Source organism: Micropterus salmoides, unplaced genomic scaffold, assembly GCF_014851395.1.
Source record: "Micropterus salmoides isolate LMB-PRFRI ecotype aquatic unplaced genomic scaffold, ASM1485139v1 Ms_hic_scaffold_9, whole genome shotgun sequence".
Lineage (NCBI taxonomy): Eukaryota > Metazoa > Chordata > Actinopteri > Centrarchiformes > Centrarchidae > Micropterus > Micropterus salmoides.
The window spans coordinates 37256383-37544740 of record NW_024044681.1 but is presented as its reverse complement, the minus strand read 5'-3'; the positions used below and the strand labels follow the sequence as shown (position 1 = coordinate 37544740).

Sequence of the window (288358 nt, the reverse complement as noted above, 5' to 3'; positions counted from 1 at the left end):
TGCAGGCAGCTAGAGCCAAACAATTATGTTGTTGAAGGTTCGGATGTTTTTCACCGTTTCAGAAGAAGACAGCTTTGCAATATGGCATCAGTCCTTTCTCCTGTCCTCCTCCCCTCTCTCTGCTGTGATTCACTGCAGGTAACAGTGTGCCAAATTTGAAGCTATATGGCAAACTAAGCCGAACAGTTAGACTACACACAGCTTTCAATTTAGCTCATTTGTAACATTTGGCTAATTGACAGAGCAGATTAAAATAATGCTTTCTATATGTTTCTGCTTGTAGAACAGTTGTATTGATCAAGTATTGTGTTCTTACTGGCGAACGTACTTACAGTAAGAAGCGTAGCACTCGTCAACGCGAGTAGTTTGGAGTTACCTTCACTTTAACGTCTACACTGCGGCCTCTACCACTGCTGGCCGCTGTGTGTATGTGCAACACACAGCACAAACACACAAGGGTGTGTTTGTGTGTGTTTGTGGGAGTTGACACACAGAGCAGACAGGCTGCAGCCAGATAAACAGTAACCGAGTTTAATACTGTGTTTATGTGCCATCACTAAATAACTTTTTTAAAATTATTATTCACCGCGGTTCAAGTTAAATTAATTATATATATATATATATATATATATATATATATATATAAAGCTAAGACCTTATTGATTTTACTTTACTTTTAGTTTTCTTATTGAGTACACTATAAGTTAGTTGCATCTCTAAGTGCATATAAGTGGGCTATATGCACTTGAAAACTGTATATACAGTTACAGTTTGCTTTGGACAATTTGATTGATTGTTAATGGGGCTGAGAGTAGCACATTTCTGATACACAACGGCGGCGTTCACATTCCAGATGTGCCCTGACTTTACAATCATAAAAGATGCATCGCTCATGGCGACGTTCCCAGCTGGAGAACGTGTTGCTACCGAGTGCGCAAGATTAGACAACACAGGACAATTTCATACTTTCTAAAGAAGAGAAAACTGTTCTCCTGTCTGTGCGTGGGGCGCCGGGTAAAAGCCCAAAAACTCCCTTAAAAAATCAGATGTTGAGTTAAGGGAAAATAAGAAGCGTTGTGAAACGCTGTCTATTATAAAATTGTTAATTATTAATTATTATAATAATTATTGACCCCCCTGTAAATTCGTAAATAATGTAATGCATGACGTTATTCCTTTCTTTGTATATGGTGTCAGTTTGTCTCGGTGTGTTGCAGTACTGGCGTGTAAACTGCTCAGTCACTAAACAGCAGATCAGCTGCTGAGATCAGGACTTCAGAGGAACTTTCTGTTGTTGCAACAGAAACCTTTATTAAAAGATGCAATTTTGAAAGCAGTATTTATTTTATTGTCGTGGCTCAATACCTTTCACACAGCACAGCGAGCCCGGAAATTGGTGTAATAATCCCATAAAGCGCCTAAAGACAAAAGAGGAGGGAAGACTAAATCAAGCCTACATGTGATGCAGCAGGGATATTAAATAAGAAAAGTTGATCTTGAGGAGAAACATATCTGAAAGCAGCACAGAATGCCTGAGAGCCTTAAAACATTTCCACCATAAATTGATGCAGAAAAATTTGCCAGAATGCAGGAAATTCTGGCAAACTTTTCATAAAATTCAGCATTGAAGATTTCTAATGGAAGGAACTAACGGAAGGTTTACATATTAGTTATTAAGCTTTAACATGCAAAACCACTGGTAAAGCATCATGTATTATGTATCCATATCAATGTGTGAAGTCTGAGTCTATGCTTTAGATTTCAAATATTTCACTGTATGTGTAATTAATCTAATTTATATATGTGAAGATTCACTTTTTGAATTAAATAACAGACTTGCAAATTAGCTTTCCTAGTACAATTAGTTAGTTTAGTATTAGTTATTTAGTAAATTGTTATTATTACTTATAGTTAATATTTTCATTATACTTACACAAAGCCTAGTTTACCACTAGTATGGGCATAAATATGATTTCAGTGGGTTGTTATTAAATCCTCATTAAAAGTCTACATCTTTTACATTGGCCTTCTGCCACTGGCTTTATCAGAGGAGAGAGTAGAAAACAGTTTAAAAACAGTCAGCAGGTTTTTATTTGATTTTCTAAAGGTTATAAAAATATGGGAGATTTACGAGGAAACATTTAACGAGAGGATACCGGGTGAGAACGGAAAAATACGGTAGAATCCCAGGGTAAAGGGGAGGGTTGACATGAGAGGAGTAAAGAGAGGAGTGGGGTAATGTGAGGCTACATCCACACTAAATTGCACGAAGTGCACCAAAATTTGTCTAGCGAGTATTGCACCGTCAGATGTGATCGGCCTTTTTAGAGACAACCGATCAAACTAGTTAAAGCAATTATCGTACGATTACGATCGGTGACCGATCGATCGGAGCACCCTTAGAAATTAGCTTTACACAATACACTTGTTTATATGTGTGTCCTGCAGAGGTTCTCCCTTGAGGAACGGCTGAGAGGTGAGCTGTCTGCTTACCCAAAACAAGATGTGTGGCCTGGTGTCCAGACCACAACGCATCAAACCATTGTGGGGGAACCAGTACAGAGCAGTACTGAGCACAACACACAAACATGTAGGGTTCTCATGTGTACTGAAAAAGCTAAAGATAAAAGATTATTTCTTGATTTGGAAATCTGTGTTACACTTTCACAAATACATAATCATTTCTCTTTCTCATTCAGTAGTTCGTAGAACTATCAGGCCAGTCATCATCAAGGCAGACACAGCAGTGGAAAGACGGGTCCACCAGGATAAGCAGCTGTACAGAGGAGTCAAGCCAGAGATGGGGAGAAAAAGAGATGAATTTACGGAGGGAGAAACTAAGCTCCATCAAGAGTACACAGACATGCTTCCTCTGCTTGGGAAGTTTGACCCAGGTAGGGTTGAGGAAGAACATGAACCAGATGCAGACATAGACAGGGAGATAGTGGAGCAGCTGGTCGGCCTGAAGCTGTCCAAAGTGACAAAAGATCATCAGATCAGCACCATGGTGGTCAACATCAAAGTGTCCCAGGAGCTTTTGCAGCAGGCAAAGAAGAGCCTAGACACTGCAGAAAAACACTCCCAGCTGGACCACAGAGGGGATCGGTTGGACTCAGTGACTGGGCTCAGAGATGCTCCTCCCTGTATCCACAGCTTCTCCTCTTGTGCCTCCTCCATCTCTTCCTCATCCACGTCCTCCACAAATCTTTCTGGAGTTAGTATTGCTGTTGGGCCACATTCAAAGTGTTACAGTCTTCTACCACACAAGGGAGATCACTGGACAAAGAACCTGGATGCCCAGCTTCTCAGCAGAGATTGGGAACTGATGAGCCAGGAAGAGCTGACTTTATGGCTAAGTCATTATCCTGCTGAACAGCAGCAATATGAGCAGGGCTGGTTGCTGCCTTTTGTTTCCTGTGGTTGCTACATGACAGAGAGCTGTTCAGTGGGAGCTGATGACAGCAAAGACGAGCTGAGCCAGTACAAAACAGCTCTGGATGACAGCTTTCTCAACATCCTCTCTGGGAAGAAGCAGCAGGTACAACTTTCTTACTCAAAATTTCTGTGGATTTATAGCATATTTTGCAAGTATACATATTGCGGGTCTGGAAAGTCCTTGAAAGTGCTTGGATTTACCAAGCAATAAAGAGATCCAGTCTTACTGTTTTTCACAGTGTTGAGAGTATGTTGAGGGCATGTTTTGAAATCATGTTTTCCAACATAGAAAGCTTTTAAAAACAATATTTTCATAAAAGCCACATACCATTACCAGCTATTTAATTATTAATTAATTAATGCAACATCCACATATAGATTTAGTAGTAATAGTAATGGTAGTGGTAATACTATTAATAAAAATAGTAATTATAATGATCTGCGATGGACCGGCGACCTGTCCAGGGTGTACCCCGCCTTTTGCCCGATGTCAGCTGGGATTGGCTCCAGCCCCCCAAGACCCTGTACGCAGGATAAGTGGTTGACGATGGATGGATGGATAATAATGATATCAATAGTAATAATTATCAGACTAATAATAACAATTGTAGCAGTGGGTGTTGAGCATCTTAGTAAATTTTGTAGCCCGGTAATATGAGTGCAGTTTGGGAAGGGTGAGCCCACCTATATTTTTTGATCTTTATATTAGTGCTGGGCACGTTTACCTGTTATTATCGTGTTAACGCATTAATTAATTAACGCCAATTAACAATTATTTTATCGCACGTTAAAGCAGTTTTTTTTATTATAATTATTTTGAAAGTCCTTTGCTCACTGGCTCTGAATAAACAGACAGTCAAACCATGGAGGAGTGGGATGTTGATCAGCCTGCAAATCACTGTTACGTCCCGAGGTGTCTAGGGATATAGGGACATAAACATAAACCAGATGTTGTTGGTTTGGAAGGATATTTATTTGAAATAATGCAAGTGGAGCACAAACAGAGGATGGGCCAATGGGTGCTGTGGAAATCAACAAACAATTATAACAAAAGGAGATCCTCAAAAGGAGGATTACTGCTTACAGAGGTACTAACAAAAACAAGAATAAACCAAAAGCGCACTAGCCTACAGCATTTGAAAAACCCAAAACCCAAAACGCACAGCACCCCTGAACCTGGTGAAAACTAACATAAAACAACTATGGTGTGTGCAAGAAAGGTGTCAGTGATATCTAAGCTTAGCCCTGGCCCACTCTCTTACCTTCACACAGTGAAACACACAAAGTCAAGACACAACGTCTAGCACGGGTTACAAAACACTACTATAAGCTCTATGACAGGCGTTCCCAAGGCAAGCAGATTGCTGCCTCGAATGGCAGACCCGGCAGGCTTTTAGGCAGGTGGTGGTCGTCACTGTCGCCCTTTGATTGGCCCGTAGAGCATGCCGCACCAATCGAGGGCATGGTAACTGGAAACCCAGGAAGTAGACGGGACCTTCTCTCCTTGTGCAGCCAATCCTCCGCGTGGGCTTGCACAACCTGCTCAGCATAACAGATAGCCTACTTAAAAGCACAGGCAAATACAGGTGGGGGCGGTGGCAGCCGTAACAATCACCCACCCAAACAAGTAGCGGAGGATCGAGGCTTCGGCAGACTACCCTGGATGCAGCTTGTGGGAGAAGCAAGACAAGCGATCAAATGCCACGGCGAAGTGGATAGCTACACACTGCATGCTGATTAGTATTGGGGAAGATGTCGGTCTTAGAAACATCCTTAAAATCACAAAGTAGTCTCTTGGCCCCGTGGGTTTGCTCTTTCCTCAGGTGAACAGGAGACAAGTGCTCCGCAATTAAACATCAGGCGCTCTACGGAGAGCAACCATGGCTTCTGTGTGCTACACAGCTGTAGCCTGTTTAACTTAAGTTAAAATTATAGGCTACATAACTTTACCAGATAGGCCTTCATCTAGTTTTGCGGGGATGCTCTATCATGTGAATACCCTCTGTTGATGTCCTATTTAGTAAACAGTAATAGATTCTGGAAACTCACAAACAGCGAGGATCAGTCTCTTTTCCAATGACAGGAGAGATACAGGCAAACTGAGAAAGAGAAATTGAAAGACAGACATAGAGAGAGGGAAAATCGAACTGAGAGGGAGGGAGAGAACGAGAGGCAGTGATAGACAGATAGACGTACTTCTTGCACATCTGTAACTTTATCCAACTACAAATCTAACGCTTGTGTAAATGTTTACGCATACAAATCTGACGCTCGTGTAAATGTTTACGTATACAAATCTGACGCTCGTGTAAATGTTTACGCATGCAAATCTGACGCTCGTGTAAATGTTTACGCATGCAAATCTGACGCTCGTGTAAATGTTTACGCATGCAAATTTGACGCTTGTGTAAATGTTTACGTATACAAATCTGACACTCGTGTAAATGTTTACGCATGCAAATCTGACGCTCATAAATGTTTAATAACTGCCATATAAACATAGTCTATATTATTTGTTTATATTTTGTATCTTGCCATTATATATTTTTGTTATGTACCAAGTCACCAGAACAAATTCCTTGGATGTGTAAGCTTTACTTACACATACAACTCTATTTGGCAGTAAAGCTGATTCTGATTTAAAAAACACAAATGTCAGTATTTTAGAGGTTGTCTTCACTGTTATCCATACCTTTTTATATGAGAATATACATTTTCTGTCATAAAATTGTCCCTTATAATTTTTTGTTAGGAAAATTCACCTGTCAATCTTAAAATGATGAGCAACGTCACAAAATACCACTAGATTGCTCCTATACGCATCCAGGTTTACTAGCATCACATCTATAAAAGAAATAATATATATTTTTCAAATAACTGCTTTATAAAATATTAGGAAATTGTATCAGATTGCTTCTCATCCTTCTTAGGTCTTCCTCAGAGGAAGGACAATGATCTATTTGATGAATCACATTAGTGTTCCGACCCACCTGTTCCTGTAACAGAAGCAAGGCTTGTTCACATCTAGCTGCAGTGGACACTGTTGAGACGAAGAGAAGCACAACATAATTAAGCCCCTCACTCATTGACATTACTACTTAAGTCCAATGAACTGCTCAGTAACATTTAAACTACATCCATTATACACAGAAGAGAACTAGGCTGTTGGCTCCTTTTCATCTCAGATGATGTTGACACAATTTACATTGACACACAACTTTAATATAAAATAAACTGGATGATCTGACACTTAAGGTAATAGTAATAACACAACAGAAGAAAATAGGTAGAAATAACGGTGATAGTATAGCTTCTGCCTTTGTGGTGCATAGTGTCCTCTAACTCAACTTCATCCTCAGCACTGCTCCATGGAATATAGTTTATAGTTTATTTCTCTTTGCCATTTTATGATTGTTTTTGTATACTGTATATTGTCTGCTATGTAGCAGAAGAGAGTTACAAACCACATTTAATTTTACAACTCTGTTGTAATGTGACAATTAAACTACTACTACTTTCTGTGATAATTAATTTGACAGTACCCCCCATGATGCCATCAATAGTTTCAAGGACCATATACAGTATAGAAAAAGCACTGCCTCTCTAGTGTTTCCATACATTCATTTATTTATACCGGCCCGTCACATTATCATAGCTAACTGCCACATATAGATTTTTTTTTGTTTTAATTTTAAAATGAGTAAAGCCGTTTTTGAATGAAAGCACCTCCTCTCGCTCACTCGCAAACACACTGAACACCGCTGCACAAATCTTTTCAACACAATGCTGTCAGTGTCGGAGACCCACCTTCAAAAAAGTTTCTGTACATAGCTGGTAGTCATATATTGATTGCACGCTACCTGCTGCACCACAGCTTTCTGTGGGAAACACTGCTCTCCAAACTTAGTGTTATAGAGGATGGGTCAGGGTCTTGACATATAATAACTTTAGTGTCACTAACCTGATTTCTTCAGTTAATGATGAGGTGGGCCGGGGATCGTGAAGATGCTCAGTCTCAAAACAAGCTGAAATCTGTGGATGTCTTCTGCTTGTTATTTAGTGCTATAAGTAGAAGTTAGTGAGAAACTCCAGCAAAGACACGGGCTGTACGGTCACACATTACTGACTTCTACACATTGAAACAAGCATCATTTGCAAACATAAATAAAAATACAAACGTTAAATAAAAACTTCATGTTCAACCGATTGGTGCATGATGCAAGATAGCAAGCGTAGCGTTAGCTAATGTTACCTTTAACATTACAGAGTATGGTCGCTGTACATGGCTATGTAATAAAAAAAGTTGCATTACAAGCATTTTCCAACTTTAATATTTACCCTCCTGTTCAATGCAGCTAAATCTTTTTTTTTTGTTGTTGTTGGGTTTTTTTTGTGTTTTTTTTTAAAGTATGATGACCTGGATACCATATTGTGCCAGACAGATTTTTACTTTAATGAGAGAGTATTAATGGGGCGGCTGTGAGCGGGTTGGCCGTAAATCGGAAGGTCAGCGGTTCAATCCCTGGCTCCCCCTGGTTGCGTGTCAAAGTGTCCTTGGGCAAGATACTGAACTGGCAAGATTGCCCCTGGCGGCTGTTCCGCCAGTGTATGAATGTGTGTGAATGTTAGTTTTCTGTTTGAGCACTTAGGCTGTGTATAAATGTGTGTGAATGGTGAATGCAGATGTAGTGTAAAAAGCGCTTTGAGTGGTCGAAAAGACTAGGAAGGCGCTATACAAATACGGAGCATTTACATTTAATATACTCCTTTGTCTGTTTTATTATTTATTTAATTATGTATTGATTTGTCACCGGGCCGGACAGGGGGGCAGACACAGGGATGGGGGGGCACAAACATATATAATAAATAATAATAATAGTAAAAAACAACCAGCCGAACAGCAGCAATAAACAGCTGACATAGTAAGACAACTAAGAGGAAAATTAAAACAAGAAACAGTCCAGCACACTAAATAAGCAACACAGCACAGCCATGAGAGCTGGAATAATAACAATTAATTTAAATAAGTAACTGAAAGAAAAGCATCAGGAATAATTCTACCAGGGACAACCTACATTTGTTTGTGTCTATGTGTGAGACTGTGTGTGTCTGTGTGCGTGTGGGTGAATGTGTCTGTATGTGTGTGTGTACATGTGTGTGCGCATAAGCCTGTTAAAGAATATAGTTGTTAGTGAGAGTGGGATGCCACGACTGTGCCACACCTACTCCAGCAACAGGCAGGCAAGAACCCCAGTAGCCAATAGGGGTGGGAGAAAGAAAAAAAAAAAATAAATCAATCAAAAAGACTCCCAGATGCACCGCGATGCAAACGCAGAAGACCGCGACCCAAATGCCAGTTGACAACGCAATGCCGATGGAACGCAGGAAGCGTAACCCGCGGAAGAGCAGCGCCCGGACCGACCGCGGCGCGCACACAACATAGACCAGTGCTCTCCCCCCCCCCACCCAGCACCCCACTGCCGCGCAGCGAACAACCAAAACGCCCAAATGCCACGCAATCATCAACACCAATGCACAAGTGACGAGCCCAACGCGCACACTGCGCGAGCACGGCGACACCCAATGCCCAGCAGCCCACTGCGAATCCCGCGTGCGAGGTCAGGCAAACGAGAGAGAGCAAGCGGAATAACACGACAGCGAAAGCCAGCGGAGAGAAACACCAGCAGCAAGTCCTAGCCCGGCAGCAAACGCGCCCCACAGGTCACCGTGCACCCACCAATAAAAGTCCGCCGTCCCCCCAACCGGCCTAAACTAAGGCCGCCGGCCCCAGCCGACATCCCCCATGCCCAGCACGCCCCCCAGCCGCCGTGCAACACCAGCCAAACCAGCAACGAGGCAAAATCAACCAGCTCAGCTGCATGCCACCACCAACCCACCCACCCGTCAAGGGCCGAGAACTCCAGGCACAAGCCCAGAACAAACCGGAGCACAGCCCTGCCCCGCACCCACACTGCACATCCCGAAAACTAACTATATACCTCAGTATCCAGAGGGATCCAACAACTGGCAGAAATGGGGAAGCATGGATCCGAGGCCAACGAAGCAAAACAGGGACTCAAACTGGTCCCTACATGCCAACGAGGAAATGCCTCCCCCGGACTCCAATGCACAAACTAAACGCCCAGCAGCCATTCAGAGACCCTGCCCAGGGAAAAAGCACAATGCATCAAGATCGCCCTACAACCCCACCGCAGCCCTCCAAACTGCAACCGGATCAGAGACCCCCACCCACAGAAGCCAGGGCACCCCGCAACCCCCCCAAAGCGCAAAGGACCCCAGACCGCATGTCCTGGGGAAAGCTGTACCCCGCTGCAAGGAAGAATAGCAGAAAGCCGTGCCGGGAAGCTCCCTGCCGCCAGGGACGACCCCCCCGACCACAATCCAGAGGGCCGCGACGCGACTGCGAAGCAACCATCGACACACCCCAAAGCACAATCCCTCCCCAAAAAGGATCCCCGCAAAACCACCAAGCATCCAGTCCAGGCACTAAAATCCAGATGAGACACCCCCCACTGCGAAGCAACCCTCGACACACCCCCAACCCCCCCTCCTCAAAAAGGACCAGCCCGCACCCCCAACCCACCCGTCAACCCCTTCTTCCCAGTCCCCCACCCCTCCAACAACCAGTCACCAGACCCCTCAGAGAACCGAAATACAATTATCAGGATGCACAGCACACAGGACAGAGCCGCACACAGGACAGAGCCGCATACCAGCCCAGGCCCGCACCTGATGCCCCCAACAAGCACGCAAGCCAATCACGACCTACAGGTGAGCCAACCAACACTACCCCGCTACCTATCTAACTAGTGGCACACAACAGCCAAGTAATGCGCTGCACAGGAGAGATGCCAGCCGGTGCAAACCGCCCCCATCCCCCCTGCAGCCAGTGAGACCACAGACCCCCACCCACGGCTACACCGTGACCCACACCGCATGTTCACCACCGGACCGAAACCCACCACAAGCATTCCCCCCCCCCAACCCACACCGCCATGCCTGCCGCCCACCCCGCCGCCCCCCAACCCGGACCCACACACAGGACCCACAGAGAGGCAGCCAAGCACCGAGCGCCACCACATCCGCACAGCGCGCGAGTCAAAATCACCACCCGGTGCACCACTGATACCAACAACCGCGCGACACCGAAGCAGAGTGGCTACCCACCCCGCAGCAGCGGCACGCTGAAAACAGGGCAAACACCGGTCCCCCCGTCAAGCCCGCGCCCTAGGCAGCCCGAGCGCCGCACCACCGCCCCCAACACCAACAACATCAACCAACATAAAAAAAACAAGAATCAACCCACCCACCGGCCGCACGGGACCCTGACCAGCAAGGCAGTACACACCCACCCCCATTAAGTGATAAAGTTGATCAAGGGGAACAATTTGTTTTTTTTTATAGCAGACATTTTCTGCATTCACACAGTGAGCCTAAGTGCTCAAACGGAAACTAACATTCACACTCACTCATACACTGGCGGAATAGCTGCCAGGGGCAATTCGGGGTTCAGTATCTTGCCCAAGGACACTTCGACACGCAACCAGGGGGAGCCAGGGATTGAACCGCCGACCTTCCGATTAACGGCCAACCCACTCTACCTCCTGAGCCACAGCCGCCTCCTAACCAATGTGTGTGGTGTTTCCGATATTGGGTGATACTTATATTCTTTTTGGCCTTCCAGTTCATGACGATAGTTTTCTTGGCGATGCATAAGGCAGTGAGAAGCATGTATGATGTGTAAACTGGGACGTGATGGGGAAACTGGGACGGGGTAACTTAGCCATATCGATATGTCTTCACATATCTTCTGTCAGAACTTTTGAACAGGTGTACATTGCCACATAGCATGCATGTAACTATCAGATATGTTACCTGAGCAGTTCCGGCAGATGTTTGACTGCATAAGACCCATTCTGAACATCCTTTGTCCATAGAACACACTATGTGTTCTATGGAGAGTTTTATACTGTATAAGTTGTAGATTGGGATTTGTAGTCATTCTAAAAGGTATTTAAACATATCTGCATCCAAAAGTTTTGGTCTGGACTAATGGATAGATCTGTCTCACACTTTAAGAATGGGAGAGAGATTGAACTATCTGTTTTTAACAGTAACATGTATACTTTTGATATAAGTTTTGGAGGCGAGAGTTTAAGAAAGTCTGGAGGTAAATCTAAGTCCATTATTTTATCCTTAAATCTAGCCTGAATTATGGATTTAAACTGTTGAAATTCCAGAAATCTATTATGGCTAATTCCATATTGTGCCACTAGATCCTGGAATGGAATAAAGTTACTGCCTTGCATTATATGCTCTAGATGTCTTATCCCTTTCTCATACCACAGTGTGGAATGCAGGATGTCAGGATTATTCCAAATTGGGGTAAATCTGCATGGGATAGGTGAAGACCCAGATATTTTGAGAAGTTCCCACCAAGCTGCCAAGGAAGTGCTTATGTTAATGCTTTTAAAGCAGGTATGAGGTTTGATGCTGAAACTGATGAATGGAATATTGGAAATTTTTATTTCCGTACAGAATGTTTGTTCATCCATGAGTGGTCCAGGGGGCTCTGATTGATCCATTTTGAGATATACTGTATATTATAGTCTATTGGACAGGAAGTAATGATAACAATTTGTCAGTTCTAAACCACCACAGTCTTTTGCTTTTTGCATAGTTTTTAAAATGATTTGTGGGGGGTTATTTTTCCACAAACATTTTGAGATGCTTGAGTCCAGTGATTTAAACCAGACAGCAGAGGGTTTGGTGGGTAACACTGAAAACAGGGAATTAATTTTAGGTAGGACCATCATTTTTATGGTGGAGACTCTTCCCATGAGTGATATAAGTAATGATGTCCACCGTGCAAGGTCATCCTCTATTGATTTAAGTAAATGCGTGTAGTTTAGCCATGTCAGTTCTGACAGCCAGATATTTAATATTCCCAGACTTTAGCGGTGTGGTAGATATCACACTTTACAGGTAAAACTATGGATTTACTCCAGTTAATGGAGTAGTTTGAGATGGATGAGAATTTATCTATAAGTGTGATTGTCTCAGAAAGAGAAGTTTGTGAGTTTAGGAGGAAAAGACGTATTACTTTTCCTAACTCCTCACATCTGCATAAAGGCTTATCTTGTGGTGTATATTTTCTGTTTGAATTCCTTTAATATTATTATTTTGTCTGATAGCAGCTGCTAGCGGTTCTATAAAAATAGCGAGGGAGAGAGTGGGCAACCCTGCCTGGTACCCCTCTGGAGACTAAAGCATGGAGAAGTATGATCATTTGTTTTGACAGAAGCTCTTGAGGAACTGTATAAGATTTTAATCCAATCTATGAAAGAGTTTCCAAATCCAAATTTATATAAAGTAGCGAATAGAAATTTCCAATTTACTCTGTCAAATGCTTTCTCTGCATCTAAAGAAACAACTGTAGTTTCCAGGTTAGGAATAGTGGTATAGTCTATTACGTTAAGTAGCCTGCGTGTATTGAGTGCCTGCCCTTAATAAATCCTGTTTGGTCAGAGTGTATTATACCAGGAGTGACCTTCTCTAGCCTTCTTGCTAGGGTTTTACAGATGATTTTAAGATCTGCGTTAATAGGTGATATTGGGCGATAACTGGACGGGAGTGTGGGGTCTTTGTCTGGTTTAAGGAGCAGGCTGATATTCATTCAGTTCATTGTTGGAGGCAACATGCAAGTACCCCTAATTTGCATAACCATCCTATAGAATGTGGGCGCGAGTATTTCCCAGAATTCCTTATAGAATTCAGCAGGAAAACCATCTGGCCCAGGGGCTTTATTATTCGGCATATGTAAGAGTTCAGCCATTGAAACAGGTGAATCCAGAGCCCTGATCTGTTCATCATCTAACCTTGGCAAATCTATATTGTTCAGAAATGCATCGATGTTAGAGCTAGATGGATCAATTTGTGATGTATATAAGTTTTTATAATAATCTCTGAATGCATTGTTGATTTCTTCTGGGTTATAAGTCAGATTCCCAGCTGAGTCCTTTAAGGAGGAAATTGTTATTTTTTCTTTATTCAATTGGCTGGCTTTTTTGTATGATGAATAGGAGATTATTTTACCTCTCATGACTGCTTTTGCTGCCTCCCAAAGAAGACATGGCGAGGTTCCTGGCAGGTCATTAGTTTCCATATATATTGCCCACTCCTTTTTGAAGTAACTTATAAATTCTAGGTCTTTAGGCAATGATGCATTAAATCTCCAACTTCTAGTTGGCCGTGTGACCCTTTTTTAAGTAAGAGTGATAGAAACCAGTGCATGATCACTGATAGTGATAGGGTGAATCTGAGTGTTGGAAATGTCTGTCATAATTGAGCTGCTAACCAAAAAATAGTCAAGGCGAGAATATGAGTGGTGGACTGGTGAAAAGAAGATATATTCTCTAAGAGTGGGGTGGTGAGAACGCCAAACATCGCAAAGACCAAAATCGCTCATGTATTGTTTAAGGATGTCTGTTGATTTCCAAATACGGTGACCACCTGCCGTACTGAGCCTGTCAACTGCTGGATTACATACCATGTTGAAATCCCCTCCTAATATAAGAGCCGTGTCTGAGTGAGCAGAGAGTGAGTTGAAGAAAGCATGAAAAAAGGAGGGGTCGTCAACATTTGGGCCATAGATGTTAACAATGCATAAAGGAGTATTTTGAATCGAAATGTTAACAATAATGAATCGACCCTTTGGATCAATAGTAGTGGTATTATGATTGAAGTGTGTTTTTCTATTTATCATAATGGTGCTAAATCTGATTGGTTAAGGACATTGCTTCGTCAGTATCTTAGCGTGCTATTGGTTCGTCTGCTATAGTTGGCTACTGTGTTTGCCGGTAAATTTAACAAACTATAAAGTATGATTTGGGGAAGATGTGCAAGAATTTAAAAATTTGGCTCCTCCCTCGATAGGGATCATTATTTTCTAAAACTAAACCAGAGACGCGGCCTCAGCCCACCGCTTACTAGTCGTAGTAGTATTAGAAGCTGTAATCTTTATGCAGTACAGTGAAGTTCATTCAAAAAATAGCTCAACGTCTGTCCACCAATCTGAACAGAGTGTGTGTGTGAATAAATGGAAATATCTTGTCCTTTGGAAGGTGAGAAGTTGTAGCCTTTCAAAATGGAAGATTGCTCCATTGACTTACATTGTAAAAATTTGTTCAAAAAAGCTTAATATTTTAAAAAGTATAAAAATAAACGTTGTATGCAAGCACCCATGTCCTTAAAGAGCTGAACATTTTGACATTTGAATGGTTGTTGTAGCACAAAGTATAGAAAGGTGCCGAAAAACATACGGAAGAAGAGTAATAAAATTTTGGATAACAATAGTAAAACTAATGACCGTATGAAAGTAGTATTGCTTGGAACATATATACTTATCCTTACTTATAACAATTTGGTTACAATTGTTGGACCGTGACTTTAATTTACCCTATGTGTAGTCCTTGGTCCTGCGTCTTCTTTCATGAAGCAATAGGAGAAGATGTTTTTGGTCCAAGTTAATGAATAAAGCTTACAGAGCTCTGGGTCAATCTTCCTTTCTCTGACAAACAACAAGCTGTATCAGTTCATGAAGTCTGACTGGCTATTTCTCCCTGACCCAGTGTTTTAGTATACATCGTATGTTTTAGTATACATCGTATACTAAAACAAAAGTGTAGTTCAGTCCATGATTGGCCCAAGTCCTCTGACCCCAATGTTTGTTCTCTGACTCCACGAATCACCATGCTGTTGTTGGGCAGATTACAAGCGTAGTTCCTGAAATAAGATATCTTGGAGAAGAGATGTTTTGTAGCACATTCCAAACTACCCCTCACCCATTGTGAGGGGTGTCCTTATCTGATCATGCAGAGACAAGAAGTAGTGGACTTAATGGATCTTTCTGTTTGGTCCCTCTGTGAAGAGTAAAATAATAACGAGATTGAATTGGTATAACCTGAGGCAGTGTATCAATTATAAAATTAGTTAATTATAAAAAAGTGTTTGGAAACTTATAGGGGACTAATTTCAAATTTTCATGCAAACTTGAAAATGTAATCCCACAATAACATTATCATTTTCCACATATGTATGTGTTATTCAGGTAAAAATGAAAATGCGTTTTCAAAGGCTTAACCTGCTCTAAAGTTGGCTGTTCACACACATTCATACACTGGCTGTTCCGCCAGTGTATGAATGTGTGTGAATGTTAGTTTCTGTTTGAGCACTTAGGCTCAGTGTATGAATGTGTGTGACTGGTGAATGCAGATGTGGAGTAAAAGCGCTTTGAGTGGTCGAAAAGACTAGAAAGGCGCTATACAAGTACGGAGCATTTACATTTAATATACTCCTTTGTCTGTTTTAGTACATTTGCATTTACAAAACAACAACACCAGTCTATTGCATTTACATGCCCATGTCCTCATGGTCTTTGCTGTTAATGTAATTTTATGTTAAATTAAAATTAAATGAAGTTAATTGGTTAACTTAGGTTCAGGAGCAGGGCCACGCCTAAAACCACACCTCTAATCAGCTGACAAGTATACCTACACCCGAGCTGTCTGTCTCTGTTTGCTCGATGCAAGAGAGTCAGCGATTGCAATCATGGACCCAGAACTCAAAATCTTCTCACCCGAGTCAGATGACGGTCTGTACGATGACGTGTTCCAAACTGGCTACGTCCCAGTTACACCACAGCAGTCAGACATCAGACAAGTGTCTCGGGGTAGCCACTTGCGATCCGAGGTGAGCATACCACAGCGTCCTCTCTTCTTTGATGAAATATCCCGACTCCCCGCGGCTCTCAGACCTCATTCCATCAGCCAGCAAGATCAGGAAGTTGAGGTTTCCGGAGCCACGGACGCAGGAGTCAGCAGCAAACATCTCCTCTGCAGCAGCCATCCCCCCGTTCAAATGGCGGCTACTCTACACAGCACAACGCGCCCTGCTCCGCAACACGGCCATCTTCTCATCCACAAACCAAGACCGACATTTCATTGTACCGTCGCTCGCCTTCAACGTTTCCTCAGATGGGAAAGGCATATCCTTCCACCGCAACGACAATAAAACAACATTGTTCCATCTCTACAAAGCCTCCATCAATCCTCAAGCAATACCATCCACCGTGCCTCCAGCACTTCCGGGTTCCCCGCCAGGGCCAGCCACGGCCAGTGGCGTCACGCATGACGTCACAGGGCCTCGACGGCCACAGCACGCATCTCCAGCTCCCCCTGGCGGGGATCAGGTCGTATTTCCCCATGTGCCTGCTCCCTACATCTTTTCCAACTGGCCTGTTCTTAACCCCAACCCCCCCACCCCCACTAGTCATCCCAGGGAAATGCAGACTAACTTCAGTTCAGTGTAGCTCCATCACCCTTCACCCTCCAGAGCTAGGGAATTAACTCCAACAAAATTTGCCCTAGCCTTTTCTTTCTTGCGACACCATCTGCTTAGCCTTCCCCGCTCGGAGGAAGGAGTTGGACAATTATCTCTCCATCGTTATTAGACATGGCTTTACGGTTCGGGGGGGCAGGTTTCTACTGCTACCACGTGCATTTTGCTAATCAGGCAGCCGGCTGGCAATTTAACCAGGGCACATACTGGGGTGCTCTCGAGTCCGAACTTTACTGCCGCATCTTTGCAGCCCGCACTTCCCTCTCCTGCAAGTTATGCGCAGCCCCCTCCCACACCTCCTCAGTGTGCACTTTCAGCGCCCCGCCACCACGTTCACGCCCTTCTTCCTTGCGCAACAGCTCAGCGTTTAGTCACCTGTCATCAGCAGCACCCCCATCTCCCATCATCCCCAGGCCGGTAGACATACGTCCCTCCACCTTAGCTGTTCCATGTCCAACTGCCGACTCCTACATATCTGCTCCTTCTGTGGAGGAGCTCACGCCAGGAGCACCTGCCCTCAAAATCTGACTACACCTGCAGAATGACTAGCGTGCATTTGTGAATGACTTGGCACACCAGTCAAGGTAAACAGCCTCGCCACTACTTTACAAAATCACCCAGATAGACTGTTAACTTTCTCATAAAAGGCTTCACACACGGTTTCCATTCGGGTATAGAAGTCCTGCCAAACTCTACACACGCCTGCCACAACCTCCAGTCTGCTTTCACACAACCCCACATAGTCGACTCTTTACTAGCTAAAGAAGTGAAAGAGGGTTTCATGATAGGCCCATTCGACAAGCCTCCTTTTTCAGTGTTCCGAATCGGTCCCATAGGCGTAGCCACTCATAAGTATTCTGGAAAAAAAGAGGTTAATAATAGACCTATCCTCCCCACACTGTTCACTCATCCCAAGCATCAACAGCATTATTGCCAGCCCGGATTTCTCCATGCACTTCCTTACATACTCCACCTCCTCGTGCACATAGGTGAAACGTGCGGCGGGGGCTGCTTTGTTAAAAGTCACTTCCTGTTGCCAGCAGGTGGCGCTATGACTGTGGGTGATTGTGAGCATGTACATGTGTTCAGGGCGGGACTCTCATCCTACATGTACAGTTTGGTGCAGATGTGAGCATATACACTGAAGTTACAACAACTTCCTGTGTCATGGTGAAGAGTTGATCTTTGACGCCACGCCACGGACACGCCCATTGACGAAAATTCACAGATAGCACAACTTTTCATCTTCAATGCCTTTAGAAGGCACAGCACAAATTTGAGGTCGGTCGGACTAAATCCCTAGGAGGAGTTCGTTAAAGTACGAAGTGTGTAAATCATCCAAAATTTGACGTAAAATTCAAAATGGCCGACTTCCTGTTGGTTTTAGGGCATCGCTCCAAGAGGCTTTTTTGTGCATCTGGACAAGATACACGTACCACAGAAAATTCGTGCACGTAGGTGAAACGTGCGGTGGTGGCTGCTTCGTTAAAAGTCACTTTCTGTTGCCAGCAGGTGGCGCTATGACTGTGGGTGAATGTCGGCATGTACATGTGTTCAGGGCGGGACTCTCATCCTACATGTACAGTTTGGTCCAGATGTGAGCATATACACTGAAGTTACGACAACTTCCTGTGTCATGGCGAAGACTTGATCTTTGACGCCACGCCACGGACACGCCCATTGACGAAAACTTGCAAATAGCACAACTTTTCATCTTCAATGCCTTTAGAAGGCACAGCAGAAATTTGAGGTCGGTCGGACTAAATCCCTAGGAGGAGTTCGTTAAAGTACGAAGTGTGTAAATCATCCAAAATTTGACGTAAAATTCAAAATGGCCGACTTCCTGTTGACTTTAGGGTATGGGTTCTTGAGGCTTTTTTGTGCGTCTTGATATGATACATGTCCCCAGAAAATTTCGTACATGTAGGTTGAACGTGAACGAGGGGCTAATCTTTTCCAATTTTCTAGGTGGCGATAGCGAGTCATTTTGCCACGCCCATGTGCGAAACTTGTAGAATACGAAATTTTTCACCGGTTCTGACATGTTTGCAAATTTTGGTGAGTTTTCGAGTATGTTTAGGCCATGTCAGTTGAGCCTACTTTGCAGAAAAAAAAAAAAAATTAAAGCTGCAAGCAGCGTTGGGCGGGCCCTCGCACTTGTAAGCGCGTCCGCGCGTGAGCCGGCCGAGTTGCATATTCTGGAGCTCTGCCGGTGCAGCTGTGAATGCATGAAGGTGTTATATGTCACTTCCTGTGGCCCCTATGTGGAGCTACATAGCACTTGCCGCTATGAATATAAATCGGTATTGACGTATAGATGTCTGCGGGGTGGGAGAGTTATCAAGCACGTAAAGTTTGTTTCAGATGTGAGCATGTACACTGAACAATAATGTACCCAAACAATAAAATAAATTCCTTTTATATTTCTCTGCCTTGTTGTTTATGTGTAAATACAGAGGAAGAATGTGAGAACAGCACACATTTCATCGTTACTGTGTGTTAGAGCATGGGAGACCAGTGGATACTTTTAATACAGCCCACTCCCCTAATACTGTGTAACTATAACAAGTAGAGAACAGAAGAAAAAGATGTTCTTTCTTTACAACTGTCTGCATAGCTTATTCATATTGTGTAATGAATGAAAATAAATAGGCCTACTAGGCTCCTCTCTACTTTGACATTTAAGATTAGCTTGTTTGATCCACCTTCATACACATGTGACATTACTGTACAACTTGAGAAAGGTGAGTTGTTTTCTGCTCCAGCCTGCCTAAAAGAAAAGCGTTTTTGGGATTAAATGGACTTTATTAGCTGCTGCAGTGCAGGATGAACTCAGAATAGACCCATTTCTCACCTTATTATTCTAAATCATGCAACGAAGAAGAAGAAATGCATAATAAATCCTGGAACAAAATCTGTAGTCAAATACTGTACAGCATGTAGTCTGATGAACAAGACTTGTGTTATAGCTGACTTGGGCAGTGAAATGTTTTTTTAATTCATGTGGTCATAGTTGTCCACAACTCAAATCAGAATATAAGAAAAAATGTTTTATACCACCTCAAGAAGGCTTCCTATCAGAAAGGTAGGAAGGTATTTCAAATGTACAACTGCAGTACTTAAATCTAAGTAAAGTAATTTCCCTGACATTTTTGTGTTACTTTACTTTTAATAGATGCATGTAACATGTTTTATACTTCCTGTGAGTATAATCCAATCAATCTTATTTTCATACTGTATATCCGTTGTGTAATTTGATAAATTGTGTTGTATGTCGTGCTCGCATCTCAGAGAAGACTCTGACTGCAACGTGCGTCTTTGTAAAGAGAGAAACGGACAGAAAAAGTCTCTAACTCTGCCTGTCAGCTCGCTCTGCTCCGTTAAAACTGAATTTACCATACAGAATTGAATACGAGTGCACTCCAGATTTAGCGGCAGCCAGCTGACCGTGTGCTTCTCCCTATACCGCAGTTCTGTGTCCATGCATGCAGCAAACTGAAAGCACTGTCTGTCGGAGCGTCTACGTGAAAAGAGAAGGAAGACATGGCTGGTAGTGTCTTCAGAGTTGTTAAACATCTCAGCGCACTGAAGGAAGCCATCTGATGTGTGAGGGGCAAGATCGTTGATGTCTGCAGGCAGAGTAGGCCTAGAGCTCTCCTGTCTGACTGGTCCACCAATAGCAGAGAAGATGACCCCTTGAGACACAGCCCCTCCTCATTTGCATAATGAGGCAGAAATGCATACAGAAATTTAAAAAGGACAGGCAGAAATAAATACCATGGGTGAAAATAAATAAGGTAGAAAAATACAAAGGAAGAATAAAACAGACAAAAATATTAAAACACACACATAAATAAATACATTTAAAAAATTAGTAATAAATAAAGTTGAAGATTATAACGGAGAATAAATAAATAAGGTAATTATAACAAAGGTGAATAAGTAAAGGCACTAATTAAAATATATACATTTATGTCTCCTTGTATAATTTAATTACTACCTACATTTATTTATTTACTTTATTTTTTTGTGTATTTAATTGGATGCTTATTTATTTATTGAGCATTTATTTATTTCTGTATTTATTTCTGACTGTGTCAGGATCGGTCCTCCATAGCGGGGTGGGAGAGTTATCAAGCACGTAAAGTTTGGTTCAGATGTGAGCATATACACTGAAGTTACAACAACTTCCTGTGTCATGGTGAAGACTTGATCTTTGACGCCACGCCACGGACACGCCCATTGACTAAAACTCGCAGATAGCACAACTTTTCATCTTCAATGCCTTTAGAAGGCACAGCATAAATTTGAAGTCGGTCGGACTAAATCCCTAGGAGGAGTTCGTTAAAGTACGAAGTGTGTAAATCATCCAAAATTTGAAGTAAAATTCAAAATGGCCGACTTCCTGTTGGTTTTAGGGCATCGCTCCAAGAGGCTTTTTTATGCGTCTGGACAAGATACACGTACCACAGAAAATTCGTGCACGTAGGTGAAACGTGCGGCGGGGGCTGCTTCGTTAAAAGTCACTTCCTGTTGCCAGCAGGTGGCGCTATGACTGTGGGTGAATGTCGGCATGTACATGTGTTCAGGGGGGCACTCTCATCCTACATGTACAGTTTGGTCCAGATGTGAGCATGTACACTGAAGTTACAACAACTTCCTGTTTCATTGCGAATCATCGACGCCACGGACACGCCCATTGACGAAAACTCGCAAATAGCTCAACTTTTCATCGTCAATGCCTTTAGAAGGCACAGCACAAATTTGACATCGATCCGACTAAATCCCTAGGAGGAGTTCGTTAAAGTACGAAGTGTGTAAATCATCCAAAAATGGCCGTAAAATTCAAAATGGCCGACTTCCTGTTGACTTTAGGCTATGGGTTCTCGAGGCTTTTTTTTTGCGTCTTGACATGTTACATGTCCCCAGAAAATTTCGTACATGTAGGTTGAACGTGAACGAGGGGCTAATCTTTTCCAATTTTCTAGGTGGCGCTAGCGAGTCATTTTGCCACGCCCATGTGCGAAACTTGTAGAATACGAAATTTTTCACCGGTTCTGACATGTTTGCAAATTTTGGTGAGTTTTCGAGTATGTTTAGGCCATGTCATTTGAGCCTACTTTGCAGAAAAAAATAAATAAATAAATAATCCGAGCAAATTCAATAGTGACCTCGCACGGTCGTGCTCGGGCCCTAATAATCCGAGCAAATTCAATAGGGACCTTGCACGGTCGTGCTCGGGCCCTAATAATCTTAGCAAATTCAATAGAGACCTCACACGGTTGTGCTCGGGCCCTAATAATCCGAGCAAATTCAATAGGGACCTCGCACGGTCGTGCTCGGGCCCTAAATATATATAATCCGGGCAAATTCAATAGGGACCTCGCACGGTCGTGCTCGGGCCCTAATCATCTGAGCAAATTCAATAGGGACCTCGCACGGTTGTGCTCGGGCCCTAATTAGAATTAAAACACAGAGTCTCAGAGGAGACCGGAAGCCCTCCCTCAGGTGAAACAAAGGCCTCCTCCTGGGATACGCCCAAAGAAACAAAACACAGCGACACGCACTCGCTCACGCTCTTCTCCTCAACTCTTATTGCTCCCCCCTCGGCAAGCTTACGGCGCGTGCTCCTGCTCTCCTAGCAACACAGAGAGTCCGGCCCGGCGAAGCGCCGCCACTTCTGCTTTTCCCTTGTTTCCAGCAACTTACTTACTTCCCTATTATCAGGCTGCTCGAAAAAGTCTATTAAGACTCTTCAGCTGATCCAGAATACTGCAGTACATGTTCTGACAGGAACCAGGAAAAGAGATCACATTTCTCCTGTCTTAGCTTCTCTGCATTGGCTTCCAGTAAAATCCAGAATATAATTTAAAATCATTCTTCTTACCTACAAAGCTCTTAATGGTCAGGCACCATCTTATCTTAAAGAGCTCATAGTACCTTACTACCCCACCAGAGCACTGCACTCCAAGAATACAGGGTTACTTGCGGTTCCTAGAGTCTCCAAAAGTAGAATGGGTGCAAAGACTGCGGAACCGTGGACGCCAAGAGCTAAGGCGAACTATTCGTGAGGCCAGCCGAACACCAACCAGCTGGGAAACTGCAAAGTAAGGCTAAAACCCTGCATTCTGTGGTTGAGTTGATGTCCAACAGTCTTTTAATCTATTAGCTTTAATCCTTAATCCTTTAACTAAAACTCCAAGCCAAATTTTATTATTACCATAACTTGCATTTATTGGTTCTCTTGCCTCTGTAGACTCAAATCTTTTACACAACAGACATCATTCTCATTGTTTGCATTCTGTCTGTTTAGTCATCGTTTATTTCTTTGATGTATATTTAACTGCATTTATTTCACCTTAGTTAGTTAATTAATTTCCGGTAGTGCCCTGAAACGAGTTTTGTGAATTCATATTTCTGAACATTAATATTCATAATTTTATCAACAGTAGCCCACATAGGTACACTTCAACTGTATATAAAAAGGTATCACCACAAGATTTCAATGTCATGGCAACATTTAGCTTAGCTTCTCAGTTAACATCGCTAACAACAACTACACTTCTGCCGGAACATGCTCAGTGGAAATGAACGGCCAACCTTACCACTCTACCATGAGTATTTACATCCACTTCTAGCGTACATTCCTTAGATAAATGATGTCTGCTTACCTGCAACATACACAAGCAGATCGGTAGATTGTTACAGCACATGGTCTGTTCAGACTCATCTTACAGCAAAGCACTACAGTGTTGCACTGCTCCTAAAATGACTCAATAAACAGTATACTCCCTCTTGTGGTAAGAGTGGGAAATAACGTCTACTTTATATTACAGAAAAATACACAAAAAACACTGTTAATAGCAGTATTGACATGAGTTTAACAGCTAAGTACAAACCTGTACTTGAGGAGGAGTCCTCTTATTGTCTTCTCTTAGCCTGGCAGGAAACACCTCTGCTGACCTGTCTGTAGGAAACACTTAACGTTACTGTTTAGTTCAATATGATCTCAAGTGTGTAGTTATGGCAACGTTTTTGCAATTTTCATAGCTGTAACTGTTACAGCTATGTAGTTGATATGACAGACAGGCTGACTGTTCCTAACATTAACTGTAACGGAGCTGCGGTATTATCACTAATACTAGGATTGCAATAATGTGAAGTATATCTCTGAATGAGAATGGGTTTGTAATAGCCTGGGCTTGATACTGCCCAGCAGATGTTACAGCTTTTGGGTATAAGCAAGTTAACGTTTTTTGCACGTGCCATGCATCTATCAGGTAAACTTAAATAGGCTACTGCAGCAACAGACACACATACAGGCGACGGTGTGTGGGCTTAATGTCACAATACACGCTAGAAACATCTTGATGTTACAGTTAGCCACATTAGCTGCAGAACATGCTAACGCCAAGTTCAACAGGCAAGTGTTCACAAAAAACAGAAAAGCAACAGAGAAATTGCTAAACTTACAGGTTTCAAGTTTGAAGTCGGTATAGATCCATCCTTGAGCTGTTTGGTCGATAGATTTAATTTGGTTGTGACATTAAAGCCTAGTGTTTTGTAATGGTAGATACACAACTGAACCATGAGAACCTGAAGTGGCCTTCCAACTGAAGAGGAAGTGACGTCTTAACTGAGGACCCGCCTTGATGGGAGGACTGACAGATTGCATTTTCATTTTCACTGTGTCCCTTGTAAAGCTGCTTGTAAATGTAAATGCAGTGCAATAGACTGGGGGCGCTGTTTCACTCATTGCATTTGAATAAAGTCCACTATAGAGCAGAGGAAGTCTTTGAAAATGCAATGTCAAATGCTGTTTTCATTTTCACATAGTTAGAAAATGGCATTTTAATTTTGACGTAAAAAGACCGTGAGGACATGGACATGTAAATGCAATAGACTGGTGGTGCTGTTTTTCTAACTGCATTTGAATAAAGTCCACTTTAGAGCAGGTTAAGCCTTTGAAAATGAAATGTCAAATGCTCTTTCCATTTTCATTTTAATATGGTCCTAGAATGCCCACACAAGTATGTGATAATGAAAATTGGATGATCGCATTTTAATTTTAACCTGAATAACACATACATATGTGGGAAATGATAATGTTTTTGTGGGATTACATTTTCATTTTCAGGTTTGCATGATAATTTGAAATGAGTCCCCTTTAAGCTTCCATAGTATTGCAGTGACAATGTCCCCCAGTTTGAGATTCTGTTCTAGTTCCGCTTTAGAGTCAGAGTCAAGTGTCAAATTGATTATGATCTGTTATTAATAGTTTGATGATCTTCTGTTAAAGTTAATCAGATATGATTGAATCTGTGGGATAATGTGAGATGCCCCTTTTGATGAAGGTTAGTGACATCCCATTCTTAATCCGCAGTTTAATGTGGAGTTGGCCCACCTTTTTATAGCTTTAACAGCTTAAACTCTTCTGGGAAAGCAGTCCACAAGGATTAGGAGTGTGTTCATGGGAATTTTTGATCATTCTTCTAGAAACACATTTGTGAGGTCAGGCACAGATGTTGGACGAGAAGGCCTGGCTCACAGTTTCCGCTCTAATTAATCCCAAAGGTGTTCTATTGGGTTGGGGTCAGGACTCTGTGCAGGCCAGTCAAGTTCCTCCACACCAAACGTGTCTTTATGGACCTTGCTTTGTGCACTGGTGCACAGTCATATTGGAACAGGAAGAGGCCATCCTCAAACTGTTTCCACAAAGTTGGGAGCATGAAAATCCAAAATGTCTTGGTATGCTGAAGCATTAACAGTTCCTTTCACTGGAACTAAGGGGCCAAGCCCAACCCCTGAAAAATAACCCCACACCATAACCCCCTCCACCAAACGTTAAAAAGATAAATTAATAAACTTTCGAAAGTCTGAACTTAAAGTCAGATATGCCAATCCATTTATTAACAACGAAAATTTAACATTTCTTCAATAATAAACTTAAGTCAGTCTCCATGATTACACGCCGTGCCTCACGCTCAAAAACCGTGCACCTCGCTGTGCGCCACACCTGCCCTAATTAACACCTGTCCTAAGTAGACTTGTGGCAGAACACAGCGCCACCTCATCCCAATACACAGAATGGCTCCAACACAACCAGCCCCTAATTGTTCATGGCACTACAAGACATAACAATTATAAACATATACATGTATGGAGACATTAATACAACAAAGAACATCTTACAATAAAAACATTTCTTCCAATCATCCAAGAATTTCGTGGTGCTGTAGCATCTGCAACCAAAACAATATCTCCTGCTGTAAGATTACGCTTAGTTTTGTTCCACTTTTGTCTTTCCTGTAGAGTAACGAGATACTCTTTTGTACACCTTTTCCAGAATAAATCTGAAAGATACTGAGCCTGTTTCCACCTTCGTCTTACGTACTGGTCCCTTTGCTCAAACAGACCTGGAGGCAAAACTGGTATCCTTTTCAAAGTAAGAAGATGGTAGGCGTCAGTGGTTCTAAATCGTTTGGATCCTCAGAAACCGTAGTAAATGGTTGGTCGTTCAAGGTTGCTTTGGCTTTGCATAAGACTGTGCCTAAGGTTTCATTAGTTAAAGACTGCAGATGTAAAACAGATTCTAAGAACTTTCTGACTAGTGTGGTGTATAACATATGTGCATCTGGCCATTACGTGTATCCGGCCATTACAGTTTAACATAATGCTCTGCAGCTGGTGAGAGGGACAGTGAACCCTTATGGGGAGGTAATGATTGATGGGTGCAGTGTTAGGGGAAGTAGAAATTAGGTATAAAGAGATTAGTGTGTATAAAGAGATTAGTGTGTATAAAGAGATTAGTGTGTATGAAGGGACTGTACCCTTCTGTGGTGTCTAATAGATGGTTACACTTATTTTACAGCACTGTGCCCTTATATGGTTTTTAGCAGAGACCTAAACATGTCCTATATAAGCTGTGTTCGATGTACAGAGAGACAGAGTGGCCATCGGGCTGGGTCACTCTCCAAGCTGCTGCAGAGCTTGTAATTGATGCTGAATTCTTTGATGTAATAAACTTTTATAACCAAGAACAGTGTCAAGCGGATTTCTTCTCAACACATCATCGCAGCATTATCGTTCGGACACCACACTAGTCTGATTATACTTTCCCAAGCACCGCCATGATGTGAAGCTGTAGATGGGTTGAACGTCCACTTGATGTTGTCATGTATTAAAGCTTTCTCAATCGATCTGTTGTTTAACTCTGCAATTGCTCTTTTTTGCCCCTTCTCTGCTCACGTGAAATTTGTCCCATTGTGTGAGTGAAAGTGTGCTACGGGTCCTCTTCGACATATGAATCGACAAATAGCACTGATGCAAGAGTCTGTGTCCAATGAGTGTGCTACTTCCAAATGAACTGCCCTGCTGGCCATGCATGTAAAGATAACACCATAACGTTTCACATACGTACTTGTTTTACCTCAGTGGGCCCAAAATAGTCCACTCCCACATTAGTAATCCTTTCTTTGGGGAGATTTTTCCTTTGTGACGTTTGCAAAAAGCACAACTTGACAAGATTTTCCTTGCTGCTGCATTGGCATGAGTGACCCAGAACCTTTCTCTCAGTTTGGAGAGGATGTAATTTTTCCCACCATGCCTCGTCTGTTCATGAACATTTTTAAGAATTAACATGGAGATGTACTGATCTTTACACAGGATGACTGGGTGTTTGCTCTCTTTGGGCATTGCAGTCCTGGACAATCTTCCACATACTCTTAACAGTCCATCCTCTAGAACATGATTCAGAGTTTTCCTGTCCTTAGTGCAGAAATCTCTTTGTCAAATCTTTCCCTCTGACAGAACTGAAGGACAGCGTTTTCTGCTGCCAATAGATCCTCAGTTGATACACTGTCTCGTCCCAACGACTTTCTGGCTTCCGACATTTTCTTGTAAACATAACAAAGATCAGCCATCACAAGTTGCTTTCTGCTTTGACTCAACTCCAGTAGAGTCGTTTTGACCTTCAGCAACCATGCAACAGCAACCTTCAATCTTTTCTAGTCCGAGAAATATGTGACGAGTCGATTGGTTGCATTATCCTCTTGAATAGTTATTGTGTTTGGAGAGATCTCCAGTTTGATCTCTACTTCTACTTCATACTATACCCATGTTTCTCTTGCTTTCCACAGGAATTCTGGATCTGATAACCACGTTTTGCTGTTCAGAAGCTTGTGGACTGTCAGTCCTCTAGATGCGTCATTAGTAGGATTTTGTTTTGTGTGTACATACCGCCACTGGGCTGGATCTGAAGCCTCCCTAATGACGGCTATTCTGTTGGCCACAAATGTTCGAAATCTTTTGTTTTCATTGCTGATGTACTTCAAGACTGTACTACTATCAGTCCAGAAACAGGATCCTGGCAGAGAAAGCTGTAACTCTTACCATCTTGTCCACCCGAACAGCAAAAACAGCAGCAGTGAGTTCTAAATGAGGGAGGGTTACGGGTTTAAGAGGTGCTACTCTGGCCTTTCCAAGAAGAAAGGAAACATGTATATGACCTGTTTTTTTCTGTGACCTCAGGTATGTTACCATGCCATATCCCCGTTCACTGGCATCAGCTAAGTGGTGCAACTAGGCATTGACTGGTGTTCCAAAGTTGTGTGGTTTCAAGCACCTACTCACTCTGAACTCTGAGATCTCTTTCAGGTCAGTCAACCAATTTATCCATGGTTGTTTTAGGGCTTGCGGAATTTCTTCATCCCAGCCATAGTTCCTTCTGCACAAGTCTTGTAAAATGTGCTTGGCTGGAAGAAGGACTGGTGCAAGGTACCCTAAGGGATCGTACACTGAACTAACAACTGAAAGAATCCCTCGTCGTGTTTGCATCTGTTCTTTGCAGTTCATACGAAAGTTAAAGTTGTCACTTTCCATACACCAATGCAGTCCCAGTGCCCTTTCCACCGGGAGTTGGTCTATGTCTAAATTGAGTTCACTCACATTTTTAGAGTGCTCCTTCTCAGGAATTGTTTGAAGGACTTTGCGATTGTTACTGATCCATTGTGTAAGGTGAAAGCCTCCTTTCTGGCAAAGGTCAGCCAGGTCATGAACAATCTGTACCGCTTTCTGCACAGATGGTCAGCTTTTCGTCCACATAGAAATTTCTATGTACTGTGTCAATCACTTCGTCCGAATAACTACTCCGATTGTCGTCTGCAGTCTTCCTTAAAGCATAACATGCACAACTAGGTGACGACACTGCTCCAAAGAGATGTACAGTCATTCAGTACTCTTCAACTTGCTTGGATAGATCTCCATTAGGTCACCACAGGAACCTTAGTCTTTGTCTTCCTCAGCCACTTTGACTTGGTAGAACATCAATTCACATCAGACATAAAAGCAACTGGTTCTTGAATCATAGAAGCACTCCTATTAAGGTTCGCACCCTGCAGAAGCTGTTCGTTCAAAGAAGTTCCTTTAAACTTAGCTTTGGATGATACACTCCATGATGCGGAATATAGAACAGGTTATCTTCTCCACAACACAGTTCATCCTGTGGTACCATTTCTGCGTAGCCACTGCTGATGACATTCTCAAGAAAGCTTGTGTATCCTTGGTGGAACTTCTCATTTCTTTTCATTTTCTTTCTTAGTCCAATGAGGCGCTGTTGAGCAATACAACAATTGTTTGGGAGTGTTACCTCCTGGGCTTTGAATGGCAGCTTTAAACTGTAATGTCCGTCCTTTAGGTTTACAGATTGTTCCATTATTTCAATGAATCTTGCCTCCTGTCTTGACATTTCTTCTTTGTCGTTGACAATTTTTTCATTGAAGTCATTTTGGTACTGCTTCTCCCATAGCACCTGAAGTGATTCCACCGATAATCTGTTTACAGCAACACTACGACAGCCATTGTCATTCATGTTGTCTTTGCAATCCTTTTCTAAGCCATTGATGACCCACCCTAATAGGATTTTAACAGCAAAGGGACCCTCACCTTGGCTATTTACAATTTCCCATGGTTCCAGCAACTTTGAAGCATTAGTACTTATTAATAACTCCACGTTTGCATCAATTTCAGGGATTTTAATGTGCTCAAGGTAAGGCCACTGTGTAAGGTCTTCTTGTTTGATGATGTTTGCTGTATTCACTGGCATTGCTTTCTGCTTGTAAACATTTGGAAGACTGTAGTACCTTGTTCCATTAAGGCTAGCTACTTGAAGTCCATTCACAATGTATGTTGTCAAAGATGTCTTTGGGCTCATCGTTAACAAACATATTTTTGACTTTGTCCCAGTGAGATTAAGCCTACGCATGAGAGCTTTAGAGCAGAATGTGGATGTTGAGACATTGTCTAGAAAAGCGTAGGTTTGAATCACCTTGTTGCCTTTTTGTGCTTTTACCTGAGGCAGGATGGAGAGCATTCCATTGCTACCGGCCCCGGTCTGGCTCCCAAATGTCTGAGCTGACACAAGCGTATGGTTTACAGCTAGTTTAGGTTCATTGGAGTAGATGCTGTCGGTGTTCATTGATTTGTCCACTTGTTTGGCGTGAATGTGTAAAGCTGTTGGATGGCTCCTTTTGCATTTTTCTTTTTTGCTTATCACAAGTTTTGTTCCAATGCCCAGTGTTGAGACACCCAAAGTAAACTCCTTTTTACTTTAAGAAGTTGATATTTTCACGATGTTTGTTCTTGGCAAATCTTTGGCATTCATCTAGACTGTGCTCTTGTAAACAGAATAAACAATTGCTGCTGATGTTGTCCTGTTTACCATCTTGTGTGTTCTTGTGTTGCACTTTGCTAACAGCGCAGACGTTTGTAGCAAAGTTGTCTCGCTTCAACTTAGATTTTACTGTATACACATCCCTTTTAACAGGCATACATTCAGTAGTTTGAATATCACCAAAAATAGGATCAGACAAGATTTTGACTTGATATTCCACAAAGTGTACAACGTCATTAAAGTTTGGTCTTCGGTTGGGTCTCTCCCGAATATCACATGCAGAACTTCAAAATTTTCCCCTTAATTTAAAAGGAAGTTTCGACAACAATTTTGAGGTCCAGCTCTTTCATGTCCTCTAAATCTGACATTGCATTATTGCATCTACGCAAAAATAATGCATAGTCCTGCAGTAACGAAACACTTTCAGCCTTTACCACAGGCCAGTTGAGAACCTTTTCCATATATGCTGCTGTGATCTTTGTTTCATTACCGAAGTGTTCCTGTAGTAGGGCTTTACCTGTTTCAAAGTCTCTCTCTGCACTCATATGTCAATAGCTTTGTACAAGGTTGTGTGGGCGCCCTCTGGTGTATCATATAATATTACATGCAATCACCTTTAGATGCAGCTTTCTCCTCTACACAGTGCCTAAAGGCTTGCATCAACATTTTGAACTTCAGTGGGTCACCTTCAAAAAACAGGTATTTGTCTTGGTTGCAGTTGGCTTGCTCTGTGTTGTATGAGCAGCTCGGATATTTCATTTTGCCATTGCAGAATCTGTTGTGTAGAATTGTCATCAACTGTATGTGCAACATTTTCAGTGGATCTTGCAACTGCACCAAGTAAGCCTTTATTTCCCACCAATTCTGTAGACTTCTCAAACTTTGCATCAGGAATGTCAGGTATTTCTTTTGATCTTTGCTTCTCAAAATAAGATCCCATTCCATCCTGATCCGAAAATGCTTGCAGGACTGCCAACTCTGCATCTCAGCCTCCTGCTCCAATTCATGTTTCTTTTTTTTTAGCGCTGCCGCGCGTGCCAGGAGCGCAGCTTTCTTGGCTGCAATTTCAAATGCAGCTTTGCTTGATCGACTTGATCTTTCACTGGTGTGGCTTTTAGTGTGTGATGATGTTCCAACATTTGATACACTGTCTGTTGGTTTGATATCATCCTCAAGGTGAACATCCTCAGTAGTATCATTTGAACTCCTAAAATAATTTTCCATGCAAAATTTGTTCACACTTAAAAGCTTTGCTTTGAACCAGTTTTCATGCTTTTCCTTTTCATCCAGGGGTAGCAACTCAAGCAGATTGTTATGTGCAACCTTTGCGTTAATCAAGGTTTGATATTTGCTGAAGCTACTTTTTATTTCAGCTTCGAAACCAGACTCACACATTAAACCTTGCACAGTTTGTTTGATGTTGGCAGCTTTACTTAATTTGGATTTTCTTTGTGTCTCTAAGTCAGATAGTTTAGATAGCAGCGCTTTTGTTGTAAGTTTTATAGACCGTTTTTTGAAAGAGGCTTCTTACTCATTATCATTTTGAGAGTCAGCCAACACCACATGTGTTACCTCCATACCGTGATTATTTTCATCCATTTTACCTTGTTTTCAACCAACAAAACAACATTTCATTTAAATATCATGAAATCGAGAAATCAGAAATAAACACTTTACACTTTAATTTTTTTGAGTAAACCCCTTGACCCAAATGTCTTATTTCAAGTCCTTGTTTACTTTAAACCAAATGTCAATGTATTGTGTGCTCACCAACCCCCGCCGTCAATGGCGTCCATCCTCACCGTGTCCGGGCCACCTCACTGTCCACTGTGAGGCCCAAAGCGCTCGACTACGACGTCCACTATCGATCACCGCTGTCCGTCACCGATCTCCGCCCGTCGTCACTGCTTACTGGCCGCCTCACTGTCCAATGTGAGGCCCGCTGCCCCCGTAGGTCTACTGTGGCCAATGCGCCAGCGTTTCCATTCAGCCGTTCACCGACGAAACAAGGTGCACGAACAGCACAAGGACCGTGTCGTTTAAACTTGATCAGTCTTTTCCTCATACAGAGTGTTTTTTTGACTAATTGTTGGCGCACATTTAAGTTGTTTTGCACACGTGCTGTTTCCTTGTGGCTTAAAATAATAAAATAAGATAAATTAATAAACTTTCAAAAGTCTGAACTTAAAGTCAGATATGCCAATCCCTTTATTAACATAACGAAAAATTTAACATTTCTTCAAAAATAAACTTAACTCAAGTCAGTCTCTATGATTACACGTGCCTCAGGCTCAAAAACTGTGCACCTCGCGCCACACCTGCACTAATTAACACCTGTCTTAAGTAGACTGTAGCTGTGCGCCACCCCATCCTATTACACAGAATGGCAACAAAGTTTCCTAATATATGCATTGCAAGGGATTATCTGTCCTCTAAGATGCGCTTTAAATGTTTCCCAAAGAGTTAAGGCTAAGATGCCGTCTGTCAACCACTCCCTGTTTGTTGGAGTTTTAAACCTCCATAGGTCTATGAGTTTATGCATGTCTATGAATGCCTGGATTTGTTGTACTGATTTAGAAGACTTTGACATGAAATGAGAAGATCAATCCAAAACCAAGTCCATCACAAGGTTGTAATCACCAGATAGATGATGACTCTCCAGATTAGGGATGGAGCCGTTAGAGCCTGGGGTTGCCTTTGCTCAGCACACACCAAGGAATTTATTATTTCAATGGACTACTTTACTATAAAAGTACATTCCACATAAAAGTACAAACATTTAATACAACATTTGACTGTCAGTCTGTGGAATATGATGATTTTCCATCTTCAAGCAGCTTAAGGGAAATTATAGGGTCAGTACAAAAAGGTCCAAGGCTTGCAGAGTAAACATATGATATATCTCCTCCAGGCATCCAGTTCACAAGAAAAGGCAGACGTTACAGTGGAGGTGTGCAGGTCAGCAGATTGTGGTAATCTGCTCCTGGATACTCACAACACCAGTAAGACATTGATATTTCCTTTCACCAGTGGAGTGTGAAAAAAATGTGTGAGGAAGATTTGGTGTAAATTTTTAACTCTGTTTACTTCTGTTTGTCTTCCCAGAATATGAAAGCTTTCCAACCAACTCTGAGAAAATAGACACTGATCCTGGTGTCAGTGGAACACAGGCACAGTATACACCAAACGCTTACATGTAAGGACACGTGAACATTGCTTCATATTGTACAGTGTATTGAGACTATGGACTTTATAAAACACTGGCTGACGTCACCCTAGGGGTCTGTGAAATTAACAAAAAATGTTATTGAGATATTTTCTGGGATATAGTTGATAACGATAATCAGACGATATTTGGCATCCTTCATTGGCATTGTGTTTGTAAAAGTTGTGTGAGCGTAGTGTTTGTGTGTGGTAGAGGAGGAGGACACAGAGTGTGTTTGTGAACGGGTGTGTTGTGAATAGCAGCAGAGCAGAAGAAGTATAAAAAATTACAATAATACTAATGGAAAAAAGAATGCAAAATATACAGGATAATTAAAAAGTGTGTACTATCTTAGCCAATACATATTGCACTCTCCTACATCACTCATAGGTTTTTAAAGAGCGCTATTGTGAAACTCAGTGTTGGCGTCGCCATCTTGGTAGCATCTGATTTGTTCTGGTCTTCCTGCTAATCTCTGTCAGCAGAGACAGAGGAGGGAGAAGATCGGATACCTTCTAATTACACATTCTTTTCATAAAGTCATAAGCTGACCAATCACAGTCTGGATGGGGTGGAGAGGGGAAAAAAAGTTTGACACACTACATTCATCAGAAATGTTTAACTCATTCTGCATGAATAGTTATTATATGTAACTTTACATACACTTTGTCACAAGATCTCTGACGTAATTGCTGACGTAATCTGCACTCTGCGCATGCGTTTGGTGTCTGTAGCCACCTGTCGGAAGCTCCGTCTTAAACTAGACTCTTATCCAGTTTTAATCCACTCTTTTTTCGTTACATTTTTTATATCCTTTTTATTTAACTTAACTTTATTTTAAGTTTTACGTGGGTTAAAGATTTTAGTCATCCGACATGGATTTTAAGCTAGATGACCGTAAAAACGCGATCAACGCTACTGATCGCAACAAAGCTCCGGTGACTATGCTAGCCGAGATAACTCTGCCCCATGAGAACTGCTCACTCCTTAAGAAAGCGAACAAGAAGATTGCTGACCTTATGGAAGACATCCGACGACTTTCAGAGGAACTCAAAGAGAAAGATTCCCTGCTGACTGGCTTTATGGATGTAGCTTCAGTACAAGCCAAACAGATTGTTTCTCTTAGCACAACAGCTAACATCCAGGACACCGTGTTTTGGGACCCCTCTAGTCTTCCCAGGCTTTCATCCTGCTCGACTCCGAAGCATCAGTCAACCTGGGCTGAAGTGGTGGTCCGTGGCTGCAAGAGAGGCTCGGATGGGGCTGCCTCTCCTCCGCACATAGGCCTCTCCAACCGCTATGCAGCCTTGTCTAACGACACTCCGGTCCATCCAGCGGATGCACCTGCGGCTTCGAGTCTCCCTGATACGGATCTCTTTCGGCGCACAGTGCCTGCCGACACTGTTGCATCTCCTCCACCGGCTACATCTCCCGCACTGGGCCGCCGGACCTGATCGGCGGCCGTCATCCCGGTCAAAAACCTCCGCTTCCCGACGTAGGATCCTGAAGGAGGCTGTGCTCAGACGCTCCGGAGGCCGTCTCTACTCTGCACCGTCGGGTAGCCCTTCTCTCAGGTCTGTTACTGCTACTCCAACACAACACTCGGCAGCTCACACACTCCATCCTCAGTCCGCACGCAGTGTTGAAGCAGATTCTGCTCAGTCCTGCTCTGGAACCCCACAACCAGCATCTCCTCGTCCTCTTTTCTCCCCAACCACACTAATAATTGGTGACTCCATAACCAGAAACATCCGTTTCTTTAACGCTACCACTCGCTGCTTCCCCGGTGCTACCACGGCTGTCATTTTAAATAAACTCCAGGACCTGATGCCGTCGCTCCCGTCCTCCATCACAAGAGTGATAGTCCATGTCGGAACAAATGACACAGCTCTTCGGCAGTCTGAGCTGACAAAATCAGATTTTAACCGTCTTCTTAACTTTTTAAAGCAGTGCGGAAAGTCCGTTTTTATCTCTGGTCCCATTCCCACAGTCGGTCGCAGTGCTGGCCGCTTCAGTAGACTCCTTGGCCTCCACGACTGGCTCCAGTCCGCCTGCAGGGCTCACCGTGTGTTTTATGTGGATAATTTTAATATTTTCTGGCAAAGAATGTCTCTTTTTAAGACAGACGGACTTCACCCAAACAAACGGGGCTCAGAAATGTTAGCTGCGCACATACAGCATGTGGTGCGGTCCACACATGACTTACGTGAATGACTAATCATTCATGCAGCACACCTGGACACACCATCGCTCACTGAACAGATCTCTGGCTCACTGCCACAAACAACTGTCTCCACCTGCTGGCATGTAAAGCTGTCTGCTCCCAGCGCTGTTCCAAAGACTTCTATTCCTGTCATCATCACGCATAGACCAGTAAACCGAAATGTGCACATCCCACACAGAAATATTAGTAATCTGTTAAGGATTAGGACAACTGCACCAACTCCAGCACCCGGAACAAACTCATTTAAAATGGCTCTCTTCAATGTGAGATCACTTTCAAGTAAGACTTTTATCTTAAATGATTTTATCTTGTCTGCAAATCTAGATTTTATGTTTTTAACTGAATCCTGGTTGCAAATGAATGACTATAGCCAGCTATCTGAACTGTGTCCGCCTCAATATGATTGCTTTAGTCAACCGAGGGTCAGTGGTCGTGGTGGTGGGCTAGTGAGCGTGTATAGGAAAAATTTTAAATGTCATCAAGTACGCTGTGATGAATTTAACTCCTTTGAAGTTCTCACTCTTAAAGTTGGAGGGCTGCAACCTATCATATTTGTTATAATTTATCGCCCCCCAAAACCGCCTGGAGGATTTTTATCAGAACTTCCTGAATTTTTATCTACTCTGGTTTTAAATTATGACAGAATTGTTCTTTGTGGCGATTTTAATATTCATGTTGATGACCCCAACAATGTTAATGCAACTGACTTTTTAAATATGGCCACTTCTTTTAACTTCAAACAACATGTCAAAGGGCAAACACATAACCGTGGTCATACACTGGACTTGGTTTTTACCCTGGGTGTCAGCATTTCCTCTGTGGAATTAGTGGACATGACCATATCTGACCACAGATGTATTGTTTTTAGCTGCGATTCGCCTGTTACTCATGCCGCCTCACCAAGCTCCGTGTGTTGTCGCATCTTTAATGAACAAAGTGTTTCAAAGTTTTGCGCATTCTTTCAGAGCCAAAGCCAACACCTGTCTGATTCCAACACCAACAATCTGGTCGATCACTTCAATCATATCTGCTTGTCGTCACTAAATATTACTGCTCCTCTAAAGGTTAGGCCTACGTCTAAAGCTAGTAAGCAACCCTGGATAAATGACAGCATTCGCAGCCTCAAAAGGGAATGCAGGAAAGCAGAGCGCAGATGGAAAAAATCCAGTCTCCAAGTCCATTACCTCAGTTGAAGGATTTATTAATTAACTACAATAAAATGGTTAAGGATGCGAGAACACACTATTTTTCTGAACTCATTACTACACATAAACACAATCCCAGGTTTCTGTTTAAGACTGTGGATCAGCTGGTAAACCCAACCCCTCCTTGTGCCTCAGCTGGAAGTAATGATGACTGTGAATTGTTTTTATCTTATTTTACCAATAAGGTGGTGTCAATCAGAGCCTCTATTACCCCCGTGGCCTCTTACTCAGAGGTCCCTCACCAGCAACAAGAGAGTTTTAACCAGTTTTATCCCATCGACTTGTCTGAGCTTTTAAAAACAGTATCACAAATGAGAGTGTCCTCCAGCCCACTTGATATAATACCTACAAAGTTTTTACTGAAAGTAATAGATTCTGTTGGGCCCCATTTGATCTCTGTTTTCAACAGCTCCCTATCTACTGGTTGTGTCCCTGATTATTTTAAAACGGCTTGCGTGAACCCACTTTTAAAGAAACCTGGTTTAGATCCCTCCCTCCCACATAATTTTAGACCAATTTCAAAACTGCCTTTTATTGCAAAGATTCTAGAAAGAATTGTGTCCAAACAGCTGCTCACTGTGCTGGAAAATAACAAATTATTTGAAAAGTTTCAGTACCACAGCACTGAGACTGCCCTGCTTAAAGTCACCAATGACCTTTTAATGTCTGCTGATGAAGGTATGTGCTCAGTCCTTGTACTCCTGGACCTTAGCGCTGCTTTTGACACCATTGATCACAACATCATGTTAGACAGACTGAGGCACTGGGTGGGGATCTCTGGTACTGCCCTAGAATGGTTTTCATCCTACCTGTCAAATAGGAAGTTTTGCGTGTCTGTAAACAACTATGTCTCTTCATTCTGTCAAGTTAAATATGGTGTGCCTCAGGGCTCGGTCTTAGGACCCATTTTGTTTTCCTTGTATCTGCTTCCCCTTGGACATATTATCCATAAACATGGCATTTCTTTTCATATTTATGCTGATGACACACAAATATACCTGCCCGTCAGATCCACAGACCCTGGAATGCTGAGTTCACTTAACAACTGCCTTTGTGAAGTTAAAAAATGGATGTCAAATAATTTCCTCCAGCTGAACTCAGACAAAACGGAAATCCTGGTCATCGGGTCTCAGCAGATGGCAAATCAAATACTGCCATCTGCTGGTTCCCTAGTAAATTACATTAAGCCTGTGGCAAAGAACCTTGGTGTTTGGTTTGATAGTAATTTAAATTTCGAGCAGCACACCACAAAGCTTGTTCAATCATGTTTTTATCAACTTAGAAATATAGCTAAAATTCGATCTATGTTAACTTTTAAGGACACCGAGACCATTTTACACGCCTTCATCTCATCACGCCTGGATTATTGCAACAGCCTTTTCACCTGTTTAACCCAAAAATCTATTGATCGACTCCAGACTGTCCAGAACTCAGCTGCCAGGCTTTTAATCAGAACAAAGAAATATGACCACATTACTCCTATTTTAGCTTCATTACACTGGCTCCCAGTATGTTGAATTGACTTTAAAATTCTATTGATCACTTTTAAAGCTCTTCATGGCCTCTCGCCTTGTTATATTTCTGACCTTTTAGTCCCATACGCACCAGCACGAACCTTGAGATCCTTGGGCAGAGGTCTGTTGTCTGTTCCAGAGTCTCGACTGAAAACTAAAGGGGACAGAGCGTTTGCTGTCAGGGCCCCGAGGCTCTGGAACAGCCTGCCCGAGGAAATCAGGTCGGCTGAGTCAGTGAACTCTTTTAAGTCCCTTCTTAAAACATACTTTTATAGGAGAGCCTTTCCCGATCTTATTTGACTTTATTTTATCCCTTTTATTTTATTGTATTTTACTAATTTTATATTAAATTTTCATGCTCTTATCTTTTTTTTGTATTATTCTTTACACTTGTTAAAGCACTTTGTAACTTGTTTTTGAAAAGTGCTCTACAAATAAGGATTATTATTATTATATTATTATTATTATTATTAAGTTAGTAGTTATTAGCAAATAAGATGTAGAACAACAACATGTAGACAATTTTTCTTACAACCAAAAAGTGAAATGATTATACTGGTGGTGATCTAAAAAGTATATACACTGTAAAAAAAAGCCTGTGAAATCCACAGTAATTTACTGTGTTTGTACACAGTTAGTTACAGTATACTAATAAACAGTAACATATTGTGTAATCAAAGAGTTATTGTGAAAATCACAGTAATGAGGTTGCTACCCTAAAAAATCACAGTAACCAACGATGTACTGTAGATAATCACAGCAAATGATAGTGTACTGTACAAAACACAGTTTCCAATTTTGTACTGCCGATAATCACAGTAAATAACAGTGTCATGCAAAAACAACAAAATCACAGATGTGCTCCTGAGAACAGTACAGAGGGAAAAGTACATATGCTTTTTCACTACACGTTGACATTTTGTGCTCTAAATATTTTTCGATATATAGATCTTTGTCTCAGGCCCCATCCACACTGCTCCGTTTTAGTTTACAAACTAATTAAAACAAATACGATCTCCGTCCACACCAGCGTTTTAGCTGCGTTTTGGAGTTGACCTCCGTCTACATTAACATTAACGACGCACAGCTAGTGGCCATTCAGGTACACTGGTCATGCGCGTACCGGTGTAAAGATGAAGCAGATGGTCTGCTTAAAACAAAAAAAACAGATGCATGCACCAATAACGAGCTGGGACTGTTACTGAATGTAACACAGGAGTGTGGCAGCGGAAAACAGACTGGGAGTCGTTGCAAAGTAAATACGGTGACATGCACAGTACAAGTGTAGTCAGATAAGTGTTATTTGCACGGTACATAATATTTTAATAAAAATACCATGTCAAAAACCCGGTCAGTAGCATTGTGTTTCTGCTTTGCATGACTTCTAAGAGCCAATCAGAGAGCTGAGCGTGAGCAGCTGCGTCATCGTTTCTAAAGTCCTCCGTTTTGGCCCGTCTTCACTAAAACGCCCTCCAGAGTTTTGAAACGCAAAACGGGATCGGCAGCGTTTCTAAACTTTTCCGTTTTAGGTCTTCGTTTTTCGCCGTTGTAGTCTGGATGGGAGGTGCAAACGTAGCAAAAGGTCTCTGTTTTAATTTGAAAACGCAGTAGTATGGATGGGGCCTCAGATAATGTCATCAAACCCCACTTATTGCTGTTTGTGGCTAGATCTATTATTTATTTATTTATATGTAATGTATTTATATAATTATTTGTGTCTGTAAAATGGTTGTGTTTAAAGTAAGTGGCAATCACAAAATATTAATACAGATCTATAGTGCAAATCAAACAAAGGATATTTTTGAATTAAATTGATTTTTATTTCTATTAGGGTTAAATCAAGCTCTAAAAGTGTGTGGTTGTTGCATTTTTTTAAAAACAAATGTTTTTTTGCCTATTCTTCTCTCTTCTCTTTTCACGTTTGGCGTCCAATTCAGAACAAAAAACATGGCAAACATTTCTCTCATTTGCCTGCTAAATCCCACTGGTAACCAGTCAAAGGTTCTGACAGCAGTACACCTGTGGGGGGCAGCAATGTGCCAGCAAGGCATCCAGTCTTCCAGAAATACAGAAAAAAAGAAGGTGACCATCTTTCCCATTTGTTTAGGCCACAAACAAACTTCAGGTTGAACATGCTTTGAAAGTTCATTGTTTCCATTTCATGTCATTGAAAGGACTGTTTCAGTGTGCATAGGGTTCATGTGCGTATGTCTGTGTGATTGCTGTGGTGGATAACAATGGTTGTGAACGCGGTCTTCTTGGGCGGCTTTCAAATTCAGAGCTGTGCAACGGAGTGATTTTATGGTGGTGCAACAGTCGAGATCCAGAGAGAAATATTGCTGGAGGAAGAGTATTTTTCACAACAAGGCCATTTTTGCGACGTGAAGGAGTGGAGCAACATTTCATTTCATGTAAGTGTTTAATTAATAAACACAATGCTTTCTCTTTACTAACCAACTGAACATTAGTCAGTTCATTAAATAAACAGTAAGCAAAGATTTACAGAATGTTATTAGGCCTTAATAGGTATTAGTGAAAATAAAAGTTGCAGAATGAACTCCATGGCCTGATCAGACAGAAAGTGCACTGCGTTTTTTTATGTTGTTAGGCAACCACCAAATCAGCTGTCTTGTCAGTGTAATCAAAGATTATAGCGCTAGCGATCCATAATCTTTGATTTTCTGCTAAATAAATTGTCAAATTAGCAGAAACTTGATCACAACTCACAGGTCTGTGTCTTTTGTTGCTAAAAACATCTGCTTTAATAAAATAGACAAATGGAGGGCGCTTGCTCTGACATTGATTGAGGGTGAGCGGTGTACAAACACGCAGCAGACAGGGAAAGGGAGATCTATGTGGGCACATGAGACCCTCAGAAAGTCTCCTGACAATCCAAGAAACTTAAACTTCCGTGGGCCCGTCTCTCCATTCATTTGATTGGACAATGGAAAAAACGCGAATGAGGTCGGGCGCTTTTCTGCTCAGAGTACTTCTTCGAAAACAGCCTGCAAAACGCTCACTGCCAATTGAAAGCAATTAAAAAAGGCGCTTCTGCAAAGAAACACATTCTGTCTGATCAGGGCCTTAAGATAGATGGCAATCCTAACATACCTTATCAACATATCACATGTTGGTCTTCTGTTCACCACATTTGGCATGGTAAACCGGCCAGGTGATTCTAAATATTAACTTTCATTTTCACTTCTAATAGGTTCCTGCTCAGGATTAATCTTGCCTCCAGCAAATGTAGTGCCAAGGTCCACAGAAGCTGGAGGAACTATAAGGCAGAAGATGTCATACATGAACTTACGCATCATCAGGAACTTCAGAGTTTGATTGGCAAATAACTAGATGGAGGTGAGGATGTGATAATAATATGTCCTTGAATGATTTTCCTCAAATGGTGTTTTTCCATGAAGATATATTCAGTTTATATCAGTCCAAGTTTTGAGACCTTAGTCTCAATAATATCTTTCCAAACTGCTGTGTCCCTGATACTATGGATGATCTATCCAGAACACGCTGAGACAGTGTTCATTTGAGCAATAGAAGAGGTAAAAATTAACTTTTAAAGGGACAATCCTACAACCAGTAAGTACAAACGAATAAACTGCACAACATAGGAATAATTTATGGTCTATAGTAATGACCACTCAACAACAATGACAATGAGTACTCAAGGATTTGGGCGTTGACATGCTGACAGGAATCACAGCTAGTATATTCCCATTACAGTAGTGTCTCTTGTTACACAAATAGTTGGTTTTCAATATTACATTATTACACTATGCAAACCCCCCTTTTGTTAAGCTGCCTTGTTATTATTATTATTTATTATTATGTATGGGGCAGACCACCTTCAGAATCGGCACTTGAAAGGTTTTATATATATCTTTCATGATTGTGATGCTATCATGGTGACAAAATCTGTCCAAAAATCTGTCCAAAAATTGTTGTATTTTCTGCTACTATAGGTGTCTCTAAGACCACATTTTACCACAATGACGATTTGAAAACAATACCAGCTACGAGGGATAAAATGGTTGAATAAACTCTAGGGATGGGTACTAAAACCCAGTATTAAATGCACCATGGGGCCAAATTATGAAAGACAGAAGTGTCAATAATCTCGGTACTGCCAGCGGTATTGAAGAAATTGGGACAGTTGTCTGTGATGGATTTTTGCTACTCCCAATCCTGAGGAGAGATCCGAGTCTCTCCGTCGGAAAACCTGTCATGTGCAAGGGTCAGGGCTGTAGCTCCCCTTTCCTGTCTCTCACACAGACACTGTGCTCTGAGTGGCAATGGAGGAGAGAGCCAAATGTACAAATGTCTGGTTGTACTTGTCAATGCAGACAATGCTAGTTGCCACAAGGGCAACAGATCTTTTGCATGTAAAGGCGGGAACACGAGCGAAAACATCTACTGAAAGTGCATCACAAACAGGCGGAGAAATGCACAGTTTTTGACTACCTAGCTCGTACTTGATCTCCAGTTTTCCCCTCCTAAATATATATATTTTTATGTTTAATTTTTTCTCCTAAAAAGGTAACAAATATAACTGATAATGGATTTATTAAAGTACCAAATCAATAAACATTATCATTAAGAGTAGTAGTACCTTTTTAAATCTTAGCAATACTAATCCCTAATAAACTGTAGGGGGTTGACTGTAACCAAAAAACCTTTTGAAATGATCAGAAACAGTGATTGTTCTTCATAATCTGCAACACAAAGTGCTACATTTCTTTCATAAAGTATGTCTCCTTTCCCCTTTCATGTAGAATAGTTCATGTCTCCACTCCATGAATGCAAGATTTCCTTCATACCATTATAAATTGATCTACCACAGGTCTAAGAAATATCACCAAAATTACTGTCCTTCATACACTTTATCAACTTCATTCATTATTCATCTTTCAGGGATCTGCTCTTCATTTTTGCTCTGGAACAGTACTGGTACTGATGCAGATGTTTGGTCCAAATTTGATAAGGTATACTAACTGTTAACTATGCACTGTATACTAATCTTTATAGCATACAATTTTTGCAGTTAGCATTAAGTTTTTAGTAAGAGATAACACCTAGTCCTATTTTTTTTATATTGTGTGTTTTCCTGGATAAACTTTAAAAAGACTCAAAACCTGGTGGGAATTAATATGTAGTATAGAGTTGGTGCCTATGGTTGGGACACAGAGTCCCCTTTTGAGCTGTCTACCTCAAGTAGTATATTCATTTCATACAGAATATATGCTAGTTCTGTCACTGTACTTATCTTATTGACACCTTACTACCTCCCCGACAGTCCCAAAATGTATGAGTGGGCTTTGGTTCAGAGGAATTGCCATTTATGCATTTGGTTGTTTGTATTCAAAGTGTTTTAAATACTGTGTTTTATGGAAGGGAAATGATAATGTATTAGCCAAAACAGTGCCCTTTTGACCACAGACTGTCTCTATATGGTTTGATAAAAGAAATGGCGTTATATTTATTTATTCCATCCATTGTTTTATGTTTTGTAATATATAGAATATGTCAATAACAGCTGCTTTTCACTTATGCACATTTTAGAAGACATGGACGATGATTGTAAATGTAATGTAAGACAGAGTTCAGTGAATTTGCTGTACACTTTAAAGCACAAGAAAAACATTTGGCTTGTTACTGTTTAACAGTCAAGAATAAATTGTTACATTTATTGTTTGATGTCTCTCTGCAGTTATTTCTGAAGCTTACAAAATATGTCAAGACTTTTTACATGCAGTAACTTTTGCCAGTTATTTACTGTGATTTCTTTTTTCACAGTAAGTTACTGGTCAGTTGATGCCAGTTATTTACGGTAATTTGTTTTACAGTTTTACAGTGAGTTACAGGTCAGTTGCTGCCAGTTATTTACTGTGATTTGTTTCACAGAGAGTTACGGGTCAATTGCTGCCAGTTATTTCCTGTGATTTGTTTCACAGTAAGTTACAGGTCAATTGCTGCCAGTTATTTACTGTGAATTTCACAGTAGGTTTCTTACAGTGAAATTAGCTATATTGAACAGTAACATTTGCCCTGGTTAAACCCTAGCCACAGTAGTGTAATATGATCATAAAATGGTTTTATTTGTTAGACAGTTGAAATATTTAATCTCAACTAATATGGTGTTGAAATGTTACAAATATAAAACTACCTGTAGGCAGACTATCCAAATAAAGTGTAAACCCCACCATAACATCCATGTAATCCATACAATCAACAATATAGGCCTACTTTTTATTTAATGGTATAACATTATACTAACCCACCCAAAACCCTACGCAGAGTCGCAGTCTAACACACTTCTCTGCTCCTCCATTTCAGGAGTTACTTAGTGAAAACCCTATAGTGACGGTGTCTGCCCCCCGACCATCGAAATTATTTAAAAAGGTAAACAGAAGAGGAGCTGTGCATAAAAACCTTATAAAAATTAAAACCACAAGAGCAATAGTGCAAACAAATAGGAGAGTTAAATGTGGACTCTTAAACATCAGATCTCTCTCTTCTAAAGGTGTACTAGTAAATGAACTAATATCAGATTATGATATTGATTTATTCGGTCTTACTGAAACCTGGCTGGGTGATGGAGAATATGTTAGCCTAAATGAATCCACCCCTCCCAGTCATATTAATACTCACATTCCTCGAGGCACAGGCCGAGGAGGTGGAGTTGCAGCTATCTTCGACTCTAGCCTATTAATCAGCTCTAAACCTAAACTAAACTATAACTCATTTGAAAGTCTTGTTCTTAGTCTTTCGCACCCAAGTTGGAAATCACTGCAACCAATTCTTTTTGTTATAGTGTACCGAGCACCTGGCCCGTATTCTGAATTCTTATCTGAATTTGCAGAGTTTTTGTCAACTTTAGTCCTTAAAACGGACAAAGTTATTATTGTAGGGGATTTTAATATTCATGTAGATGTTGAGAATGACAGCTTCAGTACTGCGTTTATCTCTTTGTTAGATTCCATCGGCTTCTCTCAGAGTGTTCATGAACCGACTCACTGTTTTAACCACACCCTTGACCTTGTTTTGGTGTATGGTATTGAAATTGAACATTTAGTGGTGTTCCCACAGAATCCCTCTTTATCCGACCACTGTTTGATAACTTTTGAGTTTGTATTGCTGAACTACTCGCCATTGGGCAAAAATTTCTATACAAGATGTCTGTCTGATAGTGCTATAGCTAAATTTAAGGATGCAATTCCATCAGCTCTAAATACATTATCTAGTCACAAAGTAACGGAGGACTCCTATGCTAATTTCAGTCCCTCCCAAATCGATCATCTTGTTGATAGTGCTGCTGGCTCGCTGCGAATGACACTCGACTCTGTAGCCCCTCTAAAAAAGAAAATACTAAAACAAAGACGGTTAGCTCCATGGTATAATACTGAAACTCGCAAATTAAAGCAAATATCACGGAAACTTGAGAGGAATTGGCGTTCCACCAAAGTGGAAAATTCTCGTTTAATTTGGCAAGATAGTCTTAAAACTTATAGGAAGGCCCTCCGTAATGCCAGAGCAGCGTACTACTCGTCATTAATAGAGGAAAATAGGAACAACCCCAGGTTTCTTTTCAGCACTGTAGCCAGGCTGACAGAGAGTCACAGCTCTATTGAGCCAAGTATTCCCATAGCTCTCAGTAGTTACGACTTCATGAGCTTCTTTAATGATAAAATTCTAGCTATTAGAGACAAAATTCACCAAGACCTGCCCTCAACTGGCACCGACTTATCTCTAAACTCAGGAACCTTAGAAACAGCTGTAGAACCAGATACATGTTTAGACTGTTTTGCTTCCCTCAATCTTTACCAACTAACTTCAATAATTTCTTCATCTAAACCATCAACCTGCCTCTTAGACCCCATCCCGACTAGGCTGCTTAAAGATGTTTTACCCTTAGTCAGCACCTCTATACTAGATATGATCAATCTATCTTTATCAACAGGCTATGTACCACAGTACTTTAAAGTAGCTGTAATTAAACCTCTTCTGAAAAAGCCCAAACTTGATCCGGATGTTTTATCAAACTATAGACCTATATCTAACCTTCCATTTCTCTCTAAGGTTCTGGAGAAAGCAGTTGCTAAACAGCTGTGTGACTTTCTACAGAGCAATAGTTTATTTGAGGATTTTCAGTCAGGATTTAGAGCTCATCATAGCACAGAGACAGCACTGGTGAAAATTACTAATGACCTCCTTATTGCATCAGACAAAGGACTTGTCTCTGTACTGGTTTTATTAGATCTTAGTGCTGCATTTGATACCATTGACCATCAGATCCTATTGCAGAGACTGGAATATTTCATTGGCATTAAAGGAACCGCTCTAAGCTGGTTTAAGTCCTATTTATCAGATCGATTTCAGTTTGTACATGTTAACGATGAGTCCTCCATGCATGCCAAAGTTACTCATGGAGTTCCTCAAGGATCTGTCCTTGGACCAATCCTCTTCACTTTATATATGCTTCCTTTAGGCAATATTATCAGGAAACATTCCATAAGCTTTCATTGTTATGCAGATGATACTCAGTTATATCTATCGATCAAGCCAGATGAAACTCATCAGTTAGCTAAACTTCAAATGTGCCTTCAGGATGTTAAAACCTGGATGAGCTGTAATTTTCTAATGTTAAACTCAGATAAAACTGAAGTTATTGTTCTGGGGCCTAAGCACCTCCGTGACGCATTATCTAAAGATATAGTTTCCCTGGATGGCATCGCCTTGGCCTCCAGCACCACTGTGAGGAATCTTGGAGTTATCTTTGATCAGGACATGTCGTTTAAGTCCCACATTAAGCAAATTTCAAGGACCGCCTTTTTTCACCTACGTAATATTGCGAAAATCAGGAACATCCTGTCTAAAAATGATGCAGAAAAACTAGTCCATGCATTTGTTACTTCTAGGCTGGATTACTGCAATTCCTTATTATCAGGCTGCTCGAAAAAGTCCATTAAGACTCTTCAGCTGATCCAGAATGCTGCAGCACGTGTTCTGACAGGAACCAGGAAAAGAGATCACATTTCTCCTGTTTTAGCTTCTTTGCATTGGCTTCCAGTAAAATCCAGAATAGAATTTAAAATCATTCTTCTTACCTACAAAGCTCTTAATGGTCAGGCACCATCTTATCTTAAAGAGCTCATAGTACCTTACTACCCCACCAGAGCACTGCGCTCCCAGAATGCAGGGTTACTTGTGGTTCCTAGAGTCTCCAAAAGTAGACTAGGAGCCAGAGCGTTCAGCTATCAAGCTCCTCTCCTGTGGAACCAGGTTCCAGTTTGGGTTCAGGAGGCAGACACCATCTCCACATTTAAGAGTAGGCTTAAGACTTTCCTCTTTGATAAAGCTTATAGTTAGGGCTGGCTCAGGTAGTCCTGAACCATCCCTTAGTTATGCTGCTATAGGCCTAGACTGCCGGGGGATTTCCCATGATGCACTGAGCTCCTCTCTCCTCTACTTTCTCTCCCTCTGTATGCAACCTTATCCCATTATTGCATGTTACTAACACAACTTCTCCCCTTTCTGGTAGTCTTGTGCTTTCTCGTCCCTCTCCTCTCTCCTCCTATCACTTCCTGCAGGTTTTCTGGCTCTGGAGCTGTGGAGTCTGGATCTGTGGCTGCGGGTCGCATGCTGCCCCTGTGTTCCTGCTCGACACCCTCTACTGCAGCGACTGTTGTCGCTGGTCTTATTGTTATTATAATCATTAACATTACGATGGTTACCATTAACACTATTATAAATATCTGTACCATTTTTCATTTAGTTTATAGCAACATTACCTTCGCTGTCTGTACCTCTGTGTGTATATTGTGTAGGCTGCCTCCCTCCCCTCTCTCTCTCCTTACATCCCTCTCTCTCTCTCTCTCTCTCTTTCTCTCTCTCTCTCTCTTTCACTCTCTTCTCTCTCTTTCTCTCTCTCTCTCTCTCTCACCCCAACCGGTCGAGGCAGATGGCCGCCCACCCTGAGCCATGGTTCTGCTCGAGGTTTCTGCCTCTTAAAAGGAAGTTTTTCCTTGCCTCTGTCGCCTAGTGCTTGCTCTTGGTGGGAACTGTTGGGCTTCTGTAAATATCATCACAGAGTACGGTCTAGACCTGCTCTTTTATGAAAAGCGCTGTGAGATAACTGTTGTTGTGATTTGGCGCTATATAAATAAAATTGAATTGAATTGAATTGAATTGAATAACACACTAATTTATACTCGTTACTCCTCCAGTTTGTGGATTGTGCCTCTGCAGATACAGAGTAAGGATGCCACTGTGCTAGTATGTCAAGCCAGCCTCCTCCTTGTGTGTACCAACCAATACACATGGCAACATGTGAATGGGGAGTACTGGTACCTACTTTTTCACTTCAAGCTGGAGGTAGGGGTGGTGAGGGCGCAGTAGATAAGACGGATATCTTTTGTGTGAGCGACCCGGGTTCACTTCCTCACTGTGACTCATACACCAATGACCTAAGCTGGTCAGCCACATTCCACAGCATTGCAAATTAATTTTCTTAATATACTACAAGGTAAGCTTTACTGTGTGGTAAAGTCAGCAGTAAGTCTGAGCATTCAGTGTAAAGTTCATATTTAACACTACACCACACTGAGAAGTGCAAATCAAGTTCTACACTAAGAAAGAAATAACCCTCATTCATAATGTACTTTTATTAATTCACTCTTCATTGGTGTTAAACCTTTTCATTGAATCCTGAAAGTGTTAAAATTCACAGTTACTCACCTTAAGTGTTATTTACACCTTGTTGGAGTCTGTTTAAATAAAAATCTAAATAACTACTTTGTAGTGTTTTACGATTTTCTACTTTACCATGTCCAGCTTACACTTAAAACAAGTAAAACCTTTAATGTTTGAAGGGGGCAAAAAAACCAACCCACCATAACATCAATGTAATCCATACAATTGATCAAAAATAAAAACATTTACCCTCAAGGCCTAGTTTATAGTTCTGTGTGACAGCTACATTAGCACTCACTATTAAACTACACATTCATTTTAAAAGCTGAAAAAATTAAATGACAAGGTGCATGTAAAATCTCTCAACACTGGGTGTGCAGTCCAGGGGAAAATTGTAGCCTAGAACAAACATCATTATCATGCCGTTTTGAATCTACCAATCAACTACGGGTGCTGGTCATATAATTAGAATATCATCAAAAAGTTGATTTATTTCAGTAATTCCATTCAAAAAGTGAAACTTGTATAATGTATACATTCATTCCACACAGACTGATATATTTCAAGTGTTCATTCCTTTTAATTTTGATGATTGTAACTGACAACTAATGAAAACCCCCAAATCAGTATCTCAGAAAATTAGAATATTGTGAAAAGGTTCAATAATGAAGACACCTGTTGCCACAATCAGCTAATTAACTCAAAACACCTGCAAAGGCCTTTAAATGATCTCTCAGTCTAGTTCTGTTGGCTACACAATCATGTGGAAGACTGCTGACTTGACAGCTGGCCAAAAGACGACCATTGACACCTTGCACAAGGAGGGCAAGACACAAAAGGTCACTGCTAAAGAGGCTGGCTGTTCACAGAGCTCTGTGTCCAAGCACATTAATAGAGAGGCGAAGGGAAGGAAAAGATGTGGTAGAAACAATTGTACAAGCAATAGGGATAACCGCACCCTGGAGAGGATTGTGAAACAAAACCCATTCAAAAATGTGGGGGAGATTCACAAAGAGTGGACTGCAGCTGGAGTCAGTGCTTCAAGAACCACCACGCACAGACGCAAGACATGGGTTTCAGCTGTCGCATTCCTTGTGTCAAGCCACTCTTGAACAAGACAGAAGCGTCTCACCTGGGCTAAAGACAAAAAGGACTGGACTGCTGCTGAGTGGTCCAAAGTTATGTTCTGATGAAAGTAAATTTTGCATTTCCTTTGGAAATCAAGGTCCCAGAGTCTGGAGGAAGAGAGGAGAGGCACAGGATCCAAGTTGCTTGAAGTCCAGCGTAAAGTTTCCACAGTCAGTGATGGTTTGGCGTGCCATTTCATCTGCTGGTGTTGGTCCACTGTCTGAGGTCCAAGGTCAACGCAGCCGTCTACCAGGAAGTTTTAGAGCACTTCATACTTCCTGCTGCTGACCAACTTTCTGGAGATGCAGATTTCATTTTCCAACAGGACTTGGCACCTGCACACAGTGCCAAAGCTACCAGTACCTGGTTTAAGGACCATGGTATCCTTGTTCTTAATTGGCCAGCAAACTGGCCTGACCTTAACCCTATAGAAAATCTATGGGGTATTGTGAAGAGGAAGATGCGATACGCCAGACCCAACAATGCAGAAGAGCTGAAGACAACTATCAGAGCAACCTGGGCTCTCATAACACCTGAGCAGTGCCACAGACTGATGGACTCCATGCCACGCTGCATTGCTGCAGTAATTCAGGCAAAAGGAGCCCCAACTAAGTATTGAGTGCTGTACATGCTCATACTTTTCATGTTCATACTTTTCAGTTGGCCAGCATTTCTAAAAATCCTTTTTTTGTATTGGTCTTCAGTAATATTCTAATTTTCGGAGATACTGAATTTGGGATTTTCATTAGTTGTCTGTTATAATCATCACAATTAAATGAAATAAACATTTGAAATATATTAGTCTGTGTGTAATGAATGAATATAATATCCAAGTTTCACTTTTTGAATGGAATTACTGAAATAAATCAACTTTTTGATGATATTCTAATAATATGTCCAGCACCTGTATAACCAAAATCTACCAAATAAGCCCCTGAGAGAGTTGTGATGCCCAGGTGTGCCTGCCGTGTGTGTGTGTTCAGAATTTTATTCCATCCTCTAGTCTATCCTCATTAAGGAAATAGTGAGAGAGATGCCTGCAGTTGCTATTGGTGTTCTGCGTCTTAGGGGTACTGTACATGTCATGGTGCTGGATGAACAACAGAATTTACAGGTGCACTGCCCCAGATAAACAGGCAACAGCTGCAGGCGTTTTTCACACTCAAAATAGGTTTGAAAAGTCAAAAAGTCCCATCTCCCACAGGAAACACTGCTCTGAACTGATTGAAAACAGCTCGTTTGTAGTCCGGCCGCTTCCCTTGGATGAAAGCAAAATGCGCCTCATATAACGCTCGCCAAGCGGCTAGTCGGACATGCCCCAAAAAACACAGGTGGAAAAACACTGAACTGCAGCACACACCTCCTCTCCGTTCCAAACACTAGCTACCCTCCAGGCAGTCAATGGACATAAAGTTGTTACTGTGATGTAGAGACAGAGCTGAGTTAAAACTGTTCTCATCTGTGACACCACGATGGTGGAACGAGCTACCACATGCCATCAGAGCAGGTGCGTCCCTCTCTAACTTCAAGAAGCTCTTGAAAACCCATCTCTTCCGCGAACACTTCCTCTTATAACACCTCTAACTCCTAACCTCTAACATGCACTTCTGTGCTCTTCTTCTTCTATCCCCTTACAATTATCTTGTATTGATTGCACTTTTTTTGTTAACTCTTACTTCTTTGCCTAGGTATTTTCCCCATTGATGTGATATGTGCCATTAGCTCTCAATAGTACTTTTAGTAAGTAATTTTAGTATGTATTGTCAGTTGTAGATGCTCTGTTGATGCTTGGATGTTGTTCCTCAAATGTAAGTCGCTTTGGATAAAAACGTCTGCTAAATGAGTAAATGCAAATGTAATAAACTATCATCAGTAGAGCAGTGCTGAGGATGAAGAATGAATCATCAACACATTTGCAGATGTATGATGTCATTGATGATGTATATTCCACAAGGTTAATGTGACTCTCCTGGGTGACGGCTTCTCTGAACATACTTCAATCTGTGCTCCCAAAACAGTCCTGCAGAACTGCTTTAGATTCATCTGTCCACACTTTGACTGATTTAGTTGTTGGCCTGACCCTTTTAATCAGCTGGGTGTTAGTGGGCTGAAGAAGCAGAGAACCATGGTCTGATTAACCAAAATGGGGACGGGGGAGGGCTTTGTAGCTGCCAGGAATATTGGTGTAGATGTGGTCCAGCATGTTTGTTCCTCTGGTGGGGATGTGGACATGCTGGTGAAATTTAGGTAATACTGTTACAAGATCTGTTTGATTAAAATCACCAGCAGCAACAAAAACACCATCAGGTTGTTTTGTCATGTGACTCCTGATGACCTCATGCAGTTCCTGTTGAGCATTTAAGTTTAAGGCACTTCTGCTTTGGCTTCACTTTTCAGAACTGGAGGTTGCTGATTTAAGGCAATTTTATTAAAGAGCACATGAGACAAAACAAAACTGAGCCTAAACAAGATTATTTAAAAGTCTGCAGTTTCTTTATATATTGTAACATCTGTAACTTGTTTTTACAGTCCATCCCAGAGCAAAATGATTCCTCAGAAGGTGATCTTTGTGTGCATGTGCGTGTGTGTGTGTGCAGGGCTCGCTTAGACGTGGCTCTGCTGGCTGAACTATCCAGCATTACATGCTCTCCAGCACCACCTCAGGAGAAACTCTACAGTATCTCTGTCAACAAACGAGTCCCACCCTGTAATAGTACCCCACGTAGCCCAGGTAAAACCACACACAATGTGAACATGCTGGAATCCTGCACTTATGCCTATTTTTTGTATGATTTGGAAGTGGTTGTTTTCACTGAAAGTATTTGGCAGTTGCTCCAAGTTTGAACCTACTAATGATAACAGGTGGAGATACAATCTCTAGAACATTTAAACCAACATATGGAATGCAAAGCAATGCCCGTCCAACCAGGTTGTTACATACCACTACAACGGGCATACATGCATTAGGATCTGTAGGATCAATATTAAGGAGAGTAGATGGACAAGAGCACACTTTGGAGAATCACTGTATCAGCACTACATTAGTGTTTGGAAAGACTGACATTGGCTGCTTTTTGTGGAACACTTAAAACAGTTAAAGCCAGATGGTGACTGATTGCATCTGTTGAGGGTGGATGATGATATTCAGAATATAGGAGAGTATTTATAGTAATTTCGTTTGATCATCCTTGTATTTATTAAATATAAGTAAATGATACCTTCATCAAATATATATAACACATGCAGTGCGTTTACATGCACTTAAGTAACTTAAGGTGATGCAGGTATTCAGAATGTGTTTACCTGCACTATAATAAGCAGGTTACTGTAAATCTTTTTACATGCAGCAGGTCAGTATTCAGATTTTTAGAACCATGCAAATTTGTAAAAAGTTGATTAGAAACCAGATTCCCTTAATCCTTTAACCTCAATTAGGGAAACCAGGACCATGCATGCAAACTGCATACTAATAAAAAATAAATTCCAGTAAAGGAGAACTTAAGTGACAAACCCTGGTTTACAGCCAAATTCAGTCAGCTGAGGTTGGAAAAGGAGGAGGCATTTAGGAGTGGGGACCGAGCTAGGTGCGGAGCGTTAAAGTGAAGAAGCTAAACGTCTGTACGCAGAGAGGCTAAAGAACCAGTTCTCTGCAAACGATGCCACTTCTGTCTGGAGGGGGTTCGGGCAGATCACTAACTACAAACCCAAAGTCCCCCACTCCATCAACAACTCTCACCTGGCAAATGAGCTGAACCAGTTTTACTGCCGCTTTGAGAGTTAATCGGTCACCATCCCCCGTGACTCCTCCACTCAGTTTCAACCCCAGTCCACCATCTCCTCCCCCCACTCCTCAGAGTTGGCCAACTCCACTCCCTCCCCTCTGACCCTGCTGCAGGACAAGCTTTCCCAGCTGAACGTGCCTGACTCCACCTGCAGGTGGATCACTGACTTCCTGACGGACAGGAGGCAACATGTTAAGCTGGGAAAACATGTCTCTGATTCCAGGACCATCAGCACCGGTTCCCCTCAAGGGTGCGTTCTTTCCCCTCTTCTCTTCTCCCTGTACACCAACAGCTGCACCTCCAGTCACCAGTCTGTCAAGCTCTTGAAGTTTGCGGATGACACCACCCTCATTGGGCTCATCTCTGGTGGGGATGAGTCTGCCTACAGGTGGGAGATTGACCATCTGGTGACCTGGTGCAGCCAGAACAGTCTGGATCTCAACGCTCTGAAGACAGTGGAGATGGTCATAGATTTTAGAATGAGCCCAGCCCCACCCTCCCCCATCATCCTGTGTGACTCCTTCCACTTCCTGGGCACCATCATCTCCCAGGATCTCAAGTGGGAGCTGAACACCACCCCAATCATCAAAAAGTCCCAGCAGAGGATGTAATTCCTGCGGTAGCTGAAGAAGTTGAGCCTCCTCCCACCCCGGACACAAACTGTTTCAGACTCTCCCCCCTGGCAGGAAGCTGCGGTCCAGCAGGACCAAAACCTCTTGCCACAAAAACAGCTTCTTCCCATCTGCAGCTAGCATCATCAACAAGGCCCGGGCCCCCCACTGACACTCCCCCCTTGTAAATAATACATACGTCACTGCACATGTAAACATTATTTCATTTCATATCATGCACAAACCTGGCATATTGCACACATTTTTTGTTAATTGTTAAATACTTGTTGTATATTTTTATATTGTCAATTTATATATTTTTTTGCAATACGTCTGCTCTACACAAACCCAGAATAATGCACGTTCTGCAAATAGTTGTATATTCTGCATATAGTCGTATTATTTTTCTCTATTCTCTTTAATATTCTTATATAACTTGCATTGTCTATTCCATATTTATATATTTCTACATTTACTTATGTCAACTGTATGTTTGTCTACGTGTAGCACATTCCTCATATGTGGTGAACACTACTTGGCAATAAAGCTCCTTCTGATTCTGATTCTTCTGATTCTGAAGTGACATAAGGTCTTTTTCTGCTGTTGACAGACGTACACCGGCGTGTGACGGCGGGTGTTATTAAGGCCAGTCTCCCAGGCTCACCTGTCTGCAGCCACCTCAGCCCTGTGGATCTCAGGGCCGAGAGTTTCACCACACCAAGAGGATGCTCAGTACAGGTTAATCCAGCCACTCATTTCATTCACCAGTGTGACTTTCTTCAGAGGACTCTGGATTGACGCAAACCATTGTAATGGGGGAACAAAGTGTTAACTTGCCTCGTTTTAATTAATTAATTAAATTAATTTTAATTAACTACAACATACTGAATATGTCCTTAACATTTGCATATGTGTTTTGTGTTGGTCCATAAAACCAACAAAACACAAAACAACAAAACTTCTTAAAGCCAACACATATGTGACGTTACATTCTGTCAATTCTTAGGGGTCCAACATTTTTCAGCCTCCACGTTTCAAGGTAGACTCTGTCAGTAGTCCCAAGGGCTTCATCACAGCCTGCCAGGAGGAATGGCTGTCTGTAGATACTGTATCTTCCAGCTCCAGAGTCCACAGATGCTGCAGCACTGTGGAAGGAGAGCAGAAAATAGAACATGAAGAGGGACCCGGAGGGTCTGACCAGGTGCAGCGTAAAAAGAGGCAAGATGAAATGAATGGAACCAGTCAAAGGCAACCAAGGATGTATGTGGGGGAAGAGGAAGACGAGGCAGAAGAGGAACTTGAGGAAATAGAGAAAGGAGTAGATTTGGTAAGAGAGTGCACTAAAGAAAACATCGAAGAGGAGTATGAAGGAGGAAAGCATGTTGAAGAACACATTGAGGAAGAGGAGAATGTCTGGTGGGACGTACAGAGAGGTGAGAACCAACATCATTTATGTCATGTCTGAATAATCATAAAAATCAGTTCCCAACTCGGGATGTCACAAGAACCGATACTCATCCAAAATTGTGAAAACATGCTGGTACTTGTTCTACAGTACTATAGGTACTAGGGATCCCACACGGAAGATGGCGACAAGTGCAGCGGCAGCCCCGTCGTCGTGTTTGGACACCGGGTGGTTAGTTTAATTTCAACATTTGTCAGTTTTCGTGGCTAATTTAGGCAGACGTTTCACACTTTTGACAAGATGACGATACATGACGTTTGCAGTGCAAAGAACTGAGTGTCTGTCCAAAGCGCCTGTCACTGGAGTTAGGGTCCATCTTAAAAGTGCAATACGATCCATTTCAATCATCAATAACCTTTTTGTTTTGCAACACAGAAATCTGAAACCACTGCCAATACAGACAGTGATCACCCTTAAACATTTCACAACTGCGAGTTTGTAAAAAAGAAAATTAATTAATTAAGCACATTGCAAGGTTGTAATTTCAATAGTTTAATTTAGTTTTATTTTCAGATGTTTTTATTAGAGGAGCGTTAAAGTACACAGGATTTATTGTTTTGTTGTTGTTTTTTTTACTGTGATACTGAATTGGGTATTAGGAATCGTGGAATTTCAGTGGTATTAGTACCGACTTCTAAATTTCTGGTATCCCTATTCCTGACTGGGAGAGTGACCTAGATTAGTTATTTATTATCATTAGCCATGATCAGAAGACCAGGTCCATGTTGTTTCCACATTATGACTTAAAGCTCATGAACACACCAAAATTGGAGCAATGACTTCTCACTACGGGAAATGGGACAATCCGAGGAGCATGTAAATGCAGCACCAACAGGTTCGGAGCTGATGGCCCATTGCAGAGGGGGCGTGAACTTCTAGTGGGCTCTTATACGGGGCACTTTGTTCCCTTTACATTTACTCATTTGGCAGACGCTTTTATCCAAAGCGTACATTTGAGGAACAACATTCAAGCATCAACAGAGCATCAACTACAGATCTACAACTGACAATACATACTAGTAAGAGAAGCAATAAATACTAGTAAGAGCTCACAGAACATCACATCAATGGGGTAAATACCTAGGGAAGGAAGTAAGAGTTAACAAAAAGAGCAATCAAAACAAAAAAGTGCAATCAATACAAGATAATTGTAGGCACAGGACGTGCATGTTAGAGGTTAGAAGTTAGAGGTGTTATAAGAGGAAGTGTTCTCGGGAAGAGATGAGTTTTCAAGAGTTTCTTGAAGTTAGAGAGGGACGCCCCTGCTCTGATGGCATGCGGTAGCTCGTTCCACCATCATGGTGTCACAGATGAGAATAGCTTGGACTGGGATTGCTTTGTGTGAAGGGATGGCAGAGCCAGGTGGTGTTCGTTGGAGGAGCGTAGCGGCCGAGAATGTAGTGTCATGTAAAAATTCAAGACTTGTGCCAGATAAGAAAGCTTGAACTTTTACCAACATTTTTATTATCAGCAAAAACAGAAACCAATTAGAATACAAAAGTTCCACCGGAGTGTGTCAGAGATCTGTGCAAAATAGAGCCCCATTCTGTTACCAGAACAGAGACCCGAGTCGACATGAAAACCATGTAACGACTGACTTTCACCTCCTTTTGGACCTCCTTTTATAGCTCTGTTTCTTGGCTTCACATCATCTCTTGGCTCTCTTTCCTACTGCACCTGAATCTGGGAAAGTCCAAGATTTTCACGTGCCTAAGCATTTGGTGGGAAAGTCCCTGACTGCCTGCTCCTCCTCTCTGTGTCTTTTGCATGCACTCTGCTTGATCATGCCATTTCATCCATAACCTGACTTTTGTGGAATAAACTGGTGTTGTTTGTGCTCTGTGCTAGAAACAGGACATTCTTACTGTGATGGACTATATTGATGTATGTTTTGTAATACAAAATCTGCTTCTATATTTTCCTTTGCAAGGTATTTTTGATGCTGCCTCACTGTGCTCCCTCCCTTTTCTCCCAAAGCACACAAACTTGCTCACACACACACACACACAGACTTGAATTTGATTCTGGAGGCCACGGGGAGTCAGTGGAGTAATGGAGTGACGAGTCTTTTTGGGCTGACCAAAAACCAGACGCGCTGCTGCGTTCTGAACCATTTGGAAGGGTTTCACCACACAAGCTGGAAGACCTGTTAGGAGGGCATTGCAATAGTCGATGCGAGAGATAACCATGGCCTGTACCAGAAGCTGGGTGGCGCACTGAGTGAGGTAGGGCCTGATTGTCATTATGTTGTATAGAGCAAAGTGGCATGACCGAGAGACAGTAGCAACATGGTCTGAAAAGGTCGTCTGTGTAGCAGTGGTAAGAGAAGCCGTGCGAGCGAATGATCGGCCCCAGTAAGGTTGTGTAAATTGAGAAGAGAAGGGGCCCTAGCACTGAGCCTTGGGGCACCCCTGTGGAGAGGCAGTGGGAGGAGGATAATTGTCCTTGCCACAAAACATTGTAGGAGCGCCCGAGAAGTAGGATTTGAACCACAGGAGTGCTTTATTCGAGATGCCCATTGCTGAGAGAGCGGATAGCAGGATCCTGTGGTTGACTGTGTCAAAGGCAGCCGATAGGTCAAGCAGGATAAGAACCGAGGATTGGGCTGCAGCTTTAGCTGACCTTAGGGCTTCTGTTACAGACAGAAGAGCTGTTTCAGTAGAGTGGGCACTCTTAAAACCAGACTGATATGGATCTAGGAGGTCATTCCCTGAGAGGAATTCTGAGACCTGTATTGATACTGCCCGTTCAATAGTTTTGGATAAAAAAGGTAGAAGAGACACTGGTCGATAGTTCTCAACTTGAGTTGGGTCAAGTGAGGGCTTTTTGAGCAAGGGTGTAACCCGAGCTCTTTTGAAAGTGGTCGGGAAGGTTCCTGAAGCCAGAGAAGTATTTATCACATGAGTGATTGTCGGGACCACAGAAGGAGATATAGCTTGGAGGAGATTCGTAGGAATCGGGTCCAGTGGGCATGTAGTTGGTCGGCTATGGGTAAATGGGTTCTGATACTTCACTCTCTGTGAGAGGAGTAAATGAGGAGAGTAAAGAACCACTGACCTGGGAGGGCAGAGGAAAAGATGTAGTAGGACTGCTACAATGGTTGAGTTTGAATGTTTCAGAGAATTGGCTAGTTATAGCTGCAGACAAGTTTGTGGGTGGTGGAGGAGGATTTAGTAGCACTTTAAAAGTGGAAAATAATTTCCTTGAGTCAGTGGCACTGCTAATTCTGTTATTATTGAACGCAGTTTTGGCAGCACTGATGCTTGTTAAGAAGGAGGATAGGAGCAATTGGTAGCCCTTAAGGTCTGCGGGGTCTTTGGTTTTTCACCATTTTCTTTCAGCAGCTCTGAGATCAGTACGGTTTGGGCGAGCAGGCTTGGTGGTCCACACTTTTATTGTTATTAAAAACAGCGAGCAAAACCAAAATACAGCAGACAGGCTTCAAGCTGCTTTCACACCTGTACTTTCAATTATACATTTTTACATTTTAATTCTGGCCGGTTCCTGTTATACTGACTTTACAAACGAACCATGAGACAGCTTTGGCAATTGTCATCCTGCATCATCAGTGACATCAGTTTCTGCAGCACTTTAATGCTTCTGATGTATATTTCTGTTCTTTGGTGTCACAAAGAGCTCACCAAGAAATAACTGATTAAAACATTATTAGTATGGGGCCACGAGATCTTGAGAGATTAAAACAAGATTGTTGTCTTGTTAACAGCTGTTTTTTCTCACATAGTGAAAAACAATTGTATTTGATAACGTCCACTCCGCCCAGCTGATGCCATGATAGTAACAGAGTAAACCTGTTCTCGTGCAGTGAATCTAGACAGTTGTGACAGTGGTAACATAGCAGATTTGCAATATAAACATCTAAAAACTGAAGCGCAGAATCTGTTTATTTTCTCTTTATCAGAGGTGCTGAGGTTAATGTGTGGATTTTTGGTGAGATTTCTGCCTGATCACAAGTGTTTTGGTTAGTTACAGTTTCAAAACAGACTAGACCAGCAAAGCAGTAACGTAATACACAGCGTATAGGGCAGGTAGATGATGTTAGTCTCATAATATTGCCACTTTTTTTTGGGAGATGTCAGGGAACACAGAACGTGAACATGAGCAGCAAAACTGCTGAAACACAGGGGCTATTAAAATCCAGGAGTTTCTAACTGAATTAAAATGATTTCAAATATCATTGAGGGGAAAAGGTGCCACATGCACATTTAAAGAGGTTATGCACAGAATGCCTGAGAGCCTTACACCATTATATTTATTCTGTTAGAGTTTTAGATTTTAAATCGTCACCTGCCACCTGAATTTTGTGTTTCCCTTTACATAAAAAAACATTCCCACCACTTTTCACACCTGTGAGTTTGTAAAAAAGAATATTAATTAAGCACATTGCAAGGTTGTAATTTCAGTTGTTTCATTTATGAATATATTGATATCAAACCACCTCTCATCTGTCCTGGACATTCTCTCACAACTTTCATAAAATATCCAGAGAAACAGAGAGAACCACCAGGGCCCCGTTTCAGAAAGCGGGATTAGTGAAAATTCTGAGTATGTTCAGCCTGAGATGAGGGTAACTCTGGGTTTTCTGTTTCAGAGAGCGCAATCAGATAAACTCTAGATCAGTAACTCCGGCCCATCAGTTGAAAAACTGCCTGCGGAGCCTGAGGCGGCTGTCTGACACACCATTTTCATTTCCTCATTCATACTGTCGATATCAAAGCACATATCTGAACGCATTTACATCTTTAAAAACTTTTAAATCCCGGTTGGATAGGCTGTTAGTTTTTCATCCAAACATGATCTTGAACATGACGCTTTTATGATGAATTTGTCATTGACGTTGGACAGATCTCCGCACATCGTGGATTTATCCTAATAAAATCTATGTCTGTCTTTAGGTATGACACTGTGCCAGTTGGACTGAAAACACTTACTGTGAGCTACATTACTGCAGTAATTACTGTAACATAGAAAACTGATCAATGAACAGTTATCTTGTATTGTAGTTGCGCTGATTGGAACATTCCTATCTTAGTTATCATACTGGATACAATGTGAATATTTCAGAGTGAGGATGACTGTGGTGCAGCTGAAAAAAAAGGCCTGAGGTTTTTATCATTAGCTGCATATATTCTGAATGTGTTTTAACAGCATTAATAAAATACAAAATTATCAAGATTTTATTAATGTAAAATAGACGTCTAAAACTTTGTTTGAACCCAAATACACATTTTTTTTAACAGGCTTACCTACTGGGTGTGACTGTGACTTTACAATCACAGGTTCATGAGTAAACTGTGTCTTAAATTTGATCTATACCTATTTTCATAAGTATTTATTAATCATACTGTTTCATTAGTTTGGTGTTATTCTTGTTACAAAAAAAACTGTTTGTCTGTTTGCCTGTTTGTCTTGCTGAAATATCCCACTTTTTAACCACAGATTTAACCAGTGTTATATTTATGTGTACAAATTGGTGGGGCACCAGCCATTTCAAAACAAAGGCTACATACCAGTAAAACTACAAAAAATGTTTTTCTACTGTGTTTGTAACAGGGCAACAAACAGTTTATTGATCTCCAACAAACTACGGAAAGGTCTCTTAAAGTGACAGAGCCTAATATGACAACACTTATATGCTGCTATGCACCTTTTAACTCAAACCCAGGGGTTATATAATAGAGTATATAGCATTTTATGCGTATGCCACTTGCCCATGGGGCCGTAAAGCAATACTCCATTCTTGTGATGTGTTTCCTGCCTTGGATTCCAGTGCTACATAATGCAATACCAGGTACTCTGGGCCAGAGTGACAGAAACACCATTATCCTTATTACAAGTCAGTGTACCATCAAAATGGTTTTGAAGCTAAGATTTTGAGATAAAATCCAGCCTAGAAGAAACAAATGTGTGGACTAGTTTGCTGCATCTAATAATAAAAGTAAATAAAACCCAAAACACAAGATATAAAACAGTAGTACCAAAGTACTATCAGTTCTGACATAGCCGTAAGATCAAAGTGAGATTTAAAAGAAGATACTGAGTTTGCAGGGAGGTCCACAGCTGAGGTCTGATCTTGATTAAATGTCTCTTTTGGACAAAGCAGAACTGCACCACTAGTCACCTGAGCATCAAAAGACAAATGTACACCTACTTTACGGGCTATCATTACATTAGCACCCAGACTAATCCACAGACTGCTGGGGCCAGAGGAAGGCATTCGAATTATTTGACTGATTTGGAGTCATTCAGCTACAAGGCATTTCATTCATTCAGCAAGACAGGATATAATAAAGTACACATCGGTGGTACCAGGCTTTATTTCAGCAAATACTGGGAAACATGCTTTTAGCTACAGATGGTAGTTTAAAGCTTGCCATCAAGTCTGGCAACAGAGCTGCCACAGCTCTTGAAGGAAACATTCTGAAGGAGTACTGAGAGTCGAGAACATGCTAATGATACTGGTTGTTTATGGCTTATGAGCAATGTACAGAAAAACAACATTGAAATCCAATACATCTTTGAATTGAGTGCAAGACAGTGTGGAGCCTTATGCATTTGACTTTGCTTTACAGATGCGGGGGCAGAAGTGCAGGAAGAGGAGGAAGAAGAAGATATTAATGACAGGAGGAAGAAAACAACTGGACTGTTTGGCAGTGGTGAAAGCACAGGAGAAAGTGGCTTGGTTAACAGCAGTAAGCAAACAGATAGGACAATGTAAACAATACTCAAATACCCGGCCCATAGGTGAATTGGGAGTAGTATCATGGCGTGTGCATTATTGGGTTATAAGGGTTAACTGACAATAATTCAGAAGTCTTAGATGTATCTCTTTACTAAGGTAAGCCTGGTGCAGACACAGATCCAACGAAGGAAGAGGTCAGCTTGTCAGTGGGGTCACAGCAAAGTCCCAGCTTACTGGAGGACACCAACAGGTGGGTGAGCGCAGCTACAGATGTGTTGACAGAGCCCGCTGAACATTAGCTATGTGTTACACATGTACCCACTCCTGACCTTGACCCAAATACGAACAGCCAATCACAAGGTGTAAAAGAACCATTAGCTGTGAAGTACAGTGCTGACAGACAGCTGATTGGACCCTTACAGATGGCTGATTGATTATGGATGTACTGCAGACATCAGGGAGCTGACAAGGGTCAACAGCTTTTTCTGACTCTGCTTATTTGTTAATTAACACGAGACAGCAGTGGGGACAGATGTAGCTAGCGGAAATGCTCTACAGTCAGACTAACGGATGTATGTATGTAATTAAGCTTATATATTAGAATAATGAATAAATAGTGGGTGGCTGTGTGTACGGGCACAGAGACTACAGATGGTAAATGGTCTATACTTGTACTGCCCCTTTCAGACCAGTCAAAGCGCTTTTACACTACATGACATTCACCCATTCACACAGATGGCAAAGGCTAAGGTGCCTCTGCCATCAGAAAACTAAATACACATTCACACACAAATGGAACAGCATTATAATAATAATAATGACACTGACTTGCTGAGGTGTTTTTAAATTTGGATTCTCAATGCAATCAATGTTTACCTGGATATCTTGTTTCCTTAAAATAGTTGATATTTTATTCGGCAACAGTGGACTGGACCTCAAATAAAATATATATGCACACAAGCAGTATACAACAGTGGTGTGCCATGTTTGGTCATTGAGCCCTCTGTTGGTGCTTTAGAGGCATTTCATGCCAATGAAAACCAGAGCAAATAGAGAAATTCGCAAGTTACTAACTCCACAATCTGGAGTTAGTAACTTGCCCAAGGACATTACAATGTGCAGACTGGAGCCGTGATCAAACCACCGACCTTCTGCAGCTTTTCATACAGCACTGTACTGAACCTACACTTTGTTAATAAAATTGTGAATACCAATATTTGGAAATATTAATATCATAAGCACTTGTTCAAAAGGGGGCACCACCTAAAAATTTGCTATCTGCCCAAGGCTTTTAGGACTCCTTGGGTATAGCTTATTAATTACAACAATTATTACTAGTGATCAGTTAGTTCTTCCATCCATCCATCCATCCATCATCAACCGCTTATCCTGTGTACAGGGTCACAGGGGGCTGGAGCCAATCCCAGCTGATATCGGGAATATTAACATCCTAAAGTGAATACAAGTGAAGGCAAATAGGGATAACAGAATTTAAAAACAAACAAACATTAAACCAACAACAAGAATGCAATCAACGGGAGATAGAACAGAATTAATAGGGTTCAATGTGAATTCAGTTTGGCTGTTGTGGAAAGAATATGACTTAAGACATAAAGAAACGAATGGACGCAGGTGCTACGGGGATAACTAAGTTCATAAGGCTATAATATAATCATATAAGGTTATGAGGTTCAAAGCTAAAGGACATTAACTTTGACCACAGAATGTAAAGTTGATTTACCTTACTGCTTTGTGGTTCCTCAGCCTTGTTACTTCGAAGGCCCACAGCTAGCTGCTCGGTTCGTTGCATTCACGGCCTCTTGACAGGCTTGGCACGGAGGCATGGTACAGCGGTGGTTCGAACGTCTCGGGTTACGTATGTAACCCTGGTTCCCCGAGAAGGGGAACGAGAGACTGCGTCGGTTACGACACTATGGGAACGCCTCTAGGCGAAGCAGGTCTGAACGTGAATGAAATCACTCCAATCCTATTGGCCTGTTGCTAGAACGGTAAGGTGTGACGGAATAACCGGAGGAGTATAAAGCACACCTGTACACACTCATCATTAGCTTAAACTATGAAGCAGGCGCTTCAGGCGGGGAGAGAGGTGCGGCGGGCCGACGCAGTCTCTCGTTCCCCTTCTCGGGGAACCAGGGTTACATACGTAACCCGAGACGTTCCCCTTCGAGGGAACTCGAACTGCGTCGGTTACGACACTATGGGAACGAGATACCCACTAAACCGTGCCGAAAACCCCGCCTGCCCCTGTGTGCAATAAAGTGGCACGACTAAGAGGAGAGCGCACGAGTGCCAGGTGCCGAAGGAAGGTCAAGACTGTAAAACCGAATGAATGTGTGCGGAGTGGCATAGCCAGCCGCTAAACAACATCCTGCAAGAGGCCCCGGAAAGGAGGGCTCGAGAGGCCGCCTTGCCTCTGGTAGAATGAGCCCTCACAGCCACAGGTGAAGGCAAACCGCGCACCTGATAGGCCAGGGAAATAGTCTGAACAATCCAGTTGCTAATAGTATGTTTGGATGCAGGGAGCCCGGCCCTGGGAGACCCAAAACACACTAGCAGCTGGTCAGCCTTCCTCCAACGGGAGGACCTCAGAGTGTAAATACTCAGTGCTCTGACAGGGCAGAGCAGATGAAGTCTCCCGTCCTCCGCCGTCACATGAGGTGGAGGATGAAATGCCTGCAGCACTGTGGACCCTGCCGCACAAGAAGGCACTTTAGGGATGTATCCTGAATGAGGGTGCAGGATAGCCCTAATATTCCCCGGGGCAAACTCCAGGCTTTGCGGGGAAACCGAAAGCGCTTGGAGCTCCCCCACCCTCCTTAGAGAGGTGATAGCAAGGAGAAAGGCCATCTTGAGGGTCAAGTGCTTAGCCTCAGCTGACTCCAGGGGTTTGAAGGGGGCCTCAGCCAACGCCCCAAGAACCACTGCCAGATCCCAAGTGGGAACCTTGGACCGAGTCGCAGGTCTCATCCTCCGGGCACCACGGAGGAAAAGTACAACCAAGGGAAGTTTCCCCAAGAACCCCTCCCTCAGAGGGGTGTGGAAAGATGAAATAGCTGCCACGTACACCTTGAGGGTGGAAGGGGAAAGACCAGCAGAGAACCGGTCCTGGAGGAACTCAAGTACCTGAACCACCGGGCAGGTAACAGGGTCCACCGACCGCTCCCTACACCAAGTGGAGAAAACACTCCACTTCAGGCCGTACATCCTCCGTGTGGACGGGGCCCTGGAGCTCAGGAGGGTCTCGACTGCTCCGGCTGTTAGACCCGCCTCTAGGTACTGTGCCCCCTCAGGGGCCAGACCCACAATCGCCATATGGCGGGGCAAGGGTGAAGAACCCGGCCCTGCGCCTGGGACAGCAGGTCTCTCCTCAGAGGGACCCGCCACGGCGGGCCGTCCAGGAGCGACATGATGTCCGAGAACCACACCCGGGTTGGCCAGAACGGGGCTACGAGCAGTAGGCCGACATAGTCCTGGCGGACCCGCTCCAGAACCCCGGGAGCAGAGCGACTGGGGGAAAAGCGTACAGACGTAGCCTCGGCCACGAATGTACCATGGCGTCCAGACCCAACGGGGCTGGAGGAACGAGAGAAACCATAGCGGGCAGTGCGTAGTCTCTTGAGACGCAAACAGATCCACGTCTATGGGGCCGAACTCTTCGCACAAGAGCTCCACCACTTCGGGGTGAAGTCTCCATTCCCCGGGCCTCAGCCCCTGCCTCAACAGCAGGTCTGCTCCCTGATTCTGCGTCCCCAGGAAATACATCGCCCTGAGCGATAGTAACCTCTGCTGGGACCACAGGAGGATCTGACGCGCCAGTCTGTCCAGAGGGCGCGAGCGCAGACCGCCCTGGTGATTCAGATAGGCCACCACCGCTGTGTTGTTCTCCTCAGAACGAACCAGGACGTGGTGGCCTTGGAGATCGGGCAGGAAACTCCTCAGAGCCTGGAACACCGCCAACATCTCGAGACAGTTGATATGCCACTCGGATCGATGCACCTGCCAGGATCCCCTTGCAAAGCGGCCATCCATGACCGCGCCCCAGCCCGTGAGGGAGGCGTCTGTCGAAATAACCAGCCGGCGACAAGACCCTCCCAGCACGGGCCCCTGGGACAGGAACCAAGTTTCCTTCCAAACTGATAGGGAACGAAGACACTTGCGCGTAACCCAAACCAGACGGAGAGGATTCCCCTCGGGGGAAAACCCTTGTTCCTTAGCCACCACTGCAGGGGTCTCATGTGCAGCAGTCCAGATGGTATTACGCTGGACGCAGCCGCCAGGAGACCCAACACTCGTTGAAAGTGTTTCATAGTGATGGCGTGGCCTAACTTCACCCCTTTCACGGCAGCCAAAGAAAAAACACACCTTCTGTACATCTGGTTGCCGGACATGCTGGTAGACTTCTTCTTCAGGTAAGACATACTGCTTGTAGGACTGGAGCTTTCTTCAAACAACATACAGAGCGCCTGCTGAATAAAAAAAAAGCTAATGATGAGTGTGTACAGGTGTGCTTTATACTCCTCCGGTTATTCCGTCACACCTTACCGTTCTAGCAACAGGCCAATAGGATTGGAGTGATTTCATTCACGTTCAGACCTGCTTCGCCTAGAGGCGTTCCCATAGTGTCGTAACCGACGCAGTTCGAGTTCCCTCGAAGGGGAACTGGATTTTTTGCCATTGAGTTTCTCTGGGTCCTTCGGGTTTGGCTTGTGCCTGCTGGAACTCTTGCAGTGATCTAATCAGTTAGCTCTTGTACGTTTTCTGAGTTGGGTGTCCCCTCGCGGTTACAGGTGGCGTAACCGACTCGTTTGCCTAGCCTCCACAATCTGTGGGTCGTAAAAGTAGTGGAAGTTAAATTAAACAGAGGGTTTTTAAAAGAAACTTGATTGTTGTTTCTCAATCAAAAGTTGCATAAATTGAGATCTAATTACTATAACCAGAACAAAACAAAGATAAATTTACTGAAGGTTTACAAGACCTCATGAATATAATTAATGTTGCTGAGATGAATCAAATAGTCTGGGGAAATTTTCAGTTAAGGCTCGAAAATAAAAGAAAATGGAAGTTGCGAGTCTAAGAGCAGAGAAGAGAAGTGGCTGGAAGAGAAGGGGAGTCACCTTTTGGTTTTTCCCGGTTTTAAATTTTAATTTAAAGTAATGTCTTAAAGTCTATTTGCGGTGTTTTAATCACATCTCTCCACAATATCCACCCATTCTTTAAATTTCATGAGCAGTTGCACAGTTCTTATTTCTAAGCATTTATACAAAAGAAAAGGAAACTTACAGTGGATAGATAAATAATGAGGCAAAGATAAATCATGTCAGAACTTTTTCCACCTTTAATGTGAACAATTCAATAGAAAAACAAACTGAAATCTTTAAGGGGGAAAAATGAAAAATAAAAACCCTCAAATAACCTAGTTGAATAAGTGTGCACATCCTTTAGACTACTACTTTGTTGAAGCACCTTTTGATTTTATTACAGCAGTCAGTCTTTTGGGTAGGAGTCTGTTAGCATGGCACATCTTGACGTGGAAATATTTGCCTACTCTTCTTTGCAAAAGTGCTCCAAATCTGTCAGATTGCGAGGACATCGCCTGTGCACAGCCCTCTTCAGATCACCCCACAGATGTTCAATTGGATTCAGGTCTGGGCTCTGGCTGGGCCATTCCAAAACATTAATCTTCTTCAGGTGAAGCCATGCTTTTGTGAATTCGGATGTGCGCTTTGGGTCGTTGTTGTGCTGAAAGGTGAACTTCATCTTTCTAACAGACGCTTGATGGTTTTGTGCCAAAATTGCCTGGTATTTGTTCATAATTCCCTCCACCCTGACTAAGGCCCCGGTTCCAGCTGAAGAAAAACAGCCCCAAAGCATGATGCTCCCACCACCATGTGTCACTGTGGGTATGGTGTTCCTTGGGTGATGTGCAGTGTTGTTTTTGCGCCAAATATACCTTTTGGAATTATGGCCAAAAACCTTGGTCTGGTCACCATAACACATTTTCCCACATGCTTTTGGGGGACTTGATGTTTGTTTTAGCAAACTTCAGCTGTGCTTGGATGTTTTTCTTTGTAAGAAAAGGCTTCCGTCTTGCCACCCTACCCCATAGCCCATTCATATGAAGAATACGGGACATAGTTGTCACATGTACCACACAGCCAGTACTTGCCAGAAATTCCTGCAGTTCCTTTAATGTTGCTGTAGGCCTCTTGGAAGCCTCCCTGACCACTTTTCTTCTCGTCTTTCCATCAATTTTGGAGGGACGTCCAGTTCAGGTCAGTTGGTCATATTTTATCCACTTGATGATGACTGTCTTCACTGTGTTCCATGGTATATCTAATGTTTTGGAAATTATTATGTACCCATCTCCTGACTTATGTCTATCAACAATGACATCTCTCTGATGCTTTGAAAGCTCTCTGCGGACCATGGCTTTTGCTCAGAGGTGCAACTAAGAAAATATCAGGAAAGTCCTACTAGAATAGCTGAGCTTTATTTGTGATTAATCAGAGTCACTTTAAATGATGGCAGGTGTGTAATGACTTCTAGTTAACCTGCGTTTGAATGTGATTGGTTAATTCTGAACACAGCCACATCCCCAGTAATAAGAGGGTGTGCACACTTATGCAACCAGGTTATTGTCAGGTTTTTATTTTATTTTTTTCATTTTTCCCCTCAAAGATTGTTTTTTTTCTATTGAATTGTACACATTATAGGTCACATTAAAGGTGGAAAAAGTTCTGACATGATTTATCTTATTATTTTTACATCACAAGAACCTGGCATTTAAACAGGGGTGTGTAGACTTTTTCTATCCACTGTGAAGTGAATCATCCGTGATGCTTAGAACTGTTAGTAGTAAACAACACAATTTATAGTAATCATATCAGAGTCCCAAGACAATACTGATTATAAAAAAAATATATACTGTATATAAAAACATATAAAAAAGTAGTTGAAACATGAGATCGGGTTAAACAATAGACACGGACAGTAATAGGTAAATGAGCACAAAGACATTAGTCAGTTCCAATGGCATGTTATATCTCTTTTGTCCTTTGGGGACAATAGTTTCATGAAGGGAACCGGAAAATAGCTCTCATTGCTTAAACTTTTTAGTTAATTCAATCTTGACCCCAGGAGCCGGGTTATGTAACATATTACAATATTTGTGTATCATATTATTTAACCGTTTGCACATTTGTACTTTTTTTTTTTTTGCCTGGTATAGAGCCTGAGGAGCTGGATACCATGTTGTGCTAGACAGATTTTACTTTAACAAGAGAGTATTAATATACTCCTTTGTCTGTTTTATTATTTATGTAAATTTATTTGTCACCGGGCCGGACAGGGGGGCAGACATGGGGATGGGGGGGCACAAACAGACAGCACAGAGAAGGGGGAGGGGGGCTTGGGGAGGAGAAAAACAAACAACAAAAAAACAAAAACAAAGAGACAACCAGCCGAACAGTAGCAATAAACAGCTGACATAAGAAGACAACTGAGAGAGAAATGAAAACGGGAAAAAATAAATAAATCAGGCAACATAAATAAACAACTCAGCACCGCAGTGAGAGCTGAGATAACAACAATTAATTTAAATAAGTAACTGAAAGAAAAGCATCAAGAATAATTCTGCCAGGGACAACCTTTGTTTGTGTGTGTGTCTATATGTGAGACTGTGTGTGTCTGTGTGCGTGTGGGTGAATGTGTCTGTTACAGAATGTAGTTATTAGTGAGTGAGATGCCACAACCTCGCTGCACCGACTCCAGCGACAGGCAGGCAAGACCCCCAGTAGCCAATAGGGTGGGAGAAAAAAAAAAGAAGTTGTTGACTCCCAGATGGACCCCGACCCAACCAACAAACGCCGAAGACACCGGTCATCCAAATGCCAATTGACAACGCAATGCCACCAAAAGCAACATCACATTTGTACTTTTGGTACATAGATTTTGTTTAAGCCTGTAAAAGTGAGATTGGATGTCTCTTCAAAATCACAGAGTGAAGTGGTCATCTCAGTTCCATACGTATGTGAAGAGTAAACAAGAAAAGCCCTTTGATCTGTGCCTGTGTGTGTGTTGAAGATCCAGTTTGGGTTTTTTATTTATGGCCTCTGCCCACTCAGAGTTGCCCTAGTTCAGGGAGAGGTCAGGCCGTCTGCTAAGCGGGTGGTAACTCAAATCCGTTCTTAGGGAGAAACAAATGAGAGATGGCCGTATTACTACAGTACAAATTAGCTATAACAATCCAATGTTCTCTTTTCTCAGAGCTCACTCAACACTAGATGATGTGCTGCAGGGCTTAGTAGTGAATAGCACCAGAAAGAGCCCTGGACCAAGTGAAGGGGTCACCACATTGTGAGTATCCAGTAGAGATGGGTGCAGAGTTGGATCTGACTTAAGTACAACCAAATACCAAAAGTTATTCTCAATTGATATACTAACTTTTTTCAGTTGGTTTTGCAGGGGAAAGACAGCACAGTTAAATATGCAGAAAGGTCAGATGTTTTCTCTAAATCGACATGTTCTAGGCTGCACTGGGGCCTAAGCATGGCTGGATTCATCTCTCTGTTGGTCCAACACTTTGGTCCAGAGCAAAGTCCAGCCGTGTGTCAGTTCAGGAGTCAGGGCTCACTTAGCATGAACATGATATGAATCATATGCTGCTGTATGGCCTTCACATTTGGTGCTCTTCACCACAATCATCAAAACACTGTATGAGGAAATATCTTTGGAAGAATGCTGCTTATCCTTCCAGTAGAGTTCCACACACCTGGAGAATCTATGACAAGGAGCACTGAAGCTGCGGTGGAGGCATGTGGTGGAACACAGTGCCTGCTGGGTTTTCCCTTTGTTTGTCATGTACAGCTGCTTAGAATTTAATATTTTAAAAGTGCAGCCTGTCGACACCAGAACACATGATCTGTTCAGACTGCAAAACTTTCTCTATCTTGTTGGCCCTCATTTATCAATCTTCCGCAGAAACGGGCGTATTTTTGTGCGTGAGATTATGCTTACACTGTTCTCAGCGCCTGATTTATCAATGAGAGTGTACCCTGGCATTTCAGGTGTACGCACCACCTGGTGTTGAAAAATGCGGCGGCTGAAAACGTGCGTAATTTGAATGAAACGCCCCCAATTATTCAAGGGAGGCCGCACCCACGACTTCATGGCAGGGACTGACGGAATACGGCAAATAATACACGGTTTGGAGCAGGAAATCCACAAATTAAAACTTAAGAATAAAATATTATAGAATATTATGTTGTTTTGACAGATTTAAATAAAGATTAAATGTTTAGTTTCACTACTAGAGCATAAATGTTCATAAATATTGTGCATTTTAATATTACGAGATGTTTCTTTTGGAAACAATTTAATACTTTTTTATTTAAAATGATTTAAACTGGACACATTTTTGACAAAATGTTCAACGCGCTTAAAACTGGACACGAGCAGTCAGATGAACCATAAACAGTTCAGGTCCAGCCCGAGAGCCAGTGCTGGAGTCAGGGGGACCACCGCGCGCTGTCAGCCTCAGAGGAGGATGCGCTCATCACGGAGGAGCAGGGCACGGGCCAAGAGCCTCTCGCTGAGCGTTTACTTTGATGAACGGAGGACATGCGGACAGATACGGGGCGGTGGACCCCCAGCGTGCAAAGCAAGCCTTCATAATGTTTTGTGGCTTTGGGAAACAGTGCTCTGCGCTGTCCTGGGACTATTAAGGTCAGTAGCACAGACTTGGATCTGACCATCCGCGGTGAGTGCTCACTGTAACCTTTCTTTTATGTTCAGAGTGAAACATTGTGTCCGGGGACGCGGGGCCTTTAGCGGGGGTGTCGGTGCTCGCTGTTGCTGTCATAATACAAAGTTTGTCTTATAATAAATGCAGGGCTTTGTGCACGACATGTCTGTGCCAGCCTCACTTAAAGGGTGTGGGGTTGTGTCCATTTCGGCAGCCAATCTCAGTGCTTCAAGCCATCCGCTTATGCTCTTCCTTGTTTGTATGCAGTATTTATTTACCTTACAACATGTTTTGCTCATAGCCTTTTCATTAGAAGATACACATTTTATTAAAAGCAAACCCAAATAAAAGGCACCTAAAGCTACGATAAAATAGTCCAAATACAAATCAAAGCATGTTTTGAATGCTCAATTATTATATAGGCTGTATAAAGTCCGTGTTGCTCAAATATAAACACCAAAATTAATGTTTCAAACGTTGTTTCTGTTACAGTGGGTCATAATATCATATCTTTTAGTTTGTCAGTGCGTTAGGTTGTGCTGTTAGGAATTGTTTTTCTGCGCATTTCCGAACTAACTCAAAACTTGCGTACATGTACACCACCTCCTGAGCTGGCGTAGGATTTGAGCGTGCCCTACGCCAACGTCCATATTGATAAATCTCAAAGTCACCGTGGTGTTGGGTGTACGCCAGGTGTACGCTGGAAATTTGGTGTACGCACTTTTCATAAATGAGGGCCATTGTTTTGAAATGGAGCACACCTAATTCAGTTCAATTCAATTTTATTTATATAGCGCCAAATCACAACAACAGAGAGAGCAGGTCTAGACCATACTCTGTGATGTTATTTACAGAAGCCCAACAGTTCCCACCAAGAGCAAGCACTTTAAGTGGCAGAAACCTCGAGCAGAACCATGGCTCAGGGTGGGCGGCCATCTGCCTCCACCGGTTGGGGGTGAAGGAGAGACAGAGAGGGCTGGGGGTAGGGGGGAGCAGCAGACACAATACCCACACAGAGGTACAGACTGACGTCCCCCGGGAGTCTAGGCCTGTAGCAGCATAACTAAGGGATGGTTCAGGACTCACCTGAGCCAGCCCTAACTATAAGCTTTATCAAGTTGAATTACTGGCATGACTCATGGCTGAATGCACGTATTGGAAGTCCATTAAAGCATCAGCTAAATAATGTAATGTAATATTGTCGTAGAGTTCAATCTTAATAGAAGTTAAGCTGTAAGAAAATATAATTATGACAGTATTCATGTAGTTACATACTGGAAATACCCTAATAAAGTATCTCCCATCTCTAGATTTCACCTCTTTGAAAGGCAGAGAGGTGATGATGAAGGACACCCAGTGGTCAGCTCCAGTGGAGACCAGGCCCCCATCTGAAAACACTCAGCTGGTAATGTTTGATAAGCTAAGACTCGTACATGCAGTGCTTTAAAGCACCAGGGCCAGTAGAACACGGACATAGACAGAAACATACACGCACGTTCTTGACAGACTTCTAAAGCCGAGTGTACACATGGTTCCTGCTCCACCAGTCAAAAACCTTCAAGTACAAGTTCTGTCATTATCGGCGATGTTTCAGTCCCCTCTATTAAAAAGCTCATTGATTTCTAGCTCTCATATCCAAAGTGCTTCACTTCACATTGAAAAGATCATGATGCCTCTAATGTAAATTCAAAAATAAGAATTAAAGTTTTTTATTAAATAACATCTCTCACTGCAAGACACCCAGCCTTTGTATATCTGATGCCAGATTGAAACAATGCTAAATGTAACTGTGACAGTCAAAACAGGTTGAAGCATGTTGGGGTTTGAGGGAACTCAATAGCTTCTTCCACTCTGTGTGTGGCTACAGGACTGTCGGAGCTGGACTCTTCACGAACCAACTACAAGTCAAAGGAAAAAGTTGTTTTGTTTGTGGTGGACTGTTACGAATATGCTGTTTTTAAGCAAGTTTGTTATTCTGAAACGTGTTTTGAATTTTTCAGCTGCTGAGGCTGAGTAGACTGGCTTTATGAATTTATGAATGTTAAGGTCAACGTTGTAACACTTCAAATTGTTAAAGAATTTATTCAGAATTGTTCTTAAGTCCTTTTCATGTGCATGGGTAATTTTGAGTACAGCAGGTACATCTCCCCCTTCCCAGAGTCTGCAGCCTCCAGCAGTAGAACCATTTGAGCTCAACATCTCCATGAAATGAGGACAAAAACACTTTCTGCAAATGGGTTTATTTTACATTGTGTTGTTTGGAGATGTGCAAATAAAAATTATATACAACAATCTGATCATTCCACTTGTGTTTCCTCTGACAGCCCATAAGGTTCCATTTTAGAGCCTCCCCTCTCCTCAGAGGAAGAGCAGTCCAAGCAAAGATGTTAAATGCCACCTAACCTTACATGTTTCTTCTCACGTCAACAACTCTGAATTGTCCACAGATGTGAAGGTGAATCTGACTGTCAGCCAGTGCCCATAATTGACACTAGTATTGCTCATTTGGGTTTCATCTTGGTTTCCTTTGATTCAGAGTTCTATATAGTACAGGAATGTCAACATGACTCATATGCAGATGTACATAAAGACCTTTATTACAACTCAAATCATTTCACTTCGCTGTAGAGTTACTCAATATGTCAGCTGTGGGAGAAAAGGTCAATTCATAGAACATCCAGCTAGGCCTGCAGTGTGACGTGTATCAGTACTGCTACTATAAACATGTTTTTAAATTCCTCAGGAAATATCTGATTAAACAATAAGCCAAACAGACTTAATTTTTATCTGAGCAGATGTTTGACGTAACCGAGTTTTTGACAGTTCAGTACCCAGCCCTACATACACAACACTAAGGGTGCACATTTTCTAACGGCCCTTTCACATGTAAGAAAAATGAGCTGTCAAATGTTTTGTAAGTATGTACACAAAAGACCCACATGACGGAGAGTATGACTGACATTTGAGACGAGTCAGATCCGCAGTCCCTGACGTCAGTCCAGTCTGATCACGCAACTAGTTAAAGATTAACTTAAGACCCCTGAAAATCTTTGGACTTCTTGCTGCAGGGATGTACAGGTGTACTCCAGGAACCGGAGTCATGTGCTGTCAGAGCTGAAACAAGAATGAAACTTTCAACCAGAGGGAGGAGCTGGTTAGACCACTGTGAAGCTACTCTTTATATTCTTTATATCAGCACGTAGCTGTGTGGGACATCTTTTTGCTGAACAGTATCAAAAGCAAAAGCAGCAGAACATTGCCCTGTGAGTGAATAAAATAAATGCTGCATTTCAGCAAAGGGAACATTTCTCCTTAAACGTGTTTTGCTGTATTCATGCATGTTTCTGAATGACTCACACTAAAAAATCGTGCTCACTGTAAATGGGGCTGAAGAATGGCTCGCGAACACAAATCCAGTGACACCACGCACCCTATCAACAGTGTCCAGGTGTTAATCCACCACCTCACATCACAAGACGAACGTGGCCTTTCTTGTCCAGCTCCACTAAAGAGAGGTGCTGCAGGACCTTCAGCTTGGCTTCACTCACTTTCATCTTCAGCTGCTTCATCTTCTGTATGCTGAGGGAGCCACTGCAGAGGACAAGAGCAAACTGCCGGTTACACGCCTTCTTTCCTTCTGAGTAACTGATAATTCCAAGAGTATCTGAAGCACAGCACAGTGCAGCACAGTGTCCCATGTCATGTTGATAGTTATCAGTTTCTTTCTAAGCAAATCCGACATAAGCGTGTTTTATAAAAAACTGTATCAGTATTGTCAAAAGGTTTATATGTTCAATCTTCCCAGAACTAATAGACTTGTGTGAGTGGAGTGGATCAGCTGGTTTCTAAAACTGGTCTTCTATTGAAAGGGAGTTCCACTGTTTAAGAAGCATTATTTGAAAATTTGGAGCTAATGATGATTTTAGTACTCAAAGCTTCTATAGATTATTTCAACGATTCATCGATGCGTCGTTGAAGAAGTATTTTGCTTTTGCCAGGTGCTTTATGATCAGGTGCCGTCGTGCTGTTGCAGTAGCGTTAGGCCACATAAGTTATGTTTTACAGTGGACGGACAATAACATTACAGAGTTGTTGTTTTCTTTAGCTTGAAATAATCCCATACTTCGGACACTTTCTTCTTCGTCCCTCACCATTTTCTCTCTCCTCTTCCACTTTGCAAACAGCGGCATCATGTTCACACAGGCAAGGGCAATGTGCGACAGAAATAAATTTCTGTGGGAAACAGTGCGCTATATAGCTATATGGATTAAACGAAGCCTCGATGCAAAGAATTTGCGTTTCCCACCTGCTGTTCCTGCTGAAGTGCTGCTGCAGCTGCTTGTAGAACACGTTGAGGTCATCCAGCTTGATTTTGGAGAGTATACTGAGAGGGACCGCCTCCAGCATCGCTTCGCTCAGCTCCTCATACTCACAGCCTGTGGACACACAAACGTCAGCTCAGTCACCTGATGGAGGAATATGTATATGTATGAATGTAACTGCTGAAGTAAATAACAACTGATCTGAAAGAGGACAAAATGCCTCAAGGGTCAGTTCATAATTTCTCACTTCCTTCTAATGGTACTGCTTCATGACGATGTTTAGTTGTCTAGGTTTTGAGATATCCGTCTGATATTTGTGGTTAATGCAGTTAAATTTTAAACAACAAGCAAAATTTCCAGATGCTGTTCCCACGTACCTCTGAATAGTTCAGAGACAGCCACTTCTAAACCTGGACAAATAAAACTAAGTATCTGCATGATGGATGCCAACAGAGGGAAGTGAAAAACCTACCCTTTCACATGTATGTTGTACATTTTCAAAACACACAGTACTATTAATGTAGATGTTATATATTATGCTTTATTAACATATTCTGAATTGTTAATTCTGATTCATTTGTTAAACAAACTAACAATTAAACAATTAAATGTAAAGTTACTTTGTGTCAATTTTAGGATTTTTCAAGTACATGAAAAGTCAAAACAGCAGGCAAAAATCAAAGAGAGGTCCTGGTCCCAGTTGTTCAAAAGCAATCAAAATAATATAGAGTTTCGGCTATCGGATTGGATCAAATCTTGAGAATGGGTTGTTCTGATCAGATCACCTAATCCAAACCTTCAGTTTGTGCTGTTCAAAACATTTTAGTAGGACTGGGATCCATTTGATCCAAAACATCAGGATTATCCTGAACAGAAGCTGGATTTCAGGAACAACATTTTTATCATGTAGTAGCCTATATACATATTTATTTATGTTTTGCACTTGATTTGTTTAAACTTTACAGTCATGGTAGATAAAGTAGACATTACCTGTAAGCCATTCAGTACAGTAAAGTAAAAAAAATAAATAATCCCCCAAACAGCTGTCAATATCAAACCAAAATCACGTATATAATTTCAACGGTCACTTATCACTGCACATTAATTACAAAGATAGAATCATCCCTTATTGCACTGCGGTCCCTCATTCTGGGATCGCCTCCTAAAAGCTAAAAGCTGCTCTCTGAACTCTTTATTTTAACTACTGGACTATCAAATTATCTACAGAGTATCTGTGAACCATGTATAGTGGTTGTCGCTCTGACTGTTTAAAGAAATAAAAATAGAAGGAAATGTTTGTGATGTTTTATTGTGCATTTTCTGTCTCTTCAAATTAAAGCGAACCTACGCTGGCTGTTCTACCTGTTGGTCTTCATATCATTAACAGCCTACGTTGTGATATGTGGTCCCATTTAGAGCATGGTAAATCCAGAGATGGTAATCCTGAAAGTTTGTATCTGTATCAGGTTGATCCAATCCAATGTTGCTTTGAAAAACTGGCACAAAAGTAAGCAAAACATGGGATTTCCGAATCCAGATCATTCTGATCCAGATTAAGCTTTTTGAACAACTGGGCCCCGGAGGCAAAAACTTTAATCTCTTCAAGCCTCAGGGATTACACAGAGCTTAATAGTTTGTGCAAATATTTCTTAACTGATGGGTTAATAATTAATAAACTAGCTTTTTGTAATCTAAATAAACTACAGGCTACAGTTCTCAAATGTACTTTTGAAACAGCATTCTCAGATGTCACTGCTGTATTTCAGAATTGGTGTGATGATATATTTCTTTACTTCAATTGATCCGAAAAGATAGATTTTACAGGTCATTTTGTTTTTATTTGCTGGTTCCACAGTCTGTCAGTGAAGGAAACTAACAGTCTGAACAGTGTTGTGGAATTCAAAGGTTATTGGAGTCAAACATGATGTGAACTGTTTTAGAGCTACACGTCAGAGAGATATTTCACTCTGGACTAAAGTGTGGAGCAACCAACAGACAGACCAGCAGAGTAGAAGACTGGAAGGTAATAGACTCACTCAGTGTTTGCTGTTGGCCCGAAGCTGCTGCAGCAGGAAGCACCTAAAAGAAACATTTACCTGGTAATATATATATATATATATGTGTGTGTGTGTGCGTATACTGTACATAGATAGATCTCATTACTATAAAACCTGGTATTCAAATTATGTCTCAAATAATGGCTGAGGGCATTGTCAGCACAAACAAAATAATTTGTGTTAACAGTGAGACATCTTACTAGAACATAAAAAACTATACCATCTATTTCAATGTTTGTTTACAATAACTTCCTGATAGAAAACCCCTGCGTCTTGTAAATCACAATTTAATGGCAGCAAGAACCAAAATCTTTTCTTTTTTCATAATGATCGTTGTGTGAAAAAATGTATACATCTCAAATCATCTAAAAGCATGTTTCATATGTCATTAACAACAGCACTTTCACCAACATTAGGTTGAGACGACGCAAACGCTGTAGACATTTTTAGACAGCAGAGATTACAACTATAAATGATGGTAGAAAAGAGCTTTGGTGCATTTTATGAATATGAACAAACTAAGTCAAGATGATATAAATAACTACGCTGTAAAATTTCATGGGAGATGTTATTTCTGAGCTGTAGTTATTTCTGTGCTCACAAAGTAATGTTTAACGTGTTGTTAAAATCACAAAGGTACTCAGTTTCTAATAGTAAGCTGTAGGGATCCTTCTGCTTCATGTTTTTTAGAAAGACATGAAATAAATGCTGAGTGAGAGTTTGTACTGATTAACAGAAGCTACTGAATGTAGGCATATCTCAGCACGAAACTCCACCCTCAGCTGAGCTACCTCATCATCATAAACTTGCTCATCATGAGGTCATAAACATGTTGAGGTTCCTGGAACAGAGCATTCCAGCTCAGTGACCTTCCCTCAGTAAAACTAGGTAAGAAAATACCGTGAGGACGGTCTGCTGGTGTTCAGTAGTTTGAAGTAATTTTGCAGCTCCTATGGTTTCACTTCTAAACTCCTGACATGGCATTAACTAACAAACAGTAGCCTCACTAGCCTCTGATATGGTGTGCTTTACCATGCTATCAGAGCTCTGAAGCTCCCACTGAGGCAAACCAAAGATGTGAATCACAGTATGAGTCTGCCACCTACAACCCACTTAAGGCTTCTGTTGTGAAGCGGCCTGTTGTGAATAGCAACAGCAATGACTAGCAATTAACATAAAGGTGGTTGACTGCATCTTACCTCAGTCGTGGTCTCACGGACAGTGGAACCCAAGAGCTCTGCTGACTCCTGCACTGACTCTGTCAGTGGCTGAACCTGCAGGGTTTTAACAAAGACAAATGCAATGGTTGTACAACATTTGGCACCTGTTCACCAAAATTGCAAAACGCAAACTGCGAGACAGTTTCCTCTCATGTTAATTTGGACACATTTCCCAGTTCGTCCCATGAAGAAGCATGCGAAAGCTCTGTAGGATTTGTAAATGAATCTTGTAGTTGTGACCCAGAAAAATTTGTGAAAAGAAAATCTGCTACTATATGTGATTTGTGTGTGAGTAGTGCTTGCAAGTGGCTATGGTGAAACAGGCCCAACAGAGGCCCAACAGAGTTTAAGGTAATGATATACAGAAAGAAGAGCCGGTAAACAGCTTTGGGTTCAGCTGTACATGTTGCCGACCAGCTTGGCAACATAGACTGGAGCAATAGTTTCAGAGTGGTGAGTTATTAATCTGTAACAAAAGTATCTTTCATCCATAAAGTTTTAACTGAGCTCTGTCTCTACATCACAGTAACAACTTTATGTCCACTGACTGCCTGGAGGGTAGCTAGTGTTTGGAAGGGAGAGGTGTGTGCTGCAGCTCAGTGTTTTTCCACCGGCGTTTTTGAGGGCGTGTTGGAGTAGCCGCTTGGCGAGCGTTATATGAGGCGCATTTAGCTTTCATCCCTGTGACGTCACAGGGATGAAAGGGAAGCAGCTGGACTACAAACAAGCTGTTTTCAAGCAGCCCAGAGCAGAGTTTTATGTGGGAGATGGGAACTACAATCTAACAGCAGCCAAGCAGAGTTAAAGAGGACAAGACTAGATTGTGACTCATTTAAATCCTATTTGCTCACATCCTGTTGCCTATGGATGAACACTCACATTGTAAGTAGGTGACATGAAGTGAAGCTGAAATGTTAGGTAGACTGTCAGTCTGATCTTTACTTGATAGTACCTTATTACCCAACTGGAACACTGTGCTCCCAGAATGCACTTGTTGTTCCTAGAGTCTCCAAAAGTAGAATGGGAGCCAGAGCGTTCAGACTTTCCTCTTTGATAAAGCTTATAGTTAGGGCTGGCTCAGGTGAGTCCTGAACCATCCCTTAGTTATGCTGCTACAGGCCTAGTCTGCCTGAGAAATTCCCATGATGCACTGAGCTCCTCTCTCCTCCTCTCCCTCTCCAACTGTACGCATTCTTAACCTATTAATGCATGTTATTAACTCAACTTCTTCCCTTCCTAGTAGTCTTGTGATTTCTAGTCCGTCTTCTCTCTCCTATCACTTTCTGCAGGTGTTTTTGACTCGGGAGCTGTGGAGTCTGGATCTGTGGTTTTGGGCTTCCTGCTGCCCCCATGTTCCTGCTTGACCCCAACAACACTAAAGATATGTGGCAGGCCATCAAGAACATCACAGGCTAAAAAGCAGGAGCTCCCCAATCATGTGTGAGGCCATGGGTATGAGGCATTAAAGGTGTTCAGATGAACTGAACACCTTTAATGCTCGCTCTGATCTCCTTAACAGGGAGTCAGCTGTAAGTCTACTCCACATTCAGAGGACCGGCCACTGTCAGTATCTACAGCAGATGTGAGAAGAGTCCTGCTGAGAGTGAATATGAGTAAATCAGCTGGGCCCGATAACATCCCTGGCCGTGTACAGAAAATCTAAGACAATCAGCTAGTAGATTACTGGGGGTGGGGAATGTTAATTAGAGCCCAAGCACGAAACATGCGAGGTCCCTATTGAAACTGAAGGAATTATATATATTTTTTTTTCTGCAAAGTAAGCTCATCTTTGGCGGCCTAAACATGCTCGAAAACTCACCAAACTTTGCACACATGTCAGAAGTGGTGAAAAATTACGTATTTTATGGGTCCTGCACAGCGGCGTGGGAAAATGGCTGGCTAGCACCACCTACAAAATTGGAAAAATATTTGCTTTTTGGCCACATTCAACCTACGTGCACAAAATTTTGGGGGGAAATGTATCATATCAAGACACACCAGTGTTTCCTACAGATTGACAGCGTAACTGGGCAGTCGACTGTCACAGGTTTTATGCCGAATTGCATGCCTGCCAAGAATTATATGAAAATGCTTTAAAGTTCTGCTTTTAAACGCTATACTATTCTTTGTGGGGTTCATCAATAGTGATAAATGATAAGTATATATTTTATGAACATTAAGAATCGTTAATATATTATTAAACTTAGTAGAAGTACCATTTCTTGAGATTCAGCAAAAACATGTGGCGCTAACCACGTTCAAACAGCAAAGTGTCCTAAAAGGACCTTAAGAAGTGAATTGCATAATTCGGCTAAACAGATATGTAGGCTACCTACCGAAATTTGCATCCACCTCTTTTCTCAGTATAACAGAGCGTTACCTCCCGCAAGGTGTCACGTCACTAGACCTCGTGGGAGCAAGGCCTGATCATTGTTATAAACTCACAGTAAGCTTGTAATAGTCACCTACTCTGCCTTCAGGTACAGCTTTTAATGTGTTGGTGAACATGCTTTGTGTGTGTATTGGTATTTCCTTGACGTGTAAAAAAGCGACTGTATATCAGAAGCCTGTGGTGTAATCAGGGATTGCTATAAGGACTTTCCTTTATGTTCTTTTTTCTTCATTATTTATTTTTTTTTTTTTGCCACCGGATAGGTTTTAAAAAGGATAGTGGGAAGTGACATTTGGGGGGGAACTCTGGAGTGCAACAGATGAAGCAGTTGGCGTTTAGTGTGCTCTGCGTGATGTTTGCCAGATGGACTCGACAAAAGGAACATAAAAACTCTTGTTGCTGGATTATATGCTTGGACTTTTCTGGACTATTGCGTTATCCCATCGGCTAAACAGACTGTGTCAAGGTTGCGTAAGTTAACTGTGGAGTATTGGTGACTGCGGCTGCTCGCCACGCTTCACCTGGTATCTTTTGGGAGTTTTTTTTCTTCTTCTTCGTACCGCAGAGGACATCTGGTTCAATTAGGACAATTTAAATTATTTGAATGAACATTTGAACTGCTGGGACACTGGGGGTTTTGAAGGGTGAATTGAATGTATGTGGGGAAATGGTGATAATGTCTGTAATGTTTGTTTGTTTGTTTGTTTGTGTCGGAGTGCGGCCGAGCCTCCAGCGACTAATATCTGTGAGTGTTGCCCGCCGTGGTATAAACTGGTATATCTCTAAATACACACTGTGAAACGCATCAGATGGACTTTTTCCATTAATGTACAATTTTTTTAAGTGTGTATAGGTGCAGGTTAATTGCTTATCTGGTTTATGTAGGGGTGGTTTAACGACAGTAAGCAGGCCGCTGATTGTAATCTCCTCAGCAGGTATCAGATCCGCCCGTTACCATATATTTTGCATATGTACTTTTCCCTTGCTGTTTTAGTGTAAGGCGAATTGTTACAAGCTCACGCAGTCTACCGGAGGTAGATTTTATTTTAGGTATATTTTTATTCCCCTATCTATCAAGTTGGTGAAAATCAGCCAGTTATCTCGAACACACCTGTTTTCAGGATGGGTCTCCGACATTGACAGCATTGTGTTGGACAGATTTGTGCAGCAAATCAGGAAGTTGTTATAACTTCAGTGTATATGCTCACATCTTCACCAAATTTGAAATGAACAATAACCGTCCTGAACACATCCATATGGCAGCATTCACTCAAAAGCATAGCACCGCAACCTGGCAACAAGAAATGACACGTTTTACGCTATGATGGACTACTCTTAGCAGGTTGGCCATGTCAACTTACAAAACTGAGAACACGTTGACGATGCCATGTGGTAAAACTTGAGTTTTCGGTTAATGACGTGGAGGTGGCGTGGCGTTTCACATTTCGCTGTGACACAGGATGTTGTTGTGACTTGACTGTACATGATTAAATTTGTACCAAATTTTACAAATTTAATAAGAGTCCCGCCCTATCTCTTTGCTTAACGTGGACAGTAAAATTTTGGCCAAAATGATCGCTCACCGACTTGAAACTGTCCTTCCAACTATAATCTCACATAAAAAAAAAAAAATCGACAATCCTCCTTTAATATTCGACGTCTGTATAACATCATTTATAGCCCCTCTCTAGCCAGTGAACTGGAAGTGGTTATATCTTTAGATGCCGAAAAGGCTTTTGATCGAGTGGAGTGGGACTATTTATTTCATACCCTTGAGAGATTTGGCGGGTGGCGGTGCATAGATAAGATGCTTGCCTTTGGTGTGGGAGACCTGGGTTCAATTCCCCCTGTGAGACATCCACCATTGTGTCCCTGAGCAAGACACTTAACCCCTAGTTGCTCCAGAGGTGTGCGACCTCTGACATGTATAGCAATTGTAAGTTGCTTTGGATAAAAGCGTCAGCTAAATGAATAAAATGTAAAAAAAAATGTAATGATCAGTATGCATACAGTAAAGGCAATGAGTTACCTTATGACTGAAATCTATACATTTTCTTGTTATTTATGACCATTTGATAAACAAAATATATCCACAACCTGAATGAGTAAAAAGGTATAAAAGTAAAGTAATATGTTAGTATAATAATATATTTACAGGTTACACCTGATTTGGATAATATGCCTACAGAAAGTTTAGTAGTTGAGATTCAGCTTTTTTCACAAATGGAATGTCTGATATTAGCCTACACCACTGTGGTTAAGGTTTGATTAGTGCTAATGTTTGTGTATTCATTTAATTTCAGATAATAGTACAGGCTATTATAGCATACTATTAGTAGCCTAATATTAATTCCAGTTGGACAACAGCTGTTACATTTTGTGGGTTGTTTTCAGTCAGTTATAGTGCAAGAAAAATGCTCTACAAGGTGGTTAGTCTCATTTGTTTATGCAAAGTACTAACTTGTCAAAAAAGTTTTAAAAAGTTTGATGTAGTGCCTCAGCCTTTTTTAATGTCCGGCCCACTCTAGGCTGTGATTGGTTGGTTCACGAAAAGTGACACACAGCTGCATGAACAGCACCCGATCTCCCTGTGGAGATTAGCAGCCAGGAGAGCACGGGAACAGGTGAGCGTCACGTAGTGCCCAGGGAACCTGATATGGAGAGGGCAGAGAAGAGGACTGGGGCCTTTATGCCGAAGAGTAAAATGTAAAAGTGACAGTCCCGTTGAATACCAGCACATTCAAGCATTATCGGCTTTTATATTGTGAGAAATAACAGGAAGTCATCGCTCCCAGTAGCGCGAGCTTCATAGTGGAGCGTTCAGGCACAGTCAAACCAACACAACAGCTGATTTATAAATCCATCGCCAGCTGCATGTGTAAAAAAAACCCCAAAGAACAAACAATAAACAAATAGAAAACAGTGCTGTGGATGAGAGGTGAGAGGAGAGGTGACTGCTGGAAGTCAAGATGTCATATTTAAGTTTATGTTCTTTCATTTCTGATCATTTTGGCTCTGGTGATTTTCCTTTGGCGCTCGCTAAAACCTCTTTGGATGGCACCAAAAATTCTCTATGCAGGAAAAACCCTGCTTTGGTCAAAGATGATAGGGAGAATATATTTGTCTTCAATATGTACAGTGGGTACGGAAAGTATTCAGACCCCTTTAAATTTTTCACTTTGTTTCATTGCAGCCATTTTCCAAAAATCAAAAAAGTTCTTTTTATTTCTCAGTAATGTACACTCAGCACCCCATCTTGACAGAAAAAAACAGAAATGTAGAAATTTTTGCAAGTTTATTAAAAAAGAAAAACTGAAATATCACATGGTCATAAGTATTCAGACCCTTTGCTCAGTATTTAGTAGAAGCACCCTTTTGATCTAATATAGCCATGAGTCGTTTTGGGAAAGATGCAACAAGTTTTTCACATCTGGATTTGGGTATCTTCTGCCATTCCTCCTTGCAGATCCTCTCCAGTTCTGTCAGGTTGGATGGTAAACGTTGGTGGACAGCCATTTTCAGGTCTCTCCAGAGATGCTCAATTGGGTTTAAGTCAGGGCTCTGGCTGGGCCATTCAAGAACAGCCACGGAGTTGTTGTGAAGCCACTCCTTCGTTATTTTAGCGGTGTGCTTAGGGTCATTGTCTTGTTGGAAGGTAAACCTTCGGCCCAGTCTGAGGTCCAGAGCACTCTGGAAAAGGTTTTCGGATATCCCTGTACTTGGCCACATTCATCTTTCCCTCGATTGCAACCAGTCGTCCTGTCCCTGCAGCTGAAAAACACCCCCACAGCATGATGCTGCCACCACCATGCTTCACTGTTGAGACTGTATTGGACAGTTGATGAGCAGTGCCTGGTGTTCTCCACACATACCGCTTAGAATTAAGGCCAAAAAGTTCTATCTTGGTCTCATCAGACCAGAGGATCTTATTTATCACCATCTTGGAGTCCTTCAGGTGTTTTTTAGCAAACTCCATGCGGGCTTTCATGTGTCTTGCACTGAGGAGAGGCTTCCGTCGGGCCACTCTGCCATAAAGCCCCGACTGGTGGATTGCTGCAGTGATGGTTGACTTACTACAACTTTCTCCCATCTCCCGACTGCATCGCTGGAGCTCAGCCACAGTGACCTTTGGGTTCTTCTTTACCTCTCTCACCAAGGCTCTTCTCCCCCGATAGCTCAGTTTGGCCGGACGGCCAGCTCTAGGAAGGGTTCTGGTCGTCCCAAACGTCTTCCATTTGAGGATTATGGAGGCCACTGTGCTCTTAGGAACCTTAAGTGCAGCAAAAATTTTTTTGGAACCTTGGCCAGATCTGTGCCTTGCCACAATTCTGTCTCTGAGCTCTTCAGGCAGTTCCTTTGACCTCATGATTCTCATTTGCTCTGACATGCACTGTGAGCTGTAAGGTCTTATATAGACAGGTGTGTGGCTTTCCTAATCAAGTCCAATCAGTATAATCAAACACAGCTGGACTCAAATGAAGGTGTAGAACCATCTCAAGGATGATCAGAAGAAATAGACAGCACCTGAGTTAAATATGAGTGTCACGGCAAAAGGTCTGAATACTTATGACATTTCTGTTTTTTTTCTGTCAAGATGGGGTGCTGAGTGTACATTACTGAGAAATAAAATGAACTTTTTTGATTTTTGGAAAATGGCTGCAATGAAACAAAGAGTGAAAAATTTAAAGGGGTCTGAATACTTTCCGTACCCACTGTATAAGCATACTATTATGCAGTTTAAAATTCTCCATCGTTTGCACTGGACCAAAGTCAGACTATTATGGCTCTCCCCCAATATGGACCCTATCTGTGATTGCTGCAAGTTGCACCAAGCTACACTAATGCATAAGTTGCCCTAAGTTGTCAAATTTTTGGCAGCTAATATTTGATGTGCTTTCCAAGACAACTGGTGAGCCCTTACAACTATCACCTTCCCTTGCTTTATTCGGTGTGGCAACACAAATTCTGATCAGGTGGAAGGACTGCAAACCCCCATCATTAGCACAATAGATTAGGGACATGTTGAGAATGACAGCTTTAGTACTGCATTTATCTCTCTGTTAGATTCCATTGGCTTCTCTCAGAGTGTTCATGAACCGACTCACTGTTTTAACCACACCCTCGACCTTGTTTTGGTGTATGGTATTGAAATTGAACATTTAGTGGTGTTCCCACAGAATCCCTCTTTATCCGACCACTGTTTGATAACTTTTGAGTTTGTATTGCTGAACTACTCGCCACTGGGCAAAAATTTCTATACAAGATGTCTGTCTGATAGTGCCATAGCTAAATTTAAGGATGCGATTCCATCAGCTCTAAATACATTATCTAGTCACAAAGTAACGGAGGACTCCTATGCTAATTTCAGTCCCTCCCAAATCGATCATCTTGTTGATAGTGCTGCAGGCTCGCTGCGAATGACACTCGACTCTGTAGCCCCTCTAAAAAAGAAAATACTAAAACAAAGACGGTTAGCTCCATGGTATAATACTGAAACTCGCAAATTAAAGCAAATATCACAGAAACTTGAGAGGAATTGGCGTTCTACCAAAGTGGAAAATTCTCGTTTAATTTGGCAAGATAGTCTTAAAACTTATAGGAAGGCCCTCCGTAATGCCAGAGCAGCCTACTACTCGTCATTAATAGAGGAAAATAGGAACAACCCAAAGTTTCTTTTCAGCACTGTAGCCAGGCTGACAGAGAGTCACAGCTCTATTGAGCCAAGTATTCCCATAGCTCTCAGTAGTTACGATTTCATGAGCTTCTTTAATGATAAAATTCTAGCTATTAGAGACAAAATTCACCAAGACCTGCCCTCAACTGGCACCGACTTATCTCTTAACTCAGGAACCTTAGAAACAGCTGTAGAACCAGATACATGTTTAGACTGTTTTGCTTCCCTCAATCTTTACCAACTAACTTCAATAATTTCTTCATCTAAACCATCAACCTGCCTCTTAGACCCCATCCCGACTAGGCTGCTTAAAGATGTTCTACCCTTAGTCAGCACCTCTATACTAGATATGATCAATCTATCTTTATCAACAGGCTATGTACCACAGTACTTTAAAGTAGCTGTAATTAAACCTCTTCTGAAAAAGCCCAAACTTGATCCGGATGTTTTAGCCAACTATAGACCTATATCTAACCTTCCATTTCTCTCTAAGGTTCTGGAGAAAGCAGTTGCTAAACAGCTGTGTGACTTTCTACAGAGCAATAGTTTATTTGAGGATTTTCAGTCAGGATTTAGAGCTCATCATAGCACAGAGACAGCACTGGTGAAAATTACTAATGACCTCCTTATTGCATCAGACAAAGGACTTGTCTCTGTACTGGTTTTCATTTGGCATTAAAGGAACCGCTCTAAGCTGGTTTAAGTCCTATTTATCAGATCGATTTCAGTTTGTACATGTTAACGATGAGTCCTCCATGCACGCCAAAGTTACTCATGGAGTTCCTCAAGGATCTGTCCTTGGACCAATCCTCTTCACTTTATATATGCTTCCTTTAGGCAATATTATCAGGAAACATTCCATAAGCTTTCATTGTTATGCAGATGATACTCAGTTATATCTATCGATCAAGCCAGATGAAACTCATCAGTTAGCTAAACTTCAAATGTGCCTTCAGGATGTTAAAACCTGGATGACCTCTAATTTTCTCATGTTAAACTCAGATAAAACTGAAGTTATTACTCTGGGGCCTAAGCACCTCCGTGACGCATTATCTAAAGATATAGTTTCCCTGGATGGCATCGCCTTGGCCTCCAGCACCACTGTGAGGAATCTTGGAGTTATCTTTGATCAGGACATGTCGTTTAAGTCTCACATTAAGCAAATTTCAAGGACCGCCTTTTTTCACCTACGTAATATTGCGAAAATCAGGAACATCCTGTCTAAAAATGATGCAGAAAAACTAGTCCATGCATTTGTTACTTCTAGGCTGGATTACTGCAATTCCTTATTATCAGGCTGCTCGAAAAAGTCCATTAAGACTCTTCAGCTGATCCAGAATGCTGCAGCACGTGTTCTGACAGGAACCAGGAAAAGAGATCACATTTCTCCTGTTTTAGCTTCTCTGCATTGGCTTCCAGTAAAATCCAGAATAGAATTTAAAATCATTCTTCTTACCTACAAAGCTCTTAATGGTCAGGCACCATCTTATCTTAAAGAGCTCATAGTACCTTACTACCCCACCAGAGCACTGCGCTCCCAGAATGCAGGGTTACTTGTGGTTCCTAGAGTCTCCAAAAGTAGACTAGGAGCCAGAGCGTTCAGCTATCAAGCTCCTCTCCTGTGGAACCAGGTTCCAGTTTGGGTTCAGGAGGCACACACCATCTCCACATTTGAGAGTAGGCTTAAGACTTTCCTCTTTGATAAAGCTTATAGTTAGGGCTGGCTCAGGTAGTCCTGAACCATCCCTTAGTTATGCTGCTATAGGCCTAGACTGCCGGGGGATTTCCCATGATGCACTGAGCTCCTCTCTCCTCTACTTTCTCTCCCTCTGTATGCAACCTTATCCCATTATTGCATGTTACTAACACAACTTCTCCCCTTTCTGGTAGTCTTGTGCTTTCTCGTCCCTCTCCTCTCTCCTCCTATCACTTCCTGCAGGTTTTCTGGCTCTGGAGCTGTGGAGTCTGGAGCTGTGGCTGCGGGTCACCTGCTGCCCCCGTGTTCCTGCTCGACACCCTCTGCTGCAACGACTATTTTTGCTAGTCTTATTGTTATTATTGTTATTATAATCATTAACATTATGATGGTTACCATTAACACTATTATAAATATCTGTACCATTTTTCATTTAGTCTATAGCAACATTACCTTCACTGTGTGTACCTCTGTGTGTATATTGTGTAGGCTGCCTCCCTCCCCTCTCTCTCTCCTTACATCTCTCTCTCCTTACATCTCTCTCTCTCTCTCTCTCTCACCCCAACCGGTCGAGGCAGATGGCCGCCCACCCTGAGCCATGGTTCTGCTCGAGGTTTCTGCCTCTTAAAAGGAAGTTTTTCCTTGCCTCTGTCGCCTAGTGCTTGCTCTTGGTGGGAACTGTTGGGCTTCTGTAAATAACATCACAGAGTACGGTCTAGACCTGCTCTTTTATGAAAAGCGCTGTGAGATAACTGTTGTTGTGATTTGGCGCTATATAAATAAAATTGAATTGTATTTTATTAAATTAGAGAAAAGTTCACGTTAATATGGCAACCTTTCCTTGGTCTCCTCGACGCTTTGGCCCCTGATAACTTTGTGGCTGAGTGAAGACTTTAGTATGTATGACTAGGAGTGCTGGACGTGAAGTTATTGTACAACTTGTTGATATCTACATGTCATATCTACATGGCAATATTCAGTTAGCCATTAACACCTTCGTGCAGCGTCACGTGCGAGGGCCCACCCAACGCTGCTTGCAGCTTTGATTTTTATTGATCTTGATATCATTATTGAGACTGCTTAATGATCCGAGTCTTTATCGACACCACTATCCATCCTTTACCATTATTTGGGGACTGTTATTTGGAAAGACCAGACCCAACAGGCATGAGGCAGGCCTGCACTGTGTGAGGAAAATATTCAGTGTGTGATATCATTGTGATATATTGAGATGACATATCACTTGCTATAAATAAATAAATAAATAATTCATAGAATTAGAATTTAATATTTTAAATACAACTAAATGTTGTCTCTAAAGCAGCAACATTAATGTAGCAACATCACTATATAAAGTCAATATCTGACATCACAATATGTTTAGAAAGAATGAAGAAGTCTGCATCTGTCCTTCTTCCTCCTCCTCTCTGCTGTTTTTCACTGCAGGTAACGTTATCTGGTCGAAGGAGGAGCAGCTGGTTTGACTCAGAAAGCAGCTGAGTTTACAACAATGTGCCAAATTTTAAGACTACAGACTAGTCTGAGCTCCAGACAGACAGCTTTCTATTTAGCTTGTTTTAACATTTTACTAATGCCAAGCTAACGTTAGCTGTGCTTGTATAAATCAAACAGGATGAGGGACTGGACGAAGCAGTTTAAATTAACCCTTTCTACATGTTTAACCTACACACAGGTGTATTGGTAAAGTAATGTCTTGTTACTCACCGGGTCCTAGATCAGGGTATCAATCCCCATCCCTATTTATTACTGACATTTTCAAAATCTCACTGTCTCAGGAGAGGTGGGAACCAGCCACAATCGTCCCTGTACCTAAAACGTCTGCAGTATCCGGCCACACCCCCTCCACTCTAGTGCTCAACATTGGAGCCTCCCAGGGCTGTGTGCTCTGCCCGCTCCTGTTCACGCTGTACATCTACCACTGCAACCCGAGACATGGAGAGAAATCTATTCGACTAGATTTCAAAACAACGATGAGACTTCATATCTGGAGGAAATCCACAATGTTGCAGTGGTGTACAGAGAACAACCTACTGCCCAACGTCAGCAAATCAAGGAGCTAAAGACACACACTCCTTTCTACATCAGTGGAGCAGGTGAACAGTTTCAAGTTCCTGGAAAACAGCATCACAGAAAACCTGACATGGACATCTCACATCTCCACACTGGTGAAGAAAGTTCAGAAACAACTGTATTTCTTAAGATAACTTAACAAGGCTAAATTCCTGTGCCAAGTTCTTGTCAGCTTTTACAGATGAGAGAAAGCATCCTGACTGGAAACATCACTAACTAGCATGGGATGTGACAAGCTCTACCGGATATCTGGGGCTTAGACAAAAAGGGGTTTCTTATTTACGCTTTCAACTCTGACAGGAATCATGTCCATCGGAAGTCAACACACTGGCGAACACTCCTCTGTAAACAGTATGAGCACATAAGGTGATGTTTCAGTAGTGAGCATGCTGCTTGTGTGGGTACCTCCACATCAGTAGTCTGTTGGAAGTGTTGGATCAGGTCCATGACACTGCTGAGGTTGTTTGTGATGGAATCCATAGACTCTTTCTGTGCAGCGGCGATCTCCTTCACCTGAGAGCACAACGCTGTGTGTTTGGCCTTGATGGCCCTCAGGTTCTCCAGCATCACCGCCGGGTTCTCCTGCAGGCACAGTGTCAGTCAGTCACTGTTCAAACATCTAGCCTCAGCTGCTTTTTGGCACGTTTCACCTGGTATATTGTTAACCGTTATGTACAGCAAAACAGGACTGTGGGTGACAAACCAAGTCCTTATAGGTCTGAACTAAAGACAAGGTATAAATGGGATTTCCAATATTCATAATAATGAAGAGAATTTAAATTGACACTACAAAATTAAACACAGGTATTATTATTCACTGGTTAAACTTTAAAGGATCCATGGATAACGCGTTGCAAGGACTGATTATTAACAAGGGAAGCTTTAAGACATTAGTTTCTGTTTATGATCACAGAGTACAGTCTAGACCTGCTCTTTTATGAAGAGCGCTGTGAGAGAACTGTTGCAAGCACCTTGCATGGCAGCCTCAAGAGTGGGTTAGGGTTAGGGTTAGGGTTAGGGTCTTGTTTTGCAGTATGTTTCTTTATGTATTGAAACATTTGCAAGAAGTACCTACAGGAGATACATGGGGTAACGTGGGGTAAACAATAAAAAAATAAATAAAGGATTTATTATTTTAACTGATTGTAATTAGGGCTGTACATAACGATAATTTTTTTCGATTAGTCAATTAATTTTGTGTATTCTAAAGAAAAAAAAATTATCCAAAATAAATATCAAAAACATGTCTAATCAATAAATCAGTATTTTATTCAATCATCCAGATGAAACACATTAGAATAATGACAATAGCAGCCCATCTTAAAAGGAATCAAATTTGTTGTGATAATAACAATAACAGCTCATACGTGGCTGTTAAATAAACAGAAAATATGAAACGGCCGAACGTTAGAAGACACACAGTGTAACGTGATGTTACCATGACAGCAGCGGGGCTTTTAACATGGAGGCCATGAAGAAATATATTTTAACGGACTACGTGTCCTCGTGCTGATAATGTACCATGCTTGTGTGGAGACAGAAAGTAAACAGAATTTGCGGTTTTGCCGTCTCAACTCAGGGTAATCATCCATCCAGTTAACTCTGGGAAGTTAGTCTATCTATTTTCTTAACAACACTTTCAGTGTCGGAGACGGATACGTTAAAGTTGAATACAGCTGGGTTGTCGAGGTTGACATGCTGTACATAGCTGCTATTGATTACACCCCCCTTCTCCCCGCCTCATGTGCACGGCGCCACAGGTACAGAGCAATTCTGTGGGAAACACTGTACTGTGCATTTACAGATGTTTCTGATTGTTTCTCTTAAAGCTAATAAGCCTATTTCTTTCATGCCAGCATTTAACTGACTTCCTGCAACGTAACCCCGGCCCCTGGCGATCAGATCATCAATCAGTGATCTCAAGTAGCCATGATCAGACAATATGAAAATAGAGACGATCACCCAACCCTATTTCATAAGTGAATTTTGTATTACATGTGTTTCAAAACCTGAATGACAAAACCTGGCAGCATGTGCCTCTATGAACTGTGTTTATATGGAAAGCTATCAGCCAGTGACAGTCAAATACATTTTGTCCATCCAATCATTTATATGTTGTGTCATGTAGACACCAAATAGCGGTGTCTACAGGACACAAGAATAGTGGTGTTGGCTTTAGTTGTGTGAAAATATTGATAATTAACAGCTGTGGGAGTTCAGTTACCACCTCGGTGGGACATCTATTCTCTGCAGCATTGTTGATGAAGTCCAGCTTTAGCCGCTTCTCGATGTATTCCAGGTCTGCCTCTGACTTGAGGAACTGTAACAACACCCAGCTTTACAATTAGATAGTACACTGGCATACAGTATATACCCTGCTTCCTTCTGCTCATAAGTAGGGCTGTTCTGATAATAGTGCTGCTAAATGACGAAGTTCTCAATTGTTAAAAGTTGTCTAAATACAAGCTGTACAAGAACAATAACAAAAACTGGTGATTATTACTAAAATCAGGAACCATCTGATCAAAGAATCTGTAAACAGGATTACAAATCACAAATATCCAGAATACCCAGAAATGCAGTTTCTGTATGCAAAATGAACTTCAAATGACAACATGAATGCCATCCTTGATGAAACCTACAGGTTCTTTGTCCCGAGGCTGTTAAAGAATATATGATAAAATAGCAGATAGATTTGTTGTTCTAGGTTAAAGCCAGTTAAAGATGACCTAAGAGGGTAACATACATGAAGTAGGGGGAAGAGAAAAACATAAAAGGGACCAAAAGATGTTAGCCTTCAGATTTGGTGTTGGCTTTGACGTGTACACATGTTGGCACTGTATCTCCTCGGCCGGGCTTAATAAACCATGCTATGTTAAGTCTTCATCAGTCTCCGAAACTTCATCACAGTTGAACCTGGCTCACAATAATTCTTCAACAGTGTCTACTGTTCTGATGTGCCAAACAGAATTTCAAAATCACACAATATGCAATGGGTAGGGCATATTCAGTCCGAGGGTACAAAGAGCTGGGTTTTAATGCAGGCAAGGGTGAAAGGTCTAGATAGAAACTTGACTCGGTACAGTCTAGAATCGTAGAGCAGTCAGTGCAGCTGGTCTCTGCAGTTTTCAGATGCTTTGACAATACTATTGCACTGCTAGCTGTCTGATACAGTAGTGCAATGAAGTCAGAGCACCTGCCAACAGCTGATTTTCACCCTCATTTGCATAAAGTTTAACATTTTTAACTTTTGACCCCTTTCTTCTTCAACTCTTTAGATCACATACAAGGAATCCTGCAATGCTTTGCAGTGTTTCCCATTAATTAATGAGACCATGGCGTCAGTCTGTGTTCCACCATAGTTTCCAAATTAACCGAAAATATTTTTACACATCTCATAACAACATTACAGACCTCTAACACTGTTTTGCGGGTGCTGGTGTAAACTCACACACTCACACACTTTGGCATCCAACTCAAGGCAAGCACTTTTCTTTTGAGGTAACTACGGTACGTCTGTTTCTGTCACTCGTTTATGAGAAGGTGATTTAAGTAGCCGCACCTAAATTTGGAGTGCACACGTGTTGAAGCCTTTATGGTAAATCCACTGTAATGGACCAGTATGAGCTAACAGGCAGGTTAGAGACTTTATCCTGATCCTTTATTAGTTGAGATTCAGCTGTTTCACTAATAAAACCATTTTCTGATATTAGTCTACACCACTATTAGTGTTGATGTTTGTATATTTATTATAATTTCAGATAATAGCACAGGCTACTATAGCTTATTAGTAGCAGACAGTAGTTTCATTTTTGTGGGTTGTTTTCAGTCATTAAATTATTGTGCAAGAAAAATGCTCTACATGGTGGTTAGTCTCATTTGTTTATGCAAATTAACTTGCTGTAGTGCCTCAACCTTTTTTTAATGTCCCACCTCCTCCTGTGATTGGTCAGTTCATGAAATGTGACTGTGATGAGCAACTACTGCACATGGCTGCATGAAAGTATCCCGATCTCCCCTGCGGAGATTAGCAGGCAGGAGAGAACGGTCCAGGTGAGCTGATCTGGAGAGGGCAGAGGAAAGTCCCAGTGCTGGTACGCCAAAGAGTAAAATGTAAACGTGACAGTACCGGTGAATACCGGCACACTTGAAGCACAAACAGCTTTTATATTGTGAGAAATAACAGGAAGAGCTTCGTGCAGAGCGTTCAGGCACAGTCTAACCAACAGCAGCTAGTTTCTAAATCTAGCTCCTGCTGCATGTGTAAAATACAGCCGCTGTGGATGAGGGGAGAGGTGACTGCTGGAGGTCAAGACGTCGTATTTAAGTTTATGTTCTGTTTGCTCAACAGTTGCTTGAGAAATGGCTATTAAAACACATTCAGACAAAAATTTCTCTATGCAGGAAAAACCCTGAATAAGATTCACAGAAGGTATAAAACATATTTCATGTTTCCATAAAAACAACAACAACAACAATAAAATGTTATTATATATTATTTGGAAATTACTTATTCTATTCTTTGATTTAGGGTTACTGGAAAAACATTAAATAAATGTTGACTTTTGTTTCATCACCATTTATAGCTCTACAAGGGGTTCATATCAAAAAGGTAGAACTAGAACACAACATTGTTTACAAGAGTGCAAAATTCTTCATAGATAGTCTCTTAATTTTACACAAAATTAAGGCATTTAACTTTAAAATGTACAATATCTTCTTCCAGGTGGGGAGAAGTCTCCTGAAGAATCCTGTGGGAAACACTGCTTTGTGTTCCATAGAAAATGAATGGGGCGGCCGTCTAGTCTTGCTGCTTTCAATGGGTCTTTTTGTAAAAGTCCACACTACTGTACAGTATACTAATCATCGTACTGTGACAGCAGCAAGTATGCAAAAATACTGACATTCTGCAACTTAGGAATATTACTGCCAATTAAACTTCACTGCTGGGAGAATACTTTGTCACTTTTCTACGACCCTGCTTACAATCAGTGTGTAGTGTGGACCTTTGACATGACAACTGAGATGCTGTTGAAAGCTCCGGAAAAAACAGTAGATAGCCCTTGAGTTAAGATTAATACAGCGTGTTTTGGTTTTATAGAGCCGTTTATAGGCTGATAACTCAGGTCAGGTGAAGCTCATGCCTGCGATCTTGGCGATGAGCAGCTGAGCGTGTTGTTGTTTATGGTCAAACGGAACAGCAGCTAAAAGCTAACTTATGGACCTTGAAGTCAGTGACGTTAGAAAGCATCTGTCTGAAGTGGCCCTACGCTGGGAGCAATGGCCTTTGTTGGAGATTAAAACAGGTTGGAGCAGAGCTGCAGGAAGCCAGCTTGCTGACTGGAGCTGAATGGAGCGCAGGAGTTTGAATCGCTCATTAACAAAAAGAGAAACCATGCCGCTCTTCCTGACATAGGCAGCTCGAATGAATACATCGGTAATTAATTAGCTGCTGGTTGTCTCTGGAATCGTCCAACAATAAGAGCAATTTCAGAAAGTCACTACTACAGAAAATTCATAAATTTACACTGTGCTTACCATCGCTTCAAGCTTTTCAACTGTTGTCTCCATGTTGAATAGTTTTCAGTCGGACGCGGGCTCTGCGATTGGCCTGCTGTCACGAATCGAGGAAGCCGATTGGGCAGCTGTGTGAGAAGAGCGTCTGTGCGCCACTCGCGACACTACTACAGACTTCTGTTGGAATCGGGGAATGCGGAAGTGACGCGTGGGGCATCTTCATCTTCTTCTTCTTCTTCTTTTGATTTGATTGGCGGTGATTGGCAGCCAGCATTTAGGAGCATTACCGCCACCTACCGGACTGGAGTGTGGAACAGATTATGTGCAGACTAACATAAAAAACAAATAAACAAATAGAACAAAAAACAAACAAACAAACAAAATTAAATAAATAAAAATTGAAACCCACCCAGTTTTCTTCCCAGACCAACATGATTCTGTATACTGTAAAGGTGTCTTCCACTTTCATTTAGTTCCCAGTATTCTTGCCATATTTTTTGCATTTTCTCTTTAATGATTGTTTTAGCTTCAGATTTACTTAGCGGAACTTGTATATCAACTGACTTTGATTTAAGTGCTTGTTTTGCCAGAATATCAGCATCTTCATTTCCTTCTACCCCTACATGGGCAGGAACCCAAACAAAGCAGACAGTCCAGCCCTTATGATATAATCTACATAGAGAGCTATGAATACTAAATACCAGATCCAGCCTACAGGACTTAACAGATTTAATACTGGTGAGAGCTGCCCAGCTATCTGATGCAATGACCACCTTGCTTTCCTTATTTTCTTCTATCCACTGTAATGCCATCAAAATGGCCATAAGCTCAACTGTATATACTGATAGATGATCTGTGGTTCTCTTTTTAATGCCTATTTTGTATGCTGGGATGTATATGGCAGCTCCTGTCCGTCCGGTCTCTGGATCTTTAGAGCCATCAGTAAAGACCATGTGGTTATCTCTATAGTGCTGCTCTATGTAACTTTCTGCTATTCTTCCTGTGTGTGCTTGCTTGGATTTCTTTTTGATTATTTGCTGTATATGCAGGTCAATGGATGGATTTACAAAAAAACACGGAGGAAGATCTGGATATGGGACTACTGGGATATATTTTATACTGCACAGTCCAAGGCTTTCTGCTTTCGCATTTCCCACCCATCCAAAACTGAAACAGCTGCTCTTATTGTGTTCCCAACATTCTTCTAGGATGGCTTTAGCGGGGTGAGAGCTACAGTGTCCCTGAAGATTAGTCCAGTATGTTAGCATAATTCTTGTTCTTCTTATTCTTAGTGGCTGTTCCCCCATTTCCACTTGCATGGCAGCCACTGGAGAGGTCTTAAATGCTCCACTGCATGTCCTTAATGCTTGTGCCTGTTCCACATCTAGTTTTTTAAGATGGCATTCTGCTGCTGAGATATATGCTATACATCCATAATCTAGTAGATCTCATCAAGGTCTGGTATATTTTAAGCAATGATGTTGTAGTGGCCCCCAAGTCCCTTCCTGACAGACATCTTAAAAGGTTATTGATTTTTTTGCATTTGTCTTTGACCTTATCAGTGTGCTGTTTCCAGGTCAACTTTTCATCAAACAACACTCCTAACAGTCTGATAACTTTTACTTGTTCGAGGGTTTGATCATATAATTTTAAGGACACTTCTTTATGTCTCCTGGAAAAACATATCACTTGTGTCTTTACACCCGACACCTTAAAACCCCAGTTATTTGCCCACTGTTCCACAATTGCTGCCTGTAATTTTTTCTGAATAAATTTCAAATTCTGTCCTCTTATCCATAGGGCCCCATCGTCTGCATACAAGGACTTCCCAATACTTCTTTCCACTTTTTCAAAATTATCATTGATAATGATGTTAAATAGTACTGGACTACACACACTGCCTTGTAGTGTACCATTTTCAACTTTATAGAGTCTTGAATATTCTGTGCCCACCCTGACCTCTATTGCCCTGCCAAATAAAAAGTCCAACACCCAGTTGTAGGTCTACCACCTATATCTAATTTATTTAATTTGATAAGTAACCCTTCCTTCCATAACATATCGTATACTTTTTCAATATCAAAAAAGACAGCTACCACAATCTTCCCATTTGTCTGAGCTTTTTTGATTTCAGATTCCAAACATAAAATAGTCCATTGTATTTCTCCCTTTCCGAAACCCACTTTGGTATGGTGAGTACAGATCTCTGCTTTCTAGAAAGAATGTTAATCTGTCTGTTATCATATGGAACATGGAACATTTCATTGGCATTAAAGGAACCGCTCTAAGCTGGTTTAAGTCCAATTTATCAGATCGATTTCAGTTTGTACATGTTAACGAGTCCTCCATGCATGCCAAAGTTAGTCATGGAGTTCCTCAAGGATCTGTGCTCGGACCAATCCTCTTCACTTTATATATGCTTTCTTTAGGCAATATTATCAGGAAATATTCCATAAGCTTTCATTGTTATGCAGATGATACTCAGTTATATCTATCGATCAAACCAGATGAAACTAATCAGTTAGCTAAACTTCAAATGTGCCTTCAGGATGTTAAAACCTGGATGACCTCTAATTTTCTAATGTTAAACTCAGATAAAACTGAAGTTATTGTTCTGGGCCCTAAGCACCTCCGTGACGCATTATCTAAAGATATAGTTTCCCTGGATGGCATCGCCCTGGCCTCCAGCACCACTGTGAGGAATCTTGGAGTTATCTTTGATCAGGACATGTCGTTTAAGTCTCACATTAAGCAAATTTCAAGGACCTTTTTTCACCTACGTAATATTGCGAAAATCAGGAATATTCTGTCTAAAAATGATGCAGAAAAACTAGTCCATGCATTTGTTACTTCTAGGCTGGATTACTGCAATTCCTTATTATCAGGCTGCTCGAAAAAGTCCATTAAGACTCTTCAGCTGATTCAGAATGCTGCAGCACGTTTTCTGACAGGAACCAGGAAAAGAGATCATATTTCTCCTGTCTTAGCTTCTTTGCATTCGCTTCCAGTAAAATCCAGAATAGAATTTAAAATCATTCTTCTTACCTACAAAGCTCTCAATGGTCAGGCACCATCTTATCTTAAAGAGCTCATAGTACCTTACTACCCCACCAGAGCACTGCGCTCCCAGAATGCAGGGTTACTTGTGGTTCCTAGAGTCTCCAAAAGTAGACTAGGAGCCAGAGTGTTCAGCTATCAAGCTCCTCTCCTGTGGAACCAGGTTCCAGTTTGGGTTCAGGAGGCAGACACCATCTCCACATTTAAGAGTAGGCTTAAGACTTTCCTCTTTGATAAAGCTTATAGTTAGGGCTGGCTCAGGTGAGTCCTCACATATGTATACATACATATGTATGTATATATATATATACATACATACATACATACATACATACATGCATGCATGCATACATATATATATATATATATATATATATATACACACACACACACACACAAAATGGTAGCAAGGTACCTGCTGCAAGTCACAGACGCCAGGCATGAGATCATGGCAAACTGTTGCCAAGAATGAGATCATGACACATTGTGAATGATGTCAACTGGTACTGCAAGGTACTGCAGAAACTAAGCTTTGTATGAGACACAACATATTCATGTTTGATGTGTTGAACAATGTTATACGTTTATCAAATATGTTATTCCTTATTAATTCTTTTAAAAAATACAATTGTAAGTGTTGTAAGTTTTAATGGTGTCAAAAAATATAAAGAAGGATAATTGGTAATTTTGACATGAGTGAAAGGGTTAAATTGGTAAAACAGTACGTAAAAACGGCCACTAGATGGCAGCAGAGGAGAAGAAATTCACCAATGGAAGGGAGTGGTCAGTGAACACTGTAGGTGGAGAACAAGTGTAACGCCTACCTGGAATTAAATTTTAATTTTTCAATTCAATTTTATTTATATAGCGCCAAGAGAGACATTACACAATATACACACAGAGGTACAGACAGTAAAGGTGATGTTACTATAGACTAAATGAAAAATGGTACAGATATTTATAGTAGTGTTAATGGTAACAGTCGTAATGTTAATGATTATAATAACAATAATAGGACTAGTAACAACAGTTGTTGTAGCAGAGGGTGTCGAGCAGGAACACGGGGGCAGCAGGTGACCCGCAGATCCAGACTCCACAGCTCCAGAGCCAGAAACACCTGCAGGAAGTGATACGAGGAGAGAGGAGAGGGACGAGTAAACACAAGACTACCAGAAAGGGGAGAAGTTGAGTTAGTAACATGCAATAATGGGATGAGGTTGCATACAGAGTGAGAGAAATTAGAGGAGAGAGGAGCTCAGTGCATCATAGGAAATCCCCCGGCAGTCTAGGCCTATAGCAGCATAACTAAGGGATGGTTCAGGACTAACCTGAGCCAGCCCTAACTATAAGCTTTATCAAAGAGGAAAGTCTTAAGCCTACTCTCAAATGTGGAGATGGTGTCTGCCTCCTGAACCCAAACTGGAACCTGGTTCCACAGGAGAGGAGCTTGATAGCTGAACGCTCTGGCTCCTAGTCTACTTTTGGAGACTCTAGGAACCACAAGTAACCCTACATTCTGGGAGCGCAGTGCTCTGGTGGGGTAGTAAGGTACTATGAGCTCTTTAAGATAAGATGGTGCCTGACCATTAAGAGGTTTGTAGGTAAGAAGAATGATTTAAAATTCTATTCTGGATTTTACTGGAAGCCAATGCAAAGAAGCTAAAACAAGAAGGTGGAGTTTAAGGTGAAAATAAGGCGAGGTTCGCTGACCACTAGCTCAGTTCCATCCTGAGACCTGCAGGGATGTTACTCGGGTTTACTTGTCCTTTAGGAAGAGAGCTAATAGAGTAATTTTTACTGAGTTTAATAAGTTGGTTAGGGTAGGGACCAGGCCTTCCACTGTCCCGGCCTGTCCTTATTTCCGACCCAACAATTGGCGCGGCCAGCCGAGGGGATTGAGCCCAGAGGCAGAGAGTTTCTGACCGGGACAGACAGCCTGTATCTGGGACACGTGGCCACATAAAAAAGGTAAGCAGAATGCCTGTTTTACCAAAATTCTGCATTTTACAGTGGGTACGGAAAGTATTCAGACCCCTTTAAATTTTTCACTCTTTGTTTCATTGCAGCCATTTTCCAAAAATCTAAAAAGTTCATTTTATTTCTCAGTAATGTACACTCAGCACCCCATCTTGACAGAAAAAAAAACAGAAATGTAGAAATTTTTGCAAATTTATTAAAAAGAAAAACTGAAATATCACATGGTCATAAGTATTCAGACCCTTTGCTCAGTATTTAGTAGAAGCACCCTTTTGATCTAATATAGCCATGAGTCGTTTTGGGAAAGATGCAACAAGTTTCTCACATCTGGATTTGGGTATCCTCTGCCATTCCTCCTTGCAGATCCTCTCCAGTTCTGTCAGGTTGGATGGTAAACGTTGGTGGACAGCCATTTTCAGGTCTCTCCAGAGATGCTCAATTGGGTTTAAGTCAGGGCTCTGGCTGGGCCATTCAAGAACAGCCACGGAGTTGTTGTGAAGCCACTCCTTCGTTATTTTAGCGGTGTGCTTAGGGTCATTGTCTTGTTGGAAGGTAAACCGTCGGCCTAGTCTGAGGTCCAGAGCACTCTGGAAAAGGTTTTCGTCCAGGATATCCCTGTACTTGGCCGCATTCATCTTTCCCTCGATTGCAACCAGTCGTCCTGTCCCTGCAGCTGAAAAACCCCCCACAGCATGATGCTGCCACCACCATGCTTCACTGTTGAGACTGTATTGGACAGTTGATGAGCAGTGCCTGGTGTTCTCCACACATACCGCTTAGAATTAAGGCCAAAAAGTTCTATCTTGGTCTCATCAGACCAGAGGATCTTATTTATCACCATCTTGGAGTCCTTCAGGTGTTTTTTAGCAAACTCCATGCGGGCTTTCATGTGTCTTGCACTGAGGAGAGGCTTCCGTCGGGCCACTCTGCCATAAAGCCCCGACTGGTGGATTGCTGCAGTGATGGTTGACTTACTACAACTTTCTCCCATCTCCCGACTGCATCGCTGGAGCTCAGCCACAGTGACCTTTGGGTTCTTCTTTACCTCTCTCACCAAGGCTCTTCTCCCCCGATAGCTCAGTTTGGCCGGACGGCCAGCTCTAGGAAGGGTTCTGGTCGTCCCAAACGTCTTCCATTTGAGGATTATGGAGGCCACTGTGCTCTTAGGAACCTTAAGTGCAGCAGAAATTTTTTTGTAACCTTGGCCAGATCTGTGCCTTGCCACAATTCTGTCTCTGAGCTCTTCAGTCAGTTCCTCTGACCTCATGATTCTCATTTGCTCTGACATGCACTGTGAGCTGTAAGGTCTTATATAGACAGGTGTGTGGCTTTCCTAATCAAGTCCAATCAGTATAATCAAACACAGCTGGACTCAAATGAAGGTGTAGAACCATCTCAAGGATGATCAGAAGAAATAGACAGCACCTGAGTTAAATATGAGTGTCACGGCAAAGGGTCTGAATACTTATGACCATGTGATATTTCAGTTTTTCTTTTTTAATAAATTTGTAAAAATTTCTACATTTCTGTTTTTTCTGTCAAGATGGGGTGCTGAGTGTACATTACTGAGAAATAAAATGAACTTTTTAGATTTTTGGAAAATGGCTGCAATGAAACAAAGAGTGAAAAATTTAAAGGGGTCTGAATACTTTCCGTACCCACTGTAATTGTGTCTGAGTATGGGGTTTTCTGCCCAGGTGTGAATCTTAAAGTCTCCTCAATCTTGAACCTAGAATAAATTAAATAATAGAATATACACTAAAAGCAGTAAAATTAAGTGTTAAATATTTTACTAAAAGACTAAATTTGGAATTTAATGGTGGATTGAAACTAAATTAAGAAGAAATTAAACGAGAGTCAGTACAAATGTAAATGCAGGCAAAGTGCAATAGCAGCGAAATCTGCATTTGTGTGTGAACCATTGTGCGGAATATGTCTGTGTCAAAGTGTGTGCAAAGCTGGTAGATTAGATGCACTTTTTGTGTTTAAGTGTAAGTAAGTAAAGTAAATAAGATTTACATGTAAGATAAGAGTTTTCCAGCCATTCTCATGGATACCGCTGTCTTGGGATCGCAGGGTTTCAACTGAGTGTCGGGGCGCTTTGATTATCAGGTCAGGGCTGAATAGGTGAAGTGAGCTGACGAGGATGTAAGGATCTAAGCTCTTGCGGATACCACTGATTTGGAGATTGAAGAATCACAGCTGAGTGCTGGGGTGCTTCAGTCACTAGGTCAGGGCTGAATGGGCAAGTAGGCAAATAAAATAGTCATCTCGCGGCTACTGCTAACTTATATCGCAGGATTTCAACTGAATGTTGGGGCTCTTCGATGGTAGGTTAGGACTGAATGGGCAGATGTACTACAGCACGTTAGGATAGGAGAATAAAGCATGCTAAGATAAAAGAAATTGACGCTCTCATGTTGAGGAAGTGGATTGAGTAGCGATTTGTGAAGACAGATTTTGTGTTGAGGAAGTGTATCAATTCTGTCTAAGCCCTCATGTCGAGGAAGTGGATTGAGAGGCTATTTGTGTGTAAACTGGTTCTTTGTTGAAGAAGTGCATAAGACCAGTCCATTTGAAAACCTAGGTAGTGTATATTAAGTTTTAGTCAGGGGCTGGCAGGAGATAGGAGTCAGAAACGTATGTGCTTGTAAATACTGCTAAAATAGAAAAAGTAGGTTGACATGAGTAAAATGTATGAAGAACAGATAGTGTCAATATTTAAAAACATCTAATTAACATAAAATTAAAACTGAGTGTCTGATAGTAGTGAAATTTGTGTAAGATAAATAATGTCAATGTTTTAAATTGTTTGACTGTTACTAGTCACTTCAGTGATCAATACTTTGCAGATAAAACAACCAAGGGCTCCTGAAGCAGGAGCACTGCTCGATAAAGACAACACTGCTCGATAAAAATCTTTAGCGGAAAGATAAGTTTATGGAAAAATAATAATATATAGCAGTGAAGACGAGCTATTTTTGCCAGAACACTACACACAGGAAGGGGATATAGGAACACAAGGAATAAGAACACATTTTTGGTTGGAACAAACTTGTAAGGATGATGTAGAGCAATGGCAAACTGAACAAGGAAGAAGAAATTGTGGCAATTGACAAAATGTATTAATTTGGCACAAGTGCAGGACGAGATTCCTGACGTGCCGTGGAAAATGGTGATACGTAGGTGGTGGACTCCAAAGACACTTACAGTAGTGTTGGAGTAGCTGTGCAATAACCCAAGTGCAGCTGTTACCATACCATTAGGTCCAGCATTGGGACTGCCAACAGGGTATGGTATACCGGGGCGCAATAGAGTGACCTCAAATCCACGACTGAGCTTCACAATAGTCCCTAGGAGAGTTAACTGGGAAACAGGCAAATTTGGGTGCATTACAAAAATACCAGCAGGAGACGGAACAGAGATAGTAGAGTACAATCCCACTAGGGAAAAGAAATATAAGTCAGGAGTTACAGTGGATAAGATACTGGTAACGATAAAAATTAAAGACACAGACGAGGAACCAGAAAAACTTAGAACAGCACTTAGTGCAAGACAGGGCTACATGGGGGCAGGAATGGTGAAGGAACAAGGGAAAGGAACTCCAATGGGAGTGGTGATAAACAATCACCCAGATCAAAAAGAATTTATTGAAAAATGCATGAAAAAGTGGCATGGGAGAACAAAAGGAAAATTAAAATGGCCTTTACAAGGCACCTTCATGGAAGCATACTGTGATGAAGTGGCAACAAATATAAAACACCATAAGTCCAGAGACACAAGTGAGAAAAGAAAAGGAAAGCGTGCAAGGGAAAGAGATGTTTTAGGTTGGTTTAAATTTGAGGGATACCAACATAATATAATGCATAAGGATCCACCCCCAAAACCTCCATCAGCAATCAGGAAAGTGATGGTAGAACAGGAAGTGAAAACAAACCAGGGACAGCAGAAGGCAACTGCACCTGAGTGGTAAGCCAGACCACCACCACCATATTCCCCAGATAGCCACACACCTAGGACAGGCATTTATCCAGTGCTAGGGACACTCGAGGGAGAGGAAAGACAAGTAGAGGGAGAACTACAGGGAAGGTTTACCATGACCCTGACCAAGCAAACTCACAGCAAAGAAAAGGACAGGAGACCGACTGCTAATGCTGAGGAAGATCAACAGGAGAGAATGACAGCGGGAGATATGGAGGATGAAGAAAAAGAGATGGACTGGTGCCAAAGAGAGCGCACACCTAACCCAGAGACTCTTCATCCACTGGGCAAAGAATCCCGAGGAACAAGACCTCATGTATCTTTGAGTATGAGTAGAGATTCACAGGGAAGAAGAGACAGAGAAATTACAACCAGGAGTTGAGAAGAGATTTCAAGCCTGAAGTAATGAACAGAGTGGACTACTGGCTAAAGGAAGCAAGTGCCCAGACATCACCAAAGAGAGAGATATGGGAAACAGTTGATCCCGACCAAAAACACACCAGCAGATATGAAGCTGAAGGAAGAGGATACACCCCACTCAAGTTATCAGACTTACCAATTATGACAAAGCAACACCAACAGGAGAGGCTGAAAAGACGACAAGAATGGGAGGAGGCCAACCTCAAAACACAAGAGGAACGAATGAGGGAAATGAGAACACTGGATGAAACCATCCGGAGAGAGGAGGAAGAACTATGCAAAAAATCCGCAAAGATTCAGATAAGGTGCTGAGTGCATGAAATGACTAATCGACAACTGCAGCAGATTAATAGCACTAATAATAATGTAAAAGTGCTGAGAACCGGAAGAAGAATTACACTCTCAATTCCTAAAAAGCAGCAACCACGCGCAAGAGGGAGAGGAAGAAGAAAATGAAGAAGGAGAGGAGCACCATCCTGGACTCATATGCCCTCTGATAACCAAGGCTCAAGGACAAACGTCATATGTAGCCTGGGGATTCGCCGACATGGTGGGACTAGCCAGCAGACTGCCAGATCTGACTGAAGGTGCCAATAAATGGATCACGGCACAAGAGGAGAGCACAGCAGGAGTGACACTGGCCTTAGCGGACATCAAAGCCCTATTAATGTATGTTGTGGGAAAGCACGCACAGAAGACATCATGAATGCAGCACAACTACCTTTGGTGGTGAAAGGAAATGTGGCCAACGGCATAGGCTTCAGTGGACACCGAACGAGTGTATGGGCTGAGCTGAGAAGACAGTATCTGAAGAAAATGGATCCATCCAAAGTGGATGGAGAAAGACTGAAGGAGGACAAATGCCCATCCAAGTTTCTGATTAACTTCCAAAAGAAATGGAGAGATGAAACTGGAAGTGCCTGGAACACCAATGACACCACGAAAAGCTTGTTCAAGGTGATGATAAAGAAAACCATGCCTCCAGAGGTCCAGAAGTGACTGGACAATGTGGTTGGGCTCATGAAGATGGAACGGCCATTATTCTCTGAACACATTGTACATCATGTGGAGAAATGGAGAAAAGAAATACAGAGAGAAGAAGAAGCAAACAAAAATCTGGCCACCAAGTTGACACAACTACAACTGAATGAACTGACTAAAGCAAAGAAGGAGAAGAGCAAGGAAACGCAGGAAGGTACAACCGCTACCAAACACAGCCAAGGCCCAGAGGCAGCCCAAATCGACGTGGAGGATGGAGAGGCCCAATGGGACTGTCCCAAATGCGTCGCACACAGTCTAACCCACAACTCAACCAACCACAAGGGGCGCCAAACACTTGCTGGGGCTGCGGCGAAACCGGACATCAAAGACGACACTGTGAAACCCATCCCTGGGAGGGGCCAGCATCTGGTTAGCAATAGGGGAGCCAAGAGGAGCCTGAGGGGGAGTTAATAGGAATAGCCATCTCAACACGACCACAAGAAGAGCCTACCATGACAATCACGATCTATGAAGAAGACCACCAATTTATGGTAGACTCTGGAGCCACATACTCTTGTATTGGAAAATCCGGCTCAAATCTCCCCCTCTCAGATTCATCAGTAAAAACAGTAGGCTTCTCTGGGAAAACACAAATAATACCTTTAACGCAGCCGGTACCAATGAAAATTGCAGGAAAAAGTATCGTGGCACCTTTGTTATACTCAAGACAACACCCAAGACAACACCCCCATGTACCTGATGGGATGAGACTTGCTCTGCCAGTTGAAGGCTCATATAATGTGCACCCCAACCGGATTGCACATAGAATTTCCAGAAGAACATACAACCCACAGGGTGGCAGAACACACTGCGAGAATGATGCCCCTAACCAAATTACTAGAAGAACCATACCAAGATGAAGTAAAAGAAAAATACAGAATTATACCCAAGGTATACTGGATTAAACTTCAACTACGCTCCCGGCTACAGCAACTATGGGAGACATGGGAAGCAAAAGCACAAGTGGGAGAGATCGGCAGAAAGCCCCAGTTGCCGCTGCACTGCACCCTCCATTATGATGAAAGACAGCAACACCAGGACTATGAGACCTTATGGGATGACGTTATCAACAAAACTCTGTACTATATGACAATCCAAGATGTGTATATAGGACCACAAGGAGCAGCAGCTGCTGTCATCCTCCCACCAGAATTGCAATACTGGTTCATGATTTCAGGCTCCGTCCCACACGTGACTTTGCTTGTGTCAGAGTCTCATGATTTAGGACCAATGGTCAAGGGAGCATTACAGATAACAAACTGGACACAAACACACGATGCAAACATATACATTGCCTCAGATAGACAATGCATGAGAATAACACTGACAGCAGTAGATGAGGGAATAGCAGAAAAGGTGATAGTTGATAGAGGACCACGGGATAAGAAACTACCTCTATTAATGGTCATAACAGAGAGGCACAGAGCATTACTGGATCAAGTACCTCGGGAATTGTGGTCTAAACACAAAACAGACGTAGGTCTAGTTAAGTCAGCGCAGCCAGCAAAAATAAAACTAAGAGAAGACATCACATTACCATACCAAAGGCAATATCCACTTAAACAGCATGCTGTGGAAGGAATCAGACCTACGATTGAGGGTTTGATGAAGGCTGGGGTCCTGGTTAGAACACAGAGTCCCTGTAATACGCTGATTTTCCCAATCAAAAAGCCACACTCAAATGATTACTGATTGGATCACGACCTGAGACAAATAAATGCCATTGTGGATGCAGAAATACCTGTCGTTCCAGATCCACACACCGAGGTAGCACAGAGGTAGCGAGCACCGTGATACATTACATACAGTACGTGGACGACCTATTGATCTGTAGCCCATCAGAACAACAATGTGAGGAAGACACCATGTCAGTATTACAGTACAGAATAGAGGCTATAGCTAAGATACCAAAACCACAAACAGTAGGACAAATGCTCTCTTTTCTAGACATGACAGGATATAGTCGCTTGTGGATTTGCTATTACGCAGTAAAATCAGCCCCATTGCGTGCTATGATAAGAGCAGCAGGTCAGGCAGATAAATCAGCCCAGTTGCACTGGACTGAGGAGGCCGAAGGGGCCTTCCAAGTGCTAAAACAGGATTTGCGATCTGCTCCAACACTAGGTAATCCAAAATATTCTAAACCATTCCACCATTCCATCCAGTGATTTTGTATACGTCCCATCAATTGCATGCTCTGCTCACCAGTCCTCGATTTGTTTTAACCCAAGCTAGTAAAACAGGATACGAAGTCACAGGTAATCATGCAGGATATGCAGTAGTGCAGTTAAACAAAGATAATACCTTCATTGATGTTCAAACCACCAGTGTACCTCAACCATGTTCAGCACAATTGGCAGAAATCAAGGCTCCAACAGCAGCCTGTAAACTGGCAAAAGGAAAGCATTTGAATGTATACACAGACTCAGCTTATGCATATGGAGTATGTCATATACATGGCAATACCTGGAAACAGAGAGGGTTTTGTAGAGCAGACAGAACTCCAGTAATACACAGAGAAGCCATCTCTGCACTATTAGAAGCAATCCATGAACCAACCGCAGTAGCAGTCATAAAGTGTCCAGCACACCAGAAAACAGACACTGATAGCTCGAGGTAACAACCAAGCAGATGAAGCCGCTAAGCGAGCAGCTGTAGGGGAAATAATGGGTCCAATAGTGGCAGTTGAAGATTTTGAACCACTCACAAATTTGTCATCTCTCATTGCAGCACAAGCCGCAGCTGATGTGTATGAGAAGTCCATGTGGCTAAAGAAAGGGGCCAGACAAGTAACTGAGGATGGACCCCAGAAAGGACTATGGAGAGGTCCTCATGGCCATTTTGCGCTGCCTATTTGTTTAACACGCTTTGCTATAAGGAATGCTCATGGGCCAGATCATTGTTCCAGGGGACAGGTACTCAGGCGCCTACAGGCAGTATTGGTGGTCACCATTTTTGGCTGCCACCATAGATAGAACGTTGAATGAATGTCAGGGCTGCGCTCTTTTTAATACGAGAAAGTCATTCCCAGCCCCACTAGCTCACATTCCTGCACCAGATGGCCCATTCAGACATCTCATAATAGACTATGTAGACATGACAGAGCGGGTAAAACAGGATGAGGTATATCCTAGTAGTAATTGACAGATTTAGCAGATGGATTGAAGCAACACCAACCGCCAGCCCAGACTAGAAGTCAGTGGCAAAGTTCCTATGCAGGGAAGTTTTTCCACGATTCGGCTTACCGGACAAGATCAGTTCAGACAATGGACCACACTTCTTTATGACCACAGGTCATAAAAACAATGCTCCAAATGTTAGGCATTAAGCAGAGATTTGGGTGTGTATATCATCCACAATCACAGGGAACAGTGGAACGAGCTAATGGAACTCTGAAAGCAAAGCTAGCTAAGATAATAGAAGACAGCAATGTCAAACTTAAGTGGGGAGATGCTCTTCCGCTAGCACCAATGGCTATGAGATCGCAAACTAACAGAATAACGCATCCAACACCGCATGAAATGTGCACTGGGAGGTCGATGGCTGTCCCATATCTGAGAGGTCCATATGAAGGTGAGGGGGTGTATGTCAAGGTGTTCAAAAGAAAGTGGAACCAACCCCGACGAGAAGGCTCGTTTAAAGTTGTCCAAGCGACACCATCAGCCTTAAAAGTAGAAGGTAAGAACTTTTGGTTCCATCTAAACCACTACTGCAGAGCAGCAAGCCCAATTACAGAGTCAGGAACAGGGTCAGATTCAGGCTCAAGTGCAGGAACAACCCCAAGGTCATGTACAGGTTCGTGTACATACGCAAGTCCAACAGAAAGCAGCTCCGAGACAGGATTTGACACAGGAGCAGGAAGAAGATCAGGTTCAGAGCGAGACAGCCCCTATACGGGAACAGAAACAGAGCCCGGAGAAACAGACCCAGATGAGGGACAAACAGAAGCTCCAAGACAGACAACAAATATTGCCCATAAGTTTTGATGCGTGCCAACACCACAATGATTGTTTTGCATATTGCATGCTAAGAATGATGGCAACAAAGCGTGATGGATGGTCACAGAATAGAACTAATTGCCCATCCAACATGGACCCTTTACTGGAACATTGGATACCACAGACAGCCGTTAGGAATGAAAGCACAGTGTTTCCATTTTGTGTGGTGGATACTACAACTATGAAGGTTAACGGAGCAGAGGCCAAAGTACAGTGTGACCGCAAGTGAAAGGTAGAAAATGGCAGAACGGTGCTTGCACCCGATGAATGCGATACAACGGCCAAAGCTAAGTTTCAATGCCAACAGGTGGTGGCAGATTATGCTCCATTTAGAACACAACGAAATCAGAGTGATGCTGACATCCCCATACTGTTTCTTGGAGGAGGCACGTATGCCATGGCAGACATCTTCTGGTTGTACGATGACAACTATCGGCTGAAAGATAGCTAGAGTTGCCACCACATTGGACTGGGATATGTGCTCCAGTTATGGTAACAGGACAGATAACAGTACTCAGTCAGACATAGCAGATTCAAAACGCATCACTAGGAGCCTAAAGATTGATAACGAAGACAAAGCCTGGAATCAGGAACCTCACAGTGTGCCATCAGAATACCGAGCATTAGGAGAAGACTGGATTATATCTGGACAAATAGCAGGGTCAGTCCCCCTACTTGGCCAAGCCATACATAGTGCGAAATAGCCGTTGGATATCCTATCTTTGGTGGAATCACCAGAGATATGTAAATTTGACAATATCAGCCATAGAGAACATCCGCGAGCAGCTACACACTACATCTCTGATGACGATACAGAACAGGTTTGTGTTAGACACATAATATTAGCTGAAGAACAGGGAGTGTGTAAGTACTTTGGGGATGTGTCTTGTACAGTAATATCAATGAACACAGGGCAAGAAGGAAATCTTACCAAACTTCTAGAATCATTGCAGATAATGAGGGATGAACAGGTTAGACATTCAAACTGGAAAACGAAACAGACATCCATATGGGAGTGGTTTCAGAACATGTCCTGGGCAAAGATCCTCCAAACAATAGGATGGTAGAATGGTAATTGGCTCACTGATTTTGATAGCTATGGTTATTATGTGTTGTATATTCCCACTAATTAGGATCATGATAGGCAGAATGATTTCACTGGACACAGGACAATACCCACTCCATATCTACAATGACGTGGATGTAGGGATAGAGATGATGCCCGTAAATGTCGGGATGGAAGTTTCATCAGCATATGAAAACCCAGTTATTCCATCCGCTCCATCCAAACCTTCTTTGAGTGAGAATGAGTATACCATCATGGACCAGGTGAATTGGCAATTTAAGGAATAATTAAACCAAAATGACTGAAGAACCAAAAGCAAAACGAAGTAGGAACAGATTAGGTAAAAGAAACAGAGGAAAAGCCCAACAATATAATGAGAAACTGCAACCCCTTTTGGACATGTTACCATATGGACCGGTGACACATTCTAAAACAAAATTACAACATTATCACTGGTCAGTTCAATCAAAGGATTATCCCTTGTTGCCTCCACCCTACAGGTTTTGCCTAAGTGCCATTTGTTGTGATAAATGGACAACAAGAGTATATCAGGAAGCAACAGGATTGTTCATAAGATAAAGATAAAGCTGTCATATACTTATGAGCTAGTAAATAAGACCTATTGCATGCCCCTAGTAACCACAACAGAGAAGGAAGTAATTAGCATCCAGGCAGGCACCACCACCTTGTTTACAACTTACCCAGCATTAACAAAGCAGGGCAGTGACCATTTTAGGCAGCTGTCAGATAAGTGTGAGTCGCTGCATAGACGAAACCTATGTTTGCATCTCCTACAAACAGGAAAGAAACCTACTACTAAGTACAGAGCCTGCCCAAGACATAACGCTGTGCCAGTTGAGGACTAATTATTTGTTGTTCTTTTAATAGATACAATCATGGCAGAAGGACAAGGAAATGATGTAGCAGGAAACCAACCAAATTATCCATCCCAGTAAGGGCAGAATCAGGGAAGTTGGGAGTACTGGAGTGGTTAGAATTATATACTAGGACCACAACCTCCACACAGGCCACCCTTAATCAGAAATGATCAGGTTACTCTGGTGAGCACAGGATTCACCCCACAGTCAGTGCATAGGGAGCATCCACCTCCACCTCCATGGCTTACACTGGAACCTAGCAGTGCAATGCCATCAACTTCGAGGTCATGGCTACCAGTGACGCCAAACCAAGGAGGGTTTGGGCTGCAGCCATCTCCAGGATCCATGCTAAGGTAGCTACTCACTCAACCAATGCCACAAACCTCAGGCCAGATGTGGACCGCACCAGCCCCACTACCCTCGCAACAAACAACAAGCCCACCGGTTTACTGGAACCTAGATGCACCACTAACTTACACTGACGATCCAGGGAGTTTACTATCCCAGCCGTGTTACCATCCGAGTGCTGAGGTACCTGCACAACAGGCAGCAGAACAGCCAACCACTTCGGCCGCAACCATGATGGCTGCACCTGCAAGATCAGACTCACCGCAGATGAACCTTTGTCAATTCTGATGGATCACTAGAGTTCCTCGATGCACATGTATCTCCACCCACCAATTGGCGTGCCGTACCAAACAACCTACCCAGTGTGCAGACGCTCATGGCAGCCCAGGAAGCGACAAGACAAGTCTTGGATCCACATGATCCATCAGCACCACCAGCCGACCTGGCTGTAGGGCAGGCCGCAGCAGGGCCCATGGAGCAGCAGTTACTGTTGCCACGACTACAAGGACCGCACACCCCCACTGGCTCACACCCACAGTCAGCCTCCTCATAGTCAGACATGAGTATAAGTGATGGTTACACTACGGACTCAATACATCAATAGAGTCTGACCACGCCCGATCCAAGACCACAAGATCCTGTACCAGCACCAGAGCCATCCACCACCGTTCATTCTCCTCAACAACCACTCAGTGATGCCGCACCACTGATAGAACAGCCTACAGTTCCGGATGACCCACCACAGGATAGACAACCCCTACGATGAAGTGTCATCATTGACGAAGATCCTGATTATTGGGGCAGGATACCCCTGCGAATGTTCAATCAAATCATTGCCTTACATTTACTCATTTGGCAGACGCTTTTATCCAAAGCGACTTACATTTGAGGAACAACATACAAGCATCAACTACAGATCTACAACTGACAATACATACTAGTAAGAGCAGCAATAAATACTATTAAGAGCTCACAGTACATATCACATCAATGGGGTAAATACCTAGGGAAGGAAGTAAGAGTTAACAAAAAGTGCAATCAAACAAAATCATTGTAGGGGATAGAAGAAGAAGAGCACAGGAAGTGCATGTTAGAGGTTAGGAGTTAGAGGTGTTATAAGAGGAAGTGTTCTCGGAAGAGATGAGTTTAAGAGCTTCTTGAAGTTAGAAAGGGACGCTCTGATGGCGTGTGTTAGCTCGTTCCACCACCAGCTTGTATTATAGAGTTTAGGTAGATGGGTGCAGACCCAGTAGTCACTCTGTATGCAAGCATTAGTGACTTGAATTTGATTCTGGAGGCCACGGGGAGCCAGTGGAGATCACTGAGTAATGGAGTGACATGAGTCTTTTTGGGCTGATCAAAAACCAGATGCACTGCTGCGTTCTGAACCATTTGTAAGGGTTTCACTGCACAAGCTGAAAGACCTGCTAGGAGGCCATTGCAATAGTCAAGACGAGAGATAACCATGGCCTGTACCAGAAGCTGGGCGGCGTACTGAGTGAGGTAGGGTCTGATTTTCCTTATGTTGTATAGAGCAAAGCGGCATGACCGAGAGACAGCAGTAACATGGTCTGAAAAGGACAGCTAGTCATCAATCATGACACCCAAGTTTCTCACCACCTTGGTTGGAGTGATGGTTGCGGAGTCAATTTGTAGTTTGATGTTATGGTGGATAGATTGCTTGGCTGGAATGACCAAGAGTTCAGTCAGAGAGGTTTAGTTGAAGGTATCAAGCCTTCATCTGTGATCCGCGCCGAGACAGTGGGATCGCCTGGCGGGAAGGATAGGTAGAGTTGCGTGTCATCTGCATAGCAGTGGTAAGAGAAGCCGTGCGAGCGAATGATCGGCCCCAGTGAGGTGGTGTAAATTGAGAAGAGAAGGGGCCCTAGCACTGAGCCTTGGGGCACCCTTGTGGAGAGGCAGTGGGAGGAGGATAATCGTCCTTGCCACAAAAGATTGTAGGAACGCACTGAGAGGTAGGATTCGAACCACAGGAGTGCTTTACTCGAGATGCCCATTGCTGAGAGAGAAGATAGCAGGATCCTGTGGTTGACTGTGTCAAAGGCAGCTGATAGGTCAAGCAAGATAAGAACCAAGGATTGGGCTGTAGCTTTAGTTGACCTTAGGGCTTCTGTTACAGACAGAAGAGCCATTTCAGTAGAGTGGGCACTCTTAAAACCAGACTGATATGGATCTAGGAGGTCATTCCCTGAGAGGAATTCTGAGACCTGTATTGATACTGCCCGTTCAATAGTTTTGGAGAAAAAAGGTAGAAGAGACACTGGTCGATAGTTCTCAACTTGAGTTGGGTCAAGTGAGGGCTTTTTGAGCAAGGGTGTAACCCGAGCTCTTTTGAAAGTGGTTGGGAAGGTTCCTGAAGCCAGAGAAGTATTTATCACATGAGTGATTGTCGGGACCACAGTAGGAGATATGGCTTGAAGGAGATTCGTAGGAATCGGGTCCAGTGGGCATGTAGTTGGTCGGCTATGGGTCAAGAGTTCTGATACTTCGCTCTCTGTGAGAGGAGTAAACGAGGAGAGTGAACAACCACTGACCTGGGAGGGCAGAGGAAAAGATGCAGTAGGACTGCTACAATGGTTGAGTTTGAGTGTTTCAGAGAATTGGCTAGTTATAGCCTCCACTTTGCCTGTGAAGAAGGCAGCAAAAGGTATCAGCAGACAAGTTTGTGGGTGGTGGAGGAGGATTTAGTTTCTTTCAGAGCCAAAGCCAACACCTGTCTGATTCCAACACCAACAATCTGGTCGATCACTTCAATCATATCTGCTTGTCGTCACTAAATATTAATGCTCCTCTAAAGGTTAGGCCTACGTCTAAAGCTAGTAAGCAACCCTGGATAAATGACAGCATTCGCAGCCTCAAAAGGGAATGCAGGAAAGCAGAGCGCAGATGGAAAAAATCCAGTCTCCAAGTCCATTACCTCAGTCTGAAGGATCTATTAATTAACTACAATAACATGGTTAAGGATGCGAGAACACACTATTTTTCTGAACTCATTACTACACATAAACACAATCCCAGGTTTCTGTTTAAGACTGTGGATCAGCTGGTAAACCCAACCCCTCCTTGTGCCTCAGCTGGAAGTAATGATGACTGTGAATTGTTTTTATCTTATTTTACCAATAAGGTGGTGTCAATCAGAGCCTCTATTACCCCCGTGGCCTCTTACTCAGTGGTCCCTCACCAGCAACAAGAGAGTTTTAACCAGTTTTATCCCATTGACTTGTCTGAGCTTTTAAAAACAGTATCACAAATGAGAGTGTCCTCCAGCCCACTTGATGTAATACCTACAAAGTTTTTACTGAAAGTAATAGATTCTGTTGGGCCCCATTTGATCTCTGTTTTCAACAGCTCCCTATCTACTGGTTGTGTCCCTGATTATTTTAAAACGGCTTGCGTGAACCCACTTTTAAAGAAACCTGGTTTAGATCCCTCCCTCCCACATAATTTTAGACCAATTTCAAAACTGCCTTTTATTGCAAAGATTCTAGAAAGAATTGTGTCCAAACAGCTGCTCACTGTGCTGGAAAATAACAAATTATTTGAAAAGTTTCAGTCTGGTTTTAGGAAGTACCACAGCACTGAGACTGCCCTGCTTAAAGTCACCAATGACCTTTTAATGTCTGCTGATGAAGGTATGTGCTCAGTCCTTGTACTCCTGGACCTTAGCGCTGCTTTTGACACCATTGATCACAACATCATGTTAGACAGACTGAGGCACTGGGTGGGGATCTCTGGTACTGCTCTAGAATGGTTTTCATCCTACCTGTCAAATATATATATATATAGGAAGTTTTGCGTGTCTGTAAACAACTATGTCTCTTCATTCTGTCCAGTTAAATATGGTGTGCCTCAGGGGTCGGTCTTAGGACCCATTTTGTTTTCCTTGTATCTGCTTCCCCTTGGACATATTATCCATAAACATGGCATTTCTTTTCATATTTATGCTGATGACACACAAATATACCTGCCCGTCAGATCCACAGACCCTGGAATGCTGAGTTCACTTAACAACTGCCTTTGTGAAGTTAAAAAATGGATGTCAAATAATTTCCTCCAGCTGAACTCAGACAAAACGGAAATCCTGGTCATCGGGTCTCAGCAGATGGCAAATCAAATACTGCCATCTGCTGGTTCCCTAGTAAATCACATTAAGCCTGTGGCAAAGAACCTTGGTGTTTGGTTTGATAGTAATTTAAATTTCGAGCAGCACACCACAAAGCTTGTTCAATCATGTTTTTATCAACTTAGAAATATAGCTAAAATTCGATCTATGTTAACTTTTAAGGACACCGAGACCATTTTACACGCCTTCATCTCATCACGCCTGGATTATTGCAACAGCCTTTTCACCTGTTTAACCCAAAAATCTATTGATCGACTCCAGACTGTCCAGAACTCAGCTGCCAGGCTTTTAACCAGAACAAAGAAATATGACCACATTACTCCTATTTTAGCTTCATTACACTGGCTCCCAGTATGTTTTAGAATTGACTTTAAAATTCTATTGATCACTTTTAAAGCTCTTCATGGCCTCTCGCCTTGTTATATTTCTGACCTTTTAGTCCCATACGCACCAGCACGAACCTTGAGATCCTCGGGCAGAGGTCTGTTGTCTGTTCCAGAGTCTCGACTGAAAACTAAAGGGGACAGAGCGTTTGCTGTCAGGGCCCCGAGGCTCTGGAACAGCCTGCCCGAGGAAATCAGGTCGGCTGAGTCAGTGAACTCTTTTAAGTCCCTTCTTAAAACATACTTTTATAGGAGAGCCTTTCCCGATCTTATTTGACTTTATTTTATCCCTTTTATTTTATTGTATTTTACTAATTTTATATTAAATTTTCATGCTCTTATCTTTTTTGTATTATTCTTTACACTTGTTAAAGCACTTTGTAACTTGTTTTTGAAAAGTGCTCTACAAATAAGGATTATTATTATTATTATTTAGTAGCGCTTTAATAGTGGAAAATAATTTCCTTGAGTCAGTGGCACTGCTTATTCTGTCATTATAGAATGCAGTTTTGGCAGCACTGATGCTTGTTGAGAAGGAGGATAGGAGCAATTGGTAGCCCTTAAGGTCAGCGGGGTCTTTGGTTTTTCGCCATTTTCTTTCAGCCGCTCTAAGATCAGTACGGAGCCCACGGATGGTATCAGTTAGCCACGGGTGGGGCTGGTTTGGCCGAGCAGGCTTGGTGGATAGAGGACACAGGCTATCCAGGTACGAGCTTAGTGTAGAGCACAGAGATTGTGTGGCATCATTGACCTCAAGTGAGGAAAATGTGTTGAGGGATGGTAAAGCGGAAGCTACCACTGAGGCAAAGTGAGCGGGAGACAGGTTGCGGTGGTGTGAAACCAATGGTGTTGGAACAATGGGCTTTTCCTGTAGGCATACAGTGAACTGAATGAAATAGTGGTCAGACACATGTAGAGATGTGACTGTTAGGCACTCTGTGGCACAGTTTCGGACAAGAATGAGGTCAAGCACCTTGCCAACTTTGTGGGTCGGGGGGCTGAGAACCCGTGTTAGATCAAAGGACTGAATCAGAGACAGGAAGTCTGCTGAGTTTGAATTGTCTAAGTTAATGTTCATGTCACCAAGGACAAGTAGGGGACAGTCATGCTCTGGGATTGAAGACAGCAGTGTGTCTAGCTCCTCCACAAAGTTACCCATTTGTCCTGGTGGACAGTATATGACAATCACATTCTGTGCCTGATGGCATGATACCTCTTGCGTGGACCGGAGACAGTAGGAATAGTGTGGTAGCACATGGCCTGAGTGTATTTGTAGCTGGCAGCTTTAGGTGAGTAGGTGTGACTCGGTAAGGGAAAAAGCATCTCTTGTAGGCGGCCTTGCTCAGTGGACTTGCACAGGTAGACTCGCTGGTCTTTACCCAAGTAGGTCTTCACACAAGGAGCAGTGGTAGGTTTCACTGAAGTAGTGTGAGTCTAATTGCACACAGGTGTTGGGAATTAGGACTGACTGCACCCAGCTGAGATCGCCCTCCAGATTAACAAGACAAAAGCTTGGTTTCAGTGGGTGGGACACACACCCAGTTGTTTGATCTCGCTCAGCCAGCCTTCAGATTCTAGTGGATTGCTCAGTAAAAGTGCAAAGAAATAGCACCTCAAGAGTAGGCCGCATGGCAACCAGACTCCGTCAGCAGACGGGGAGACAACACCTTCGCAGAGCACCCAACCAGCTGCACGACCTACAATTGTTGAGATGATGCTGTGAGGCACTATAGTCCCGCTGTGAGCAACTGGAGAGACATTGTGAGCAGCTGGAAGCAACAATGTACATCGTCCAAATGAAGTAACTATTCCCTAGGAATGGACTTTCTAAGTCTTATCACTGGGAGTCTCATGCATTTAACTGTTATGCTTCTTTCTCTGAATATTAAGTTTGGTGTGACAATCTTTACCTATTAAGTCATTTATGCTTGCATAACGTGTTTTGAGCTTGCTTAATTTATGTTAGTACACATGTTGAACCACTGAATCTTGGGCTAGACATTTCGATGATTCCCCTTGACCAGAATGAGGACATACTTGATTACATTTTTGCTTACCACTTATCATGTCAAGATAAAAAGTGCTGTTTGGATCCGTATGTTAGCATGTGTGGAACCAAAAAATCATAGGTGATACTTTTCTTGTCACCTAATCCACATCTCATCTCACGATGCTAACCTGGCCTTGAAACAAAGTTTCAGTGACACCCCATGATTAAAATGCACTAACTCACTTATGTTACTGAATGCTGTACAACACAAGTAAAGGTGGAGGATCCACGTGTTCAGCTCAATCATGTGCTAAATACGTGTCGAACCAGTAATCACGGGATAGTAGGTCCCATTTACCAGTGCATTACAGTGTAGAAGGTTGAAAGTGCGGCCTCACAGCCGCAAAAGAGGGAAATGTTGAATAATTCCTTTGTTGGTTTGCTGTATTTTAGCTAAAACTTTATTATGATATCCTAGAAGTGCTGTATTACTCACAAGTGAACATGGTGTAGCCATTGGAAGAATGACTGTGGTCTCACTGGGTAAAAGTGTATGTACGCTAATGTCATTCTTTCAGTGTAAGGTTGGACTACTAAATGTTTAAGTTAACTAGTATTATTCTTAAGACTTAAAGGATTATATTCTGTGTTATTCATGAACCTGTGCCTTTTCAATGTGCCTACATGAGCAGAGCAGCTGTTCAAGCAGGCAAAACCTAGCCTACTGTAACATACACAATGGTAGCAAGGTACCTGCTGCAAGTCACGGACTCCAGGCATGAGATCATGGCAAACTTATCAGGGCTCACACTGAGGTAAAGGGGTGGTAAGCAGTGAAGATCCCCTTGCAACAGTTCAAAAGCTGAGCAGTTCAAAGGGAGGGGGTACCTGTTTTTCACTGTGAGGTCATTGAGCCCTCAATAATCAATGCAGGGCCGGAGCGACTTGTCCTTTTTATCCACAAAGAAGAAGCCCACCCCTGCGGGGGACGAAGAACGCCGGATGATACCAGCAGCCAAGGCCGAATCAATGTATTCCTTCATGGCCTGAGTCTCAGGGGGGGACAAAGAGTATAAATGTCCCTTGGGGGTGGTAGTACCGGGCAAAAGATCAATACAACAGTCATACGGTCTGTGTGGAGGGAGTGAGGTGGCCTTAGCCTTGTTAAACACCTCCTTCAAATCCAAGTAATACGAGGGCACATTAGAGAGGTCTGGAAAATCTTTATCAGGGGCACTAGCAGGATGCACAGAGAGGCCTACTCCCTCCCGGGACCTCCTGGGAGAGGCTGACCGGAAACAGTTCTTTAAACAATTCTCTCCCCACTCCTTAATAGCCCCAGTTACCGAGTCAATGTGGGGATTGTGCTGAGTTAACCATGGGTAACCTAAAATGAGAGGGTGCTGGGGAGACTTAACTAGGTGAAATCTGAGTGTCTCTGAATGCACATCAGGAAATGAGACAGTCACAGGGGTGGTGCGGTGGGTTACCCCAGAGTAGCCGGCCATCCAGAGCTGTGGCCTCCAAAGGCTCCAACAGCGGAATGAAGTCCAGGCTCAACTCTCTGGCGAGGGTGACGTCCATAAGATTAGCGTCAGCACCTGAATCCACCAACACCACCTGTGAACGAGGGGGAGAAGTAGAGAGAAGCGTTACTGTTGGCAAGGTACGAGGAGGATAAATAATAGTAGTTTGGCTCACCAGCACCCTCACTTTCACCGGTGAGCGGGCAGTGGGCGATGAAGTGGCCAATCTGAGCGCAGTAGATGCAACGACCCTCTCTCATCCTCTTCTCTCTCTCCTCCAGGGAGTCAGGACTCAGTCCACACTGAGTCGAAAACACACGACAGTCACCAGACTCACCAGAGAAACGTTCAGGGCGAGATAGCTAAGGGGTGTCCATGCGAATCACAGGCTGAAGAACAGGTGCTTGGGCAGTGTTATCAATGGGGGAAGAGACAGGATCCCCAGCGGGCGGTGTGGGTGAAGAAGCTGCCCCTGACTGCGGAGTCCATTGTGTGTCCAGTTCGTACTATCAGGGCTCACACTGAGGTAATGGACTCATGGGGCACCACTCAAGGTGGTTCACGAAAGGCAGTTTATTGAACAAGGTCCAAAAAACTAGCAGGCAGAGGTACAAAATTGCAGGGCAGAAACTAAGTTGCTGGAACGCTGACACAAGGGTTCAAGATGAACTGGCACAAGCACAAAGGAATCAAGGGTTTATATACACTGGGGCAGGGGAGACAATGAGACACAGGTGGAGCACATTAGGGCGGGGACTGGTAATCACACAGGAGGGGAGGCAGACAAAGACCTGAAACGAGACACAAGATGAGTCACAGAAGTACAACAGGAAGTGGTGGCAGACAAAACTGAACACATAACTTAACACATTGTGAATGACGTCGACTGGTACTGCAAGGTCCTGGCAGCAGAGGATAAGAAATTCACCAATGGAAGGGAGTGGTCAGGGAACACTGTAGGTGGAGACCAAGTGTAACACCCACCTGGAATGTGGAGTTTAAGGTGAATATAAGGCGAGGTTCGCTGACCACCAGCTCACTTCCATCCTGAGACCTGCAGGGATGTTACTCGGGCTTTACTTGTCCCTTATTGGAATAAACTCTTTTGCACCGACTCTTGACCATCTCCAGTGAAGTTTTTGATCATGCAGTTTTAGACTAAAGGAAGAGAGCTAATAGAGTAATTTTTACTGAGTTTAATAAGTTGGTTAGGTTCGGGACCAGGCCTTCCACTGGCCCGGCCTGTCTTGATTTCCGACCCAACACAGGCTTGTTTACATCACCACCCTTGCTGTCCCGGTTCTCAGGCCCAACCACTGGTCACTCGTCAGTCAGCCGACTCCGGGTAAGAACCCATCTCCCCCAAATCCTTACAGCTCCAAATCCCTTGATTTACCCATGTCACTATACCCTTGGAAGCAGCTCAAATTAGGAAAAAAAGAGAGAGAAACAACACAACAGCAGCAGCTCCATGAGTCCAGATAATACTTTGCAATAAATAGTAAAACAGCCCTTTTTCTTTGTCTATCTCTCTTTAACTGTCCCTAAATAATATGTCCATAATTGATCTATAATCTCATCTATCCACCAGAACTGTGTAGACTACTGTGCAGTGGAATGTATTCAAAAGTCTATGTGTGGATGTGTGTGTGCAGCAGCAGGGGTGTCTTTATACATGTGTGTATCTTTTGAGCCTCAGAGGTCACCCTCTCACACCAGTCCCAGTGCTCTGATTACCGAAATGAGTGTTTTGTCATGTTTCATCAAAATCGGAATATCACACACCACATAGTATCTGCCCCTCTTCTTGGGCAGTTTTAAACAAACAATGTAGCAATGATGTCACCTGCTAGGTTTGAACTAATTAACAGTTACTCTGATAATTCTGTGCTCAGTATTCATTGCAAACATAGGATGTTCAAGTTTAGTATTACTTACTAAGATCTTAATAAAGTATTAAATTGGTTTCAATGTATTTAAGATTTTAACTTCAACTGTGAGAGGTTGTAATTTACGCAGTGTGTGTGTTTGACTGGATCCTGTCACATTTGTTTTCTCTTTTTTTTCTTGCCTGTTTTAGAAATTGTGCAACATCTCTTTTCCAATGTCCACTTTTGCCCTTTACTTTGCCCTCTCCCCCTTTACTGTCCGTATACTCGTACCAGGATGGCTTGATACAGCACCAATCATTTTCTTTTGACAGTTATCTTTGTGATGATCTTCTGAATGTTAAGCACGCTCTTTCTGTGAAATACAACTCTTCCTTACTCCAGCAGCAGTTTCTGGACTAATCAAACTCAGAACTTTCAGGGTCTCATTGCATCTTGTTTCAGGCCGCTGTAGTCCTAAGGTGATGGTCATGATTCGGTCTGTTCTTGCTGTTTACCTGCTTAGATTATACTCAGAATTCTGAGAAAAAATTCAGAATTCTGAGATGCCAGCAATGCCAGATTTGGATGACCATATCAAACTATACTTCAGACTTTCTTTCAGTAACAAAGAAATACTTGCTATTTTAGCATATAACAATCAGACAGTAATAAGTGTCCGAACTTTAAAGAGAATTTGTAGAAGACTTGGTCTGTTAAGAAGGAAGAATCAGTCTGACTTGGAGGAAGTGCTGGCTTTTGTCCAACATGAAATCATGACCAATGGACAGATGCAGGGTTATCGGTGGCTACATCTTCGTGCAGTTCATCGGGGATTTGTTGTGTCACAAGATACCATAAGATGCATCATCAAACTGGTTGATCCACAAGGTGTGGAATTAAGATGAGCATGACGCTTGAGAAGACGTCAATACAGCTGCAGAGGGCCAAATGCACTGTGGCACATGGATGGCTATGATAAATTAAAGCCCTATGGCATTGCCATCAATGGCTGTATAGATGGTTTTAGTCGCTATGTGTTATGGATGGAGGCCTATACTACAAACAGCGATCCTAAAGTAGTTGCTAATTACTTCATCAAAACAGTTTCATGCATAGGTGGATGTCCAGAGAGGATTCGTGCAAACAGAGGCACAGAATATGGTTGTATAGAAGAAATGCAGATGTTTTTGCGGAGAAACCACCTATACAGTTTTGCAAGGGAGAGCAAACCAGCACATTGAGGGATGGTGGGGTACCCTCCACAAACAGAGTGCGCAGTTCTGGATGAACTTATTTCAAACTTTCCAGAATCATGGCCACTTCACTGGAGACTTTTTGGATAAAAGTCTTGTAAATTCTGTTTCCTTAATCTTGTTCAGGTAAAAATCTTTTCTTGCCTTCTGAAATGATTCAGTAATAAAAGTAGTATTGTAGTAGTAATAATAATACAATAGTGTTGAACTATAATAATCATAATAATTATCATAATCTACATAGGAAATGTCAAGGTGCACTACAAGCAGGGCAGCATGTGTCTTATGGATTGTTCAAAATACCGGGGAGCCAGCTCCACTGAGAGACCAGAGCTCCTCTTAAAGCAATACAAGGATCCATTTGGGTGGTTTGCTAAGATTGCCATAATCTTAAATATTTCCTAAAGTAATTTGTATTTCATTACTGAAACTACAATGTTTGCATTTTCTTAAGAAAGTGTGTGTGAGAGCTGGAAGCTTTTAGCTCCTGCTGCTGTATCTCCCAGCTGCCACTGCTACCGCCACAATCTGTGCTGTGAATAAAAGCCGAAGAAATTGCTGAAGCAAAGCTAAAAATGGCTAAAGAAACTGGCTGATATTAACTGAAATGCGTTTCAAAAATGTGGAAGCTGAAATGTAAAACTTGAGCTGATGCTCAAGTGCATTAGCAGAAGAAGCTAACAGCTGAAACATGTTGAAATGCCTTAAAACTGTGAAGGAAGAACTTATTTGTATTAATATCAGACATTAAACTCACTAGCCCCCTATTAAGATACAGTTACTGTCTGGGCATTTATTTGGAGAAACTAGGTCCAGCCCTAGTTTCCTGTTAACGTACAGTGAGCGTTCGTGGTTTTTATTTAGAGCCTCATTCTGAGCTTCCTGTTAGGATATAGTTACTGTATGCATGCATCAGTGCATAATCATTCTGTGTGCCCTTGCTGTTTGGTGGAGGTGCTATTGTCTTATTGCTGCATATTTTTACATTGATTATTGTTGTGTGCTTTAGCTGACGGGGGCATACAATAACAATGCAGCAACCTAGGTCTCAGTGTAGACAGGCAGTAGTTACATAGTATATTACACGTTTGTAGTCTGTATTTACTGTGTCTTTCTATGCGGGATGAACTTGACAAAGTTGTCAACACATAGAATTCACACAAAATCAGACAACGTTCAAGTGACGCGCAGCGTCGGGTTGGCCATTTGTGATGTACTCATTCCCAGAGTTGCACAGTGCTGGAGATAGACTCAAACCTATTGCCATGGAGGAGGTCACTTTGTGTATGGAAGAGTGTACTCCCAAAGGACACCCACACAGTACTGTTGTAAAGCTCTGTGTGTGTGTGTGTGTGTGTGTGTGTGTGTGTGTGTGTGTGTGCGTGCATCATTGGGTGAATGAGTGGCAAAGAGCTACATAAAACACTTCGGATAAATTACATGTAATGGTAATTGTGTAATTGTATGTATGTGCTATGTAGCCATTTACCATTTGTGGGGCAATTTGGCTGTATAATGATTTGTTGAACTGCAGGAACTCAAGATGACTGAAGCGCTACCCTGACAGAACATATACAGAGAACATAACCAGTATAGAGCACAATAAAGACAAAATGTTTGTACCAAAATAGAAGGTTTTTTTAATTAATTATATAATTAATCTTATTTAAGTATTGAATCATCTCTGTGAGGACCATATCAGTCTTCTGTGCACTTATGTGTAAGTACTGGATGTCTGTCTGCTTTTTTGGATCTGACATTCCATGAGTAAAAGTCACAGGTATGTTGAGGTAAGTTCCCATCTACCTTCTATGAAGTAAATATGAAACATAAGTATGTCTTCATCAGACAAAGCCAACCCTTGTTTGGACTATCCAAATTAAATAGGAAATGAAATGTGTGCAGGTACTACTACTGTACATGAAATACAGCAAAACTCGAAATACAGTATGAGATGTAAAACTTGCAGTATAGACTACAGTAAAGAGGAACTGAATACAAACTAACAGAGCTCATTAAAGATGTAAACTCTTCAACAAGTATATGACAATATAAACGTATTTATATGTAAACTTCTATATAATTATTTTGTTGCAATAATGTTTTTGTTTATTAATTTGTTAATATTTTTTTCCGCATAAATTAACTAGCTCCCTGATAACTGTTTTCTGTAGTCACCTTTAGTCCTTGTCTCTCTGAAAGGGAGGATCAGCTATTCCAACTTCTCAGGAACCTAAGGGCCATGCCCAAAGCCATGGTGAAGATGTTGGGATGGCCTGAACTGTTTTTGCTACCTTGTCCCAACCAAATTATTCAGCATTGCTGTCAGTTGGCTTTTCAACAGTTGAATATTTGGGATACTTCTAAGGACATGAAGAAATAAAAGGATAATATGGACATCAAGAATCGTTAGAGAACTGTGTACTGCTATGGTGGAGAGAACAGTGTAATCTATAATTTGCTGTTCATCAGTGTGATTATTCATGAGTATAACATACCTAAACAATTTTGAGAATGTAAGGGTGGTATGTCTGAACTCTGATTCAGATATCTGATTTGGTTCCAACCAAGTTAATAAGGAAAGGTTTAGGGAAGTTTGAAAGAAGAAAACTACAACTACATTTTTGTAAACGGGTAATAAGTGAAATGTTTTTTAAGAAATACTCTGCTGCAAAAATGGGGACAAATGAATATATTATGTACTATACTTTATGCAGTGAGAATATTTGAGGAATAAACTATGTTCTAAAGCTTTTAAGCAGTGAAACAACTTTATTAAACATGAGGTGGTTAAAAACAACTAGTAATGTCTGACCCTCAGCAACACCATTTTCAAGTGTTTTTTCCGCATCTTTAAATGACTTGTTGTAATTTCAGAGCCTTATTTTCAGAATGACCACACAATGCAGTGTGTATTTCACTTGTGTAAACTGTTAATGCCAGCTGATTTGTGTCCAATATGAATACGTATTTTAAACCTCATTCATCCCATCGCTTTTTACCTTTACCCATATAGACAGGGAGCTTCATCATTGTCAACATTCAATTGAATACTGAATACAAATGTGGTGAAAGAAGAAACATTTTATTAAAAATAAAAGTTTACATTAAAAACATTTCCTTGGTAATACCAATAATAAAGATGGTTAAATCTCATAACCAGATAGGCTGGTCTTTGAAGAGCACATAACCAGAATTTGTAAAGTAACATTTGAATGTTAAAAGGAACATTTAACATGGCTACAGTCAGAGGCTTTACTGAGAGATCTCAACTAAAGCGATGCTATTGAGCTAAAAGTGGTCACTACATGAACAATTCTACATAATGCATGCAGTATATGAAGACCCATTTTATTTTGATGCTTAAAAAAAGTTAAATGTTTATCCTTATATAGTCTCAAATAGCCTCTTTAACAAAACATCTTCTACAACAGTAACCTAATCTAAAAGATCAAGACCACTTCAGGTAACACTGGCTATTTAATCAGGATCCTCAAGAGTCATCCATAAACAGGATGTAGATTTAAGGCAAGTGTGAATGTTTATGAAGACCTGCAAACAGCTATAAAAAACGCTTATATGCCAGACTTGCTTTTAGTAGCAATACTTTCTAGTACTGAATTGACACAGCAGCTGAGAACCTGAGAATTAGGAACAAGGATTCCTGAACAATTACACCCTTTTGCCATTGCTGGTGTCAAATATGTTGATCCACAAGGTGGGTAATAAGAACACAAATTTATCAGACTGCATTGTATAGTGCCTGTGCAATAATAATCAGTAAAAAGTGTCCACACTTTTTACACATCAGATTTGCTGAAAACAACAATACCTGCAATGCTGGATTTGTATGACCTACTTCAGATTTTTTCTCTAGCAACAAATGCTTGCAGATAGTAATAAGGGTCTGAACTTGATGTGGTCTGTTCAGAAAGAAGAACCAGTCCAACATGAGATCAGGACCAATGGGCAGACTGGCATTTTACCAAGATACCATGACAATATGACATCTGAGAATAGTTTCAGTATTTACTAAAATCTTTACTTCAGACTTGTTTTCACTAACTAGTAAGTGGTTTTCATGAGATTCTAGTCAATAGATAGATGTGGGGTTGGCTACACTTTTGGCTGCAATTCAATGGTGGTTTAAACAAATCTTTCACCAGGGTGGTACATCATTTTGCAACTTACAAAAATGAATAAAGGAGCAAAAACACAGTTTCATCACATTCTATAGCAGACTGCACACAGCAGTGATGATGCTGTTGGAATGTAAGCCCTCAACCTCAGTGAGGTTTGTGTTGTGCAGCTTGAGAACTTGGATCTGGCAGAGATGGATTTGGCATTGGTAACAGTATACCAGTTTGTTGTAGTTTGTGAATGCACCACCGAAACACATGAAACAAGGGATAATAGCACTATAGTTTTTGTAGCCAAGACTGAGCTTTCTTGGAGTGCTAATAAAAGGTCCTAAATATCTATTGCTCACCATTCTTTGCAATTCTGCATAATTAGATCAATGTCAATCTAAACAATGTCCACAACCCACACATTGCTTTCAAGAACTGCATTAAATTCTGAATGGAAATCTGGGAAGTTCTCATAGCTGTCAGCTATGTGCAGAATCTTCCCACATGTGTGCCCAGTTGGTCCTCTCATCATTTCTTCAAATTCCACATAGATGCTGTCTGTAACTATGAGATCAGATCCAGTGCAGAACCGCAGAAATTTTTGAAGTTTACCTTCATTTAGCTCTCTGATGAATCTTTTCTGACTTCCTTCTGTTTTGGAGTCAAATTGACGTCAGATTTCAGCAGTTTGCAGACCTTTTTTGTGGTTGGTTGCAGGTCAGGGGACAACTTGGTTGCCTCAGGATTGAGGGATAGATGAGGATGGGTGATTTCCCTGCAACAGTCAATGACAAACATGGGTTTCTTTGTGTGATATTTCATCAATTATTGTAGGAAGAGTCTCCGCTGTGATTTTCCTTCTACAGCCATAGCCGTCAAGAACTTCCACAAGATCATCAGAGTGCAGAGAAATCAGTCATTGCAGAACCTCCCGTTCTTTACTGCTCACAAACTGCAGAAAATGTTCTTTAAGATCACTATTGAAAAGCACCTGTTCAAGGAAAGGGAGTGCCAGTTTGTTTGGCAAATACTGACAATCTTGATAACCTTTCAAAAGGATTCTGCCAATTGCCTTCCATGTTTCAGCAGGGAAATCATGGCAAACATCAGCCTTGACGTCTCGTACATAGTGCCAATGGACAGGCAGGTTTCATCAGTAGGATGCTTCTGTTTGAAGTCCCACACCTCAAACTCGAAATCTGATTCTGATCCTTTAGGAGATATTCCATCAGGAAAGAAACTTTCCTTCTTGAAGGATGTCTTTTAATCCAGCATTAATTGCCAATTTAACTTTTCTGTTGCCACCTCCCTGCTTTGCCCTCACCTGTCTGGCTACATTAATATCACTGTGAATCCATCCTATCTCTACATTTCGGGTTGTTTTAAGCTTTTTTTATCTGTGTTGATGTTGTGTCTGCATCTGATATGTTTTCCTTGGTGCCTTCCTTTCTGACTTTCATTTTCTCACAAAGTTTTTCCAAAAGTCCTTGTTTTCGCTTTGAGATGGGCTTTTGCAGAAATTGAAGAGGGCAATTCGGTCTCCATAGGAGGGGATGTAATTCAAGTTATTCAGTTATTCAAGATAACTTCACCCAGGATTAACAAATCAATCCTCAAACTGTGTTCAAAAAGAATTAGCTAGATGAGAATGAATAGGATTACTTCAGCCTGATAATAACACGTTAGCCTGAATGAGTTAAGCCACATTTGAAGAAGCCCCAAAGGGACAAAGAAATCTTTTCAGACCAAATTTAAATATTTAATTATTTAATTTGAGCTCTAACCTTTATTCATTCACCATCATATACTGCCCTTTTGTTTCTCTTTCACTTCATTAAAATCCTGTAGACATATACAGTATATCACTATATTTACCTAGTAGTTCTGCTCACACTGTACCACAAAATGCAGACACCTGTTAATTCACTGTCTTTAGGGTAAGATGGGTAGCCAGTGAGGCTGTCAGCACTTGCACACTTTTCACTCTGAAACACGTCCTTTCCTTCTGCTGCTGTGCAACATTAAAAGTGTCATTGTACCAACAAACAAAATAAGCAACAACTAACTGAACACAGTCACTGGCTGTCATTTCCTAAAACAGCCCAACACTTGTTTTTAGCAAACATTATTAAAAAAGGAAGACCACTTTCAGCAGCGAATGAATCCATATTTGGTGCTCCAGCAAGTTATTTCCAACAGCAGTGCCAGTGTATGTGGGACTGAGTTGTGTGTTCATGGTGATGAAGGCAACAGGTCACCCAGAGCAACAATGTGGCTCACTGATGTGTTTTTAAATGTTCATCTTCCTCTGTGATTATACACACCCTCAGTGGAGTTATCTTGCTGGATGAATAATTACATATTTTACTTATTTATATTATTATATTTACTTACCATTTTAGCTGGAATGAAATTTTATTTGGGTTGAATGTTGTATTAAAATGATTATTGGTAGAAAGCCTTTTTGACAGTGTTTTCCACAGCTGAAGTAAACCATCATGAATATCCTTGAGAGAAAAGAATCAGGCACAAGCCAAGCAAACTAGCTATATTTGCACAAACAAAATTTATTTGGCCGTATGGTAGACACATTCACACAGATTCTGGAGGTTTCTGACTTGCAAATGGAAAACAGAAGTTTTTTCGCCTTCCGTAAGTCACCGTAGAAAATACAGTAGACATATTTACAGAAATTCTTGATGAATCTGACTTCAGAAAATACAGTGTTGTTTTGTGTAGCTTTTTACAAACACACACATTATTGATATCCTAATATTACAAGCTTAGAAACAGCTACCCCACCGAGCTTTATGTTTCCAAGCCCAACCAACTTGACAGTGAAAAAAAGTCTCATAAAAGAAAATCAGTTTAAATATGGCCAAACAAAGCCAAAACTAGTTTCTGTGATATTACAGTGCATCAAGTTGCACTGTGAACACAGTGAAACTGTCTGAAGTCCTGCTGCAGTTTTAAGAACACACCATCATAATGGTCACATATAAAAACTATTCCTGTACAGATATTTGAAGGGAAATCAATGGTTATGTTACTGTAAGATCAGTGATGTGGTTTAAGACTACTATTCCTGTTTATCATCATGCAACACATCAATGTGGACCATTGTGTATAATATAATACTGGTCACTGAAGGACTTCATTAACAGCTGTCTGAGGCTGCATCACAGGAAGCTCCAGCCTCTCGCACTCCATCAGCTTCAGGGTCAGGTGCTGGGCGATCTCATTAGGATCAGTGTACAGTGCAGCTGGAACATTCTGAGGAGGAGAATAACATCTGTGTAAAAATGCAACAATAAATACAGTACATCATGGAAGACTTTCAAATATGAATCGTCAAGAGGTTTAAAGCACATTCTACTAAGACATAAAATCTGGTAATAAAGGTTTTATTTAACCTAGAATTTTCCCATATAAATGTAAGCATTAAACAAAATGATTTAATCAAATACTTGGTGACAAAGTTTGATTGCAAATGCTGTAACATAGACATGATTTACGCAAATCTCTGTAATATAGTTTTAATTTTATGCAAATATCAACAGGTATAGTGTTTACATGTATATACAGCAGTGCTTAATTTGTGCCGGAGCTCGACGGAGCGCTGCTCCAGTACCTCTGAGTTTAAGCCTTTTGCGCTTCGGCACCCCAAAATGCGCTCCTACACTGCACTGCTGTTCTACACAAATAAAATCCAAGATTTCATCCAGGGTATGTCTAATCGCCCTTTAAAACAAGTGCAGGTACGCCATGCATTTTAATTTAATTAATTATTTAATCGCAAATTATTAATGGCACATTTCACAGACTCCGGCACCTAATAATTTACATATTAAGCACTGATATACATTATATGGTAATGTTAGATAATCAAATCATATATCAGGCATAAAAACACTCGGTGGCCACTTTATTAGTTACACCTGTAAAATCTATTTCAAGCCAATACAACAATTCCCCGTTTTAGAAAGATAGTGATGTTCAATTTTGATTGATATGTTTGATGTCTGAATGAATTACTCGTATTTCTTTTGACATGAGACCAGACCCCCCTTCTCACATTTTTGTAAAAGCAGCTTCTGAAATAACCAGTTTAGTGAGTCAGTTTGTAGCCAGTGTTCAGTTCCACTATTTTTAGACTAAAGACAGACTAGAATAGAATATCATGGGGAGGATCTGGGTGTGACACTGGACAACCAGCTGTCTTTCACTGCCAAAATCCCTGCAACAAACCCCTCCTACAGATTAATTCTAAACAACATCAGAGGATACATCCATTCGTCACCCAGGAGGAAACGCAGGTTCTGTTCCAGGCTCTTGTCATCTTGCACATAAAATACTGCAATTTCCTCTGGCCGGTATGTCTGCATATACCATCCAAGCTCTGTAGCTCATCCAGAATGCAGAAACTAAGCTGGTGTTCAACCTACCCGCATCCTGTGCTGGCTACCGGTGGCTGCTCGCATCAGATTCAAGACACTGGTACTTGCCTACCATGCTGTGAATGACACCCCAGCCAGTCCACTTCACTCTGCAACTGCAACTCTGCCAATCAGCTTGCTACTCCCTCACTATGGAGGGGGTCAGCTACCGCTCAACAAAACATTCATCATCTTTTAATAACTGTAAAGCACAGGAGGCCTCTGAACGCTGGAAAAATAGCGGCCTGGTCTCAAACTTTCTCATATTACAGCTGGAAAGTACACTAAAATGTGTTTCAGAAAACATTTGAGGTGAGAAATTGGCAATTTAGAAACAGAATTTTTGTTCGTATTCGACCAGCACAAGACTCATCAAGTTTGTTTGTTGAACATGCAAATAAATCAGCTGAAATGAAGACTGATCTATCTAGGTATCTGAGTCTGTGGCGTTGCGATTTGGACTGTATTACAGAAAAAAACTCCCCATATGAGTGACAGAGTTTAAAGTGGTCATATTATGCTCATTTTGAGATTCATCATTTTATTCAGGGGTTGTAGCAGAACAGGTTTACATGGTTTCAGTTTAAAAAAACACCATATTTTTTGTCATACTGCACATTTCTGTGTTGAACGCTCAGTTTTAGCTATGGAGTGATGCATCGCAGTGTGTTTTCGCATGCGTTTTTGAGGGCGTGTCTGACTAGCCGCTAGGCGAGCATTTTGACGGGTATTTTTTTTGACGTGGGCATAAAGCGGAAGAAAAGGCTGGACTACAAAACGAGCTGTTTCAGGCAGTTCAGAGCAGTGTTTTCTGTGGGAGATAGGAAGCGAAAAGCAATGAGATAACTTCTGTTACGGACTGGCGCTTTAAAAATAACACTGAATTGAAGGTAGCATTACTAACCAAATGCCCACTGACTTGAGTAATTACGAACAGGTAAGGGTGACAACTCATCATCTCATCATTATCGTGCCCATCATGTGAATATGTCCCACTAATGTTACAATCCACAGCATCTTCACATTCTGCAGAAAATATTTCTGATCTAATGGCTGGTGGTAAAAAGAGCCATGTTACAAATGAATAGGAGGTGAGAGAAACTGTGATGAGTCTGTCCAATATATTATTTGTTTTTTTGGGAGGGAATGTCACTATCACCTGTTGTCATTTTGATTGCCTGCCCAACATCAAGAGGGCAGCCCTGACCAGAACTGTGCTGATTCCTGCTCCGTAGCTGTGCCTTGTAGCTTGTAATCAGTACATGCCGTGTTATAGCTCACCTTCAGTTCTGCTATTTTGCTTTCCCTCGTACTGAACTCTCGGAGCATGTAGTTCTTCCCAGCCTGCAATCAAAAACAGCATCAGCATTCATTATTTACTGGAGCCTTTACCACACTCAGTATGGATCATCTTCTGCCACAGTTCAATTGTAAAACCTTCCACTGCAACTTGCCTCGTGATACAGTCGTGTGTCATTTATTCTAATCAGCACTCCATCCACTCGTAGGAAGAAACGCAGCAACAAGAAGAAACTGGTGGGCATCACCCTCTGTAACAAGACACACAGCTACAGGTTACACTGCAGAGTTGCTCTCACAAAACACATTAGTTCAAACTGTTTGCATGCAACATTTTTTGTTTTTAAATTATTATTATTTTTAATTCTTCTAACAATTATTTATGCTTTTCATAGGCATGTGCGAATGTGTGTATGTATGTAGGTTTTTTTCTGGGCCGATCCAGGCCAATCCTGATACCGATTATTAGTAACCAATTAGACTGAATTAGACGATGACCGATATTTGGATGACCATACATTTGCTGTAAAAAATTTTAATCTTGGTGACAAACTTGATAAATAGTAAATTAAATGAACTAGAGATCTATCCCAGATTGATGATACTATTTATTTGTTCTGTTCTTTATCTATACTTTTATTGGTTTTTCATTACTAAAGAATTGCCTTTTAAAAATATGTTACTTAAAAAAGAATGAATTCAGAACTGTAATCAGGACATGACAGTTTATTATACCCTACTGTTTTCAGAGCAGCAACAAAAGTAAAGTTTACAGCAGTGAATTAACAATATAGAATCAGTATCTCACTGGGAACAAATGGAACATGTAAAATAAAATATATTCCTGACATCAACATACTGAGTGAAGTTTAGAGAGCCCAAACAGTCCCTTTCATTCCTTCCTCTGCTGTAGAGAGGAGCTGGTTTCCCCTCAACAAGCAGCGGAGTTTACAAGGATTTGCTAAATTTTAAAGGTACGTAGCATCTCAGCTAAACAGACTACAGACAGATTTAGCTTGTTTGTAACAAACAAGCCGAGCTAGCACATGTGCTTGTTTAAACCAAAACACAGCTGCGGTGGATGAGACAGAGCAAATGAAAATATCTAGGTGCACGTTCCTGCCTGTTGTGCTGATGCAGTATCAGCCTTTAGGGGGAGAGCGGGGTGAGTTGAGCCAGTTTTTACTTGAGGTGTCTTTAAAGTGAGGACATGACAGTAAGGTCTGTTAAAAGGCTGTGGTGCATCCCTGTGAATAATCAGTTTGGATCTAAAATAAACTGTTTTAAAAATATGGCCTTCCAAAAAAAAGTGCCCCATGTGAGGGGTAAGTTGAGCCACACGGGGGTCGGGGACATCAATGTCATTTCATCGTACAAACTCAAACGCCAGATCCCAACAATCCCTTGCACTTAGATAGTGAAACATTGCAGCTATGTCTCCTAGTTTTTTCATATCAATGTATCATTTTTAAAGTCATCTTGTTGATCATAATGTCTTGTGCCACCTGATGTATAGACTTCCCTTTTTTGTACATCTCCCACTACTCTGTCCAAACCCACCAGAGGAGTTGAAGCCTGTCTGTGTTCCATTTAAAGAAGCATGACATGATGGTTTCTGGTTTAAAACGCATAATGCCACATCATTTCAGTGATGCACAAGAATGCAATGTAAAATTACAGTAAAATATCTGGCTCATTTCCCCTTTAGTCTTTAGGCTCAAATTACACCATCCCTGCCATTCTAACAAAATTGTGTCATCCAGCTGTTTAAGGGTAATGTCATGCTAACAGTATAGCCACAAATTATAACTTCCTAAAGCACTAACACATGTGTAAGATTTTCTCAAACCTGTCTGTAATTGTTCAGACAAGAATCAGGACGCAAACATAAGAAAATCACTTTGAACGGCAAAAAACTGTTTTCTGATCTTAAATGTGCTCATCACTTATTCCATGGGCCTCTCACCATCACAGGGTGAGTAAAATGGATGACTCTTCAAAAATATGTGGTCACATGACCAATTTTGTCTATGGTTGCCAAGAAACAAGGGGTGGCTCAACTTCTCCACAGGCTCACGTCACCCCGCTCTCCCCTACTGCTGTTTTTGCTGCACTTACTTCCAGTAACGGCCGTAGTTGTAGTCAACTTGTGTAATCTACACTCCGCTAGCTCTGCGTGTGTGTGTGCAGAGCTCTGGTGAGACAGGAGAGGAGGGGCTACAGCGTGGTGGTAAATTCCTCGTATGTGTACACATACCTGGCAATAAAGCCGATTCTGATTTTGATTATTGGAAAAATGCTGAACAACAGTGCTGATAATCGGCCAGACCGATGATTGGTCAACCCCTAATGCATGTGTGTTTGTGGGCATGTATTTATGGATTGTTGAGAGTAAGATTTGGGCCCTGAGTCTCTAACAAAGTTTTAATTAATTGATTCAGTATATCAGTGCAACTTTGTCTAAATCTTAAATATTTGTAAATCTGGGGCCGTATTACAGAAGGTTCCTAGCCTAAAAATCTAACTGCTTGGTAACCATGGTAATAAGGGTTAGGACCTGGCCATTACAGATAAACAGTTGCTAAGTAAATGTTCCTTTCCTAACTTAAGATAGGAAAGTGGATTACAGAAGCATCCTAACTTCGTAAAATCTTAAACTCTCCTAACTTTAGAACTATTCAGCTGTGCTAACTTGCACCTTTCCACCAGGTGGTGTTTGTTAACTCGTTTAATCCACATGGCTGCTCTTTCATTGCTTTAACAAAATCAACAAAATGTCAACAGGTGGAAATATTAATTGATCTACCGATGTGTTAGATGACAAACACTCTTTAGTAGAAAGGCCGTAGGCGATGTAACGCGAGATAATGTTTCATTATATAAATAATGTAAAGGCTTGATGTTAACAAAAGGATCCTAATGTAAGTCTGTGATAGAAGGATTTTGTTAAAGACAAGAAATAAATGAAAAACAGGATGACATTAGCCTGTAGCCTTTATTATTATTAGAACTTTTTTTTACCTTCATTATTAACTTTCCCGAGGAGAGTAGCTACAGGTTTCTGCCGGGGTCAGTGAGGGAGCACAGGAGGAGCCGCCACCGGGTTTCATCTGCTCTTTGGACACAAGAGTTGCCTTTCTCTACGTATCACTTGTCAGTGGACTTATTTTCTTCTTGACAGCATCAACGCTCGACTGGATGCCGAATATAAAGCAGAGACTGTGTCCGCTATTTTAGCAAACTCTCTTTCTTTCATTCCCGAGTGAGCGTTATGTCAATTTGGATTTCTCAACGCATGTTACCAACACCTCCTAAGTCATCTGACTCAATAATAGTTGTTGTTTCTGGTCCATTTTTCAGTGTATGTTTCATTAAAAAAACACCAAAAAAACAAAACAACAGTTAAATATTAGATTAAAATAGGAACTTTCTGTAATACGGCCCCTGGTCCTCATTTGAATCGACAGTGTGACCTGTTTGACATGAACACAGCACTCACAATTTTGACGCTGATCATTGAGACTCCGTGGTCATGCAGCTCGTCTTCGAACAACAGCACCTCATCAAAGAACATGATCTGTTCCCGAGCCTTCAGCTTCTCCATGTCGATGCGTTCCGCTGTCTTAGTTACCTTCAGAGGAACAGGTAGAAATGAAACACAGGTGCAAGGAGCTGTTCAAAGACACAAAATCCCTCTCCACATGTAAGACTTCTAAGGGTCCAAATAACAAAGGAGTTGATGATACTGTGTTCCATTCTGTTACTGAAGACAACCCACCTTTATCTGCATACCTTCTCCTATCAGAGTTCCTCTGTAGTCTGTGGTGTATGTCCAGTCGTAGGGTCTCACCACCTCTTTGGAGTGTTCAGAATCAGCTCTAGAAGGAGTTCCCAGCGATTCATGTTAACAACGCAGGTGACATTTTTTATGCCTCTGTTTAATATATTATTTTACATCATTTTTCAATACATAACTATTATTTTCTAAAAAGGAATTTTCCTTCTTGTAGCTATTCTGACAACATCCCTGTGTGATATCTGCGACATCCTGTTGTCTCAGAGTGGAGCTCGCCAGCCTGCAGCTCTTTGCCTGCAAACGCCACATCGTGTTGTTTTGTGATTTCATTTTGAATCCAAATTTTATTCAAATTATAAATTACATAAATACAATTAATTTCATACATTTCATTAGATACTTATCTTCCTAATTTTATTTACATCATATATCACTGAGAGCCCACCTGAGAAGTATGCATTACTGCTTGAAAATGGAAGAGATCTACAGGAGAAAAGGCCTCATATTACCGTGAAGCAAGCGTTGGGGGCGGCACAATTACATACAAAGTCAATTCACAGAAGCAGAGAAACGCGATTTCCTGAGGATGTGTTGGCCGCAATGCAAAGGGATTCATGTCAATGAAAAATGTTCAACTTGAGTGACACAGTGTTGTGTGTGTTGCTATCAGCGTTGACTGAGATTTATTTTTTTTAAACCTGTCCTGCCCAGCAGCCTGGTATAGAGCATGATGAGCTGGATACCATATTGTGCCAGAAAGATTTTACTTTAACAAGAGAGTATTAATATACTCCTTTGTCTGTTTTATTATTTATTTAAATTTATTTGTCACCGGGCCAGACAGGGGGGCAGACATGGGGATGGGGGGGCACAAACAGACAGCACAGAGAAAGGACAACACCTGCAAGAGAAGGGTGAGGGGGGTGGGGACAACAGGGAATAGCAGAGGGAAACACCAATTGCAGAAAGCAACGAAACCTCCAATAGAACAGAGAGGGGGGCTTGGGGAGGAGAAAAACAACAACAACAACAACAACAACAACCACAACCACAACCAAACACAAACAAAAACAAACAATAAAAATAATAATAGTAAAAACAACCAGCCGAACAGCAGCAATAAACAGCTGACATAGTAAGACAACAGAGAGAAATGAAAACAAGAAACAGTCAAGCAACATAAATAAGCAACACAGCACAGCCATGAGAGCTGGAATAATAACAATTAATTTAAATAAGTAACTGAAAGAAAAGCATCAAGAATAATTCTGCCAGGGACAACCTTTGTTTGTGTGTAAGTCTGTGTGCGTGTGGGTGAATGTGTCTGTGTCTGTTACAGAATGTAGTTATTTGTGAGTGAGACGCCACGACTGCGCTGCACCGACTCCAGCGACAGGCAGGCAAGACCCCCAGTAGCCAATAGGGGTGGGAGAAAAAAAAAAAAAAAAATAGAAGAAGTTGACTCCCAGATGGACCCCGACCCAACCAACAAACGCCGAAGACACCGGTCATCCAAATGGTAATCGACAACGCAATGCCGCCGAAAGCAAAAGGTGGAACCCGGAGAAGAGCGGCGCCCGGACCGACCGTGGCGCGCACACATCAGAGACCAGTGCAAACACGCTGTCCAGGCCACGGTGCACCGCGATTAACAATCTGCCGTCCCCGAACCGCCGGAAAAGTGAAGGCCGCCAGCACCAGCCAACATCCCCCATGCACAGCAGGGAGCGATAACGCGGCAGAACCAGGAAGACAGTCACCAGCCCAACATCCCGCATGCACAGCACGCACTCTGGCCGCCACGCAACGCCAGCCAAACTAAGAACGAGGCAACTAGCTCAGCTGCATGTCACTACAAACCCACCCACCCATTAAGAGCTGAGAAAACCAGGCACAAGCCCAGAACAAATCGGAGCACAGCTCCCCCCCGCCCCGCCATCACACTGCACATCCCGACAACTAACTTCATATACTTCAGTCTCCAGAGGAGTCCAACAACTGGCCGATAGAGAAATGGGGGAGCACGAATCTGAGGCCAACGAAGCAAACCAGGGACACAAACTAGTCCCTCCAAGCTGACTAGGAAATGCCTCCCCAGGACTCCAAAGCAGAAACCAAACACCCAGCAGCCATCCACAGACCCTGCACAGAAAAAAACAATGCATCAAGATGCATCGACAATTGCTCTACAATTTGTTGAATGCATGTCATGGTTTGTGAAGTGCTGTATGGTGGAGTAAAGATAAGGTGCGTGGTAACTAAGGTGCAGTTAAAATTGGAGGGTAGCTGCGACACGGGCACCCCACAACTGTCAGATAGTGGAACCTCCCAACGTGTCCCTCTCACCCCCCAAGCTCTGTGTCTATTGTGTAATTAAAGTTTAGGGGCGGCCAGTGGGGGAGGAAGAAGGGCGAGGCAGCAATAAAACAGCCCCACTCACCAAACGCCCTGCAGCCTGCCTGCCCCCCAGAGTCCTAAGGGTGTATATAGTGAAACGTGACCGAAGGGGGGAGGCTAGAATGGTCCTCCTGACTGGAGCCAGGTTCCTGACTGAGACTGTCCTGTCCTAACATGTTGTAGTTGGTTTGGCATCATTTTGAGCCGTTTATTGCAATTAAATCACAGCAAAATGTTTGGTTTGGTTTCATGACTGTATTTCTTGAGGAAGCTTAAGAAGGCCAAATTTTACAGAGGAGCAATAGAAAGCATCCTGACTGGAAACATCACTACCGTGGGATGTGCATGGTCCAGGGCTCTGCAGCTGGTGAAGATCATTGGTACCCATCTCCCGAGCATCAGTGATATCAGTGAGGTGAACTGCCATAATGTACTGTATATTATCTGCTATGTAGCAGAAGGGAGTTACAAAACTCAATTTCACTCTACAACTTGTTATATTGTGACAATAAACCTAAAATCCGTTATGGCAGAAAATTGTGTCCTCTTACATTTAATCTTTTATGTATGTTCTTTTACTATTATTATTATTATTATTATTATTATTATGTACAGTGGGGCCAAAAAGTATTTAGTCAGCCACTGATTGTGCAAGTTCTCCTACTTAGAAATATGAGAGAGGTCTGTAATTTTCATCATAGGTACACTTCAACTATGAGAGACAAAATGAGAAAGAAAAAAATCCAGGAAATCACATTGTAGGGTTTTTAAAGAATTTATTTGTAAATTATGGTGGAAAATAAGTATTTGGTCACCCACAAACAAGCAAGATTACTGGCTCTCACAGACCTGTAACTTATTCTTTAAGATCGAAGATCCAATCGTTACCTGGATTAATGGCACCTGTTTGAACTCGTTATCTGTATAAAAGACACCTGTCAGAATCCAAACTCAACCATGACCAAGACGAAAGATCTGTCGAAGGACACCAGGAAGAAAATTGTAGACCTGCACCAGGCTGGGAAGAGTGAATCTACAATAGGCAAGCAGGTTGGTGTGAAGAAATCAACTGTGGGAGCAATTGTAAGAAAATGGAAGACATACAAGACCTTTGATAATCTCCCTCAATCTGGGGCACCACAAAATGATCATGAGAACTATGAGCAAAAATCCCAGAACTACACGGAGGGACCTGATGAATGACCTGCAGAGAGCTGGGACTAAAGTAACAAAGGCTACCATCAGTAACACACTACGCCGAGAGGGACTCCTGCAGTGCCAGGTGTGTCCCCCTGCTTAAGCCAGTACATGTCCAGGCCCGTCTGAAGTTTGCCAGAGAGCGTATGGATGATCCAGAAGAGGATTGGGAGAATATCATGTGGTCAGATGAAACCAAAATAGAACTTTTTGGTAAAAACTCAACTTGTCATGTTTGGAGGAAGAAGAATGCAGAGTTGCATCCCAAGAACACCATACCTACTGTGAAGCATGGGGGAGGAAACATCATGCTTTGGGGCTGTTTTTCTGCAAAGGGGACAGGAAAACTGATCTGTGTTAAGGGAAGAATGAACGGGGCCAAGTATCGTGAGATTTTAAGCCGAAACCTCATTCCATCAGTGAGAGCCTTGAAGATGGAACGTGGCTGGGTCTTCCAGCATGACAATGATCCCAATCACACACCTCGGGCAACGAAGGACTGGCTCCGTAAAAAGCATTAAGGTCCTGGAGTGGCCTAGCCAGTTTCCAGACCTGAACCCAATAGAAAATTTGTGGAGGGAGTTGGAAGTCCGTGTTGCCCAGCGACAACCCCAAAACATCACTGCTCTAGAGATCTGCATGGAGGAATGGGCCAAAATACCAGCTACAGTTTGTGCAAACCTGGTGAAGACTTACTGGAAATGTTTGACCTCTGTCATTGCCAACAAAGGTTATGTTACAAAGTATTGAGTTGAACTTATTGACCAAATACTTGTTTTCCACCATAATTTACAAATAAATTCTTTAAAAATCCTACAATGTGATTTCCTGGATTGTGTGGGTTTCTTTTTTTTTTCCCCTTTCCTCATTTTGTCTCTCATAGTTGAAGTTTACCTATGACGAAAATTACAGACCTCATCTTTCTAAGTAGGAGAACTTGCACAATCAGTGGCTGACTAAATGCTTTTTGGCCCCACGGTATTGTGTTTTATCCATAACCTTTCCTCTCCTATACTCCTTATGTTAGTCTGTCCACATTTACTAGGGTTTAGGGCAGAACTGTGAGATTGTTTTTGGTGTTTTCCTCTCCTGGAATGTTCATTCAAGGCTGAGAGAGGATCTCTGTTCCCCAAAACATAGAAACCTAGACTGTGTAAATAATGATGCATCCCTTTGCTCGGGGCCAGACGTTAATGACTGTCTTAGGAGACAGAACCTCTGGTCCAGCTGATTTGTATTGTCTGTTTATTCTCTTTTGTTAAAGAAATTCTTCAAAGACAACGGTTTGTAACTCAATTATTTGCTCAGCCCCTCACCAGGAATATAATTTCCACGACATTATCTACCTATACTGCTGTAGTAATCGCGGCTTGGGTTTATTCGCATTATTGCATTGTTTTTGAACACCCGGCAGTAGTGCAGCGGCCAAACTCACAGGAGAAAAGCAACGCCAAGATTGAATTTGCATTTGGTCTGAATGCACAATTATTAAAAAATGCACAAAAATCCTCTAGCTGTGGCCTTGTTGACAATGTGATGTGCATCTTGCCTGCTCTCCTGCCATTCCTGAGCACAGGCCACCTTGACAGCATCCTCCATGTTGTTGACTCTCTTAAGGGCATTAATGGCGCTGAATTCGATGCCGTAGCCATCTGTGTGTTGGATGCGGAGGACGTTGTCCCCAAACAGCATCTCTGGAAGGGAGGGCATGTTCATCTCCTCTGCTAACCTGGAAAACAAATCCCAAAAAGCTGGTTACTGGGAACACTTCAGTTCTTATTTACTGATGTAGCTCTACTTATTCATTGCAGAGTCTCATTAATGGAGCTGGGAAAATTTGTATCAAATAGGTTTTCTCCATGCTCAGAAGTTAAATGTTAAGTATTACAGACAGTTTTATATTACAGAGTACAATCTAGACCTGCTCTATGAAAAGTGGAATGAAATAACTTCTGTTATGAATAGCAGTTATATAACTTAAGCTGAATTAATACTTTTGCCTATTAAACTCTTGATTTTTCCATAAAATTCCAGTTATTTTCTAGACTATGTAAGGACATCACATGTACAGAATATTCTCTGTGTGCTCCATTGAACAGACTGTATATCATTATGCTTACAGTGTGTAAATTATATAAACACAAGCACACACCAAATGTCCTCAGGACCCAGGACTCTGGCTCAGTCATGGCTCCATCGCAGTATCAGTGTCTGCTGGCAACGTTTCAGCAGAGTTTCTGATGTTCAGCAGACACTTTTTATTGTGTTTTACAAGCAAAAATCTATGTTTGCCACTAATTTAGATGGAGGTGCCAGATGCTTGTGGCTGTGTAATTACTACCTCACACCCTGAGGAGGCCACAATGGACAACAATTTAGGTTTGAAAAGGACTGTGGAATACTACGAATGCCGGAAAGTTCAGAGTGTAATCAGCAAAGTACAAGGTAAAAAGTTCAAAGCACCTTTGAACTTCAATTACATGCTGTATCTCAGCTATATGGGCCCATCAGCTATGTTGTTGTTTTTAGTTATGTGTAGGCTTTATTGGGGGTCAGAATTGATTTTGAGATAACAACGGGGAATGAGTCGGTTCCAGTGTTGGAGTTCAAGTCAATCAAATTGTGCCTCCCCTTAGCTTTACCTGAGCGTCCTTAAGCCTGACCCCGACTTGTCATCTTAAACCATGCTTAATGTTGATTTTAGTAATTAGTCAAAGATAGAAGACAAATACAAGAGGAACATCTCACCGTTCAATGTCTTTGGATTTCATGATGTGGTTCTTGGCAGCAGTCACTTTCCATGGTCCAAAGGTGAAGTCCTGCTTACTGCTCTTGAAACCATGTGACATCATTGTGGACAGAGAGGCCAACATCAACTGTAGGAGAGATAATCAGCAGACTTTTCAAAACAGACTGGACTGACCCTGAAATGAGGGCATCTGGATGTGTGTGCAGTTAATTAGGAGTTTCCAAAAGGTACAGCCAGATTTGACATTCACACTTAAATATAAATGGATGCCTGTCAGTGTTTCTTATGTTGTGTTGTATTACAAAACAACTCTTGTTAGTGGATGTTATGTTGTTCTGGTTATTCCTAAATGTCTGTTTGACTTTGAGAATATAAAGGCCTTTCTGCCGTTACTGTTGGCCACTTCTCAGCTGTTGTAAGGAAACAGTGAGCTGGATGGGGTGGAGGTCAGAGCTCTGTGCAGGCCAGTCAAGATCCTCCACACCTCAATGGAGCTGGCTGTGTGCACAGGGTGCTGTCATGTTGGAACAGAAACGGGCCTTCCTTGATGTTAACATTTCTTATTTACATCAGCATGTTGGAAATTTTCCAAGATGTGTATGGGCGGGGCCTAAAAGCAGGTCTACTAACACCACATTGATTCCAAGTACTAGTGTTAAGGAAATCGAGGCTGAGGAGAAAACAGACAAACATACAAACTAAAAAATATAACTGTCAGTTAAATTAAAAAGTGCCACCTGACTGTGACCACACACACACACTCACACACACCTTCACATTTAGACTCTGAACTTGTTGGGGGGCATCTGTCTCCCAAATCTGCATCTTAATGAATGAACACACCCCTCATGTTGTTGATTTGCACTAATGCAAAAATTAATCGTTGCACGTTCAATTTTAATTTTATTTACTCGGTCCAATCAGTGCATCACGTATTTCTGAATAATATTAGCATTAGCTGGTTAACTTCGTTTAGCCCAGCACAGATGAATAATTTATGTATTCAAACTTTTGGACGAATTCGGGTGCTAGCTAACGTTAACGTTACTCCCATGCTGGAATACTGGATTACAGGACACTTGCTTCGTTGGTAACGTTACATAAATAACTAACTTATCAAAAGCACGTCCAGGTGGATCTCTAGCTTCTGAAAGGAACGAACACCAAAGACAGCCCAACTGTGTAATACATTGTACACTAATAATAGAACAAAAAAAGCCTTACCTTGGTGTTGTTGTCAACTGCTACCTGTCATGGAGACGACGTGAGAGCGCCGGTAAAAACCGTCCGGTTATGTTTGCTGGGCTCAAGCTGGGGTTCCTTTGTTAACGTTCCTCCTGTCAGCTTCCTTCTTCTTCATATGGATTTACGTCAGTTTAGACGCTTCTAGGAGTATTACTGCCCTCCTCAGGAAGCCACTATAATGATAATGTTATTGCTTCAATAATTTATGTTAAGCCCTGTATCGTGTAACAACCATAGACTGTATATAAGAAAGATAAGGTAAGAACTGTAATACTACTTTGACAATCAAGTGGTGGTTCTCATTTTGACCCAATATATATTTAAGTGAGTATGACCGAACTCCCAAATCTGATAATCTCTTGAACAGAATGCTCCTTTCTATATTATATTTGTTACATTTCAGTAAAACATGTTCCACTGTTTCAGAATTCCCACACTCACAAAGCCCATTAGGATGCTTTCCAGTAACATATAAGCACCAATTTAACCCACAATGCCCAGGTCTCATCCTACAGATTTCAACAGAATCTCTTCTGGATTCTCTCCAATTCTGGATAAGCTTGAGGAAGCAATTGATAAATCGAGGCAACTGCTCGTATTCCTACCTGTCAGCTTCCTGGTTGACATCCGCAACCATAAGGCCTTTCCAAAACTAGACCCTCCCCACTTTTTTATTTTATTTTTTATTAACAAGATAACATACAAAATTCTCATAGGGGAAGAAAAAACATAAATCTATTGGTACAAAACAATCATTGTTTGTGCAAATGAAAGACAGTCTTACAAACACAGAAAATAAATAAATAAGAAGTAAAGAAAATGGGGGTGCTAGTTAGGCAAAAAGGCTATAGAAGACAAAATAAAGCCTCATTTAGGCGCAGCATACCAGGGGAAATTTATCAAAACAATAATTGCCTGGATATATCTCTACACATCTGTCTGCAATTTCACTAGATTTTACTTTTTCCAGTGATTAAAAGTACAACTTAAAGGCGTAGAAGATTTCCGCTTACTACAATGGATGTGATATTTACCCATGAGAACAATCATATTCACTAGATCAGATGAGAATGGATCTACATTGTCTTTATAAAAGAAGATGTGTGACAAGTTAAAAAAACTTGATATTATCAATCTTAAGTGACAATCATGTAGACTGGACCAAAAGTTTTTGGACACAAGTCTTACAATTATTATTAATTGCCTTACAAAATATACAGGGATCTACTTCAAATTTTAACCTTCTTTTAAGGAAGTCAGCAAGTGGATAGGTCTTATAAATTATTTTGAAATGAGTTTCTTTGATTTTGTGGGAGATGCGCCATTTGATGAATTTGAAATGTAGTTTATCTATGGATAAGGTATCCATACTTGGAACCTGTACACACAACCTTCTGTCATAATCAAACAAAAAAGCTTAGATTTAAAAATAAATAAATAAATAAAATACTAGTATATTTGATATTACACTTGTTATCATCTATGTTACATTCATTAATTACAAGATTAGATAAGGTTGGTATAGGTCTTATTCTTGCATACAGTAATGTGTTTTGGATTAGCTGTAGTAATGGTAGTGGTATTGCTTTAAATGTAAATGCTCTGTATTTGTATAGCGCCTTTCTAGTGTTCTACACTACATCTGCATTCACCAGTCAGGGGGGAGCCAGGGATTGAACCGCCAACCTTCCGATTAACGGCCAACTCGCTCTACCTCCTGAACCACAGCCACATACCTTATTGTATCCTCTCTGAGTGCAGTTTAGATTATATTTGTGCAGGAAAGCAGTATGTTCTAAAAAATTACCATGATCATCTTATATAACATTCACAAACAAAATGCCCTTCTCATACCAATCGATCTTAAATAGTGATTTCCTATTAACTGTAATGACCCTGGATCCATGGGGAGAAAAGTTGTGGGTAAATATAATTTTCCAATATTGAAGAAGGAATCTTGGCCACCTCAAAACCACACTGTAAAAAAAAAAAATCAAGCCCGCCTATTTTCTTAAATAGAGATCTGTATGTGAAACCACGTAGAGTCAGTTCATGATAAATATGTTTACAACCAGTTAATCTTAAGGGTCCCAAACACTGCTTCAAAGTCCAAGGCTTTAATACCACCTTTTTTATACTCTTTGACAAGCTGAGCTTTTCCAGTATAATGGGTTTTATTTTTCCAAAGGAATGGAAAATAATTGAGTTTGGTTATAGGGAGTGACATGGGTAAATTACTTTAGAAATGCCTACTGTTTTAGATAGGGTAACTCTACCAAAGATAGTGAGGTCTCTGGTTAGCTAGCGACTTAGTGCTTCTTTCATATCGATTAAACGATAAGAAAAATTGATATCTGCCCTCCAGATAGCATTTTTAGATAAATTAAATAAAGATAAATATTTTACTTCAGTTTTAACCTTAATCAAAGCAGTACTAGAATCTTCAGATGAATGAATGGGAAGTAGCTCACATTTTTGAATATTAAGGGACAATCCTGAAGCTTTAGAGAATATTGAGACCGTACTGAGGGCAATATCCACCATAAATTTATTCCTTAAAAGGATTGCTGTGTCATCCGCAAAATGATAAATTTTAAAATCATGCAGAGCGGGATTGTTTATTATTTATTTATGAGCATGATAAATAATTGGGTGTCTAAAATAAATAATTTTGCAAAAATCGGGCATCCTTGTCTAATGCCACGAAGTACATCAAATCTAGGCATTATGCATAGAAGACATAGACTTGGACTATATATGCTATTATATAACATCTTAATAATTTTACACAAGTTGTTTCCAAAACCTAAAAAATGTAGTACTTCAAATAAAAAGGCATGTTCGATAGTGTTGAATGCCGTATAAAAGTCAAGAAATAAAACAAAGGCATCAGTATCAATAAGGTCTCGATAATCAAGCATGTCTAGTAACCTGGAGTGGTTATGTATATTTCGACTCCTTATGAAAGCTGATTGACACTCATCAATTATATGTGATAATCCCTCATTCAGACGATTAGCATAGACAAGTGCCAGCAGTTAATAATTATTACATAATAAGGTAATTGGTCTCCAATTGTCCAGTAAAAGGTTTTATTAGGCTTGGGAATTAGAGTGATGAGACCATGTTTCATAGTAGGAGAAAGACTTCCATTTGATACGCAATTTAAGTCATTGTGGAGCAGTTCACTGATATCGTTCCAGAAGAAAGTGAAAAATTCTATGGTTATCTCATCTATTCCAGGTGACTTACCTTTAGACATCTTTTGAACTGCTATATCTAACTCCTCAATTCTTAGTTCATCTTCCATAAGTTGTTTAAAGTTGTCATCCATTTTATTTTTGAAACCCCGGATTTCTTCTAATAAAAACTCTAATAATCTTCCGTAGAAAAATTGGATTTATAGAGATTACTGTAAAAGGCTTTGGTTTTCTCATCTGCTTCGTCTTGATTTTCAATAATAATGTCATTGATACTAAGTTTCTGAATGTTATTTTTTGTCTGTCTTTGTTTTTCCAAACTAAAGAAATAAGAAGATTTCCTCCCCCTTCTTTCATCCAGTGAGCCCTTGAACGAATCAATGCCCTCTTGGCTTTCTCTATATATATAGTGTCAAGTTGGGACTGAAGGTGGTTTAGTTCTATATATTCTTCCACTGATAGATCAGCTTTACAACACAGCTTGTTAATTTTACTAATTATGTCTCTGTTATCTTTTTGAGTTTAGATGATTGCTTACTTGTCTTAATTGCTTTGTTTAACTTAAAATTTGAGCCATTCCAATTTGCTCTCAAAAGACATATCCAGTTCATTTACTTCCTTAATCAGTTGTTTGACCTCCTTACAAAACTGTATCTTCCAATACATTTCCATATGGGATTTATATTAGTCTTGTTCCCACCCAGAGAGAGGGTTAAAGATATTATACAGAGATCCGTCAAGGGTGATGCAGAGATTTCACATCTATTCATTAACCAATTTGTAGCACTGGCCATTGTTGGATGCATTGATCCAGGTAAATTGTTTTTTATTTGTGTTTTTCATTCTCCAATAGTCAATCAGATTAGCCTTTGTAATCAGTTCAATTATTGTTTCATCAAATGTGTGGTATTGTCTCCTCAATGGTAGCCGGTCCAACCAAATATCAGGGGCCAGGTTCAAATCCCCCCCAAAAAATCATAACTCCCCACTGCACTTTCCAACATTTAGTGTCTGCCTCGCCTGAATGAGTTTCTTGCAAAAAAAACACAATTACCCTCGCCACTTTCACTCTGTCACTGAGTGAACTCTAGTTGGAGTCACCCTCACTGCCAAATCGAGCTCTCTAACCCGCGTAGGGTATTGTCAAATAAACTGAGATCCCAGTGGACTTCAAGAGATTGAGCTACAGAGGATAACCACGGCCAAACCATCTGAAGAATCATTGCACTCTGAAGCTTCTCTTGTTCAACTGCAACATGGACTGAAGACTGTTAAGAGACCATTTGAGGGCTTTCGACAAAGCCTCAAGTTGCTACTAGATTCTACAGCTCAGCAGGAAGGAAGGATTTCATTGCAGGACAACTCCTTCCTCTCCCTTTCTCTCCAAAAAGAAGACATCTAAATCACTCAAGCTCAGTTATTATAATCAGGTTTTCAATTCAATAGCGCCAAATCACAACAACAGTTATCTCCCAGCACTTTTCATAAAAGAGCAGGTCTAGACCATACTCTGTGATGATATTTACAGAAGCCCAACAACAACAACAAGAGCAAGCACTAGGCGACAGAGGCAAGGAAAAACTTCCTTTTAAGAGGCAGAAACCTCGAGCAGAACCATGGCTCAGGGTGGGCGGCCATCTGCCTCGACCGGTTGGAGTGAAGGAGAGAGAGAGAGGGAGGGCGAGAGAGAGGGAGAGAGAGAGCGAGAGAGAGGGAGAGAGAGGGCGAGAGAGAGGGAGGGCGAGAGAGAGGGAGGGCAAAGGAGGAACAGAGAGAAAGAGAGAGAGGGATGGAAGGAGGGAGGCAGCCTATAGACTGAATGAAAAATGGTATAGATATTTATAGTAGTGTTAATGATTATAATAACAATAATAGGACTAGTAACAACAATAATAATAATAATTGTAACGGTGGGAGACAGAACGGACCCAAACGCAACGCTGAGGGTTAGAAATAGAGGTTTATTGAGGAGAAGGGGGTTTGAGGCGAGGGCGGGTGGAAGGAGGGGGAGAGGCTGACGAGGACACGGGGAACCGAGAAGCTGGAGGAACGGAGGGCACTTAGGCTGGAGGCTTGAGGGAGGCTGGCAGACGGATAGGAGAGGGCGCGGAGACTGGGGTTCCAGGCGGGGTGCGAGAGGGGAAGCCGGAGGGCGTCGTGGAGGCGGCGAGAGGAGGAGGCAGGCGAGCGAGCCCGGCTGGCCGAGCTGGGAGGTAGAGGAGAGTGAACCTGGCAGGGGGAAACAGAGAGACAGGGTTAGTAGGCAATGGGGACGTGAAGCAAGAGGGAATTTTAGAAAGAGCCAGAACGAAGCGGCGACACCAGGTCTGGAGCTGCGACGATCGAGCGAGGATGGTGTGGAAAGCCGGGGTAGATATACTGGTTGTGATGAGGCTGATGGCTGGCAGGTGCGGCGGCTGGGGATGGAGGTTAACGAGGTGCAGGTGTGGGTAGCCATCCGGGCTCCGGAGCGAGAGGGCACAGGAGAAACCAGAATGTGAGGGAAAGGAGAAACAGGACACTCACCAACAGCCGGGCTGCCACCGCGACAAATAATAATCCTTATTTGTAGAGCACTTTTCAAAAACAAGTTACAAAGTGCTTTAACAAGTGTAAAGAATAATACAAAAAAACAAGATAAGAGCATGACAACATTGAAAAGACTAAAATACAGATTAATATAAAATTAGTAAAATACAATAAAATAAAAGGGATAAAATAAAGTCAAATAAGATCGGGAAAAGCTCTCCTATAAAAGTATGTTTTAAGAAGGGACTTAAAAGAGTTCACTGACTCAGCCGACCTGATTTCCTCGGGCAGGCTGTTCCAGAGCCTCGGGGCCCTGACAGCAAACGCTCTGTCCCCTTTAGTTTTCAGTCGAGACTCTGGAACAGACAGCAGACCTCTGCCCGAGGATCTCAAGGTACGTGCTGGTGCGTATGGGACTAAAAGGTCAGAAATATAACGAGGCGAGAGGCCATGAAGAGCTTTAAAAGTAATCAACAGAATTTTAAAGTCAATTCTAAAACATACTGCTTTGTGGTGTGCTGCTCGAAATTTAAATTACTATCAAACCAAACACCAAGGTTCTTTGCCACAGGCTTAATGTGATTTACTAGGGAACCAGCAGATGGCAGTATTTGATTTGCCATCTGCTGAAACCCGATGACCGGGATTTCTGTTTTGTCTGAGTTCAGCTGGAGGAAATTATTTGACATCCATTTTTTAACTTCACAAAGGCAGTTGTTAAGTGAACTCAGCATTCCAGGGTCTGTGGATCTGACGGGCAAGTATTTTTGTGTGTCATCAGCATTAATATGAAAAGAAATGCCATGTTTATGGATAATATGTCCAAGGGGAAGCAGATACAAGGAAAACAAAATGGGTCCTAAGACCGACCCCTGAGGCACACCATATTTAACTGGACAGAATGAGGAGACATAGTTGTTTACAGACACACAAAACTTCCTATTTGACAGGTAGGATGAAAACCATTCTAGAGCAGTACCAGAGATCCCCACCCAGTGCCTCAGTCTGTCTAACATGATGTTGTGATCAATGGTGTCAAAAGCAGCGCTAAGGTCCAGGAGTACAAGGACTGAGCACATGCCTTCATCAGCAGACATTAAAAGGTCATTGGTGACTTTAAGCAGGGCAGTCTCAGTGCTGTGGTACTGAAACTTTTCAAATAATTTGTTATTTTCCAGCACAGTGAGCAGCTGTTTGGACACAATTCTTTCTAGAATCTTTGCAATAAAAGGCAGTTTTGAAATTGGTCTAAAATTATGTGGGAGGGAGGGATCTAAACCAGGTTTCTTTAAAAGTGGGTTCACGCAAGCCGTTTTAAAATAATCAGGGACACAACCAGTAGATAGGGAGCTGTTGAAAACAGAGATCAAATGGGGCCCAACAGAATCTATTACTTTCAGTAAAAACTTTGTAGGTATTACATCAAGTGGGCTGGAGGACACTCTCATTTGTGATACTGTTTTTAAAAGCTCAGACAAGTCGATGGGATAAAACTGGTTAAAACTCTCTTGTTGCTGGTGAGGAACCTCTGAGTAAGAGGCCGCGGGGGTAATAGAGGCTCTGATTGACACCACCTTATTGGTAAAATAAGATAAAAACAATTCACAGTCATCATTACTTCCAGCTGAGGCACAAGGAGGGGTTGGGTTTACCAGCTGATCCACAGTCTTAAACAGAAACCTGGGATTGTGTTTATGTGTAGTAATGAGTTCAGAAAAATAGTGTGTTCTTGCATCCTTAACCATGTTATTGTAGTTAATTAATAGATCCTTCAGACTGAGGTAATGGACTTGGAGACTGGATTTTTTCCATCTGCGCTCTGCTTTCCTGCATTCCCTTTTGAGGCTGCGAATGCTGTCATTTATCCAGGGTTGCTTACTAGCTTTAGACGTAGACCTAACCTTTAGAGGAGCAGTATTTTTTAGTGATGACAAGCAGATATGATTGAAGTGATTGACCAGATTGTTGGTGTTGGAATCAGACAGGTGTTGTAGCAGAAGGTGTCGAGCAGGAACACGGGGGCAGCAGGTGACCCACAACCACAGATCCAGACTCCACAGCTCCAGAGCCAGAAACACCTGCGGGAAGTGATAGGAGGAGAGAGGAGAGGGACGAGAAAGCACAAGACTACCAGAAAGGGGAGAAGTTGAGTTAGTAACATGCAATAATGGGATGAGGTTGCATACAGAGGGAGAGAAAGTAGAGGAGAGAAGAGCTCAGTGCATCATGGGAAATCCCCCGGCAGTCTAGGCCTATAGCAGCATAACTAAGGGATGGTTCAAGAGTCACCTGAGCCAGTCCTAACTATATGCTTTATCAAAGAGGAAAGTCTTAAGCCTACTCTTAAATGTGGAGATGGTGTCTGCCTCCTGAACCCAAACTGGAACCTGGTTCCACAGGAGAGGAGCTTGATAGCTGAACGCTCTGGCTCCTAGTCTACTTCTGGAGACTCTAGAAACCACAAGTAACCCTACATTCTGGGAGCGCAGTGCTCTGGTGGGGTAGTAAGGTACTATGAGCACTTTAAGATAAGATGGTGCCTGACCATTAAGAGCTTTGTAGGTAAGAAGAATGATTTTAAATTCTATTCTGGATTTTACTGGAAGCCAATGCAAAGAAGCTAAGAGGAGAAATGTGATCTCTTTTCCTGGTTCCTGTCAGAACACGTGCTGCAACATTCTGGATCAGCTGAAGAGTCTTAATGGACTTTTTCGAGCAGCCTGATAATAAAGAATTGCAGTAATACAGCCTAGAAGTAACAAATGCATGGACTAGTTTTTCTGCATAATTTTTTGACAGAATATTCCTGATTTTCGCAATATTACGTAGGTGAAAAAAGGCGGTCCTTGAAATTTGCTTAATGTGAGACTTAAACGACATGTCCTGATCAAAGATAACTCCAAGATTCCTCACAGTGTTGCTGGAGGCCAGGGCGATGCCATCAAACTATATCTTTAGATAATTCGTCATGGAGGTGCTTAGGCACCAGAACAATAACTTCAGTTTTATCTGAGTTTAACATTAGAAAATTACAGGTCATCCAGGTTTTAACGTCCTGAAGGCACATTTGAACTTTAGCTAACTGATGAGTTTCATCTGGCTTGATCAATAGATATAACTGAGTACCATCTGCATAACAATGAAAGTTTATGGAATATTTCCTGATAATATTGCCTAAAGGAAGCATATATAAAGTGAAGAGGATTGGTCCGAAGACAGATCCTTGAGGAACTCCATGACTAACTTTGGCGTGCATGGAGGACTCATCGTTAACATGTACAAACTGAAATCGATCTGATAAATAGGACTTAAACCAGCTTAGAGTGGTTCCTTTAATGCAAATGAAATGTTCCTGTCTCTGCAATAGGACCAGATGGTCAGTGGTATCAAATGCAGCACTAAGATCTAATAAAACCAGTACAGAGACAAGTCCTTTGTCTGATGCAATAAGGAGGTCGTTAGTAATTTTCACAGAGGCAGGTTGATGGTTTAGATGAAGAAATTATTGAAGTTAGTTGGTAAAGATTGAGGGAAGCAGCCAAAAGAGCCAAAGAGGCCAAAAGACAACAACCTAAATTTGACATATGTAATTACCTACTATAAGATCCTGACCAAGGGCCCAGGAGGAGACATACTAGAAAAGCAGCCAGCTAATGAGCAATGGAAGACTGAAGGGGTGGTGACAGTAACGGCTAAATGTAGTTCAGATAATTGCACAGATGAGTTGACTTGAATAACTGTAGATAAAAACTCTAAACCTATAAACTAATTAAGTCGACAACACATTAACAGCGAAGGGGACAACCATACAGCCGAACTAAAGTAGCTGAAAAACCAGGACCCATCATACAGCAATCTAGAGCAGTACGGAGAACAAGATCCGGTGTATAACGAACCAAAATAACCTGGAAAGTTGGGCCCATTTTGCAGGGAGAGAATATGTTCCAACAATGATTTCAATACTCTGCCCACCAAGTGAGCTCACAGTCCTGTATAGCGTGTTACAATGGCAGAAGAATTGCCTAAACCATAAGTTTTGAAGCGTGCAAACACCAAAATGACTGCTTCGCTTACTACATGTTGAGGATGATGGCAACAAAGCGAGATGGGTGGTCACACAATAGAACTAACTGTCCATCCCCTTATTGGAGCATTGGATACCACCGACAGCAGTCAGGAATGAGAGCACAGTATTCCCATTTTGTATAACAGACTCTGGCACACTGATGACAAAGAGGGATGCAAGAATACAGTGTCGTTATCAGGTGTGGAGGGGTAGTAAACATGCAAAGGTGCAACACTTCAGCTAAAGCAAAATTCCATTGCCGACAAGTGGTGACCCATTTTATGCCATATTTTGCAGGACGAAATCAAAATCAAAGTGATATTCCTATATTGTTTCTTATGCAAGGCACATATCCTATGGCTGACATCTTCTGGTTCTGTCAGGACGAAGATCTGTTGAAAATAGAGTTGCCGCCAGTTTGGAAAGGAATATGCACCCCAGTAATGGTAACAGGACAAATAACAGTGCTTAGCCAGAATGACATAGTGAGTAGAAAATGCAACGCTAGGAGCCTTACATTTTATATGGAAGATAAAGTTTATATAACACGGAATCAGGAACCCCATGGAGTGCCATCAGAACATCGAGCAATAGGAGAAGATTGGATTATATCAGGACAATTAGCAGGGTCAGTCCCATTGGTAAGGCAATAATTGCACAGTACATAGCACGTAACAGCCGTTGGATTTCATACTTGTGGTGGAACAAACAGAGATGTTTATAGGACAATACTAGCCGTAGAAACCACCTGCGAACAGCTGCACTCGACATCGTTAATGGCAATAGAAAATAGGTTTGTGTTAGATACTATGCTAGCAGAAGAACAGGGAATATGTAAATATTTTGGAGAAGAGTGCTGTACGGTAATATCAATGTACACAGAACAGGAAGGAAACCTCACCATGCTCCTAGAATCATTAAAAACCATGAGAGAAAAGCAAGTGAGGAACTCAAATTGGAACACAAAATTAACATCCATAGAGGAATGGTTCCAAAACATGTCCTGGACAAAGATCTTCCAAACAATAGGAATGGCAACTGATGCACTGATATTAGTAGCACATGGTGATCATGTGTTGTGTATCTCCCCTCATCAGGATTATGGTAGGAAGAATGATTAAAATGTTTACTGGACAATAACCTCTCCACATCTATAATGACGTAGAAGTAGGGATAGAAATGATTCCCATAAACGAGGAAATGAAAATGTCATCAGTGTATGAAAATCAGGTTGTTCCATCCGCCCCATCTAAGCTCTCGCTAAACGACAATGAGTATATAAATATGGACCAGGAGAATTGGCATTTCAAAGAATAGATAAACAAAATGACTGAGGAACAACAGCCAAAACTAAGTGGGAATAAACCAGTTAAAAGAAATAGAGCAAAAGCCCAACAGTACAAGAAGAAATTGCAACCAATTTTAGATGCTCCGTACTTGTATAGCGCCTTTCTAGTCTTTTCGACCACTCAAAGCGCTTTTACACTACATCTGCATTCACCAGTCACACACATTCATACACTGAGCCTAAGTGCTCAAACGGAAACTAACATTCACACACATTCATACACTGGCGGAATAGCCGCCAGGGGCAAATTGGGGTTCAGTATCTTGCCCAAGGACACTTCGACACGCAACCAGGGGGAGCCAGAGATTGAACCACCGACCTTCCGATTAACGGCCAACCCGCTCTACCTCCTGAGCCACAGCCGCCCCTTTAGATCAACTACCATATGGACCAATAACACTCCACAATCTAAAACAGCATTACAGTACTACTACCGGTCAGTTCAGTCAAAAGATTATCCCTTACTGCCTCCACCACTGGTTACAGGACCAATAACAACGTACCCAGGAACCTTGATAGACCATCAACCTCCAGAGAAGGAATATGGGTGCCTCCATCCAAACCCAACTAATGTAATAATTCTGCTAATTTTGTGGAAGGTGTTAACACAGTTGACAGAAGAAAATGCAGTTAAGGAAGCTGCAGAAAGGGCAGTTGAGGCCGCAGCTGAACAGGCGATGGAGCAGGCAACTGCACAGGCTGCTGAGATGGTGACAGGTGAGGCAGTCGCAAGGGCCATGGAGCAGCCACCAGAAGATCCACGACCACCTTCCTGGCCTCGCCCACTGTCCGCATCCCCAATATCATTAGCCCCGAGTCTAAGTGATGACCACAAATCAGATTCCTCAGATTCTTATAGTCCAGCAGCAGCCATCCACAACCACCCAATCACCACTGCCATTCACCAGCACACAAACACCACAACCATGTACCAGCAGCACCGCACCGAATCCAACACAACACTAACCACGTTAGGACAGGCGTACAGCCTTGAGATAAGTGCAAACGCGGACTAAATTCTAAGTATACCCCCGCCGACAGATGATCCTGACTACTTGGGTATGCTCACCCTACCTGAATTCTACGCCCTCACAACTGGGAAAAACAGACCTAGAGATTGTCACAATGAAGAAAACCATGTGTCTGGCCCATATTCGAATTGCAACCAAGTACTGGCAGGGGACCAGAAATAACCTCCTGCTTGAGCTGAAGCAGATGCGAGTAGTAATAGTGTCAAACTTATGCATGTATAACTTTTAAAAATACGGTGAGATTGAGTTTGAAACCTAATCGTGAATTTCTAATCCAGAGTGTCAAAAAATATAAAAGGCTATATTGTAACAACGAATTGGGATAAAGAACAGCTAAAACTGAATAACTTCAATAAGACAAAGAGGTGGAGAAAGGGTTAAAATTGTTAAACCCATACATGTAAGAAGCCATTAGATGGCAGCAGAGGATAAGAAAGCCACCATGGAGGAGGGTGCGGTTGGCGAACACGAAGGTGGAGACTAGGAGGAGATTAGGTAGAAAGCCCACCTGAAGGGCGGGGCCTGAGGTGAATATAAGCTAATGTTTGGTGACTGCACATCCAGTTCCATCCTGATGCTTGCTAGGATGTTGCTCGAGTTTTACTGTCCTTTACTGGAATAAAACTCTTTTGCACCGAATCTTGACCGTCTCCAGGGAAGTTTTTGACTATGAGTTCTTACTAATAGAGTATTTTTGACAAAGTTTCTTAAAGTGGTGAGGGTTAGGATCGGGCCTTCAGCTTGCCTAGCATTCCTTCATTATTACTTTGGCGAGCCGAGCCGGGGGAGTTGAGTCCAGAGGCCGAGAGGTTCTGACCGGAGTGGACAACCTGGTCTAATGTGGTCCACATGTGAAAAAAAACACATAAATCGCACTTTATAGTATTTTCACAAAATTTTTGTCTTTTTCTTTTTTCATTTTCACAAATAAAATAAAGTTTTTTCAAATCTAAAAAAAGTGTTTCAGACAGCGTTAAGGCTTTGCCTAAAATGCATAACAGCTTTCACAGCAGTAAGAGGTGCAAAAAACGGAGATTCGGTTTCTTGATATCATTCAACAAATGGAGATCATTTGTTAAACTGTGGAAGTTCATCTTAAAGTATGTCAACAGGGGTTCCAGACCCAAGCACCAAGTTAAAATCTGGACATTCCTGTCCCCCTGTCTGTCATTATTAACAATAGGTGCGTTTGACTTAATGCGGCGCGGCGCAGAGCTGATTTAACGTAATGCATACTGGACTTAAAACAAGGCATGCTTGTTAGAAATTGTGTCCAAGTGTCGCCAGTGCTGCATGCAAAACGTCACCGTGTCACATGACATTAAAACCTCGCGGGAGCAGGGCGTCTGCAGGCACAGAGTCCGGCAACCGCAGTTGCTTTTCCCAGACTACACCAAGTTGGAACCACACTATTGCCTGGTCTCGCGGTATTTGTCTTTGCAAATTCCGTGAGATCAGTCATTGATGTCAGCTCAGGTGCAGGTAGAATGTGTCCGACTTGACGGCGCCATTTTTATACCTTGCCCCTACAGTCACATGCATCAAGTCGGCGAAAGTCAGCCGCCGTTATCTCGAATGCACCTTATTTTTCAGGATTAAGAGAATAGTCCAGTATACCCCCTGCTGGTCATAGCCCTACATTAAAGATAAAGGCTAAAAAATGAGTTCATGTTGTTTTTCAAAGACAGATATTCATTACAATGGTCTGTATCCTAAACCACCACTTAGTGAATACCACTGATGTAACTTTTCCCCAAACAACTGTTAATGTTATTAATGACAGAAATCTAAAGTTTGATGAATAGTGTTAAAGGTAGAATGTCCACTAAGGTTTTTATCAAAAATAGAAGTAGCCTAATTGAACAAAAGCCACCTTTTGTTCCATTAGGCTACTTCTATTTTTCTATTATTCTTTACCTTAGTAAAACCAATTAAAGTCATGAAATGGCAATGCAAATATTTAAATTTTATAGGCTACATAAAAAAGGAAGAAAAGGATAAAGAAATTATATATTTAATGGTGATTGGCCACCCTTAGGCTTAAAGAAATAGCTTAACCCTAGAGCTCAGGAGCCACTGAGAACATAGGGAACTCACCCATTCAAACTGGACAAGTGGCCAAATGTCTCAGAATTGTGTGAAACTGATGTCTGAGATCACAAATCATCACATGTATTGTAATGTCAAAATGATTAATTATTAAAAGAATTAGTCTAAGGTTAACGTAACATTATTTAGACTAGTGTGCTTGTAGTGGCCAATGATGAGAAAAATCTAAATCAAATCAATATTTGGTGTGACCACCCTTTGCCTTCAAACAGCATCAGTTCTTCTAGGTACACTTGCACATAGTTTTTAAAGGAACTTGGCAGGTAGGTTGGCCCCAACATGTTGGAGAACTACCCACAGTCCTTCTGTGGATTTAGGCAGCACCAGCTGCCTCTTTCTTCATATAATCCCCGACAATGGATGATGTTGAGATCAGGACTTTGTGGGGGCCATACCATCACTTCCAGTAATCTTTGTTGTTCTTCAGGCTGAAGATAGTTCTTAATGACTTTTATACTGACTTGTTATTAATTTGTCCTTTTTGAGCTACTGTCTTAACAGCTCTCTGAGACCCCGTTTCGTTCCGTCAACTTCAGGCTGCATATTCCACAAAAAGCATTTCAGAATCAGTGCATTTTGCCTGCTTGATTTTGCAGGCATGGGGTTTACTTTTTGTGCTTCTACTATTGCTTCTACGTAGTTAAATTATTTCTTTCTGTGTCTGTTCTAAATGTGTTTATTGTTGTTTTACGATCGGGAGTCTCCACAGGGTTTTTTACTTTGAAAATTGACCGGATTCTCTATGCCGTGCTGTGTCTGACTTCCTGCCTGGTTCGATCTGCTCTGTGCTACATTTGCACTGCTGGAGCTGTGGCAGCTTAATTCTGAAAAAAACCACAAGGCTAACACAAAAGTCAACAGATGTGGCTTTAATACTTCTATATTTTCATGTAGTGATGTTCTATAGCACAACCAGCAGGCTCTCACTCCAGAGAGCCAGGACAAGATTTAATTTGTCTTCCTGTGTGTGGAGCTGAAGCTGGGTCACAGGCAGCTGCTCTACCTGTTGGAGCTGTCGCAGGGCCTGGAGGTGGGAAAGAGGGAACTGCAGACCCTACAGAGACAAAAGACACATGGCAATTGGGTTTGAACAACCAGGGACATTCTCAACCAAACCTATTTACACATACAAAACTATGCATTGTCAGTACGCTATCTAGGTGCAAGTGCTTCAGGTGTTAGTCTGCTGTGCAGGCATCAGCTGTGCAATGGCCCACACCCCCTCCCATATGCCAGACCCAGCAGTAATTAGTGAAGTAATTTATGACCAATAGACATGCATTTTGTCACATTAGACATTGTGTCAATGCTCAATGCTTTCACCCTGTGTGAGACTCAGCCTTGAGTCCATTGAGTCATATGGTTTCATAAAAAGCTTTTATGGTTTCATAAAAAGTAAAAAAAAGTAAAAAGTAATTTTTTCATAAAAGATAAAACATGACTCAAACAGAAGGAAATTGTGCATTTGCAGGTTACTATTTTCAACTGCGGATGAATCCACATGTGGTGCTCTATCGCATTTGTTTACATCCAAATCTGAGTTATTACAGTTATAATTACATACTAGCCACGTCTGCCGGCAAATATGAAACGATATCGCAGCAGTCCCTGGGGATTTACTGATGGAATAATGTGTTTTGGACTAAATGTTTTTACTGGATTGGATCGTCTGGACCTTTGACAACGTAACAAGACCATTTTTGTTGGAATATAATCTGTCGGTGGATTAAGTTACTATGAGGCTTCAAAGGTGAGTCCCGTCAATTTTGCTTATACTGGGTGGTCTGACAGAGGCGCTGATTGTATCTTGAAATGGTTTGCATTGGTTGAATCACAAGGATTTTAGATTTCAAAGGGTGGATCATATAGCAGTAGTGGGCACATAAGAAGAGCTGTCATCAGGACCTGTTACCACCAGGAATGTGAAGAGGTTTTCACATAAAGTTAACATTACAACAGCACCAAACTGCACCCAAACAACTGGGTGTAACCAGAGACAGTTTAGCTTAAACTTAATGCTAGCTTTCTATGCGTTCGACCAGCCTAAAAGTTCAGTTAGCTAAAAAGCCGCAGTCACGTAACGTACCTTTCTTTAAAGGTTCTGTAGTGACGGATGAAGTTGGATGTTGTGGTCATGGTGTCACTGATTTTTGAGCTGCAGACCTTGCATACCACTGTTCTTTTCTTCCTGCCGTCATCGACAACATAATCCTTGAATGTGTTGTACTACATGTAACGGTCTATTTCCATGCCGCTGTTATGAAGATCCGGACCGCTAACGTTATGTGAAGCACACATGGTTGAAGGATTATGTGCAAATGTTGGAGTGAGTGAATGCAAATATTTATTAAAAACAATCAAGTCATTTTCAAGTCATCTGTCTCAAGTCTAAGTCAAGTCTCAAGTCATGAACACCAAGTCATGTGTATACATACAAAGTATGTCGCAGTCTAACACACTTCTCTATGCCATTCTATTTCAGGAGTTACCTAGTCAAAATCCTATAGTGACGGTGTCCCCCCCCCCGACCACTGAAATTATTTAAATCAAAGGTAAACAGAAGAGGAGCTGTGCATAAAAACCTCATAAAAATTTAAACCACAAGAGCAATAGTGCAAACGAATAGGAGAGTTAAATGTGGACTCTTAAACATCAGATCTCTCTCTTCTAAAGGTGTACTAGTAAATGAACTAATATCAGATTATGATATTGATTTATTTTGTCTTAGTGAAACCTGGCTGGGTGATGGAGAATATGTAACCTAAACTAAACTATAACTCATTTGAAAGCCTTGTTCTTAGTCTTTCGCACCCAAGTTGGAAATCACTACAACCAATTCTTTTTGTTATAGTGTACCAAGTACCTGGTCCATACACTGAATTCTTTTTGCAGACTTTTTGTCAACTTTAGTCCTTAAAACGAACAAAGTTGTTATTGTAGGGGATTTTAATATTCATGTGGACGTTGAGAATGACAGCTTTAGTAATGCGTTTATCTCTGTTAGATTCCATTGGCTTCTCTCAGAGTGTTCATGAACCAACTCACTGTTTTAACCACACCCTTGACCTTGTTTTGGTGTATGGTATTGAAATTGAACATTTAGTGAATGTAAATGTAAATGCTCCGTACTTGTATAGCGCCTTTCTAGTCTTTTCAACCACTCAAAGCGCTTTTACACATCTGCATTCACCAGTCACACACATTCATACACTGAGCCTAAGTGCTCAAACGGAAACTAACATTCACACACATTCATACACTGAGCCTAAGTGCTCAAACGGAAACTAACATTCACACTCATTCATACACTGGCGGAATAGCTGATACTGAAGTCGGGGTTCAGTATCTTGCCCAAGGACACTTCGACACGCAACTAGGGGGAGCCAGGGATTGAACCGCCGACCTTCCGATTAACGGCCAACCCGCTCTACCTCCTGAGCTAAATTTAAGGATGCGATTGCATCAGCTCTAAATTCATTATCTGATCACAAAGTAACGGAGGACTCCTATGCTAATTTCAGTCCCTCCCAAATCGATCATCTTGTTGATAGTGCTGCAGGCTCGCTGCGAATGACACTCGACTCTGTAGCCCCTCTAAAAAAGAAAATAATAAAACAAAGACGGTTAGCTCCATGGTATAATACTGAAACTCACAAATTAAAGCAAATATACAATACAATATAAAATTTAAGAGCTCATAGTACCTTACTACCCCACCAGAGCACTGCGCTCCCAGAATGCAGGGTTACTTGTGGTTCCTAGAGTCTCCAAAAGTAGACTAGGAGCCAGAGCGTTCAGCTATCAAGCTCCTCTCCTGTGGAACCAGGTTCCAGTTTGGGTTCAGGAGGCAGACACCATCTCCACATTTAAGAGTAGGCTTAAGACTTTCCTCTTTGATAAAGCATATAGTTAGGACTGGCTCAGGTTAGTCCTGAACCATCCCTTAGTTATGCTGCTATAGGCCTAGACTGCCGGGGGATTTCCCATGATGCACTGAGCTCCTCTCTCCTCTACTTTCTCTCCCTCTGTATGCAACCTTATCCCATTATTGCATGTTACTAACACAACTTCTCCCCTTTCCGGTAGTCTTGTGCTTTCTCGTCCCTCTCCTCTCTCCTCCTATCACTTCCTGCAGGTGTTTCTGGCTCTGGAGCTGTGGAGTCTGGATCTGTGGCTGCGGGTCACCTGCTGCCCCCGTGTTTCTGCTACACCCTCTGCTACAACAACTATTGTTACTAGTCCTATTATTAGGGCCCGAGCACGACCTTTGCTCGGATTATATATATATATATATATATATATATTTATATATATATATATATTTTTTTTTTTTTCTGCAAAGTAGGCCCAAATGACATGGCCTAAACATACTCGAAAACTCACCAAAATTTGCAAACATGTCAGAGCCGGTAAAAAATTTCGTATTCTACAAGTTTCGCACATGGGCGTGGCAAAATGACTCGCTAGCGCCACCTAGAAAATTGGAAAAGATTAGCCCCTCGTTCACGTTCAACCTACATGTACGAAATTTTCTGGGGACATGTATCGTATCAAGACGCACAAAAAAAAAAGCCTCAAGAACCCATAGCCTAAAGTCAACAGGAAGTCGGCCATTTTGAATTTTACGGCCATTTTTGGATGATTTACACACTTCGTACTTTAACGAACTCCTCCTAGGGATTTAGTCGGATCGACTTCAAATTTCTGCTGTGCCTTCTAAAGGCATTGACGATGAAAAGTTGTGCTATTTGCGAGTTTTCGTCAATGGGCGTGTCCGTGGCGTCAATGATTCGCTATGAAAAAGGAAGTTGTTGTAACTTCAAGGTACATGCTCACATCTGGACCAAACTGTACATCTAGGATGAGAGTCCCGCCCTGAACACATGTACATGCCGACATTCACCCACAGTCATAGTGCCACCTGCTGGCAACAGAAAGTGACCTTTAACGAAGCAGCCCCCGCCGCACGTTTCACCTACGTGCACGAATTTTCTGTGGTACGTGTATCTTGTCCAGACGCACAAAAAAGCCTCTTGGATCGATGCCCTAAAATCAACAGGAAGTAGGCCATTTTGAATTTTACATCAAATTTTGGATGATTTACACACTTCGTACTTTAACGAACTCCTCCTAGGGATTTAGTCCGATCGACTTCAAATTTGTGCTGTGCCTTCTAAAGGCATTGACGATGAAAAGTTGTGCTATTTGCGAGTTTTCGTCAATGGGTGTGTCCGTGGCGTGGCGTCAGAGATCAAGTCTTCGCCATGACACAGGAAGTTGTTGTAACTTCAGTGTACATGCTCACATCTGAACCAAACTTTACGTGCTTGATAACTCAAGGGGTCATCTTCTCTGCTATTGGTGGACCAGTCAGACAGGAGAGCTCCTACTCTTCCTCCAGACATCAACGATCTTGCCCCTCACACAGTCAGATGGCTTCCTTCAGTGCACTGAGGTGTTTAATAACTCTGAAGACAATACTACCAGCAATGTCTTCCTTCTCTTTTCACGTAGACGCTCCGACAGACAGTGCTTTCAGTTTGCTGCATGCATGGACACAGAACTGCGGTATAGAGAGAAGCACACGGTCAGCTGGCTGCAGCTAAATCTGGAGTGCACTCGTATTCAATTCTGTATGGTAAATTCAGTTTTAACGGAGCAGAGCGAGCTGACAGGCAGAGTTAGAGACTTTTTCTGTCCGTTTCTCTCTTTACAAAGACGCATGTTGCAGTCAGAGTCTTCTCTGAGATGCGAGCACGACATACAACACAATTTATCAAATTACACATCGGATATACAGTATGAAAATAAGATTGATTGGATTATACTCACAGGAAGTATAAAACCTGTTACATGTGTCTATTAAAAGTAAAGTAACACAAAAATGTCAGGGAAATTACTTTACTTAGATTTAAGTACTGCAGTTGTACATTTGAAATACCTTCCTACCTTTCTGATAGGAAGCCTTCTTGAGGTGGTATAAAACATTTCTTCTTATATTCTGATTTGAGTTGTGGACAACTATGACCACATGAATTAAAAAAATTAAACATTTCACTGCCCAAGTCAGCTATAACACAAGTCTTGTTCATCAGACTACATGCTGTACAGTATTTGTGGACAGATTTTGTCCCAGGATTTATTATGCATTTCTTCTTCTTCGTTGCATGATTTAGAATAATAAGGTGAGAAATGGGTCTATTCTGAGTTCATCCTGCACTGCAGCAGCTAATAAAGTCCATTTAATCCCAAAAACGCTTTTCTTTTAGGCAGGCTGGAGCAGAAAACAACTCACCTTTCTCAAGTTGTACAGTAATGTCACATGTGTATGAAGGTGGATCAAACAAGCTAATCTTAAATGTCAAAGTAGAGAGGAGCCTAGTAGGCCTATTTATTTTCATTCATTACACAATATGAATAAGCTATGCAGACAGTTGTAAAGAAAGAACATCTTTTTCTTCTGTTCTCTACTTGTTATAGTTACACAGTATTAGGGGTGTGGGCTGTATTAAAAGTATCCACTGTTCTCCCATGCTCTAACACACAGTAACGATGAAATGTGTGCTGTTCTCACATTCTTCCTCTGTATGTACACATAAACAACAAGGCAGGGAAATATAAAAGGAATTTATTTTATTGTTTGGGTACATTATTGTTCAGTGTACATGCTCACATCTGAAACAAACTTTACGTGCTTGATAACTCTCCCACCCCGCAGACATCTACACACCAATACCGATTTATATTCATAGCGGCAAGTGCTATGTAGCTCCACATAGTGGACACAGGAAGTGACATATAACACCTTCATGCGGCGTCGGAACCGCGTAGCAAATTCACAGCTGTACCGGCAGAGCTCCAGAATATGCAATTCGGCCGGCTCACACCAGGACGCGCTACAAGTGCGAGGGCCCGCCCAACGCTGCTTGCAGCTTTAATTATTATTGATATTATAATCATTAACATTACAATTATTATCATTAACACTACTGTAAATATCTGTACCATTTTTCATTAGTCTATAGCAACATCACCTTTACTGTCTGTACCTCTGTGTGTGTATATTGTGTAGGCTGCCTCCGTCCCCTCTCTCCTTCCATTCCTCTCTCTCTTTCTCTCTGTCCCTCCCTCCCTCCCTCTTCCTCTCTCTCTCTCTCTCCTTCACCCCCAACCGGTCAGGCAGATGGCCGCCCACCCTGAGCCATGGTTCTGCTCGAGGATTCTGCCTCTTAAAAGGAAGTTTTTCCTTGCCTCTGTCGCCTAGTGCTGCTCTTGGTGGGAATTGTTGGGCTTCTGTAAATAACATCATAGAGTACGGTCTAGACCTGCTCTTTTATGAAAAGCGATGTGAGATAACTGTTGTTGTGATTTGACGCTATATAATTAAAATTGAACTGAATACTATTTACAGAAACCAAACAATTCCCACCATGAGCAAGCACACTAGGCGACAGAGGCAAAGAAAAACTGAATAAATATACTTTGTACTGCATGATTTGTCCTGTTAGTATGTCTATATCCTACACAAAGTTTCATCTCCCTTTGTTTTGGACATTAAAGTGAGGAGAAAGAGAAACTGGTTGTACTGATTTAATTTCACCGTTTTTTGTGGCGAAAATGAACAATCTCAATAAATATATATAAAAAACAAAACGCTTTAATAATTTCAGAATGAAGTATGTTATAATTTCACATCAAAACATACTATAATTTTATTGAAATGCAGTATTCCTAAGTGGGATTTATATAATACATAACGTCTCTGCTTTTCATTCTAGCATGTCTACACTGTTTTCATAAATTTATGAGAATTAACACCCAATAATGAATTTAATATTCAGAAAATATTAATCCATAAATCTCTCATTTTGCGGGGCACCACAAAGTTGTTAATTAACCCAGAGGCTCCAGAACTCTGGGTAGCGTTTTAATGATTATACAATTATTCACTAGTGATCAGTTAGCAAATAATCGCTCAATTATCTTAAATCAGTCAGTCAATCTCATATCATATGGCTAAACAATGAGAATGTGGGTTTCTATTGTGGGAGTATTTGACTCATACGGGCAGCTAATGAACGCAATTAGATGATAACTGGGTTAAATTTGTCTAGGAGTATCAAGGATTAAATATACTGGACTAAGTCTATGAAGATTCTCAATCATCCAGGTCATAGTTTTCCAACGAATGTTAAAATCAAGGGCAACTGGACTTGGTTGAAGATACTGGAAGACGTTTCGTAGGACTTCTTCAGTTCTGACTGACTGGCAGGGAAACTCAGCTATTTAACCTCAGTGGGGTCCTTTGCCAGGGTCATCGATACCGCTGGTTCGTTAGTGTGCCTTATTGCTGTGACGACAGTCGTTACAGTCGTTAAGACTACCGGTGGCCAAGACTGAATGACCATCGTTGCTATCTTCACCTGAGGCCAATAGGTTACGTTTGTTGAGTTTCCTGGGAAGTGATGAAAGGACAGCATTGTAAGTGGGGGATAAGTGGTGGCGTAGACCCTCTCCTCTGTTCAATGACGGCTTCTCAACCCTGGTGTTGATGGCTTCCTTGACGCCTCTTTCAAACCATCCATCTTCTCTGTCTAAAATGTGCACCTGGTGGTCCTCAAACGAGTGTCCTCTGTCCTTCAGATGTAAGTAGACTGCAGAGTCTTGACCTGAGGAGTTGGCCCTTCTGTGTTGAGCCATGTGTTTGTGTAGTGGTTGTTTAGTCTCCCCAATATACAGGTCTGTACATTCCTCACTGCATTGGACTGCATACACTAGATTGCTTTTCTTGTGTTTGGGTGTGCGGTCTTTGGGGTGGACCAGCATCTGTCTTCGTGTGTTCTTGGGTTTAAAAAACACAGGGATGTTGTGTTTGTTGAAAATCCTCCTGAGTTTCTCTGATACTCCAGACACGTATGGAATCACAATGTTGTTGCGTTTGACCTTCTTTTCCTCCTCCCCTGTAGTTTTGTTCTTCTTGGATTTTGTGGCTGTTTTCACAAAGGTCCATTTAGGGTATCCACAGGCTGTAAGTGCCCCCTTCAGGTGGTTCTGTTCCTTCTCTCTGGCTTGGGCACTCGTTGGTATGTTTTCCGCTCTGTGGTGCAGTGTTCTCATGACCCCTAGCTTGTGCTCCAGTGGGTGGTGGGAATCGAACAGTAGGTATTGGTCTGTGTGTGTGGGTTTTCTGTAAACACCAATCTGCAGGCTCCTGTCCTCTTCAATGTGTACAGCGCAGTCCAGGAAGGCCAAACTGTTGTTGTGAACATCTTCTCATGTGAACTTGATATTACTGTCCACAGAGTTGATGTGTTCTGTACCAGTGGCACATATCTGGTACAGATATGTGGACGACACCTGGGTCAAAATTAAAAGCCAGGAAGTGCAAGCCTTCACAGAACACATCAACTCTGTGGACAGTAACATCAAGTTCACACGAGAAGATGTTCACAACAACAGTTTGGCCTTCCTGGAGCACAGAATGTAGGGTTTTGGACTGCTTGTGTTTCTCCCCGCTGGGTTGCCGGTAAAACGGCCTCACACTGGCAGAGTCCGTGCGTTCTCGGTTAGGACAGCTTCAAGCCGTCGGCCAGTCGCTTTTGCTGCCAGGGAATTGCTCCGGAGGTCCGTCTTTTGTAGGCTTATTGAAAAAACTTGCAGTGGGGGCCAACCCTGGCGCAGGTCAAAGGTTTGGTCGTCCTTTGTTACTGCTGGCGGGACCACGTGGGAGGGTCCGACCTCAGTGAGATTGGCTCGACGAATCAAGCTTAAAGAGAAAAGAACTTGGTCGTTCTTGAATTAAAACTTGGGTAACTTAACGGACTGATAACTTTTAACAAAACAAAACCATAGAAAATAAAACGCACAGTTGCAGGAAAAGAGGGAAAGCTGAGGTCGCGGCACTTCACGTGTGTAGCTTGAAATGAACAAAGGGCTTTGTTGCGCCGGGCCTAACTCTTTGGGCGTTGCCGGGAGAGGGGGCACGCCGGGCGTGTGCCGAAGCGCAGTTGGAGAGTCAGGAACAAGCAGAGAACAAGAGAGTGAACGACAGCGTGAGTCGCGCTTTTGTTGGTTGGGGCGTGGTTCCCAGAGGGCAGTCCTTTGTTTCCGGCGGGAGGGCTTGTTTCCGGTTTCCCGAGAGACTGTCTTTCTTTAGACATATTAATTAGTTATTTATTTTAAATTAGATTAATTAATTTTTAATCAAAAAAATCTATTGGCATGTATTATAATGAAATATCTTCCCACAATCAAACCTCAATTGTCAAACGGTTGTACCGTTCTTAGTTTTAAGCACTTGATAAAAAGGAAAACAATTGTCAGTAGTTCAACTTAAAAAGGTTAGTATTTCATAGGAATCACAGATGAGAGGAACTTAACTAGCTTTCTGGATATTGGCGGTTACACGTTCTTAGAGAATTTAAGCAAGATACACGAATGGGATCAGATTATTGGTCATGATAAATACCGAGTGATATTTATACATTAACGGCATTTCAGACGATGGCCTGTAATACTTATTTTGTCCACTTGGGGGGAGCTCGGGTTACATGAGGATAGCTCTGATTAATCCTAAAACAATCTTCTTAGGAGCTGGGTCATTTTTAACTTAAATTCAAGTCGGAAAATTTATCGAGTATAGGATGACATTTCTTCGTCATTTCTAAAGGAGGTGTCAGAAAGTGTTGGGAGAAAGCAATGGTTACACATAAAATGAAGGAATGTCATTAACCTTGCTGATAATTAAAACACTGCAAAATTAACTTATTTAGATTCTTTAAACAACAACATGGTAACGTAACTACTCAAATGGAGGCAAACGCCACTACTAACTTAGCAAAGATTATTGGTTAAACAGAACAACAGTTTATAATGAAACATTGTTTTAGCTCAAGAAGGTAGGAGTTGTTAAGTGTCCCCCTTTCGCAATCCTGGCTTATCACATTTGCAAATCAGCTAAAGAATAGAAGGGAGTGGTGTTTTATGGTCCAGCCATTCTATGGGAAAAGGGATCAGAACGTCCGGTACTTTGATGTCTTTAGGCACCCTAGAGGGAGAGGCATTGGACACTTCTTTTGCTGTCCTGCTAAGTGTCTATTGACACCTTTACGGCGTCCTTAAGCAATGCATGTCTGATTGAGTTTCTGCAGACCCTTACCAAACCCCAGGCGATGTCTCTAGTTTTTGCATGTCAAAAGGCCAACCTCCAGGGGAGGAAAACTTTTCTACCCCCTCCTTTTTCTCAGAGAGAGAGAGGGAAGGGATTTTTGAGTCTCCAAATTATTTGATATAAAATGCACAAATCCACACTGTTGGTACACAACATCATATACTTTTACAAAGCTTTCTTTATCAGCTCTGACAGGAAGGTGCAACCACTTTATTTTTCCGCTGCTGATTGAAAAAAGGCTACAGTCCTTTTACTTGTTGTCTCTACATATGTGGATGACGCTAGCTAGTGCCGCGAATATCCTGTCAATTCATGGGAGAGAATGTTGCTGTTGCCACCCGCTGGTGTAGCTAGTAAATTGCTCTTAAACCAACAGATCTCTGTTTACACATCTCAGCGGGACAGACTGGACAAAATTCCACAAATGTGTAAAAAGGATGTTACAAATGTCATGTGACCTGCAAATTGACAGGAAGCGATCCGCAAATGTGCAAAAACAGTTTTGTGTGTAGAAATGGATCCACAAATGCACAAATAACACTTTGTATGTGAAATAAAAAGATCTTTGTATAGATTAAATTGTGTATATTTGCATATCACACTGTATTTTTGTGGATATTATTTTACACAAGGCAAATGTAAAAATACATGTTTTGGGTAGTGAGATATTTGTGTATATGTCTATTTATAGATCTCCACAGTACACATTGGACAAAATTCCAAAAAAGTGTTAAAAGGAACTCACAAATGTAACATGACCCACAAATTGACAGGAAGTGATCCGCAAATGTGTAAAAACTGTTTTGTGTGTACACATCATTCTGTATTTTTGTGGATATGATTTTACACAACACGAATGTAAAAATACACATTTGTGAATAGTGAAATATTTGTAAAATCATAGTACACATTTGTGGATTGTCTTCTGTGGGTTACAAATATTCAATTAAATCTTCCATAGAACCAAACATATTTAACATTATTCAACCGTTTAAAACAAGTTGAGAAGAATAGGTTAATCTAAAAACCTAATAAAATACTACCACAGTTGCCATCCAGAAGGGACTAATATTTACCTTTGGAGGACAACGCAACTTTCATTATTCATACATAAAATAATAATTATGAAAATAATTTTTCTGGACATTTTACTTTTTCTCTCGCTTTCCAGGTGTTTTCCATGACTGGATAATTGGTCATCTGTTTTTGACCCTGATAAAGCTGTTAAGCAGTTTTGGGGCAGCGATGGAGCAGTGGATAAGACCTGAGCAAGACAGTTAACTAGGGCTGAAACGATTCATTGATTAAATCGATTACTAAAATGCATCAACGCAAATTCTTTGCATCAATGCTTCGTTTAATCTATATAACTATACAGGACACGGTTTCACACGGCCATTTATAACTGTCGTACATCACGCTTACGCTGTGAACACAAGGTGATTATGATGGCGCTGTTTGCAAAGTGGAGGAAGAGAGAAAATAGCAAGGGACGAAGAAGAAAGTGTCCAAAGTATGGGATTATTTCAAGCTAAAGAAAACAACAACTCTGTAATGTTACCGTCCGTCCACTGTAAAACGAAGTTTATGTTGCCTCGGCAACAGCACGATGGCATCTGATCAGAAAGCACCTGGTGTTCTGCCAGCGGACCACAGATAAGGTAACAGCCGCAGTCCTCAGATGATAATGTCCACACTATAGACGCTTCAAATACTAAAATTATCGTTAGCTGCAGCCCTATACTTAATCCCTAGTTGCTACAGAATTTTGACATATATAGTAGTTGTACTTTGGATAGAAAGTGTCAGCTAAATAAGTAAATGTAAATTGACTAAGTAATCACATGAGGGGGTCAACAAGGGTGGGAGGCGTAGAGAAAGTGTGTGTGAGAGAGGGAATCCAGGATGATAGATTGCATGAACCTGGATGAAGAGTATAGTGAGCAATCCAAAGTGGAAGATGATTTGTCATAATCCACGGTCAGGGAACAGCATGTTAATGTGGCAATATCACTGTGCCAGCCTTGTGAGAGAGTGAAGAAGAAAAATCACTGCAACACTGCTCAGTAGGACAGTAGAACAGGATTCAGTGAGTCAGCATCTTACCCTGGAGATGTCCACATCTTCATCACAATTTTCACCCATCATGTGGCTCTCCCTCTGGTTCCTCAAAGAATGTAAGACAAAAACTACCATCACTGCTGCCTCATCCTGAAACACACACACAGAGCTAACTCAATCTTTTGTTGGTCAGGATATCTCACCATTCATTCACACAGGCAACACACTACTAGACACAGAGTTTCATTTTAAAAGCCTAAAACATAAAATGACAGCCTTTGTTGACTTACTGTTATCTCTCGGCTGGGCTCCACAGTTATTACAATATGGTCTTTAAACCTCAAACACACCGTATCCTCCAAGGCAGGCATCTTCCCAGCTGTGACACACACACACACAAAATGGCAATGTACATTTCAAATAATATGCACACAGTAAACCGTCCCCTGTACACGTTTGAACACAGATGACCACTAATCAGCTCACGTGGGGTAAGCAGCTTCTCCTGGCTGTATGGTGGTAGTCTGTTCATGATGAAGTCTCTCTTCATGTGAGTGGAGCGGACTTCCGGCATCCCTGTTAACATTTCATCAGCCAGAGATCTGAGGCCAGCCGCCAGCCGCCTGCTGGTGTCCAGGCCTTCGCTGCTACCCTACACACCCACAAAACAAAGCCAACAAATCCAGACAGTCAGCGTGCATGCTTATGTCCAAATATGTGAATAAATACAAAATTTCCCATGGTGGGAAGGAGAAGCTTGCAGTGCTGGTAGGTGTTTAGTGATTTGGAGAGGTCTGTATGTCTGCCTCCACCAACTCAAGCCATTAAAATACTTGTTTGCTGTTAAGCAAATGCAAGGACAATTTTAAGGCAAAATGACTCCCAAAATCACAACATGCTGCCTGATCTGCATAAACATCACATCAACTGCTCCATTCCACCAACCTCGGCACAAGGGCAAGTCCAAAAGACATGCAAGCTTCCCATTGGGATGGGGTTTTCACTATTGTATCATGGGCTTTGTGGTGGAGACCACAGCGGGCCTGCGCGGCACTGAGGATTTTTGTCTACGCCCACCCACAGCGTGGGTCTCTCGTACGTCCGCACCTTCTATATATATATATATATACACACACACACACAACGGTGAGACCCAGCCATCGGCTCCCATTTTTCTTCAGCACTGAGCTGTCTAAAGAGCAAAAGATTTGTCTAAAGAGCAAAAATTTTCAAGCTGTAAAACAAGAAGAACGATCTCTTCCAGCAAGCCGGCCAGAACAGGGAAAGTCGCCGCGGCGTCTGCCACACGGGCTACATCGTGCTGGGTGATCTCCGTCCCCGCTGCCAGCCGATCGCTCACTATCTATTCGTACTGCCCGTTCTGCGCCCTTCTCCCTCCCGAAGAGTAGCGCCGCCGGGCGGATAGCTTGCCATTCAGGACGAGTAGGTGTGGCGGCCGACCCGCTCTCTGGACTCGATCTGCTGTTGACGGAAGAGCAGGAGTTGGATGGCTCCACTCTTCCCAACTCTGAGCGGCTCCTCGCTACGGTACGACAGGGGACCCAGAGGGCGACTACGCTACCTCGTGTGGTGGGAGGACACCCAACAGACCCCTCTGACTGTGTGTGAAGGTCTCTCACCTGGACCTGTCACTGTTCAACAGGGCGATTATGGTGAGACCTTTTCGCATGTGACAGTGAAACAGGTGATGGAGGAGAGCCAGTCTCCCTGGCGCACACACTCCATCGACCTGAAGGACGCCTGTGCAGCCCTCTAAGATGAAGGCCTCACTGGACCTTGGTTCTCAGTGCTGAAGAAAAGGCATTTGGGAGCCGATGGCTGGGTCTCACCGTTCTATATATACAAGGTGTGGACGTAGGAGAGGTCCACGCTGTGGGTGGGCATAGACTAAAATTCTCAGTGCCGCGCAAGCGCGCGGAAGGGGTAAACCCTAGAGCGATAGCCTTAGAAGGCTGCGCCTATACTCATAGATTCCGGGTTACCGTACGTAACCCCCGTTCATTTTTTTCAAAAATGTCTGGATTTAACCTAAAAGACATGGAAAGGGAGGATTAGCGTTTCAAATTAGATATTTTCTGTCTATACAACACTGGGTGTCTACATATACACTATATTGCCAAAAGTTTTAGGACACCTGCCTTTACACATCAAGGCTGATGAAAACAGACCCCTTTTTCCAGAAAAAAATGCCTAAAATTACATACCCAAAATGAATCAGGAATAACTCAACCATTTGGCCTAGATGCATAATTCTGGTCTCCTTTGAAAAGTCAGAAGCTAAGGAATATGAATCCATTGTGTATTAATATATTTATTTTACTTTTACAGATTACATGGAGATGCAATAAAGAAAAAAATCTGAAATTTTTAGCCTCGCCTGGTAAAAAAAAAGCTATATTTTGATGCAATAAACCATCAAAACCATCCTGAGTTAGCTTTTAATGCAACTGAATATCTTCTAATACACCTAGAATGCAATTGTAACTGTAAATCTGATGAAAATAAACTAAAATACAACAGTTATCATACAACATTTTCAAATATACCAGGCAAATTTCCATATTTTGGCAATATTAATTGTTAAAATGCTGACTTTTATTGATAGATATCTTTAAAACACAAAAACAGGCATGTGCTTCATTTCTAAGTGAATTTTGAGCCCACTGACAATAAGGCAATGAAAATTTTATTTATTAATATCAAAAACTTACATATAGCTCCTTTAAGTAAAGTACCCCAATTAATGTATGTTGGAAATTTGATTCATTTTAAGATAGGCTGCTATTGTCATTATTCTAATGTGCTTCATCTGGATGATTGAATAAAATATTGATTTATTAATTAGACATGTTTTTGATATTTATTTTGGATAAATTGGTATGTTAATCAAGTAATAGGCAACATTTTTTTTAGAATACACAAAATTAGTCGAGATTAATCAACTAATCAAAAAAATTATTGTTAGATTAATCAACTTATAGTGATGTGGAAAGTATCATTTTTAGTTGCATCAGTAATCCAAACAGCTTTACCAGTAAGAGTCTTCTGGGCATGCCCTCTCTCAGGCTGAGCTGGGTCCTGCTCTTGTCACACAGCAAACTGGGAAATATGTCCAAAAGAAGATCTCCCCATGACCTGAGTAAAGGATAGGTAGGGATGACAGGTGAGAGAGTATCAGATAAATAATGTGACACTCATGCACAATACCCAACAATTTCCCAGTTTATTTTCACACTGCCATCTACCTGCTGGTCCTCGTCTGTACAGATCAATCCAGGTTGTAGGAGGAAGTACATAAGCCGCTACGGTGGCCCTCACTAATCAAATCAGTGTGTAACTGATCACGAGCACATTGTGTTATTTCATACGCGCAAAATGAACCTTCAGCTGTCATGATAGAAGTACTCGCGCACAAATTCAACAACTGAGAGATGTACAGGCACCTGCGAGCAAGCTGATTCTGCTCACTCTAGTCTACGTGACTTTTGACAATTTGGGGGCAGGAACCAAGGAGGGCACTGACCCTCTCATGATTGGTCAATCATCATAATCACAAACCATTAAATATCCTTGTACCTTGATTGACTCTTGGTCCAGGAAGCACGGGGTTGGGGTAATTTACCGCCGAAGAACAGTGGGGTTAGTCAATGAATTAGAATGAGTTTTCTAATATTTCTAATATACAAAATGCTGCGCAGATCATAATTAAATTAATTACCATCAATGTACATATTTGTGAACGATGTAGCCTAAGTTTTGTTAAGGTATTTAACATTAACGTTACATATTTTTGAGCAACAAGTAACGTAACGTTAATGTTAGCTAGCCTATCTGTTCTGTAGCTAACTCCTTAGCCAACACTTGTGACACCCATGACTCATTTTAAAACCCACTGTATTAAACAGGATCTTAGACAACTAACGTTAGGCTTACTGAATCATAACATTATTTTTTCACGTCAAATTGCTATTCTTATTGACGTTGGTTTAATGCATTGGATTTTGCAGGCTAACATCCAGTGCAGTAAAATACTGTTACAATATGCAACTATTTTGAATGTTTGGTAACTTATATTCACATAGTCCCTTATTGTATTGTGTGGATCCAGCCCATTGTCCTGCATATATGTTAGATGTCAAGAGAAAATGGCGGACGCAAAAGAGGAGGTGAACCATTTTCTAAAATTTTTATTACATTAAAGTAGTAAATTTGTTGTGGTGTTTGTTTCAGTTACATTTCATTATTTCTCCCCATACTCTAGGATAATTTGCTCAATATGGCCCTCGATTTGGTGGCTAGACTGAGAGCTACATTGAATAATCCAACACCAAACAGTATGTATCATGAGTAACCATCTTTACTAGGTTGCCAGCTCTAGACAACATGTGTGGTTTGATTACATTATGTTGCTTTCCTTATATATATTTAACAATATATAAATTCTCTTTTTGGAACAACTTATTGCATTCGTTATGGAAGTAGCATCCAGGCAGGACACATCCCAGGAACCACAACAGCACAATGCAGTGCGTGGAATGGCACCTTCAGGGACTGCAGTTCAACAGAATAGGGCCAGGTTTGGATGTTGTTCAAAGGATGCATCTCAGATGTTTCAACAACAGCCCTCTTCAGTTCCTCGCACAGTTGTTTGACTGTTGATTTAAATTAATTTGAAGTGTAGGCCTCCTTCGGCTGTGCGGCTGTGTCCGGGGCGGCTGTGGCTCAGGAGGTAGAGCGGGATGGGCCGTTAATCGGAAGGGCGGCGGTTCAATCCCTGGCTCCCCCTGACTGCGTGTCGAAGTGTCCTTGGGCAATGTTAGTTTCCGTTTGAGCACTTAGGCTCAGTGTATGAATGTGTGACTGGTGAATGCAGATGTAGTGTAAAAGCACTTTGAGTGGTCGAAAAGACTAGAAAGGCGCTATACAAGTACGGAGCATTCCTTCGCGATTGTCCAAAAAAAGGTCCGGCATCATAACACCAATCGAATTCTTTCTTCTGGACAGCCCAACAGAAAGAACCCCCAAACCATCTGATGAGCTAATGCTTCTACAAGCTGGGTTAGGAAGAAGGACTGTAACTGTCCCAGAGGATGCTGGCCATAATGAGGCATGTTGTATGACACTTAATGAATTAAGAACTGAAATTTGAACAAAAATATCGTTAACCTATACTAAAACAGCATATCCAGTGAAAACAGTAGCCCCAATCTTAGCCACCAAAACCATTTCATTTATTCTTGGAATGCTGCCAATAAGTCTAATGTACAGATTTGTCTTAAGCTCATTGATTTGATATATATTTGCTAATCTTACTTACATGCTTTAAATTCATAGATTACACACATTCTTTCTGAGACATATCCGCAGATGTCAGAACTGGAGGGTGCCTGGATGCTGCACAAAGCCATGGGTAAAAAGCAAGAGATTGAAGTAGACTTTTTGTCTCCAAGCAAAGGAAATTTATTGAATTTTTGTTTGTTATAAAGTTGTCATTTTTGAAAAGTATGATTCTTCCAACAAGGGGCAGAAAATAAATATTTGTTTAATATTTGAACTTAAACAGGAGGATCAGGTCAATGGAAACTCAACTTGTTGACACCTGAAGAGGATGGATACACAGGGGCCAGCCTTGTAAAGAGCCGTGGAGGCAAGGGCTGTCTTATACATTATGCCCATCCAGAACACACTGGACATTTCTCCCCTACCCTTCACAGCTCTGGAGTTCCAGGCCATGCCCGGTGTGTGTCATGCCAGGAGTATGTGCCCCTGCAGCTCCATGTCAAGACATGTATCCAGTCTAAAGTCAAGGTTGAGGTATGGCTTTGCTGATGTGAAACTGTAAAATTGATGTTCATTCTCCTTATTTGATGTACAGGTTGGTGTCGTCATTGTGTCATTTCTTAAATATCACAGCAACTACTGGATGTTAACAGTGTCCCTGTCAGCTTAACCCAAAATTGCTAAAAAGCACCGTTTAGAGCTATTGTTTTTTGTAAGTCATCAGTCTTGATATTTAATGTTATAGACCCACTGTGATGATGACATTATCAACTTGGATGATGAAGTGGTAAGCGATACAATACAAATGAAGAGATCATACATAGTATTTCATATTATTGAGCCATACATTTATGATTTTATTTCCAATATATTTGATGTGAATGACCCAGTAATGTTTTACAGGCATCCAGTGATGTCCAGCCATCACATTTGGAGTGTAAGATGAGCAAACTGCAGTGCTACATCAATTCATTCTGTTTCTTCTTAAGATTTAGGTTTTAAGAATTACCAGTAAAATGTTTTACATGATCTGTTCTCATCAAAGAGTCCGGCTCCGCACCTTGGTAGATCAGTCTTTAGCTACTGTAGCTAGCCAGTCCCCGGTAGTCGGTGCGGAACGGCCTGAGTTAGCCTGTGGTAGCCGTCCCCCGGCATCTCCTGTGCAGCCAGGAAAGGGGGGGGGGGTTGGGTGACTGTCCGAAGGAGGAATAGTCATAAGCATTCAAAGTCCACGGGGCACCATCAACCTGTTCACGTTTCTAACAGATTTTCCCCACTCAGCGACACACCCGCTGAGAAACCAACTCTGATCATTGGCAGCTCCATTTTGAGAAACGTGAAGTTAGCGAAGCCAGCGGCCATAGTTAAGTGCATCCCTGGAGCCAGAGCGGGCGACAATGAGTCTTATTTGAAACTGCAGGCTAAGGATAAACGTAAATACAGTAAGATTGTTATTCACGTCGGCGGTTATGACTCCCGGTTACGCCAATCGGAGGTCATCAATTAATGTTGAGTCGGTGTGTACATATGCAAAAACAATGTCGGACACCGTAGTTTTCTCTGGACCCCTGCCAAATCTGACCAGTGATGACATGTATAGCCGCATGTCGTCATTCCGCCGCTGGTTGTCGAGGTGGTGTCCAGCAAACGATGTGGGCTTTGTTGATCATTGGCAGACTTTCTGGGGAAGACCTGGTCTGATCCGGAGAGACGGCATCCCTCCCACTTGGGAAGGAGCAGCTCTCATTTCTAGAAATCTGGCCAAGTTTATTAGTGGACCAAATCCATGACAACCCAGAGTTGAGACCAGGAGGCAGAGTCGCAGTTTAACACACTTCTCTGCCCTTCTTTTTCAGCAGTTACCCACCCAAAACCCTACGCAGAGTCGCAGTCTAACACACTTCTCTGCTCCTCCATTTCAGGAGTTACTTAGTGAAAATCCTATAGTGACGGTGTCTGTCCCCCGACCATCGAAATTATTTAAAAAGGTAAACAGAAGAGGAGCTGTGCATAAAAACAATAGTGCAAACGAATAGGAGAGTTAAATGTGGACTCTTAAACATCAGATCTCTCTCTTCTAAAGGTGTACTAGTAAATGAACTAATCAGATTATGATATTGATTTATTTTGTCTTACTGAAACCTGGCTGGGCCTTGTTCTTAGTCTTTCGCACCCAAGTTGGAAATCACTGCAACCAATTCTCTTCGTTATAGCGTACCGAGCACCTGGCCCGTATTCTGAATTCTTATCTGAATTTGCAGAGTTTTTGTCAACTTTAGTCCTTAAAACGGACAAAGTTATTATTGTAGGGGATTTTAATATTCATGTGGATGTTGAGAATGACAGCTTTAGTACTGCGTTTATCTCTCTGTTAGATTCCATTGGCTTCTCTCAGAGTGTTCATGAACCGACTCACTGTTTTAACCACACCCTCGACCTTGTTTTGGTGTATGGTATTGAAATTGAACATTTAGTGGTGTTCCCACAGAATCCCTCTTTGTCCGACCACTGTTTGATAACTTTTGAGTTTGTATTGCTGAACTACTCGCCATTGGGCAAAAATTTCTATACAAGATGTCTGTCTGATAGTGCTGTAGCTAAATTTAAGGATGCGATTCCATCAGCTCTAAATACATTATCTAGTCACAAAGTAACGGAGGACTCCTATGCTAGTTTCAGTCCCTCCCAAATCGATCATCTTGTTGATAGTGCTGCAGGCTCGCTGCGAATGACACTCGACTCTGTAGCCCCTCTAAAAAAGAAAATACTAAAACAAAGACGGTTAGCTCCATGGTATAATACTGAAACTCGCAAATTAAAGCAAATATCGCGGAAACCAAAGTGGAAAATTCTCGTTTAATTTGGCAAGATAGTCTTAAAACTTATAGGAAGGCCCTCCGTAATGCTAGAGCAGTGTACTACTCGTCATTAATAGAGGAAAATAGGTTTCTTTTCAGCACTGTAGCCAGGCTGACAGAGAGTCACAGCTCTATTGAGACAAGTATTCCCATAGCTCTCAGTAGTTACGATTACATGAGCTTCTTTAATGATAAAATTCTAGCTATTAGAGACAAAATTCACCAAGACCTGCCCTCAACTGGCACGACTTATCTCTTAACTCAGGAACCTTAGAAACAGCTGTAGAACCAGATACATGTTTAGACTGTTTTGCTTCCCTCAATCTTTACCAACTAACTTCAATAATTTCTTCACCTAAACCAGGGGTATTCAATTAGATTTCAAAGAGGTCTAGTTAGAGAAAATTTCCTGAAGCAAAGGTCCGGAACATCAAAACGACGAACTTGCGTTATCATTCAGTACTATAACCTATAGTTGTATCAACACATGTTTTTAGTCAACAACGGACTGTCAAATCAAATAATATTTCAGTCAGTTTTCACATCAAACTGGAGGGATAATAAATAATAACTATTCAAATAATAAATTCAAAATTTAAGTAAACTAAAGTGCCTAATTTTTAGAAAAAATGTAATAAAAAGTGTAGCTTGAAGTGATGAAGTGTAGTCTTAACCAATTTTATAATAAACACTCAAACCCATCATAACAAATGAACAGCTGTAATGCCTCCTCTTCTCTTTCATTTCCTCTTACAGAGCTACCACTTTCCTACTTTCTGTTGTTCAGTGAGAAACGTGAGCTCCAGCTAGCATATTGGAGATCTATGAGATATTCTGGTTTTGAACTGCCCCTGGGAGGAATGTACATGTAAAAATCTGTACATTCTTGATTAAAAGTCATGTGAAATCTCTTATCTTTCGTCTCCTCAATTCGGGTGTGTTTCCAAAACGTTTCTGGTGAATCTCGCGGACTCGACTCGCAAGCATCGGTATGCACAGATTTGATTGGCTGAGCAGCGTCACATGAGACGATTGGAGCACATGCGATTGGTCTGTGAGTTTCCTGGTCCTCTAAACCAGTACAGTAAATGCTAGAAAAGCTGTGCGGGTTAAAATAGAAACGCTCCGTCACGAGGTAGTAAGTCTCAATAATAAATGTGCTGTAGGTCGGCGGTCCGGAGAGGACGGCAGCTGGGTCCGGATCCGGACCGCGGTCCGCCTATTAGTGACCTCTGATCTAAACCATCAACCTGCCTCTTAGACCCCATCCCGACTAGGCTGCTTAAAGATGTTTTACCCTTAGTCAGCACCTCTATACTAGATATGATCAATCTATCTTTATCAACAGGCTATGTACCACAGTACTTTAAAGTAGCTGTAATTAAACCTCTTCTGAAAAAGCCCAAACTTGATCCAGATGTTTTAGCCAACTATAGACCTATATCTAACCTTCCATTTCTCTCTAAGGTTCTGGAGAAAGCAGTTGCTAAACAGCTGTGTGACTTTCTACAGAGCAATAGTTTATTTGAGGATTTTCAGTCAGGATTTAGAGCTCATCATAGCACAGAGACAGCACTGGTGAAAATTACTAACGACCTTCTTATTGCATCAGACAAAGGACTTGTCTCTGTACTGGTTTTATTAGATCTTAGTGCTGCATTTGATACCATTGACCATCAGATCCTATTGCAGAGACTGGAATATTTCATTGGCATTAAAGGAACCGCTCTAAGCTGGTTTAAGTCCTATTTATCAGATCGATTTCAGTTTGTACATGTTAACGATGAGTCCTCCATGCATGCCAAAGTTAGTCATGGAGTTCCTCAAGGATCTGTCCTCAGACCAATCCTCTTCACTTTATATATGCTTCCTTTAGGCAATATTATCAGGAAACATTCCATAAGCTTTCATTGTTATGCAGATGATACTCAGTTATATCTATCGATCAAGCCAGATGAAACTCATCAGTTAGCTAAACTTCAAATGTGCCTTCAGGATGTTAAAACCTGGATGACCTGTAATTTTCTCATGTTAAACTCAGATAAAACTGAAGTTATTGCTCTGGGGCCCAAGCACCTCCGTGACGCATTATCTAAAGATATAGTTTCCCTGGATGGCATCGCCCTGGCCTCCAGCACCACTGTGAGGAATCTTGGCGTTATCTTTGATCAGGACATGTCGTTTAAGTCTCACATTAAGCAAATTTCAAGGACCGCCTTTTTTCACCTACGTAATATTGCGAAAATCAGGAACATCCTGTCTAAAAATGATGCAGAAAAACTAGACCATGCATTTGTTACTTCTAGGCTGGATTACTGCAATTCCTTATTATCAGGCTGCTCGAAAAAGTCCATTAAGACTCTTCAGCTGATCCAGAATGCTGCAGCACGTGTTCTGACAGGAACCAGGAAAAGAGATCACATTTCTCCTGTTTTAGCTTCTTTGCATTGGCTTCCAGTAAAATCCAGAATAGAATTTAAAATCATTCTTCTTACCTACAAAGCTCTTAATGGTCAGGCACCATCTTATCTTAAAGAGCTCATAGTACCTTACTACCCCACCAGAGCACTGCGCTCCCAGAATGCAGGGTTACTTGTGGTTTCTAGAGTCTCCAAAAGTAGACTAGGAGCCAGAGCGTTCAGCTATCAAGCTCCTCTCCTGTGGAACCAGGTTCCAGTTTGGGTTCAGGAGGCACACACCATCTCCACATTTAAGAGTAGGCTTAAGACTTTCCTCTTTGATAAAGCATATAGTTAGGACTGGCTCAGGTTAGTCCTGAACCATCCCTTAGTTATGCTGCTATAGGCCTAGACTGCCGGGGGATTTCCCATGATGCACTGAGCTCCTCTCTCCTCTACTTTCTCTCCCTCTGTATGCAACCTTATCCCATTATTGCATGTTACTAACACAACTTCTCCCCTTTCTGGTAGTCTTGTGCTTTCTCGTCTCTGTCCTCTCTCCTATCACTTCCTGCAGGTTTTCTGGCTCTGGAGCTGTGGAGTCTGGATCTGTGGTTGCGGGTCACCTGCTGCCCCCGTGTTCCTGCTCGACACCCTCTGCTGCAACGACTATTGTTGCTAGTCTTATTGTTATTATTGTTATTATAATCATTAACATTACGATTGTTACCATTAACACTATTATAAATATCTGTACCATTTTTCATTTAGTCTATAGCAACATCACCTTCACTGTCTGTACCTCTGTGTGTATATTGTGTAGTCTCTCTCCCCCCCCCCAACCGGTCGAGGCAGATGGCCGCCCTCCCTGAGCCATGGTTCTGCTCGAGGTTTCTGCCTCTTAAAAGGAAGTTTTTCCTTGCCTCTGTCGCCTAGTGCTTGCTCTTGGTGGGAACTGTTGGGCTTTTGTAAATATCATCACAGAGTACGGTCTAGACCTGCTCTTTTATGAAAAGCGCTGTGAGATAACTGTTGTTGTGATTTGGCGCTATATAAATAAAATTGAAATTGAATTGATCTTTACAGCAACACAAATGAGGGAGATGCAGACATTAGTGATGAGAACAAGGAGCACTTTGGCAGGTATGCAGTAGAATAGAGTTTTTAATGGGATTGGATAATGACGCTTGCCTTGGTCTATGGCACTGAATTCTCAACAACATTGTTGGGTGTGAATGCTGCAAGCATTCGCATCCTATGTTATTGCTAACCTTTATTATTATCCTTCAGTAACGTTTTTTCATGCGCTAACTTGTCCCACACAAAAGTGCAATAGCATGTGGTTTGCAAATACTTTAAACAGATAAGGTGCTTTTTACCAGCAGTATTCCCTTTACACAGAAGCAATAAAATATTGTAAATCTCAACTTAAACATTACTGTATTCAAATCAAATATAAAACCAAAGATATTTGCCACTGACCTTTTATCTAGCTTGTTAAAACAAGTTAGAGTCCAGAGTCAAGATCAGAACATCATAACAGGCACCTTCTGAGTAACAGGTTAACATATATAAATCTGTTTTCTTGTATCAGAGGGCAGCATAAACAGTCTGTGTTAAGTAGCATGTGTCCCTGTCAGAATGAGGTGAAGTGGACGCCTCCCACAAACGCCCGCCACCGAAGTTGAACTGTCTTGAACTTTTTGTATGCAACACAAATGATTGGAAGAGAGACTGATCCTCGCTGTTTGTGAGTTTCCAGAATCTATTACTGTTTAAATAGGACATCAACAGAGGATGGAATGAGTAACCCCATGGGACCAAGCGACTACATTGTGATTTTAAGAACATTCCATTTCACTTGTGCTAGACCTACATTAACACCTCGCAAAGCTTTTTTAAAAAATGCTTTCCCTCCTGTTTTAAGAGCATAACTACAGTGACAGTGTGTTGGGCTCTGGGCGCTGCCATAACACGGGTGACCTACACTCACACTGTGCCTGAATGCACCCTGTACAGACAAACGGAGGAATGTAGCTGCTGCTGCTGCTTTGCTAACATGCTGCTTCCACTATGCCTCCTGTGTAGACAGTGTTGAAGTGAAGACTTCAGAGAAAAGGAGCTCTTACATTTTTTGGTAGGTGCTGAGAGTCAAGTGAGTGGAGTGGTCTTCTTCTGGCGGAGTTTTCGCCTGATGGATGGTTCCTCTGGGGAAGTACAGAAGATCTCCTGCCTGTGGAGCGAGAAAATGACTCAGAAACACCTAACTCTTGGAGTAACGCATAATTAAAATTATTACTGTAATAATATTACTTTTCCCAGTAACTGGTAGTGTAACAGATGACTATTTCCAAAACAGTAATACTATTACAGTTACTAAACCAAGTAACGCTGCGTTACTGCACGTACCATCCTTGACGTGAATGCACCACTGCGTTGCGGGTCAGCGGCACCGGATCATATGTTGTTCAAGTCAGCTGTTCTCCATCCTTTCTTCAGCTTTTTGGCTGAAGAAAGAATGGAGGGACAGAGGTGTTCTTTCGACAGCTGTAAGTAACGTTACTGCCGTTATTGTGTCACAGTCGCAAAGCAGTAGTGAAAGTAATAGTAACGTAATGAGTAACATAACTAGTTACTTTTATCACCCAGTAATAAGTAATATTACTTTGAGTAATAAGTAACTGGTAACTTATTACAATGTCTGAGTAACTTGCCCAACACTGATATTCAAATACTGTATATACACACATACAGTATTTACACACTAGGGTTGCAATTAGGGCTGGACGATTAATTGAAAAGTAACTGAAACAGAAATCCAGAACCTCTAACCGACGTAATATTATATATTATTCCCATGTTGGTAATTTGGGTTTTTAATCCTGAGAGCGGATGTTAGCTAGAGCAAACCGGCTTCACTTTCCAGCAAACAACAGACAGACTCTTATTACTACTACTTATTAACGGACACAATGTGACCTACACCAGCGTTTCTCAACATTTTTTTGGTCATGGCACACAAGTATGCAAAATCTCGAGTCACCCCAGTCTGAAATGTATTAAAAATGTACCTTCTGCATCCCTCTGACAGCCAACACGCACCAAAAGTGGTTATAAATGTGACTTAGTATTAAAGGTTCAGTGTGTAATATTTCTGATGATCTATTGACAGAAATGCAATTTACGATCCATAACTATGTTTTCAGTGGTGTATAAAGACCTTACATACATGGTGTATAAAGACCTTACATAACGGTTCACCGTTATGTTTTTATTACCTTAGAATGAATCATTTCTAGCTACAAAAGCCCAGGTCCCCCCTTCCATGGACGTCGGCACGTTGCGTCGTCATGTTACTACAGTAGCTGAAAACGGACACACGTTCTTCTTGTTCTACTTCTAGTAGATTTCAGGCAGTGTAGACACTCATCACTACGTTGAATACGTCCGTTAGAAGAAGTAGTAGTAGTAATAAAATACTGCAGGGGTTGGCAAATACGTTTTGCACCAGAGCAATATTTTCAACCATGAGATGGTGGGTGAGAATATAAGCCATAATTATTTGATGCTATTGTTATGTTGTTCGGTTAGCTCAGTCAGTAAAGCGCTGGACTCTCACCTCGGGACAATTTATTTTTCCTCTCTTCAACAAATGGATTCTGCAGCGAATGTTTCTAAGATTACAGCATGTGCTGCAGTCTATGTGTTTCGGTGTTTGATCCTCATCCATCAACCTATGGATGCGTTTGCATTTCCCAAGTATCTCCAGGCAGAGGAAATTTAAGCCTCGTTCACACTACACGATTTTTAGCCCAAATTTGCCAGTCTGCGAACTCAGCAACCATCGGGCTGTGATCAGGGGTAAATCAGCGATATCGTTATGTGTGAACTACTCAACGACGCGTCAAAACGGCTCCCTGACGCATTGATTACACATCACCGACGTCTGCCAGATATCTAGCATTTGATCAATGGTGTCAAAAGCAGCACTAAGGTCCAGGAGTACCAGGATTGAGCACATACCTTCAGACATTAAAAGGTCATTGGTGACTTTAAGCAGGGCAGTCTCAGTGCTGTGGCACTTACTGAAACCAGACCGAAACTTTCCAAATATTTTGTTATTTTCCAGTACAGTGAGCAGCTGTTCGGACACAATTCTTTCTGAAATCTTTGCAATAAAAGGCTGTTTTGGTGTAAACTTTTGTGGGAGGGAGGGATCTAAAACAGGTTTCTTTAAAAGTGGGTTCACGCAAGCCGTTTTAAAATAATCAGGGACACAACCAGTAGATAGGGAGCTGTTGAAAACAGAGATCAAATGGGGCCCAACAGAATCCATTACTTTCAGTAAAAACTTTGTAGGTATTACATCAAGTGAGCTGGAGGACACTCATTTGTAAAACTGTTTTTAAAAGCTCAGACAAGTCGATGGGATAAAACTGGTTAAAACTCTCTTGTTGCTGGTGAGGAACCTCTGAGTAAGAGGCCGCGGGGGTAATAGAGGCTCTGATTGACACCACCTTATTGGTAAAATAAGATAAAAACAATTCACAGTCATCATTACTTCCAGCTGAGTCACAAGGAGGGGTTGGGTTTACCAGCTGATCCACAGTCTTTAACAGAAACCTGGGATTGTGTTTATGTGTAGTAATGAGTTCAGAAAAATAGTGTGTTCTCGCATCCTTAACCATGTTATTGTAGTTAATTAATAAATCCTTCAGACTGAGGTAATGGACTTAGAGATTGGATTTTTTCCATCTGCGCTCTGCTTTCCTGCATTCCCTTTTGAGGCTGCGAATGCTGTCATTTATCCAGGGTTGCTTACTAGCTTTAGACGTAGGCCTAACCTTTAGAGGAGCAGTAATATTTAGTGAAGACAAGCAGATATGATTGAAGTGATCGACCAGATTGTTGGTGTTGGAATCAGACAGGTGTTGGCTTTGGCTCTGAAAGAATGTGCAAAACTTTGAAACACTTTGTTCATTAAAGATGCGAGAACACACGGAGCTTGGTGAGGCGGCATGAGTAAGATGTAAGTTAGGCTTGAAAATCTTAGCTCACAAAAATACATCGTACAGAAAGGTAGCAGAATTGCAATGGCGCTACTTGAAACTACTGGGTACTACTTCTTTAGCAATAGCCAAAACCTGTCCAAAGCCATGTCTTGAAATTTTATTTTCAATGTGCAATCTTCCCTGGTTTTTGCCAGTTGCCACTGTTAGCACAGGGGCATGTCTATGGAGCTTTCCAGTGCACATGAACTCCAAGGGTCATGGACCCAGTCAAACTGCACAAAAGATTCCAATGAACAACGGTGACTAAATCTCTCATCAAGAATTTTCACATGCTGAGAGATAAGTGTGCAGCTGTTTGACTGTTATCTGCACAAGGGAAATATTTCAGTGTCAGAGTGTGAGCTTAGATCTGAAGCCACACATAGACATATACATACACATATACACAGACACATGTTGTACCTTCAGTGTAATATCATGGGTTGGGCTGCCGATCCTGTCCTCTGACTCCACGCTGTACTCTGCTGCCAGAGGAACAGTAGGACTGTAGAGAAGCCAATGTTTCTGTCCCTCCAGCTGCAGAATAAACACCTGGGCAAAGAGGCATGTTACTGAGAGTTGGTACCTGCTGTCTGCTGGGTCCCTATTTACCAACTTACTTTCATTGCACTAAAGGTTCTAAACTGAGAAACTGCAACTGAAATTAAACAGCTGAATGTAGAGTTGCAGCACTCTTGTCAAAGTTCTTTCACGTTTGAAACAATGTACATTTTTGAAAGCTCAGTATAATTCCATTTTTCAAAAATTTTGAGATGAGTTTGTGGTGGAAAGTTACTAAGTACATTTACTCAACTAATGTAAGGCAGCCAAAAATAGCTCATGTCACTCCTCATTCCATTCCTCTCCACTCTCCCTTTTCCTGCCGACATTAAGTTCCAGTCTGGTATGTTTGTCTACAGAGAGGTCACCTATCAGAACTTCCTCATTCAGGTTTATGAGGCTTCTTGTTATCACTGATCTGCAAATGAACGGGGACTAACTTACAATAGTCAAAATGTTGTTGAGAAAATTCTGGGGAAAAAATATATATATAACAGTAAATAAAATCTGCTGATTTCAGGTGTATCGTATGGTGACGGGGCCCATTCTGCATAATAAGTGTTTCTACACTGCCATTAGTGTGTCATCTTTGTGCCATAAATATGAAGCAGCTTTTGCTGTTGAATGAGTTCAGTCATGAATTTATTGTTGTACCTCAACATCGTCATAGTGAGCAGGAAGGCCCTGGGACTCCTGAGGTGTGATGTAGATGTTAGACCCCACCAAGGCTCCAAAGAAACACTCCAGCTTCTCTTGGATCCTCCACAGTTCATCCTGACACACACACACACACACACACAAAACATTATTGACAGATGAATCATGACTTCTCAAAGACCATATGATCTTTGCTGATGTACAAATTGGCTCTGCCATCCCCACAGACAAAGCAAGTTTAAAGTTCACTGAGATCTTGTGAAATTTGGCAATGAATGTTTTAGCAGATTCAAAATCTTGCTATCCTATTCTTTGATCAGATAATTCCTGTCACAAAAATAGAAAAATCAGAATTCACCTGCAGCTTATTGTCAGGAGAAGGGTAAAAGCTTTGCCATTCTTAATACATGATAAAAGGTCTTTCTGCATAGTATCAAAACATTGACAGATACCAAGTGTCAAAATAAACACAATCAAAAACCCACAATGACTTGCTGCTGTTGTTGCGTCAATGAATCTAAAAGGGTTACAAGCATGGGATGCAGAGTACTCCCTGAGAATTGTACAGCTGCATTCATGACTTTGGCCAGTTAGGGGCAGTGGAACAGCACAACATGCCTCAATTCCACACTACAGGTGCTGGTCATATAATTAGAATATCATCAAAAAGTTGATTTATTTCAGTAATTCCATTCAAAAAGTGGAACTTGTATAATGTATACATTCATTCCACACAGACTGATATATTTCAAGTGTTCATTCCTTTTAATTTTGATGATTATAACTGACAACTAATGAAAACCCCAAAATCAGTATCTCAGAAAATTAGAATATTGTGAAAATGTTCAATATTGAAGACACCTGGTGCCACACTCTAACCAGCTGATCAACTCAAAACACCTGCAAAGGCCTTTAAATGATCTCTCAGTCTAGTTCTGTAGGCTACACAATCATGTGGAAGACTGCTGACTTGACAGCTGCCCAAAAGACGACCATTGACACCTTGCCCAAGGAGGGCAAGACACAAAAGGTCATTGCTAAAGAGGCTGGCTGTTCACAGAGCTCTGTGTCCAAGCACATTAATAGAGAGGTGAAGGGAAGGAAAAGATGTGGTAGAAACAACTGTACAAGCAATAGGGATAACAGCACCCTGGAGAGGATTGTGAAACAAAACCCATTCAAAAATGTGGGGGAGATTCACAAAGAGTGGACTGCAGCTGGAGTCAGTGCTTCAAGAACCACCACGCACAGACGTATGCAAGACATGGGTTTCAGCTGTCGCATTCCTTGTGTCAAGCCACTCTTGAACAAGACAGAAGCGTCTCGCCTGGGCTAAAAACAAAAAGGACTGGACTGCTGCTGAGTGGTCCAAAGTTATGTTCTCTGATGAAAGTAAATTTTGCATTTCCTTTGGAAATCAAGGTCCCAGAGTTTGGAGGAAGAGAGGAGAGGCACAGAATCCACGTTGCTTGAAGTCCAGTGTAAAGTTTCCACAGTCAGTGATGGTTTGGGGTGCCATGTCATCTGCTGGTGTTGGTCCACTGTGTTTTCTGAGGTCCAAGGTCAACGCAGTCGTCTACCAGGAAGTTTTAGAGCACTTCATGCTTCCTGCTGCTGACCAACTTTATGGAGATGCAGATTTCATTTTCCAACAGGACTTGGCACCTGCACACAGTGCCAAAGCTACCAGTACCTGGTTTAAGGACCATGGTATCCCTGTTCTTAATTGGCCAGCAAACTGGCCTGACCTTAACCCTATAGAAAATCTATGGGGTATTGTGAAGAGGAAGATGCGATACGCCAGAACCAACTATGCAGAAGAGCTGAAGGCCACTATCAGAGCAACCTGGGCCCTCATAACACCTGAGCAGTGCCACAGACTGATGGACTCCATGCCACGCCGCATTGCTGCAGTAATTCAGGCCAAAGGAGCCCCAACTAAGTATTGAGTGCTGTACATGCTCATACTTTTCATGTTCATACTTTTCAGTTGGCCAACATTTCTAAAAATCCTTTTTTTGTATTGGTCTTCAGTAATATTCTAATTTTCGGAGATACTGAATTTGGGATTTTCATTAGTTGTCAGTTTTGATCATCACAATTAAATTAAACACTTGAAATATATCAGTCTGTGTGTAATGAATGAATATAATATCCAAGTTTCACTTTTTGAATGGAATTACTGAAATAAATCTTAATAATAAATCTCATTTATACTTTTTGATGATATTCTAATTATATGACCAGCACCTGTATATTGGGTGATGTATACAAAACTGCCATCAGACAATGTCTGCAAGCATGCCTGCAAATAATATAGCAGCATAACTAAGGGATGGTTCAGGACTCACCTGAGCCAGCCCTAACTATAAGCTTTATCAAAGAGGAAAGTCTTAAGCCTACTCTCAAATGTGGAGATGGTGTGTGCCTCCTGAACCCAAAATGGAACCTGGTTCCACAGGAGAGGAGCTTGATAGCTGAACGCTCTGGCTCCTAGTCTACTTTTGGAGACTCTAGGAACCACAAGTAACCCTGCATTCTGGGAGCGCAGTGCTCTGGTGGGGTAGTAAGGTACTATGAGCTCTTTAAAATGGCTCTGGAGCTGTGGAGTCTGGATCTGTGGTTGCGAGTCGCCTGCTGCCCCCGTGTTCCTGCTCGACACGCTCTGCCACAATTATTGTTACTAGTCCTATTGTTACTATTAGGGGTCCAAGCCGAGTGGGCTGGGAACCCACGAATGCAAGACATCGCAGTTCCCAGTACCAGCGGAGCTGGGAACCCTATTGTAATCGTTCTCCTTTTTATTTTTTTCTTCCGCCGCTAATTACACTACTGCAGCCCAGACCGTAACTGCTAGGGACACGAAACTCATAGGGTAGGTACAAGCCTACCTCTAGGGGGCGCTATAAGCAAGGTCAATGCGTTTGGGCTTGGAACTCCGGCCTATGAAGGCAGATATCAAAAACCTTATATCTACCCGTTCGGGGGATCGAATGGCCGACCTAATTTGGAGCATTCATGTGGGACGCCCCCCTGAGGGCCAGTGCACCAATTTTTGTGCAAACGCTAAAAACATGAGGTCATGTCAGACCTTACGTTTGCAATGCCCGATCTACACCAAACTCAGGGACCTTATCTGGCACGCCCTCCCGAGGGGCTGTGTGAAATTTGGCGTCAATCGGCCTCTAGTTGGTGCCATTACTTGGAAATCAAATAACACTCCCATTTCAGATATCCGTAACCGCAATCCCCTTTCATTTATAACTCTGCTCATTTATTCTCCACGAGCCCCCTGAGGCTCGGCGCGCAGCCCAGGCCGACTCACGCACCCTTAGCGGGGCCAGGTGGGGCGGCTTGCGCCGGGTGCTTGGACACCGCTTATAACTGCTTGCAGTTCTAGTTGTTATTATAATCATTAAAACTACAATTATCATTAACACTACTATAAATATCTGTACCATTGTTAATTCAGTCTAGAGCAACATTACTTTTACTGTCTGTACCTGTGTGTATATTGTGAAAGCTGCCTCCCTCCCCTCCCTCTCCTTCCATCTCTGTTCTTCTCTAGCCCTCCCTCTCTCCTTCACCCCCAACCGGTCGAGGCAGATGACTGCCTTCCCTGAGCCATGGTTCTGCTCGAGGTTTCTGCCTCTCAAAGGTCTGTCGCCCAGTGCTTGCTCTTGGAGGGAACTGTTGAGTTTCTGTAAATATCAGAGTGCGGTCTAGACCTGCTCTTTTATAAAAAGCACTCTTCCGCCGCTAATTACACTACTGTAATATAACTGTTGTTGTGATTGGGCGCTATATAAATAAAATTGAATTGAATAATGTACATCAACAGCATGCTAAAAAACATACAATGTTGGCTGTTCCGCCAGTGTATGAATGTGTGTGAATGTAAGTTTCTGTTTGAGCACTTAGGCTCAAATAATGAATTTGTGTGACTGGTGAATGCAGATGTAGCGTAAAAGCGCTTTGAGTGGTCGAAAAGACTAGAAAGGTGCTATAAAAATACAGAGCATTTACATTTCATTACATTGACAAAAGCTGTTTGAAATGAGTCAATAGTACAGGACTGGGAAACAGCTGGGGACTGGCATATTATCACTTTTAGACAGTAGAGCCCAAACGATACGGATATGAGCTAATTCACCCTTTGCTAAGCCACGCCCCAAATACACAGCTGGCCAATCACAGCGCAGTATATGACTCGCGCTAACTGAGGTCCGACACTTTCATGGCTGCGCTCCATTCACTCTAATGCAAAAGGAGTCGTTTTCTAGCTTTCTTCTGCTGTATTTTTCAAAGATACGGTCAAACGCTGTTCCTGGGGCACTTGTAATAGTTACAGTTGCTACCCAAAGAAGGTGAAAGGAGAAGTATGATTTATACTCCAAAACCTAAAATAAATCCAGGAAAATGTCGGCTGTGGGTTGTTCCTAATGTGATGTTAGTTAGCTAACACTTGCTAACTTCCTACTGAATGTAACGTAATAAAGCCCTACTGTTCTGCTTTTTAATGATTGTAATAATGAATAGAGGCCTACCCAGTTTTACAGGAACAGTGTTGATCCTTTATATCGTTGTCTTTTGCGTCAGTTGTCGGGGGGGATGAGGTGGTTCACTTGTACTGTGTGATCGGTAGGCTTTAGCTTTGACACCCTGAATAAAACTTTCAAATGTATAATGCAACTGAAACTGTCTGCTTCTTTCGGAGATCGATTTTTCAATATTTCTCTGGGGAGTGCAATAATAGAATATGGCAGCAAACTGTAACTGTAAGGGGGCGTGGCTTAGCAAAGGGTCAATTGCATCGAGAAAGTCAGATCCTTCACTCATGTCATGAGTGTTGCATAGTTTGCCCACCAGAGGGCCCTGTGCAGCTCCTCTGTTTAAAATACTTCAGCACCACAAAAATACAAAAGTAAACAATCAGTTGACCGGAGTCTACCGGAGCACGTGTAAACAATACGGAGATGTGCTGGGCTGTGTTACTGGTGAGTTGGTCCTTCGTCACCTTAATTGCATGACTTAAATAATAATAAAAACTGGCACTTCTCCAGCGCCAGCATTTCTCTCCTGAAAACATTCATGACTTGCTAACCCTCCCGTTTTTCACTGCACTCTCCCGGCTTCCTACCGGGTCACAGCAGTAACGTTATGTTTAATGTTACAGTAAGTTAGTTAAGTGTAGGAGGCTAAGTTCCGCTGCTGACAGATGCGATTGTATATTTCTTTCTGAAACAGTGTGGCTCTCTAGTTCATCACTTATAAATATTATAAACGTTGCCTACAACAGCTAACGCTGCCCATTGCTAAATTAGCCCAAAGCTAATGCTGTGTTTATCAGTGGCAGAGCATTAACATTAATGAGCCACTAAACTATACGTTTAATGTATTGTAAATATATCTGTGGGCCCTTTGTCTGTAGTTACAGTCAATGTGTCAGAAATGATTAAACCCGAGGGGATATATAAATAAATGTGAGCTGAACAAGTATCTAACACGACTTCCTGCCAAACAAAGTTATCTAGCTATTGCAAATGTGAAACGTTTTAGTTATACTGTGGTTGAGTGAAATCTTAAAGCTGCAAGTCCTCGCTGTAGACAGTCATAGTATTAGATGCATTCAACAGCAGGTCACTGTATCGTAGACGCCAGGTTTTAGACCCCAATGGTGGTTGAGAAATGGCTCTCGTAGCTTTAGATAGATTGAAAGAGTGCTGGTACAGGGATAAACTAGATGTGAATATGCTACATTGAAAGTAGTTATTACGGCAGATTATGTGAAAGGTAAAATACACGTGCTCTCTGTTTACAGATGGCTGAAAAGGTTGTACCTACAAGCAGCAAATATTTATTGATGTGCAGTGTTGACATGTTCAGTTGTTGAGACTGTATTCTATTTTCTTAATATAATTCATTTAGGACAAGGTATTATAGCCCACATACAGGACAGCTTTCAATATAGGCCTGTTTTAAATGTATTTAATACAGGAAAGGGGTCTATTATCCAAATCATTTTCAAAATCAGAATTTCTGCTCATAAATCAGCTCTTTTTCCCTTTAATATCAGCATCGGCCCCCTATATTGGTCGGGCTCTATTATACAATTGACTATTTACACACACAGAAGATACAGAGCACCATTAGCATTCATTTGGAGTTGTGTTTGTGTCCACCTGATGAATGTAAGTCCATTCACTCTCTATGCGGCTCTAAGAAACTGCTCCATGCACCACTATGTTCACTAGCAAGCTGCAAACTGAGAGTATTTGCTGTTTGGTGCTAGTGTACAGAGGGAGCTGAGGGGAACTGTAGAGTCTCTGTGTGTTTGTCACTATGTGTGACCCATTTAACATTAAGAAAGTCAATTGATCTGTTAACATAAAAATATGGATTGATGCAGCTTTAAGGAATGCAGGGAACATGAGCATTGTCCCACAGGCAACAAAGCCATGATTTCCTCGTTGCTGACAGCACTCTCACCTTGAACCTCTGCGGCTGGTGGAACTGGATGGTGGCCTTATTCTGAACCAAGTTCTTACTGAGAACACTTTTCTTAACTTGCCCCTCTTTGTTCAGCACTTTTTTCTTGCCGTTGATGCAGCGAACAACATTGATATCCCTGTAGTATTCCAGACCTTGAGAACACAGGCTCAGCAGGTCGGACAGCTGGAACAAAGACTGGTAGTAGGAGGCTGTGCTGGGATCAGACCTCTTCAGATGGAGGGGTTTCTTCTCCCAGTAGTCCCTGAAGAACTGTTCTGTCCCCATTGGGTGGATGAGGCTCTCGAACAGGCTGACCGGGCTATGGAAACACAGAGGGGATGGAACATTGCTGTGCTTTACCCTGCTCTGTTTAGGAGGGAGATGGTCCTCATCACTGTTCCGTCTCTTTACATTCTTTGTGTTGCTTTTCTTAGGCATTTTAATCTGAGGAAAAAGAATTCAAAGAATATTATCAGTGAGATGCTCACCTGAAATCAGGCAGATTTGTTGTTACATCTAGGACAATTAATTACCACTAAGCCATTTGGCTAAACCTACTAACAGGAGAAAAAAACAAAGGGTTTGTGCCAACACAAGCCTTGATGACAATTTCTACTACAGCCCCACAGCAGGGACAGCCAGGCACAGCTGAGCCTAGTGCTAGAGGCTAGAGAGAAAGCTGTTGTTAAAGTCAGTGTTCAGCTCTCAGTACTTTGGTGTAACGTTAGCTTCTAACTGAATAAATGTTGTAAAGTTTATATTCACTCCTGTTAGTGTTAACGTGAAGTAAGTTAACTGCTGATGCATTGTTGAACCAAACAAATCCTACTGCTGCTGCTGCACAGTATTCCACCTTATTAATAATTAAAGCTGTGATAATCTAGCTGTGCGCGCACGCGGAAGAGACACGCAGATCTCGGCAGAACACGTGAGCACAGCAACACGTTAACCTTCTCGGTGCTGCAGCCCGGCTCACATACTGTACGTTGACTTTGTTAGAGTGGGAGAATGGCGTTAGCGTTAGCGTTAACTCTTTACATACTCACTCACCTTTACAACGGCGGCTGACAGGAGCCCCTCACAGTGGATACAGAACGAGATCCAGAGTCGGAGGCGGGGGGTCACGTTCTTTCCTGTGAGAGCTGCTCATGGAGCGTGGTAAACACCATGGGAAAGCTAAAAAAGTTCGACATCCGTTGTCATCTTCTTCTTCTCTGAATTAATGGTGGTCGCAAACCAACGTATATAGGTGCATACGCCACCTACTGTAACCTCAGGGGATTACGCGCGTTTGACTATATAAACTGCGCAGCACTGACTTGACGTGATGCATGCTGGACTTAAAATAAGGCATGCTGGTTAGAATTTTTTTTTTTTTTAATCAAATCTTTATTCAAGATATACAGCAGGTAAACAACATCTTCTTTACATCAGTTGAGTCTACAGACAAATCACAAATAAGCCACCGAGGTCAAAGGGTTATCAAAAAGAAAATACAATCCAAACAAAGGCAAAAGAAAAAAAAATCCTGTAAAGCTTACAGAGGTTATATGGTTTAGCAGCTTTTTGTTTGTACACTTAATATTGAAAGAATATATTGTGTTGTGAGTCAGGACACGGTCACGGGAGAAGATCAGGATATCGTTGAGGCAAAAACAAAGCAGTGAAGGAAATCAGAGGACGTCATTGATTAGGGCTTGGAAAATGGCGGGGGCGTTGGTGAGACCGAAGGGCATAACTAAATATTCGTAGTGACCAAGGGGGGTGTTGAAGGCAGTTTTCCCACTCATTCCCCTCCCGGGTCCGCACCAGATGGTAAGAGTTTCTCAAATCCAATTTGGTGGAGATGGTGGATCGGGAGAGGGAAGCGAAGACCGAATCCATGAGCAGCAGAAGGTACTTATTTTTTACAGGGATGGCGTTGAGCCCCCGGTAATCGATGCAGGGACGGAGGGTTTTGTCTTTCTTCTCGACAAAAAGGAAGCCGGCACCCAACATCGGAGGGGCGAATGATGCCGGCTGCCAGGGAGTCTTTAATATACTGCTCCATAGACTCCCTCTCCAGGCGCAACAGGTTGTACAGGTGTCTGGACAGGAGGGGCGCATCCACCACGACTGACATTTAAAAAAAACTCCAGGACCTGATGCCGTCGCTCCCGTCCTCCATCACAAGAGTGATAGTCCATGTCGGAACAAATGACACAGCTCTTCAGCAGTCTGAGTTGACAAAAATCAGATTTTAACCGTCTTTTTAACTTTTTAAAGCAGTGTGGAAAGTCCGTTTTTATCTCTGGTCCCATTCCCACAGTTGGTCACGGTGCTGGCCGCTTCAGTAGACTCCTTGGTCTCCACGACTGGCTCCAGTCCGCCTGCAGGGCTCACCGTGTGTGTTATGTGGATAATTTTAAAATTTTCTGGCAAAGAATGTCTCTTTTTAAGACAGACGAACTTCATCCAAACAAACGGGGCTCAGAAATGTTCCATGATCCACACATGACTTACGTGAATGACTAATCATTCATGCAGCACACCTGGACACACCACCGCTCACTGAACAGATCTCTGCCTCACTACCACAAATAACTGTCTCCACCTCCTGGCATGTAAAGCTGTCTGCTCCCAGCGCTGTTCCAAAGACTTCTATTCCTCTCATCATCACGCATAGACCAGTAAACCGAAATGTGCACATCCCACACAGAAATCATAGTAATCTCTTAAGGATTAGGACAACTGCAACAACTCCAGCACCTAGAACAAACTCATTAAAAATGGCTCTCTTCAATGTGAGATCTCTGTCAAGTAAGACTTTTATCTTAAATGATTTTATCTTGTCTGCAAATCTAGATTTTATGTTTTTAACTGAATCCTGGTTGCAAATGAATGACTATAGCCAGCTATCTGAACTGTGTCCGCCTCAATATGATTGTTTTAGTCAACTGAGGGTCAGTGGTCGTGGTGGTGGGCTAGTGAGCGTGTATAGGAAAAATTTTAAATGTCATCAAGTACGCTGTGATGAATTTAACTCCTTTGAAGTTCTCACTCTTAAAGTTGGAGGGCTGCAACCTGTCATATTTGTTATAATTTATCGCCCCCCAAAACCGCCTGGGGGATTTTTATCAGAACTTCCTGAATTTTTATCTACTCTGGTTTTAAATTATGACAGAATTGTTCTTTGTGGCAAATTTAATATTCATGTTGATGACCCCACCAATGTTAATGCAACTGACTTTTTAAATATGGCCACTTCTTTTAACTTCAAACAACATGTCAAAGGGCAAACCCATAACCGTGGTCATACACTGGACTTGGTTTTTACCCTGGGTGTCAGCATTTCCTCTGTGGAATTAGTGGACATGACCATATCTGACCACAGATGTATTGTTTTTAGCTGCGATTCGCCTGTTACTCATGCCGCCTCACCAAGCTCCGTGTGTTCTCGCATCTTTAATGAACAAAGTGTTTCAAAGTTTTGCACATTCTTTCAGAGCCAAAGCCAACACCTGTCTGATTCCAACACCAACAATCTGGTCGATCACTTCAATCACATCTGCTTGTCTTCACTAAATATTACTGCTCCTCTAAAGGTTAGGCCTACGTCTAAAGCTAGCAGCCCTGGATAAATGACAGCATTCGCAGCCTAAAAAAGGAATGCAGGAAAGCAGAGCACAGATGGAAAAAATCCAGTCTCCATGTCCATTACCTCAGTCTGGATTTATTAATTAACTACAATAACATGGTTAAGGATGCGAGAACACACTATTTTTCTGAACTCATTACTACACATAAACACAATCCCAGGTTTCTGTTTAAGACTGTGGATCAGCTGGTAAACCCAACCCCTCCTTGTGACTCAGCTGGAAGTAATGATGACTGTGAATTGTTTTTATCTTATTTTACCAATAAGGTGGTGTCAATCAGAGCCTCTATTACCCGTGGCCTCTTACTCAGAGGTTCCTCACCAGCAACAAGACAGTTTTAACCAGTTTTATCCCATCAACTTGTCTGAGCTTTTAAAAACAGTATCACAAATGAGTGTCCTCCAGCCCACTTGATGTAATACCTGCAAAGTTTTTACTGAAAGTAATGGATTCTGTTGGGCCCCATTTGATCTCTGTTTTCAACAGCTCCCTATCTACTGGTTGTGTCCCTGATTATTTTAAAACGGCCTGCGTGAACCCACTTTTAAAGAAACCTGGTTTAGATCCCTCCCTCCCACATAATTTTAGACCAATTTCAAAACTGCCTTTTATTGCAAAGATTCTGGAAAGAATTGTGTCCAAACAGCTGCTCACTGTACTGGAAAATAACAAATTATTTGAAAAGTTTCAGTCTGGTTTCGTGAAGTGCCACAGCACTGAGACTGCCCTGCTTAAAGTCACCAATGACCTTTTAATGTCTGCTGATGAAGGCATGTGCTCAGTCCTGGTACTCCTGGACCTTAGTGCTGCTTTTGACACCATTGATCACAACATCATGTTAGACAGACTGAGGCACTGGGTGGGGATCTCTGTTACTGCCCTAGAATGGTTTTCATCCTACCTGTCAAATAGGAAGTTTTGCGTGTCTGTAAACAACTATGTCTCTTCGTTCTGTCCAGTTAAATATGGTGTGCCTCAGGGGTCGGTCTTAGGACCCATTTTGTTTTCCTTGTATCTGCTTCCCCTTGGACATATTATCCATAAACATGGCATTTCTTTTCATATTTATGCTGATGACACACAAATATACTTGCCCGTCAGATCCACAGACCCTGGAATGCTGAGTTCACTTAACAACTGCCTTTGTGAAGTTAAAAAATGGATGTCAAATAATTTCCTCCAGCTGAACTCAGACAAAACAGAAATCCTGGTCATTGGGTCCTAGCAGATGGCAAATCAAATACTGCCATCTGCTGGGTTCGCTAGTAAATCACATTAAGCCTTGGTTTGATAGTAATTTAAATTTCGAGCAGCACACCACAAAGCTTGTTCAATCATGTTTTTATCAACTTAGAAATGTAGCAAAAATTCGATCTATGTTAACTTTTAAGGACACCGAGACCATTTTACACAGCCTTTTCACCTGTTTAACCCAAAAATCTATTGATCAACTCCAGACTGTCCAAAGCTGCCAGGCTTTTAACCAGAACAAAGAAATATGACCACATTACTCCTATTTTAGCTTCACTACACTGGCTCCCAGTATGTTTTAGAATTGACTTTAAAATTCTATTGATTACTTTTAAAGCTCTTCATGGCCTCTCGCCTTGTTATATTTCTGACCTTTTAGTCCCATACACACCAGCACGTACCTTGAGATCCTCGGGCAGAGGTCTGCTATCTGTTCCAGAGTCTCGACTGAAAACTAAAGGGGACAGAGCGTTTGCTGTCAGGGCCCTGAGGCTCTGGAACAGCCTGCCCGAGGAAATCAGGTCAGCTGAGTCAGTGAACTCTTTTAAGTCCCTTCTTAAAACATACTTTTATAGGAGAGCCTTTCCCGATCTTATTTGACTTTATTTTATCCCTTTTATTTTATTGTATTTTACTAATTTTATATTTTTCTTAAACGTGTATTTTAGTCTTTTCAATGTTTTCATGCTTTTATCTTGTATTGTTTTTGTATTATTGTCTCTTGGGTATTATTGTCTTTACACTTGTTAAAGCACTTTGTAACTTGTTTTTGAAAAGTGCTCTACAAATAATGATTATTATTATTATTATTATCCAGGAGGAGATCTATGGAGCACTTGTAGGGGCGGTGGGGGGGAAGAGACAGACCCTGGTCCTTACCAAACACCAGGGCAAGGTCATGGTCTTCGCTGGGGACCCAGGACAGGTCAATGGGGATGGATGGCGGGACAGGCTGAGTAGGATTACCGGGGGCTCAAGCAGACAGGAGGCAGGACGCGTGACAGGCAGTGCTGAGTCCATAGGGGCTTAATTGTTCTGTTATGAGTCAGGAAAGAACGGACCCAAACACAACGCTCAGTTTTATTAAGGGACAAGGGGCTGAGGGAGTGGAGGTGAAGGAGAGGTGGATGCTGGGAAACGCGGGCACGGAGGACCAAGGAGCAGGTGGGGCAGAGGAGGCTGAGGCGAGGGAACCGAGGGGAACAGAGGACCGAGGAGTAGAGGAGGCCCGGGAAAACTGACCAGAGGGATGGGAGAAGGAGTGTGGTGGCAGGCAGTCTGGCGAGGAGCGAGGGGGGAGCCGTGGAAGACGCCAGAGGGAAGAACAGGTAAACAGATTTTGCAGGATTCTAAGAAGCTAGAGTAACACTGTGGCACCAGGTCAGGAGCAATGACGATCAAGCGGAGATTGTGTGGAGAACCAGGGTTGATCTACTGGCAGAGATAGAGTGATTGCTGGCAGGTGTGGCAGGCAGAGGAGGCTGCTGATGAGGTGAAGGTGTGGATCGTCAGCTGGGCTCAGGAGCAGAGAGAGAGAGAGAGAGGAGGAGACACAGAGAGGCAGGCAAAACACAGGGGAAAATGGAATGGTATTAAGTTTTTGCAGGTAATAGTTAGTGTGGTAAAACCTGTGAAGCATAAGTGATCTCTTTAACTTTGTTGGTTAAAAAAACTTGTGTGGCAAAAGCCAAACCTTTTCCCAACAAATCTCTCCAACAAATGAGGTCCAGTATGATGAAGCAGCGGACGTACTGCTAATGTCCTGTTGAAAAAGTTGACAAATTGCCTTATTGTTACTTTTAGGTTGCAGCGATAAACAGATGTTCCCAACAGTTGTGTCCTTCACATCCACCAGTGTAGGGGATCATCAAATCCATTAAAACCTTTAAAAAGTGAGATGACAGCTGCAGGTATCGCATCAAAGACGACAGAGTAGTCCTTTGGTGAAATAGGGATACCATAGTAATGAATAAATTCAGTGTAGTTGTAGACGACGTTGGTTGAATAATTGATTTACAAGATAAAGGTCATTGTCATACCACTGTTGAAAGAAAATGTAAATGCTCCATACTTGTATAGCGCCTTTCTAGTCTTTTCGACCACTTAGTGCTTTTACATTCATCTGCATTCACCATTCACTCACATTCACTGAGCCTAAGTGCTCAAACAGAAACTAACATTCATACACTGGCAGAACAGCTGCCAGGGGAAATTCGGTATCTTGCCCAAGGACACTTCGACATGCAGCCTGGGGGAGCTGGGTATTGAACCGCCGACCTTCCGATTAACGGCCAACCCGCTCTACCTCCTGAGTGGATATGTTTTTATACAAAATATATCTGTTGTTCCAAATATAAAACTTATGAGTGAAGTTATGCTTGTAAATTAAAGACCAAGCCAGTAGCATTTGTTTTTGAAATGAAAAAAGTTTAAGAGGAATTTTTTAATAAAGTGCATACCAACACAAATTGGAGACCACCAACTGCAGAGACGACATACTGGGGAATAAAGTTCCACAGATTGGTTGGACACTTTAAGTACCGCTTAATCAAATTAATATTGAAAGTGTAATTTAAAGGGGTAAAGTCTAGAAAATAAGCCACCTTTACTGTACTCATTCATTAAAATAGACTTTTTCAGATAATGATTGCAATTTTTCCATACAAAATCATGATGGACTATCTATAGTTTTACACATTTGTTGATCTATAGATAAAGTTTGTTACTCTTGATATTCCTTCATCCTTTCAATGATAAATCACGTAATAGCCAAAGGCTGAATTTAATTTTTTCAACAATGGGAGTGAGGTTATGCTTGCATTTTTGGGGTTCATTTTTATCAATTACAACACCTAAATAATTAATACAGTTTTTCACAGGAATATTAGCAATTAAATCAACAAGAGTAACCTGGGAGCTGTCTTTTAAAAACAGTGTTGTGTCATCTGCCAGCTGACTAATAATAATTGTTTTATCATTGTTTTATGGAAATGCAATGCAAATTACAATTTTTAATATGTACACATAAAGGTTGGGCTGCAAGTAAAAAGAGATAGGGAGAAATAGGGCTTCTTAAATAAACTTCTTAAGTGAAAATTATGTTCGATGGTATCAAAAGCTTTGAAAAAGTCTAAGAAAAACAAGAAGCTGTCGTCTGATATTAAATATGAATACAACATGAAACACGACACAAAACTACATCTAAGACTAGTCTAATGTTGTTGGAGATATTCCTATTAATGCATAAAGCCTGATTGTGTATCATCAATTATAGAAACTAATACTTTTTTATTCTTCTAGCAAAGATCAAGGCCAAAATTTAAAATTTGTTATTCAAGAGGCTAACTGGACGCCAATTATCTATATAAAGCAAATCCTTGCATGGTTTAGGGAGTAAAGTAACCAAAACTTGAGTCATACTAAGGTAAGGTATTGACTGTTATACTTTCATTGAAAACCTGCAGGAAGAAGGACGCCATCTGCTGGGAAAACGATAAACCATCTGTCCCAGGTGACTTGTTAGAGTGATGTAGCTGCAGTACCGGAGGCTGCAGTTTCAGGACCGCAATCCTAGGACCGTTAACTGCAATTCCAGGACCCTTGTTTAATTTGATACTGCCAGCTGGCTGACTGGCTAGCTAGCTATCTTACTCTTTACAGCCCCCCGAAGCCAATTACCCTTACCACAGCCACCACCGAGTGTGTGCCTAAACCTAAGTTACTGATTATATGCATGTTGACCGGTTAACCCTACAGCTGTGCACATCGGCCTCATGGCCGACGTGCAACACTGTAAAAATGAAAACTTGAAATTGCTCATCTTAATTAGATTTTTGTTTAAACTGAACAAAAAATAATTAACGGCATTGTAAACTTTGTTAAAATAGTTTCTTCAACTAACTTTATTACATTTCTTGTATAAAGTAGGTCTCAATGCAAAATTTATGGTGGCACAACTTTGAAATTGTAGTTTGAGCTGAGCCAACTCAAGTAGTGCTAAGAATGGGGTTTCCTAAGCAGTCGTGCAGGGGTTTTCCTCCACATGTCAGTGTTGGACATACCAGGACAGCTCTTCTGTTTTCTTCAAGAGAACCTGAAGTCAAAAAGGTGAGTTTTGTTTGAATATTAATATAGTACTGAAAGTCTGGCTTTGCAGTAGTCACATGTTTAATTCTTTTGTTTAATCATGTGCTTGATGCTACACTGTAGCTTGCTTGATAACTAAATAGTCAACTGATGTTTGCATGGTAAACAATGGTTTGATAAATTCCATGTCTATATGGACCGCAGAGTCGCTATGCATGGTTCAGAAGTGCATTGGGCGCATCAAAAACAGCTGATTGTCAGAGAATTTTGAACCACTATTCATTTATGTATTACATCAGAATAAATACTGCTAACTACTGTAATTTATTTTTTATGGCCATATAACCTTACCCTACAGGGTTTCCCATAAATGTATTTAAGTGTGCCCCACCCACCATTTTGTCAAGGCATTTGCTGGTTATGTTACACACTCTTTAGAATTGATTAGGTACACATAGACAAAACTAATGCAATGCAATACAATGGCTCTGCATTAAAACCTTTCTTTGATAGGTATTTGACAGAGGTATTAGATTATTTTAATGGTCAATTTGAAGGCTGTTTATGGTGCTAGTTAACCATGGGGTTATACTGAGAGGTGTTCTTAACATTTTGTCAACTGTACTTTTATTATACATGTATAGGATGGACTAAATATTTGGAACACTTCTTAGTGTAAATTATACCATGACTCCATTAAAAACTCATTATAATCCTCATGAAGGAAGGATTTATTTCAGAGCTGTATTACACTGAATTAGTTCTTGGTGTACCTAATAAACTGACAACTGTGCGAGTGTATACCCGCACATGCCCACACACAGTGTTCAATACATTTGTGCATTTTCATAATTCACAACATTGACCCTGCACATTCCTCACAAAATGTATAAAAACTAATTTGTTTATCTCCAAATGCTAAATTCTTACAGTTGTTGTCCTGTGAAGCTCCTGCTGCTCCGTGGTCAGTCTCACCGGGAAAGGTGTACTGAGGTTCCACCAACCACAACCCTCTCTTGTGTGCTAGATACAGTAGGTATGTTCACATGCAGAGCCGCTATGTTTATTTCCAATTTTCAGAGGCAAGGCTGTGAATTTTTTTTCAGGAAAAACACAGAACAGACAGCTAGCAGACTGTAAGTTGTAAGTGAATTGAATTAAAAATTGTAAATGAGAAATAAACAAACTTTTTGTTGACTTCAGGGAATATCTCCTCGCAGCCCACGAGCCAGTAGCCAGTGAGTGCGAGAGAGATGGTAATACAGTGAATGGGAACGTGCAACACACTAGAGAAGGTAAGGTGTGTGTTTGTTTTGCTGCAGAGTTTAAATTTCAAATCACAATTTAATGAAATAAAGTATATACACAGCCTAAATAGAAGGCAGTGTGGTCGTGCACAGTACACTGTTGACGTATGTGAGAACATTTTGTTGTATAGATCCATTAAAAGTAAATTAACTAAGTTGCCTTTTATTTCTCATTGTCCTTGCAGTTATCCTGTGTGTGTGTGTGGGTTCTGCGGTTTTCTCAGCTCAAGTCAACAAGATCTATTGAGCCGTAGACTACGACACGGAAGAGGAGCTCACTGGCCCTGTGTCGCATTAAAATCACTGTAAGAAGACATCTACCTCTTTCTGTGAGTAATGCTAATTTGGAGAAAATTGGACTGAGCGCATTTGCCCTGAAATTGCTGAAAATGAAACCTTTGCCTTTGACACTTATATCATTGACCAGCCATCAAATGACTTTAATGAGGTAGAGGCAAAAAGTGGTTCAATTAACAATGGTGAGGAAGAGTATGTAGAAGCTGAGACTCTGGAACATAAAATTGCATCTCTTTTTTGATGGTGATGAATGTTGAAATTGGTTGTCAGATGTACATGTACACTATTTTAAATGCCTGTTTTAAAAGAATGATACTTGAATGATACAGTCATGTGTTTCTTTAATGTTTGTTGAAAATAAACATGGAAATTGAAGTGGCTTTAAAACATTGAGTGCAGTAAGCTGCCTTGAAATTTTGAGTTTTCACAGCCTTGAAATTTTTACAGTGTAGCAGACAGGGGGCCTTTCTCATTTCCCAAATGTCTGTCTCCTCGACTCCTGAGACGGGTATGGCTGCAGCCTGGAGCCTCCAGTCTCATGCCCTCTTGTCCCATGCCCTCCCGCCTGGTGCTTTCAGCTAGTTTCTACATTTCAAAATAAAAGCTCACATCTTGTTCCGTATTTCTACCTTGTTCTTTGGTGTTTTTGAACTGATAAATGAAGACTGTCATGCTAATGATAGTGCTATTATAATGCTATTCCAGCAATCTGGTAGAAAGATTGTTTTAAACGTAGTTTCAAAATGGAAATCGCGAATGTGTGTGTTACACACTTCTGTACAGTAGATGGCTGTATGCACCTAAACGTTGTTTGCAATCCGGTCTTAATCAAGAAAAGAAGTAGCAGCAGTCACGAGTGAGTTCATTCATGCAATCAATTAAAAAAGTATAAACTCTTAAATTACGATTTTGGCCATAGATATACTTTGCAGATTTCTGGGTGTTATTGTTGTGTCCCTGACGTCAAGGTATTTGAGGAAACCTGCAATGACTTTAACACTTTAAACTGCAACAGCGGAATTAGACGTTTGTAAGCGAATATAAGCTCAACACTAACTTGTTACCTCTAGCAACTTATGATAACAGACTTTAGTGGTTTCTTTCTAGGGGACAGCCTACTGTGCTGAGCAAATCAATTGTTGCTGATGTGGCAGGATGAGGTTCCCCTTCGAGGGAACTCGAACTGCGTCGGTTACGACACTATGGGAACGCCTCTAGGCGAAGCAGGTCTGAACGTGAATGAAATCACTCCAATCCTATTGGCTTGTTGCTAGAACGGTAAGGTGTGACGGAATAACCGGAGGAGTATAAAGCACACCTGTACACACTCATCATTAGCTTTTTTTTATTCAGCAGGCGCTCTGTATGTTGTTTGAAGAAAGCTCCAGTCCTACAAGCAGTGTGTCTTACCTGAAGAAGAAGTCTACCAGCATGTCCGGCAACCAGATGTACAGAAGGTGTGTTTTTTCTTGCCCTCGGTACATCACGGATGGAGATTCTCATGAGATGTGTGTCTCATGTTTGGGGATGGAGCACGCCCGGGCAGCTCTCGAGGGGGCTGCCTGCGCCCGTTGCGAAGCCCTTTCCGTGCGGGTACTGAGGTCCCGCATGGCTCTCTTTTCCGAGGATGGCCGGATGTGTTCTCCCCGTGGTGTGGGCCCTGCGGCCGCTGAGGCGGCCCGGCGGCTTCACTCATGGGGTTCACAGCGTGATCTGTCGGAGGATTTCGGGACGGCTAAGGCTTTTTCCCGACCTTCATCCGCTGGCTCCGACGCTTCCTTTCCTCGTTCGGGAGCCCGTTCTCGGCTTCTCCCGCTCGCGGTTTGGATCCGGAGACGCTGCAGCAATCCGACTCCGAGGAGGCGGACGTGCTCAGCGCAGTGGACGATGACTTCCGGGTGTCGGGGCGGCGTCATCCAGCGACGCCCGACTATGACGTGCTGCTGGAGGTGGTGACTAGAGCCGTGGCTAAGCTCAACATCAACTGGCCACAGGAGGAGCAGACACCAGCGAGCTTGCACACCACGGTGCTTCAAGCCTACCAAGCCAACCTGCTACAGGAGATGGTTCAGAGGGGGTGTCCCTCCGAGGAAGATCTGGCGGAGCTTTGCAGAACCACGAAGCGTTAGACGCAGTGCGAAGCGTTCCGCCAGTACCTCCCTCACCGGTCTGGACCCAAGGCAGCTGAGGCTGCCAGGCGTAGGTCCCTTCCCTCTACGAGCTCCTACGGAGAGGAGGGAAGCAGAGTGTCACTTCTCGGGGGCCCCCCGAGGAGCTGGGGCAGCGAGACGGCGCTCTCACCCTCAGCCGTCTGAGAGACGCGATCTGAGGACCGTCATCCAGTCCTGACGGAGCTCAGGGAAGACCGGGGTAGGGGAGTCTTTCTCCCCTCCCGAACATTTCTCCGCGGGTCCTGCGCACTGCCATAGATGGGTATCGACTACAGTTCAAAACCCGCCCTCCAAATTCAACAGAAGAGAGGGGGTGGTTTGGACTGTGGTCCGCCTGGAGCAAGGTCCGGTGTTGGGACAGGAAGTTTGTACTCTGCTGAGGAAAGGGGCCGTGGAACGTGTCTCCCCCCCAGACAGAGACGCCGGTTCTACAGCCGGTACTTCATAGTCCCCTAGAAGGACGGAGGGCTGCGTGCCCTATTTTGGATCTGCGGGTTCTAACCGGTCTCTGAGGAGATTCAGGTTAAAGATGCTCATCATCCCCGCCACCGTGACACACATCCAATCTGAGGATTGGTTCGTCACAATAGATCTAAAGGACGCCTATTTCCAGGTCTCCATCCGTCCTTCTCACAGGAAGTTCCTGAGGTTTGCCTTCGGGGGTGTGGCTTACCAGTATCGGGTTCTTCCATTCGGCCTGGCACTTCCCCTAGCACATTCACCAAGTGTATGGATGCAGCACTGGCCCCGCTGAGGCTCCGGGGCATCCGGATTTCAACTTCATCGACGACTGGCTCATCCTAGCCCAGTCTCGAGAGTTGGCGGTTCGGCATCGAGATGTCGTTCTGGCTGCGGCGTTTAGGGCTGAGGCTCAACGCAAAGAAGAGCATGCTGGCGCCCACCCAACGGGCTACGTTCCTAGGGGTTGCATGGGATTCGACAACGATGCGGGCACAATTGTCTCCGGCACGTGTCGACACCATATTGGCTGCCATGAAAGGGGTGAAGTTAGGCCACGCCATCACTATGAAACACTTTCAACGAGTGTTGGGTCTCCTGGCGGCTGCGTCCAGCGTAATACCATCTGGACTGCTGCACATGAGACCCCTGCAGTGGTGGCTAAGGAACAAGGGTTTTTCCCCGAGGGGAATCCTCTCCGTCTGGTTTGGGTTACGCGCAAGTGTCTTCGTTCCCTATCAGTTTGGAAGGAAACTTGGTTCCTGTCCCAGGGGCCCGTGCTGGGAGGGTCTTGTCGCCGGCTGGTTATTTCGACAGACGCCTCCCTCACGGGCTGGGGCGCGGTCATGGACGGCCGCTTTGCAAGGGGATCCTGGCAGGTGCATCGATCCGAGTGGCATATCAACTGTCTCGAGATGTTGGCGGTGTTCCAGGCTCTAAGGAGTTTCCTGCCCGATCTCCAAGGCCACCACGTCCTGGTTCGTTCCGAGGAGAACAACACAGCGGTGGTGGCCTATCTGAATCACCAGGGCGGTCTGCGCTCGAGCCCTCTGGACAGACTGGCGCGTCAGATCCTCCTGTGGTCCCAGCAGAGGTTACTATCGCTCAGGGCGATGTATTTCCTGGGGACGCAGAATCAGGGAGCAGACCTGCTGTTGAGGCAGGGGCTGAGGCCCGGGGAATGGAGACTTCACCCCGAAGTGGTGGAGCTCTTGTGCGAAGAGTTCGGCCCCATAGACGTGGATCTGTTTGCGTCTCAAGAGACTACGCACTGCCCGCTATGGTTTCTCTCGTTCCTCCAGCCCCGTTGGGTCTGGACGCCATGGTACATTCGTGGCCGAGGCTACGTCTGTACGCTTTTCCCCCAGTCGCTCTGCTCCCGGGGTCTGGAGCGGGTCCGCCAGGACTATGTCGGCCTACTGCTCGTAGCCCCGTTCTGGCCAACCCGGGTGTGGTTCTCGGACATCATGTCGCTCCTGGACGGCCCGCCGTGGCGGGTCCCTCTGAGGAGAGACCTGCTGTCCCAGGCGCAGGGCCGGGTTCTTCACCCTTGCCCCGCCATATGGCGACTGTGGGTCTGGCCCCTGAGGGGGCACAGTACCTAGAGGCGGGTCTAACAGCCGGAGCAGTCGAGACCCTCCTGAGCTCCAGGGCCCCGTCCACACGGAGGATGTACGGCCTGAAGTGGAGTGTTTTCTCCACTTGGTGTAGGGAGCGGTCGGTGGACCCTGTTACCTGCCCGGTGGTTCAGGTACTTGAGTTCCTCCAGGACCGGTTCTCTGCTGGTCTTTCCCCTTCCACCCTCAAGGTGTACGTGGCAGCTATTTCATCTTTCCACACCCCTCTGAGGGAGGGGTTCTTGGGGAAACTTCCCTTGGTTGTACTTTTCCTCCGTGGTGCCCGGAGGATGAGACCTGCGACTCGGTCCAAGGTTCCCACTTGGGATCTGGCAGTGGTTCTTGGGGCGTTGGGTGAGGCCCCCTTCAAACCCCTGGAGTCAGCTGAGGCTAAGCACTTGACCCTCAAGATGGCCTTTCTCCTTGCTATCACCTCTCTGAGGAGGGTGGGGGAGCTCCAAGCGCTTTCGGTTTCCCCGCAAAGCCTGGAGTTTGCCCCGGGGAATATTAGGGCTATCCTGCACCCTCGTTCAGGATACATCCCTAAAGTGCCTTCTTGTGCGGCAGGGTCCACAGTGCTGCAGGCATTTCATCCTCCACCTCATGTGACGGCGGAGGACGGGAGACTTCATCTGCTCTGCCCTGTCAGAGCACTGAGTATTTACACTCTGAGGTCCTCCCGTTGGAGGAAGGCTGACCAGCTGCTAGTGTGTTTTGGGTCTCCCAGGGCCGGGCTCCCTGCATCCAAACATACTATTAGCAACTGGATTGTTCAGACTATTTCCCTGGCCTATCAGGTGCGCGGTTTGCCTTCACCTGTGGCTGTGAGGGCTCATTCTACCAGAGGCATGGCGGCCTCTCGAGCCCTCCTTTCCGGGGCCTCTTGCAGGATGTTTGTTTAGCGGCTGGCTGGGCCACTCCGCACACATTCATTCGGTTTTACAGTCTTGACCTTCCTTCGGCACCTGGCACTCGTGCGCTCTCCTCTTAGTCGTGCCACTTTATTGCACACAGGGGCAGGCGGGGTTTTCGGCACGGTTTAGTGGGTATCTCGTTCCCATAGTGTCGTAACCGACGCAGTTCGAGTTCCCTCGAAGGGGAACGTCTCGGGTTACGTATGTAACCCTGGTTCCCCGAGAAGGGGAACGAGCGACTGCGTCGGCCCGCCGCACCTCTCTCCCCGCCTGAAGCGCCTGCTTCATAGTTTAAGCTAATGATGAGTGTGTACAGGTGTGCTTTATACTCCGGTTATTCCGTCACACCTTACCGTTCTAGCAACAAGCCAATAGGATTGGAGTGATTTCATTCACGTTCAGACCTGCTTCGCCTAGAGGCGTTCCCATAGTGTCGTAACCGACGCAGTCTCTCGTTCCCCTTCTCGGGGAACCAGGGTTACATACGTAACCCGAGACGTTTTCTTTCCCTCCCTCTTACCTGTGCATAGGAAGGCGCACCAGCACACCTGGGGCTCATCCCCTTTGATTGGGAGAGGTGGGGAGCTGCCTTTTTAAGCTTGTGTGGTAGACTCATTTAGGTTTCTTCTGTTGGGTGTGGAGACGTGTCTGGGCTGGCGTGCTGCACGTTTGTTGCTGTTGCCAGAGGTTGTTAGTTTACTGCGGAGTGGTAAGGAAGTCTTTTTATCTTCGTGCCTTTCAGTGTTTGCATTGTTGTGCGGGTGGCACTAATGAGCGTTCTCTCATAGAGCCGACTCTGTTTTTGCCGTGGCTATTCCGTGTGGATAGATGAATACCTGGGCTGCTGGCGTTGGGTGCCTCGGTAAGCTGTATGCCTCCCTCTTCGTACTATTTGGTGTTTATTGAGATCTGATTGTCTTATTTGTTATAGTTGGGTGCTGTGTGGCTGCGCGGATTGCTTGCCCCCTGCCGGGGTCTGTGGGTCCCGTGTCCCGTAAAGTGGTAAGTACCTTGTTTGCTACAATTTATGGTGGACCTGTTTTTTAATGGTGTTTTCACATCACAGCGGGACCGAGCTACAGCTGTGTGCATGCTGCTGTTGAGGCTGCTAGGTGCCACAGTTATCTAAGAGGTTAACACTCCCCGGCGTGTTTCTCCTCCCACTCTTGCTGTTCTGAATATCGGTATAAAACTTTGCTGTATATTGATACAGTGTCTGGATATGACTGTCCTGGATGCACAGAACTGGTTTGGAGCGATATGTTTTAAGTGTTTGAATATCCAGACATTGGCTCTGTAAATATTGGTATTGCCTGTGGGTTTATCGGGGTTTTTTTTCTTTGATTTTGATCCTTTAATTACGCATGCGGGTTTGTTTTGAATGGTGTTTATGGCTTTTTTCATACGCATTACTTATCTTCTTAATAGAGCAGGTGTTGCTATTAATATATGACAAAATAAAATTGTATATATTTTTTAATTACTTGATTGTCTCTGCCCCCTAATTTTGATAAAACTATCTGTGTGCTTTAAAGGTCTTGGGCCTATCCCAAGTGGTGTTGTCGGACATTTTCAGCTTCGAGTGTCATAGGTCACTCGTTTCTGCCACACTAACAAGACTAAAACAAAAACAAATCTGAACACTGTATGCAGATCAAGAGTATGATTTTGTTCTGTTTTTCATATAAACAGAGGGTATGTTGGAAGAGGTGAGCTGCAGGGGATATCTTAAGATCCCCACCCTGGATTGTGCAGCAATTTTTGCCAATGTGCGGGAGGGCAGTGAAATAGAAGAACAAAATAATAAACATGTTATACTTTCTCCAAGACTCGTTTTTATTTATTCTATATTGTTTCCACACTTGATAGGGAAATCACTGCAAATACTTTTTTTTATTTTTTTTTTAGTGTCTATGTTGTTGGGTTGGCACATACACAGGATAAGCAGCAGATATATTAAGATTTTAATCACTTGCATGATTGCGTAACTATTCGGTACAAGGAAGACAGACCGTGCCCTTTTGCCCCTTGAAGCTAGCAGAAGGCACCACGCAGGAGGGCGTGATTTGGGAGGCTGCAGCCATACAGTCTTGCGACTCCTCGATCCTCAAGGCACATTTTAGTCCCGCCCACCCGAGATGCGAGCTCAAGGAAACGGGCATTTCACAAAATGAGATGTCCTTTACTCAGAGCCTCATTTTAAAGCGACGTCAATTAAATCTGTGTTGCACAGCTGCATTATCTGTCCACTATTTGAGCTGTGATCTGTCAGAGCAGCTTTTGGCACTAAAGGCTAAAGATCATTTCTTCACAATCCAGAAACATGTCTGTCAACATAACATGTAGAAACATCTCAAGGTTCCAATAAACATTATCTGTTGAACAGTCAGATTACAGCAGCCTGATCATTCACTAGGCTACACAGTTTCTTTGCACTTTTACTGAGCAATCCACTAGAATCTGAAGGCCAGCTGAGCAAGATCAAACTGGGTGTGTGTCCCACCCACTGAAACCAAGCTTTTGTCTTGTTAATCCAGAGGGCGATATCATACTACTTCAGTGAAACCTACCACTGAAGCGTCAGCATAAGCGTCGGAGTCCGCTGATCAAGGCCGCCTACAAGAGTAGCTTTTTCCTTTCCCGAGACACACCTACTCACCTAAAGCTGCCAGCTACAACTACAATTAGGCCATGTGCTACTATACTATTCCTATTGTCTCCGGTCCACGCAAGAGGTATCATGCCGTCAGGCACCACCCACATCTGTTTACTTGTCTGTTGGGTCATGGAACTGCCAGTCGGCAGTCAACAAAGCTGACTATATCACTACTTATGCTAACACATTATCTCTTGGGCTACTGGTGCTCACTGAGACCTGGATCAAACCAGAAAACTCAGCTACCCCGCTGCGCTGTCCACCAATTACTTTCCCCCACAGTCAAAAAGATGGGACTGGATTCTTAATGTCCAACAAATGGAAATTCTCACAGCTGCTACCCCGAATCAATATGCCACCTTCGAATACCATGCTGTCTTTGTATCCGCTCTGGTAAAGGTCTGTGATATTGTCAAATGCCGTCCACCAGGACAAATGGGTAACTTTGTGGAAGAGCTAGACACACTGCTGTCTTGAATACCAGAGCATGACTGTCCCCTACTTGTCCTCGGTGACATGAACATTCACTTAGACAATTCAAACTCAGCAGACTTCCTGTATCTGATTCAGTCCTTTGATTTAACACGGGCCCCCTGACGCAAAGCTGGCAAGGTGCTTGACCTCGTTCTTGTCTGAAACTGTGCCACAAGTGCCTAACAGTCATAGCTCTGTGTCAGACCACTATTTCATTCAGTTCACGGTATGCCTACAGGAAAAGCCCATTGTTCCAACACCGTTGGTCTCACACCGCCACAACCTCCGCAACCTGTCTCCCGCTCACTTTGCCTCAGTGGTAGCTTCCACTCTACCTTCCCTCAACACATTTTCCTCACTTGAGGTCAATGATGCCACACAATCTCTGTGCTCTACACCAAGCTCGTGCCTGGATAGCCTGTGTCCTCTATTCACCAAGCCTGCTCGCCCAAACCAGTCCCACCCATGGCTAACTGATACCATATGTGTGTGCTCCGTACTGATCTCAGAGCTGCTGAAAGACAATGGGCTTAAGGGCTACCAACTGCTCCTATCCTCCTTCTCAACAAGCATCAGTGCTGCCTAAACTGCGTTCTATAATAACAGAATTAGCAGTGCCACTGACTCAAGGAAATTATTTTCCACTTTTAAAGCACTACTAAATCCTCCTCCACCACCCACAAACTTGTCTGCTGATACCTTTGCTGTCTTCTTCACAGGCAAAGTGGCCAATTCTCTGAAACTTTCAAACTCAACCATTGTAGCAGTCCTACTACATCCAGTTCAATTTTATTTATATAGCGCCAAATCACAACAACAGTTATGCACAGAGCTTTTCATAAAAGAGCAGGTCTAGACCATACTCTGTGATGTTATTTACAGAAGCCCAACAATTCCCACCAAGAGCAGCACTAGGTGACAGAGGCAGAAACCTCGAGCAGAACCATGGCTCAGGGTGGGCAGCTATCTGTAGAAAGTAGAGGAGAGAGGACCTCAGTGCATCATGGGAAGTCCCCCGGCAGTCTAGGCCTATAACAGCATAACTAAGGGATGGTTCAGGACTCACCTGACTTTCCTCTTTGATAAAGCTTATAGTCCTAACTAACTATATAGAGGAAAGTCTTAAGCCTACTCTTAAATGTGGAGATGGTGTCTGCCTCCTGAACCCAAACTGGAACCTGGTTCCACAGGAGAGCTGGCTCCCATTCTACTTTTGGAGACTCTAGGAACTATTATGGTTGCGGACAGAACAGACCCAAACACAATGCTTGTCAGTTTACAAAAGAGGTTTATTGAGGGAAAAAAAGGTAAGAGGGGAGTCGGGAGGTGAGATGAGGTGCACTGGATGTCGGCAGACGTGGGCACGGAGGGCCGAGGAGCAGGCGGGGCTGGCAAGGCTCGAGCGAGGAGACTGAGAGGGGGCTGGAGGCCGAGGCGAGGGAGGTGAGGAGCGTGGAGGGAAGCCGGAGGGATGCCGCAGAGGCGAGGGGAGGGGAGAAGGCAGGTAGGCGAGCCCGGCTGGCTGACTGGATGGCGGGGGTGAGTGGACCTGGCGGGGAGAAAGAAAAGACAGGGTTAGTCTCGGGAGACAACAGGTTAGGGAACAAGGTATCTGAGAGCTTGGAACGTTGAAGTGGCACCAGGACTGGAGCGACGACGATCAAGCGAAGATGGAGTGGAGAACCGGGGTAGAAATACTGTTGAGGATGAGGCTGATGGCAGGCAGGTGTGGCGGGCGGAGGTGGAGGTTGACGAGACACAGGTGCGGGTAATCAGCCGGGCTCCAGGGCGGAGAGGGAGAGAGCACACACAGAGGGAGAGGCGAGGAGACACGGGGGAGAAAACAGAAATGCGAGACAAAGTAAAAAAGAAACAAAAGAGCACAGGGCACTCACCGTCAGCCGGGCTGCCACCGCAACAGGCCCCCCCACTTAACGGACGCCTCCAGGCGGACCCCCCCGGCTTGTCAGGGTGGGCCCGGTAGATCTGCCAGGAAGGACTTGTCCAGGATTTGGCTGGTGGGGATCCAGGAACGTTCTTCCGGACCGTAGCCGGCCCAATCCACCAAGTACCGGTATCCCCAGCCTCTACGTCGGACATCGAGGAGACGGTGCACTGAATAGGCTGGGTACGAGGAGGGGGGGGCGCCGCCGCTGGTATGGAGAGGGAGCTGGTGGAAACGGGCTTGATTCGGGAGACATGGAAGACGGGGTGGACCTTAAGGTGAGGAGGGAGGGTTAGACGGACAGCGGAGGGGTTGATGATGGCCTCGATGGGCTAAGGTCTGATGAACCGGGGGTTGAGTTTTTTCGAGGAGGTCTGTAGGGGGAGATCCTTGGAGGAAAGTCAGACCTGCTGCCCGGGCCGGTAGGCAGGCGCAGGGGTCCGGTGGCGGTCTGCCAACTGGCGGTTGCGGGCTGCGGTGCGTTGCAGAGCCGCCCTGGCCTCCCTCCAGATTCTGCGGCAGTTTGGCGCGGGCGCACACCTCGCAGGCTGCTACAAAGGCACGACAGTCCTTGTCCATAGCGGGCCACCAGAATCGCTGGCGGAGCATGAAGAGGGTGCGAGCCATCCCTGGGTGGCAGCTGAACTTGGAGGCGTGCGCCCATTGGAGGACCCGGGAGCGGACACTTGAGGGGACGTACCGGGATCCGGGTCGGTGGACTGGGCGCGTCCAGATATACGAAGATGAAGCGGTGGAGGAAGTCTCGGAGGACGTCATTGATTAAGGCTTGGAAGATTGCAGGGGCGTTGGTGAGGCCGAAGGGCATGACTAAATACTCGTAGTGACCAAGGGGGGTCTTGAAGGCGGTTTTCCATTCGTCCCCCTCTCGGATCCGCACCAGGTGGTAATTTAAAATAAAATTTAATTTAAAAAGATTTATTTCTTAAATCTAATTTGGTGAAAATAGTGGACCGAGAGAGGGACTCGAAGACGGAGTCCATGAGCGGGAGGGGGTACTTATTTTTTTATGGTAATGGCGTTGAGCCCCCCGGTAATCGATACAAGGGCGAAGGGTCTGGTTTTTTTGGCGACAAAAAAGAAGCCAGCCCCTAGCGGAGAGGAAGAGGTGCGGATTATGCCGACAGCAAGAGAGTCTTAAATGTACTGCTCCATAGACTCTCCGGACGCGACAGGTTGTAGAGGTGACTTGAAGGGAGAGGCGCGTCCAGGAGGAGGTCTATGGAGCAGTAGGGGCGGTGGGGGGGGTAACGACAGAGCCTGATCCTTCCTGAAAACTAGAGCGAGGTCGTGATACACATGTGGGACACCGGACAGGTCGGGAGGGAGGGGAGGTGGGCTAGGCCAGGGAGGATTACCGGGGGCTCGAGCAGACAGGAGGCAGGACGCATGACAGGAGGCGCTCCAATTCCTGATCTTCCCCTGCGACCAGTCGATGTTAGGGTTATGGGTGGCTAACCAGGGGAGACCGAGGACCAGGGGAGCAGCAGGGGAGGAGATTAGGTGGAAGGCGAGGGAATCGTGGTGGTTCCCGGACGTGACAAGGGCTAATGGCGGGGTGCGATTTCATTTCACCCTAACCCAAACGTCAAAAATGTTCCCATTTGTCGGAGTCAGTGTTTTTTCTCAATCTGCAGCCCTGGCACTTTTAGAAAAAAAAGTGGCTCCAATCTGACCAAATAAAAAAAAAACAGGCTGTCTGACGTGTCGAGTCTAAGCCCATCCCGAGCTGGGACGTCCATGCCAGCCCAAAAAAATTCTAGACATCTTGGACAGAATTTGACCACGTGACCTTATTCCAGGCCTGGCCAACTGCCTGTGTTCCAAATTTGGGATCTCTGGGACATTTCTGTGGGAAGTTATGGACTTTTGAATGTTGGAAAAATATGTGTCCCAATTGTCAATTTTGACATAAGGGACACCTGGTGACCTTTTAAACTTTGGGCAGATATTTGGGCACCTTGGAATGCACCCAAGGACACCAAATTGATGTCAGATGTTCACTGTTACACCTAATTTCAGGCACTGAAAGCTGCAGGCGTCTAACTGCTGTTTAAGGTGTCGGAATCTGGCCAAATGACCTCAACAAGGCCTTCTGAACCGTGAGGGTCCAATTGGGAAACTTTTTGACATTTGGGTCAAAAATTCAAACGCCCCTTACGCAACAACCCAAGGGGCTAGGGGGCCCGAAACGAGGCTGCCACGCCCCATTTGGGTGTTTGGGTGGGAAACTTTTTGACAATTGAGTTGACAAATGGAATCAATTACCTCTCCATTGTAAGTGATGCCAAATGTCACAAAATAAGGAACTGAGCATTTTTTGACATTTGGCATCACTTTCAATGGGGGTTCTATGTTCCCATTTGACAGACTGGACCTTGTGGTCCTGGGGCCCCCAGGAACCATCACCAGGTTTACATAAGTCTCCACATACACCAGGACAGACTCTCAATAATGAGGGGGGCTCCAGGAACAGTAGAGGGGCCCCCAGCTGTCTTTCAGGTACCCCCCAAAGTGACATTTGACATTTGGAAAGCTTTTTGACATTTGTCCTGACAATTGGGAACATAGACCCCCCATTGTAAGTGATGCTAAATGTCAAAAAATAAGGAAATTAGCATTTTTTGACATTTGGCATCACTTTCAATGGGGGGTCTATGTTCCCATTTGTCAGACTGGACCTTGTGGTCCTGGGGCCCTCAGGAACCATCACCAGGTTTACATAAGTCTCCACATACACCAGGACAGACTCTAAATAATGAGGGGGGCTCCAGGAACAGTAGAGGGGCCCCCAGCTGTCTTTCAGGTACCCTCCAAAGTGACATTTGACATTTGGGAAGCTTTTTGACATTTGTCCTGACAATTGGGAACACAGACCCCCCCATTGTAAGTGCTGCTAAATGTCAAAAAATGACCATTTTTTGACATTTGGCATCACTTTCAATGGGGGGGTCTTTGTTCCCACTTGGACAATGTCAAAAAAAGTTATTACTCTTGATAGGAACGTGCCAGGACCAAACGGTTTGCACCGTTGGACTCGGGGTTGAATTTCAAGTAGGACGGATGTGTTTTGGAGACAATCGAAGAGTAGCTGTCAGAGGCTGTCCCGGCTGCAGCATAAAAATGAAAATGGCCCCCTCACCAGCAGGCATCCATGCCCCCAACAGGCTCTCATGGCTGGGGAGAGAATTGACAATTGGGAACATAGACCCCCCCATTGAAAGTGATGCCAAATGTCAAAAAATAAGGAAATAAGCATTTTTTATCATTTGGCATCACTTTCAATGGGGGGTCTATGTTCCCATTTGTCAGACTGTACCTTGTGGACCTGGCGGGGAGAAAGAAAAGACAGGGTTAGTCTCGGGAGACAACAGGTTAGGGAACAAGGTATCTGAGAGCTTGGAACGTTGAAGTGGCATCAGGACTGGAGCGACAACGATCAAGCGAAGATGGAGTGGAGAAATACAGTAGAAATACAGTAGAAATACTGTTGAGGATGAGGCTGATGGCAGGCAGGTGTGGCGGGCGGAGGTGGAGGTTGACGAGACACAGGTGCGGGTAATCAGCCGGGCTCCAGGGCGGAGAGGGAGAGAGCACACAGAGGGAGAGGCGATGAGACACAGGGGAGAAAACAGAAATGGGAGACGAAGTAAAAAAGAAACAAAAGAGCAAAGGGCACTCACCGTCAGCCGGGCTGCCACCGCAACAAGTAGCCACAAGTAACCCTGCATTCTGGGAGCGCAGCGCTCTGGAGGGGTAATAAGGTACTATGAGCTCTTTAAGATAAGATGGTGCCTGACCATTGAGAGCTTTGTAGGTAAGAAGAATGATTTTAAATTCTATTCTGGATTTTACTGGAAGCCAATGCCAAGAAGCTAAGACAGGAGAAATATGATCTCTTTTCCTGGTTCCTGTCAGAACACGTGCTGCAGCATTCTGGATCAGCTGAAGAGTCTTAACGGACTTTTTCGAGCAGCCTGATAATAAGGAATTGCAGTAATCCAGCCTAGAAGTAACAAATGCATGGACTAGTTTTTCTGCATCAGTTTTAGACAGGATGTTCCTGATTTTCGCAATATTATGTAGGTGAAAAAAGGCGGTCCCTGAAATTTGCTTAATGTGAGACTTAAACGACATGTCCTGATCAAAGATAACTCCAAGATTCCTCACAGTGGTGCTGGAGGCCAGGGCGATGCCATCCAGGGAAACTATATCTTTAGATAATGCGTCACGGAGGTGCTTAGGCACCAGAACAATAACTTCAGTTTTATCTGAGTTTAACATTAGAAAATTACAGGTCAATCAGGTTTTAACATCCTGAAGGCACATTTGAAGTTTAGCTAACTGATGAGTTTCATCTGGTTTGAGCAATAAATATAACTGAGTATCATCTGCATAACAATGAAAGCTTATGGAATATTTCCTGATAATATTGCCTAAAGGAAGCATATATAAAGTGAAGAGGATTGGTCCGAGGACAGATCCTTGAGGAACTCCATGACTAACTTTGGCATGCATGGAGGACTCATCGTTAACATGTACAAACTGAAATCGATCTGATAAATCACTAAGATCTAATAAAGCCAGTACAGAGACAAGTCCTTTGTCTGATGCAATTAGGAGGTCGTTAGTAATTTTCACCAGTGCTGTCTCTGTGCTATGATGAGCTCTAAATCCTGACTGAAAATCCTCAAATAAACTATTGCTCTGTAGAAAGTCACACAGCTGTTTAGCAACTGCTTTCTCCAGAACCTTAGAGAGAAATGGAAGGTTAGATATAGGTCTATAGTTGGCTAAAACATCCAGATCAAGTTTGGGCTTTTTCAGCTTTAATTACAGCTACTTTAAAGTACTGTGGTACATAGACTGTTGATAGAGATAGATTGATCATATCTAGTACAGAGGTGCTGACTAAGGGTAAAACATCTTTAAGCAACCTTGTCGGGATGGGGTCTAAGAGGCAGGTTGATGGTTTAGATGAAGAAATTATTGAAGTTAGTTGGTTTTGATTGAGGGAAGCAAAACAGTCTAAACATAAATCTGGTTCTACAGCTGTTTCTAAGGTTCCTGAGTTTAGAGATAAGTTGGTGCCAGTTGAGGGCAGGTCTTGGTGAATTTTGTCTCTAATAGCTAGAATTTTATCATTAAAGAAGCTCATTAAGTCGTAACTACTGAGAGCTATGGGAATACTTGGCTCAATAGAGCTGTGACTCTCTCTCAGCCTGGCTACAGTGCTGAAAAGAAACCTGGGGTTGTTCCTATTTTCCTCTATTAATGACGAGTAGTACGCTGCTCTGGCATTACGGAGGGCCTTCCTATAAGTTTTAAGACTATCTTGCCAAATTAAACGAGAATTTTCCACTTTGGTGGAACGCCAATTCCTCTCAAGTTTCCGCAATATTTGCTTTAATTTGCGAGTTTCAGTATTATACAATGGAGCTAACCGTCTTTGTTTTATTATTTTCTTTTTTAGAGGGGCTACAGAGTCGAGTGTCATTCGCAGCGAGCCTGCAGCACTATCAACAAGATGATCGATTTGGGAGGGACTGAAACTAGCATAGGAGTCTTCCGTTACTTTGTGACTTGATAATGAATTTAGAGCTGATGGAATCGCATCCTTAAATTTAGCTACAGCACTATCAGACAGACATCTTGTAAAGAAATTTTTGCCCAATGGCGTGTAGTTCAGCAATACAAACTCAAAAGTTATCAAACAGTGGTCGGACAAAGAGGGATTCTGTGGGAATTCAATTCAATTCAATTCAATTTTATTTATATAGCGCCAAATCACAACAACAGTTATCTCACAGCGCTTTTCATAAAAGAGCAGGTCTAGACCGTACTCTGTGATGTTATTTACAGAAGCCCAACAGTTCCCACCAAGAGCAAGCACTAGGCGACAGAGGCAAGGAAAAACTTCCTTTTAAGAGGCAGAAACCTCGAGCAGAACCATGGCTCAGGGTGGGCGGCCATCTGCCTCGACCGGTTGGGGTGAGAGAGAGAGAGAGAGAGAGAGATGTAAGGAGAGAGAGATGTAAGGAGAGAGAGAGGGGAGGGAGGCAGCCTACACAATATACACACAGAGGTACACACAGTGAAGGTAATGTTGCTATAGACTAAATGAAAAATGGTACAGATATTTATAATAGTGTTAATGGTAACCATCGTAATGTTAATGATTATAATAACAATAATAACAATAAGACTAGCAACAATAGTCGTTGCAGCAGAGGGTGTCGAGCAGGAACACGGGGGCAGCAGGTGACCCACAGCCACAGCTCCAGACTCCACAGCTCCAGAGCCAGAAAACCTGCAGGAAGTGATAGGAGAGAGGAGAGAGACGAGAAAGCACAAGACTACCAGAAAGGGGAGAAGTTGTGTTAGTAACATGCAATAATGGGATAAGGTTGCATACAGAGGGAGAGAAAGTAGAGGAGAGAGGAGCTCAGTGCATCATGGGAAATCCCCCGGCAGTCTAGGCCTATAGCAGCATAACTAAGGGATGGTTCAGGACTACCTGAGCCAGCCCTAACTATAAGCTTTATCAAAGAGGAAAGTCTTAAGCCTACTCTTAAATGTGGAGATGGTGTCTGCCTCCTGAACCCAAACTGGAACCTGTTCCACAGGAGAGGAGCTTGATAGCTGAACGCTCTGGCTCCTAGTCTACTTTTGGAGACTCTAGGAACCACAAGTAACCCTGCATTCTGGGAGCGCAGTGCTCTGGTGGGGTAGTAAGGTACTATGAGCTCTTTAAGATAAGATGGTGCCTGACCATTAAGAGCTTTGTAGGTAAGAAGAATGATTTTAAATTCTATTCTGGATTTTACTGGAAGCCAATGCAAAGAAGCTAAGACAGGAGAAATGTGATCTCTTTTCCTGGTTCCTGTCAGAACACGTGCTGCAGCATTCTGGATCAGCTGAAGAGTCTTAATGGACTTTTTCGAGCAGCCTGATAATAAGGAATTGCAGTAATCCAGCCTAGAAGTAACAAATGCATGGACTAGTTTTTCTGCATCATTTTTAGACAGGATGTTCCTGATTTTCGCAATATTACGTAGGTGAAAAAAGGCGGTCCTTGAAATTTGCTTAATGTGAGACTTAAACGACATGTCCTGATCAAAGATAACTCCAAGATTCCTCACAGTGGTGCTGGAGGCCAAGGTGATGCCATCCAGGGAAACTATATCTTTAGATAATGCGTCACGGAGGTGCTTAGGCCCCAGAGCAATAACTTCAGTTTTATCTGAGTTTAACATGAGAAAATTACAGGTCATCCAGGTTTTAACATCCTGAAGGCACATTTGAAGTTTAGCTAACTGATGAGTTTCATCTGGCTTGATCGATAGATATAACTGAGTATCATCTGCATAACAATGAAAGCTTATGGAATGTTTCCTGATAATATTGCCTAAAGGAAGCATATATAAAGTGAAGAGGATTGGTCCAAGGACAGATCCTTGAGGAACTCCATGAGTAACTTTGGCGTGCATGGAGGACTCATCGTTAACATGTACAAACTGAAATCGATCTGATAAATAGGACTTAAACCAGCTTAGAGCGGTTCCTTTAATGCCAATGAAATATTCCAGTCTCTGCAATAGGATCTGATGGTCAATGGTATCAAATGCAGCACTAAGATCTAATAAAACCAGTACAGAGACAAGTCCTTTGTCTGATGCAATAAGGAGGTCATTAGTAATTTTCACCAGTGCTGTCTCTGTGCTATGATGAGCTCTAAACCTGACTGAAAATCCTCAAATAAACTATTGCTCTGTAGAAAGTCACACAGCTGTTTAGCAACTGCTTTCTCCAGAACCTTAGAGAGAAATGGAAGGTTAGATATAGGTCTATAGTTGGCTAAAACATCCGGATCAAGTTTGGGCTTTTTCAGAAGAGGTTTAATTACAGCTACTTTAAAGTACTGTGGTACATAGCCTGTTGATAAAGATAGATTGATCATATCTAGTATAGAGGTGCTGACTAAGGGTAGAACATCTTTAAGCAGCCTAGTCGGGATGGGGTCTAAGAGGCAGGTTGATGGTTTAGATGAAGAAATTATTGAAGTTAGTTGGTAAAGATTGAGGGAAGCAAAACAGTCTAAACATGTATCTGGTTCTACAGCTGTTTCTAAGGTTCCTGAGTTAAGAGATAAGTCGGTGCCAATTGAGGGCAGGTCTTGATGAATTTTGTCTCTAATAGCTAGAATTTTATCATTAAAGAAGCTCATGAAATCGTAACTACTGAGAGCTATGGGAATACTTGGCTCAATAGAGCTGTGACTCTCTGTCAGCCTGGCTACAGTGCTGAAAAGAAACCTGGGGTTGTTCCTATTTTCCTCTATTAATGACGAGTAGTACGCTGCTCTGGCATTACGGAGGGCCTTCCTATAAGTTTTAAGACTATCTTGCCAAATTAAACGAGAATTTTCCACTTTGGTAGAACGCCAATTCCTCTCAAGTTTCCGTGATATTTGCTTTAATTTGCGAGTTTCAGTATTATACCATGGAGCTAACCGTCTTTGTTTTAGTATTTTCTTTTTTAGAGGGGCTACAGAGTCGAGTGTCATTCGCAGCGAGCCTGCAGCACTATCAACAAGATGATCGATTTGGGAGGGACTGAAATTAGCATAGGAGTCCTCCGTTACTTTGTGACTAGATAATGTATTTAGAGCTGATGGAATCGCATCCTTAAATTTAGCTATGGCACTATCAGACAGACATCTTGTATAGAAATTTTTGCCCAATGGCGAGTAGTTCAGCAATACAAACTCAAAAGTTATCAAACAGTGGTCGGATAAAGAGGGATTCTGTGGGAACACCACTAAATGTTCAATTTCAATACCATACACCAAAACAAGGTCGAGGGTGTGGTTAAAACAGTGAGTCGGTTCATGAACACTCTGAGAGAAGCCGATGGAATCTAACAAAGAGATAAACGCAGTACTGAAGCTGTCATTCTCAACATCCACATGAATATTAAAATCTCCTACAATAATAACTTTGTCCGTTTTAAGGACTAAAGTTGACAAAAACTCTGCAAATTCAGATAAGAATTCAGAGTACGGGCCAGGTGCTCGGTACACTATAACAAAAAGAATTGGTTGCAGTGATTTCCAACTTGAGTGCGAAAGACTAAGAACAAGACTTTCAAATGAGTTATAGTTTAGTTTAGGTTTAGAGCTGATTAGTAGGCTAGAGTCGAAGATAGCTGCAACTCCACCTCCTCGGCCTGTGCCTCGAGGAATGTGAGTATTAATATGATGGGAGGGGTGGATTCATTTAGGCTAACATATTCTCCATCACCCAGCCAGGTTTCAGTAAGACCAAATAAATCAATATCATAATCTGATATTAGTTCATTTACTAGTACACCTTTAGAAGAGAGAGATCTGATGTTTAAGAGTCCACATTTAACTCTCCTATTCGTTTGCACTATTGCTCTTGTGGTTTTAATTTTTATGAGGTTTTTATGCACAGCTCCTCTTCTGTTTACCTTTTTAAATAATTTCGATGGTCGGGGGGCAGACACCGTCACTATAGGATTTTCACTAAGTAACTCCTGAAATGGAGGAGCAGAGAAGTGTGTTAGACTGCGACTCTGCGTAGGGTTTTGGGTGGGTAACTGCTGAAAAAGAAGGGCAGAGAAGTGTGTTAAACTGCGACTCTGCCTCCTGGTCTCAACTCTGGGTTGTCATGGATTTGGTCCACTAATAAACTTGGCCAGATTTCTAGAAATGAGAGCTGCTCCTTCCCAAGTGGGATGGATGCCGTCTCTCCAGATCAGACCAGGTCTTCCCCAGAAAGTCTGCCAATGATCAACAAAGCCCACATCGTTTGCTGGACACCACCTCGACAACCAGCGGCGGAATGACGACATGCGGCTATACATGTCATCACTGGTCAGATTTGGCAGGGGTCCAGAGAAAACTACGGTGTCCGACATTGTTTTTGCATATGTACACACCGACTCAACATTAATCTTAGTGACCTCCGATTGGCGTAACCGGGAGTCATTACCGCCGACGTGAATAACAATCTTACTGTATTTACGTTTATCCTTAGCCAGCAGTTTCAAATAAGACTCAATGTCGCCCGCTCTGGCCCCAGGGATGCACTTAACTATGGCCGCTGGCTTCGCTAACTTCACGTTTCTCAAAATGGAGCTGCCAATGATCAGAGTTGGTTTCTCAGCGGGTGTGTCGCTGAGTGGGGAAAATCTGTTAGAAACGTGAACAGGTTGATGATGCCCCGTGGACTTTGAATGCTTACGACTATTCCTCCTTCGGACAGTCACCCAGCCCCCCTTTCCTGGCTGCACAGGGGATGCCGGAGGACGGCTACTAGAGGCTAACTCAGGCCGTTCCGCACCGACTACCGGGGACTGGCTAGCTACAGTAGCTAAAGACTGATCTACCAAGGTGCGGAGCTGGACTTCTAAGTCACTGAGCCTCGCCTCCATGTCTATAAATAAACTACACTTATTACATGTACCATTACCGCTAAAGGAGGCAGAGGAGTAACTAAACATCTGACACACCGAGCAGGAGAAAGTAGGAGAGAGAGAGGGAGAAGGAGAAGCCATCGCTAGCTGCTAAGCTAAAGTCGCTAACGGCTAAGCTAAATTACTGTAGCGTCAGCTACCAAAACTTTAGAACAACTATGAGATTGAACAGCAGTCACTAAAAGATGGAAAGAACTGTGAGTGCTTAGGCAAAATTACTGTAAAGAATAAGTGTTTAGCGAACAGTTGGCCGCTGTAATCAAACAAATGTAACTGTTATTTAGCGAGAGCAACAACACGGTACCAACACACAAGCACCGGAAACGGAAATGAGTCGACACGCTTACCGCAGTACGTCAGCAGTACGTCGAGTTCGAACACCACTAAATGTTCAATTTCAGTACCATACACCAAAATAAGGTCGAGGGTGTGGTTAAAACAGTGAGTCGGTTCATGAACACTCGCAACAACAGTGTTGTCTAAATGTGTTATGTTGTCTTAATGCAGGGGTTCTTAACCTTTCTGGCAGTCTGACCCCTTTTTGAAGTTGAAAATATTTTGTGAAAGAAAGCCTAGTGTTGTCTTTGTTACTCCAGGTGAACAATAATACATCTGGGAATTCAACTCTCCATATGTCAGTTAAATCATACGTGTCCATAAAAAGCTTAAAATATGCATTTCTGTTATTAGCATGTGCAGGTGGCCATCTGTCAATCTCAGAATTTAGAATAACATTAAAAACTCCTCCAAGTAAAATGTGAGAGTTTGGATGTTTTGTTAGCCAATGCTTGAGTCTATTCTCTATGTCAGCAAGTAACTGGATGTTTTGTAAATTAGAATTGTACCTATAAATATAGAAAATAATCTTGTTGTAACCAACCACTTGGCAGGTAAAATGTCACCATTATACCTGTGCTTCATCATTAAGACACCAGCTGATCTTTCTAAACAGTGAGAAAACCATAAATCGTTCCCCCTACTGAGTTCTCCACAAATTCACGTCATTTGAGTTTGAGTGAGATTCCTGACAAAATGAATACTCTGTATTTAGCTGTTTAACAAATAAAACAAAGCGTTGAGTTTAGTTATATTTCTTAACCCTGTGGCATATATAGAAACTGTAGACAATGAAATTCTCAAAAATAGAAAAGGCTCATAAGATACTACGGAACAAGCAATCAAACAATGCTACAGTGAGCACCAATTGCTGCTGGTTAGAAATTGTGTCCAACTTTTGCCGGCACTGCAAAACGTCACCATGTTACATGACATATAAACCTCGCGAGAGCCGAGTCCGGTGGCCACAGTTGCTTTTCTCCAGTGGCACAAAGTTGGGACCACTTTGCCTGGTCTCACAGCATTTTTACAGACAGTTTTTTGTCCATAATCTAGCAACCTATAAAACCATATTCTCATGCTGCTGTATTAATATTCCAACCAAATCCTTTACCTTTTCATGTTGTGAATATTCCCAAAAATCATACAGCACCATTGTTGAAGGTGGTTCCTCTTTAGATCATTTAACTTAACCCAATCAGAAGGCGAAATTACATAAAAAATTAACATAAAAGAATAAAAAAGAAATACAGCTTTCTATATGTATCATAATAAGCATAGTGGTTATTAATATAATTCAGCTGGCCTAGCAGTGGATGGGTCAGGCTTGCCCGCACTTGCCTGTGTCCTGACCCTGACTGACCATTTCAGTCAGTAAGAGACTCTTATGATGTCTGACCAAAAAAGAAAATATTTGGTTGGACATGAAAAAAGACAAAGGAAGAGGCTTGAAGAAGAGAGGAAGCAAGAAGATAGGTATTAGCCAGTTTCTAATCCCTGTATTTTGAGATATATTGCCAAATGCCAAAGTCCTGTCTATAAGGACTTTGCCAAAGTATTGGCCTTATAGGCAGGACCTTATAGGCAAGGTATACCACTCGGCAGCCATCTTGGCAAAGCCTCCGGGCAGCTATTTCGGACTAACATGCGTCACTACTACCACGCATGCGCAATAGAAGTAAAACAGACCCTTACGTCAGTGGGACCACACGATTGGCTGAAATATGTTTTCCGCTTTGGCTGTTAAAAGCAAACAATTGGCTTTTTAGCTGGAGGGGCGGGATAACCGCCATCTTTGCTGTTACAGGCTTTCCCAATAGAGGATGCGTATTGAGGATGTGATTGAGTGCAAGCATTCTAAAATCGTTTTCCAGGAACTGTCAAACTCTGAAATACCATCACGAATACCTCCAAAACAACGTTCTTTATCATTGTTGGGCCAGATGCTGGTGTATTGGTGACATATAGTGCATATGCAATAAAAACAAATGAACTTCGATTTTGATTTCAGGGGGACTTTAAGAGGTGGATGTATAATTCTGCTGAACAGATGATGTAAGCTATCTGCCAAGAGTTGCATCCACCTCTTTTCTCTGCATATTTGAGTGTTACCTGCTGTAAGGTGCAAGTAATACCGGTACCAACCGGTACCCATCACATCTACATTTTACTCTTTGGTGTACCGGGACTTTTCTTGTGTTCCAGCACTTCTCACAAGTTGCCGGTCTTCTTCTCTGCCTTCTCCATATCAGGTTCTCTGGGCTCCATGTGAAGCTCACCTATTTCTATTCTCACCTACCTGCTAATCTCTGTCGGCGGAGACAGATGTGTGCATAAAGTTGCTCATCAAAGTAACTTTTGTGAACTGACCAATCACAGCTTTGATGCGGTGGGACATTTAAAAAGGCTGACGTGCTACAGCAAACCTTTGAAATGTTGAACTTGTTGTTCTGCGTGAATGATTATTGACGAGTTAGGACTTAGAATTAAATAATTAGAGACTGACCACCTTGTAGATCATTTTTCTTACACAAGGATTTAAAGAATGAAAACAACCCACAGAAATGAAACTGCTGTCCAACTGGAATTAATATTATACTAGTGGTAAGCTATACAGTATACTATTATCTGAAATTCTTATGAATACACTGGCATTGGACTAGTACCGACCAAGAAAAATGGTCTACATGGTGGTTAGTCTCTTACTTGTCAATAATCACAACCATTCATGCACGATTTCAACATTTCAAAACACATTTTTCAGATCCCAAAAAGAGGACATGTCCAGGAAAAAGAGGACATGGTCACCTAATAAAACACACTCGTCAACATGAGAAATGGAAGTGTATGGATTGGATTGAGTGCAGGAGACCATCAGTCACTGCTCACTGCGTCTCCATCCAGACAACCAGACCAGCCGGACCAAACATCACTGCATTTGATCGGCCCAGGAAGAGTGGACAGTGAGCCTTGATAAGGGCTTATCTAACCCAGGTCAGACTTAAGGCTATTTCACTACCCAGCCTACTGCTGACTTATATCTGGTCGCAGATCTGGTCGAAAATAAAATAGATGAAATAAGACTCAGGCTTTCTCATCAATGGGAAATCAGAGACTATTGTGCCCTCATCTTTACTGAGACCTGGCTGCACAACAACATCCCAGATTAAGCTACTGCACTAGACTACTGCACTCGTGTTTTGCACAGACAGAACGCAAGACTCTGGTAAGAGAAGATAGACTCCTTTTTCAGCCACAACCACAGTTTTCTCTGGACCCCTGCCAAATCTGACCAGTGATGACATGTATAGCCGCATGTCGTCATTCCGCCGCTGGTTGTCGAGGTGGTGTCCAGCAAACGATGTGGGCTTTGTTGATCATTGGCAGACTTTCTGGGGAAGACCTGGTCTGATCTGGAGAGACGGCATCCATCCCACTTGGGAAGGAGCAGCTCTCATTTCTAGAAATCTGGCCAAGTTTATTAGTGGACCAAATCCATGACAACCCAGAGTTGAGACCAGGAGGCAGAGTCGCAGTCTAATACACTTCTCTGCCCTTCTAATTCAGCAGTTACCCACCCAAAACCCTACGCAGAGTTGCAGTCTAACACACTTCTCTGCTCCTCCATTTCAGGAGTTACCTAGTCAAAATCCTATAGACTGAGTGTCTGTCCCCCGACCACTGAAACCTTATAAAAATTAAAACCACAAGAGCAATAGGGCAAACTAACAGGAAAATTAAATGTGGACTCTTCTAAAGGTGTACTAGTAAATGAACTAATATCAGATTATGATTGATTTATTTTGTCTTACTGAAACCTGGCTGGGTGATGGAGAATATGTTAGCCTAAATGAATCCACCCCTCCCAGTCATATTAATACTCACATTCCTCGAGGCACAGGCCGAGGAGGTGGAGTTGCAGCTATCTTCAACTCTAGCCTACTAATCAGCTCTAAACCTAAACTAAATTATAACTAATTTGAAAGTCTTGTTCTTAGTCTTTCACACCCAAGTTGGAAATCACTGCAACCAATTCTCTTCGTTATAGTGTACCGAGCACCTGGCCCGTACTCTGAATTCTTATCTGAATTTGCAGAGTTTTTGTCAACTTATTATTGTAGGGGATTTTAATATTCATGTGGACGTTGAGAATGACAGCTTTAGTACTGCGTTTATCTCTCTGTTAGATTCCATTGGCTTCTCTCAGAGTGTTCATGAACCGACTCACTGTTTTAACCACACCCTCGACCTTGTTTTGGTGTATGGTACTGAAATTGAACATTTAGTGGTGTTCCCACAGAATCCCTCTTTGTCCGACTACTGTTTGATAACTTTTGAGTTTGTATTGCTGAACTACACGCCATTGGGCAAAAATTTCTATACAAGATGTCTGTCTGATAGTGCTATAGCTAAATTTAAGGATGCGATTCCATCAGCTCTAAATACATTATCTAGTCACAAAGTAACGGAGGACTCCTATGCTAATTTCAGTCCCTCCCAAATCGATCATCTTGTTGATAGTGCTGCAGGCTCGCTGCGAATGACACTCGACTCTATAGCCCCTCTAAAAAAGAAAATACTAAAACAAAGACGGTTAGCTCCATGGTATAATACTGAAACTCGCAAATTAAAGCAAATATCGCGGAAACTTGAGAGGAATTGGTGTTCCACCAAACTGGAAAATTCTCGTTTAATTTGGCAAGATAGTCTTAAAACTTATAGGAAGGCCCCCCGTAATGCCAGAGCAGCGTACTACTCGTCATTAATAGAGGAAAATAGGAACAACCCCAGGTTTCTTTTCAGCACTGTAGCCAGGCTGACAGAGAGTCACAGCTCTATTGAGCCAAGTATTCCCATAGCTCTCAGTAGTTACGACTTCATGAGCTTCTTTAATGATAAAATTCTAACTATTAGAAACAAAATTCACCAAGACCTGCCCTTAACTGGCACCGACTTATCTCTAAACTCAGGAACCTTAGAAACAGCTGTAAAACCAGATATATGTTTAGACTGTTTTGCTTCCCTCAATCTTTACCAACTAACTTCAATAATTTCTTCATCTAAACCATCAACCTGCCTCTTAGACCCCATCCCGACTAGGCTGCCTAAAGATGTTTTACCCTTAGTCAGCACCTCTATACTAGATATGATCAATCTATCTTTATCAACAGGCTAGTCCTGAACCATCCCTTAGTTATGCTGCTATAGGCCTAGACTGCCGGGGGACTTCCCATGATGCACTGAGCTCCTCTCTCCTCTACTTTTTCTCCCTCTGTATGCAACCTCATCCCATTATTGCATGTTACTAACTCAACTTCTCCCCTTTCCGGTAGTCTTGTGCTTTCTCGTCCCTCTCCTCTCTCCTCCTATCACTTCCTGCAGGTGTTTCTGGCTCTGGAGCTGTGGAGTCTGGACCTGTGTTTGAGGGTCACCTGCTGCCCCCGTGTTCCTGCTCGACACCCTCTGCTACAACAACTATTGTTACTAGTCCTATTGTTATTATTGTTATTATAATCATTAACATTACGATTGTTATCATTAACACTACTATAAATATCTGTACCATTTTTCATTTAGTCTATAGCAACATTACCTTTACTGTCTGTACCTCTGTGTGTATATTGTGTATGCTGCCTCCCTCCCCTCTTTCTCTCCTTCCATCCCTCTCTTTTTCTCTCTGTTCCTCTCTTGCCCTCTCTCTCTCTCCTTCACCCCCAACCGGTCGAGGCAGATGGCCGCCCACCCTGAGCCATGGTTCTGCTCAAGGATTCTTGCCTCTGTCGCCTAGTGCTGCTCTTGGTGGGAATTGTTGGGTTTCTGTAAATAGCATCATAGAGTACGGTCTAGACCTGCTCTTTTATGAAAAGCGCTGTGAGATAACTGTTGTTGTGATTTGGCGCTATATAAATAAAATTGAATTGAATTGAATATACACATACTGTATACTGTATTAAGCTGGAAATAATCCATGCGGTCCTGCAGATGCATTTCACACTTGTCTCATGAGCGTAGAAAACTAAACATGTACATCCTAGGTGTACAGTACTGACATCCAGAACAGCAACACCAAAAAGCAGTTCTACTTCTACCTGTTTAGAGCACTCAGAGAATCTACAAGTACAGATTCAAAGGTCAACAGTGAGTTTTGTGGTAAGATTTCCCTTCTACAGCCAGAACAGTGTTCATCCATCAATACTGACAGCCATGCAGAAAGTGATAGCCCGACTGTTCCAGCCAATGCAAATAAACGGACTGATTACACTCTTATGAAAGCTGCCTTTAGGAGTGCGAGGAACATTTTTCCTCCAGTTAATATCCAGCTCATACACTCTATACCACAGGCTAGATTATCAAAACTGTTAAATGCCAGAATGAGTAGTGATGACATAAAATGTTTTGTCACTCACAGGGAGACAAAATGATTAATTCTATTCTTGATCTATTTTGTGACATTATAGAGAAGTTCTGTTCATTGTCATTTTATGAGACAAATTGATAATTGGTCAAATCTATGTGCTCATATACTCACAAATGTTTCATATGCTTCTGAGCTGATCACTTTGTTCTACTTAGCTCAATCTGTATGAGCCAGTATGTTAGACCAGAGGTAATTTGATGACAATTGTTTTTACAAAAAATGAATATTACCATGGAATATGACCCTTTTGATTAGAAATTGTTGTCAGTATGCTAACGCATCAATTGATCATCAATCAAATAATTTTAGCACCAATATTCCCGTCAACCTCACACTCCAATGAAAATTTGCTTGATGTGCTTCAGCAGGCCAGGAAGTTCTGGAGAAACCTAAATTCGCATACCTTTGCTTTGGTGCAAAGCTCCAGCCCTTCTGGCCTTCCGGCAACCTGTCTCCTTCTTCTGATGTTAGCCTTCTGATCACAACTCTGAGCAGCTGTCTCCACAATGGCCACATGGCCCAGTTCACCCTCACTACATGTTTGGGATTTATCGGGTCTGTCTCATAGTCTCCCCGGCCACCTGATCAAGCTCACCACCAGGAATTGATCAGTTGACAGCCCTGCTGCTCTGTTCACCCAAGTATCTAAGACATATAGCAGCAGATCTAATGATACAACCACAAGGTCAATCATTGACCTTTAAAGTACGGGTTAGGGAGGTGTCCTGTCCAGGGCCCCACCCAGAGACTCTGAGAAGCCTGGATACTTCCAAATACTGTTCGGTGCATAGGCACAGCAGTCAGAGCCTTCCTCTCAGAGGGTGTCTTCACGCAGTTGTGTAGACACCCTCTCATTCTCTGGAAAGAACTCCAACACACGAGTCAGTCCCTACCAGTGTTATAATAATAATATTGCAGTTTTTAATCCAAGTAACGCTGCGTTACTTTGTTACAAGAACATGATTTGTTTTGTTGTTCTTGACGGATAGGCACGACTGTCAGGGTCAGTTCAGACTGAGCAGCCAGACCATATGTTGTTCAAGCCAGCTGCTAGCCAAAATGTTACAGGTGGACAGCTTCCACAGCTGGAAGTATTAACATTATTGTGAGTTTGTCAGTTTAGATGCAAAGGACATTGTCGTCCGCTGTGAAAATACTTTAGCCCATTAACAGAACAAGTAACGTAGCTAATTACTTTTCAGACCCACTAATGAGTAAAGTAATAGCCTATTGTTACTTTTTTAAGGAGTAATAAGTAAAAAGTTTTCAGTATTCCTGAGTAACTTGCCAAACACTGGTCCCTACACCTGCAGTCTTTTGTGTATTTTTGGTATTTAAGCTTCTTCAAGAGCCCTCCTACCATTTAAATGCCTCTGAATGATGATTACTTTAATTTAATAGAGAAATGATGAAGCTGTATAGAGTATGGGAGCCATACAACTGACACACATCAGTAATTATAATAAAATATTATTAATATATAATATAGCTGTAAATATTGTACAGAGTAGGCCTATAGCCAAGCAGTTTATGGTAGTGTTGACACACACTCAAACACACATTCTTATGCCTAGCGCGCGCGCGCGAGAGAGAGAGAGAGAGAGAGAGAGAGAGAGAGAGAGAGAGAGAGAGAGAGAGACGGTCTTGTCTGAGGGGTTTTCAGACCACTTCAGTTCGCAGTCTTCTGCAGTCCTGGTCTGTGTATTTGTTGAGAACATCTGATAATTTCAGTTCCTGTCCTCTTTGTTTTTCCTTGCGCGATTCCAAGTGCATCCCCAGTGCCAGCCCGTGAAAACACCGTGAAGTGGACGCGGCGTCATTGCAACTTTGTCTGCTGTTACTGTGGAACAGGTGAAGCTGGGGAGTTGAACAAAGCTTTGTCAAGGATGGTTGGACGTGTGCAGTTCTGCTCTGGCTTTCGGGGGTGCGTGAAGGGCCTGTAGTCTGGTTTGTCGGGTTCAGATAACAGAATTCTGCTCGTTATTTTAATTTTTTAAAGGATTCCAGACGGGATGCCAGAGCGGGTTTTCATCTCTAAGTGACACAGCTGTAGGCTAACCTAAGCGGAGTCTTAGCCTATTCTTATGCAAGAATCATTCATCTCAAACTTCCAGAAATGAAGGAAAAATGCAAGAACGCGGCGAAGACGCGGCGAGAGAAAGAAAACGGAGAGTTTTATGAGCTGGCGAAGCTGCTGCCTCTGCCTGCGGCCATCACCTCCCAGCTGGACAAGGCCTCCATCATCCGGCTGACCAGCAGCTACCTCAAGATGAGGGCAGTCTTCCCAGACGGTAGGCACTCCGCGCAAACTGCCAGAGGGGGAACATGCATGACCACAATTGTAGAAAAAAGGGCATTCACGTTTCCAGGTTTGATAAAGTCTATCCAAGACCGGAAAGGACAAAAAACGGGAACAAATAGGCTACAGTGACTGTTTAACCAATTTAAAACACTCAGAAACAAAACAGAATCCAGAGCATAGGCCTACGATTTATAACACAGTCAAGAGTCAATATAGTCATTGTCAAATCATAACCATTTGTATAAGAGAGAAGGCCTATCACAAAATCAGGGACCTGATTTCTTGAGTGTGAAATACCTATATATCAGAACTGAAAGTAGCAACAAATGGATACTGCTTCACTTTATTGATACATTCCAAATAGCACAATTTGTTAGTAAGGTACCCCAGGCTATTCCATAAGAACAGCGGCCGTGCAGAGCTCTGTGGTTCAGAGAATCACACTGTGACAAACAAATCCATACACTGCTTTTTTGGCACCACTTTCTGATAAGGCATAATTTGTACATGTTCTTAAAGTAATTTAGAACAGTAAATAAACCATTGATAAAGTACTTTATCAATGGTTGAAATAATGTATCAATGTTTTATATAGGCTATTATTTATTTAAAAAGAGACGTCCATGTGTAGGCTATAGCCTATAATTTAATTTACAACCATAAATAACTGCATTACTTCTAAATAGATTTAATTTCAGCCAAAGGCATTTTCACACGCTGGCAACCCCAGTGTTGGTGTTGTTAACAGATTCTAAAGTAGGCTAAATTATTTAACTTGCACAGCCAAAAGTTAGAAACAAATCCTTTATAATGAGGACTTATTGGAACCCGTTAACCTCTTTGCTGCTCTAAAACAAACTAGTGATTTAAAGTTTAAAATAAACTTTAAGTTAAAATAGCCTATACAGTGATAAATACTTTGCTGGTCGTCTTTTCCTCAGAGCTTTCTACAACACTGAGAAGTAAAGGCTATTTGTAGGCTACTACAACTTGGTCTGAAAGTAGGCCTAATAATAATAATAGCAATAATAATAATTATTATTATAGCCTAATTGTGTTTGTCTGCTCGCAGTAGGCCCAGTAGCAGTGAAGGTATACAGCGTGATCCTCCCTCAGACCTAATCTCTGCTCATTTACTTCATTATGGTGTCAGCGCAGTTCCCGCTCTGATTAAACGCGAATGTCCACTTTAAACGCCTCGCTCATTCATCAAGGTGAATTATTTCATTAGGCCGCATGCAGCTACACTGGGGCAGGTTAGAGGGCAGGAAAACAGAGCTTTTCCTCTCTGTCATCACTCATAAAGTCAGACTGAACACACGGCCTTTCACGGACGGGCCACCGCGGCAGCCGGCCGAGCTGTCAGCGGTCTCCTCCAAGGCAGGCCGGTGAGTCCACAATGCTCAGGAAGCCAAAGTCGCTGTGATCCACAATATCATGGATGCATTTTGTGGTGGATTAGTTTGTAGTCCTGTTATCCCAATACATGTCCGTAACGCATAGCCGCGGGGACGGCAGTGAGGTTAAGTAAGGCCTAAGACAAATACTGATGGTCCATAAATGAAATGAGGATTTAGCCTAGACTACAACAGGCCGGTAGCAGCCTGTCTTTTTTTCTGCAAAATAGCGTTTCTTAATTTTGAATACCGCCTTGTTATTAGGCTGGTAATTAGGTTTATCTTCCTGCTAAAACATTTCATTGCTAATGGAGCCACAAAAACAAAGGAAAACAAAACAACAACAAAAACAGGCCTAATAACAGAATTAGCAAGCTTAGAACCCAGACGTCTAGGTTAAAACGGGGCTGAATTTGGGCTGTCACTGAGTAGATATCTAACTATAGCCCAAGAATAGACTATTCATCAAATAGACAACAAAATAATGTCTAAAGTATTTTTTTACTCAAATATAACAAGTTCTCACAAACTGCAATCCATTCAAAGATTTATAATTAAGAAAGGGGATTACAACAGACAACTTCAGATAAAAGGCTACAACATGATAAAAATGTAAAGGAATTAATGACAAAATATTATTATTATAGTCGATATTATTATAAATAAAAATACAATTATATATATAGACAGTGAAATAAATATAGAAACAATTTTTACAACAAAGGTGATAAAAATGTAAATAACGACAAAATAAATGGGTTAAGCTATCCAAATCTGAATCTTCATCCAAGCTGCTACTTGATGCAGCAAGAGCATCAACTCTTAGTCGGAGTCAGTCTCTTAGGTAACTATCCATGACCCATATTTGTTTAATATGTAAGAATATGAATAAAAATAAACATTATAATTGATATAATATAATAAATGTTCACTGTTATTCCATAAGACATGTCTGACTACTATCATCATATATTTTGAAATTAAAACATACAGTATACTTATCAGTAGACATCATTCTAATGAAGGTTTTTTATTTATAACCTATTTTTCCCCTTAATTTAAAGCCCTTCTTTATTACTGGCCTATTTATATCTATGAAAAATATTACTTTACATTAACAGAACACGTTTTAGCCACCATGCTTCATTAGAAAAACCAAACAGACTGCTTTTATTCTTTTGTGAGAGCAATGTGCAGTGAATGTAAGTGTGTTCTGTTCTGAAGTCTTTTACTGTTGTGCTTTCTTGACTGTATGCTGGATAATTTGCAATAAACATAAGTTAGTATCAAAAGTCAAAAACTCATATTTTCATACCATAATGATCAAACGAGTGTGTCTTTTATAACAAAATATAATAGGTTGCACATGTTTCATGTTCACCCCCTTTAAATTCAGATAATTAAATGTAAGAGTTTTTAAGGGCATGAGGAGACCCAGTTGTCATGGGGTTACAGTAACAGTGTTGGACAAATTGCTCAGAAATTGTAACGAGTTACTTTTTACTTATCACTCATTTAAAAAGTAACAATATTACTTTACTTATTACTGGGTTTTAACAGTAAATAGTCACGTCACTTCTTGCGTTACAATAACTTTCAACCACCCCACCCCATCCTTAAAAGTGACGGAACCTGTTCAGCAGCGCATTTTGGAAATGAATCCACTTTACTGGAACAATAATTAACCTAAGGCAGCCGGAGGATGCTGTATCATATATGCTATTGTTATAAGCTATTTAAAAATAATAAAAAACAAAGCAGGTCCTCCCCGACATTTTAACTAATCGCGTATTCATAACAGCATCAATGAGTAGGATTTTTACGAAGCATGTAACGTTTTCTAACGCCACTGTCTGAGATTAAAAAAAATCAAGCAAGTGTCTCGACTTTTGAACTAACGTTACTCTTCTGCACATGCATTTATAAGAGAAGTATTCAGTGCTTTTACAAAACACAAAACAAGGATTAATGCCACTACTGCCAAGTGGATGCATCACTGGCAGCAGCTGCCGGAGTTTCTTTCTACAGGCTAAGTTTCACGTTGCTTTGCTGCTTTAGCATATGCTTCAATACAAAGTTGTTCGCAGTTGAAAGCTTATTGCTGGTCGCACAAAGTTTACAACGGAAGACAATCAATGTTCTTTGCATCCCTGAGCATGACACAGCTAGGCCGAATGGCAGTACTTAGAGCTGTCGTTCGCCATTCTTCCTTAAGCCTTTTGGCTAGCAGCCCACTTGAACAACATTAGGTTTGGTGTCGCTGACCTGCAGCGCGGTCCTGCATGTTATATTAATATGCAAGTGCAACACAAACAAAAAGACCAAAGTAAATGTCCTCTTGTTTCATACGTTTGCAGTAGTGCTCTCACCCGTTAGACAGTTCACTCTCGTTCAAAAACTAAAAAATGTGAAAATGCTTATTATGAGATCTGGCAACGCAGATGTCCACTAATTTTCAAGTCTCACGTTGCCAGTAGTCATGTCTCAGTAGGGCTACAATTGCCATCAAGTGGATGAAAATAGTAATTGCATTTTGTTTTAGATTAAAATGAAAGTTAATGTAGTGGACATTTTGTGTGACAGCGAAAATGAGGGTAATTTAAATGTTTCACATGTTTACTTGCATATGACAATACGATGTCTCATACCTCACAAGCTGCATGGGCGAAAACTACATGTAACCAAATTTACATTTTATTAATTTAGCTGAAGCTTTTTTTTGTCCAAAGCGAATTACTATTGCTCTATAAGTCATAGGTCGCACACCTCTGGTTAAGTGCTTTGCTCAGGGACACAATGGTGGATGGGGAAAAGTGGGCTTCAAACCAGGGTCTCTGACACCAAAGGCATGTGTCTTATCCACTGCTCCATCCCCACCCTAGTTTTGACACTAATTTGACTGTACTCATTGCTGGTCTGAAACAGGGCTATAGCCAAGCATTAGTACACTGATTGCCTCGATTTCACTGGGAGGGCTAAAAGCACACTACTTGTAGCCTGTACAAACCAGAGCCAAATCGTGGCTACAGATAGACCATGTCAATAAAATGACACTTACTATCTTGTATATATTATGGACAGTGCAAAAATAATGGGATATCAACCATCTCTCGTGCTGCCTGGGCAAAAACCACAATTAATCAGTTTTGACCATTTTGACTAAAAGTGGGCCACAAATAGCCGGTCTGACCAAGAGCTAAATTGTGACAAAGCACAGGCTATGCATAGAACATGTCAAAGAAATGAAAATAAAAAACATTGTAATCACTGTTGACTTTGCTTACATGATGGAATATCATACACCTTGCAAGTTATTTTTGCAAAAACGTTATGTAACCAAATTTAGGTTATTGTGGCTAGACGTGGTTACTCATAGCCAGACTAAATTGGGTTTATAGTTAACCTTGATGATGAAATGACAGCTATTGCTTGCTGGGAAATATAGAGTGAAATGCGAGTTTTTGAGAACGTGCTACAGTTTACCACAGCTTTGTTTTTGCATAATTGTAGGCCTACATGTTGCGTATTTCATGTCAGTTAATGTTGATATCATGAGTTTGCATCTTGTTTCTTTGGTAGGGTTGTTGGTTGAGGTTATCATGGTTATCAAGGAATCTAGCAAGGTCACAAATGATTTTAGAGGGTCTTTTTTGCTGGCAGGGTTAGGGTTAGGGTTATGCTATATGAAGCTTAGATTTATACAAAATAATTGATTCATGTTTACTAGTTTAATACTTGTTAAAAGCCACTCAGCAATTGTAAACTCATCAGGAGAGTTAATGTTTCAGTAATCTTCTTAGGTGTTTTTTTTCTCATGAAAAGCTGTTGGTTACCAGTGTGATTTTAATACTAAAGATTGCTGTAGTTTAAATTATACATCCGTCTAATGACTCAGACCTTCACCTGCTACAACATCACAAAACCTGTAGCCACAGGTTTTGTGATGTGATGAAATCAGAATTTGTATTCTTAATACTTGTATCTATTTCACTGCTAATACTTCTGTACTTTTACTTACCATTCAAAATTATGACACACTTAAAATAGAAAATTAATGCATGTTAAGCTTTGATGTTTTCATGTCCCTTTTGTGTCCTTTTTCTTTGCAAACCTAAAAAGTTAGTATATATATTTAATATTTCCATACCCCTTCAGTGCCAATATTCCAGCAGCTCTGGTATGAAATTACAATTGATTTGAAAAGCAGAATTGATTCTACACATTGACCTACTTAGCAACAACACTGTTCTAAAGTTTTGCCAGGCTTTCAGCACACGTTTCTACAAGAAGTGATTCAGTAGAAATTGAATACTTTATAGACTTTCAAAAAGAAATTTATTCTGCTTTTTTACAGGGACAATTTCTGTTAGTCTAGATTTGTGCAAATGTTTTGTGCTGATACAGAGAGGGACACACACATGCAGTCAGCAGCAGCTGATTGGATTCTGTGAAGTTGTGTATAGAGTTCAGTCCTGATGACTACGGAACATAAAACACTGTTTCTGCTTTCGTCTTTCAACCTTTTCCTTACAGGGAAATTATAACAGTGGTGTAAAGATACTCACTGATAGACAAGGCTGTGTGTTGTTTATGACACAGACCACAAGTTGACTTAAAGAAAAATTTAATTAAAGAAAAATATCAGTAATTATTTGGCAATGAAAATATGAGTACCCAGTGAGTGTCTGGCCTTAGGCACCATAACTGGCCTGAACTGACCCTGCACTGACAGCACATATTTGGGGTGGTCCCTGGGGATCTAAAGGTACACACTTACCAAGCTGCAGTTGTGGCCCTCCCTACACTGCTCGTTGACTGATTCGCCTCAAATGGAAAATAAATGCTGGCTGAAGGATGTAACACTTGGTACAGAAAATAACATGAGATCTGGCAAGCTTTTCTTATCACAAAACACATAAACACCAGTGAAATATTTATTGAGGCTTTCTCTTCCACACAGCCCCTCTTATGGGTCTCAGTCAATGAGCGTATAATAATAATAATAACAATAATACATTTTATTTCTACAACCTTTTCATGACACTCAAAGACACTTTACAATAAAACCAGTAATTATGTACATTTAAAAATAGATAAGATACATACATATAAAATACATGAACAAAAAAAAAAAACCAAAATACAAAAAAGCATAGGGGAGACCATAGAAATAACAAATAGCAGCAGGTGCGATGTAATATTATTTGAGGTTGAAAGCTAGTCTAAAGAGGTGGGTTTTGATAAGTGATTTGAAATAGTCCAGGTCACTACACTCTCGGATTGAAATACAATTTTTAAATACATAACGTATGTTATGTTTTAAAATTTCCCTTTAATGCTTTCATGTTTTATGTAAAGCACTTTGAATTGCCTTGTTGAAATGTGCTATACAAATAAACTTGCCTTGCCTATTGGACAATCCTTATTAATGTGGTGCTTTTATTGCATGTATGGCAGCGGTCAGGGATTGATTGATGTTTGCACATTTATATTGCGAAAATGAACAGAAATATTTGAATAAATGTAAATTATATAGTAAATTTCAAACCTGGTATCACATCCTGTCCTGGTAGCGTCAGAGAGTGGATTTACATGACTTCTAAGATGCCCAAAAATATTTATATTTGGAAATAATGCCCTTGATCTGCACAACAACTTGAACTTACATGTTTGGTGCGAAAGCCCAGTGACTGTAAATTTTTCTGTCATTGTGTCAGTCTTTGTCTCTCTGACTGTCTTACCGTGTCGGTCTCTCTCTCTCTCTCTCTCTGTAGGTTTGGGTGATGGATGGGTTAAGTCAACAAGGTTCAGTCCTCTGGACAACATGGCTAAAGAACTGGGTTCTCATCTTTTACAAGTCAGTAATAGAAACAACAAATGATGTTCTTGCACTGCGTATGCTCTTTCATACTGTACTGTAGTAGTTACACTACTCTATGCTATGATGTGCTGTATGAAACTGCTGCTCTATACCAAGTTATACTCCTGTATGCAAATGTGTGCTGTACTATTTCAGATTTTGCTATATTATGCTATCCTACATAAAAATGGTGGTCAACAAACTGCTACAAATAGGGCTGGGTGATATGGCCAAAAGTTTTTTCAAAAACTTAATATAATTTGATATTGATAATTATCACGATAAATATGAAATCATTATTTTTTTTTAAGTTTAAAGGCTATGGATATGTGCTCCTGAGTGAAAGTTAAAGAAACCAGATGTTTAATTGTAGTTTTAAACCTAACCCTACCCCTACCCCTATACTTTAGGGTTATGATAAAAATCTTTTTTCAACAAATATGCATGAGTAAAATTAACTACAGTCTTTTTCAGTTACTTTACTTAAAATAAATATCTTAATAGAAAAATGAATTCATTCGTGATCCGTGATATTGAACATTTATTGAACATCTATTATTTTGCAATTGAGGAAAATTATATTGTGATAATTATCATTAGCAGCAAATAGCCTTTACAAAATCTGGCCATACACCAAATGATTAAACCCCACAATTAAATTTAAAGTTTGTCTTTAACACCACATCAATAATTTTGGGCTTCTTCATTCAAGCATACCTTTTACAATTCAGTACTGTAAATAATATTAAAAATCTTGAATCATATGACCCTTTTACACTGCAGGAACCTGGAGCTCAGAGCAGGGTGACAGTTTGTGATCCATTGGAGAGGGCAGACCTCCGCCAAGGCCAATAGTCAAGTCTTTTATCATTAACTCAATAATACCTCACTGGAAACAAATCAAATTTTCAGTAAAATAAATAGCCTAATATTCCTGACATCAAAATAATAAGTGAAGTTTAGAAAGAATGAAGTTGTGCTGTCTGTGAGTTTTTGTCAATGGGCGAGTCCGTGGCGTGGCGTCAAAAACTGATGACTCGCCATGAAACTGGAAGCTGTTATAACTTCAGTGTACATGCTCACATCTGTAAAAAAATTTAAATGTTTGATAAGAGTCCCGCCCTGAACACATCTACAAGCCAATATCCACTCTTTGTCATAGCACCACTTACTGGAAACAGGAAGTGTCTACTTCTATGTTTTGATGAAGCACTTCTTGCAGGTTGGCTTTAAAACTATCTCAGAAAACCTTTATGTACTGGGACATAACGTATAGTTACTGGGACCTCATATACCACATATGGGACACAGGAAGTGCATTTAAGTCCTTTGCACAGCGTCCAAAGCGTGTGGCGCATTGGCGCATTTCTGAAAAGCAATCGCATTTTTGGTGGCCTTAACATGCTCAAAAACTTACAAATTTCCGTGTCATATGGTTTTCGTGCATGGGCGTTGCAAAATGGCTTGCTAGCGCCACATACAGAGTGCCTCCGTAATTTAAACTCCTCCTACTCAATTCATCCAGTCAACCTCAAAATTTTGCTGTGCATTCGAAAGGCATTGACAATGAAAATGTGTGCTATCTGTGACTTTTCATGAAAGGGCATGTCCGTGGCTTGGTATTGAAAATCGATGATTCGCCATTAAAACAGGAAATATATACTGATATTTCACGCAATGTGATAGCGCTACCTACCGGAAACAGGAAGTAAGGCATTTTTGACAAAAATCATTTCATTTTCATAGCGCCACATAGTGGACACAGGAAGTGATGATTAACTCCTTCAGGAATGCTCCAAAATGCACAATAATTCAGAGGCCCGTCTCTTAACCTCCTGCCAATGCGCCGCGGCCGTGACATGCCCCAACGTGCGTCAAGACGCTAGGCTTATTATTATTATTATTATTATTAATATTATTATTATTATTATCATTTTTAATGTGTGGATACATTACTGAATTGATGACTAAACAGTATTGAAATAGGAAAGGAAAAAGACATATAGAACAGCTATGAAACAAGCACACAGGGGCGGCTGTGGCTCAGGAGGTAGAGCGTGTTGGCCGTTAATCGGAAGGTCGGCGGTTCAATCTCGACTCCCCCAGGCTGCATGTCGAAGTGTCCTTGGGCAAGATACTGAACCCCGAATTGCCCCTGGCTCAGTGAATGAATGTGCGTGAATAGTGAATGCCGATGTAGTGTAAAAGCGCTTTGACCGAAAAGACTAGAAAGGCGCTATACAAGTACGGAGCATTTACATTTACCTTAGACAACTGATAGCACCAACAAAGATGGAGGAAAAATGGATCCTCAGGTGCTTTAACTGCGCTAGTACTCACTAGTATGACATCATTTAAAGTGCAGTTGAGTTCTATTACTCAGTACTGCCACTTCTAAATAAATCTAGGTACTCATGGTGTAGTGTCAAGTGTCAGGCACAATATGTCTGCCTCTTGCTCAAACAATCCATGAGAGGATGTCAAAATGTGTAGCTGCAATGACGTGTACAATATGTGGTCTAGTTGAGATGGAAAGTGGCTGGATAAGCATTTAGGGTTCTGCCTGGCCTCCAAATTTCTCTGTCCATAAATGGTCTAGAGCTCAGGCATGTATCGAGCTACGAACTTATGATTTAATGTGCACATTAAATAACATTAAAATTTTGTTTTACAAATTAGTCATTTGTACCCTCAAATAAAAAAACATGATCTGTGTCACTATACAGGCTGCTTTAGATTAATTACATTTTAATTACAATTTAAGCACTGGACTGAACAAATTGTACTGTTCTTTATCTTGTGAGTCACAAATGATAAAAGAGATCTACTGGCACCTAAAAAAATATGCCAGGAGAAAATAAATGTTGAGCTGACGCCTGCATAAAAACAATTTTTTTATTGGTGTTTGGTTTAAGCCAGCCCTGTGATGGACTGGCGACCTGTCCAGGGTGTACCCTGCCTTTCGCCCGATGTCAGCTGGGATTGGCTCCAGCCCCTCGCGACCCTGTATGCAGGATAAGTGGTTGATGATGGATGGATGGTTTAACCCAACATAAGTGATGTTTCATATGTGGCTATTTTCCAGTATTTTTAATATAGTTTAATAAGTCTTTTCACTTAAAAATGTAATATTTAAAAAAATAAGTAACTATAATAGTAGATTTTTTAAGACAATGTTTCTGGCCATTTTTTGCCTTTATTTGATGACAGGTGAAGAGGTTGACACGAAACGGAGAGAGAGAGAGGGGTATTATAGGCAACAAAGCTCACTGGCTTGAATCAAAGCAGCAACTGTTGCGACCATATGGCAAGGTGTTCATTTGGCAATGAAGGTGCTCCTATTATAGTAGATTTAAATGTATTTCCCCTGTATGATATGTTGCCATGCAGCAAAACACAAAGTAAAGTTTTCACTGCAAGTAAACAAGGTCCTCTTGTTACAACACTTGTGCATGCAGAAAGTAAAAAGAAAGAGTGGGAGAATGCAGATGAAGATTTGATTATGTACTGTAATTATATTTTTAAAGATCTTGTTGTTGATGTTTTTGTGGCAGTTTTGCCTTTTCGCTTTCATTTGACAGCCAGTAGATCGAGACATAGCTCCCCAGTTGGGATTTGTACCATGAGTGAAAATAACAGGTGGTGATGAAAACGGATATGAAAAATAGAGTGATAAATATTCAAGTGATTTGATTAATTTAAAGTCGATTTGATTAAAACAGTAGTGATGGAATGAAAACATAACCATTTTTCATCAATCATCATTCACAACCCAAAATTGACATTCATCATTTAAAGAAGTTAAAGAAGCCTCAAGAGTTGAAGTAACAAAAAGTAACTAATAAAAGGAGGTGATGAAAATGCATGTGAATTGAAATACAGAGTGGTTAAATTTAGAATCAGAATCAGAATCAGCTTTATTGCCAGGTATGTGTACACATACAAGGAATTTGACAAAAATACCATCACACAATAATAAAATAATAATAAAATAAAAATAAAATCAGACACAAACTACAGTATAGACAACGCTAATATACACACTATGAACAAAACAATATAGATATATTGACAAATAGTGCAGTGTTCAGTGTTCAGAGTGCAAAGGATGCAAGAGTAAACTATTATTCTCATTATGTACATGTTGAAGGTGGATATGATATACAGGTACACATACACATACATGCATAAATGTACACATGTACACAGTGTGATGGAGCATAGTGCAAAGGATGCTGAAAAAAGTAAGACCTATGACCTTATGACCTGAGGTAGGTGTATTAGTATACAGTATATACAATATGACATAGTATGAGCAGCACTGAAATAGAGAATGATGAATAAATAAATAATAAGTGGTAACCAGTAAACAGGTGCTGATTAGAGACAGAGTTACTGGGTTATTGCACAGGAATTGTTCCTGACACTGTGAGTCAGAAATCAGCTGTTCATCAGAGTGATGGCTTGTGGGAAGAAACTGTTCCTGAGTCTGTTGGTTTTGGCGTACAGTGCTCTGTAGCGCCTACCAGAGGGGTGAATTTAAGGTGAATTGAAATATAGAGTAATAAATTGTCAACTGATATGATATTATGATGATATGATAAGTCAACTGATATGATACTGACTGATATGATAAACTTGATTTACCATTCATCGTTCACAACACTCTACTGTCATTTATCGTTTACTGCATGTGATTTTTGTTACTTCCTGTTGAAACTGTTAATCACAAACCACACCCCCTGACAAACTGATCAAGTTTAGTCATACTGGCCTCAGAGTACACTGCTGGAGCTTGAGCTAGCCAAGATGACTGTAGCGGAGGAATATGCCGGGCTCGGCTGTTAATTGTACAAACCGCCCAAGAAGCCAGTGCTCCAGTTTTTTCGGTGAGTGAAATTGTAGTATTTCATTTATGTGTTAGCAATGATTAGCCGGTATCATTGTTGGCATAAATAGCATGTTAGCTTATCTCGTTAAGCTAATTAGCACAGCTTTGAGTGATCCTAATCTGTGCTAACGATGCTAAGTAAATGGGATGGTATAACTGATAACTGAACGGGAGGGTATGTTGACCATTTTTTAAAGAGTCATGCATAGAAGTCAAAACGTATTTAGTTAATTTAGCGGTGACAATACTTTGGAGCAAAAGGCTCCTGTGTGAAGTTGGACAGTGATGGTCTACTTTGTTATTTAGCTGACTTTATGCCATGTTAATGTTAAACTTGACACATGGACAATGTAATTAGGGCCCGAGCACGACCGTGTGAGGTCCCTATTGAATTTGCTAAGATTATTAGGGCCCGAGCACGACCGTGCGAGGTCCCTATTGAATTTGCTCAGATTATTATTATTATTATTTTTTTAGGGCCCGAGCACGACCATGTGAGGTCCCTCTTGAATTTGCTAAGATTATATATATATATATATATATTTTTTTTTTTTTTCTTTTTTCTGCAAAGTAGGCTCAACTGACATGGTCTAAACAACAAACACCAAAATTTGCAAACATGTCAGAACCGGTGAAAAATTTCGTATTCTACAAGTTTCGCACATGGGCGTGGCAAAATGACTCACTAGCGCCACCTAGAAAGTTGGAAAAAATTAGCCCCTCGTTCACGTTCAACCTACATGCACGAAATTTGCTGGGGACATGTATCATATCAAGACGCACAAAAAAGCCTCAAGAACCCATAGCCTAAAGTCAACAGGAAGTCGGCCATTTTGAATTTTACGGCCATTTTTGGATGATTTACACACTTCGTACTTTAACAAACTCCTCCTAGGGATTTAGTCGGATTGACGTCAAATTTCTGCTGTGCCTTCCAAAGGCATTGACGATGAAAAGTTGTGCTATTTGCGAGTTTTCGTCAATGGGCGTGTCCGTGGCGTCGATGATTCGCTATGAAACAGGAAGTTGTTGTAACTTCAGTGTACATGCTCACATCTGCACCAAACTGTACATGTTGGATCAGAGTCCCACCCTGAACACATGTACATGCCGACATTCACCCACAGTCATAGCGCCACCTGCTGGCAACAGGAAGTGACATTTAACAAAGCAGCCCCCGCCGCACGTTTCACCTACGTGCACGAATTTTCTGTGGCATGTGTATGTTGTCCAGACGCACAAAAAAGTCTCTTGGAGCCATAGCCTAAACCCAACAGGAAGTCGGCCATTTTGAATTTTACGTCAAATTTTGGATGATTTACACACTTCGTACTTTAACGAACTCCTCCTAGGGATTTAGTCCGACCAACCTCAAATTTGTGCTGTGCCTTCTAAAGGCATTGAAGATGAAAAGTTGTGCTATTTGCAAGTTTTCGTCAATGGCCGTGACCGTGGCGTGGCGTCAAATATCAAGTCTTCGCCATGACACAGGAAGTTGTCGTAACTTCAGTGTACATGCTCACATCTGCACCAAACTGTACATGTAGGATGAGAGTCCCGCCCTGAACACATGTACATGCCGACATTCACCCACAGTCATAGCGCCACCTGCTGGCAACAGGAAGTGACTTTTAACGAAGCAGCCCCCGCCGCATGTTTCACCTATGTGCACGAATTTTCTGTGGTACGTGTATCTTGTCCAGACGCATAAAAAATCCTCTTGGAGCGATGCCCTAAAATCAACAGGAAGTCGGCCATTTTGAATTTTACGTCAAATTTTGGATGATTTACACACTTCGTACTTTAACGAACTCCTCCTAGGGATTTAGTCTGACCGACTTCAAATTTGTGCTGTGCCTTCTAAAGGCATTGAAGATGAAAAGTTGTGCTATTTGCGAGTTTTCTTCAATGGGTGTGTCCGTGGCGTGGCGTCACAGATCAAGTCTTCGCCATGACACAGGAAGTTGTTGTAACTTCAGTGTACATGCTAACATCTGGACCAAACTGTACATGTAGGATGAGAGTCCTGCCCTGAACACATGTACATGCCGACATTCACCCACAGTCATAGCGCCACCTGCTGGCAACAGGAATTGACTTTTAACGAAGCAGCCCCCGCCGCACGTTTCACCTACGTGCACGAATTTTCTGTGGTACGTGTATCGTGTCCAGACGCACAAAAAAGTCTCTGAGCGATGCCCTAAAACCAACAGGAAGTCGGCCATTTTGAATTTTACGTCAAATTTTGGATGATTTACACACTTCGTACTTTAACGAACTCCTCCTAGGGATTTAGTCCGACCGACTTCAAATTTGTGCTGTGCCTTCTAAAGGCATTGAAGATGAAAAGTTGTGCTATCTGCGAGTTTTCGTCAATGGGTGTGTCCGTGGCGTGGCGTCAGAGATCAAGTCTTCGCCATGACACAGGAAGTTGTTGTAACTTCAGTGTACATGCTCACATCTGAACCAAACTTTACGTGCTTGATAACTCTCCCACCCCGCTATGGAGGACCGATCCTGACACAGTCAGAAATAAATACAGAAATAAATAAATGCTCAATAAATAAATAAGCATCCAATTAAATACACAAAAAAATAAAGTAAGTCATCTTCTCTGCTATTGGTGGACCAGTCAGACAGGAGAGCTCTAGGCCTACTCTGCCTGCAGACATCAACGATCTTGCTCCTCACACAGTCAGATGGCTTCCTTCAGTGCGCTGAGGTGTTTAACAACTCTGAAGACAATACTACCAGCAATGTCTTCCTTCTCTTTTCACGTAGACGCACCGACAGACAGTGCTTTCAGTTTGCTGCATGCATGGACACAGAACTGCGGTATAGGAAGATGCACACGGTCAGCTGGCTGCAGCTAAATCTGGAGTGCGCTCGTATTCAATTCTGTATGGTAGATTCAGTTTTAACGGAGCAGAGCGAGCTGACAGGCAGAGTTAGAGACTTTTTCTGTCCGTTTCTCTCTTTACAAAGACGCATGTTGCAGTCAGAGTCTTCTCTGAGATGCGAGCACGACATACAACACAATTTATCAAATTACACATCGGATATACAGTATGAAAATAAGATTGATTGGATTATACTCACAGGAAGTATAAAACCTGTTACATGCATCTATTAAAAGTAAAGTAACACAAAAATGTCAGGGAAATTACTTTACTTAGATTTAAGTACTGCAGTTGTACATTTGAAATACCTTCCTACCTTTCTGATAGGAAGCCTTCTTGAGGTGGTATAAAACATTTCTTCTTATATTCTGGTTTGAGTTGTGGACAACTATGACCACATGAATTAAAAAAATTAAACATTTCACTGCCCAAGTCAGCTATAACACAAGTCTTGTTCATCAGACTACATGCTGTACAGTATTTGTGGACAGATTTTGTCCCAGGATTTATTATGCATTTCTTCTTCTTCGTTGCATGATTTAGAATAATAAGGTGAGAAATGGGTCTGTTCTGAGTTCATCCTGCACTGCAGCAGCTAATAAAGTCCATTTAATCCCAAAAAGGCTGTTCTTTTAGGCAGGCTGGAGCAGAAAACAACTCACCTTTCTCAAGTTGTACAGTAATGTCACATGTGTATGAAGGTGGATCAAACAAGCTAATCTTAAATGTCAAAGTAGAGAGGAGCCTAGTAGGCCTATTTATTTTCATTCATTACACAATATGAATAAGCTATGCAGACAGTTGTAAAGAAAGAACATCTTTTTCTTCTGTTCTCTACTTGTTATAGTTACACAGTATTAGGGGTGTGGGCTGTATTAAAAGTATCCACTGTTCTCCCATGCTCTAACACACAGTAATGATGAAATGTGTGCTGTTCTCACATTCTCCCTCTGTATGTACACATAAACAACAAGGCAGGGAAATATAAAAGGAATTTATTTTATTGTTTGGGTACATTATTGTTCAGTGTACATGCTCACATCTGAAACAAACTTTACGTGCTTGATAACTCTCCCACCCCGCAGACATCTACACGCCAATACCGATTTATATTCATAGCGGCAAGTGCTATGTAGCTCCACATAGGGGACACAGGAAGTGACATATAACACCTTCATGCAGCGTCGGAACCGCGTAGGAAATTCACAGCCACACCGGCAGAGCTCCAGAATATGCAACTTGGCCGGCTCACACGAGGACACGCTACAAGTGCGAGGGCCCGCCCAACGCTGCTTGCAGCTTTAATGTTAATGTTAGATTTGTTACTGTAACAAATGACTGTGTTCAGGGAGTTCTGCCTGTTCGCCAAGCATTGCTTAAAAAATATATAATATTCTTGGTGGGGTTTATCAGTGGTGATAAATGATTAGAAGTATATATTGTATGAATGTGTAAACTCATCATTATTTCATTACACTTATAGAAGTTGTGATAACCACATTGGATCAGTGTGCACAGCAAAGTGGATGCATAATGCGGTAGAACAGATGTTGTAGGCTACCTGCCTAGATTTGCATCCACCTTTTTTCCCCAGCATATATGGTGTGTTTTCTCCCCCGAGGTGCAATTCTAGGCAGGCATGCCACTGGTAGGTAGCTGGTATGTAACTAGGGCGATGTTCCTGAGTTGGGTAAAGTATGAATAGTTATGGTGAGAAATGAGGTGTGTGACAGCTGCTTCCCAGTTTGTCTAAGCTCTGCAGTTGCATGTATTTTTTAATTTCTTAAATTCAAGATTCAAGCACGTTTGTTATTGTGTAGTAAAACAAGATTACTTTTATGCCAGCCCAAAGGTGCATTAAATTCTCAATTAAAAAGATACGTCAAGTAGTACCAGTTAAACAATGAATATTATATAAGAGCTAAATATTAAATATATAAAATAAACAAACTGTGTTTAAAACATTGTGTCTTAAAAAGTGACTAAAATGTAGATTTCATTGTACTCTATTGTTACTGTGGCAGGGCGATATTTAAAAAGGCAATAAAAAGGCAGAAGATCAGGAAGGCTCCTGGCCCCAACGGTGTGTCACCATCCTACCTGAAACTCTGTGCAGCTGGCCCCCATCTTCACACAGATCTGCACAGAGTTTCAATAAATATACAGTATACCGTATATTGCTACATGATAAATAAAAGGCTCCAAATATGATCAGTATCGGCCGATACAGCTTTCAGCAATCGGTGATCGGCCCAAAAAAGAGCACACACCCCTGGGGGGCGCCAGTGCTAATAGTCCGGGTGCTGGATGTGATGTTCCCCAGTCTTACCTGCTGACTCCTGTCAGTCAGGAAGTTTGTGATCCACTGACAGGTGGAGGCTGCCACAGTGAGCTGGGTGAGTTTGTTGCTGAGGATGTCCGGGATGATGGTACAGAACGCCGAGCTGAAGTCCACGAACAGGATCCTTGAGTATGTCCCTGGAGAGTCGAGGTGTTGCAGGATGTAATGCAGTCCCAAGTTGACTGCATCATCCACTGACCTGTTAGCCCCGTAGGCAAACTGCAGGGGGTCCAGCAAGGGGCCTGCAATGTTCTTCAGGTGGGCCAACACCAGCCTTTCAAAGGACTTCATGACTACAGATGTCAGGGCGACAGGCCTGTAGTCATTTAGTCCAGAGATGGAGGGTTTTTTGGGAACTGGGATGATTATGGAGCGTTTGAAGCAGGAGGGAACTTCACACAGAGAGGGGGGGTGACAGTGTGTCAGAGGGGGAAGTGAGTTTGAAGATGGTTGTGGAGTGGGTGAGAGGTGTGAAAGGTGTGACTGTGGGCTTTTCAAACCCATCACACAAATAAATCCCTGGATCAAGGTTGGGCTTTTTCAGAAGAGGTTTAATTACAGCTACCACCATAAGTGCTATGGTGCATAACTTGTTAAATAAAGACAAATTGATCATATCTAGTAAAGAAGTGCTGACTAAGGGTAAAACTTCTTTAAGCAGCCTAGTCGGGATGGGGTCTAAGAGGCAGGTTGATGATTTACGTCTGTTTTTTCTAAAGATATGGTGATATATGCTATACTGGAAGATACGTAACTAACCTGATGCTACAACGAGTGTTTTGTTGATTACCTCAGGGAGTCAGATGTGAAGTACTTACTTTGTTGAGGAAGCAGAATAGTTTAGTGCAGTCGAGCTGAATGTAAGATTAAATTTTCTGCCTGTCTGTCTACATACAGTTAGACATGCAGCCTGTTGCAGTTGCTCCGTCATTCGTCGTCTTCTTTTCTAACTTTTAACTTTCTTTTTTATATCTCGTGTGTGATTTTTGCTATACGTAATTTAAACTAGGCTCTCTCTAATCATGGAATTTGAGAGAGTTTTGGTAAGCCATGGCACCGTTGCGCAGCAACTTCATGGCCACTTTGTTTACACCCGGGACCAGCTGATCGCGCTGAAGCCGACCGGGGCGCCCAGGCCCACAGACATCCCCACTGAGATCTGGAGGAGGACACACAGAGGTTGCAGAGGAGTAACGAAACGGTAGGGAAGAGAGAAGGGTCCAGACAACTCATCATGGGCAACGTGAGATCACTGGCTAATAAGATGGACGAGCTAACAGCGTTAGCCTGGAGTCAGAGGGAGTTCCGGGAGTGTAGTTTAATGTGCTTCACAGAGACTTGGCTACACTCGGATATTCCTGACCACATCTCCATCGACGGGTTTCAGACTGTTTGGGCCGACAGGCACTGCACCGAGAGCGGTAAGCATAAAGAAAAAAAAATTGCCATTGTAGTTAACAACAGATGGTGTAATCCCTGTAATATTAAGGTTAAACAGCGTATCTGTAGCCCGGACATTGAAATGCTTGCTGTGGGACTCCGGCCTTATTATCTACCACGGGAAATTTCACATGCCATCGCTGTAGCTGTTTACATTCCACCCTCTGCCAACCCAGCATTGGCGTGTAACGTCATCCACACCGCCATTGCTGAACTCCAGACTCAACACCCGAGTGCCCTCATACTGATCTCTGGTGACTTCAACCACGTCACCATGACCACCACACTAACCAACTTCACCCAGTATGTGAGCTGCCATACTAGAGAGGAGAGGACCCTGGACCTGCTGTATGCTAACGTTAAGAACGCATACAGCTTTTCCCCCCTCTCCCCAATGGGCAGGTCAGACCACAACCTGGTTCACATCAATCCCTGCTACGTGCCTCTGGTGAAAAGGCAGTCTGTGACTACAAGGACGGTGAGGAGATGCTTGGAGGAGGCCTATGAGACACTTCAGGGATGTTTTGAGGTAACAGACTGGGATGCTCTCTGTGAGAAACATGGAGAGGACATAGATGGGCTTACTGAGTGTATCTCAGTCTACATCAACTTCTGTGTGGACTGCACTGTCCCAGCAAAGACTGTCCATTGTTACTCAAACAACAAACCGTGGGTAACAAAGGACATCAAGGACATCCTGAATGCTAAGAGGAGGGCTTTCAGAGATGGTAATAGGGAGGAGGTGAGGGCCATTCAGGGGGACCTGAAGGTGAAGATCAGGGAGGCTAAGGAGAAGTACAGGAGGAAGCTAGAGCTTAAACTCCAGCAGAACAACATGATTGTTGATCTTCGTTGTTGTATATTTTTATGTTGTCAGTTTATATATTTATATTTACACAATATTCTCTTCTGTTACGTTACTTCTGCACGGCACAGACCCAGAATAATACACATGTATACATCTCCGTTGTTCTTCCATTCCATATTTATACATTTCTACATTTATTTATGTCAACTGTATGTTTGTCTACGTCAAATTCCTCGTATGTGTAAAACATTACTTGGCAATAAAGCTCCTTCTGATTCTGATTCTGATGAGGGAGGTCTGGAGCGGCATGAGGAACATCACTGGCTTCAGACCGACTGGCAGCAGAGGAGTTGAAGGCAGCTTGGACAGGGCCAACGAACTTAATCTGTTCTTTAACAGATTTGATGCCAAGATTTGTTGCTCTTGCCTATCCCCCAACTAACTCAGCTGCTGTCTGCCCTCAAACACCTAAAATACCTCCAACCCCACTACTCCAACCTCCTCCTCCTCACTGTCCCCCACCCTCCTGTGAGACCCCAACCCCCCCTCCTCTGGCTCTCAGGTTAACAGCTCTCACCAGCCTGACAACTCCTCCTCTCCCCCTCCCCCACATGTGACCTCTGTGTGCCTCACTGCTGACCAGGTGAGAAGACAGCTGAGGAGACTCCACTCCAACAAGGCTGCAGGCCCTGACGGTTTCCGTCCAAGGGTGCTCAAAGCCTGTGCCCCCCAGCTATGTGGAGTCTTTCACCATGTCTTCAACCTGAGCCTGTGTCTCCAAAGGGTCCCTGTGCTGTGGAAGACATCTTGCCTCATGCCTGTGCCAAAGACGCCACATCCCAGTGACTGCAAGGACTACAGACCTGTGGCACTGACCTCCCACATTATGAAGACCCTGGAGAGACTGGTTCTGGATCAGCTGCGGCCCATGGTGAGACCTCTCCTGGACCCACTCCAGTTCGCCTACCAGCCCCGACTGGGAGTTGAGGATGCCATCATCTTCCTGCTCAAACGCACCTACGCCCACCTGGACAAGCCAGCGAGCACTGTGAGGGTCATGTTTTTTGACTTCTCCAGTGCTTTCAACACCATCCGGCCAGCCTTGCTAGGTGAGAAGCTGACCGCGACGCAGGTGGATGCCCCCCTCGTGTCCTGGATTGTTGACTAACTGACTGGCAGACCACAGTATGTGCGCCTGCAACACTGTGTGTCAGACAGTGTGGTCAGCAACACCGGGGCCCTGCAGGGGACGGTCCTCTCTCCCTTCCTCTTCACCATCTACACCCCAGACTTCAACTACCACACAGAGTCCTGTCACCTTCAGAAGTTTTCTGATGACTCTGCTGTGGTTGGATGTATCAGCAAGGGTGAAGAGACTTAGTACAGAGCTGTGGTGGGGGACTTTGTCACATGGTGTGAACTGAACCATCTGCAGCTCAACGTGACAAAAACTAAAGAGCTGGTTGTGGATCTAAGGAGAGCCAAGGCACCAGTGACCTCTGTTTCCATCAAGGGGGTCCCTGTGGACATTGTGGAGGATTACACATACCTGGGAGTGCACACTGACAATAAACTGGACTGGGCCAAGAACACTCAAGCCGTCTACAGGAAGGGTTAGGGTTAGGGGCTGAGGTCTTTCAACATCTGCAGGACGATGCTGAGGATGTTTTATGAGTCTGTGGTGGCCAGTGCTATCCTGTTTGCTGGAACAGCAAACCAATGCAGGTTGAGGGTAGCGGACGCCAACAGACTCAACAAACTGATCCGCAAGGCCAGTGACAGTGTGGGGGTGGAGCTGGACTGGATGCTGTCCAAACTACATGTCATCTTGGACAATGTCTCCCACCCACTCCATGACGTGCTGCTCAAACACAGGAGCACTTTCAGTGCAAGACTCATTCCCCCTCAAATGCACCACAGAGCGCCACAGGAAGTCATTCCTGCCTGTGGCCATCAAGCTTTATAACTCCTCCCTTTAAGTGTCTGACAGTCAGTTATTAAACTAGACCTTATTATCTATTTTCTGTGCAATATTACCTGTTAAATAATTAATGTGCAATATTCTCTGCTGCTATTTATTCAATAGTGCTTTTTGGTTCACCATAATAATTTTTAATAATGTAAATATTGTACATACTCACACTCCTTTATATTTGTGTTTATATTTTATATTTATACTCTTATGGGCGGCACAGTGGTGCAGTGGATAGCACTGTCGCTTCACTGTTCTCTCTGTGATGGACTGGCTACCTGTCCAGGGTGTATCCCACCTTTTGGCCGATGTCAGCTGGGATAGGGGTAGCAGGATAAGCGGTTGACGATGGATGGATGGATGGATGGATGGATGGATGGATGAATTGAATTTAATTGAATTGAACTGTCATTTCCAGGACTATATATAATATCACACAGCGCTGTCGATAGGTGTACTCAAATCCAAAATCAAAATAGCAGTGTGTTGAACAACAAATATTTAATGAAAGCTGTTAGGCAGTAACAGTTATGGCTAACATTTTGCAAGCTAAATCATTACCATCATATGTAATCTAAAAGGAATCTAGTGGTGCTCGAATCTTGAATCCAAGCAGGGGCCGTCAAAGATTAAAAATACATGCAACTGCAGAGCCTAGACAAATTGAGAAGCGGCTGTCACAAACATAATTTCTCGCCATTAACTTTTCTTACTTTACCCAACTGATCGGCCTAGTTACATCTCAGTTACCTACCGGTGTTTTGCTTATTTCCTAGAATTGCATTCATCTCGGGGGAGATAACACACCATATAAGCTGGGAAAAAAGGTGGATGCAAATCTACTACTATCTAATCATTTATCACCACTGATGAACCCCACCAAGAAGATTATATTGTTGTTTTTTTTTGATCAAGTTTTTAGAATTCTAAACAGTACACAACACCCAAGAGGGGCTTAACAGACAAAAACAAATACATCATCTAAACAACCATCTAAAAGGGGTATACTCTGGGGTCACCCGAAACAGTGCAATAAGAGGAGACGGCCGCACTATTCTTCCAAATATCTTAGTAAAGGTCCCAAATATAGATTGCCAAAACGTGTACAGTTTTGGGCATGTCCAAAACATGTGCAATAGAGTGGCAGGAGCCTGTTTGCGTCGATCACACGTTTGGTCTATGTTGGAATTGATCTTAGAAAGTCAAACTTTGGACCAAAGCAGACGATGAACATTTTTAAATTGGACAACTGTGAGACATATAGAGGAGGAAAGATTCTTTGGATTACTTTGTGCCAATTATCATCTGAAATTGATTCTCCTAGGTCTGTCTCCGATTTGTTCTTAAGGAGATCTAAGGGCGTCAAATCATGCATGCTAAGTAAATTATAAATAACTCAAATTGTCTGCTTCCTGGCCAGCTTACATTTAAAAATTAAGTCCAACAAAGACTCAGAAGGGGACAATGGAAAAGTGTCTGAATTTGAGGCTACAAAGTTTCTAAGCTGCAAATATTGATAAAAATGTGACCTGGGAATGTCATACTTCTGTATCAGCTGCTCGAATGACACAAAAACACCCTCACCATAGAGATCAGACAATAAGACAACCCCCTTTCCGGACCAAATATTGAATGTCTTATCTGTCAATGATGGGATAAACAGGTGATTATTTGCAATTGGCCCGGCAAGTGACAGGTCCCCAAGAGAGAAAGATCTTCTAAACTGATTCCAGATTTTTATTGAGTGTATAACAACAGGATTAGAGGTATAGCTAGACAAGGGACGTGTGAATGGTAACTTAGCGCATAGTGGGGCAGCCAGAGAGATGGACCCAATGGACTCCCCCTCCATAATTGTCCATCCAGGGGCTGTTGCACCATCCCTCATCCAGTACAGCAGCAATCGTATATTAGCCGCCCAATAATGTACATGAAGTTTGGGAGTGCCATCCCTTCCTTTGCACGAAGTCTCTGTAATATATGTCTTTTTATCCGTGGCGGCTTTTTGTTCCAGATGAAGGCCGATATCAGATTATTTAGTTTTGAAAAAAAGGATTTTGTGAGAAACACTGGGAGACACTGGAAAACATAAAAATTTAGGCAGCACATTCATCTTTATAGTATTGATTCTGCCCCCCAGAGAGAGAAGCAGGGGGTCCCACCTCTTAATATCAGCTCACTTTTCTGGATATTGACTTTGTGGCCCGATATTTTGCCAAAATCTTCAAGTAGGGCCATTAACGCAGACAGGCTCAAAAGGGGCTGTGAAATGAATAACAGCATATCATCCGCATAAAGTGAAACTTTATGCTCTATCCCTGCACGCCAGATCCCCCTAATATCAGCATTCTTTTCTTAGTGCCAAAGCAAGTGGTTCCACACAGCAGCGGCGACAAAGGGCATCCCTGCCTCGTACCATGTTGGAGCTCAAAGTAGATGGAAAGATTATTATTGGTACGTACAGCAGTTCTCGGAGATGTATATAAGAGTTTAACCCATGATATGAATCTGGGACCAAATCCAAACCTCTCCAGCACGCTAAAAAGATAGCCCCACTCGACCTGGTCAAATGCCTTTTCTGCATCGAGTGAGAGCACCACTTCCGGAGTACCAGGTGGAGAAGGGCTATAGAGTATATTTAAAAGGCGTCTGATGTTAAAGAAGGAGTACCAATTCCTAATAAAACCCATTTGGTCTGGTGATATGATGGATGGAAGAACCCCCTCCAGACGACGTGCCAAAACTTTTGCAAGAATTTTAACATCCGTATTTTTTAAAGAAATTGGACGGTATGAGCTGCATTCAAGAGGGCTCTTATCTTTCTTAAGGAGTAAGGAGATAACTGCTTCATGCATAGTAGATGGTAGGGCCTTCAATGAGAACAATTCCTTGAAGACCAACAGTAGCAAAGGGGAGAGCTGTACAGAAAAGGTTTTATAAAAATCTGTTGGATAACCATCTGGTCCTGGGGATTTGCCACTTTGCATAGAACCAATCCCTGTGTTCATAGGACCCATATCGTAATTTGGAGATAAGATACTCAGCCTGTCTCGTTGATAAGAGATCAAACTCCGTCTGTAATGACATACGCCTTCTCCTAGAGTCTGACGAAGGTTGATGGCTCTGTAACCTATCTAGGTCGAGAATCTCATCTGGCAATTCTTTAAGTCGGGCAGTGGTTACTTTCTTCTGATTAGCACAATATGAAATGACCTGACCTCGTAAATACACCTTCAATGACTCCCAAATAGTCAGAGAAGACATTCCAGGCGTTTGATTAATGTCTAAAAACAATGAAATTTCAGATGCAATAAAACTAGTAAAAGCGTCATCTGACAGAAGCAGAGGGTTGAGCCTCCAAGGGCGATGGATTGAATCGTGTATCTGGGATGTGCATTCTCATAGTTAAGGGGCAGTGATCTGAAATAACTATGGGTCCATAATCACATCCGGTAATAAGGGGAAGTAGTCTTTTGTCCAAAAGAAAACAGTCTATGCGGGAGTATGTGTTATGAACTGGGGAGAAAAAGGAGTAACTTCTAGTGGCAGGATTCACTACTCCATACGATTCAAGAAAATGCTGGATTTAGCATGATGTCGTATTTGGTAAGCGAAAGAAAACACTGGTGAAGAACACTGAATTGTCCCAATAAACATTGGCCAAGATGACTGGAAACGTATTTTGCCCAACAACGATTACATAGTGCCCAGCTGAATCAGCCTCTACACTTGTCATTGTAAACGGTGTATTTTTATCGATTAATATAGCCGCCCCCCTAGCCTTCGAATGGAAATTGGAATGAAATATCTGTCCTGACCACTCCCTTCCCAATAGAGAATGGTCCGTTGTCCGTAAATGTGTCTCCTGAACCCCGGACGTGAATATTACTTCCAAAAAGCGCATCCTATCCCAGTGTGGTATTATACACCCACATATACATACACTTGCATGCGTACATATACATACATACACACACACACACACATATATACACACACATACATATACATTTACGCACATACATATATACATACATACATGCACACATACATATACATATATATACACACACACACACACACACCTCATTCTTTTAATAATTATTATTGTATTATTATCCCTTTCCTTTCTCTTTTCCCCCTTTGAATTTTAGAGAAAACAAGTAGCAGCTGCGCAAGAACCAAGACTATGGAACAGGATAAAACAAGAATCACTTGCAAGAGAAGAGAAAACAAAAAAACAAACACAACAACGACAAAACAAAAAAAAACTGCTGCATAAGAAATAGGGCCCGAAAAATTTCACCCATTAGCCCAAATAAGGAATTAATGAAGCACAACGATCAGGTAAACCCAAGTTGGGACCAAAACTGTGACTTATAATCTTATAAAGACAACAATGTATTAGGCCTATATATAATTGAAGAAAATAAAATTAAGGCATGGAGGACTCCTCCCATTAGACCAAATATAACAAAATATAAAATGGCAGTGTTCAGTCCTCTATTAGCCTACGGTAAAAGTCTGTTCAATCAAGTATTGTCCCGTCGTAGCCGTAGACTGTCCAGCATATAAAAAGGTTGTAGCCCAGGGATGATAACTTAGCCAGGGCCAAATTACTCACTCAACCCTCTGCTGTAGAGATGACATTCTTCTTGACGTAGCTCATCGCTTTGCCTGCATGTGGACTCCTTTTCCTCTCCGTTGAACGTGATGCAGAGACAAGCTGGAAACAGGATACCATACCGGACTCCCTGCTGGTTACGGAGCAGCTTCCTGACCTCATTGAATGCCACCCTGGCCTTAGCAACACTCGTTGTATAATCAGGAAAGAAAGAGTTTCCCATCCTTCCTCTCGGGACCCAGACTTCTGTGAGAGCGGTCCACAACCACGTCTCTATCCAATTGTAGCACTTCTCTCAGTAGCTTCGAGACCGAAGATGTCCGCTTTTAGTGAAAGCAGGATATCACCCTTCAGGTTTTCAACATCCATAGCTTGGCTGGATGGCAAGGGCAAAGACTTCGGGCACGGGGAGACGGTGGAACTCGTTGACGAGGCGGCGTCGGGCCTAGATTTGGTCGACTCGGTGAATTTATATTTACGCTAATTCGCCGCCATCTACCCTTATACACACTCTTAGCTTAGGGAATATATTCGAAGAAAGTTTGCTAGTATTTCAAAACGAAAGGCACTTATTAACACAAAATAACACAAAAGTTCAACGAGAGCTCAAACCAAACCTGACCTACTCCATTGCCTGCTCGACAGCGCCCCCAGATTATATTGTTTTTAAAGAGTACTTGAAGGTGCAGACGATGCTCGGCGGACAGGCAGTATCTAATAGGTTTTGCCTTCTATGCATGACTCTTTAAAAAATGGTCAGCATACCATCCCATTTACTTAGCATCGTTAGCACAGATTAGGATCACTCGAAGCTATGCTAATTTGCTTAACGAGATAAGCTAATATGCTATTTATGCTGACAACGATACCTGCTAATTATTGCTAACCCTTAAATGAATGAAAACTGGAGCACTGGCTTTCTTGGGCAGTCTGTACAATTAACAGCAGAGCCCGGCATATTCCTCCGCTACGGTCAACTCGATCAGTTTGTAATAAAAATGACATGCGGTAAATGATAAATGACAGTAGGGTGAATGGAAAATCAAGTTTATCACATTAGTTGATAATTTATTACTCTATATTTCAATTCACCTTGTATTTCAATTCACATGCATTTTCATCACCTCCATTTTATTATTTTATTATTTGTTACTTCTACCCTTGAAGCTAACTTCTTTAAATGATAAATGCCAATTTTGGTTTGTGAATGATGATTGAAAAATAAAAATTATAAAAAAATGTTCATCACTACTGTTTTAATCAAATCGACTTTAAATTAATAAAACCACTTGAATATTTATCACTCTGTTTTTCATTTCACATCCATTTCTACCCCTTTATTTTTCAACTCACATCCATTTTCACCACCTCAATTTTTATCATTTAATATTTGTTATTTTCACCCCACATATATAACATTGTAAAAATGAATATCACTAACAGTACTAACTTGTTTAAGAGTAACTATTTTGTTACTGCTCCCTCAGACTCTGGACGGCTTTGTGTTTGTTGTTGCCTCTGATGGCAAAATCATGTACATCTCAGAAACTGCATCAGTCCACCTTGGCCTGTCCCAGGTAAGACCCTCATACAACCTTAAGTTTGCTGTTCATGTTTATGTTTGATATATGAGTCAAACAGACCATTTTAGATGGTATGGTAATCATTTCTGCATGATTCAGTACATTTCAATGTTTTGTCTTGCATTGTGATTTGTTAGTTGTGGTGCAGCTGATCACTACATAAGTCAGCACATTTATGAGCACATGCTGGAAATGTGTGTGCTGCAGGTAGAGCTGACAGGAAACAGTATATTTGAGTATATCCACCCATCGGACCATGATGAGATGACAGCAGTGCTGGGTCTTTGCCAACCCCCACGCCATCACTTCTCTCCAGGTACACAGTAAAATCAGCATACGCAAATTAACACTAGTTTACTTTTAAAAAGTGTCTAAATGGGTCCATACTAAAAAGTGTTGATTTAACTCTTTGTGGAGTGTTGGTACACTACTAATTTACAGTATTTTTTTGTCTTTTGTGGAATTTGCAAAGTAAAGATGATCATGTTTGGTGTTTTAAAATTAAAATTATTTTAACACTTGCACCTCAAAGAATTTGATTACATTACATTTAAAAAATGTAACAGAATGAACAGATTGGGTAAGCATGCTAACCGCTAGTTTGTTAAATAGGTGTTAGGCTGGCTAGTAATAGTGAGGTGACATAAGTTTAAGTTATGGTGGCTCACCATTGCAAAACGACCAGGTGCCAGAAGAGCAATATCGATATAAAATATAACACTAACAGATACTACTTATGTCAAACAGTGTTAAAGTTTAGACCCAGGTAAAAAAGCACGGCCCCTAGTTTAACAGCATGCAGTCACCAATTTTACTTTTCACCTGAGAGTCAAATATAATGGATTTGACTCTATCCAGGGTATAATTAACTCTGCTGTCACTCAAATTTCACTAACAGCAAAAATTTAACTCTTTTCAATGTGCTGTGTACTTAAACACCTTAATCTCCATGTATGTCACATGTGCTGTAAATTCCCAAATAGCGTCCGGGGGCTTTATTTATCAATGGAATAGAGAAGACCTTATTTATTATTATTATGAATTATTTGGAAGACCTTTGAAAGGCTTTGCTTATTTCACATGTTCCCCAGTTAATACAAAATAAATCTCCTGTGTCCCTAAGTGTCCCTGTTGTCTTGACGTATTCAGCATGATGTACATTTCCAAGTGCTAATTCCATCGATACAACAACATATCATACTCAATACTGCTCTCTGAAGACTGTGAGATGTGGTAAGAATATCTAAAAAAAAGCTAGTAAGTTTAGGTTTAGCTAGTTTTATTTCTGTTAAAAAGATAAGCACAGAGCAGAGTGGCACATATGACATAACTTTCTTATTGTAATAATGGAGTTGATGCTGTGGAAATGTTCATTATGCTGATATTACATTGTAAGTCGTAACAGATCTTTTTGGTCTGTGTTTGTGATTATACTGGGCTGTAGAAACAAAAAGGGTAAATTTGAAATAATCCTAGGAGTAAGAAGTGTCACTGCAGAACACAGCACTGTAAAAAAAACAACTATGACAGTAATGCCTCTGTTATGTGTGTTTGTGTGACAGAGTATGAAATAGAGCGCTCCTTCTTCTTGAGGATGAAGTGTGTTCTTGCTAAACGAAATGCAGGACTTACATGTGGGGGATATAAGGTAGGTGCAGCCACTGGACTGTTATTTAATTCAATTCAATTCAATTTTATTTATATAGCGCCAAATCACAACAACAGTTATCTCACAGCGCTTTTCATAAAAGAGCAGGTCTAGACCATACTCTGTGATGATATTTACAGAAGCCCAACAGTTCCCACCAAGAGCAAGCACTAGGAGACAGAGGCAAGGAAAAACTTCCTTTTAAGAGGCAGAAACCTCGAGCAGAAACATGGCTCAGGGTGGGCGGCCATCTGCCTCGACCGGTTGGGGTGAAGGGGGAGAGAGAGAGAGAGAGAGAGAGAGAGAGAGAGAGAGAGAGAGAGGGAGGGAGGCAGCCTACACAATATACACACAGAGGTACACACAGTGAAGGTGATGTTGCTATAGACTGAATGAAAAATGGTACAGATATTTATAATAGTGTTAATGGTAACCATCGTAATGTTAATGATTATAATAACAATAATAACAATAAGACTAGCAACAATAGTCGTTGCAGCAGAGGGTGTCGAGCAGGAACACGGGGGCAGCAGGTGACCCGCAGCCACAGATCCAGACTCCACAGCTCCAGAGCCAGAAACACCTGCAGGAAGTGACAGGAGGAGAAAGGAGAGGGATGAGAAAGCACAAGACTACCAGAAAGGGGAGAAGTTGTGTTAGTAACATGCAATAATGGGATGAGGTTGCATACAGAGGGAGAGAAAGTAGAGGAGAGAGGAGCTCAGTGCATCATGGGAAATCCCCCGGCAGTCTAGGCCTATAGCAGCATAACTAAGGGATGATTCAGGACTCACCTGAGCCAGCCCTAACTATAAGCTTTATCAAAGAGGAAAGTCTTAAGCCTACTCTTAAATGTGGAGATGGTGTCTGCCTCCTGAACCCAAACTGGAACCTGGTTCCACAGGAGAGGAGTTTGATAGCTGAACGCTCTGGCTCCTAGTCCTAGAGACTCTAGGAACCACAAGTAAACCTGCATTCTGGGAGCGCAGTGCTCTGGTGGGGTAGTAAGGTACTATGAGCTCTTTAAGATAAGATGGTGCCTGACTATTAAGAGCTTTGTAGGTAAGAAGAATGATTTTAAATTCTATTCTGGATTTTACTGGAAGCCAATGCAAAGAAGCTAAAACAGGAGAAATGTGATCTCTTTTCCTGGTTCCTGTCAGAACACGTGCTGCAGCATTCTGGATCAGCTAAAGAGTCTTAATGGACTTTTTCGAGCAGCCTGATAATAAGGAATTGCAGTAATCCAGCCTAGAAGTAACAAATGCATGGACTAGTTTTTCTGCATCATTTTTAGACAGGATGTTCCTGATTTTCGCAATATTACGTAGGTGAAAAAAGGCGGTCCTTGAAATTTGCTTAATGTGAGACTTAAACGACATGTCCTGATCAAAGATAACTCCAAGATTCCTCACAGTGGTGCTGGAGGCCAGGGCGATGCCATCCAGGGAAACTATATCTTTAGATAATGCGTCACGGAGGTGCTTAGGCCCCAGAGCAATAACTTCAGTTTTATCTGAGTTTAACATTAGAAAATTACAGGTCATCCAGGTTTTAACATCCTGAAGGCACATTTGAAGTTTAGCTAACTGATGAGTTTCATCTGGCTTGATCGATAGATATAACTGAGTATCATCTGCATAACAATGAAAGCTTATGGAATGTTTCCTGATAATATTGCCTAAAGGAAGCATATATAAAGTGAAGAGGATTGTATTTACTCAAGCACACTCAGGGTTACTTCATTTATGGTAACTTAAGGGTGTGAAAGTGATTTAATTTCATTAAGTGATACACACACATGTCATTGCTTAGTGGTCATTCTTCAACAACCATGGTGTTGAACATCAAGGCTAACTTTATTCATTTCAGGCTGTTCTGATGAAGCCGCAGCAGCTCAAGGTGTCCGGCACATAGATTATGGTTTCCTGTGGTTTTGCTTCCAGATTGGAAATTCAGGAACATTCAGTTGTCCCTCAATAAAACTAGAGCTGCTGTCAGATCTTTGTCAAATCCCTTCTATGAATAGAAACCCTCATAAACACTGTGCAACAGGTGAGAGAGCAGCCACAGAATAAAATTTGAAAGAATGATAGAATGCTCCTAAAGGAAGATGGAGTAATGTTGTTCTGCCCCTGGTGTCGTTATCTTGTTTTGCTTCCTGTCTGTGTGCTCCCCGATTTTGTTCTTCTTCTTTTTGTCCACTTTTTGATGCTGGTGTTGACCACAGGACAGGAACTACCACTGATGTCCACTCGGCTTTTGGCCATACTAGGAGTACGAAGTATATAGTTAAATGCAAATTCAGTACAGTCCACTAACATGCATCAAACATAGCTCACACCAACCTTTAACAAACATTCAGCTCATAGTCTTGGTTTGCTTTTTGCTAAACACCATCATTAGCTAGAGCCTGTGGCATTTTCAAACTACTGAAATTAGCCTAGTGGCTAGCGGACTTTCCCTGTGCTCATAGCTTAATACATTGTTATATAATTATACTATTTCTTACTCATTGTATTTTCTTTCCATCGGCGGAAAGTTTGTCTCAAAACTCGTGTTTGAAGAACTGAGTTTACAAATCTTCATTTTGTGTTTGTGCAAAGTGTTTTATATTTACAGATTACACATTTACTCACAGATCGCTCATCTGTCCACACAAATAATATTGAAACATAAATTCCCCCATAGTATTAACACAAACGGTTAACAGTCGCCGCACAGTAGTGAGAGAATATCACACCTGACCGCGACACTGACACTTTGTTACTTTACTGTCTCCAGGATGGTTCATTCCCTCTAAAACGGCTATGAGCTGCACTTTATTAGAGGTGCTGAAGTCAACATTTGTGTGGGATTGTGGTGATATTGCTGTCTGATTACAAGTGTTCAGTTCAAGGGTTCAGTTTCGATTTTCTTCCTCTGATGAAGATCAGTGCGCTCGTCTCATTGAGTAGGCTACAATTCCAGACGAAACTTCAGCTGACAGTACACTTGAACACTAACATACTATATGTCAAAGCAGCCACAGTCAAAAACAGTCACACTGACTGCTAATAGATTAGCAGGAACACAGGAGATTGGGCCCAAATGCAGACAATGGAGGCAGAGCAGGTTCAGTTCAGTGATTTAATAATGTCTACTGGGTAAAAAAGGTAATAAGGCCAGCAGCGATTAAAAAACAGGTAAGCACTCCAACAAGAGAACAAATCTGGCACCTCTCCAGCTACTAGTCCATGGTCCACAACTCTGGTCTGAGCTGGATTCAAACCGGCGACCTTCCAGTTCCTAGCCTAATCCTTACAGACTGAGCTACTGCCAAATGAGGTCAAAAGAATGAGAAGAAGTTAATTACTTAAGTTAAGTAACATTACTTATGTACATAGCATAATGAACACTGGTCTCTTGGTGAAGTCAAGTGTCTGACCATCCACCCCAACCACCTCCATACTCTGACCTTTCTGTTATTTATACTAGGCCTTCTTTTAGCGTTTCACAATGATTCTAAAGGGCTTTCCAATGCGATAAAAATTGATGCCAGGAGATCTTGCAAGTGTCCATATGTGACCACTTGGGAGTGAGAGCAAGTTTACATTTACTCATTTAGCTGACACTTTTATCCAAAGCGACTTACAATTGTTATACATCTCAGAGGTCGCACGCCTCTGGAGCAACTAGGGGTTAAGTGTCTTGCTCAGGGACACAATGGTGGATGTCTCATAGTGGGAATTGAACCCAGGTCTCCCACACCAAAGGCAAGAATCTTATCTATGTGCCATCATCACCACCCCCCCAAGCTGGGAGAACACGGGGGAAATGGCTGGAGCACAGTCAAAAGACATCAACAAGCTCGCACAGACAGAGGGGAACAGAAAGACTTAACACACTGGTGACGGTAAAGATAGGCCCAATCCCACTGTCCACCCTCACAGACTTTGAGGCGCGTTCCCGGGAAGTCCGTGAGGGTTTAGGGCTGTCACACTGTCAAATCATCAAGTGCGCGAGGGCTCTCTCGTGGACATTATGAGCCCTTTATAGACCCTTCTCGTAAGTCCGCATTTCTGCAGACTTTGGCTGAGGGAATTGCCCACAGTTCATAGTGGTATGACATGAAACACGGGGGTTACCAGGGGAAGCAAATCCGCCTATTAAGAGAAGAAGAAAACAGTAAGCAAACAAGAATCGACACCTACGCTGACTATCATTTTGAGCCCTAGCAGCCTGTTATCTTGTGGCCGCTGTAGGTTATTACAGTTCAGTTCCAATAGGGGGCACCAGTGCTATTGATATAACAAGATTACATCGAGTAGAGTCAGAGAAGGCGGACCCCACTCCTGAGTAGACGGTGTCCCTATGTGTTGGTCATGTTATGTTGCTATGATGTTATTGGCAATAAAGTCAGCTAAACTGAAGACAGTGTCTCTGCCTGTGATAAAGGGAATCTCAAGATACTACATATGGCGACGAGGATAAAACTCTACTGCGGTGAGACAACTGGCAGCAAGATGACCAGCGTAGGGCTTTGTTTAGCTATCGCATCACTCCACAGTCAACAACAGGACTATCGCATGCTGAGAGGATGATGGGCAGGAAGTTGAGGTGTACACTTGATCTCATACACCCAGATTTAAAAAAAGGGTGGAGTCAAAACAAGCCAGTCAAAAAGCTTACCATGACAAACATGCAAAAACACGTAACTTTGTGGCAGGAGACTCAGTCTACACCCGAAACTACAGATGGAGACCTAAATGGATACCCGGACAGATAGTGGAGATCACAGGACCACTCTCCCATACAGTGTTGTTGGGAAACAGTTGGTCAGGCGTCATGTGGATCAACTGTTCCGCAGACAGGAGCAGGATCTGCCAGTGCAGCAAACAGAGAGGACACATGAGGAGGAGTGTATAACCGGTGTCATCGTGCCACAGGACACAGGTACAACACCAGGGGATGAAGAAGTTCTGCCGGGGGTTCTCTACCCAGAGAACAGGGCACCTGATAGTTTGGCAAATGGAGAGTTACCCAGAAGAAGAGTTGCCTCAAAGAAACAGAAGACCACCAGCCTATATGAAAGACTTTGTAAAGTAAAGGACAGTCCTAAAAGACTAATATGGGACAGTATTAGGTTTTATTTTATTGTTGTTTGTTTTGTTTTTTTTCCCCAGCTTTCCCAGCCGGCTTTGTATGTTTATTAGGGTGTCCACCATTCTGGTGGGGAGGGGGTGTGTTCTGGTCATGATCGCGTAAAAATACACAGTAGTTATGTTGTGAGTGACTCACTTTAAACTACAGAGAAGTTTAAGTTTTAGAGGGGAGGGATGTTATGTTGTGTTATTACAGTTCAGTTCCAGTCGGGGGCACCAGTGCTATCGATATAACAAGATTACATCAAGTAGAGTCAGAGAAGGCAGACCCCACGGTTCTTTGGCTGTGACAGATGGGAGACAAGACGAGTTTACATGAAGAAAGTAACTGTTTATTTTACAAATTAATATTGAGCGAGGATAATAACGTGGAAATCAGTATCAGTCATGTAAGAATGTATGTATGTGAAATGTCATTAACAACACAGGTGAGCTTTATCGGCGTTCTTGGGGAGAACGTTCTTGCTAGTCGTTCTTGCAATGTCACAAACGCTGCTGACGGTTTGAGACGATGTGTTGTTGCTGAAGAACAAGACTTGTTACGGTGAACATTTACATTATTAAAGAATTGTGAACATTTACATTATTATAGAATTGTGAACATTTACATTATTAAAGAATTGTTATGGTGAACATTTATATTATAAAAAAATTGTTATGGTGAATATTTACATTATTAAAGAATTGTGAACATTTACATTATTACAGAATTGTTATGGTGAACATTTATATTATAAAAAAATTGTTATGCGAACATTTACATTATTAAAGAATTGTGAACATTTACATTATTACAGAATTGTTATGGTGAACATTTATATTATAAAAAAATTGTTATGTGAACATTTACATTATTAAAGAATTGTGAACATTTACATTACTAAAGAATTGTTACGGTGTATGGAGGAATTATTTGGTCAGAACTAAAACTAAAAGTCGAAATTGAAAACTAAAAGTCGAAATCAAAAAATAAAAGTCGGAGTCAAAAATTTATTTGTTATTTAGGATAGGGCATTTAGTCATTTAGCCATTTAGGATTGGGGATTTGGGGATTGAGTATTGAGGATTGAGTATTGAGTTGTGTATGCAAATGAGGAGGCGTGGCCCAAAGGCTGCAGGGAGGGTGTGGTGCAGACGCACTTTATGGACTGCAGGGGGAGCTCTGACTGCCAGCACATCGCCATGAAAGCAAGCAGAGGAATTGAGCAGGGCTGGAGGGAGGACTATCATTTATAATACCATAACTAAACGTGTACAGCATTTCTGTCCATGTGGCCTCACACACAAAGTCACCAGTGAAAGGAATGCTATCCATGTGACGAGAAAGCAGCGGACAGTACAGCAGGTAAGATATGATAACATTAGCAAGTTAGCTATATTAGGCTAACTGTTGCTGATATGCATGAGTTACGTTATTGTCGTATAACTGTAAAGATAAGGTGTAGAAGCTGTGTTTGTGGGTAATAGCACCATGCTGGGCAGGTGACAGGTGTGTGTTTACAGTGTTTGTGTGCTCTGAAAAACATAACAGCGCAGCTATAAAGTCTCAGCCGGCAGTCCTAGTATGGTATTATTACTACACACATATGAATGTAACGTTGAGGCTGATCGACATCCGCTAATCAGAAACAGAGAACACTACCTGCATCACTGCCGATGTCATTTGACCAGGGAGTGAATGGTGATTAATGCAATAGTGCAGGCCATGCTCATAAAAATGTACCAATCTGTTTGTGTATGTTGCAGGTATGTTGCAAGCAGACATAATATATGAACGGAACGTACACAAGTATGTAGACGTAAATAGTCCATTTATCATCCGCTTAAGACCTTGTGGTGGTACATATAAGAAATTGTGTCTGTAAAGCCTGTAACATGACTGTACATGCAGCTGTAATAAACAGGAGCTACAATACAAATCTGTATAATGTAGGAGCCAAATGTTTTCCTTTATTGGTATACTGTTAGTGAGTTATGTGAGAAGCCTCAGCATAGCAGTGCATTTCTGTAACTCAACGTGAGTCTGAACTGACCATGCTGATAACAATGTTTCGATCTGTTTATGTATGGTGCAGATTTGAGTTTTTATTCAGATGTGCAACAATTACTTCTCTCCTAAGTTAGGGCATAAACTCGACACTAGAGGCTTAGTAACTGCTAGTTAGATTTGAACAAAAACAGTGACCATTCTTTGAACATCTACAGATAGTAGATGAGTAGTCAATTTGAGTCTAGAACTGAAAAATCAGTTTCACATCTCAGGCTCAATCAAGTCAGAGCTCCTGCCTCATAATCTCTCCTTTGCTTCCTGGTGTCTTCTTTGTGACTAACCTTTTGTTTCTTGTACCTCAGGATCACCGCCTGCTCCTCTGCCTCACGTTTGCCTTCTGCTGGACAGCCAGCCATGCGTCCCCATTCACCACTGCCCACGTCATCTCGTCTTACATTATTCACAAACTTCCTTCAGATGCCTTCAGATCTCCAACCCTAGTCATCTTTCGTTCATCTAATGCCCCTACACCATCACAACACTGTGGGCACAGTGCATCATTTTTCACCTACTACCTCTATGATCCCAAAGAGGAGGAAAAGGTGCTAAACTCCTCCACGTGCACCTCCACAATGTTTTTTCAAAGAACCCCTTAGACCCATCCGTGATAAGCAACTACAGACCAATCTCCAATATCCCTTTTCCTAGTAAAATATTTGAAAAGGATGTCTACAAACAACTGCATAATTACCTGTCCCTCCACAATCTATATGATGTGGATCAATCTGGCTTCAGGACCAACCGCAGCACTGAAACAGCTTTGAAGTAGTCAGTGATCAAAAGATCAACAATACTGCAAACAAACCTTCTATCCTAGTATTTCTAGAATGGACTGCAGCCTTAGATACTGTCAACCACAGCATTTTAATCAGTAAACTAGAAAATTCATTTGGGCAATGTGGCCGTGTCTTAAAGGGGCTCTCTTCTTATCTTGTGTGTCTTGACAACTTTTAAACTAAAATAAAGCAAGTGTGACATTTTCTTTGAGGTCCCACAAGGCTCAGTTGTATATTTCACTTTCACATGATATCCTCAGCCCTATTAATGACCCTGACAACTGTATCAGTGACATCAAGTACTGGATGATCAAAAACGTTTTGCAGTAAAAAAAAGACTGAGATCCAGTTGGAGAAAACCATATTACCATTATGACCTTACTGTTGTTAACATTCTCCCTGACACAAATTTAAAAAATGCACTGGACAGTTACTTCCTGGGTGTATATGTGTATGTATATTTGTAAAGTAATAACTGTATAGGCCATGTTGTATGTTACCATATTCAAATGTATATCTAACTATCTGTTATGTTCTGTGTGTAGCATAAGGAGACTACAAACTTTCCATGTGATGAGTACAGGTTTTGTCAACAGTGCCAGTTCAGATCAACGTAAATGGGGGACGAACAGGGCTGTGTTAAATATATAATGTTGCTTCTTAAACTGCAAAACTTGGAAATTAGAGGGACATGGCTCAGAAGGTAAATATTTATTTCTTACAAATAGTTTTTAAAATACTTGTTTTCAGGATGAAAAAATGATGTTAAATAAATGTGTGCAGGTCAGGCCTTGTGAGGTGACGTCGCTGTCTCTATCTGTCATTACCTGGTGTAGGAAGCTTCTATACATAATTGAAGAACACTGATTTTAACATTTTAGTATCGTAAAAAATTGGAAGTATAATGAAATGTTATGCTTATTTCCACTTTTATTTTGCTGCCTCTACAAATTAGCAATTTACAAAGACAGCAGAACAAATGACAAACTACATAATCATAACTAAAAGCCAAATTAGCCCTAATATCTTTCTAATTTCAGTGGCACCCACCTCTAGAAGCAGGTAAGGTATAGCCATAGACTGGGTATAGCACAACACTTGATCATAGAAACTGTGCAAGTCCACAGGCTGTATGATCATGTATACTAGTTAAGATAAGACCGCACTAAAGGAAATTCAGGTGCAACAGCAGCAATTATATATGGTGAAAATAAAAGACAAGCAGCTTCTCCCGTCAGACTGCACCTCTGTGCTATATAATGTATAATATAATGAGCAAAATAAAACACGTTAATTATAGATCACATAGAAACTCTGCAAGATAAAATACAAGCCTTCAATGAAGAGTAAATTCTGTCCAAGTGAGAGAAAAAGTCCTGAGTGGATCCAGAGGTTACTGAATCAGCTGTAGCTGTAATTTCCAACTTGTGGTGTGACCCAGTTGACTGGGACTCTGCTGCAGATTGCTGATCCAAAGCTTTGACACCAAGTGGTCCTTCATGTCCAGGTGAAACATCTTTGTCTGCAGGGGGGGAGGACAAGTCAGTGGGGAAAAACAGTGGAGCTTGTGTTAACCTCAAACACCTCTAGTGTAGACTTTAGGCCCTAATAGGCAGCTGAGAGGGAGACTGAGCATGGGGCAATAACAAACACAGGGACAGACGGGAACACTGGAAACACAGTGAAGTGAAAGAATAAAAGGAGACACTATAGGAAAACACTGATGACAATCGCATTAATCACCATTCACTCCCTGCTGCTTGCTTTCATGGCGATGTGCTGGTAGTCAGAGCTCCCCCTGCAGTCCATAAAGTGCGTCTGCACCAAACCCTCCCTGCAGCCTTTGGGCCACGCCTCCTCATTTGCATACACGACTCAATCCTCAATCCCCAAAACCCCAATTCTAAATCCCCAAATTCCCAATCCTAAATCCCCAAATCCCCAATCCTAAATGGCTAAATGACTAAATCCCCAATCCTAAATACCAAATCCCCAATCCTAAATGGCTAAATGACTAAATGCCCAATCCAAATACCAAATTAATTTTCGACTTTTAGTTTTTGATTTCGCCTTTTAGTTTCGGTGAACATTTACATTATTAAAGAATTGTTACAGTGAACTAAAAATTGCTAATGAATAAATAGCAGCAGAGAATATTGCACATTAATTATTTAACAGGTAGTATTGCACACACAAAAAAACAGGTAATAAGGTCTATTTTAATAACTAACTAAGGGCCTGTGTGTCAGACACTTAAAGGGAGGAGTTATAAAGTTTGATGGCCACAGGCAAGAATGACTTCCTGTGGTGCTCTGTGGTGCATTTTGGGGGAATGAGTCTTGCACTGAAAGTGCTCCTGTGTTTGAGCAGTTTATGGAGTGGGTGGGAGACATTGTCCAAGATGACATGTAGTTTGGACAGCATCCTCCTCTCGGACACCACCGACAGAGAGTCCAGCTCCACCCCCACAACGTTACTGGTTTGTTGAGTCTTTTAGTGTCCGCTACCCTCAACCGGCTGCCCCAGCATGCAACAGCAAACAGGATAGCACTGGCCACCACAGACTCATAAAACATCATCAGCATCGTCCTGCAGATGTTGAAGGACCTCAGCCTCCTCAGAAAATAGAGATGGCTTTGGCCCTTCCTGGAGAGGGCGTGGGTGTTCTTGGCCCAGTCCAGTTTATTGTCAAATATATATACCAAAGGTTAAAATCAATTACGCTCCCAGCTGGTGATTACATACCTAAGGTCAGCTCCTGATTGGGCAGAAAAAGTAATCAGACAACAGGGGAATCAGGGATTACTGTCTAACCACTAAACAGTAGCAGCACAGTTGTGTCACAACTACACTGTGCAATGCTGTACATGTGTGCTCCAAGCCTTGTGGTCCACTATCTTATATGCCTTCTGAAAGGTACACACAAACATGACACAAGATGTGTAGGCATCTTTCATGTTATGAGGGGAAAAACATTAACCACAAAACCTTGGACCTCAGAAAAGACATTATTGTTTTTGATTGGAAGTCCAGGTTAAGTCCGTTGTGAGGCTGCCAACATGTTGCTGTGGAGTTTGATCTTGGTGATTCCTAGATCAGAGCTACATTATGGCAGAAGCTGGGTTGTGGTCAATGCTTGGCAACTTAAGATTTGAAAACCTCTGTTTGTTAAATGAAATTGTGATCATGGTTGGATATTATGGCAGTACACAGTCCTGGGACAACTGGTAGCAGTACAGCAATTGCATAGTGTAAAGACAACAGTTCAAATCCCAGTCTTCTGTTTTGGTGCTGTTTGGAAAATACCAGGATCTTACTGTCTCAACTTTCTCTGTCAATCTGAGTTCTTTTGAATGTGTAAACGCGTATTGACACTGCTTTTGTTTCCCAGGTCATCCACTGCAGCGGCTACCTGAAAGTGCGTCAGTACATGATGGACATGGCCCTGTATGAATCCTGTTATCAGACTGTGGGTCTGGTGGCAGTTGGTCACTCCCTGCCCCCCAGTGGTATCACCGAGATCAAACTCCACAGCAACATGTTCATGTTCCGGGCCAGCCTGGACTTTAAACTAATTTTCTTGGACACGAGGTAGGAGAGACGCTTGACTGAGTAGGTGAATGGATAGATGAAAGCCATGATATCTTGATGATCCCTGTATGGAATATAAAATCATATAAACCATCACAAATAATCTTAATAATTACATATAGACCATTGCCACAACACACGCACACACACACACACATACACATACATGCATACACATACATGCATACACATACATGCATACACATACATGCATACACATATATGTATATTAGCACATATGGACTGCCGGATTGTTAACTAAATATAATGATGTACTTGAGCATACTGATATCCAAATCAACCCCTGACTGTTTAGCTTGTGTCCTCTCTCCTGTGTGCTGGAGCCAGGGTGGCAGAGCTGACAGGCTATGAACCGCAGGACCTAATCGAGAAGACTCTCTACCACCACGTCCATGCCTGTGACATTTTCCATCTACGCTATGCTCACCATTTATGTGAGTCCTTGAAAGTCAGATGTATGGGGGTTTGTACAAGTGGGGTAAGTAGAGTGACCAGTAAGTTAAGTTACAAATCAACAAGACCACCAAGGACGAGGATGCACCAGGGTTAGTGGATAAGTAAATCAGCTTAACAAAGAGAGCTTTTCATCACATTGCTTTAACATAGAGTTTAACTTTTGTGAATAACAGAGGACAACTTCTTGGTGGGACATAGGGATGATAGGAAGTGATTAATGGAGGAAACAAGATGCAAAAACAACTCAAATGGTGATCCAACAAAGGTTGAGGTCAAGGGCAACTGGACTTGGTTGAAGATACTAGAAGACGTTTCGTCCCTCATCCAAGAGACCGCATCCAGACCCGCTGGTTGTGTCCCGCTTTAGTGTCTCATATGTGTTTGTGTCCATTAGTAGTGTGTTGTCCTGGTAGTCCACTGTGTTAAGGACTACCGTGCATCTTCCTTTGTCCGCAGGTAAGATGGTGATGTTTTGATCCTTGCTTAGTGATGTCACAGCTCTCCTTTCTTGGATGGTGAGGTTGGAAGGGGGTGCCTTCGCATTAGAAAGGGCTGCCGATACCTTTAGCCTGAGCTGTTCTGCTTCTGTTTCGGTTAATTTGTTTTTCTAAATAGCAGATTCTGTAGCTGTGATGAGGTTCACTATCGGTAGCTGCTGTGGTGTGATGGCACACCACAGCATTCTGGGTTCACAAGAAGAAGACAAGAAGATAATTGCTGGGGGTCTTCCCCCAGAAGATTTTGAGCATTAAACAGTTCATTTCCTGCATTCTGGTAACATTCTGCAATCAGTGCTTGAAGTGGACAAGATAGGTTCTGGGCAATACCATTCAATATCGATTATTCTTGATAAATGTCAAATCATTATAAGGCAGATTTTTGCTCCCGAGTGAAAGTTGAAGAAACTAGATAGTTAATTCTATTTTTATGGTCAGAACAAACACTTAATGCCAAATAGTGGATCCAGTGTTTCCCATACGTTCATTTATTTGTGGTGACCGCCACATATTGATTTTCGATTTTTAACTTTTTAAGCATGTAAGGAGCCTAGCAAATAAGAAGAGCTAAGTTAACGTAGGAATACAGCTGGGTTGTCGAGGTTAGTGTCGTGTAAAACATTCAAGACTTGGGACAGATAAGAAAGCTTGAACTTTTACCAACATTACTTACGAATCAGGGGTATCGATGATCTTAACTAACGATCCCAGAGAGTTTCCCTACCAGTCAGTCAGAACTGAAGAAGTCTTGTGGATGAGGGACGAAACGTCCAGTTGCCCTGGACCTCAACCTTTGTTGGATAACTATGACCTGGATGACCTGAGAACACAGTGAATCTTGTCGGTGCATTGCATTGTGGTCTGTTAAAGCAGCCCACAATTTTACTTTTTTGGTTCACTCAAAGTGTTGTTTTCAGCTGCAGCAGACAGCTGTTCTATGTGAAATAGCTGTAAAAAGACACAGTTGACAGTCAAGCTGGTGAAAGTAGTGGAGCATTTAGCAGCTAAAGAGCTAGATATTTTTCTCATAACTTGGTGGTCCAAAAACAGAGATAAAAGAAAGAGAGTATTGGATGTATAACTACTGGATGTGTACTTTTTGCTTCAATCAACTTGTAAGGTGACATGTCAATGTTGTGTTCACAGCTCATTTCTGCTAAAACAAATTTCTGCTTTGGTGAGGACTTTACAATGCTGGTTACAAAAAAAGGCCCACCCTGTGCGGCTCTGAGGGGCTGATGTTAGATTTGACCATGTTTTTCTCTCTTTTATTCTGATATTTGTGTTCCCTGTAGTACTGGTGAAGGGGCAGGTCACAACTAAGTACTACCGCATGTTATCAAAGCGTGGAGGCTGGGTGTGGGTGCAGAGCTATGCTACCATTATCCACAACAGCCGCTCCTCCAGACCTCACTGTATTGTCAGTGTGAACTACGTTCTGACGTGAGTTGGCACCCTCCCTCTGTAATTCTCAATGTAGAACTTCCAGCTAAACCAGTGCAAAGATACACAGTGTGAACCTTCTGTTTGCACACAGTGACACTGAGTGCAAGGAGCTGCAGTTATCTGAAGACCAGAGTCAAGCCACTAAGTCTGGTCTCAGTCTTACCTTCTCTCAAGACCACCGCAAACAACTCAGAATCAAAGCAGTCAAGATGAAGACCAAACTCAGAGCAGCTTCCTATCCTGAGGTGGGACTTCGACTTTCACAGTTATGATAGAAAATGTTTTGTGCCCCCATTATTTTTCTTAAAGAAAATGATATACATGATCTTAAAATGCAATTTACCTTTAATGTCCTTTAATCTGTGAAACATCATCACCGAGATGTGTGGGCAACCAGGGGGCAGAAAGCAGCTCTCTGTCTTTGCAGCATATTATATGGCATATCTAGCAGCAGTGTTGGACAAATTACTCAGAAATTGTAATGAGTTACTTTTTACTTATCACTCATTTAAAAAGTAACAATATTACTTTACTTATTACTGGGTTTTAACAGTAAATAGTCACGTCACTTGTTGCGTTACAATAACTTTCAACCACCATCCTTAAAAGTGACGGAACCTGTTCACCAGCGCATTTTGGAAATTAATCCACTTTACTGGAACAATAATTAACCTAAGGAGTCAACAACCAGCCAAACTGAAAACACTGCAGCCGGAGGATGCTGTATCATATATGCTATGGTTATAAGCTATTTAAAAATAATAAAAAACAAAGCAGGTCCTCCCCGACATTTTAACTAATCGCGTATTCATAACAGCATCAATGAGTAGGATTTTTACAAGCATCCATTTTTTAATACCATTGTCTGAGATAAAAAAAATGTGTCTCAACTTGGGAACTAACGTTACTCATCTGCACATGCATTTATAAGAGAAGTATTCAGTGCTTTTACAAAACACAAAACATTGATTAATCCCACTCTCTACTGCCAAGTGGATGCATCACTGGCAGCAGCTGCCGGAGTTTCTTTCTGCTTTCATGCTGCTTTCGCAGATGCTGTTGTTGTTCGCGGTTGAAAGCTTTTTGCTTGTCGCACAAAGTTTACAACGGAAGACAATGTTCTTTGCATCTCTGAGCATGACACAGCTAGGCTTAATGGCAATACTTACAGCTTTGGAAAGAACATATCTCTCCATCGTTCTCCATTCTTCCTTTAGCTTTTTGGCTAGCAGCTCACTAAATATGCGAAATGAAACACAAACAAACACATCCTACTCTGAAATGGCAGTTTATTATTAAGTCAACAAGAATTTACAATGTGCAATCTACGTTGATTACAGCGGTTGACTACAGCGGTTGACTACAGTCTTCTGACTTGCTACCAAAGCGCTTTTGCCCCCTGGCTGTGCGCGCTTCCAGTAGTGTTTGTATACGAGAAACCTGTCTATACTCACAAGCCTGTATGTACAGTGTGGTTTTTTAATGGCATTTTTTAATTTCTCCTGTCTATACTGGCCCTCAGGAGATCCCTTCCCTTTTATTTTATAATTAAGTAATGGGGGACAAAATCCACAGTCCTCATTTCATGTATCAAACATATTTAATAGTTTACCTGGAGTTAATATGAGGCTTCAAAGCAGTCTGAGATACAAAAATCAATCAAATCTACCAAAGTTATGGTCTTGTTAGTACCAAATTCCTGCTTTGTCTAATTGCCCCTCCATCACAGCTCAGGAAGTAAACACTGTGTGAGAAAACACCGGGTAGTGGATGACCTCTCTTCTTCCTGAGCCACAGTTGCCAGCAAGGACAGTGGATTTTGTCCACCATCACTTACATTGGAATTGCGTCACAGATGGATCTCTTCACAGCCAGTACAGACAGGAAGAATGGTTACAGCAATATACTGTATCTCACAAAAGTGAGTACACCCCTCACATTTATTTAAATATTTGATTATATCTTTTCATGTGACAACACTGAAGAAATGACACTTTGCTACAATGTAAAGTAGTGAGTGTACAGCTTGTATTAACTGGCCAAGCATGTCTCCAGACCTAAACCCAACTGAGCATCTGTGGGGCATCTTCAAACAGAAGATGGAGGAGCGTAAGGTCTCTGACATCCACCAGCTCCATGATGTCGTCATGATGTCGAGTAGTGGAAGAGGACTCCAGCGACAACCTGTGAAGCTCTGGTGAACTCCATGCCCAAGAAGGTTATGGCAGTGCTGGAAAATAATGGTGGCCACACAAAATATTGACACTTTGGGACCAATTTGGACATTTTCACTTAGGGGTGTACTCACTTTTGTTGCCAGCGGTTCAGACATTAATGGCTGTGTGAATTGTTATTTTGAGGGGACAGTAAATTTACACTGTTCTACAAGCTGTACACTCACTACTTTACATTGTAGCAAAATGTCATTTCTTCAAAACCGCTGCTGCTGTGTGTTTGTTTTTGGATAGCAGCAGGCCAGTAGCCTCTTCCAGCCAGACCGCTCAAGCTGCTCCCTACAGAGGGGGCTGTTGAAGGAGAGATACCCCTACCCAGTGACTCCCTGCAGGGAGAAAAGCTCCAACATAAGACCTCAGGCAGGCCAGGTGTCCTGCATTCCCACTTACAATCTGACCCTTCACTACCCGTACAACCAACGGCATCTGGATGTTCAGAGCCAGCTGCCTAGCTCAGGTCCCTCCCCTCAGCTGGCTCAGCAGATCATTGGCTCCCTGCACAGCAGAAGGCCTGTTGGATGGAACATTAGCAGCCCACCAGCACCCAACAAATACACAGGTACACTCTTTGTCTAACAAGTTACCATGATTAAACCTCATTAAGAGTTGATTTGACATTCTGTAGATTTGGTTCCTGTATTAAGTACCCTTCTGTACTTTATTCTTCGTGTCAGAAGCCGTGTATCAAAGCAGTACCTGAAGTTGGCCGGTACTCAACGGTATGCAGTACCGGCACTTCTACATTCTATCTTTGGCACACCATGGCTTTTTCTTGTGTACCGGCACTTCTCACAAGCTACTGGTACTCTTCTCTGCCCTCTCGCTATCTGTCTCTGGATGGTTCATATGGCCCTAAATAAACTGCATTACCCTGTGGGGCACTACGTGGCGCTCACCTGGTCCTGTTCTCACCAGCTTGCTAACCTCTTTCAGCAGAGACAGAGAGACGATTGGGTGCTGTTTATTCAACATGTTCAACTTTTCATAAAGTTGCACATCAGTGTCGCTTTTAGACCAATCAGAGCCTGGATGTGGGTGGGTCATTAAAAGTTTGATGTGCTATAGCGAACTTTCGAAATGTTGAACTCATTGATATGCATGAATGGCCAATGCCCAGCCAATACACAGCATGTGAATGGGGAGTAATGGCCTGATCTTTTCCTCTTCAAGCACTGGTTCAGAGCCAAATATCTGTGGATGGATCAAGGTATCGAAATCTAAAGTGCAAAGGGGGGGGGGGGGGGGGGGTATTGCGAAGGCCAAAAACCTGATCAGACTTAAAAATTCTGAAAATCTTGAGGCAGATGTCGGCAAATGTGTCAACACCGGGGCTGCAGATGATTATTACTTCAATTGGTGGATGATAATAATATAACATTATCGTAACAATATCATAAAATGAGACTGTCAACTACTGCTGGTGAAGTCACTCATCACAGCAGAGGCTATTTGGCAATGTTTTTGTTCCCTAATGCAGTCGCAACTTCGACTTACTATTCTAAAGTCTGAATAGGTGAGGTTATTTTGTCAGTATTGCATTGTCTATGCCCACGCTGCTTTGAGTGACCTAGGTCCATGTGTATTGTGATAGAATGATCAAGATTATTATGCTAATGGATCCTTTGATAAAGATGCGATTGTATGAAATGGCCTATTATATAACCTGAACCTGAATGAATGTTTGTATTAAGAAAAACATTTCAGGCAGCTATGTTTCTTTTCCTCCACTCCATGCATTCATTGAATAAACAGCTCTTTGCCCATTCCCAGTATGTTATTGTCTCTGTTAAAGGTGTGCTCTCCTTATTTCTTGCCTCGAGCATGACGCGGGGATGAAAGGCACTGCCTTGGAATGGTTTAGGTCAAACTTGTCAGACATAGATTTTAGAGTCAGTTTTGGTGGCTCAATTTCACCTTCTGTGTGCCTCACATGTGGAGTTCCCCAGGGTTCGATTCTTGGGCCAATTCTTTTCTCACTCTACTTGCTTCCCCTCCATCTTAAAAAGACATAACATCGGATTCCATTTTTATGCAGATGATCTGCAAATCTACCTGCCCATTAAAAGACAAGATGGTAGTTCTTTAAAAAGATTGGTTGACGTTGTTGTTTTAACGATATCAAAACTTCAACGAGAGTAAAACTGAAGTCATGATATTTAGACCCAGTAATGCCTCTGATGTCTCTAAAATAGACCTGCGCACTTTGGAACCTTACGTTAAGTCTTTTTGTAGCAAACCTAGGCATTAAAATGGATTGTCATTTTAAAATGGAGAAGCAGATCAATTCTGTTGTGAAAGCTAGGTTCTTTCAACTTAGGCTTCTTACTTAGCTGAAGCCCTTTTTATCCTTCACAGGCTTTGAGAGGGTTATACCTGAATTTATTACAACACGCCATGATTATTGCAATGCTTTGTATGTAGGTGTTAGCCAGGCCTCCCTCTCTCGACTACAATTGTTTCAAAATACTGCCGCTCACCTCCTTAATGGAACTTGTAAGCGAGATCACATCACCCCTGTTCTTGCCTCCCTCCCAGTCACTTCTTGTCGTCCCTAAAACAGGGCTCAAGAACAGGCCTGCACATGAAACATGCAAGGACCCTATTGAAACTGAAGGAATTGTTCTTCTTCTGTCAGAAGAATTGAAATTCTCCGAAATTAATTGCACTATTGATGACTTGAATGTCCCTGAAAACCTTGCACACACGTCAGGGTCTCTCACTTGGGCGTACCACCTATTGGAAAACCCATACCATAAACTCAATAGGAAGTCAACCATTTTGAATATAAAGTGCAATTTAACCCATTTTTTCACTGTTTACAGGGTGCATACTTTTCCGATCAACTTAAAATTTTTGCTGTGCCTTCTAAAGTCATTGACGATGAAAAATTGTGCTATCTGTGTCCGTGGCATGGCGTCTGAAGTCGATGATTCACCATGAAACAGGAAGTTGTTAGAATTTCAGTGTACATGCTCGCATCTGCACCAAACTTTACATGTAGGATGAGAGTCCTGCCCTGAACACATCCATATGCCGACAAACACTCAATGTCATAGTGCCACCTGCTGGCAACAGGAAGTGTCAAGTTTCATGCTGTTATGTACTACTCCTAACATATTTGCCACACCTGCTTCAAAACAGTCTCAGAAGAGCCTTAAGACATTGATGATGCTATGTTTTCAGATAATGGCGTGTCCTTGGCGTGTCACAGGAAGCTGTTGTAACTTTGCTGTACATGCTCATGTCTCTACCAGATTTCACACATTTGATAAGGGTCACGCCCTAAACACATCTACAGGTCAAAATTCACTCAACCTCATAGCGCCACCTGCTGCCATCACTGAATCATGCAACATGTCTTATCCCATGATGCACAAGAAAGCCTCTTGGAGCCATACCTGAAATCAGACAGGAAGTTAGCCATTTTGATTTGAATGTGTAATTTTACAATTTTACAAAGTCCGTACTTTAACAAACTCCTCCTAGGGAATTGATGGGATTGACTTCAGTTTTCTACTGGACATTCTAAAGGCATTGATGATGAAATGTTGTGCTATCTGTGAGTTTTTGTCGATGGGCGTGTCTGTGGCTTGACGTCAAACATCAACGGTTTGTCATAAAACTGGAAGTTATTGTAACTTGTCAAAGTATTCATGCTCTGATCTGGATCCAAACTTTACATGGTTGATAACAGTCCCGTCCTGAACACATCTAAATGAAAATATTCACTCAACGTCATAGCGCCACTCACTGGTAACAGGAAGTAAGCCATTTCTGACAATAATCATTTGATGGACTTCCGGTAAGACGTGTTCGCCTCCACTTTGGAAGCAATGTGTGCTGAGCTAGCTGCTAACAACGCAAAGCTACAGGCCAAAACTGCGGACCTTGAGGCCCGAAGTCGTCGCAACAACATCCGCATTGTGGGGCTCCTGGAGTCGATTGAAGGCCCGCAGCCAGCAGCTTTCTTCTCCAACCTGCTGCCTCAACTTCTGGGTGAGGAGACTCTACCGACACCCCCCGAATTAGATTGCGCCCACAGGTCTCTAACAGTGAAATTGAAACAAGGCGAGAAGCCAAGGCCAGTTATCATTCGCTTCCACAACTACCGTACCAAGGAAAAAGTTATCCGAGAGGCACGAAAGAGGAGATCTGAACTCTTTTACCATGGCAAACCTATTGCTTTTTACGAGGACTACACCCCCGATGTCATGGAACAACGGGCCGCTTATCGTGACGTTATTGCCCAACTTTACCAGCTTGGACATAAGCCCACTCTTCAATACCTGGCTAAACTGATGGTTAGGGCAGAGAATGGGGAGAAACTCTGGCCTGCATCTGTCGATGAGGCCAAGAGGTTTCGAGCAGACGTTGGACCGGTCTGTTTACTGTTGACTGGCATGTGCATTTGCGAATGTGACCTTCATAGCCTCGACAGGTTTTACTGTTTTAGAGAATGGAAGAGTCGCTAAATGCTAACAGTGGC

The 288358-nt window shown here is 42.1% G+C and overlaps 5 protein-coding genes and 4 long non-coding RNA genes across 12 annotated transcripts in view; 5 read left to right on the top strand and 4 right to left on the bottom strand.

Moving 5' to 3' along the window:
• The window catches only part of LOC119895913 (inactive serine/threonine-protein kinase TEX14-like), a 118551-nt gene extending 43446 nt beyond the window's left edge, over nt 1–75105 (top strand). Inside the window, exons 13-24 of one of the 3 annotated variants that reach the window (XM_038709329.1) lie at nt 2449–2590; nt 2703–3538; nt 33435–33525; nt 33629–33719; nt 53098–53231; nt 55504–55631; nt 55900–56326; nt 62949–63068; nt 63215–63308; nt 71345–71434; nt 74132–74226; nt 74689–75105. In XM_038709329.1, coding sequence (XP_038565257.1) covers nt 2449–2590; nt 2703–3538; nt 33435–33525; nt 33629–33719; nt 53098–53231; nt 55504–55631; nt 55900–56326; nt 62949–63068; nt 63215–63308; nt 71345–71434; nt 74132–74213 — 2235 coding nt within the window. In that variant the 3' untranslated portion in view covers nt 74214–74226; nt 74689–75105. Of the gene's footprint in view, nt 1–2448; nt 2591–2699; nt 3539–33434; nt 33526–33628; nt 33720–53097; nt 53232–55503; nt 55632–55899; nt 56327–62948; nt 63069–63214; nt 63309–71344; nt 71435–74131; nt 74227–74688 lie in introns of all 3 variants that reach the window. The other 2 variants (XM_038709328.1, XM_038709330.1) reach the window with 2 other exon arrangements.
• A 289-nt stretch (nt 75106–75394) lies between these two features.
• On the bottom strand, nt 75395–97970 carry LOC119895917 (spindle and kinetochore-associated protein 2-like). Of its 2 annotated transcripts, none has more exons than XM_038709333.1 (7): nt 97812–97970; nt 94498–94593; nt 92679–92855; nt 80400–80474; nt 79180–79222; nt 77128–77257; nt 75395–76412 (listed from the first exon to the last, which is right to left on the bottom strand). In XM_038709333.1, exons 1-7 carry the CDS (start codon nt 97842–97844, stop codon nt 76286–76288), a joined length of 681 nt encoding a protein of 226 aa, XP_038565261.1. In that variant the 5' UTR covers nt 97845–97970; the 3' UTR covers nt 75395–76285. The 2 variants fall into 2 exon arrangements, with proteins under 2 accessions (XP_038565261.1, XP_038565262.1); XM_038709334.1 differs by having other exon boundaries at nt 94501–94593; nt 97812–97969.
• Nucleotides 97971–132400: 34430 nt separating this feature from the next.
• On the bottom strand, nt 132401–147107 carry tiprl (TIP41, TOR signaling pathway regulator-like (S. cerevisiae)). Its single transcript, XM_038709332.1, has 8 exons — nt 146952–147107; nt 145727–145854; nt 144528–144707; nt 139367–139466; nt 139088–139219; nt 135744–135839; nt 135571–135633; nt 132401–133126 (listed from the first exon to the last, which is right to left on the bottom strand). The coding sequence occupies exons 2-8, from the start codon at nt 145849–145851 to the stop codon at nt 132995–132997; spliced, it is 828 nt and encodes a 275-aa protein (XP_038565260.1). The 5' UTR covers nt 145852–145854; nt 146952–147107; the 3' UTR covers nt 132401–132994.
• On the top strand, nt 145845–180315 carry LOC119895919. Its single transcript, XR_005443130.1, has 3 exons — nt 145845–145954; nt 179512–179917; nt 180071–180315. It is a non-coding gene; the product is annotated as an uncharacterized LOC119895919 (long non-coding RNA).
• Nucleotides 152114–152777, bottom strand: LOC119895918. Its single transcript, XR_005443129.1, has 2 exons — nt 152495–152777; nt 152114–152401 (listed from the first exon to the last, which is right to left on the bottom strand). It is a non-coding gene; the product is annotated as an uncharacterized LOC119895918 (long non-coding RNA).
• Nucleotides 162110–199015, bottom strand: riox2 (ribosomal oxygenase 2). Its single transcript, XM_038709331.1, has 10 exons — nt 198856–199015; nt 197803–198249; nt 191311–191430; nt 190519–190647; nt 187174–187277; nt 177540–177642; nt 174973–175138; nt 174777–174865; nt 174532–174636; nt 162110–162309 (listed from the first exon to the last, which is right to left on the bottom strand). The coding sequence occupies exons 2-10, from the start codon at nt 198241–198243 to the stop codon at nt 162157–162159; spliced, it is 1410 nt and encodes a 469-aa protein (XP_038565259.1). The 5' UTR covers nt 198244–198249; nt 198856–199015; the 3' UTR covers nt 162110–162156.
• An 8701-nt stretch (nt 199016–207716) lies between these two features.
• LOC119895742 lies at nt 207717–208759 on the top strand. Its single transcript, XR_005443094.1, has 3 exons — nt 207717–207816; nt 207984–208075; nt 208273–208759. It is a non-coding gene; the product is annotated as an uncharacterized LOC119895742 (long non-coding RNA).
• Nucleotides 208760–214086: 5327 nt separating this feature from the next.
• LOC119895741 lies at nt 214087–215371 on the top strand. The gene is made up of 4 exons (XR_005443093.1): nt 214087–214253; nt 214333–214406; nt 214476–214546; nt 215237–215371. It is a non-coding gene; the product is annotated as an uncharacterized LOC119895741 (long non-coding RNA).
• Nucleotides 215372–237632: 22261 nt separating this feature from the next.
• On the top strand, nt 237633–281917 carry sim2 (SIM bHLH transcription factor 2). The gene is made up of 9 exons (XM_038709556.1): nt 237633–238182; nt 245365–245447; nt 265914–266003; nt 266217–266325; nt 267572–267657; nt 279019–279218; nt 279567–279673; nt 281488–281635; nt 281730–281917. Exons 1-9 carry the CDS (start codon nt 238008–238010, stop codon nt 281908–281910), a joined length of 1179 nt encoding a protein of 392 aa, XP_038565484.1. The 5' UTR covers nt 237633–238007; the 3' UTR covers nt 281911–281917.
• The last annotated feature ends 6441 nt before the right edge of the window (nt 281918–288358 follow it).

Excerpts from the sequence above, each read along its gene's own strand:
- riox2 (XM_038709331.1), bottom strand. The coding sequence starts at position 198,243 with ATGCCTAAGAAAAGCAACACAAAGAATGTAAAGAGACGGAACAGTGAT. Across the intron at positions 174,637-174,776 it reads AGCCCAGCCGAGAGATAACA|GATGAGGCAGCAGTGATGGT; the intron begins GTAAGTCAACAA and ends TGTGTGTTTCAG. Across the intron at positions 162,310-174,531 it reads AAGATGTGGACATCTCCAGG|GGTCTGCAGTTCCCTCTTTC; the intron begins GTAAGATGCTGA and ends TTGTCTCTGTAG.
- LOC119895917 (XM_038709333.1), bottom strand. The coding sequence starts at position 97,844 with ATGGAGACAACAGTTGAAAAGCTTGAAGCGATG. Across the intron at positions 92,856-94,497 it reads ATAGATGTCCCACCGAGGTG|GAGAACCCGGCGGTGATGCT; the intron begins GTAACTGAACTC and ends CTGTGCCTGCAG. Across the intron at positions 79,223-80,399 it reads TCCGTGAGACCACGACTGAG|GTGCTTCCTGCTGCAGCAGC; the intron begins GTAAGATGCAGT and ends TGTTTCTTTTAG.
- sim2 (XM_038709556.1), top strand. The coding sequence starts at position 238,008 with ATGAAGGAAAAATGCAAGAACGCGGCGAAGACGCGGCGAGAGAAAGAA. Across the intron at positions 267,658-279,018 it reads TTACATGTGGGGGATATAAG|GTCATCCACTGCAGCGGCTA; the intron begins GTAGGTGCAGCC and ends TTTGTTTCCCAG. Across the intron at positions 281,636-281,729 it reads AGTGTGAACTACGTTCTGAC|TGACACTGAGTGCAAGGAGC; the intron begins GTGAGTTGGCAC and ends GTTTGCACACAG.
- tiprl (XM_038709332.1), bottom strand. The coding sequence starts at position 145,851 with ATGTTGGCCTCTCTGTCCACAATGATGTCACATGGTTTCAAGAGCAGT. Across the intron at positions 139,467-144,527 it reads CAGGAATGGCAGGAGAGCAG|AGCTGATTCTGAACACTCCA; the intron begins GCAAGATGCACA and ends AACTCCTTCTAG. Across the intron at positions 133,127-135,570 it reads GCAAAATAGCAGAACTGAAG|AATGTTCCAGCTGCACTGTA; the intron begins GTGAGCTATAAC and ends TCTCCTCCTCAG.